Below are 279,318 nucleotides of genomic sequence, written 5' to 3'. Positions count from 1 at the left end.
TTTTTTATTTTGAATTCATAGCTTGTTTGTTGCATTGTACCTGTTTTGATCATGATGAATCCGCTGTAACATTCCACCACAACATCCCCTCTGGGCAAACATCTCCCACTGGGAAGAAACAACTATTTCACAACTCTCTCTCTCTCTCTCTCTCTCTCTCTCTCTCTCTCTCTCTCTCTCTCTCCGTCTTTCTCTCTGTGCCTGACAAACTATGCTGTCAAAAAAGGTTTTCAATAAACATGTTATAATAGCGTTCGCTGTCGCTGGTGTGTCTGTGGCTGAAAAACAAACAGGTCCTGTGGCACAAACGAGTCAAACAAGAGCCCGAACAGATCGGGTGATTCACGGTGATCCCGTCAGAGTTCAGATGTTTATGTTAATGAAATGGAAGCAGAGCCCCTCACAATCCGCACGTCAGTGAATTTGTTTGCAGAGTGTCTCGGTTTGTTTTGTCTGAGCTCTTTGTTAGTTCAGTCACAGATTTGAGGGCTTGTTTTCCTTCTGCACAAACTGTCGCTTCCACTGAACACAAACAGGCTTTGAACGTGGACTAAACTGAAGCACCGGACAAATTACAGCTTGACCTGAGTTATGACAACATGACAAGACGTGGCAGCTCGGGGGGATTCGTCCTCTGGGGACCGTCCGTCCCACAGAGAGACGAACCCACAGGCCAACGATGCCGAGAGCGCTCTCAGCTCAGGTCCATTTACAGGCTGCGTTCCACTGTGTTCAGCTCAGAGTGGACTGAGGTGTCATCACATGACTTAAACGTGGTGATTCACATCATGTCAGTGTTCATATAAGACCCCTAAATTCCACTGAGGGGCCTAATGTCCCCATTCCATCTGAGACTAATGGAGGCATTTTTGAAGCTTTTTTTGCTTTTTCTTCATGCAAACTAGGTTAAATAAAAGTTTTTCTTAATATTTAACCAGAAAGTGAATTAATGTATTTCCCCAAATGTTAAACTACTCTGTCCAGAGATGAGTCGCAGTCGTGTCATCATCTACTGTATGTTAAAGTGTTTGAATGTATGCATGCGAAGAAGCAGCCACCTGCATGCAAACTGTGCTTTAAGACCACTGCAGTGAATGTAAACACTTTATCAGATCTCTAACTGTGATCTGATTTCCTTTGCGTGCATGTGAACACATTCAGTGATGTTTTATTGCAGCTAATTTCAACAGTGTAAAAACAAAAATCTGACTACGTGAAGACATAGAGGAGGCAGTGAGGGAAGCGCTCGCTGCATGCAGACGTCAGTGAACGAGCTATTAATCCAAATCAAAGCGGTATTCTCCTTGAAATTGCAGCAGGAAATGCAGGCGGCGCAGATTTCTGCCCCCAGTTCCTGTTGATTCTGTCACACAGTGAACAAATTAGCCTCTCATAGCATCTTAACTGCTCTTTAATCACAGAAAGTCTTTGCCCCTCTGTCTTTGTTTGCTGAGTACAGTTCCACGCCCTCCCTCGCCGCCTCGCTGGCTGCAGCTCAGCAAACGGCTGGTAGGAGGGGAAGGAGCAGGCGGGCAGGGGAGGACGGCGGGGGGGGTTTTGGGGAGGGGGTACTGAAGCCACTCGGCCTGGGTGGGAGGGCAAAGCTGGACAGTGACAGAGGGAGAGAGAGGGGTCTATGTATTCAGGCTTTTGGCCCTCAGCCCGTCTCAAGTGCGTCCTGAGGGGAACATCCTGCCCCTCGTTGGAACTTCCTCGGCCGGCTGAAGTGGCCCATTCACGGAGGTCTTGTGAGGGGGGCTTGTTTTCGCTGCTAAATGGATGTTTCTGTTTCAGAGGTGTTTGCGCTGGTGGACGCTTTCCATTCCTCCCTCCTCCTCCTCCTCCTCCTCCTCCTCCTCCTCCATTCCCACTTTTTCTCCTTCTCCTTTCCCCCCTTTCCAGCTCCACACTCCCCTCTCTCATTGGCTGCCGGTCATCAAACCCACTCGCCCTCTTTCGGCTGCTGTGCGACCTTTAAACCACCTCTAACCCAACCTATCAGAGGGGGAGGAGGAGGAGCTGGGGCCGAGGAGGTGTGGTAGGGGTACTACTGATGGGTACGACTGTTTAAGTATTTTCCTGCTGGTTAATTTACAACAGGTGACGATACACGGACGATTTTTCCAAAGAGCAAAACATTCTTTTTTCTCTCACCGACGTCGACAATGTAAGATTTTCAAATGTAAAATAATGAGAAACAAACTGAATTAAGACTTGTACTACTACTACTTTGATGTTTTACTCTCAAATGGTTTAAAGAGTCTGTTGCCCAGCAAAAGACTTCCACCTGCTCTGTCTGCAACAATATCAGCTCATGAACAGACCACTGCAGTAAAAATCTGTTTTCTATGATCAAGTCCTGCAAAACATTTGTAAAAACACTGGTTTAGTAAAGATAAGACCGTCAGAGCAGCTCGCACAGCCTCACACGCACAGCCAATGGCGATCGACCAGCGGTAAACACGATCAGCTCGTCATTAGCTCGTTAGCGGAAATCAGCTGTTCTGTGGTTAATGTGCTCTGCAGCCATCACTGCGTAACATGACTCCACTGCACTCCAGTGGACTCTGTGGTTCCAGACCAGCGGAGTGGCCTCGGCCCTCACGGGAAAAGATCCGCTCACGCTCCGTCTCACATTTTCCTCTGCTGTTAATTTTGACGTGTTTCACTAATCGGAGCAGTTGTAGTTGTGACTCATGTGTGAGCATGTGAGCGCCGAGCCGGAGGGTTATTTTCATTTATTATCCTCTCAGAAAAGCCTTTTGTGTCTGAGGCAGCTGTCAGACAAATGCAAGAACAAAACAATTAAATTCTCATTTATTGTACAATTGGCCTTAATTTGTTCCTCAAATTCTTTAGTGTGTGTGTCTGACGCCAGCAGATCTGTTCAGAGCATCAGTCTGCAGAAAAGAGATTATATAACAAAACAATAAGAGAAGAAACCGATGCTAGCAGATGATGTGGGGATGGACGCCGGTGGTACGCAGGTTAACGCTGTTTTAATGTGATGTTTGCGTGTGTCAGTGCTCTGACAGCTGAAACTCAGCAAAGATTTCAGAATCTAAAAAAGGAGAACAGGACTTTTATTGACTTTCCAATGATGAGAAAGTTGCTTTTGCAGCTGTACAATGTGTGTGTGTGTGTGTGTGTGTGTGTGTGTGTGTGTGTGTGTGTGTGTGTGTGTGTGTGTGTGTGTGTGTGCGCGCACTGTAAGCACACTGTGCTCCCGACCTGATGAGGCAAGAAGCAACTCCTGCAGTCCAGGAGCAAAGTTTTCTGGAGGATTGTCATGACTCCAGACGAGCCGAGCTCGGGGGCCTCGCCCGCGCTGAGAGGCTCAGCCATTTTTATCGCCGTCTGGCTTCATGCGCTGCCAAGAAGCACTTTAATTGTTTCCCATTCAGTCAAAGCCACAAAGCTTCGAGCGCTCCAGTATACACAAACTGTCACCCTTTTCTCGCACACGAGTGAAAATAATTGCAAGTTTCAGCTTTGAAAGTGCAGCCTGATGCGTTCTGCACACGTTTATTTTGGTGAGTCAACAATCGGAGGAGAAATCAAAGATGGCCGCTGAGCTGTTCGTCTCATCACGAGGGTCCAGCGTCTGCACTTACACGGCCATTGTACTAATGTGGTCGTAATAGTGTGTGTGTGTGTGTGTGTGTGTGTGTGTGTCAATAAAAGTGTGTTTTAATGTGTGTACATCTGTGTCGGGCAGAGGTTTCAAGCCGTAGTGTGCATATTTGTGTGTGACAGTGTGTATATGCATGAGAGTGTGTGTGTGTGTGTGTGTGTGTGTGTGTGTGTGTGTGTGTGTGTGTGTGTGTGTGTGTGTGTAGCCATGTATTACTCACGTCATGGGGACATAAGTCTGTTTACACAGTCACATTGTGAGGATTGCCTGACTTGTGAGGACAAAATGCAGGTCCTCATAATGTAAATGATTAAATTTCAGGGTGAAGACTTGGATTAAGTTTAGGTTTAGGTTAAGGTTAGCAGTGGTTATGGTTAAGCCTCCAAGAAATGAATGGAAATCTATGTAATGTCCCCAGAAATGATGGAAATGTGACTGTGTGTGTGCGTGTGTGTGTGCGTGTGTGTGTGTGTGTGTGTATGCGTGTGTGTGTGTGTGTGTGTATGCGTGCGTGTGTGTGTGTGTGCTAAGTTCCTGAAACTGGACCTTGGTATGTTGTCACTGTAAGTGTGCCAAATCAGCGATTAACTGCGCTCCCTCTGAGACAGGCGTGTAGCCGAGTGACGTTCAGGAACAGGTGTGTGTAAAACAATCCGGTTTTCAGCGCTCCTTGGAGAACTCCAGTCCCACCGAGGAGCAGGAATAGACCTGATGATAGTTTAGGGACCAACATAGGTTTGTGTGCTGCTCAGGTTGTGGATGCCCGTCTGACAGCGGGGTTCTTCTCGGGTGGCGGTCAGAGCTGCAACAATCGGTGTTTGACTCATAAACAAAGCAGAAAGACCGGTTAAAGGACAGGGTCTCACTCAGGGTGATGGGCTGCAAATAAATGAAGTCAAAGTGAAGTCTGACAGGACAGCTGGACATACTGTCACTGCTGAGGACAATAAGAAAAGAAAAACAAAGAAAAAACAAGGAGCGCCACCTAAGAAACCTCAATGCACCAACAGGAAATCCATTTATGGAGAAAAGTCTTTAGAGTCCCGCCCATTCTGTTTGATTGACAGCTGCAGGGACACAATGAGACTTCAGCTCAACTGGAGACACTATACTGCAGAAAGACAGGAAACTTTAAAAACAGCTTTATGACCTTCATTCAGTGTCTTCCATCAGTGGGAATAAGATGATGCCTTCAGGCTCCAGGCATCACCAGGACAGCAGAAACAGTGTTAGCTGATGCTACATGAGCTGCTTTACATTTGCAAGATCAAAAAGATTTTAGTTAATACAAAACTAATCTGGGAATTTATTGGTGTTTATTTTGCGCATACAAAATGAGGGAAAATCTAATTAAAATCTGATTGAAAAGCGTAATATTTAGTATATTTATGGCTTTGAATGACTGAGGAAATTAATCACCAGCTGTGTTTTTATCCCAGTTTTCTCTTAATTTTGTGTTTTTTGTACTTTCTTTACTATAAATTCTGGAGTGATGTATGTGGGAGTACATAACCCAGGTGAATGTTTTGGGTTTTCTCGAGCATATTATGTTTAGTTGAAGGCTTTTGGGGGGTAAAACTATGCTTTAAATCTGTCTGACACATTTTTGAAGTGGTTTGAAAAGGTGGGTTTAAGTTAAGCGTTTCGCAGAATAACAAGGGCGTAAATTCACAAACACGTTTGGAGACACTCCTCCTGTCCTGATTTGTGTTCGCAGCAGTTTGTCACTGTAACTGATTTCACAGCGTTTGTGTTTCTGGACACCAGAAGTGAGACATAAAACTGTTTGACTCTGCAGCCAAAAGCAGCACACTGTCAAACTGCTGGACACGACTTCAAAACACGAAGCGTTTGGATTTAACCCCGACTGTAAAACTCTGTTTCACACCATCTGCAGCAGGACTGTGCAGACAAGCTCCTTACTGTGTTCAACCTGGATCCAACAATACTGTGAAGACAGGTGGACGAGCATTCAGCAGCCGGTATGACAGTTACTGATTTGTATTGATAAATGTGGACGTGCTCTATTCTGTGTGCTAAAACTGTTCCATCTTCTTAAAGCAATGACACCCACAGCTCCTACAGTGATGTATTAGAGCGATTGTGGGCTGCAATAAGCTTTTAAATAAAGAATCAAAATGTGAAAATGAGAAATTTTGGGTGGAGCTGAAGCAGGCTAAACCCAGCAGAACTTTAAGCATCAATATGGTTTAAGTTATATAAAATTCAACTCGTACACTTGTCATTAACGGGAAATTAGCACAATAGACCAAAGCTGTTTTTTGTAAACATGTTTATTTCTGCTGTAAATTTGGCTTTTTAATACGGGGGTCTACTGCCAGCCTCAAGTGGCCGTTCATGGAACTGCAGTCTTTGGCTCTTCAGCAGTGGCTTCATCGTTCAGCTTGCTGTGATCTACCCGTCCACCGCATGCCCTCGTCTTCTTTTCCTCTCTCACATCCAGCCCGTCCTTCCTGCCCTGCAGTTACCTGATGTCCCCACCCACTCTCTCACCTGTTTAAACTTTGCCCAATCAAGCACTTGATTGGCCCACTCTCACTCATTAGCCCGCCGGATTGTTGAAGCCTCTCTGTTCCGTTGTCAGTAACCTGCATCCTGGTTCAGACTTGTTACCTGATGGTTTGAAACCCCCGCCTGAACGTTTTGGACTTTGGATCTCCTAAACCTGCCCGGACTTTGACCCCGGCCTGCTTCGCCATCCCGTAAGCTTTTGTACCTCTGTTTTGAACTGCATTAGTCTCTTGTTGGGTCGTCCACCAGTTGCCCTGCAGCACCAGCCATGACACATCCTCTAACAGCTGGGATGTGCTCAAAACAATCTCTGCGTGTATGACTGTTTCAAAGGCAAAGGGAATAACCAGCATTTAAAGAGAACGGCGAGATGTGAGTATCATTCAAATGAGGAGAACCAGACATGGTGTCTGAAGTCTGTCCTCGAAGGATAGTTCATCTAAAGGAAAAGTGACGAAAGCAGTTTTTTAGAATCGTTAAAAAAAAAAAACATCTGGAGAGACGTTGAAATCCTTGTCGTCTCACCTCTGTTCTGACCAATCACAGCATACGTGGTCGTGCTTGTCAGATTAGTCTTTAGATTAGATTATATTAGATATTGATGGAAGCTTCCCCCAAGGTGTGTGGGGAGGTAAAGTGATATCGGATCAGTTAATGTGAAGCAGTGTGACCCTTCAAGGAGCCAACTCCACCCTCCTGGCAACCGCTGGTGCCTAAAACAAGCCCCATGAATGATTAGAAGAGCACTGTTTGACCTCGGTGTGTCTGCTGCTGCAGGGTGGCTGCTGCCTTCCTCTCCCTGCTCGTCATCCTTGGGGAGATTAGGAATACCATCAGCAGCCAGGACTCCCTCTGCCATTCCCATTTATGGAACATCTGTTCCATCTCTCTGGCCTTGTCTCTAATTGTTGGATTAGAGGGTGACGGGAAGGCCCTGGTTGTTGAGAGTCGTCTCGGAGCTGTTTTGACACGTTCACCCGTGATGTGCGATCATGAGGGAAAAATGTCGGCGTAGGTCATGGCGCTGCGTCGCCCTGTTCAATAGCATTTAGGGGGGACGGTCGGAGGGAGAGGAGGGCAGGGTGTGTTTACGATTCCCTCTGGACGTTTTCATAGTGATTTACAGAGAAAGGTCATGCAAACAAATCGTAGCTCCCTGGTGTGCAGCGTGTCTCACGAGCGCATGACATTTCCATCTATAGTATGGCTTCAACATTTACTATTTTCAGACAAAATTCCATATGCATTAAATGACACGTTTGCTATGTAGATGACTGATTTTAAAGAACAGTAGACTGAGGCCGCATGCTTTGGTTAAAACCAACGGCACTGCAGCACATCACCCAACATCAGATGAAATGAATATTCATCTGACTGTAGGACAGTCATGAACGATGGAGTGGGTGGAACGGCTCTACTGACTATTTAAAATGGTTGTTTAAGATATGCAAGATTTGCTATCAGAGATAAAACACAGAGGCTGGAGGCGGCAGAAAACATACCATCTGCTGCACGGTTATATACATACATTAATATTAATAAAAAAACACAGTATAGGCTGTTGCAGAACTATAGATAAAATCTTATAATATTTTCTTTTTGTTTTTCCCAGTGGTCACATGAATCTGCCTCCTTTCTGCACAAACACAAACCAGTCTCGCATAGATGCATCCCGGTTGCTAATGGAGGCATAAAATGTTTAGCTAATGCTTGTTTGCAACAAGAAATAGGACTCCCAGAGGTTTCCATCCCCTGTCATAACAAAATGCGCAGGTCAGTATTACATCAACGGAGATGTAAACATGTGGAGCTTCAGTTTATCCTCGCAGCAGCTGCCGCTGCTCGCTGACGCTGAGGTTGGAGCTGTGCACAGATCTACAGCGAGTACACAGGAAGGAATCTGAAAGCTGTGGGTGGGAAAAGCCAACATGTTGTCTTTTCATTAGAACTCCTTCACTGGCTGCACGTTGCCATCGTACAACACGTGGTTAAAGAAAGAAACACAAGCAAAGTTCAGACGCCCTGGGAAGAAGAATTCTTGTTTCTTACGTTAAGTTTTTACATTAATCTGTTAATCTTGACTTTTGTTTTCCATCGAGGGCAGGGTTTGCACTGACACGAATCGCCACTGGAAGGCTGAACGAACATAAGAAGACGACGACGTTGCAGCAGGGCCAGCGAGTATCATAGGCCTGCACATGTTGAGCATAAGATGGCTTGGTTAGCGGTCAGACAGAACATCCCAAGTCAGTCGAGCAGACAACTTAAATGGAGCAGCCTAACCAACATCCCCTCAGAAAACGTGTAAAATGTTCATTTTCTGTGTTTTTGCAGTCAGATCTGAAATTGGACTGAGGCTAAATGCTGTTGCAGTGTGCTGAATTTGTTATATTCATTCTTTAAAAGACTGCAGGAAACAAAGTCTCTGAATCTCAAATGTTTCTGAAGGAGAACCAGAAAGCCCAGAACCTCACTTTGGTTTCAAAAGCCTCCCTGTTTTTGACGTCTCAAGGTCACCGGGTATGGCGTCAGTTAGCTTGTGGTTATTTGATTAATTGCAAATTTGCTTGGAAAAGTTCACCAGTAAAGCACAAAATCAACTGAAAGTACAGGTTATAGTGCAGGACCCCTTTTAACACCCTCAACATCCATCCTCCTGTCCTGTAGGTGGCACTGTGTCAGGTTTGCAGTTGTAATTACTACAAACAGGTGATTATTGAGGGCTAATTTTAGCTCCTGGGCACCTTGTTGAATCAATCAGTCCTTCTTCCTGAAATACAACATACCCACTGTGGCTATACACGTCTATAAATTCTAAAAGATTTGTCATTTCTCTTCAGTTGATGGTAAAAAATAAGGAGTTTCATACCTAAACGTACCTGCTCAGCCTGCAAACACTGCACTGACCAGTGACAGCGTCCCAGCACGAGGCACCGGACCCCAAACAGACCTGAAAACAAAAACCCAGCAACAAACCCGAGTGCACTCGCAGGTCGATTGGCAGATAAGAAAGGAACATTTAAGCTGCACTTTGACTGGAAAAGAATGCGATTTTGTCTCGTAGCAATGCTTCGCAAATGGAGCGAGACTCAAAGGCATCATTGTTTAGCTTATTTGCCATGAAATTAGGCGTCATTAAGGCTGCGGAAAATGGTTCCACATGTAAAAACTGTCTCCCATCTCACGTTCAATGTAAACAACAAAGACCGGCAGCTCTCTCTCTCTCTCTCTCTCACTCAGTCTCTGGCTCTCTCACCCGTCTTTTTTATTTTTGTAACTTTAAGCCAGTTGCAGGTTGCCCCGCTGAGAGTACAAATCTCCCTTTCACCAGACGCCTGACCTCGAAAGTAGCATCAATGACAAACTTAACAACACACACCTCCAACAATACATCTCTTTCTCTCAGCCTCACTTTTCACATTTTAGTTCGACCTTGCAGAGTGTTCAGATCTCACACACACACACACACACACACACACACACACACACACACACTTCCTCCTCCTTTTTTTGTCAGCCAGAAATGAACATGACTGATGACGCTGAGGTAACATAATGCTATATGTGGAATTTAAAGTGGGCCTGTGAAACTTAGCTGCTACCGTCAAGACGGGGCTCATGCAGTCCGTGTACACAGCGCCGTGGACAGAAGGTGTGAACAGGAAGTTCACGGCCGCTGCAGACGGCGATGGACGGAGGCTGACGCACGATGACGTCATCGGGTTAAAATCGCAGGACCTTGGCGTTTTATCGTCATGTGGGACTTTTGACAGGTGAGAACTGGAAAAACAGGCGTCAGGGTTTTCAGCATTTAGACTGATCCGACTGGCATGACCAGGTTCAACATGATCATATGTGATCAGACTCAGATTGATCTCCATTGATCACGGGAAGAAAATTATCTTTAAGCTCTGATCTGTGAGGAAAAAAACTGATGGTGAGTCAAAATTATGAGTCAAGGTCAAAGTTATTTACACATTAATGAGTCACATTTGGACTTTCTCACAATTTTGATTTACCATCTGATAATTTTGACTTATTAGTTCATTATTTTGACTCCAGAGCAACAAATTTGACTTAACAGTGTTGATTTATTAAGTCAAAATTATGACATAGCAGTTCAGAAATGATTATCTCACAACTTTGACTTCCTATCTCATAAGTTTTGACTTCCCGTATTTCCATTCCCATTATGCTTAACTCCCATGTTTTTTAATTTCTGTTCCTGGTGAGAGGAGCTTCATAGCGAGCCTTATGCATCCCGACCAAATTAAACCTGATTATTCGACCGATGGCATCCGTTCAGCCAAATCAGAAGCGGGATGAAAACATCACCCCCTGTAGTTACCACAATGCCGCCATCAGCCAGTATCCTGTAAGCATGATGAAACACACTTATTTATGCTGCAAAATACCAGCACAGCTCATGTATTTTTCAGCAGCGCGGCCAACTTGTCCAGCTTTTGCAAGTTTGCAACTCAGCCCTTTGCATCTTTACTCGCTGGTCTGTCAGACGTGAAGCTGGAGCCTGGAGGGATCAGGTCACTGCTTCGCCTGACGCCTACATTTGAAAGCGTATACTACACATCACGTCTGATAAACCACAACACTACACTCCAGAGTAGCCTCCGTAGCTAGCTGCGGTTGTTCGGACATTTAAAACAGTTTTATTTCATCTTTCTTAACTGACAGACACTATTCTGATATAGCATAAGTGACCTGATAAAAGATCCTGACACATGACAGTCGTATCTTTATCATCTTCTGTGAGGACGTCATGCTCACAGTTAGCACTAGCTAGCATTAGCATCTCACCTCCTGTAGCCTAAAAAACGATTGGATTTTCAGTTATTAGTGTTACTACAAATGCCAGTGGAATAAAACCCGGTATTCTGCTTTCAGTTCGTCTCTCTATATCAAAGCCGAGTGTTTCCTTCTAGCTTGTTGCTTGTCAATTTACTTTTTTGGTTACCAAAGTCGGGTACTTGTTTTTCACTTTAGGGTGCAGAATGCTCTGTGAGGTGTTGGCTAATATCCTCCAACTGGATGACTTTTGCAATAAATTTAGGTTAAGTAACGCAGCCATTTGAAATAGTACAGCATAAACAATGATGTCATCTTAAGGTAGCAGGCGTATAACGAATACCTCTAAGAATGAAAGAAAAAAACAGCCTTTTGAAAGTGGCCAGGACCAAAATACATGACACGTACTTTATCAACACCTGAACTACACAAAACACAAGAGAAATCTATGTACTATTACCAGCAGTGGTACAGCACAGTACAGTAGTACAGTATAAGTGTAGGCCTGTGCAGCAGAAAAACACACCGTGCTACAGTGGAGCCACGGTGCTACTGGTCATACTTAAAGTATTATTCAGGTTAAGCTTCCAGACCTTTACGTGAACCTTTGATGCTGTGGGATTGAGTTTCCCTCCTGTCAAAAAAAGTTAATAGAATATTCCTGTCTGCTCCGAGGCTGCTCCATAAAATTCATGAAAGGCTCCCAGCTCCCTCGGTGACCGAGGCTTCTCCTAATAGCCTACAGGGAAAATAAATGAGGATTCCCATGGCAGCAGTGATTGTCAGTACCGCCCGCTCGCCGTGCTGTGTTATTGACATCCAAATCTACCCACGACCCATAATTAAATTATGAGCTTAGCAAGGTTATTCAGAGTTATGACATTTATAAGCATTGATCAAAACCAGGCCGCCCCTGTGCATGTAGATGAAACACACCTGAGAAAGTGTTTCTCAGCATTTACATGGTTTGTCCATTTAAAGCAGCCATCTATCTGCTTTAGACATGAATGGTTTTCAAGCCCCACGCACCGAAAATGTCCTCTACTTGTCCCAGAGACTAAAAATCGAGCGTTGGAGTAACGAGGTTAAGAAGTGAACACTGTGCACGTGAACATCGCTGCTGTCTCCTGTGCTGTCAGGGCGTGATGGATGAGCTGCGAGGGAGATTAAACGCTCCTCAGTGTGCAGTGACAGGTGAGTCCATCGGCTCTGTGCGCCACGCTGCATTTCTATCTGTCTCCAAACGGCGCGGGGCCCTTTGTCAGGAGCCGGACTACAAAGCCGCTTCAGGTCTCCATTGTTCTCTGAAATCAATACGGAGTTATAGCGCTGGAAACACCGCCAGCGCCGTTAAGGGAGTTCAATTAAAATGATGTTAAAATGTACCATGGCAGAGTGCTTTTATAGCATAAGAATGATTTAACATATAATACAATGTTTTTTTTTTTTTTAGTTCAGCAGGTGGAGAGATGAAAACTGCAATAAAAACAAGCTTTAAAATTATAAAATACACACGAAAAGAACGGCAGTAAAATGGTTTATGCAGACATGTACAGGTGACGTTTTCATTACTTTTCATAAAATCCAACTGGACGGATGATAAATAAGGCAGTTTATGTTATAAGATGAATTTCTGGAAATGCACAGTTCTTTTATAGTATTACTCACGTGTACTGAAAGTTTGTTTAAACTATGGCTGCAGTTCTGAGTCATAACTACCCAAATAAACGTGACAACAGCTAAAATATGGATTCTCCTGCAGGACACAGAACATATACTCTGATGACAAACAGCATGTGAACGTTTAGGCTGCTGACAGCTCCATTAAATAACTCTGTCTGCTGTTATACTCCTTGAATATCAGTGGAACTCCTGCTTTTATATACATGTACGTGTATATTTGCAGATTTACGATCATATAATATCCAAACATGTCCTTTTAAGCTTTGTCCTGTCACAGTCACAGTTCCTCACACGGTGCATGAGGCAGTCGTATATGCTGGAGTATATTTCATCCGCTACATGGCCAAAAGTATGTGGACACTGCATATGGAAACGTGAACATGAAAACATCAGTGTGATTGTTGAAAATCTCACTAAACCAGCGATCTGCAGCTCTCACTCGTCTGGATTTCCATCAGATTTTGGGATGCAGGGATTTTAGTCTGGCAGGCTGGGCCTGATAAGGTCTGTACCAAATAACCGTGTTCCTTTGCATCTGGAGAACGTGATTTGCAGGCCGGCTCGTCTCTGTAGCACCACAGTGCGTCATGTATGATTGTATATCATGACACATTTATCAAAAAAACTGCAGCCGCTGCAATTTGGATTGTACGCTTTGTGATAATATTAATTGTTTAGCCCTAATTGGACCAATCAGGCCAAATGTACACAGTTATGTAGGAGTGTCCACATACTTTTGGCCTATTTATAAAATCCCATAATCTGCACTTCTCAGAGTTGCAGAGGCTGCGATTTAGCTTCATGGTGTGTTTTTTCATCAGTTTATTTACGGACGGTTTCACATACTTTGCATCATTTTTTACAGCCGTCACCTCAGAGGCTGCAGGTGTCTCCAAGGTGTTTTAGCTTTATTCATTCAGAGACCTGCAGTGTTGTTTACAGAGTGATTACAGAGTTTTCAGGGAAGTTTCGGGCACTTTTTTTCCTGCGTCGTTGTTCTTTTCATACTGAAACATCGGTCAGAGGCTGCAGGTGTCACATCCTGACGTTACATCCTCGTGTTCTGCAGTGATCGCTGTGCATTTATTCCAGAGTGGCCTCATTCGTGCTCTCTCAAAGCAAACAAAACCACAGAATCGATTTCCTTTTGTTTAGGTCTCCATTCAATGTCCGAGGCTGCAGCTGGTGTAAACACAGGGGGTAAACATACTGCTACATGATCTCATATGTGCATTTATAGTCTGCACATCGGGACTGTTTGACACATTTCCTGTCATTCTTGTTTTACCAAAGCACAAAAAAAAGCTTTTATTTCTTTCTTTTAAACAACACAACTGTGGTTCACTGCCTGGCCTGCGTACTGTGCAAATACTGTGTACTTAAATATTTGTACTGCATTTCCTACAACATGAGCACCAGCAGAGTCAAATAAAAGCACGTCCTACTTCTTTTCTGTAAACAACAACGGCTGCAGAACTGCGGTGTGTGTAATTATACAGCGCGTACAGTATACGCCTATACATACTTATTATGAGCTCTGCATACATTCACAGTGTGGTTTTCTGCATGTAACGTAATTCAAGCACTGCAAAATAAAAGCACAGAAATCGTTCTGTTTTCTTTGTGCTTGAACAACAAAGGCTGTGACTGCGGTTTATTGCCTGACCCACATATGTGCTGTATACAGTGCAGTAATGCATGCACGCACAGAGCGGGTAGACATGTATGAGCTCAGAGCTGAACAGAGGCAGATCAGTTCCAGCACTTCTGTGTTTTATTTTAAGACTGCAGCTGATCACAGGCTAAAAACTTGTGCCATGTCAGGTCTGAGCGTCCTTCAGCGAGTCACAGTGGCTGAACCTCTGACCCCTCTAAACAGACTCATTTAAGGTTTAATGTCACGAGGGAGCAATATTAAATCAGCTTTAACCAACTTGTTCACAGTAGTAGTAAAGTTCTCTCCTCCCGTCACAGCTGCTCAGTAACGAAGAGGAAAGGAAAGGCACAGAAGTCTCATACTTTGCCCATTTTTTCTCCGCAGCAGCCTCCCTTGTTGAAAGAAACCACAGGCTGCGGTTTACAGTATAATTACACACTGTAGTATGTATATTGCGTAATTATAGTATCACATGCACCCACACAGTTGAAGTGTGTTTTCCTACATCGTGCCAAAAAAGAGCCAAACAAAATCGCAGAAATCTCCCTCTCTCCTCTTTGAACAAGAGGCCACAATGTGGCTCCGAGCATAGTTTCTATATGGTGTAACTCCAGCATTGCGTGCACATATACAGATAGGCCGTGTTACTGTTTGGCATTTTAAAGGAGAGAAAAATAAAATCACAGAAATCTCATATTTCATACCTTTCTCTCTCTCTCAGAAACTGGCTGCAACTGATTAGTATAATTACATAGTGGATCTATGCATCCATCCATCTGTTCATCCTATTCAGGGTCGCTGACGGCTGAAGCCAGAAAGTACATTCAGTGTGTAATTATACTACAGTGTAGTCAGAAAGTAGTAGGACAGAGAAATGCTTTGTTTTCTTTTTTACTCGACACACAGGTTTTAAACAAAGAGATTAAAGTGCAGACTTTCAGATTTATTTTCAGCGCGTCCGCCTCAGTGTTGGCTGAATGGCACGCAGCTCCTTCTTATGCACCACATGGTGTTTTATATTTGATGCGCTTTTCTATACCGTGTGTAGTTGATTGTTCTGTTTTTTCTTTATGCATTCAGTCAGTCGAGGAGGCGTCTCAGCATCTCTCTGCGTGTATCAACACAAGATTTTGTGTCTAGCAAAGAAAAATCTGAGTTTTTTTCCTCTCATGTCAAAAAGAAGCCGAACACAGAAATCACAGAAATCTTGTTGCTTCCACTCGTCAGCCTGTGACTGTCGGACGGTCCGTCCCAGCCAGAGCGTTTATTGTGCTGTGACACTGAGCGCAGCCAGAAAGCTGAGCAGCCCGCACACACACACATAGGCGTCCTCGTCCAGCAGAACCACCGCTGGCTCTGGACCGGCTTGTTTGGGCTGGACGAGGGCAGCCCGGCAGCTTCGGGCTGGGCCGGGTCAAAGGAGCGCGGTGGGAGGACCGCCAGCTCTGGCTGCCGCTGTCCCTCTCCAAGACAACTGGTGACGGGCCAGAGAGGCCCAACTGGGCCGGGACCGGGCGCGCTCAATAGCTGCCATTGATGAAGCACTTCCTGGAGGCAGCAGTGCGCAGAGAAATAAGTAGAGAAGAAGAAGAGGATGCGAGAAAAGGAGAGGAAGAGCAGAGGGAGGACGGAAATAAAGTGGACGGGGGCAGAGGGATGTCAAAACAGACAAAGGGAGGAAAGATGGAGGAGAGGAGGACAAGGAGACGAGGAGTTCAGATCGAAGTCAAAAAGGATGAGGAGGACAAGGAGAAGAGAGGAGGTGACAATCAAAGAGGAGAAGACAGAATGAGCAAATGGCTCGGATCTGAAAAGAGGTGATGTATGGAGGCAAAGGGAGAGAAAGAAAAAGATCGGAAAGAGGAGAAAATGGAGTGAAAGAATGGAAGACAGGAGGAAGACGCAGGAGTCTGCAGCCATGCTAGCAGCTCTGTGAAAGCACACAGTGTTTTGAGCTAAATGCTAACATCAGCAGGCTAACATGCTGATGCAGTAAGCTGCATCCAAAGACATCACGATTCATCCTGTATAAACATTTCATGGACATCCAAGAGTTGTTGAGGGATTTCACTCTGGACCGAAGTGGTGGACCCTCTTCCCTTTCGGAGAATCGCTCCACTCGGCCACAAAAGAGAAAAAGAGGAAGAAAGGGGTGAAGATGACATGAGTGGAGAGAAAAGAGAGGTGGACATGTAGGAGATGAAAGCAGACAGAGAGAAAGGAGATGAGAGGAAGAAAAGGAAGCAGTGAGATGAAAAGAGGTCGAGCGTTTGTGGAATTCATTGCTAGAACACTCACCTGTCTCTGTCAGGTGGATTACTCTGTCCTGACCCCCACTGAGGACCCAAAGGCTTCTTCTCCTCCTCTCCTCTCATCACCTCCTTCACTTCTTCTTCATGCTTTTCTGCTTCTTTTCCTTCCCCCTCTTTCTTCTTCCGACTGGGAGCAATTATCAGATCTGGAACATTCCTCCTGACGTCCTTCGCTCCTGTATCAACAAACATCCACCACCTGCTCACCCTTTCATCTGACCAGAGACGACCGGGGCCCCATTATGTCGGCATCTGGAGCTTTTACTTGCTCGCTTATCTGATGGGGAAAATCTCTGGGTAATAATGTGCAAAACGCCCAAATAAACAAGAGTTTGTTTTCCTGTTTTCTTTCTTTAATCGACGGCTGTTTTAAGAGAGAGACACCAAATGTCGAGTCGCTGTTTTTCTGCGTTGCATCACTCTAATTTGTTTCTTCTTGAAAATATGTTTCCCTTGGCGGTTGGTTTTTTTTTATTTGAATTTATGTCTGGGTAGAAAATAACATATTTCAAATTTCTGGATTGTTTTTCTATCCATGGCTATGCAAACACTAAAACTTGTTTCAAATCATGTGGTGAGGATTACAAAACCTGGCAGCTGACACGATGTTACCAGACTATAGACTGCATCAGTCTGTAAGTCAGGCCAGACAAAAACATTTCTGGGGACACGAGGTTTGGCACGAAACCAGCAGAGGTCACGTCCAGCAACGGAAAACCGCCATTTGAGTCAGATCTGTAGCCGTTAGCACCAAACACCTAAAAGATACGAGGTGCAAGATGTGCGTGATGATGACCTGAAAGCATCTGTAACAATGGCTGGAAGCTTGTAGTCCACGTCCAACATGAGTGCGATTCCACCGGGCCCATTCCATTTCAGTTTCAGAAGCGTCTCTCCGTTCTGCTCCATGGAGAACACACACCGAGTCTATTTTTGATGGCAGCGCGTCAGTCTGCACAGAGCAGATCGAGCCAGACAGGAAGTCAAACGTGGGAACGGTGTAGAGAACACAGTAAATTTTCAAAATAAAACTCCCCGTCCAAACTTGAGCACCAACATTGCTTCATCTGCTCCATCTGTGCTGTTTCTGTCCACCGTGTCTCCTAAAGATGTCTGTATTGGTTAGCAAGCTACAATAGCAAATGTTGCTATCTTGACTGTTAGCATCTGTGCTATATATCCAGTAACTTTCACCAACAGCAGTTGCAAATATCATATTTTCAAAATTGGCCAATTTTAAGTGTTCACGACTAGGTACAGTGTTTACTGTGTTTAGATCAGTCATCAAATATTTTCTATCTCAGAGGGAACTGTTTCATTGGCTAACTGTTAGTGAAGTGTTTTAGCTAACTGTTAGCAGTAATGTTAGTATGCTAATATATGACCCAAACAGAATGAGGAGTAAAAGAAGATGAGTTTTTCTGATATATCCAAACCATTTGGCCCCTTTAAAACACTTTCGTTTGTGTTGTTAAAGTCACTTCCTCTTTACAGAATTTATAGCTTTTCTTTGGACAATATGTTTTCCTTGCAGCTGATTTATACATCACTAAAGTCTTTAGTATCAAGGATATTCTTTAGGTTTTACTGATCTACGTTAGACTGTCTGTAATGGACCCCAAACAATAATCAACAAATATTTTTCAAGTTCATCTGCTGAACAAAATGCCCAGAAGCATTATGCTAGGAGATTTTTACAATTTCATACAATGTGCAAAGTAGATAGTGAATGTAGGAGGCTCTGGCAGGTTTCCTGCTCCTGCACACCTGCCTCTCATCAGCTGATCACCCCTTTGACCGACTGCCTGCTCAGCTGCTCCTCATTGGCTCATCAGGCTGCGTGCATAAAGGCAGCTCTTTCCACTAAACCTTGTCAGATTGCATGAATCATCTTTAGTTACTCTGACTGTTATCTGACTGCCAGCCTGTCGTTAAACCACTTTATATCTGAGCAGCTATGTTACATCTGGCTGCTGTGTTCTTCTTTATCACAAGACATAGTGGTTAACATGTTTGAAGAAACAACAAGATACAAAGACAAAAAGTTCACGCACAAGATCTGAGAATAATGACGTTAAAGGATCGCTTGTTGTTTTAATGGACGTGTAATGTCCAGGACAAGCGGCACAGGAAACCACAGCGATCATCACACAGGAGACAAATAAAGCAAAACTGAGAAGTAATAATGAAACACAAAGTGGCTGATGAGCTTGTGTGTAATGATTCTGCAGCATTAGCTTAGTTTTTCTTTTTTAATGGTGTCACGTCGAGCTAAACCGCGGCTCAAAGTTTAGATTAAAAACCATGAAAATATGACTGAAGTTTGGTGGAGACCTGCTATATATTCTGTTTGCTCTCTGTATATAATTATGATAGCCTGTTAATGGAGTGAATTATGTGCTGGAAAGTCACAGCCTGAGTGTTCAAGCTTGTTGCTCCAACATTTAATTGCTCACAGGGTGAAATGAAGAGGGGGCTGCGGGTGTTTTTCACTCTTTGCCTGCTTCAGTGAAAGCCCGCTCCATATCTTCCCCACTGTTTGGACTGAATTGCTTTTTGAATAATTCCATGCCTGATTTCTTACGGCTGTTAGCGCCTTGCTGTTCATCTCTGTGAAAGGAAGCAGAGGGGAGACAGAGACGCTCTGGTCTCAAACCTAGTTAGCCCCAGCGCTAAACCTGTCCACACCGCAGCGGCTAACACAGCTCCCCGGCTCGGTGTGGTAAAACGACACCCGTCCCCGAGGCAATAAAAACCCCTCTGCCAAGAAGAACACCAGGTTAGTTTTTCAGGGTGTGTGCGAGAGGAAAAAAAAAAAAAAAAAAACAGGCTTTCAGAATAAAGCCAAGTGGAGGAGAGAGGCGAGGGGAACTGTTGCCTAGCAACCGGCGGGCCTGACAGGTGCTTCGTAGGGATGTTGAGTTCATCCAGTTGTTTGCTTTTTCCCCCTTAAACTTCCTTTGGTGCTCACCAGCTGTGAAAGCGTCTTCTGCTCTCAGCGACGTCTTTGTGTCAGTGATTATGATGATAAATAAGCTTTTCCATCGTTACGTCTGCCTTTTTCTGACCACATGGGGGCAGCAGAGCAAACACTGATGTCACTTCTTCTTGTTTTAGACAGTGAGCAGCATTAGCATTCATTTTGTCCATGTGGAGAATATTCAGTAAGGTTGATATTCACTCTTTTTCTTGCTTCCTGAGCTGCTAAATGCTCTTCTCTGTTCACCAGCTTGGTGCTAACTTTGCTGTTTGGTCCCGAGAAGTTTTTAGAGCCTTTTCCCTAAAAACAGCAGCCTCTGGATCTGCATTTGACTCATTGCTGTTACTGATTAGTGCAGCTTTCAGGTTTCAAAGTGCAAATAAAAGCCTTAAAAGGCAGAGAAAGTGAGACTAAAACACAACACACGCAAACCAATGAAACACACACACACACTAAGACCAACTGCTGAGACAAAATCGTCCAGATGAAACTTAATGAAGACGTCATGTGATGAGTGTGAGCGCACTCATACAAAAGTCATGTTCTTGCTTTGCACCAGTTTGGGTTTTCGATAGAAATCAATGGATTTGCTCACATCAAACTCCAGGTTGTGCCGCAGTCTGCGTTATTCTGAACATCCTCATTATTTTTTGAAGACTGAATATGAAACTAAATGGCTCATTTTAGTTTTGTTTATGTATGAATATCTTTTATTTATATGGCGCCTTGCTGTTTCTGTGCTGTGCCTTCTATTGTTGTGTAAATTGTGTTTTCATTAAGACTCTTGAAAAAGACTGTCCTCAAAAACTTAACATAAATATGTCCTCACAGGCGAGTTGGTCAGAGCTCACTTAGCTAACAGGCCCTTGTGACGTTGGCGGCGTCTCTCCACTCTCTGTATGAACGGTGACACAGTGACAGATCTCACTGTTAGACACTGGCTGACTCCGTCTCATATCCATCACTCCGTTTTGCATCATTCACCTTTAATAGCGTTCACACCTGCATGCCTACGCTGCATTTTGAGGCGTGTCCACAGGCGACTGCCTCAGATCAGCAAGTTTCACTCAACCTCTTATGAAGGCTAATCCCCATCTCCCTCATACCGTCATCCTCTTTCCTTATCGGCCAGAGAATAAGTGCTAAAATAAGATTGGCCGCAACACTTAAACGTCCCCTCTGCGATTAACAAAATTGTGCTTTAAAACTAAAACCTGCACATTAGCCACCGTGGGCAGATTATAAGGCTCTCCCTGTGGTGCAAAAAACATAATGGGATGTCTTAATCACCCAATTCGAACTTCTCAGTCCTCCCACAGACGTGCAGGAGAGGTTTTTGGGGGTTGTTGCAGGAGCAGAAGGGCATTAGGAAGGAGAGGTGGAGGGCTTTACAGGTGAATAGGTAGGAGGGTACGGATTAAAAAACGCAGGAGAGGAGAAAAGCCTGGAGGTCAACTTGACTGCCAAGACGCTCCTTTCATGCTCGCTCGCTCTCCCTTTCATCTGCCGCTCCTGCCTGAGGGGGAGGAGGAGGGGGTGGATGCTGAGGGAGAGGCAGGAGGAGCGACACAATGCATGCAGGGAGAGAAAGGCAGGGTGGTTTTAAATCTGTGTTAATCTTTCTGCTTTGGAGATGCAGCTTTTTTTTTTTTTTTGATTAACATTCATCACACATTGCGTCACACTCAAAGGGAGTCGGGTCGTTTTTTACTCGAGCAGCAGACAGAAAGTGTCAAAGCGTGTTTTTACGAGACCGAGCCGGTAACCTCGCTCAAAACTGACCCTCGCATCACCCTGAGAGCCCAGAAAAAGGCTCCTTTCATTACAGCTGTACAGTAGCTGCTGGCGCTGTTGTACGCTGTGATGTCAAGGCTTTGGTGGTGGTGGTGGTGGTGGAGGTGGTGGAGGTGGTGGGCGACAAGGGGCACAGCTGGACAGCTGTTGGGGAGCGCCAGGGGTCCCTCAGGTCCTTTTTAAATAGGCCTTTTCATACAACACCCACTCCAAGTCCTCCAAGAAACAAAGAGGAGGGAGAGGAGGCGGCGCAAGAGGAGGACGAGTGCACCGTAAACAAACCTCTGTATCCCAGCCCATCCCGCTTGTTTATGGCGCTCAGCCGTAAACTGGCGTTCCCGCTGTTGTGGAAAAAGTGCACTGTTGGTCTCTTCTGTTGCAAGATTGTTATTTCATGCTGTCAGCACTGTTGGTCGAGTGGCTTTCCGTACAATACACCAAGCCGGATGAGAAGGGAGAGTGTTACACTCAACAGGATGTTTTAGTTAAAGTCAGCCTGACGTTTAGAGAGCAAAGATCTGATGTACAGCACGAACGCTGTGACTCCTGTGTTTAATGCAGAATGTGACCATGAAAAGACTTCAGGTTCTGAAGCCCCGCAAATGACCTCCGTGTTTGTTAGAGCCCGGATGGAACAAACAGCCTTCACATGTGGGGCCAAAATGATGAAATCTGACGTAAAGGTGGAGGTTGAAGGATTTATCCCTTTGCGAGCGTTCAGACGACCTGAACAGTGACCACGCCATCAAAGTGTTTCAGTCGAATAAGAAAACCTTTCCAATCTGCCCTTTTTGCTTCTTGGAATATTGCTGGCCGTCACGACTTCATTTCGAGTTGTGGGATCAATAAAGCCTTATGTTATCTTAAGTCTGAAAATTCTTTGATCAGTGTGGAGAAGCATGAATTGCTCCCTGCAGCTGCTGCCCCGTGGACGTTTTATAAGAGAAGATGGCGGCCATTGGTTTGAGTGAGTGCCGCTCGCTCAGCGTTTGACCCAAAAACACTCTCTAACATCACGGTTTCCACTCCGCGAGGGTCGCTTCTCCTTCCTCTGCTGTTCTACACGGTGGGAAACCTTTAGAAATATCAAACCTTCGTGGCGTAACACAAAGCGTGATAAGTGACCTTTGCTGCAGTGGGAGGCGTCCTGTCAGCAGTTCTGCGTCTCTCTTGCCACAGGGGATTTTTTTTTTTTTTTTTTTTTTCCCAATACCACAAGTGGCAACTGGAACAAATGGGAGGCTCACTGACTGCACTGCGCCCTGCGGCGACTGATAATGGCGGCACAGACACGTCACTCGCTGCTCCTTCTTCAAAGTCAACGATATTACATGTAACATTTCTGCATTAAAATGTATAAAATGCGTTTCGATTGGTCGCCTGTCAATGGCGTCACATCCCCTTTACCTCCTCTAGTTTCTGTAAGTTCTGGGAAAACACCAGACGATGTCAGAGTGAGCCAACGAGCTGCCCAGGTAGCCACTCTGTTGTTTACTGTTGTTTGTGTTGCTCAGACCCGATGGAGCGCGATTACTCATCTTCATCTTCAGTGACAGTTGTTTACCAATGAAGGCAACATCTCCCATGAAGCCACGCTACTTCACGACATCGTCATCGGCATAGCCTAATTCTGCAGTACATAAAGTGGTAATAAAGTGTACTTATAAAAAGGTATACTTATGTTCAGGTCCTTTGTAATACACTATTAGCACGCTTAATTAAATTGTACTTTATATTCACTTCATTTTCAGTATATTTAATGAATCCTGATTTTTACTGGTTTATTTCAGTACAATTAAAGTTTTGCCAATTTAACTATTTACACACTGAAGTATTACTCAGGTGGTACTCCAGGACCACTTGAGTAATACTTGAGTATGAGACCCATCAGTTAAATTTAGAAGCTGATTATTAGAAAATGGGTTTTCAGGGTCTCTGTGGGGGCACAAATGAACCATCAATGGTCCGAAAAATATCCAGAAATCATCATTCATCCCTGGAACATGTTAAGATTGGAGATGTTTACTGTTCGGTGGCTCAGCTGTTGTCAGGGGTCCTGGAATAAAAAAAAAAAACGTGCATAAGAAAAATCACAACTGCAATCAAACAGCAGCTGTGTAAGCACAGTTCTGTGGGTCCAGATCCTCAGTGTGAAATATGTAAAAGACGTGTGGGGGTGGGAAAAACGGCGCTGCAGCGCTGCGAGAACGTGAGCATGACCGCGGGCAGAAGATGAGAAGGTGACATCGAGGGAGGAGGAAGCAAAGAGGAAGCGGAGATTATGTTTATGAAGCGTCCTCATTATGTAACCTTATAGGAGCACATTACAATCACGGCCATTCCAGGAATTTCTCAGGGCTTCGCATGGAGTAAAATGGCGTCCGTTGTTTTTCTGGCTTGGCAGCTGTCGCCCCGCTCGGCCCTGTGGTCGCTGAGGATTGCGGCCCCGATGAGGCACGACATTGTTGAGGGAGCATAAGTGCAGCAAAATGCAATACCGCAAGAATGTAAACCCCCAGCCCCCACTGCCCCTGAGCTGTTCTTACAATTATCACACTCCCATGTTCATCACATACGTTTGCGCTGGGGGGGTTTCTTCACGACATAACTGTACAGCTACGTCAAGACGCCCCCCTCCCCCGGAAGGGTCGAGTCCTAAAATTAAAGTCGGGATTTGTTCTCTTGTTCATCGACTGTTAAATCGCTGTGAAAATTCCTTTTTTCTTTGTTTCCTCTGGGACCCTGAACGCAACAGCCCATTTTTTTTGCCTCTTGACTCATTAACTGAACTGTGCTTGAATATAATTTCAGTCACTTTTAACCTTTTCTTGCTTTTGGGGGGGGGGGTTATAGACAAGTTCCTCAAAATCTGGAATTTAAATTGTCATTTTTTCGCAGTTTTCAGGAGGTATAGGATATGTCCAAAGTCGAGACACATGTCCTGCACTTCTCCATTTCATGCGTGTTCCTCCGTTCTTAAGTGTACAGTCTTGGTCTCAAAGCTCATGGTGAAAGCACAGTAACACAGTAAGTTCGTACAGTAATTGGAGAAAAGAGGCTGAACTGTGCTGACACTGCAGATTGTGCAGACCGTCTTGAATGTGATATAACACTTCGTTAATGATGAACGTAATAACGGCTGCAGCTGCATGTGTTTACGTGTTGTTTCAGTTACATTCAGAGGGTGCATTAAAAAGTGAAGGGGCCCCCTGAGGCTGCACGGGGTCCAGGCTTTTATGTGAGAGTGACATTTTCTCAGCTGTCCTTGAATACGATTTTGAAGTACTTGTGCTGTACTTTTCTGTTTCATTTGTGTTAATTCATGAAGTGCACAGTCTTGGTGAGATTGATGAAGAGGATAACTGACGTATTTACACTTTCAAACCTGCCACACAGACAATCTGGATCTCAGACTCAGCAGTCAGGGACCAGATTGCATATATCGCTCAATTTAACGTGTACACAGTGAGGCCTTTATCCCTGTGGTTTGCAGCCAGAGATGCAATGGAGCAACTTTTCATGTTCTAATGTGAAAAGCATATTATGCTGCACAGGAATCATCAGTAAAAGGGCCTTACTGAGGCTGGCTACGTCATAAATTTCTCCATAAACTGTATAAGCAAAGGCAAACCTATAATTTAGCCATGAGTGATCCACGAGTGGATGCAGAGCGCGTTAATGGCTGAAGCGTTGAGACCTCTGAGAGCGAGAGGCCGCTGCTGATGTTTACCCTGCCTGTTCATTCACCACGCGCCACTTCCAACGCCTAATTTGTCCATCGTGACTTTCCTACACGGCGTGTTCGCCATGTTGTTTATCCTGTCTCCAATGAATGGAAGGCTTACACACACACACACACACACACACACACACACACACACTCAGATCTTTCTGAATATACTCCTATGAGGATTCTTAATGCAAGGGACCATTTTGTGCTTCCTGAGGAGCCATCAGCTCGGTTTAATCTGTCCAGTAAAGTACAAATATTCAAGCTCTCTTGTGAACAAATTCAGTTTATTTTCAGTGTTTCTCACCAAAGCTCAGTGTGTGCATCCTCGAGCTCTGACAAACGTGATGAAGGTAAAGCTTTATTTATTAAGTATTTCAAATCCAGAATTGTTCACGTCCATGTTTTTTGGGATTTTTTTTTTTTTTTTTGAGAACTTTCACACATAATTATTCTGTAAGTCTGTATGTTTTAGCTCATTTAGCATCACAGCTAACCATTTTAGGAAATGTGCATTAGCCACAGTTTCAGGCATCCACAGGTGTTCATTCTCTTTCATAATGATATGAAAAGTTTGCACAGTGACAGCTAAGAGAAGAGTTTGAGGAGGACAATAACACAGGATGGATACAGTGAGCTGTGCAGAAACTGTCTGGATCAAAGGCTGAGAAGTGGGTTAAGCTGCAGGAGGTCTGAGATGTTTTGATGTGTGTTCGAGGCTCCTTCTAGCTGGCAGAGCGCTGATATTTGATACCCTGACACTTGATATTCCTCCAGAAATCTTCTTCTAGCTTGCAGAGCGTTAATCATAGAGTCATTTTTAAGTAAAAGCTCGAAGCACCTCCACCTCCACGTCTCTGTGGGATATCACACAGAGCCTGAAACACTGGACATGAGATCTGAACATGTCCCACAACCCGAGCCCCCCCCCCCCCCCCCCTGCAAGAAGTCACAGCTAATCCTGCCCCTGCAGCCCCGTGTCAGCTGTCTGCACCCCCTTCCAGCTGTCTCCCTAATGATATACCTAATGAGACATCTGGGGGGTCTCTCTCTCACACTGAGACAGTGTGAGCCAACCGGAGGAGGAGCGCTCCGGTGGGGGGGGGGGGGCACGTCAACTTTCCCACGTGTCCCAGTATGGCAGTGTGACTAACTCCTTGTTGCTCTTTCATGAAATTTCATCAACTGCTCCTTGAGGTTTTTGACCTGTAGTAGCACAAATCCACAGAGGGAGATAAAGCCGAGCGTGACGTGAAGCCGGAGTGTCGGGGTTATCCGTGAAATCAGCCAATATTTGAGATTCATAAGTGCCCACGCACTTGAAAGGATAAGCCCGAGTCAATCAATCATATCTATCCCGGAACTTCTGCATAATGTCATGGCAAATAAGTTAAGCCTCTGGCTTTAATTCTTATTTCAGCTGAAATCTTTTGAGACTCACATGCGCCCTTGTGAGTATTTTCAGTCAAGTGCACCAAGAGAATAAATCTACTGTCGCTGTGCTGTTAGAGGGTTTAAATGCTCACAGCGGCGGAGGAAGTATGCAGAGTATTTATTTGATAAAAGTACTTAGAACACGCTGTAAAAACACCTGCATTTAAGATGTTACATAAGTAAAAGTATGTAAATGCAAAAATGTATTTGAACTTTAAATACATAAATAATTTTCTTTTTAAAGCATTCAAAGTTAAGCACTTCTGTCTGACCTCATTTGATTACTGTGTCAAAGCAGGATTTTACTGTTTTAGTTGGTGAAGGACGTTTTAGGAGGTGAAGCTCAGCGTGAAGTATTTTGTTTCGACTAATTGGTTAATTGACGTTATATTTGATGAGCTTTTCATATGTTTTTGCGTGTAAATGTGTCTTAATTATGATTAAAGCTGTCAAGTAATTGCAGTGAATTAAAGAATACATTTTCACCTGAACTGTAAAGTGAAACTTTAATGTCAAATTTGTATTTAAGTGCAGTACTTGAGTAAATGTACTTAGTCACATTCCACCACTGATTGTTTCAACAGCTGATTTTGACACATTAGCCTAATGAATGCTTGAAATATGCATCTTTATCAGAGACTTTCTTTAAGTTTGCCTTTTCTCTCCTCTGTAAAGCCCTTTGTGACTGTCAAGAAAAGTGCAATACAAATAAAGTTACTATCATAAGTCTAATTGTCAAGTCTGCTCATTTGTATTACAGGTACGTCTTCATAGAGCCAGCGTGCATTCATACGTTTCCCTGCTCTAACTGCATTGATATTCAACAAATATGAACATCTGTATTCCTTTGGTGTCACTCCTCGTGTTGCAATTTTGGGTTTCATTTACGGGGAAACCTTCAATACATTATTTATGAAGAGAGAGACTCTGGACCAGACGACATGTCGGTAGAAGAAGAAAAACGGAGATAATGAATAATTGCTATGTCAAGTCAGAACGCATCCATCCTCCTTTTTATTTCATTTTCCCTTCTCTACTTTTTTCTTTTGTTTTTTATTGAACTACGTTCCTGATTTAATTTGGACAAAAATCAGAAAACAGCAAAAGCTTCCACAACATTTCGACACGAGCAAGGCTGTGAAATCAGACTGTGTCCTCGTTTGTTGAGGAAGAAGAAGAAACATCACTTTCCAAACGACGACCTCTGCACCTTCTTGGATTCCCTCGTCGTTTTGCTCCACTCAGCAGGTTTGCTCCATTCCAGTCAGGTTAGTTTGTTAGCGCCTGCCAGTCTGAGCCCAGATGTTTTTAACCTTCACTCGTCAGGAAGAAGTTTCCAGAACAAACCGCTGCTTTGCATTCATGTCACACAGCCTGCAGGTAGTCCAGCCTGTGCTGCTCTGTAAGCACTGATCTGTCGATGTGCAGGTTGAAAGCTCCTGGAATAAAACCGAGAGACGTTTTAGGCATTTGATTTACACTCATCTGCTCTGATTACTGAAATAGTGTTGAAACAATGATCATTTTTTTAACCGAAACGTCTTAAAAACATCACTTTTTTGACGCCTTTTCACCCGAAGACCAAATCGATGTGTGCTGGGAGGTGATCACAGAGCGGCTTTGCTGCTGCAGCTGAGGTTTAGATGCCTTGATCAGAGTTTAAAAATTCATTGTTCCCCACAGCTGTCAGTCCTCTTCTCTTTAAGGTGCACCAGCAGAGACGTTTGGGTGTTGAATGGTTTGAGGATCTGGAAACACGACGTAAACTCCCATTTCCAAGGTCAAGAATTAGCATTCAAGCTCCTTTGATTTAGCTGACGAGGTGGCACTTTAGAAAACGATCATTTAAGACTGTTTTTCTGCCTTCATATGCATTTCAAGCACTTTAGAAGCTACAAATTGCTTTATGAAACATTGTGCAGCGCATCTCATTCACCTTAAACTCGCAGATGCATTGCCCCAAACGGACTTCCTGGCTTATACTTAATCTTCTCACAGTATTTTTAACAGAACACCCACACCTTTTTTTCTGAATGTGCCAAAAGCTGCAACACATACCATCTAACTGCCTTTCCAATTTACACAGTGTCACGTTTACTCGCATGAAAGAGGGAAAAACAGGCATTTGAATGTAATCCATCTCAAAGTTCTTGGACAGAACCGACACTGAAGCACCTCAGGGAGCATCGTCTCAACGTCTTGTGCTGTCGCGCTCCAAAATAAAAACAATTGTCATTTGCGGTCCATGTTTTTCACTTGTATTTAAGTGTCTGTCTGCCTCTGGATAAGAAAAGATTCATCCCCGGAGAGTATAACTCTATCACCAACCTGTCTGCAGACAACAAAACACATTACTGTGAGGAGAATGGGCTGCCGCTAACTTCGGCCCTCGGGATGCTCCTGAGACGGTTTGATGGCGGGGAAATCACAGAGAGCTGCTTAAAATGGACTCTCGGCTGTCGACGTGTGAGGTGTGCAGAATCCTGCCATTCGTTCTCCTGCTGAAGTCTCGCTTTGACCTGCACGCCGCTGATCTTTTGTATGTCACGTGCACATGAATCAACCGGTCAGGAGTCTGAGTGCACGTGGGCGCCGAAGGCCAAGAGCAGCTCAGCTTTTATCAAAAGTTTTTTTTTTTTTTTTGTCTCCTGCTGCACTCTTCACACGATGACGCACTCCACAAAATCCATACTGTAGTCCTCCTCCGTCTCTCCATCCGGTGAGGCTGTTTTGGCCGCGTAATGAAAACAAATGGCGATGCGGCCTCGCTGCAGCGACTCTGCACACGGCCTCATCCATCCCCATCTGAATGAGATCTATTCGCCATCACAGCGAGAGGACGCAGAGCTCCCACAGCCCCATCGCTGCAGTTACACCTCCACACTGGCATCAGGTTGCTAAACGCGTGAAAATCAATTGATCTGAGAACGCTGCACCAAACCTCGTCCTCGTGGCAGCCGCAAACCGACCTGCATGACTTATTTGCAAATGCAGGGAAGGCCAGGTCGAGGGAGAGAAGGTGTGATCTTTCTCCCACTGAAGATTTTGTTTTAATAGACCGTCCTCAACAGAAAATGGGATTCATCTGCCTGAAACAGCTCATATTATAATGGAGCTGTTAAAACCACCTCTTGCTCAGCTGTCATTAAAGGAGTCGGACATGCAAACTCACATCCCCTCTGATACCTGGAGCGTTTATTTGCCTACACTTAACCAGATCTACACCACAATATGCTAATGGAGCTTTTTTTTAACTCATTAGTTTTGCATAATTATGCACACGACCACTTTGAGTGACAGCTAGCTGCTAGGTTGCAGCAACCAGGCTTCATTCGGCCACCTCAGCTCCACCCGTGCTCCACCTTTCTGCTCACATTTGGATCAGCTGGGACATGGGTGGAGTCAGGCGCTGCTGAGTTGTGGACGGTCTGAGCCACCTTCAGGAAGCTGTGGGTGACGTCATGGAGACCACGCCCATGTTTTACACAGTCTATGGTCTGAACAGACTTTAATGCAACTTTATTTTTGGTGTTGTCAAACAGAAAATAGAAAAAAAAAACTCATTAACATGTCACATCAGAGGACTAACACACAACTTTCTGATGAATTTAAAAACAATGCAAAGTGCATCCATCACTGGATCATTCCAGATCAGACAACACAACACCACAGAGGCTTTCTGATGAAGTTCAGACGCTCCAACCTGGATCTGATATTATAGACGAATGAGGTTCCCCGCACATATATTGTTCGTCTGACTCCATTATAGCCTGAGGAGAGGTATAAATTGGCTCATTTGTTGCTTATACTCAGGACTTTTGCCTGCAGGGGCCTTAAAATTGCCAATCAACTGACTGACGGGGGTCGCCCATGCAAAACCACACAAAACATCAAGAAAAAAACAAAAAGGACTGAAAACAGGGAGGGAAAGAAATGAGAAACTCTGGACACAGTAAAACACTGCCTGACAGACGCCGACATGCATCTCAATCACAAGTGCTACACAACAGACAAGCAACATAAAATAACTGCAACACTTTGTCATATTGTACCAGTGTATGGTACTGTTTTTACATGACAGGTGCAACGTGTGAGGCAAGAATTTTAGCTTATCATGTAAAAAAATATTACGTTATGTGAAACACGTCTATGTATTTTAATGCAGATATCTGCTGACGCTAGCATGCTAACCAGCTAGCTGTGGTCTGTCCTGTCTGGACTGTCTTGTACTTTGTAGCTGCATCTGTCTCAGCGTTGCGTTCAGCCCTGATACGACCGTGTTCACTGGGACTCTGCTGAGCCCGCTTCTGTTGCCTACTGCATTAATACCAACCGTCCCCCGGTGCTTCGTGCTCCCTAGCTAGCTAACCAGCTATCAGTAGCTTGAAGCTACAACCAAATACCTACAACACTGATGACATTCCCATCAGCCTCAGCTGCTCTTAGAAATCTTAAAATGTGCACTTTACCCTAAAACTAGAATAACAAATTTCAAAAAATTCAACTTCATATTTTTGGTGTTTATAACATTTATGATTTTTGTTGTTGTTGTTGTTGAAATTGTTATAATCTTATGCTTTTGTGTGTTATTTTTTTGCAATTGTTTTTGCCCCATAACTTCAAGATACTAACAATAAAACTTTACTTATACAGCAGATTTCTTGCAAATAAAACTATAGATGAAAAACACACACATACGGATGCAAACAGCAGAAACATGAAAACCAAAGACATTCATACAGTGAGCCTCTTGTTGTTGTTTTTCCCGGTCACCTGTGCACAGTTTCAATTAATTTTTTTTTCCGTTTTATCTAATCTTCACATCCTAATATTAAACTGAAAAGTGGATTCTTTTGTTCGCCTCAGGCAGTAAACAAAGCTGCTGTTGGTGTTGGAGGGTGAGGATGAGAGCTGGCTCAGGACTGCATCAGTCACTGTAAAGGCTCCTCTCCCTCTCATCAACAGCAGCAGCAGCAACCTGGCAGACGTCCACCGCCTTGTGCGTGTGTGTGTGCGTGTGTGTGTGTGTGTGTGTGTGTGTGTGTGTAGACACCCTTCAAAGACACTGGACTTGGCCGTATAAATGCAGTTGCACAGGGAGAAGGAGGGAGCTCCACCTGTCTTCCCCCCTGCCAGAATGTGGGTATGTTGGTGGAGGGGGGGTGAAGGGATGGGATGGGGGGGGGGGTCTCCTTCTAAACAAGGTGATTCCCACCCTCCACCTCCTCCAATCTCCTTCCCATATTCCCTTTTCTCCTCCCCCTCTCCTTCCTCTCTGACGTCCTGCCAGAGTCTTAAATTGGAGGCTGCTGGGAGGGTGAGGAGGGGTGGGTGGAGGGTTAAGGAGAACCCCCCCCCCCCAAATCCTGACACCCTTCCTCCCTTCCGCCTTGCTGTTAAGGTGGCCGACTCAGGAGGGGTGAGGACGGAGGAGCTCCACCTCTCTCCTCCTCCCACCATCTTGTCTGCTCACCTTGCCAGACTGTGTGTATGTGTGGGAGAGGGGGTAAGGGGAGGGGGCCTCCACCTCTGTCCCACCCGCCCCCCCTTAAATTCAGCACTCAGAAGGTCTCGTCTGTTTCAATGCCAAGGTGGCGGTGGGTCGTCCAGCCGACGCGCTGCCAGGCCCTCAGCCGTCCAAAACGCCGTGAAATTTTTAAAAAGCGTCTGTGTGTCCTTTGGTCACCTGCCTGCAGAGGGAGGCGCTGAGCAGCTTCTGGAAAAGGTGTGCTGCAACAGTTGGGGCGGGTGGAGTTTGATGCATACACACATTTACACACAGGCCTGTCAGAGTAACTAAGAACCAACATTCATGAGGATTTATCTGGTGACACTTTAGATTTATTCCAAAATGATGCTGAATTTCCAGCACATGTGCATGAAAGACAGCGTGCATCCGTCACACCTCCACCCATCCTAAAGCATGTGACTTTGAGCAGTGGTGGAGAGTAACTACGTACATTTGCTAGTACATTATATTAAGTACAATTGTTAGATTTTGACTTTTTTTATAGGATGAGACTTCATCAATCTCTGGGAGGAAATTCACATCTGCATATGAATGGACCGTTCCAGCAAAAGTAACGTTTTGAATGCAGGACTTTTACTTCTAACAGAGTATTTGTACACTGTGGTATTGCTGCGAAGACATAAGAAAAGGATTGGAGTACTTCCTCCTCCGCTGACTCAAGCATGACACAATTTAGTTTGTTGTGACTTGACCTGAATATGACATTTTGGTCACACGATCACAGATGGTGTCTGAAAATGGTCTCTGGCGTTCACAGACAGGATTCAGGTCTTTGATTCAGGTCTCACCGGCGTCCCCTCGGCTGTCGCGCACCACCATCGTCTTCTTCTCTTGTCTCTAAGGTGGATCAGCAGATCTTCAGGTGCTGATTGGTTTGAAAACCATTTCCAGTTAAAACTGCCATTTTCAACGTGAGGAATGAACCAGAAACCTGATTAAGTTTAACCAAACCTTCACCAGAAAGGTGCTAATTTAGAAAACCATCACTTACTGTGAGGTTTCTCATTTTCAGCCTCTGTCTTTCTTTGTTTTCTTTGTCTCTATAAACTCTGACTTTATTGTTATTGCTAACTTCGTCTCTTGGTCATAAACAAAAACTGCATTTTGGAGACACTAATAAACAACGTTGTCCCGCCTCATCAGAAAACCCTCATGGTTCCTGTTAGAAGGCACCGACAAACAGCATTTGTTTTTGGGGTTGACATTTTGGAGATGAGGCATGTTTCCACTTCAGGATAATAAGATGTTTAGCCTTTAAAGCAGTGAAAGTAAAGGCTCCGTAGAGCGGGAGAGTTACTGTCATAAGGGACACAAAAAGAATCAGCCTTCGCATCAGTTACAGGCATCATTATGATCAGGAAACCTTTCGGGGATGGCTTAATGTGCATGGTTGCAGAAAATAATTTAATGCACAGCTAGAGAGGAAAAAACAAGGAGATGCTGATGAAGACGGAGCTAAATCAAGCATGTGCCTCCTTCATTTCCTTCAGTTTTGGCACCGAGATGCTGTTTTCCGTTTATTCTGTTGGGTTTTATTTTGAAATCAGATGCTATTTATTAGAAAATAAAGTGAGATCTAATCCTAAAAAATGACTGATGGGTCAAACTCAGCCGTTGGACTCAATGATGTGTCTTTGACAATACTGAAAGGAGCCATTGTGCAAAGATAATCCCTTTATCCTTTTGGAGAAGGGATGTGATTTATGGCAACTTCTGCCAAAAAGGTTTCATTTTTCACCCTTATTAGTGTGTTTGTCTGCCTGCCAGCAGAGCGTCTCGCACGCTTCACCGTGACATCGGATGGACAGACTTTGGGTCAAAGAAGAGTTTCTGCTGCTGATCGGGAATTTCCACCAAGAATGGATGATTATCATTTTTCAGCCATAACCATGCAACTAATGAAAATAAAGGCTTAATTCCAAATCCAGAGGGAGGTTTCATGGCGGAAAAAAGTCAGCTTTGAGTGACAGCGGAGATGCCTTTGGCTGTGACAGGAAGTTAATGATTTGTTTAGCATCAGGAGCTTCAGTTCTCAGGTTATTTCTGGAGGCTTAATTGGTGGATTCAGACGCCAGCGTCTCTGTTTCACCGGATTTTAGGCCCTGATGTCTCTGTAAGTCTGTTACAAGCAGCCAAGGTCAGTTTATGTATTCAAAGTACTTCAGGTGCCTCTTCGTCAAGGTTGAGTACACTAATTAAACCTCCTTTGTCTCACTTTCACACCTTTATTTATGTCTAATACATTTTTGATCCCAAGCTTTAGAGAAAATCTGCCTATTTCACCATCAAAGCAACCTCACATTCTTCTGCTTCCCACTGTTGCTTCATATAACTTTTCACTCTTGCTTTCCTCTCGCCGGTCTCTAATTTCAAAGCGAGCGTTTAGAGATGGGGACGGCCTCGCTTCTCTTTCTCCTGTCGTCATGGCCAAAAGTCGAACACATCAATCGCACATTTGTTTTCCATTTAACAGAGACGCTTTTAAGAAAGATGGAAATATCCTCTTGGCAGCGCGTCGGTGCGCTCTTCCTCTTTCAAGCCATCTTATTTAGCTGCTTTTATTCCCCCCTCTCCCTCCCACAGCAGAGCTCCCGCCACATCTGTACTGTGGTTTAAAGGGGAGGGACGGAGGGGGGGAGGAAGTGTGTGTGTGTGTGTGTGTGTGTGGTGTAAAAGAGAGTCAAACTTTGAGAAAGCAACCTGAGTCCATCACAGCCCTGCTGATTACCTAAAGAGCGCTGTCCCACATGAACGCCGGTGCGTCCTGTGCGGCGCTAAGCTAGCTCTGAATTAGCGCAGAGGAAACACAGAGCATCCGATCACACTGTTGGAGGGGGCCCAGCTTTGGTCTTTAGGGCAAATGTGGTGAGACGCTCCAAAGAGGAGAGAAACCAGAGCCCGAGTCTGGCCATGCCACTTTAAAGCAACATTATGCAACTATTTTACCTTAAAATAACAGCTTCAGAGTCGTTTTGATGGTACACTGACTTGTAATAGGGAGGATGGTGCCTCTTTCATTCTGGTCTGTACCCAGAACGCCTCCTCCTGCACTCTGTAACTCCAGTTGAGCGGGTACAAGGCACAGTTTGTATTTATGACAGTGAAACCGAATCGCAAACAATGCCAGTCCCTGCGTAACAGGCCTCTGAAGCACCACGCTGGTTTTTCATGACCTGCCAAGACTTTGCATTTATTTCCTACAACCCCAAGTCGGGACAGAACATTGTTCACCCTTTTTTAGATATACAGTTAAAAACAGCACAGAGACAATATATTTCATGTCTGACCTCATCAGCTTCACTGATTGGATAAAGGAGATTAGTACCTGGACTCAGGAACACTTTGAAAGCTGCTGATGGTCCAGACTTTTCTGAATCAGGGTTGAACCTGCAGGCTGCTGCTGGCAGAGATGGAGGCTTGAGAACTGAACTTAAGGCTGATTTATATCACAAAATGTGTTTTAGAAACTCAGCTTTGACTTGTCTGCTGCAAGATTTGATTTTCTTCACATCTGGCTGCGCTAAGACTCAACTAGATGGACTCGAGTCTCCAGGAAAAAACAAACACTCAGAAGCAAATTTGTCTTCGGTTGAAACTTCAAAACGGGGAACGCTTCAAATGCTCTCTCAACGCTCAGCCGTCCTTCATTTCATCTCAGTGAGCTGTGAAAATCAACTGTCTGTGACTTCAAACCCTCCTGAGAAACGTACAGTAAACATTTAACTTCCTTCGTTTGTAACTTACATTATCATCACAGGCTCATGCAAATCTGCTAAAACACTGTCTTCATTTATTTTCTCTTATTCGTACATTCAAGGATCTGCCAAAATGAGCAAAACCTGCTGAAATATAAGTCACATGCTGCTTTTGAGGACATCATTACAAACTTATGGATCATGACAAATAAACTATGGGTGCATCAAAGTGTGTTCAGGAAGAAATAAGCTGATTTTTTTTGTCCAGAGTGGAAGAATGTGCTTATTAAACATCACGTTAGCTTCAGAGCAGGATACAAATTCTCTCACTTCACCTGCATCGGCTGCTGCCGGCTGACTGAGAGGTTATTTCTGAGCCCAGACGTTCTCTTTCCTATTTATTCAGGACGTATAACAGCGCAGGGCCAGAAAACGCCTCGTTCTGCGCGGCGCTGTGAATTAGCCATAATGGTGATAAAATGCTGATGATGGTCCTTAAAAAGCCCTCAGTGAGAGAGCTGCCAATTAAAGGGAGGATGGTGATTTAATGGGAACATTAAAGCTTTATCTGCTCTGTCACACACACACACACACACACACACACACATTTGTACTTCTACACTTATGAGGTCTTTATTTCAGTAATGCATTTCTGTTCTCTTATCCTAACCTTTACCCTAAAGCCTTGTACAACATAATATCCTCACTTTTCATCCATGTGAGCGGCTCCAGAGATGCCGTCAGTTCCTCCACCTCATTGGTCCAGACTGAAATATCTCAACAGCTATTGGATGAAATTCTGCACAGCTGCTCAAGAGCAGCAGAGACAACCCACACACAGTAATTAACATCAGTATGACGTAAATGATGTAAAGATTTAGTGAAAAGGATCATCTGCAAGCGAAGGCAGATATAACGGCATCAAAGCACATGAAGGATGTCAACATCTAGATGGCATTAAATTTACTGTAGATATCCATGTTTCCCTCAGGAATAATTGTAATGACTTTGTGCAGGAGGAAAAATGAAAGTATCATCAATCATCAGATTAATTCATCCAATCAGCCTCAGCTGCTCTGAGTGTTTAGTGCTAATAATTAGCAAACGTTAGCATGATAACACACTAAACTAAGATGCTGAACATGGTAATTTTTGTACCTGCTAAACATCAGCGTGTTAGCATCGTAATTATGAGCTATTAGCATGCTGACGTTAGCATTTAGCTCAAAGCACCACTGTGCTGAAGAGTCACTTTTTCCTCATTCACACGCAAACTAACATAATAGATGAGATGAATGAGAGCACACAGAAGAACCACACACACCTTTCACTCCCTCAGTGCTCAACACACATATTACCGTCATAACTCACTCACACACAGAGCAGCTCTCGAGCCCGTGGAGCAGTCGGGGGTTTGCTTTGTTTCTCCGGAGTTTGTCAGTTGAACTCGGTGTTGCCACCAGACACCAGGACCCACTGGAGTCTTAATGAGTCTCTGAGGAACAGCCAGCTGTGCAGCAGCCAGGAAACCCTGTTTAAAAACTATCATTTCGTCCACGCTGCTCACCCACTTCCCTTCCAGACATGCCAGTTCTTGCAACCTGCATCAGGCCGGACCACCTGCCGCACAGCGCTGCAGCCCTCCCACCTCCATCTCCCAGCAGTAAACTGTGAACCTGAACAGCCGGCCAAGCGCTCGGCCTCCAGTCACCTGAAAACATCATCTGCATTTAAATTGAAAACTGGCTTTGGTGACTCATTATTACTCCATAGGTTCAGGGTTTTTCATTAAGGGGATTTGCATGCAGGAGAGTCGAGGCAGACTCGCCGTAAACATATTGCCGTGACTCATGATGGACAGGACGTCTCGTTTTGGTGGGTTTTGATGAGCTGGATTAAAGCAGAACGAGGCAGCAGTGATATGAGCATGCAGAGAATAGAGAGCTGCATATAGTCATCTGACATCTATCTTAGATTAGACGCTGCATTTCACTCCACAACCTGTCAAATAAAACAATCTTGAAAGCACGTTTATTATCAAGACACTCTGATTTCTATTAAACTTCATATCTAATTATTCTTTATGTGAGCAGTGATGAAGGTTAGGAACCCCTCACAGCTCATCTGGACCTTTTTATATAGTCATTTAATTGAAATTAAACCGTACATACAGAGTGCATCTAATAACATGCATATATATTAAGAGGGTATTACATTTATGAATATTTAGTCATTAAAGTTGCTGTGAAAATGATGTGAAAGCAGTCGTTTGAGGTGATGAACTATGATGAATCTGCAGCTCCTATAGTGAGTTTCAGCTCATTGTTTCTCTCTCTGGTCACAGCTTTACTGATTTGGTTCACTCTCACGCTGTCAGAGTCCCGTTTTTAGCTTTCAGCAGCAGCTGTTTTCAGGGAAAAAGCCAAGAGAAAACCTCCTGTACAGCCCCTGTATGCAGCTAAAGAGGCAGATATTTTCCTCGGGAGCTGATGGAGACCAAAAACAGAGCTGAAAGAGAATAAATGGAGAATGATAATGTTGCTGCTGGACGTGTAAATAAGCTGTTTGCTAACAAGCTCGGCTGTTATTGTTATTAAGGAACAGTTGCTGCCAGTTTAAGGAAAATTAATTAGCACATGACAAACATGGCCGCCATCACCAGGGGCTTAGCAGGAAAATGGCCATAAGTCATTAAAGATTTGTCCAATCATGAAAAATCTGGGTAAATATGTTCAGCCCGCCCTTTAGGGGGCGCCACAAATACCAACAAGATGTACCTCCAAGCCCAGTTTCACTGTACATGTTCAGAGCGCAAGTGTTAACCTAAATCTGAGGTGCCGTATTGATTAATGCGAGCAGGCGCGGTCAATCACATATTCGCTCATATTTTAAGACGCGTTTGAACAATCATGATCAAATCACTGCAGACATCTGACGCCGCCTCCTGACCGTACACACAGAGCTCCAGTCAAACCCGATGAAGGAGTGATTTTCAGGGAGTAGTTGTTCAAATACTGCAGGCTTTGTGATGCTCAGCAGTCTCTTTGGTGGCCACTGTAGCTTCAGTGGTTCGAGCAGTTCCCACTCAATATCTCCTCTGTCCGTGCAGTTCGAGCCCAGAAAGAAACACCACCACAGAGGCTGGGTGGCCTCCGGTGACGAGCCAGGCTGTTTACGGACGCCAGAGTGAAGGTTAGCTCGACGCCAGATAGCAGAGGTCACCGTCAGCCCGGGAGACGGAGATGGATGTGTGTTTGGTCTGGAAGAGAGACAGGCCTGGAGTCGCTCTCTCTCCTACAGAGAGGCCTCAGTGCAGCTCACCCACTAACTCACACATAAAAACTCAGTGAGCAGTACACAAACACCAGAGCTGTAAAATCAGCATGTACCTTTACTCAAGTACTGCACTTTGGGATAATGTTGCAGTACTGGTACTTTACTTGACTGCTTTGTCTATTTATCTGAGTCATTTCCATCAAGGCTGAACAGTCATTTGTTCTTTTAATGATACACTATGTGGCCAAAAGTATGTAGACACCCAACATGTCACCTAAAACTATGAGCATCTACAGCTACCACAGCCTCCGCTGTTCTGGTTTCAGGCTTTCCACCGGTGACAAGAGCATCAGTGAGGCTGTTAGGAGATAAGGTCTGGCTCGAAGTCGGCATTTAGGTTCGTTCCAAAGGTGTTGGATGGGGTTGAGGTCAGGACTCTGTGCAGGTCAGTCAAGTTCCTCCACACCACTGGAAAAACCATTTCCTCATGATGCTGCTTTGTGGGCAGTGCTGGAAGAACACTAGTACCTACAATACTGTGTCATTGTTTGCTGTAATAATACCTTTAGCTGGAACAAACCTTGAAAAACAGCCCAAGGACAAGGGTGCCCTGTCCACATACTTTTGGCCACGATGTAATAAGATTAATCAGCATCTGGATCCAACTCTACATCTGCAAATCCTACAAAATACAAACTGTGATGGACAGGGATGCATGTGTGTCTATGGGATTTTTGTCATTCATGTGCGGTTAATTCAGAAAAAACAGAATCAATGTTTTCGTCTTCACAGCTTCAGATTTTAGATTTAGTTAAAGCACAAAAAGTATCGCTGTCAGCTTAAAAATCACCTCCAAAACGTTAATGTCTCAGGAAATCCATCAAAAAACAACCATCTGATGGATTTCAGAGGGAAGTAAATCCCTCAGGTGATCTAAAAGCATGCTGGGCAACAAATCTTTTATGGCCATTTTTTCATTACAGTGTCCGTTTTGGGGGATTTTCATCACTGAAGCAGTATCTCTGCACAGTCAGTTCCTTTACTCCTCACACCTGGGACAGTTTCTCAGTAAGAGTTTGGAACGATGTTTCCCTCGCTGCACTAACCCCACTCTGCCTGGTACCACACCTCACTCAGTGTATCCTGAATCACTGTGACAGCTTAAAACCAGCAAAACAATGTGCTTTTTGCCAGTTTACCCATAAAGTTAACTGCTCATTAAGGAGATCCAGTTGAATTCTGCTCAGTTTCACGAAGCCTTTTGAAAACCCTTTTTATGGTTTGTTTTCCTTGTTCAGATGCCAGGTAGGTGGAGTTTCTCTTCAAGGAAACACAATGAGAGCAGAAAGATTACACAATCACAGGCAAGTGTCTGAAAGCCAATTAGTCGACCGGCTTACCTGCCTCCCACCTGACCTGCAGCTCCACGGCGGTGAGGACAAACGCCCTCCTGAAATGCTCTCTCTCTCTCTCTCTCTCTGTCAGTAGCTGTGTGGCTGACCGTGGTCTGCTCATTCATCACTCACCAGAACAAGAAGTCACAGTTTGAGAGCGTCCGTCCATCCAAACCCGCTGTCACGCACTGCCATCTAGTGGCCAGACTGCAAACACCACCAAACTGAATGAGGTGAACTCTGCGTCTGCAACAGCAAGAGGAAGGAGCTCCTGAGCAAGGCACTCTGGTCCTGTGGAGCCGCCCAGGTTATGAGTTAGTTTATGTTTTCAAAGGCTGAAATCTGATATTCTGACTCTGAAGTGGCTTTAATTTCATCATATATATTATATATATATATATATATGGGTGTGGGATGACGCTGCAGGAAACACATGCAGACATGGAGAAAACATGCAAAAAGTAAAAGCAGTGAAGAAGAAGAAAAGTAAAAGTTTTAAACTACTAATTGCTTCCATACTGCCTTTCTTTATATCTTTCTTTCCATTGTTTTTATGGTGGGAAAACCTCTCTCTCCACTGAAATCCACAATAAGTCAATTCTATCAAAGTTAAAGTAACCCGCTGCATGTTTTCAACAGACGGAGAATTTCTTGATTAATACTGCTTTCAATAAGGATTTAATACATAACAGCGTTATTAAAGGACTTAATGAATGCATTAAACATGAGAATGTAATTAGCAGGGATTACAGGGAGGAGAATATTTAATAAAGAGGAGCAGGAGCCTCAGCAGAGCTCTATTCAAAACAGGTTCTCCTCAAGAACACATCAACAGACAGAAGCACATGGGGAAGCTGCGTTGAGAGATTTATTGCAGTTTGTTTCAAGCGATATGAATAACAGCGTGATCACAGCAGCTTCTGAACAATCCAGATGTCTCAGACGTGTTCGGTTCTCCTCCGTTTAGGAGCAGAGCAGGTCTACATGGAGTAAACAGAGCGGGCAGACAGCGCTGTGTGGTTTCTACTGCAGCAGACAGCAGCGCGGTTCACTGTCGGTCAGTCCTCGTTTGACAAACCTCGACGTCTTTGTGAAGATTTACACGCACTTTTCTGCCTCCACTACGACCACGACGTCTTTCAGGTCGGGTGTAATTTCCACATTTACGCTCTTTTCCTTTCTGAAGTGGTGCGCGAGGCCTGTGATGTGACGGAACATTCAGCTGTCGTGACTGATGGAAGAGCAGCAGTGACCGTAAATCTTTAACGTGGCTTTGAACTGGTGAGGCCTGAAGCAGCGTGAGTCCTGCAGGACAACGCGGCAACTTCCAAATGTGACAAAAGCTTCAAATGAAACCGTTCAGATGCTGCAGCATCGTGTCGTTAGAGGAACTTATTACACCACAAATGAAGGTCTGAAAATAATAATGATGAGATGCACATTCTTCACACCTTTATGAGCTTTTACATTATTAATCTGTGTCATTATTGCATTCCTGCAAAGCCCTTAAGATGTAATTAAGGGGGATTTGTTAAATTAACATATTCTGCTCTACTTGCAGGCATCACAGAGGGGACACTTAAATAACAGGTGGTGTTACGTTGTCAATTAGCACCAGTGTGGCTCAGCCAGGTTTGTGTTTGTGGGGTGTAATTTAAAGTAATTGTGGGCAGATTCTTGCAGCGTGCAGCCTCTTTAGATTCAGTTCATCTGGAGGTAAAGTCTCCCTCAGCTCTGCAGAGATATTTAGTCTATTTTGGATCATTGTTTCTGTTTGACGGTGCGCAAAACCTGCTCTCGTTAACATCGGTTCAAGCACCAGCAGGAAGCCGTTTTCAGCAAGTAAGACCTAATAAACTCAGGAAAAGTATAAACACGGTGGAGCATCGAGCTGCTAAAAAAGCCGGGAGCTGGTGGAGACCAAAACCGGAGCTAAAAGGAATAAATGTTCATCGAGAGGCCGGAAACACGACTCCAAACGGATGCTAATGTTCCTCTGTGTGTGCTCAGTGTGTAGATGAGCAACTCTTTTCTTCATAAAACAGCTTTAAAATATGACCGTATTTCAGTGTTGTGTTCACGGCTTGTTCCGCTGCCCCCATGTGGCCAAAAACAATTCATGCAGCTTTAAAAGAAGAACGTACAACCTGCTAAGACTGAGCGACGGGCACGGAAACGGTGAAGGTGAATTTTCCTTGAACACAGAGCAGAGGAGGCACTGAAGGCAGCAGAGTGATGCTGTTTCCGGTTTTAAGGCTGTTTGATTGGCCGTGCACGCTGCGAGACTTCACGCCAAAGGTCACCCACACGAGAGCAACAGTCAGTCAGTCAGTGGCTCTCACTGAGGGTCAAAGGTCAGAGAATCATACCACTTGAATTAAGAGCTTTATGGATAAACTTCCTTCCTGCTTCTTTTCTATTGGCTGATTGTGATGTTTCCTGGTCTTTTTTTTTTTTTAACGTCATCTTATTCTGTTGAAATTAATTATTGTTTTCCATTTGATTGTGTTGTTTTAATGATAATTGTTTGTTCAAAAGTTTTTTTTTTCCAAGAGAGTTTAGTGTCCTACTTACTTCAAGAAATCATAATTTTGCATTTTAACGGCCATTTTTTTGGACTGGCTCAGTCTAAAGAGCAGTATAACATCAAAGTTTCTCTTCAGGCCTGACAAACATAATGTTCATCAATCATTTCTTGGTAAAATAGTCCCTTTTTTTTTGTTATGAAATCCTGACGTCTAAAAACAAATTTCACCCTCAGAACACACAAAAAAACATCATGGCAGCTCTGGAGGAAATGAGAAATTAACATAAAAGCTCTCTGAAAACCACCAACTCCTTTTGGGACCCAAACAAGATGTTAACAATTAATGTGTTTACGACAACAAAAGATCCAAAGAACAAGTTGTTTTAAGCACAGTAACCAGAACAGGCCACCAAAACGGGGACGATGGAGCCAGATGTGGAACGACGTTACAGACAGGAAACGCTGGACCTCCACAGGAAATGAGACAAAGTCACAGTACAGAAGCACCTGTGATGAGACGACGCCTCAGCTGAGAAGACGTCAGCCGTGTCCAAACACGTCTTCCTCTTCTTCTTGAGTTTTAACAGTACGTGAAGAAGCAGGTTCGTCCAGTCGGTCCACAAATATGAGAAAAGTTCCCAGCTCAGAGGAGCTGAAACACTGACCGAAGCAGGACGGCAGTCTGTGGGTGTCGCTGCTCTGCAGCAGCAGCAGATGATCCAACAGAGCAGGAAAAAACCCCGAAAGGTGACATTTACAAAACATTACAGGCTGAGTTATTACAGTGACTCTGACAGAACATCTGGATGTGTAAGCTGGCATGCAACCTAACAAACGATCATTTCTTCTTCAGCATGCAGTCAGCGCTTTTACTTTCTGCTGCACAGAGATTTACATGAAACCTGCTTAAAAGAAGGCTTACGTACACTTTACACAGCCGACAGGACCCTCTGCTGTCTGCAGGTGTCCCACAGAAAAACTCTTCAACCCCTCAGCTGGACTGAAAATCACGCTTGTTTGTTTGTTCACTCAGAGTGACTTAAGTTTGGTCGTTCTCACGAAGGCTGTGGTCACCGCTGAGCGCGTTTACACGCACATCGGACCGTCTTAACCAGGCCTGTATTCATCAAACGTCTAAGGATTCAACTTAAAAATGCTCCAAAAAGGCAACTTTAGGGTCAAAAAGCTTATTATCCTTTGGATTTTTTAGGAAACTCATTTAATTTGTGTGAAATCTTTAAAGCGTCTGTGAGCTTTCAGGTTCTCTGCTAGATTAAAGAGGCTTTTTAGAGTCAGGAAAAACTCCAAAACTGAAGGATTTTAACCTTTATCTTAGATTTAAGTAAAAAAAATTCACTTTAGCGTTTGATAAAATCAGGCTCGGGTGTCGTCCCAACAAACATCCCATCCTAAACACGATCCAGGATAAGAGCCAAACCAGAACAGAGTGCATGTAAACGCTGACACTGAGGTCATGTGTTCTGGATTCACCTTCTGTAATTTTAAAGTTATTTAAAGGACTATTTTAAACCGTCTCTGTCCATAGAAGCTGCATTTCTAACTGTGCCATCTGGATCTGGACTTCTCATTGCATAAAGAGGAAACAGTGAGAAGCCAAGATGCAAAACGTTGACTCTGAACATGCACAAGTTCACTGACAGCGTTTCATTTGTTTTCCCGACAAGATGTGCACATAGCAACTAAAGCATTATTCAGCCTATTGTGGTTGCGTTCAGGCGCTGGCGGAGCTCAGTTAAGGTCGAGGAAAGATTGTGGTCTTGATTTAATATTGAAAAAGTCGTCGCGTAAGGAAATTCTGGGACAGACTCATGACCTCAGTGTCTTGCTGCAGCCCTGATTTTCAACTTTTGGGCACATTTTCCAAACCAGATAAAATCTAAACCCGTCGGTCACATTTAGATGAGGAAATCTCTGTCTGTGAAAACAACACGTTTCTCAATAACTTCACATTTGGGATCTTATGTACAATAATATGTGTATGCTTCCTATTTACAGAGCGTATCCTGTGCAAACACTGGGCTTTTCTGAAGCCACGAGCCTCCTGCAGTCCTGTGCTGCTCTGTAACTGGTAGTTTTACTGTGTAGTTCATGTCTGAAATCACAGATTGAGCTTCAAAAACCTTTTGTTGCAGCACCAGATCAGTTGAGTTTCAGGGTAATCATCGAAGCTGTGAGAGATGAAATGTGGCTGTCAATCAGACACGCTGAAGGCGTCCGACCTCGAGCGTCACGCACTGATGCTGAGTCTCCAAAACGAAAGGGATGCAGGACTTGGTCTAAAGCGTCACCGTCAGCTCTGCGTTTCTGGAGCCGCTCAAATCCTCCGAGACGTCTTCTCCTCACTGCAATCAACACCTCCTCATCAGAACATCGTAAACAGAAACTCCCTGAAGCAGACAGCTCACACTTCCTGAGATCAGTGTGCGCCTCCGTTCAGAGGCTGCAGGCCTGAGCCGCCGCCGCCATGAGACGGTAACAGACAGCTTCAGTGCCCTGACAGGCAGCCCGCAGACAGACGCCTGACACCCGACTACTGAGCTGACGGAGGTGCAAATATCTTTGATTCTCTGCAGAGACGTGACGACGGGAGACGAGACAGGGAGCAGGAACAAAGTGGGAAAACATTTAAGTGTCTGTTACAGGGTGTCTGCAGCGCTCGGCGAGTTCAGGTCGACCTGTTTTTTTCATATTTGCTAGAAATGTCACAGGGAGAGCAACCATTTCCAAGGTTGTTTGGACTTTTTTCAAGGCTGCACTAAGAAATGTGGAGACATCTGTGCCCTCAAAATGAGAGTGGGGTAAATTTTGGCATCTTTTTGAGACAAAAGTTTGGATTTTACTCTTAAATGTCACTTTATGTGAGTGAACTGATCATTTCTGACATCTTACGAACATGCAGAATCCACAGGACCTCAGATATCCCCATGGTCCCGTCATGACTCCAGTGTGTCACACTGAATCACTTTTAAAACAGCACACCTGTGTTTCCACAGGTTGTGCTGTTTTAATGCCATCAGCTTCGGTTTCTGAGGTCACTCGTCTGCAGGAGGTGTAACGGATCACCTCCTCCTCCTCGGCCTCCTCCTGCATTAGCATGTGCCAGCAGTTTCTTTTTAACGCGCTCGTTAAATGTTGTCTCTCCGGCTCTGTCAGGAGGCTCTATGAGCTCGGTGGCAGACACACCACCAAACTAAAACGCACATTGTTGCAATAAACGGCGAAATCCTTGACGTGACTGAACTTTAGATGAAGATTATCTTGTGGAAAAGATCTGCGACGAATGATGGTGATTTTCAATAAAACCTGCGAGACGTTAGTGCGTCCGCCGCCTCCTCGCTTCCCTGCCAGCGGCTCGCTCTGGATGCTGATGACCTGCAGTTTGAGAAACGTCTGGCTCGATCGGGACTCGTCTCGGACTGAACGACCCCTCGTGTCGATTCTCCAGCTCGAGGGGTTTTCGCTTCGGATTTCAAAAAAGCATCCAAGACAGGAAAGTCATGGCAGCCGTCGGCCAGTCTGCGCTGGGTTTTAGATGGTTGTGTTACTGGAAAACAGTCTGCGGTAACAATTGGGTTTAAACCAAAGCCAATCATGTGTCTTTCCTGGTCGACTGCAAACATCCTGGAGATCAAGATGCAAACTACTGTTTAGGAAAATCTGTTTCCAAACTTTCAGGAGCTCTGACGTTCATCAGCTGTGTCATGAATGCTCTCATTAGCACTGCAGACACAACACCTGAAGGCATCACAAAACATGACAACGGTGCTGAGGTCAGAGGTCAAACAGAGATATTAGAGGTCAAGGGGAGTCTGCCTTCTACTCGGCCAATCAAGTCTCAGTGCAGCCTTAAAGGTTGTATTTCTAATACTGATCAACATTAATGAGCTAAACCATCTGGAAACCCTTCAGCAGAACACTGAATCTTTTCCTTTCAGCCACAATAAGATCAGATCTGTGCAGGCAGGCGTTAAAGCTCCCAGTTACGAGGTCTTCGCCAGCACGTAAAGAGTTAAAAACCAGACCTTTCACGTCTTTTATGCGCTTGTGTATCCTGCTCCAGTCTGTTAAAATAACCACTTACACACAGAGGTTAAAACTGTCGCAGGGAAAATAAGTCTGGTTGCATTCCAGCGGCAGAGGACGGAGCTCTGTGGGGAGTGGCAGCGAGTGCGGCCAGGCTGGTCACGGCTCAGGAATGACGGTTTGGGATGAGAAAGAATAAAAAATGGCTGCGTGGATGGATTTGGAGATGACACACGCGACCTAAAACGGCCGTGTGGGAGCGGGATGAGTGACGCGTGATGAGTGATGGGAAACAGGAAGAAAAAGGAAAACGAATCCAGGATCGTCCATCATTTATTCAACACTTCATTGGTTCAGTTTGGAAATGACGTTTCTTTACACGAACACTTGATCTGGTGCTTTTCACACTCGAGAAGTTCAACTAAAATCAAATCCAGTTCCAGTCATTAATAAAAAAAAACAAACTTTGGAAAATTTGATTGAATAAATAAATAAATAAACATGGTGATTACCTCAAAGAAAACCTCCAGTGGTCTATATTTCAGACTGACTCGATGACTAATATTCTTTTCATTCCAAATATAATTGCAAAACCAACAGAGATTAAACTGCAGCGCGTCGCCTCCTCTTCCAAACTCCTCTCTGCTTCTTTTTTTCTCTTAAAACCTCAAAAGATCAACACTGGATTCACTTTTCTTTTCTCTCTCGGGCCCATTCGAAAACTTTGTTTGGGGTTTAACGTCATGTAAGCTGAGCGACTGCACGCCACGATGCTTTTAATCATTTCCAAGTGGAAAATGACTCTTTGCTGTGCGTCCAGACAGAACAGCGTTCGGTTCGGAGGATCTTTGCGTTTCCAGCTGAGTGGAACTTTCTCTGAATCTGAGAGACTGAAGGGAAATAAGAGGCGAAAGCTTTCTGTCTGAACACGCCCTCAGTTTCCTCTGTAAAATGATGGTGGCTGCACTATTTAAAATTCAGTTAAATTTAGTTTTCTGCACTTATTTTAAGTTCCGTTCTCAGACTGCAGAGGCTTAAAGACGCTGCTGATCCTGCGGTCAGTCTCCTTACTCCCACCTCAACAGAAAACTCATATGTTCTTCGACATTCTACAAAAAATAGCGTTCTTCTAGTGATAAAAGGGCTGGTGCAAAACAGTTAAAGGAAAAAGAGGTTACATCTGTCTTCAAAGAGTCTGTACAATAATCAACTACAAGTGCATCAACTCCCAAATCAGCAGAATATCACCCCGCCACCAAACGCTGCTTTTAATTACAGCATCGTCTCTTTCTAAATCACATATATTACAATATCATTTTAACAAATTAATCTCACTTGTTCCACCTCAAAAATGGAGATCAAACAAAGCTCAGGAAGCTACACGGTGCATAAATGACTTATTGCTTTGAATATTTGTTCTTCTAGTACATAAAATCGGCAGCTCGCCTCCTCAAACTCAACGGGAATCTTTTAGGACGGTTTGTATCGCGGATCACGACACGTCAGACGGCATCAGGCTGAACACTCGCGCCCTGAGTCCACACGTGGACGCACACCTGCTGCACGGACGACCAATAGTGCATTTACACAGAGGGCAGCCGGAGAGCTCGGACAGCGAGCTGAATCTCTCCTCTCCCCGCCCCTCAGGTGGACTTAAAGACAGCGCAGTGCGACGCCGCTGCCGACGGCGAGCTCCGGCTCCTCGCGCCACAGCCAAAGACGAGGACGCGCACTCATAAGCTGCCATTCACCCTGTCACATCAGGGTTTCTGCACATTCTCCGCTCCGAGAATCAAATTATTTTTTCCAGGATTTCATGAATGCATCTGAAGGTTTGACAGGTTTTCATAAATCAGCATGAGCATGAGGGAAATATGACTGTCATGTCATATCGCTGCCTGTACGCCTGAAATATGTTCTTCGCTATGAATATAGTGGAGCATGAAACGACAGGAGAGGCCTGCAGCAGCAGCCCGAGCTGAGCTGAGCTGTGAGCGCTAATCTGGAAAGACAAAATGACAAACGCTCGCCGGCTGCAGCTCCTCATACTGAATATCTTTAGATTTTGGACTTTTTCTGGCAAAACAAACACTTTGAAAACGTCAGAAACATCAGAATTTAAACAGTTTGTCAATTAATTGATCAACTGTTGCAGCCTTTCAACAAACAAAAATGCCAAATAGTCTTGAGGTTTTGCAGCTTTTCTGGTCTTCCAGGTGATCAGAGGGAGTCTAATGTTTTCATTAAATCTCTGAATCTTCTGATTATTTTCTTCTTTTGTTTTTGAGGGTGAAGGCAAAACATTTTGGGCATTTTTGCCTGAAAATCCTTGAAATGACAGTCGTAAATGATCACATTATCACTCAGTTGCCAGTGAACGTCCTTCCGTCTGATCAGCGAATCGTTTCAGCTCCACTGGACGGAGCTCAGTGTGTTTGGGTGTTTCATTCAGCTTCACAGTGGTTTATACGGCAAGGAAGTTTTTACTCCTCGCGTAGAAAAGTCACCACAGTCAGCGGGTAAATGAATCTAGCAGAAATGAGTGAGTGCACGGGTCTGATTGGCCGGATCGCGTCACACTGCGTGACAGAAGAAGTCATCTATTCCTTTAACTCTAACCTCTGCTCGTTCAGAGCTGTCTGGAGGCTCCAGCATTGATCTCCTCATTCCTTCCTGGAATCTGTCACCGTCGTACGCCGCCGCCCCCCCCCCCCGACCCCGACCCCCGGGCCCCTCCGTGCCTGGAAACAGTGGCAGCGCTGCTAATGCACACTGCTCTCTCCTGCCAAGTGTAACCGAGAGGCTGTCACAACGTTCCTCGGATGTGTTTACACCGCCGGCTGATTTACGCAGCGGAGCGCATGCCACGTCCCGCCGGATCGTCTCTAACCTAAACAAAACCCTCCAGTGGAGCTGGCTGTGGCCCATGTATGGGCCGAGTGTTTACCCTGCACCCATCAGTCTGCTGCTCCCAGCCGAAGCAGAGCCCTCGCCCCCTCAGCCGGGTGACGGGAGACGGACGACCTCTTCATCATCCACACGTCTGACGGCGGATTCCTGGAGGGGATTGAACGCAGCGTCGTCCGCTCGCCGTTATCTCTACGTTCACACATCTTTGTTACCGTGGGACGACTACGACCACGAACGATTCATCCATCAGCAGTCAACCAACCAACGTTTCTGCTTTCTCTGACTGTTTTATCTGGCAAACAAAGCGAAATGAAAGTCTCCCCTGAGCCTCTTATTGACAGACTACAGAGGTTCACGTCTTAAAAACCAAAGCCTGGACTGTGAATCCAGAGCCAGGGTCAGTTCAGCTGGAAAATCTGTCACTTATACAAGTCCTTCATTAAGGCAAACAAGCTGAACATTAACTGATTCCAGCTTCTAAAATGTGAGATTTTACTGATTTCCTCTAATCGTAAATTAAAGCTGAAGATAATGGGTGCTGGTCATGTAGAACAAATGATCTGAAACGCCACCTTGGGCTCTTTGCTCAGCTTTCTTGAAGCTTTATATATTAAACAATTAAACAAAACAAATGAAGTATAGTGGAAAACGATCATTGGGTGCAGTCATAATTGGAATATGTTGTGAGAATACTGCTGCTTGCAGTGTGAACACAGCTGATAATGTGCCAACAAGCAGAAATATGAATATAACGTTCAGTCACCGACTTGAATATCACGTGAAATCGTCACTTCGTCCACATTCACTCATCGCCGCAGTGCAATAAAACAAAACCGAGGACTCAAACGACCTACGGCTGAGTTCATCCAGACGTCCTGGAGCGAGTCCTCAGTGAGGAGAATCTCAGAGCTCTACCGCCGGCCTTAAACATTCAACAGTGCACCATCCATAACGTCTGCGTGAAGAGAAGGCCACTTAGCATTTCAACCACGGAGCGCCAGATCACCGCCGGCATCAAACTGCTCACGTGCACGAAACAAACCTCTTCACATTCACGCCAAGCGAAGCTGAACTGGTTCGTCTGCTGATTTCGGGAATAATCAGTCTGCTATTAAATGTGCCACAGTGCAACTTTGGCATTTCACAGAGATCCACTGAACACGACAGGAATAGATATGAAGAGCTGTGCTGCGACCAGGCGGAGGATTAATGACGTGACAAGTACAAAATAAGAGACAGTTACAGTACAATACGTGTTAATGTTGGTGTGAACGCTGCTAACTTCAGTCCTTTTTGGACAAACGTCCGACACGTGTCCAGCGTGAGTCCTCCATTTACTTCTGTTTCAGTGGGAATGATTAACATAAAGCTATTTTTCTGTTATTCTCAGAATTAAAACAGACTCAACTCTTTCAGCCTGCACACATAATCTCATGTTCATTTTTTGGTTATACACTTGGTTGCAGCCACCATTTAAACCTCCCATAGCCTGCGATACGCTTCCCCAGCCAAGAACGATTCAGGGAAAATAACGTGACGATGTGGGAGGATGATGATGATGATGGCGATGAAGAGAATCTACCGGGGAAAGAAATGATGGCGATGATTTTTACAGTGCAGGTCCAGAAATGATCTCTCATTTCTCTGAGATGATGACATGAATGAAATGAAAGGCAAGACGGTTCACCTCAAACTGAAACAATAAATATTTCCCAAACTTGATTTTTGATCAGTTTCGTCCTTTGCCTGCTCTGGAGCCGGCAGAACAGCCGTGGCTCCGCGTCACTGTGTTCCCTCTGTCAATAAGTTACTGAGTAAAACTACACAAAACCAAATATCCACATATAATACATGATCAGTCCAGGAGAGTTAACGTGATGGCAATTTAAGTTTCTTTGTGATTCTGTGCGTTTTAAAGGCAATGCGCCTTTCTTTTCCCATTTTTTTAACCTATTTTTAAGAGCTAAATTTCTGGTGAAGTGACATTTTGAGAAGGCAGCTGTGACCTGGCGCCTCCACCTGTGAGCCGCTGCCAGACACAAACCCCTCAGTGGTCAGTTTGTACATGTGTGCTGTGTCTCTGTGGACATGAGTTAGCTGTTGAGTGTGGCTGCCTTCTCCTTTTCCGCCTTGTCTTTGGCCTTCTCCTTCTCCATCAGCTTCTCCTCCTTCTGCAGCATCACCATGATGTCGGCCACCTGAGAGGTGGAGATGTCCACGTCCTCCTTGTCGATCAGCTCCACCACCTGAAATAAGGCAAGATGAAAAGAGTTCATTAAAGCCCTGAAATGCCTGATTTCAGATCTGATCCGGTGAAGAACACATTAACATGCGTTAAAATGTCACTGCTCACGTGTTTGATTAGTTAGGATAATACATATTTCTGTTTGGTGAGTCACAATTAAAGGCCCAACAATCATTATTGACCATATGAGTCAACGGAGAGGTTACAAACCTCGTCAGCCTCTTTAAATCAAAGCTCAGAAAGAGTTTAATTTCATGTGGTGATTTAAAAAAACGTCCTCTCAGCGCACCTTGATGACGTCGTCGATGTCGATCTTGCCGTCCTTGTTGTCGTCGAGAGCCTCGGCGATCCTCTGCAGCTTGTCCTCCGGAATGTTCTGGATCTGCCGCATGACGCCGATGAGCTCGTCGATGCTGATGAGGTTCTCCCTGAAGGTGTAGAACAGACTGCATACAGGAAACGGTATGTAACGAGATGTCATGGAAATGTGGTGAAGTCTGAAGCCAACATGCTGCATTCAAGGTTCCCAGATCACACCAATCAACCTGATTCTTCACGTCCACTTTTACTCAGGGAAGGTTACATTTTAGTAAAACTCAGTTAATTTATGCTGAAAGTGCTTCTTAGAATTAACAGGTGGTTTAAAGTGATTTGTTTTGAAGCTGCAGCTTTAAACATTGGCACCTCAGAAAAAGCAGCAAAAAGAATCAATTTAGACATTTGAACACAACCTAATGTTCGTTAAGATCACACGTCCCTGACCAAGAAGATCGAGCAGTCTGAGTTAGACCTTCATTTCCACTCTGATTGCATTCATTCAGGAACATAAAGTGTTCATGAGAATGAGTCCACAGCAGCCGGTGGGCAGCACGCTGGTGGAGGGAGCAGCAATGGAAGCCGGCCATCCTTCACTGCACAGTGTGAGCGACCACGATGCGATGTTAGCGTTCAGCAAGCAAGCAGCGGGCGGTTTACCACAGTTCAGCTTACCTCGTGGCATCGCTATGTTTAGTAAAGAATAATCTGCAAAATTTGGAATAAATTAGGATTTGATTTGACAACTGTAAAGTCGAACCCTGACTCCAAAGAGCTGGGACACTGCCTGAAAGTCCATGAAGTCATCTCCTTCATCCAATCATCAGTCAGTCATTCTGTGCATGTTTTATACAGAGTCTCAGCCTTTTTGGAACCAGGGTTGTTTTTTTTTCTGGGAAACCTTTTGTTCCTTGTTTTCTATCAGTTTTGCAATGAAAGCAATGATGATGAAGACGGCGATGATGATGATGATGATGATGATGACAGTCACAAAACAAATCTAGCATAAAAACTGATCAGTGCTTAAAACAAACTGAAATAAGCGATCGACACGCTGTTATATGACATGAGAGTCGCTTAAATGACACAGAGGCGACGTTTTGAGACGGTGCGAAGCCATGAGAGACAGCCGAGCTTTGATCTTAAAGGAGCAGCTCAACATGGCGCTACGTCGATCTATCACAAAAACAGCAGCGCAGCAACTTTAAAGTGTTTTTTACTCACTCTTCTTTATAATATAGTGATGCTTTGTTACACATCATAGTTATTTTGCAGATTGTATTTTTAAAATTTAGATGTTGACGACATTAAAAACACTGAACATTTCAACCCTACACTTTGAACATTTATTACAAAATGGATGCACAGTAGCAACTTCATTTACTATTCTCATCCACAGCAGACAACAGTGGTCACAGCAACATGTCGGCCTCTTACCCGACAGGTGGGCTGGAGCCGCCGTCTATCTGTCCGTCCAGGATGACCTTGTCCTTCTCCAGCTCCAGGATGATCTTGTCGATGCGGCCGATCATACGGTTCACCCTCTTGGACAGACGCTGGCTCGCCTTTGATTCCTCCAGAGCCTTTTCTTGGCCGGTCTTAGAGAGCTCCTTCTTTATCTCCTCCAGGTCCTGAAAAACACACGTGAATTAACAGCCGAAGCACGCACACACATGCATTATCTTACACACAAAGCCATCATCTGGCTCAGGAAAAACACTCTATTATTGTCTCTCATTATGATTGCGATCTAAGACGGGCACCTCGTTGTACTCCTGGACGTCGTCCTTCAGTTCCTCGAGCTCCTCCTTCTCCAGAGTCAGCAGCCTCTTCTGCTCCTTCAGCTTCGAGCACGCGTCACTCAGCAGGTCGATCTCCTCTTTGGTGATCTCCTCGCCCTGGAACACAAACATACGACTGAAGAAATCTGCTCCTAAACGTCGACGTGGATTAAAACGTTTCTCACTATCTCATCTGCAGCGTGTCGTTTGATGCCGACTGCTTTAAACGCTGCTTTTCAGATGCTGAGTGATAAACGCAGCAGCCTCAGGTCACATTCTCCCTCCAAAGTGGATGTATGTCACCAAACCCTTCAGTTACTGAGAGACGTAGGCCAAAAAGTGCATTCACTTAACAAGCACCACATGTGCATTTAATATAAACCCACATAAGAGACCGACCCAAGCACACAAAACGGGTGGAGGAGGGAAGCTCTGGAGGACACTGGGAGACTCCCCGTAAACCAAAAATACATTCCCACATGAAGAAGAGAACTCTGTGGATCTACAAAGGCTGCTCAGTGACTCTGCCTGGAAGGGCCGGCAAGGAAAGGAGAAGGAGAAGTCCACGGAGATGTGGGCCAAACAGAATCTGCACGTCATGTTTAGCATTTCTTTAAGAGCACGAGATAAGTGGGATTGCCTATAATGAGGGAGACCATGGCTGCCATGGTTTGCCCACACTGCAATTTGTTTTATTCTAAAAGATAGATGCTCACGTCTTAGGCTTAAAGGCCTATTCATCTCCCAATTCCAGTCCAGAAATCTATATAATCTCATCCCAATCCGTGTAACTTGTCTGCGATTTGTCTCCACTCTCTGCTTTAATTTAACTTGTCTGCTTTACATTCCTCACTTCATTTCCTCCTGCAGGCTGATACCATTCACCTCATCACACCCACTGAACTTTGCATTCAGGGGTTATTTCCTGTCATTTGGATTATGCTCTCATTCCAACTGGACCTGAGATCAAACGGCCTGAAACAGTTAAAACGAATGCCAGAACTACGTGCAAGTACTGTTTAACCCACATCTGGGTCTGCTCAGGGAAAGACCAGAGACTGTGCAGACAGGGCAAACTGGTACGGACATGAGGGTCGTTTGGGAGGAGGCGTCATTAAACCTAACCTGGAAGCGCAGGAATGTCTGCCACTGTCCAAACTGTGTGGTGCAGAAGATGCAGAAGTGATCCAATGAAAAGGCGGCGACAAGTGAACGACAGGTAAATGACAGTCTGGGTAACAATCAGTAAATACATAAGTGATATCACACATGAATGTTCGACGGTAAAATCCTCTGTGTTGTAAACTTTGTGTCCGTCGTAAACCGTCCTGATGTCACGCTGTGTGTGTTCAGAGACATTACCTTGATCCCCTCTATGACAGGTGCCGTGTCCCTCAGCGTCTCCGAATGAGCGGCCACGTCAGCTTTAGCTGGCTCTGCTTTGAGCTCCAGCTCCTCCTCCTGCAGAGGACAGTGTTGATGGTGTGACGGGGCAAAGCCAACAAAGAACAACGGGGCTAGATTAGGTCACGAAGTGGAAGAACCCGCCTCATAATCTGTCAGATAACAGACCTGCTCCTCAAGCATTAACTTTCACAAACAAACACCACATGAGCCCAGCAGGTGTGCCGGGCCGGATATCAGTGAAAACAGGTATTAAACAAGTCAAATGTTTTCTTAAAAAATACAAACGAGTGGTCAGAGTTGTTACCCTTGCAGCCTTCTCTGCAGCATCCGCCAACCTCTCCATCTCCCTGTCCTTGTTGTCCTGGCGTATGGCCTCCTCCTCCTGCAGCATGGTCTCCAGCTTGGTCTTATTGTCCACTTTGGAGAGCTCCATCTCCGCCACCATCAGCTGGGCCTCCTTTGTCTGGAGAGAGGAGGGTGGGACAAAGCAGAGTACCGCAATATTTACTCATCTCACTACAGCAAACGGGACTACAGTGAAGTCACACGTCCCAGCTCCGGCCTCTTAACGTACCACCATCTCGGGCAGCGTCTGCAGGGTTGTCTTCAGCTGGTCTGCGGGGGAGAGGGTGTCGGGGAGGTACATGGCTCGAGACAGCAGCAGCAGGGACGTGGGGATCTGCTGGTTCAGATGCAGCTCCAGCCACTACAAGAGCCCAATATAAGACGACAGAGGTGATGACAAATATGTGATGTAACATGGACAACAGTAAGACCGTTTAAATGTCCTCAAACGTCCATAACTTTATGGTTTGAGTCTACATAACCTGTGTGAATAGAAGATGAATCAGAGAATAGAAAAATAAAAAATGACAATAGGCAGTCAGACTCCAACATTTAAGTTCTGTAATTAGGGAAAAATGGATGCCTGTCCTCCATCTGTGTCGCTGGTGGCTGTTGTACCTGGCCGAGTTGCTCTCTCAGTCGTTCTTCTGTGACTCCGAGAGACCTCATCCCTCTGACGCGACAGGCTGCCTGCACCTCGTTCACGTTCAGACTCTCCACCCCTTCCTCTGCTATCAGCTGGATGAACAGAGTTCACACTGACGATCAGCTAACAGTTAAATTACAAGGAGCATTTAACTACAAGAGTGCTGACAGCGGAGCTGTGCGTTCACTTTTGATAACGATTATGGACATCAACTGGTCGAGGTTCACACCTTGTCGTCTGCACGGATGGCCCTCAGCTTCATGATGAGCTGGAAACGGAGGAAGTTGTTGGTCCCGATGGACTGCAGCTCCAGGAGACGGCAGAGGGCCACCAGCTGAGGTCGGGTCAGGTTGTCCAGAGTCAGCTCATCCTCAAACAGTTTGGAGAATTTCAAGATCTGCTCATTACTGGGACGTTCCCCGGAGTCCCGGATCTGCCAAGATGACAAAGTTATGACTTGTAAATCATTGTAGATGATTTGCATGCAGAAATAAATACAATAATATATTTAAGTGAAAGCCCTTGTTTTATATGTGTTACCTAATCTTTCAACTATTTTCACTTTCACCAAAAGCACAATACAGCAGGTAGAGACACATCACTGTTTCCACCACCAGAGGGCAGTACTGGGTCTGGTTTCCCTCATTTCATGACGCCTGGCTCAGAGAACGCTGACACCAACCTTCTGGAAGAAGGTGGAGAACTCCTCTGTCACATTGCCCTGAGCGGCCTTGTTCCGCAGAGCGATCTCCTCGATGGTGTCCTGCAAGAACTTGGCCATCTCCAGTTTGACCCTCAGCTCCGTTTTCAACCTCTCCTCCTAAAAACAACAGGTCACAAAGTCAATGAGGCGTAAAAGTCCCCGTTATTCATCTTGTCTTCATCAGGCAGCTCTGATCACCTTCTTCGACTGTGTCTCGAAGGTGGACGGCAGCATGTTGGGGAAGAGCTTCAGAGCCACAGGAAGCAGGAACTCCATGAAGGGGACGATGATGAACACCAGGAAGGGAAGAAGTCTGAAGACGTCGGCACATGTTCGGAGGAACTTGGGGAGAAAAAAAAGGAAAAAGTGGAATTAGAATTGACTCCTCAAAAATGAGAAACATTTGGGATTTTTAGGAGGATATTTGTGTGTCTTGAAGAACTGCAGAGGTTTTGTTAAATGTCCACGGTATTGATAAACTGATGCATCTATTAACCAAGTGTGTGCATGTGTTTGAAGCAGCAGTCTGAGGCTGACGTTCGTGCATTCCTCCAGCAGAGAGCAGCAGCGAGGCGAAAAGCCACCAGGGAACCATGTGAAAATGTTTACATCATCTTCCTTTGTCCCTTGGTACAATCAGCCTGCTCAATCCCTCTTATAACAGTTTCCACAGTCAGCACTTCTGTCCCTGGGCCTATACACCCCCAGCGCAGCAGAAACCTCCTAATTCACTGGTGCGTCATTTGCATTGGAGCTGTGGACCAAAGTGAACATTCTGCCTCACAAGGCTGAGAAACTGCCCACTTGAGCCAACAGGAAGCACATTTGTTCAGCACCAACCTGAACAATCCTCAGAGTATAGAAGCACCAGGCCAACACTGGTCTACTTCATTGTACAGCTGTCCAACTGTGGCTTACTGACCGTCCCGGGACACAATCCCAACCAGCCATCTACAGAAGCGGCCCGAGGGGTGAAGGCCAAAACACGAGTCCTTCTTTCTACGTCCCTTCCACCTGCATGCCAGTGGAAAAGTAGGGTGAAGGAATTAGGCCAGCCTGAGTGAAAGGGCCTTTGTCCTCAGCCCCATTGACATGTATATCATCTCCCAGAGTTCCACATCAAAGGAGGGAGGAGGGGGCGACAGATTAAAATAGAAGAAGCCTTAAAATGCAGGCCTGAGCATTGTAAGCGAATACGAAAGGAGGAGATTAAGGAGGCAAAAGCCGTCCAGGTTAGATGAATGGGTCGTCGATGGGCTCGGGACATGCGCTCCGAGGGAGTCAGCTGCATTTGAAAAGGTGCAGATGGGGTGGTGGTTAATGGGGAGGGTGACTGCGGCCATCATCAGCGCTGACCAGCAGCTATCAGCACCACGGGAAGGCTTTATTTCCACTGTTACTTCAGCACAATCACACCGAGCGTGGTCAGTGCTGAATGTACGTACTGTCGGGCTTGTTGTCCAAATCAGTGATTACAGGTAACAACATGAGCTATTGTCTTTCATGTTAGGAGAGTTTTGTCTGATGTGATTCATTACAGTCACACTGTCGGAAATAAATGTTTGATATTTTATGTCATTTTGCAAACAGTGATATACAGTGATACTTTAAAAAATACAGTAAGACATTGACTTCGACTATAATGAGCACACGTAGCTTGATGCTCCGATGCACTACTGCGTCTACTAAACTAAAACTTGTTTCATTAGTGCATTTGTCAGATTTAAATGTTTAATCAGACCAAACATAATAAACAGGAATGCTGTGAGTCAATCTCCCATTAACTTTCCTATAGCAATATCAATTATTACCAAAAATGTTTTTTCATCTTGTGCTAAAGTGGATTTTTATCATGATCTTCTCAAAGGTCACAGGAGAAGGTGAATGGGAAATCACAGAAAAGGTCCTCACTGTACTGTTGCACCATCCCTTCGGGTGCAATGAGGTCCCACTGTCATCACATGTCCGCCTGACTTGTAAAACTACATTGTAAGCGTGCCTCCACACGGACGTCACTGGATATGGACACCTGTACATTCCTCTGACCCTGCGCTGAACTTTAACGACATCAGCTTACATCTGAGCAGGTGTTTCATCAACATTACGTATGCTTAAATGTTGTAGAAGACGTGAAGATGGATGAATAATTATTTGCCACTGTAAGATTTGGTCTCTTCATCTCAAAAACATCTTGTGGCTGTAGTTTAATTCACTCAAATAAACACACACACGGAGCTTCCTTAGTGAAAGCATCCTTGCCAGTGGCAGATGCTGTATACGAGTATTGAAGATATGTGGTTAGCTGTTTCTGTCAGCCTCTCTGGCAGACAAACAAGCATCATTTAAAGGGTAATGTCTCTGTTTTACCTCACTTCATTTAGTTCAGTAACAAAAGCAGTTGGTGAGTTTTGAATCTGTAGCTTTTATCTCAGCCAAAGCACATGGAAAGCTTCCCGGACGAGGGCGGCAGGCGGCCAGTCAACCACAGCAGCAGCTCACGCTTAAAGAGGAGCATTCACAACTCGCCAGTCATCGGCACTAAGTCTGTACCATCCTGTGCTACTGAGAGACGCGGTAACAGGAAGTAAGTGTGACCTGACAGCCTCTCTGAGCATCAGACAGCAGGCGGATTCAGAACAAGATCCAGATCAAAGAACACGAGATGAATCTGGACTTTGAGCATTTTTAGCACTGCCTGTGAGAGAGGTCAAATGTTCTGGACTATAAATCAAAAAACTAAAGTACACACATCCACACATGAGTAAACAATAAGCAATTAAAAAGCCAGCTACAATACACACTTACACCCAAGTTCTAACCCTTGTAGTGTAATAAACCCATAACCCAGGAAAACACTCCTTTAAGAGGTATTTCACTTTAGACAACTAACACTTTATTACATTTTAACAAGACATTTCATCACACAGCAGTTATATCATCATCAGTTGCTGCAAAAAAGTAAATAAAGTTGTGATTGTTTTGCATTTTTCATCTGCAAGGGAAACCGCAACTGCTGAAACACTGATGAGAAGCCCACTGCAGAAACTGGGTGAAGCTAAAGCTAAACGAGGATATTTTTTTAAATCAGAGGCAACGCATAAAGCTTCTTCCGAAAGAGCTTTAATCAAGCAGCACAATCTGGTGAGTAAACACTCAGCGTGCAGCCAGTTTCTTTAATTGATCCCATTAGGTTTGAGAAGCCGTGGATTAAACATTACAGAACAAGATGTCTGCGCTGTAAACCGAGCTCAGTCATCTCTGATTTTAAAGTCGTGCCGGCGGCCTGCTCCGTGAACTCTGAGCTTTCTCCTCTGGAAACTCTGGCTGGTGGATTCAAGGTTTATCTACAGCTTTTAGTGTGTGCAGCCCAGCAGTGGTCGTCTGAGTGCAGTACAAGCAAAGCAAAGCAAACTCCAGGTCCCGATATTTCCCTCCCTGCAGAGCTCACCTGTCTCCTCTCGCGGCGGGACAGGGCGTGTCCGTTCAGCACCCTCCACAGCATTCGGCCGGCGATGGTGGTGTCGATCCACAGCAGCCTGAAGCCGTGGTAGTAGTGCTTGATTTCATCTACGACCCGCTGTCGGATCGTCCGTCTCACAGGTTCTGCATCCAGCGTGGGGCTGTACACCGGCCCCCCTTCCTCCAGCTTCTTCTTCTTGTCCTTTAACGAGCGTAGCGACTTCTCCACCTTGGAGTCGTCCCATCTCCTCCTCGAGGTGTGTATCCACCTGACGCCGCGGACGTCCTGCGGTCGTGCTATCGTCCACTGGGCCCCCGCTGTGATTGCAGGGTACAGTGAGGAGGAGGCCCCTAACACAAAAGCACAGTAAGGCCGCTGTGAGTCCAGGCTCTGGCAGGGGCCCGTGTAGCCATCTGACAAGGGGAGGAAAGGACCGGATGACGAGACCTGGGACAAGCTGCCGAGTTGGAGCCCATCGAGTCTGAGGAGACAACAGGACGAAGAGCTTCAGGATACAAAATTTAGACCGAGTGACAGCGAACGCAATGCATGCAAAAACAGACTGTGCCACGGAGTGAAATCTTTTAAGACTCTTACTGGGATGGGAAACAAAACCAGTGCAGGCCTTTCTGAAAACGTGGGTGTGTGAATTGGGGTTGCATCCAATAAAACACAGAGCTTTAGAGACAAAACCTTAATGCTCAGATACATAAAGGTGTACCAGCTGTTTTGTTAGCATGCCATAATGGCTAAGCTTAAGTCAGATCCCAGTTTAAATTGGCAAAAGACCAAGAATGAGACATTCTTATCCCTAAAAATGACCTTGAAGTTACATTAAAGACAGGATGCAGAGCTCCCAAAACGTCAATCAGGCTTGAACATCCAAAACACCACAATGCTTTAAAGACAAATGATCTATAAAACCGCATGCTGCTGTAGAAATGAAGTTTTCATGTTCCACTCAGTGAGTTATTTTCAGGTGTTTTCAGGAGCTGCAGACACTGTGTGCGCCCAGCACATTTAATTGGCTTACTTCTGACTGGAGAGCCTGAGCGCGGTGCAGCTGAAACAAGCACCATCTTGTAGTTTCCCTGAAAGGAAGACAAAAAAAAAACATGAGCAGGTGTGATCAGATCGTAGACATTCAACAGAGACGGACAAACACACATGGAGCGCACTCAGGGATTTCATGAAGCGCCGATCAAACATCTGCAGCTGTCTCACAGCGGTACATTATATCTGAATTTACTGACCCAGCTACGATACCAGCAAAAACACACAGCGCCTTAAACGGGTTATGCAATCACATGATATAGCTTAGCATGATGTCTTTCAGAATGCTCCATCTAAGACATAGTCTAAGACAAGACATAACACTGCCCTGCAGTCTTGGACAGGCCTTTCACAGTTTTCCTTCTCACTGAGGCTGTACCTTTATCACAAGGTAGCATGCAAATGTCAGGCACAAGGCTTCAAGATCAGCTACCTGAGAGGTAATTTATTTTGAATTACTTCCTCTAGTCTATGACCTCTTTTCACAGATGATCTTTGATACTGATTTTCTAGTGTATATCATCTGTAAGGATCCCTGCCAAGCACATGAAGTGTACCATCCTGTTAATATCTTTACATTCATCTGCCTTGGAGGCCAGGACATTCACACCCTCAGTGGGGCCCACAGAGGGGTTTCCAAACCCCGGAGGCCACCGTCAGAGTGACGTACATGCAGAGCGGGGGCGGAGTGGTGAGATACTTCCAACCAATCGTCTCAGAGCACACGGCCAAACCCCGCCCCTGGCCCGGCTCTCACATGGCCGGCTGGAGCGACTCCAGCAGGGCCTGGTTGAACATGACAGGCTGTGGCCGGCAGCCAGGAGGACGCAGAGTTTACTGGAACAGTGTCACCTTTGTGGCCGAACAGTCGGCAACTGGAGCACAGAAAGAAAACCCTGGAAATACAGCAGATTACCTAAACCTCCTCCATTCACCTGGGCTGAACAAGCCGCCGCGCTCTGCCACAGTGTTGTGTCATCCCCTGGGAGCTTCAACAGTTTTGGTTTCACATTCACACACACGGGCAACACTAACAATGCATTTAGTGAGTTTGCTCACTGTTAGTGTTTATTTTATCAGAAATCACAATGGAGACACTTTGGAAATGCAAAAAAATTCTGTTTTCTCTTCATCATATAAGCAAAAACTACACAGGTCAGCTGTGATCCTCGAATGAAGTTTCTATCGTGTGCTGCTTTTCCTCATAGACGCCCATTAAAATGACATAATGTCGTGTACTAATGCCATGGTGGCATTAATACTGAACCTTGAGAGGATTTTCAAGTCAAGTCAGTTTCATTTATTTGGACCAAAATCACAAGTTTGCCTCTAAGGCCTTTAAAATCTGTTCAGCATAAGACACCCTCTATTCCTGGACGCTTCAGATAAGGAAAAACTTCCCAAAAAACCTTTAACAGAAAAGAAGGAGAGACCTCAGGAGGAGCAACATGGCTCAAACACAGCAATAAATGCTGTAAGCACAGAGAAGACAAATAACAATTCAGAAAATTTAATTCAAAAGGTCAATTTAGCTTTTTTTAAATACAATTTTGACTAAACACATTAATATAAAACCAAGCATGTTTACTGAAGCTTAGAATAATCTATGGCTAAAGGAGCCTGAGGTGATAAATCAAACGCATCGTTCCTCCCATGTTTTTCTCATCCAGATCAATGTTGATTAAATAAAAATTGAGTTTGGTGGCTGGAAATGTTGTCATTACAGCTCTCTGTGGAGCTGAGGGGCTTCTTCTTGCATACGAGAACACCTTGTTAATGATTAGCATTGGTTAGCACAAAATAACATCCTGGATTTTGTGAAACACGTCTACAAAACCTGCTGAACTTGAGGCGAAATTAGGTCAAACTCTGCACAACTACAATGCAGAACTTCTACTGAAACGTCTGAATCTACAGCGACGTCTTAAGCGTGACGGTTGCATTTGTAATCTTTAGTATTAATTACCCATTTTGGCTTTGGGTATTTTACTACGGTTATGGCCTTGATTTGGACTTGATCCCCTCTGGATCTGGTCTTGGAGGGTCATGGCTCGGTCACGGCCTGCCCTGCCTGCAGCAGCTAACTCCTGTGTGACCCGCAGCCTGCAGCTGTCTGACTGCTAAGTGCTAAAACCGCCATCTCATTTCACTTCCTCATTCTCTGAGCAGCATATAGAAAACAGGCCTGGAGCCAGTTATTTGAAATAACGAGGTCGAATAAAAACACATACGTTTTAACATCAGCTATTTCAATACAGATACGCTGTCTTACACAAAAAAAAGTTCTGGAAGCAAAAGTGACGTGGCCTCAGAAGGAGCGTGCTCATTGGACAGAACGTTGGGAAGCTTAAGTCCAGACTGTGATTTGTTGTGAAATGCCTGGCTTTCAGAGCATGTGGCTTTAGTGGCTCTCAAATGTCAGTCATCTCAGATGACAAGACCCATAAAACATGATGTTAATGTCCCTGGGTCACATCCACTGGACAACACTCTCAGTCATAATGAGACATTTTCAGCGATCTCAGTGTGTGAAGTGAGTTTAGCTGACTAGTCTCAGCAGGATAAAAAATGAGGAAACGCTCTAAATAAATAAATCCACTGCTCCACATGTTGTTGCAGGTATCCTCTCACAAAGCAGCAATAGTGCATTTAAACAAATGCATATGCATGAACCCGTTAGCACAACAGGAACTTTATTGTTTCTCCTGTGGGTTATCAACACTGCTTCAGATAACGCTATAATCTTTACTAGCTCTGACCTTAGAACCTCTATTTGACGACAGCTACAGATCCGTTTAGCAAAGACAGCATTCTGGTCAATGTTCAGCAGCCACAGCAGGACCTAAAGCCCCTATGGCAGCTCAAGGTTTTCTTTATCATCCTTGTCTAGTCATAGCTGCTTGGTCGATTGCTTCTGATTGATTGTACAATATTCACAATCAAGGTGTGGTCTTCTAATGTAGAATATCTCAATCAGAACATGAGGTGGTGTCCACCAGCTACACCACAGGCATGTGATAGCACTCAGGTCAGCACAGACATGAAAACAAACTGGGAAATTAAGCTCAGCTTGTCTCAGGTGGAGTTAAAAGAGGCACTGACCTTTCCACATGGAAGCAGAGCAATTTGTCTGATAATCTGGGCCTAAAGCCAAGAGCACAGTCTCAGTCCAACCAGCGCAGACAGACAAATTCCCCTCATGATCCCTTCATCTATTTATAAGCACGGCTTTAATGTACCAACTAAAGTACAGACCTAAATATTTTCTTCTGTAGAAGTCCTCTAATGTCTTCAACATCACTCACTGACAGTCTGTGATATACAACAGAAAACATGCAATGCTTATCCAACTGACAGTTGAGAGTTTAAGGCAGTTAAGGTGGTGCTCTGATTGCTTATATATTCTTTGGAGTATATAGATAGAGCTATAACAATGTGGTTATATATAAAATCCTCTATAACATTATTTGATATTTGACACTATAATATTGCTGTAGACTGATGCTGAATCTTAACTGGGAAACTGTCAATGGTGACTGGAAAATACTGCAAAAGTAGCACAATTTTAATGTGAATACAGCTAGCTAGTAGCCAAATCTGGTACAAAGCATCACTCGTCTTTGTATGAATTCATGTTTTCTTTGCACATAGACCCTGACACATAAATATAAGACAGCTAAAAACCGACCTGTGACATTTTCTAGCATTGATGATCCATTGGTTAATTCAAAAGGTGAGACATATACTGTACATTAACCAAAAGTGAAAGTCAAATGTTAGTAGCAGAACCTTGTTTGGAAAAGCACAAAATTCCCACAGTGCATTGCAGCAGCAGCATCACACTTCCTGTGGATCAACATTTCTCCACCTTGTCCAAACACCAACAATAAACAGACGACCGTGACGACTGTGCTGCATGGTGGCAACACAAGGAATGAGTTAACTGGACGAAATCAGCCCCGTATACAGGCAGAATGTAGCTTCAGTAGGTAAATCTCTCTGTTTTTCTTCCTCACATCTCGCTTAAATGAGGATATCACCTGCTGAATAAAGAGAAAGGAGCCTTTCTGCCGTAACAACCAGCATCCTCTCACGCTGCTGTGGAAGAAGGTGGCGCTCAACAGCCAGAACAGAGGCCAGGTTGTCCTCAGATAACCTGATTCCTTAATCGTATTTTGCTCCTCATTGAATTCTCATCAGACAGGTGCGGTGCCTCGAGCTGTCAAGTCTCGCGAGGTCGTAACACTAAACCTCAACGTGACATGCAATACAGCCTTGAAGCAAAGTAATAACTGATGTGTAGCTGGAAATAGTGAATGCTAGACGTCTTTAACTGTGATGCTGACTTATCTGCTGGTACCATGTCACGTTGAGTCATCCACCATCCTACTGAAAACCCAAACAGGGCCAACCGAGGACCACCTGCCTCTGGCTTTACACTGCTACATGCTAACTGTTAGCTTCATCTTATCTTTATTTACACTGTCATAATAAACACAGACAATTGAGTGAGACAGTATCAAACTAACATGGAAACCTTACCTTTCCTGAATTCATTCTTTAAAGACCTGGACGTTTTCATTAAAGGTGCCCGAGACCTCGTAAACAGGATTAACGCCATGCGGAGGCTTTCTGTTTGAACTCGCTGCCTTTACAGTTACAGTAAGTTACAAGCTAGCTAGCCGGTTAGCTAGCGGCTGTTAGTTCAGGACGTCGAAACGAAAGGACCGCTATCGCTATCGTGGTACATAGAAACACTAAAACACTTGTGTGCTTCTAACAAGCTACGACGCATATACAACTGTATATCGGAAAATTTAGCTCCATGTCATGCCCTTCCCTTCTGCGCGGATGACAGCTAGCCGGGCCAGGCTCCCAAGTGACGTCAATCTGGTGTTGCGTGTTTGTTAAGCAGCTTGTGATATGTGAGCGGGAGAGACTTCCGGTGACTGTATACAATAAAAGCCCGTGTTTCCGACTTGGCGTTTATAGTAGCAAAGTAGGTATTTTAGGTGTCCTGGCCATGTGACTTTTTCAACTTCAAAAAGTAATTTTAATTAGAAATTTAGAAATTGATTATTGTGGAAGAGAAGTACAGTATGGATTTATGTCGATGCCTTAAAGCATAGGCTTCTGGAGCATTTGACATCTTTCGTCTTCTGTTGCTCCTTTCCCAATTTGTTTGAAGCATTTTGCTGTATCAAATTCAGAATAAGCAGATAGTTACAGAAACCAATGGCTGATGAGGCCAAACATGAAATATATTGTCTTTGTACAGTTTTCATTTGAGAATGTGTCAAAAAGGATTAGGAAATTGTCACATTCTGTTTTATCTATGTTTTAAACAGTGTCTCAACTTGGAATCAGGGTTGCATTTATTCATTTAATGTTTATTTTTTCAGGGACAAGTGTATGGTGCAAGTCCACATACCACAGTATTTATAGCCAAAGTTAGTTTGAATGCCCTTCCTTCTGTGGGCCTTAAAATACACTAAACTCAGTAAGAAAATGCATAAAAAACTGCACAAAACTCAAACTAGAATACAGCAAGTATGGAGGCAACTTCACTGTGTTTACTCTTTTGTTCTGGAATTTATATCTTGTCAGGCACCTCTCAGATAAGTTGATCAAACATGTTATCCTATGATTAGCTCAAATTAAAGCAACAGATAGCGTTTCCTGTGGGCTTCAGGTTTTTCAGATCAGTCCTGTTTTTAAATTCCCATCTGGGTTACATATCCCAAAGATGACCATAAATACTCCATTTAATCCACTTTCCATCCAGGTCAGTGTACTGTCCCAGCACCTGCTGGATCAGGGTGTAAAAATGTCTGGGACAAAGTTTGAGAAGACTTGGTTAGACCCTTCTTCATCGTCACAGCTGAGGAAGACCCTAAAGCCCAGCAGTGGCAGTGGAGCTGCTCAGTAGCCTATGAAGAGGACTGTGGTGACGCAGGGCAGCTGTCAGGTGTGAATGCATGACCATGTGAGTGTGAGCAAGAACCAGCATTGCTGGAAAGCTTGCATAGGGGATAGATAAAGAAACGGAAAATAAAAATAGATCTCCATGCCAACCACTTCAACAAATAAATGACAATGACCTATAAGTGCAGGTTTGTTGCATATGTGCTGTTCTTTCTCATTGTGGCTTCTAGTTTGAAAACACTAATTTAATTGTCTAATTTGCAGCTGTTGCTGTTTTGGTTTCATCTTTTTTAACCTAATCTCAGGGAATTCCCTCCTGCTTTGTTGAACCTCAGCCCATCTGTAGCCCTAATTTAAACTGTTATCCTCAAGGGCCAATCATAACAAAACCCTCAAAACCCACAAAGGACATCACGGCGAGGAACAGGCTGCAACACAAGACCTGCTCTTATGACTGCATGTCAAGGATTAAACCAATGTATTAACTGAAGCTACAATATTCAAAGTCAAAGTCAAAGTCACTTTTATTTGTCAATTTCTTCACATGTACTTAACATACAAAGGAATTGAAATTGCGTTTCGCACTGTCCCGGCATAGACAAGACAACAGTAAGTGCAAAAGCACGACAGGACAACAAGACAAACAGGACAAAGTACAGTACAAAAAGTACAGTATGTGTTCCACATTGTGCATGAGAAGTATTGTACTGTGAGGTAGCTTCTCAGGTTGTGGTTCTGGTGCAAGTCCGTTGCAAAAGTAGCAGCATGTGCAAGGTAGTCCACAGTTGTAATAAGTGGAGGTTTGGTTTTTAGTGCAAGAGATGATCATAGCAAAAGTAGCAGCAGTAGTATAATAGAGGGAATAGCAGCAAATGTGTGCATATTCGTTTGTCTTGTGTAAATTACTATTTAATCTTCCCATTTTCACCTGCTCATTACTTATCATCTGTCGTTAATCGCCACAATATTCCATCAATGGTGGCTTTTATTTTGAAAGGTAAACTTTTGCCAGAAGATAGTTGTATTGCTTCAGTTTCACGCCCCCCAGCGTCCTCTGTTGGTACTGCAGGTTAAAGAATCGACTGTACAGTGTCGATGAGGCGTAAGGAGGCTCTGGGGCCTGTGCTCTTTCATGAATAAGACACAACCTACAATTTGTTTTCAGTTTCGTGTTCTTTTAAACCTGTTTCTTACATTTCTAGAGCAACACACATTTGATCGAAATTAAAAGTTGGGTCAGCTTTTCTGCTTGAACAAGGGCACTGTGTTTCTGCTCATCCTGTGGTTATATGCATTGAAATTACTATGGATCAAAGCTAACATTGATATTTAGAGTAAAATCTAATTACAAGCTTTGATCTAAAATAAAAGGTCTCAGGCTTAATTAGGGTCCATGTCTAAGGCCACCATATGTACATCAGATGATAGCCAGCCAACTCGAAGGAATACGGTACATTAAAAAATAGACCCTCACGACTAGTTGTTTTAACAATGTTCTAGATTTAATGGGCACTTTTGCCTGAATTTCCCAAACATGAGACTGGTAGGACTGACTTGGTTGAGGCAGGTTGACTGTAATGGCTTCATGTATGTGGAGTCAAATTCTGCATCCCCATCGGAACCATCTCCCCTCCCCTTCGAAGATCGGCTCACCAGGCTTTTATCGTGTTAGCAAGTTGAGACATATTTGACGTTGGGAAACTCAGGTGGCATGTCCCCATAATTATTTAATTTTCATATTTCACTTTTTCGACGGTAACGATGTTTAGGAGAGACCGATTCTAACACAATTTGCACTTAAACGTTATACGTTAGATGACATAGTAGCTCCAAACCGTGTATATTATTGTTGTAAGAGACAAATAAATATTTGTATAGTCAGTGTAAGCAGTAACAACTGAAAAAAAGTCATAAAGTTATGTCAAAACACTCGGGAGACACCGGGTCAGCTACTTCCTACGGTTGGTTTTTTTTGAAAGGACCGGTTAGAGCCTCTCTCTGCTCCCGACCAATCGGAAGTGAGTATTTTTCGCGCTGGTTGGCCGGAGAGTTTGAGTTTCCCGCAAGCTTTTGATTCGACTTGAATGAAATCCTTCGCTTTACAGGATGAATGCGGGCATTATCTCCCTTTAACCACCGAGAGGAGATTGAACAGGTAACTACAAAGAAACGGTCTTTCATGTTATTGTCAACCCTGAGGATATTTGCCGGCATCAGTTTTTTGCAAGTACACTTGTTCGGGCCGACCATCCATTTTAGCAAGGGAGGACCTGCTAGCTAGTGAGCTAGCTAACTGTGCTAACGTTGAGTGTGCAGATTGACTTGGTTTCAATGGTACGCTGGTTAGCTTTAGCTAGCGCGGTTAGCTTTTTGAAAGCAGCTGTCATGGCGCCTACAAATTGAGTATTTCATCGAAACAGAAGCAAAGCAGTTTACACACACTACGGCAATCGTCTAGTCGTGCCACCATACGTTAATTCACGCATTTTAGCTTTAACCTAGTAGGTTAGCTTGTACGTTAATGGCATTTAGCGTTTGGGTGGCGGCTTTGTCTATTTGCTGGAATGCGGCGTAATGGCTGACTGTAGCAATGACAGAGATGCGGTTGTACGGTATGGGAAAGTGCTTGTCCATGGCTGGTATCCATGACATTCCCACATCGTGGCTTCCGCTTCAGATTATAGTCGATGCCCAGTTTCGTGCATGACATGATAGTGTAACTGCTGGCTAAAGTTTGTATTGTATGTCGGACACTCAGACGTTTTAACAGGAGGTTTGATAGCTTAAGAATGACAGAGCGGTTGTTAAAAACGCTTGCGTTAACGTTACTTTAACGTTAACTAGTCGCCTTGCCGTTACATTACAACAAAGCTAACCAGCGTTAACGGTTGCCTTTTCCTTAAACCACAATGTACAATGTTAGCTTTCAACTGAAGTGTGATGCATTTAATTCCATCAACTATTCGCACTCCATTAACATTACTCGGACTTGTCAGCTGCTTCCATTTCCGCGGCTTTTCTCGCCGGTGATGCGGTGGTTACGCGGCACAGCTAGCCACCCACTCATTGGGCATTCGCTGCATGCGGTGGAGCCTGCCTCCTGCCTTCTTCATACCGCTGTGCCACAGACTGCAGCTAGCCGCTAGCTAAGTTAGTCATTTTCCAGGAGAAAGCCAACTTAAAATTGTCGCGGTAAGAGCTTTTCCGCCCGCCCAGTGGTTTTTTGTTCGTATGCATGGATGTAATCGAGAATGGATTTGACTTGCTCTCGTCCACATCACAGTTGTGATTAACGCATATGTCTGGAATTCATTGAGGCATTAGTATTCATTTACTATAGTGAGGTGTTGTTGCTTCCGACTCTTGGTTTGTCGAGACGCTCGACTTTGTTATAAATCATCCAGAACTACGCGGCAAGGACATTCCGTGACAGGTGCAGTTTTTTCTGTCGCCTCCAAGCTCTGTGTTAATGCTCCGCTGGAGCAAGTGAGTGCCATTTTGTAAAATGTGTAACGTTAAGCTCATAGGATTCATATCCATGAATGCTGTTTTACAGATTGCATAAGCAAGAGCATCAAATATCTACTGCATGATATAGTTAATGTTTTCTGGTGGAACCTGTGGAACAAGAAGTTTCTGTGTGTTCTCTGTCCTGTAGCTCAGTGAGCCTGGAGGGGGTTAGATGGGATGGACAGCAAAGGTAGCTCCCTGCCTTCGATGCCTGAACCAGCCAACCCGATCAGCATGAAGCAGCCACCAGAGTCCCTCAGCGTACGGAAAGGTGGGGGGGACATGAGCAACGACCCTGCTCTACTAATGGACAAAGCTGCTGCCCAGCCGGCTGCCACACTACAAGACGGTGTCCTTCCGAAGATGGCTGGCCACAGTCATAACAACCACAGCCACGAGAGGCTCAAAGACCTCACCTCCCGTGTGCTGAATGGGGACCAAGACGCTCTGCCGAAGCTTTGTGTCCCGGAGCCACCTATGCCTAAGGGTGCTGAAGTCCCTGCTACGAATGGCACCCATCAGCACAACTGCACTCCTCATGCTGAACCTGAACTGAAGGTGACGATACCCCAGGTGGTCAAGCAGCCGCTGTTTGAGCCATACTGTGCCAATGGGACCAGTTTGGCAACAACCACCGAAGAGACTATATCTGCATCCGAGAAGAGACAGGACGCGAAGAAAAGGAGGGGGAGACCTCACAAACCAAAACCTCAACCAAACCTCAGTTCCTCTCCCGTCCCAGTGGAGCCGCTTGACCACACAAATGCTGATGCAGCAGCTGATGAGGTTTTGCTTTTATTCACATTTTTTAAGTAAAAAGATGCATATTTTTAAAGATAAAACTCGTGTTTGCTCGTGGCAAGTTATCCGGGCAGATGGTATTAGGACAAAAGGACCATACATATGAATGTGAACGAGCACTTGGCCTCCTATGGGCAGTTACAGTGAATGTTAACAACAGATGTATAAAGTTTAATTGATCTATGACGTTCGCAAAAATGCTAAATGCTAAATATAAAGTAAATAAGATTTCTACAAGGCTTAAAAAGGTGGAAAATATGCAAGTCTTTAAGCCGAAATGTGTGGCTGCAGTGTGTTGTGTTTGTATAATCATTAGCCGATATTTACAGGTGTAAAAGACTTTTATTGATGCATATGTGTCTGATAGTATGTGGGGAAAGTAGTTGATTTTGGAAAAGGTGTGAGAACCTTGAATAGTTTCTGTTTTTATCTATTGATCAGCTAATTGTTCTTTCTCTTCTCCAGCCTGTTCTCATTCCGGAGTTAATGAAGGAGGCTACGGAGGAGTCCCCTCTGCCGACCTCTTTTTCTGTTGGTGATGTGGTTTGGACCAAGGTGTCAGGATACCCCTGGTGGCCTTGCATGGTGACCGCAGACCCTGAATTCAACGGTCACTTCAAACAGAAACAGAAAGGTGAGACACAGTCACAACCACCTACATCAATTTCGCTTTGCTTATGTGTATGCCAGGGTATGGGACATGTTTGGATCTTGTTTGTTTGTTTGTTTTAGCAACCAACAGCAGGTCGGGCCTCCTTTACCATGTGCAGTATTTTGGAGATGCCCCAGAGAGAGGTTACATCTTTGAGAAGAACATGGTGTCCTTCACAGGGGAGGATCAATACCAGGAGCTTAGCCAGGGTAACAAGCAGCCAGCCTCCCGTGTCATCCACAAAAAGGTAAATTAGCTTCTTCTCCAATGTGATGCTGCTGCGTATTGACCTGTAGAGGATGTGGTGTGTTGTTGTTACAAAAGGCGTGACTCAGAAACCCATTCAGATATTACACTTCCTTCAAATGTTTTGTACAAGGTATGCTCTGAATAAACAGGCAAATTTAAAAAGTTGGTTTCAAACTTAAATAATAGAATGTATTCTGCAACTTTAACACATTGATTATATACAGTATATACATATTTATTTTTTTCCAGCTATTTCCCCTGAACCTTATACAAGCAGTCATCATTTTAGCCCATTTTCTCGACACTGGCAAACCAGAAAGGAATATTACATTTGTGCAGGGAATTTTTGCCATGTGCCAAATGTTCCACTACAGAACGATGACAAGCTGCTAAACATATATGTAATCTCGTTTTAAGGATTGCCCACAATGTAACAATGTAATTAAACGCGACCGCTGTGTTGTCTTTTGTAACTTGATGTGTAACTGTTGTGTTTTTTCCTCATGTCATGCAGACGGCTCCCTCTGTGCCCCGTAAACTCAAGGCTCAGTGGAACATGGGTGTTATTCAAGCCAAGGAGGCCGTCAGCATGTCACTGGATGAGCGTATGACCAACTTCGCATTTCTGTATGATGATGACGGGCCTCATTTGAACCCCCACATCATGGAGAAGTTGAGGCCAGAACAGAGCAACAAGATGGACCAGGAAACGGAGTCTAGGCTTAGCCCAAATTTGCCCTCGCTGCTGGCGGACCCTGCCAACGGCCCCACAGCCACCCCTCGCTCCCAAGACAGCACTTCAGCAGGGAAAAAGACACAAGCGCCCAAAACAAAACTCAAAACGGAAGAATGGCAGAAGAGGGACAAAGCACATCAAAACGATTTCCTATTGAACGACACAGTTTCTTCCAAAGAAATGAGTCATCCGCAGCCGGCCTCACAGGTGAGCACACTCACTAAAACTGATCGCCAGGGGAAGGCATGTGTCCTGCATCAGATTTAGTTCTTTACGTGCAGACGCTGCGAGGGTTTTGAAAGCAGACAAATGTATGAATGGTATGAGAGCAAGTTGTAACTTCTCAAATCAGACTAAATGTAAAGTGGGGAAAAGCTTTTCAGCCTAGTGCAACCCAGGTACTAACATGTGTAGTTGATCTTGTCACTGATCATCTTTGAACTGTAGAGAGTAGGTCTCAGACAGAGGGGCTCAGCATAGCAATCTGACATATTAACCCACAACTAACTGCATGTTTCAACCTTTTCATTTCAACTAAAATGTGTAAATTCTCAAACAAAATCAAGCTTTAAAAATACTAAAAGCAGTTTGGAATGGACATTTATATAACTCCGCTCGGCTAAAATGGTAATATTGTGGCAGCCTCAAAGTTTGTGTTTGCTTCATTGAATTATTTTTTCCCTCCGTAGGGTCCCACCACTTCTGCACCAGACATACAAGCTGAATCAATCATACCTCAGAAGAGAAAGAGGAGACCCAAGCAGGTTCAGTCTCCCGCGAAGACCGTGAGGAGGAGGAAAAAATCTGCAGTCGACAGCACTTCTGACCCCGTGAAGAAAAGGAAATCAAAGCCGGTTTCTTCGACAGAAGACATTTCAGAACAAGTCTCACTTCCAGTTTCAGTTCCAGGTCAGTTGAAAGTTGAAACACAGGCAGCATTAGCCATTACTCTGTGGTTGAATTTACCATGTGTGGCTAATAACAGTGAAGTGGTTGGTTTATTGTGGAGTTTATCGCTTAATGTAACCAGTACATGTAAGAACCTCGCCTCCTGAATGTAGACAGAAGGTGAGTTTTTCTTGTGAGACTTATAAAACCAAGTAAGCCGTTAATCCTTGATAGCATTGAAGCCTAGAAGCACAGAGAATTTAGCTAAAATGCTGTTTCATATTTGCACGTTGCTTTTTAATGTTATCACATAACGTCAAAATCCAATTTGTACAGACAGTCGCTCAGAAAATCAGATTTTAATGGCAGCTGGGAGGTTATTTCTTTCCTCTTTATGAAGCATAGAAAAGGCTTAAAGTCATACTTGATAGAAGAACTGGAGATGGAACTTTCCAAAAAACGAAACCAAAATTTGATCCTCACCTGTAGTTAATCTGCAACATGGTGTTTTCACACACATTTAGCTTTGTTAATTAATTTAAAAAGAGCCTTTTGTTGCCGTAGATGTCAAAGTGAAGAGAAGGCGAAAGCAAAAGTCTCCTGATGAGCAGAGGGCTGATTCCTCAGGTGAGTCAGCTGGCAGCTCATTTTTCTAAAACACGCATTAGTAAGTTCATTCAAGTGAACCAAAATTTACAAGAATAAGAAATTATTATTTGTTTTGGCCGTTCGTATGTAGTTCAGCCCAGTTTGGTGCTCAGAACATGATGGGAGGAAGATTTTAAATGAACCATCAGGCTTCTCGAACGCTGCATTTTCAGCCTTTTCTGTTCTAACCATTGACAGCAGATTCAAATCTGAAGTCAGAACCAAATTAGAGTGTTTCTTTCTTAACATTTTTCTTTTGTTTTTAGTCAAGGGGGGGTGGAAGAAGACCTCTAAAAGGCCACTAACAGACGCCGCAGCAGAGAAGGGTCAGCAGCCTAGAAAGAGACGTAAAACAAGCAAAGATGCTGAAAAACAGGTGAGTGTTCAGAGGCAGGAGGGCACGTTGCTGTGCAGACTTTAAACCACGCCCTCTGTGAACGTCTTACAAGAAGCAAGGTTTTTTAACACGACACATTTTTCTTCCCCTAAAAAACTCCTTAATCATTTCCTTTTCTTTCATTTTCTTTATCACATCTGCAAACTTTCTCAGGCCTCCACCTCAGAGGGACCAGACAAAAAGCAGAGAAGAAGAAAGAAAACTGACAAAGACCTAAAAGAAACCAAGAAGCGGCTAAAAAAGTCACCAGCTGTCCTTACTGGTAAAGCGTCTGTTAATCTGTGTTGAAGAAACCTCCTGATGTGCTCTGCCGCCTCGCTCTCAGCTCCACATCCTGCCTGTTTTGTCATGGCTCCACAGTACCTACTTGTCATTGTTTCTTTTCACAGATGACCAAGACGCAGAGAAACCAAAGCGTAGGAGGAAAAGAAAGCAGGATGGAGAGAACCAGGGCACCCCCTCCAAGGCAAAGAAGAGCCGGTCCTCCCCATGTCCTGATCCCGAGGTCAGAGGGGATAACTCTCATCAGTCTGAGATCCAGTAAACCTGAGAAAGAGCCACAAACCTCAAACAGATTTAATCTTTACTTTGAAGTTTGATGTGGCTAAATTATTACACACGGGCAGTTTTGACTCTTAGTTTCCTTCATCACTCAGGTGTGTTGGAGGTGAATGGACTTTACTTCAGGTGATTGTAAATGGTGTTGCTGACGGTGTCAATGTGCAGCTGTAGAATAAAGTTCACCACATGTTGATCGCTGCAGGGCTCTGGGAGTGAAGGACGCCCCGATTCTCCGAGCGACAGCTTGGACGGGACAAAGAAAGGCGAACGGAAGAAAGAGTTTGTCTGCCAGGTACGTCTGTCCGCCTTTACGTCAGTGTGAGACCTTTCTAGTGAAAAGGCTCCTTCACACAAGTGGTTTCAGTAAACACACATGCGGAATCACTCACATCTCCATCCCTGTGTAATCACTGTGCAAACTCGTATGCCTATTCTCAGTTTTAACTGTTTATAGTCAACAGCTCCAGCTCTGGTTCCTTTTCATTCTGATTTTATTTATTTCTACTCTGATGACTGGAACGTCTGCGTCTCTGCGTACGTTTTGATGTGTGTTTTTCCCTGCAGGCGTGTGAGCAGGCCGGTGAGGACTTGGTGCCCTGTGAAGGCCAGTGTTGTGGGATGTTTCACCTCCACTGTCTCGGCCTGTCATTCAAACCTGACGAGAAGCTGCAGTGTCAGGAGTGCAGGACGGGTGAGGAGTTCAGTCGCCTGATGTTTAAAGTGACGCCGTGCTGCGCTACGCTCACTTCTCCACTGTGACATGATGTCACCGCAGCCTCAGCCTCAGCAGCTCCTTTTATTCACTGTTAATCATTAGTTTTGTTATGGATTTCTTTTTCTTTGTCAGCAATCTATAAATAATGAAGTCCATTAAATCATTTCACAGAATCTGAACCTTACCTTATCAGTATGGACAGAGTAAGTGGTAGCTGTTTTTTAACATTTCTGCCCCCCCCCTTTTGCTCCTCTCAGGAATTCACTCATGTTTCAACTGTAAGAAGTCGGAGGGCACGGTGCGGCGCTGCCACGTCCCACACTGCGGCAAGTTTTACCACGATGCATGCATCCGCCTCAACCCCCTCACTGTGTTCGACAACAAGGGCTTCCGCTGTCCGCTCCACACCTGCCTGGGCTGCCACTACGGCTGCCGCACCAAGCACAAGTCCACCAAGGGTGAGGGTCTGCAGCGCCGCACAGGCTGCACTGTCACCGTGGAGATTCCTCGAGATTTTGGTCCACTTTTAGTCAGCGAACGGTCAAATCCGCTCATTCCTAAAGATTAGGAATTACTTATTTTCATATTTATGTCATTATGTGAAGGCAGTTGGACTTAAGTTGATTCACACTGAACTTCACCGCAGCTGATGGAATTTTATTGTGGCTGATTTAAGGCTGTGTGGGCACAACATTTTTGAGTCAGCTCTCCAGTTTGATCACTGTAAGGGAAATTCTTCATCGTTGTCAGCCACGAACAGTGACATTTGGCCAGCTTCAGGGTAGATCTGTTAAATATTGAAAAAAAGAGAGAGATGGATTTTCCTTATAAAATTAATTTGAGCCTCACAGTTAAAGGCGTTAAAATGTTTTAGAGCCTTGAACTCAACTCAGAAATGTTATATTTTTCAGTTTCTGTGATTCTATATTTTGGTCGCTTGTTCTTCGGTATCTGTCTAATCCGGTGTCTCCGTCGCTCTCCGTACTGTAGGTAGGCTGATGCGTTGCCTGCGCTGCCCCGTCGCGTACCACGCCGGTGATCTGTGCGTGGCTGCAGGCAGTGAGATGATCACCAACACCGCCATCATCTGCACCAACCACTTCAACGCCAAGAAGGCCTACAGCCACCACAGCCACGTTAATGTCAGCTGGTGCTTCGTCTGCTCCAAAGGTTTGCCTCTTGGCTTCTCTTACTAACAAGGAGGGCAGTTACCAGTAGCCATGTTTGATCATTGTGTGTTTACTTTGCCAGCCAGCCGCGTAACCACAATCATTTGAAGATCTTTTGTGCGGGTGAAGCCATACTTCTGCTGTGAAACGGCACGTTTTATACTAAACCTCATTTGACATCAGTAAACATGAGTGGTTTTCCTCTGTGACTGTGCCTGTTTACATTTTATTTAGTTCATTACTTTACTTCAGCTGAGGCATTTATCCAAAGCGGCTCACAGTAAGTGCATTCAGCCATATGGACACAACCCAAAATTGCAAGAATCATGTAAGCACATGTAAGCTGAACTGCTTCAGGTGACAGCAGACGCGATAAACCTCCTGGATCCTGATCAGTTTAGTTTGTACGTGGCAGCAAAAACAACAGCTGCAAATTAAAACAGTATGCTTTGTTAGAGTTTCTTTTTCCCTGAATTTCAGTGTTCCGTTTGTTGTTTTTATGTAAGTGGAAGTTTTCTTTATTTCAGGAGAGGTGGCCCACCTCTGCCATCAAACACTGCAGGAGATCCAGCTTTAATTTGATGTAATAGCTCTACAGAGGAAGAATAATGTGAAGTAAAGGGTTGTAGTTTTTCCAAGTGTTCTTGTAGAACAGTAACGTGTACTCTGAATTTGATTAATATCTCCTTAATGTCTATAAAGGGTAATAAGGAAATCATTTTGGCACGGCCAGCTGCACTGGGGCTGCAGGGGGAGGGTGTGTAGCTGTTCATCATACATAATGCCGCAAATCAAATCAGGAAATGCTGAACTACAGCAGTTCCCGAGCATCAGTTTTCACTTGAAATCACAGCCAGTTTTGCAGACGCAGCTGTGATGTCGTGTGGGAGTTCTCTTCTGAAGGTGTCAGATGATACTGAAACCCAGAAACAAGTCAGTCAAAAGTTTGATGCTGAATAATTTTCACTTCTCAGTATCCAGAGCGATTAGCTTAGTGAGAGTTTTGTCTTCAGTGTAAAGTCCTGTGGAAACGCCTCTGAGTCTGTGTACCAGTCCGCCTGCATCCACTCAGCCTCACAACCCAAACAGGCAGCAGCAGTGTGTGGGGGGGTCGATAGACGGGTGGGTACGTGGCAGTTTTTTGGGCTGCGATCTGGACTCGTTTTACTGTGCTTGTTTTTATCACGCTGCACACATGACTCAGCTGTAATTAGTGTAAATTGTTCCACGCTCGTCTGAAAGGCCTTTCAGCTTAATTTAATGTCTGATGTGTTGCAGGAGGGCAGCTGCTCTGCTGTGAATCTTGTCCAGCAGCTTTTCACCCCGACTGTCTGAACATTGCAATGCCTGATGGGAGCTGGTTCTGCAACGACTGCCGGGCCGGGAAGAAGCCTAAATACAGGGACATCATCTGGGTCAAACTGGGAACATACAGGTGAGACAAACTGTCCTCCACCCCCCCGTCTTTTCTAATTCCACCCAAACGTTTGCTTCTCGTTGTTCCACAGTGAGCATTGACCCTAAATAAATAACTCCGGCCTGTTCCTGCCTTTTTGTTTCCTCAGGTGGTGGCCTGCAGAGATCCACCACCCCAGAAACATCCCCACCAACATCCAGCACCTGCGGCATGAGATTGGAGAGTTCCCGGTCTTTTTCTTCGGCTCCAAGGACTATTTCTGGACTCACCAGGGACGAGTGTTTCCCTACATGGAGGGAGACAGGGGCAGCAAGCACCAGAGGACCGGCATCGGCAAAGTCTTCAAAAATGGTGAAGATTTACCTCCCAGAAACACATTTTATGCACTTTCTGTCATCAGTGTAACACAGGTGAACACAATCATGACCAAAGCTGCCTCAAAGCACAGCTGTTACACATAATTACAGAAATGAGTCTTTGATTTTTACCTTCACAGTTAAAGCTGGGACAGAGAGAAGTTCACTTCACGTCCACTTCATTTTGATTTAACAGAAGGAATCTTAGTATCACATGCAGCAGACTGAACCAAACAGATCTGTATTAAAACGTATGTAATGTAATGAGCCCTGACACTGTTTTCCCTCCTCAGCTCTGTTGGAGGCTGAAGCTCGATTCAAGGAGATAAAAATTAAACGAGAGGCCAAGGAGGCGCAAGAGAACAGCCGAAAACCACCTCCATACAAATTTATCAAGGTCTGGAATCTCATTGTTTGCTTTTGTCTCTCTCAGTTATGAAAGAATGAATAAATGATGAACTGCAGTTAACTTTCATTCCCTGCAGACCAAACGTATGACTTTTAAAACGTTATCTTTAATTAATGTTCACAGTGGCTCCATTTCTTGTTCAGGTCAATAAACCCTTCGGTAAGGTTCAGGTCTACACCGCAGACATCTCTGAGATCCCCAAGTGTAACTGCAAGCCGACGGACGAGAGGCCGTGCGGGTTCGAGTCCGAGTGTCTGAACCGCATGCTGCAGTACGAGTGCCACCCTCAGGCGTGTCCCAGCGGCGAGCGCTGCTGTAACCAGGACTTCACCAAACGGCTCTACCCAGAGACCAAGATCATCAAGACGCCGGGCAAGGGCTGGGGCCTGGTCTGCCTGCGGGACATCAAGAAGGTGAGGACACCAGCTCTCCTGCTGTAAGACAGCTTTTAATGGGACTAGTCGATGTGACGCTGACGTACGTGACACATTTCACTTTGACGTTAAAGGATCTTTTTCTTTTGACCGGTGTCAAAACAGCCCCTACGAATCCCTTAAAATCCCTTAAAAGTGTGGTGTGAACAGTTTATTGTAGGCGCTTTAGCCAATATGTGTCCGTTTAAAAAGAAAAATACTGGATCGTTGGAAATCCTGCTTATCAGCTCGTGACATTTCTGGTATCGAGACGTCTCTGGTCTGATGTGATGTTTCTCATTCAGGGCGAGTTTGTGAACGAGTACATCGGCGAGCTGATAGACGAGGAGGAGTGCAGGGCGAGGATCAAGTACGCCCAGGAAAACAACATCACCGACTTCTACATGCTCACCATCGACAAGGTCAGTGCTGAGCCGGAGGCCGCCAGTACTTTCAGCTCCGCGGTGTGACCGGGTGCTGCGTCCTCAGCAGCAGCGCCGTTTCCGCTGGGAGCGAGATAAACACAGTGGTGTTGCATTGGGAATGTTGCAGTACAGACAACTGTAACATTACAGTAGTCAATACTACAAAACGCAGCCGCAGACACAAGTCAGCCTGCGGAGTCCTGGAAGTGGATCTGATCAAGCTAATGACGTGTATGATGATGATGATGACGATGAGAAAGTTACTCTGGAGGAAGATGCAACAAATCGCTCACTCTCTTTGTCTTTTTAAGGACCGGATCATTGACGCCGGTCCGAAGGGAAACTACTCTCGCTTCATGAACCACAGCTGTCAGCCCAACTGTGAGACGCAGAAGTGGACGGTGAACGGCGACACGCGGGTCGGCCTGTTCGCCGTCTGTGACATCCCAGTAGGTGAGGCTGATCGGAGCTTCGTCTGCAGATTCATCTCACGTGTCTGAAGAATTATCTCATTTATAACCCAAGAAGAAGAAGAGATGGACAGTTGATCTTTTCAGCCAGGTCCCGCCTGCTCATGGAGTTGGTTTGTCCTGTGTTTTAACTTGCAGGGACTGAACTGACCTTTAATTACAACCTGGATTGCCTCGGGAACGAGAAGACCGTCTGTCGCTGTGGCGCTCCCAACTGCAGTGGTTTCCTCGGTGATCGTCCTAAGGTGAGTCTCACACCTGCAGGGTCACGTCATGATGTGATAAATGACCTGAGTCACTATAAAAACATCAGTTATATCGACGGTACTGTTTGTGGAACATTGATGTTTGGGCCCTCGCTGTAGGCAGGATGTTTTTTTTTCTATGGATGGCGTCATGTTCAGGTGTTTCCAGCAGTTTGAAAGACTTCAGTAAAAAAAGTTGAGCTTTTAAAAGTTCATTTCAGCCTCATCTCAGATCAACAACTTCCTCACTGACCATCAGTCAGCAGTAATTAGGAGGTTATTGAGGGAAAACTCTGAGTTAATGATCTAATAGTTGTAGAATATGTTCATGCAAAACAAGGCTTTAATAAGTGTTTCATAATGACCCCCAGCACTGATCACATTCACCCCACGTGTCTCATCACAGAACTCAAACGGCCAGGCAGCCGAGCAAAAAGGGAAAAGGTTGAAGAGGAAGTATAAAAAGAGGAAATCCGAAGGAAAGAAGAAATCTGAGGACGAGTGTTTCCGCTGCGGGGACGGAGGACAGCTGGTGCTCTGTGACAAGAAGACCTGCACCAAAGCTTATCACCTGTCCTGCCTCAACCTCACCAAGAGGCCGTTCGGTAAGAAACACCTGAAGCACACGCAGCGAGCACGAAGCACACACACACACACACACACACACACACACACACACACACACAAAACCTTTAAAACTGAGCCACGTTTATGTATGTGTGCTCAAAAACCACCTCAGTTATTCAGTGTAATTTCACTAAATCTTATTTCCAGAACACAGTAATTTTACATTAAAAACAGTAAAAAACTGTTACACATGTGTTTTTAACATTTTATTTACGTTGAACTGTGTTTCGTAGAGTCTCACTCTGCTCGAGTCTGTACCAAAATGAGACGTTTCTGTATTGTGTTTAAGAAACGTTTTGTAGGATCTTCCTGTTTGTGTTGATTTGTAAACATCAGCTCTCAGACGGGAGTCGGCTCATTAAAGTCGACTCGTTGACGAACGGCTCATCGCTGCTGGGAAGTGATGACAGGACAGTGTTGAGGGAGGAGGCTCTTTGATGAGGTTTGGACAGCCAAGCCCCTCGGTTCCACCCTCCTCGGATAAGCGTGACAGGAAGGCAGAGTCTCCTCGGAGCTTTGTGTCTCCAGTGTTTGTCTTTCTGATCGGCTGTGTTGTGACCTTTGTGTCCGTGTGGCTCGTCCTCCCGCAGGCCGCTGGGACTGCCCCTGGCACCACTGTGACGTCTGCGGGAAGAACTCGGAGGCCTTCTGCCAGCTCTGCCCCAACTCCTTCTGCAAGGCTCACCAGGAGGGGGCGCTGCGTCCCTGGCCTCCCACGGGGCAGCTGTGCTGTCTGGAGCACGACGAGCTGGAAGGAGCGGACCACCAGGATCAGAACGTCGACTCCGAGACCAGCGCGACGGCCGCCGCCGCTGTCGCCGGCCATCCTCCCAAAGGCTCCAGGAAGGCGGACGGAGCCGAGGCCAAAACTAAGGGCTCCAAGAGGAAAGCAGCGGAGGCCTAAAGTGACCTTTGACCCCTCATAGAGCCACAAGACCAAATTAGACTCTGACACCTGCCTAAACCCCCAGACAACGACGTGGTCAGGATCCCCAGAACCAACACACTGTACATCGTCATCATCAGGGAAAGCCGCTGATCCCTCACGCTCCGCTTTTTACCTTCCAGCATTTTCAGGTTCGTTTTCACCTGCCCGCACTGAGGCGACACACCTGTGGCAAAGCACAAAGCGGCAGAGCGAGCGCAGGTCGGGAAACGTCCTCCCACCGACCAAACTGCCTTTTTCACCTTTCCTTTCCTCGTTCTCTCCGTTTCCATCATTTGATTTGATCGAAAGACTGAAACAGCCGGAAGTCAAACTGAGCGCCGCCGTCTGCTAACTTGAATTTCAGTGACCCCCTTCGCTCAGCATGGATGATCTTGAACAGCAGAGTTTTATAGCTATATCTATATATGTGTATATCAAAGACCAAAATTATGATTACTGGAACAGTGTAAGACATCGAACAGGTTGCCAAATGGATTGTTTTTATTTTTATATATAGTGTATATATTCCAGATTTAATATCGACCACCAGGACACTATGGATAGGCCTCAGATGACCTCTTTACTTCCATTTGGTAGCCGTAGGTTACATTTAACTGTAGACTTTTGTTGATATTTTACAGCCTGTCGTTTTGTTTTAGCTCAGTTTAGATTTGATCCTTTCTTTCCGACACGCTGAGCGATGGCGCCACAAACCGTTTATCTACCTGCCTGTCCAGAGCGCGAGGGCGCACAGAGTATTAAACTGCCGTCTCACGTAAAAACACTACGGAGAGGTTCACAGGTTTTCAACGCTCGGCGCCAAACCTCAAATGAAGGCGCGCGTTTGTTTTTCCCGAGTCGAGGTTTGAGCCCTGACCTTATGGTGCTGTTTATTTTCCACTGAAGTATCTGGAGTCTGAGGTACACAGGTTTTTATGTATAAATACACACACCGTGCTGATCTAACATTTGATCCTCAGGAGGTTTTTAGTCTCAAACTGCATCCTGCTCGTCGTTTCGTGCTTTAACGCAGGCTAACACCTTGTGACGGCGATTCTGGTGAATCTTTTGTATTTGTAGTCGACGTGAAGCATTACAAGGAGGGTTAAGAAAGCTGGAGTACGGTGGCCACTGAAGGACACGTGAGGCTCGGACCCGCGCGCTCAGCCTCCAGCGTTCATCTGTTCAGCCTCAGCTCGAGCTGACAGCGTGATGCTGATGCTGCTTCAATACCAGAAGTGGCATCAAGTCGAGATCACAGCCGAGAAAACAGAGAAACAAACTGAAAAACACGACATTAATCAGAGATTACAGTTAAGTCAGTGGTCAATTGATAGAAACATGATCGAGAACGATTTTGATTCAGCAATTAAAGACTGAAGCCGAACGCTCCACATTTCTGACCTTTTTCAGTATAATCTGACATTTAAATACCAGATGAACAGTTGAAGATTAACAGGCAGATTGAAGAATCAGTGGTCGTAGATTATGGTGCAGATTTTCAGTATTAACGGTCAAACTCGAGTCCTGATGTTGAAGGAAGTTCAGCTGCAGCCGACGCTAAAAAGACACTGAAGGCTTTGGGTTGTAGATGTTTGATCGGCGGCAGATGAACGTCCTCTAAAGTCTGAAATGATCCCGGCGGACTTTCACGACACGAACAGCCTGAAGTTCAGCTGGTCTGAATGTGGAGCCGAGGTTTGCGAACGGTCCGAAATGTCCTACAGTGGCCACCGTAGCTGGAGCTTTGCACGTTCTTTGCCTCAGCGATCGTCGTCCGCCTCTCGGTTGTTGGCGGCTCGTTTCAGACGTTTTATCTTAAAGCTTTTTCTAAAATTCTCCAAAAAGCAGATGGAGATGTTCATACGCGACAGGAGGCCATTTTTTAGAACTGCGACTTTTTTTCTTTCTTTTCAAGCGTTTTCATTTCTCCCAGGGCGCGTGAATGCGACATGTCCAGAGGTGCAGCAAGTCTCGTACGAGTATTTTCGACTTCGTGTGTATCCTAACCTTGTGTTTGAGTGAATGTAGTCAGTTCTTTTTGTAAGCACTGTAACTCCTGTAGAGCTGAAGCGTAACGTGTGCGTAGGGGTTTCATTCTGTAACTACTGTCATAGTAAACCAGAGACTAATATGTACATACTGTATAAGTGGTAATAGTGATGCATCTATTGTAAATATCATACAATTTCTCTGACATTGTATGTTTTTTGTTTTGTTTTTATTTTTTTCTTAATGCAGTGCTGAAACACTTTGTGCAGGATCTCACGTCTGTTGAATCATGCAATAAAAAGTGACCAAACATGCGTCGACTGTCTGCTCCCGTGTTCATCCGTCGCCATGTTTAAACCTCTTTAATGTCACCTTAAAGGTCCTCTGTGGAGGAAACACAACAATCAACTGTTCTCACTACTTCAGACTGAGTCCTTTAATGTGTAGAGGGGAGAGTCCGCCATGTTTACAGCCGTGAAGAGAGGGGGGGCGGGGGGGGGGGGGGCGGTTCAGTTGGCTGCAGTTTGTAAACTCCCCACTAGGTGGCTCCACATCCAGCACACTGCCCCTTCAACCAACCAAGCAAAACCCGAAGTTCAGCCTCAAAATGAACTTTCACAGATTTTTAAGAAAGTTTCTCAAAGTATTGTTTGAAGACTAAAACTTTTGTTTTCATGTTTTGTGGAAACTTTTTAAGGTTTAATCCAACCGAAATGATAAACTGAAAAATAATCAGCAACTATTTCAATAATTGATTTAATCATGTTTTTGGTCACACTTCTTATAAAAGTACAAATATTCACATTAACTGGCTGCTTGTTAGCATACATGTTAGTGACACATCAGCTCTTCATTAGTTATTATACAGCACTTACTAATGTCTTATTCTGGTGGTTCAGACTACGATCATAATTCATGTTAAAAAAAAAAAAAATACTGTCAAGCAGTGATTAGGAGGTCACTGGATTATTGAGGGAAAACCTTTAATCCCTGAGTAGTTGCAGAAAATGGTCGTGCAGAATTATTAAGCATTAGCTGCTTCATGACTAATGAAAAGCCAACGTGCTGCTAATATTCATGCTAATGAGAAGTATGTTCGAGTTTTTTGATTGTTAGTTTGACAAAACATCAGATAATTGTGGAGATTTTAAAGTTATTTTAGAAGACTAAACATCAAAAGCTGAGCTGCCTTCAGTTCACAGATGATTAAAGCAACACTTTTTCCAGGATGGACGCTCTGAAATGAAATTAATCAGACTTCAAGTCTTTGCCATTTTTACTCGAGTTTTAGGAATTTTCTGTTTATACACTTAATATTTAAAAGAATTCTGGTCTCAAAAGAAAAAAGGAATTTGTCGAAAAATGTTTATATTCCTTAAAGTAAAATGCAAAGTTCTTTCCATTGATTCATCTTCTCAATTCATAGATGTTCTCTAGAAAACAGAGAAAACGCTCAGCCTGTAAACATCCGTCACACACAGACTTCAGTCCTGCAGAGTTTTTATTCTCTTCGAGACAAAAGACAGAACAAGTTTCATTTTGCATAACAGTAGTACAGCAGCGGCCGAGGGTACAAAACGCCATTTCATAATTCAGTGTAAAAATAACTCTACTCATACCTCACACCTGTGCCGTCCTCTCGTAGTGCAAACGCTTCAAATAAAAGTTAGGCACATGATGGATACGATACGATCGCAGTTCAATTACACTTTAGACGACGAGCAAAACGTCCTTCTGAAATCCTTTTCTGTTCGACAAAATGTTCAACAATCGCAGACTGAAGACATGATGACAGCTGGAGTTGAAGTGGCGATAAAAGGGCAGTTTGACTTCCTGTTCGTGCGGCGGCGTGAACGCGTCTCGACACCTGTGCTCAAAATACTGAGTGAACAGGTAGGCGAGCAGACGGCGGACCGAACTCCAGACGGCGTGAAGTTAAAGATGACTTTTTATTTTCAGCAACAGATTTGAGCTTTTCCCAAAGTCTCAGACCTCCGCCAGCTTGTTGTTGCTTTGGTTTGTTCACAATCATCATTGGAAAAGGAAACTTTCAAAGCTTTCTGAGCGATCAGCAGCCACGAGCTCGTTGGCTGTGAGAAGATGGAAAGAAGTGTTTTCCTCAATTCTTCGTGTAATTAAGGTAATTAAGGAGCAGTGGAGGTCGAGCTGAGGTCTGAGGGCCACAGAGAGCTTCGCTTCAAACCTTAAAGAACTGCGTCTTTAACTTCACGTCATCTGTTCCTCGCTCGACTGTTCAGAGCCAAACTTCGTCCGGAGCCCAAACGTCTTCACGCCGCCGTCGCTGTTACCATCCGATGAAGCTGAAGAAGGCCGACGGTCTTCATCACAGATCACACCGCGAGCCGATGGTCCCGATCACGACTCCGCCCTCGCTGCTTTAGCTTGTAAATATCTGAGCGAGCGTTTAAGTGGCAACTTGACATCTTTCTACTTTAAGAGAGGAAAAAAATCAGAATAAAAACTAGCTCCAAATAAAGTACAAAGTAAAATATTTCCCAGATTTACATATGTTACAAATAAAAAATAAATATCAGCTCTGTTTTTAATCTAGGCATTTTACGATTCGTCCAGAAAAATAAAGGTACAAAGAGCGACGTCGTTCTTTTCCGACTGACACAGTGCAGCTTATGTTCACCCGGAGGTGCTCGCCATCAGGAGGCCAGCACGCCCCGGCGGATGATGTCGGACCCGTAGCGGCGGCCGAGAGACGCGTCGCCCCTCAGCTGGTGGGAGTGACAGCGTTTCAGGCAGGGCTCCATCTCGCCGTCGGCCGCCTTGGAGTCGGAGGCGTAGCCGTCGTTCTCCGTCCCCGTGCGCAGTCTGGTCCTGGGGTACGACGGCTCCGGCGTGTTGGTCAGCGGCCTCAGCAGCGGCTTGCGGTGCTCCTCCTCCTCTTCCTCCTCCTCCTCCTTCATCGTGGCCGTCGGAGGCCTCTCGCTCCTCTTCGGGATCCTGAACTTGCCCCAGCCTCTGAGGTGTCCGCTCACGGGTCTGCTGGGCGCGTGCGACCCGTTGGCGTGGGTTTTCCTCAGACACCCGTTGGCTTTGGCGGCGGTGGCGTCTGAGACGGCGGCGGCTCTGTTCAGTTTAGTGTTGGTCACGTCCAGAGAGGCGGGGATTCTTTTGGTCATGCGTTCGTCCGTGAAGTAGTCGTCGTTGTCAGAGTTCCTGATGTCGACCAGCCGGACGGACACGGTTTTCTCCAGGTGTTTGGAGCCGAACCTGTTCTTCACCTGGCCGGGGAAGCTTTCCGTCACGTCGCTCCTCCTCTTCCTCCTCTTCTCCTCTTGCTCCTGGTCGCTGTCTCGTTTCCGTCTGGCCAGCGCCTCGTGCTCGGGCCCCGGGGCCTCCCTCCTCGGCCCTTTCCTGCTCTCGGGTTTGTGCAGCCTGACGGTGATGGTTTCCTGAACCAGTTCTGGCCTCTGAGGCTTTGGGACCGGAGCCTCGTGGCTGATCTCGTGGACTGTGGCGTCGCTCGTGGCCTCGGCGGCTGACGACTCTTTGCCTCGGGGGCCTTTGCCGTCCTTGGTTTCCAGTGGTTTGCTCAGATTGTCCTTCCTGTGAGTGTGCGGGGAGTCGGGGAGGCCTTTCCTCTCGCTGCTTTTCCTTTTCTCCTGCTTCATAGAGCCTCGTTTGGTTTTGAGTCCAGACTGGCTCCAGGAGGAGCGAGACTGGGAGCCCTGAGACGACAACCAGCCCAGAGAGAAGAGCTTCTCCAAGTCCTTCGCCGAAGGATCGCCTGCAACAGACAAGAGGTCAGGACAGCGTCAGGACAGCAGTGTGACTGAAGGAGTCCTGTCTGAGTCATGTCCACCACGCTGCACTGTCATTTTACATCCCAGTGACTTCAACCAGAATCCCCTGATCATTAAAACCATATGAACCAGGTTAGAAACAGGAATCATGCTAGCACACGTTCACATTATCCACCACATCTGGTGCAGGTTAAGTTGTTGTATATTTCAATGCAACATATTTCTCAGGTGTAATACAACACATGGCTTCAGCAGTTTTTCTCATAGGAATATTGGCAATAGTATTAGTTTTATGGCATTTAATTTAGTCTTTCTATAATCTGTACATAATGCACACAGTTGTTTTTCTGTATCTTGTACACTTTTACATCTCGACCCTTCTGTGCCATCATTTTTTTTTTTTTTTTGTAATACTTGCTGGCTGTAATGACCTAATTTCCATCAATAAAATCTTATCTTAGAACAGAAGAGATTCTCTGCAACAGTTTGTAAAAACTCTCAGAAATGTTTTAGTCAAACAAATGGAAAGAGGAGAAACGGCTGACTGAGTTTAGAAAAATGCACTTTGAATGATAAGAAATATTCTGCTGACGTCACATTTCTCCTTCCTGCGTGTCCTCACACATTGGACTTCTGTTATTTGTCTTTTGCTTTTCTTCTTCTGTTGTTCTGTAAAAGCTGACTGTAGATGCAGACCTGATTCTACACACAGGCTTCAGTAAAACACCACAGTCACCATCGACCAGCCGGACGTAGATTTATAGATCAAGAACGACCTGGAATGTTGTTCTGTTAGAAACCCTGAGTGAGACTCATCGACTCACCTGTGAGCAGCTCGTGGTCCAGCAGTCGCACCTGCTGCTGGAAAATCTGCTCCTGGACTCTCCACAGCGAGCGCTTCATCTTCTCCCGCCGAGTCACCATGTAGGTCAGGTTACGAACCTGCGGAGGACAAGTGTCTTTGAACATCTCGTACTTTAGATCTTTGCTCTATCACACGTTATACTCCAATACACTGTGGATTCTTTCATACTTTAACACATATTTCATGTGCATCTACATGCTTGTGCTTCTAAAAAAAAAAACGATTTCAGGTCAACTGTGTAAAGCCTGTGAGGTCAGGACTACAGGCCCAGAGGCCAGATCCAGATGAGTGGACTAAATCTGGTCTACATCTTCTGGTCTTTTATTTTGAAGGGGTTATTTAATTTAAACCCTTTAGATTCAGCAGAGCACAAATCATCTGAAGTGTCTGAAGCTAAAGAAAGGCTGCAGGTCTCTGGTGGCCTCGGGGTCGATCTGAGACGTGGACTCGAGTCTTCTTCGTGGGTTTTAATGTGACTGCTTCCTGTCTCAGCTCGTTCGTGCTCCTGTGAGCAGACACTTACCCTCTCCAGGTCCTGCCGGAGGTGCGTGAAGAGCTGCAGCCGTCGCAGCAGCACCTCCTGCTCGCGGCGCGCCAGGCTCTCCTCCTCGTCCTTCTTGGGCGTGAGGAGCGGCTGGTTGAAGTTGGCTTTGCGTTTCAGTTTCCAGTACTGGTAGAGGAAGTCCACCACCTCCGGCGGCAGCTTCAGGCGCCCGGCCACCTCCTCCACCTCCACGAACTGGTAGAAGTCTTCCTCCATGGCCTCCAGCTTCAGCTTGCGGAAGTTGACTCTCTTCTCCTGCTGGCGGCTGCTGAGCTCCTCCAGATCGCTGCTGATGAGCTGAGGAGCCGCGGAGGAGCAGGGGACGGCGTCCTCCTCCCCTCTCACCCTGCCTCTCCTCTTGCCCTTCTTGTCTCGGGCGCTCTCCTTCTCCTCCTCGCCTCCCGAGTCTCGGTCCCGGCACTCGGCGCCCTCGAGCCCCGAGTGTTTGGGGCAGTAGGACTTGAACTTGACCTCGTCGTCCTCGGTGAGGATGGTGTTCATCTCCAGGTTGGCGTGGAGGCCGCACGTCACGTGGAAGGCAGTCCGGCAGTTTTTCGCTGAGCACTGCGGCAGCGAACACAACACCGTGAGAAACATTCAGAGCAGATTCACACGACTCAGGAAACACCGAATCTGGGAAAAACCTCAACTTGCACTGACTAAAAGTGACTAACAGGATTGTTTTTTTCTTGCACTGCAGTTATCAATGCTAACACGTGCTATTATCCATCACATCTGGAGCAATTTTTAAGTTGTGTTCTCAACTGTGCAGTAACACTATCTGTCATCCATGCAGACAGCAGGATTCTTCTAAACTACATATTGTGCATAATCAGTCAACATCCTCTCTATGCAGCAGTGCAATACAACATGTGACATTAGTACTTCTCTCAGTATTTTTATGGCATTTAGTAATTTTAGAATCTGCACATAATGTTCATGTACACACTTGTTTTTCTCTTCTAGATCCTGGTCACGCTTTATCTCGACCTCCTGTGTCACTGTTCTTTTGCTTTTTTTAATACTTGCTTAATTTCCCGGGCGTAGGATCAACAAAGCCTTATCTTATCTTATCTAAAAGTAAAAGTAACAGCAGCTGGAGTCTTGTTATACAGCGACAGAACACGCAGACTAAAGTACTGTTAATACAGATTATCATCACCTCATATTTGCATTACGTCTGATTATTAAAACACAAAGTTTAAAGTTAAACTGAACAAACTTCAAGCAGAAACGTTTCAGTTTGTGCTGCCTGTGAAATCATTAAAGTTTAATTTCCCTCGTTCGTTTGGGTGTGAAAAGCAGAAGTAACGCTCTGCAGCGTCTGAAGTGTTTGAACACGCTGGGTCACGCTTTGCTTCTCGCGTCTCATTGGACGATGGAGCGCGAGCGTCGGCTCACCTGTATGCACGCTCCGGTCTTCTCTTTGCACATGCAGCAGATCAGAGCCCATCTGTTGCTGGGAATCTGGGACACGTTGGTGATCGGCTCCATCTTCTCTGGATTCCCGATGCTCACCTGGACGCCGAACACGTAATGAGTCACATGTTCAGAAACTTCCAGTTAGTGTCCACATTCAAATACACACACATATCTTTCTATCTTAAATCAAGCACATGAATCATTTAGCATAAACACACATGTACAAAAACACCACTAGACAGACAGATTTCAGTCACCTCTGGAATCCACAAGGCACAGCTGACGTGGACCCACTTGGTTCCACTCCGGGTGGGCTTCATGGCTCCGCCCTTCTTGGGACATAACTGGCACTTTGGCAGAATGCCGAGGGCGCAGATCCGACACAGCCAGCTGCCCTTCGGGACCTTCTGGATGCCGTAACACGCCTGGTGACAGACGCAGAGGCAGCCAGCGGAAATCAATACAGCAGCAACAAATGAAGACAGCGTGTGTGTGTGTGTGTGTGTGCGTGTGTGTGTGTCAGACGAAACCACAGCAACAGCTGATCTGAAATATAAGAAGCGTCTTTATCGTTTTGCTTTTCACCGCAGCGAAACCATCTTCACAAGAGGCCAAATGACGTCTTTCAGTGCTATGAAGTCCCGACAGTTTGGTTAAAAACATCACTTCAATCATGTGTTCACAAAGCGGTGAACGACTGAGCCTTTCCAGGATGCCTTTCATACCCAATCATGACACTCTCACCTGTTACCTGTTGCTGCCATCAAATTTGATGGCTAATCAACATTAGCCAGGAAGGCATCATTAACCACACGGGATCTGAACCTGTGGTGCTTCTGCAAGATGTGACTGATGTGTCAGCTCACTGCACATATGCATCCCCTGAGCGTAGTTATGAGCTAATGTGCATGTTGGATTTATTGATTTCACTAACTCCCACTTCATGTTTGTGTGTCTGATGAAGTCAGTGGTCTTGATTGTGTCTGAAGTGATTCTGAGCAGGAGCTGCCTGAAGGCTGTTTTTCAATCATCTCTTTTCACAGTGTTTTCATTGGAGGCAGTAAAAGTGTCACTTTAGTGGGACACTGAACTTTCAGTTTAAGAGCTGATGCTCTCAGATAAAGTGCTTCAGTTTAGAGAGACGGTAAAAGTTGCCTAACGTCATGTAGTAAAACACTAAAAACAAGTATTTCATCTGAGTTTTAATACTTCACAGTGAAGAACTGTGAGTGAGCCCAGCCTGCGAGCGTTGACCTCTGACCTGGTGAACGCAGATGTTGCACTTGTCGCAGAACACCATCTCGTTGTTGTCCTCCCCGTCGGGCGACTGGCAGACGTCACACACCACGTCCTCGTCGTACTCGATGCCCAGCCCCTCCTCCGTCTCCATGGCGTGCGTCATGTTCTCGTGGCAGCAGCGCTCAAACTCCTCCATCGCCCGCTCCATGGTGATCTCGTCCAGCGGCGACACGGCTGCAGAAACAGAAAGCGAACGTTTCCTGACTGAAGTTTGTCTTTTCTTTGTTGCCATAAAAGCTTTTATTAATCAACTCGAGCGCGACATCAAAACCTCCTCCAGAAAAGTCCAGTTTCATTATTTTCACAGTTCATTTAAAGCACTTTGTGACTTGAAGTTTATACAGCCATTCAGCTTTTAAAAAATGTTGAATTTACCTCAAATATCATGAGGATCAACTTTTAAAATGTTCATTTTTCCATGTCTAACAGTGACAATACGCTCAAATACAGATTCAGCTTTTATGTTTCCTCTGAGTCATCTGACCAACAAGAGCTCAACAGCGGACAACAGTCAAAGCAACAAGGGCAGCCTAAAATAAATCAGGTCAGTCTACTTGAAACAAAACCTGATACACAGAGATGATGAGGAGGACGTGAAGGAGGAGGTGGAGTGAAGCTGAGAGGGTGTTCAGGACAAGATGAGACTCAAAACTCATGAATCATGTGGACGGCTCCTCTGAAGAAAAGATGTTAGTGTGGCTTTGTTTTCACATCCAGGGATGATAAAGAAACTAAATCTGATACTTTAACCTTGACGGTATTTACAGAAAGAGCTGAGAAAAACACATCAGCTGAAGGAGAACGTTCAATCGAAGCATCTTCAAGTGAGTTTGCATGACGCTAAAACAAACTTGAACGATGCCTTTAAGGCCTTCAGTTCACGCTCTTAGACAGAAACTTCAGACTCTGACTGAGACAAACAGCTGCTGTGGAAGCTGAACTGGACTGAAACACGCTGCTCACACCAACATCAAACAGCAAATCAATCCACGTCAGCAGCTTCGCTCTGACTGAAAGTCAATTACGCACAAACATTTCCGTCCACAGACTTTTCAGTTAATTCTCCTCTGTGACTCACCCATCTCTGCAAACTCCTCGTTGGCGATCTGCAGCCAGGCCACGTCCTCCTCGTTCAGGTCGTAGCGGCACATCCCCTCCGCCAGCGTCCGGATGTCCACGTAGCCCAGCGCCTCGGCGCCCGACGTCCGGATCAGCTTCTTCGGCCTGACGAACATCACCTCCTTTCCTTTCTCTGCCAGCACTCTGCGCAACACAGACCAGATGTCAGTTCACTGTCCTGCGTTTACAGTCTGTCCCCTCGCCCCTCCGTCCCCCCGACAAGTGCCGGGTAAAATAAAGGTTATGCTCCCCTCACAGCAGTAGCTCCTATTCAAGACATGAATAACCGAGCATCTTAAGGGTTTTCAGGACTTGATATCTTGCAAAAAAATGCCACCTGGAAGGAGCCAAACACCACTTAAAACCATCCTTTGAAGGATAAATCTGAAGGCCGCCAGCAGCAGGCAACTTTTCAGACATACACTTCAGTGATTTGTGCATCTGCAGGTTTTGTTATTCAACCTTTCTCTGACTTTGTCCTTGCTGGGAAGCAAAATATGCTGAAGCCAAACAATGGCTGTGTGAGAGGCAGGCTTTCAAATGAGCTGCCTGTTGCACACACAGCCGTCACACATCGCTCATCAAACATGTGACTTTCTTGCTACCTGGTGACGGGCTGCGGGATGGACTGGGGGCTGACGGGAACCTGGACGCCCTTCTCCCACTCCTGCCTCCACGGGTCGGCGAGGACGTAGTAGTCCTCAGGGTTGAGCTGGTACGAGTCATGCACCTTCATGGCGGTGATCAGGTCCGTCCTGAAAACCTGCAACAGTCGCATGAGAACAGCGGTCACACTTTACTGCAAACCTGATTTACTGCAGCGCCGCCGCTCTGCCTGGAGACAGGGCGTCTCTGGGAAAAGGTTGGTTTATGTTTGACAGTTTGCAGATGTCAGAGGGAGTTAGCAACAATCAGGTCTCTGAATCTTATGCACAAATATTCATAAGTGAAACACGAGGCCTCAGAAAACACAGTGAGAAACATTAGAAATGTAGGAGACTGTCAAATATTCTCTTCAGTAAAACATCTAAATATGCATAATAACCATCTTTAAAATGAAACGAATTGGAGCATTTTTTATGTTTGTTTTTCCCGTACAGATATTACATATCAGTGTTTGCTCAGGTAAAAAAAAAACAAAACTGCCATGTCTTGTGTACAGACTGCCAAACAGGAACCAGCCAATCAGGATCCTGCTCAGGCCAGAGACATTGTTTTGTTTTGATTTGATTGGTTCTCGGTCAGAGGGCGTGTACGGTGGCCTGCAGCGGCCACAGACTGCACATGAGATAACAGCAGGTTTGTTTTCTGTACAGTGAGGAGGATTTCAGGACTGAATGTACAAATAATTTCATTTCAGACCTCAATTTACCCCATAAATCATTAAGACTGTTTATAAAACTCTTTAGCTTTTATGAAAAAAAAAAATCACATTTCAGGGTTTTTTTTCCTCCAAAGATTGAAAAAATAAACAAAACAATGAACAAACATGACAGCAGACTACAAGACGGACAGCAGTAGACAGTTCATAAACTATAACCATCAACTTGTAATCCTCCTAAAACCATGATGTCATCATGAGTCCAGGGCGTACCTCGGAGGGCTTCTGCCCGGTCCCCCTCCTGGGCTGTGATGAATGCTGGGACCAGCAGGTAGAATTACCTGCAGGGGAAACATCACAGAGTGTCAAACATCGCAGCATTTCTTCTTCGGCTGTTTCTGCTGCCGTTGCTCTGATGTTTAACTTCATGTCATCAAAGGCACATGGAGTTTCCCCAAAGGGAAACTGACAGACACTCATTTGAATAGTAAAAATGCTGCAACGGGCATTTTCTGTTTTCAATTTCATTTCTTTACTGTGCACTAATTTGACTTTGGGCTTACAGTAAGGCCGCAGACCACAGCAGCAGCAGTCATCTGGCTTTGAAAATCACCTGTGTGAAGCCACAGCTGCTCACACCAGGGACTTCCTTTCATTGATGCATCAAGTGTTCACCAACAAAAACCCTGAAGCAGACCTTGGCTAAAAGCAATTTACAGTAAAAGTTCAGGGTTTGTTTTAACAGCAGATGGCACATCAGACAGACTGGACATTGAGTAAATCCAAACAGTGGGAGCGACCTCACATTTATTTGTTTTTCAGCGATTAACAACTTACCCCACATTTTATACGATGTGGTAAAACCCCATCCAACTGACAAACAAACGCTGCAAAGTGCTTCTGTAACTGTTCACTGAGGTCACATCTGAGCTGGTCTATCTGACATGCTGGGATGTCCTCAAAGGTCCAAATGTGCCTCCTGTCCCTACTCTGTCTCCTGTCCCTCAGACTGAAGTTTTTCTTTTCTTTTCCTTAATCTCTGTCCATGTGCCGCCTGCCTATCTCTGTCTCTTGGCTCCCTTCCTGTACATGACGTATACATTTACTGACACTAGCAGAAATAAGACAGAAGACACATTTTCAGGACAAAAGCTTTGACAAAGAAACCGTGAAGCCAAAACGTAATGGCTAGAAAATGCTCTGACAAGAAGATGTGACTTTTACAGATCTTTATGCAATAATTTACCTCTTGTCAGAACTAGATGTTGTGTTCAGATAAAAGTCAGTGTTTCCTCTGGACTTCTGACCTTTAAGTGCTGCGTTGCACTTTCACTTGTGAAATTGAGGAAGGTGGCAGAAGCGTCCTGACCTTATTCAAGTCTATATTTGAACGTGGTGCAAATGAGTCAGAAGAGACAATAGTTTGCTTACTTCCATTGTCGGAGTCGTCACTGCTGCTCGGGTGCCTGCTTCTCTTCATCGTCGTCGTCTGCGGAGCTCCGGCGTAGAGACACTTCACAAACCAGAATGAACCAGGTTCAGTTAAAGAAAGGACTGACGACAAGATGTACAGCTGCAATAAAGAAAACTGTTGAGAAATAATATGAAGTCCAACTCAAACACTGACAGACTTGACGTTAACACATTAGGACCTAAGGTTGAGTCTGATTAATCACTGGCAAACTTGATGAGCAAGTTACACAGCACCAACTTTAGACGGCAAGAACATGAAGCCATGACAACGTTAAACATACAGCCAGTTTCCACCATAAGTAAAAGCACACTCATGTGCACGCAGGCATTAAGGACGTGTTGAAGCTCATTGAAGAAAGCACTCACACTGCTGCTGAAAACAGTTCATTTGTTGATTTGGGATTCAGAGCTGGAAATAATGTTTTAATTACAGCCAAATAACCAAGATAGCATCCCTGCAGCCTCCTGCCAATCTTCTGAAGGTGCATTTGAATTCATTGATTAAGCAAGCAAATGGATCAGTCCTCTAGAATATCACTTCGTGGACATAAACAGGTAGGTAACGGAGCCTAACAGTGGTACACTAGGTAGGGTATTTCCATGCTGATCTGACAGCACACCAACCCTGCAGGGATGTGTACACTCCTCAGTCACAGCTCAGCGATGACAACAAGAAGTAAACCACATGCAAAAGACAGGAAACAACGCCCTGCGGTGCTAAGGGTTCAAACTGCGGCGTGCAAAAACACCAGCAAAGGACTCTAAACTCCCTACAGGTGAAAATATCTTGGTCTTGCTGCCAGCGTGCTAAAGGTGCTAACCCTAACTTAGCCGGCTAGGCTAACAGCAGGCTAGCCACGGTTTGTGTAACGCCCCTTCTTCCAGCAAACAGACACCAGAAAGTACCGGCTAACTAACTAGCGGCTAACTTTAGCTAACAAGCTACAACACCCGGTATTTAGTGTTATCCCGGCAACATGGCAGCACATGTAAGGCAACATTGTGTTTCCACGATGTGATCACATTTTGCTTTAAAGCAGCCCATATTGCATTTTTTTTTTAAATCAGACTGTAAACAGGGTAACGTTAGCTAGATGGCTAATCTCCCACTACCATTACGCAACATGCGGGCCCACCCACACCCGGCGCCTCAAGTGGAAATGTTTATGATAAGGATGAGTATTTTCAAAATGTTCCGCTACATTGCTTTCCTTTAAATAAGCCAGTCTGGAAAACAGGCCGAGCAGAAACCGGTTCGTATCACATGGGTTTGCGATGTATATATGCATGTTTTTCTACAGACGTAGTAACGTCAGCCTGCATGTTTAAGTTAGCTTACGTTAGTGGTTAGCAACATCGGCTAGCTCGTTAGCTGAAGGCTACACCTATATAACCGTAGTCGGCTTTTAGCATTAGCCAACGCTGCTAACATAACGTTGGCTCCTACGGTGCCCCTTGTTAAACCCTGTGTTCAGTCAGCTATCTGTCAAAGGTTAGGGGTCAATAATTGATCCAAACAAACTACCTGAAATCAACGTGAGCACAAGCAGGAAAACTGCTAATAAAGCTGAGAATGTTGTTGTGCTACCAGTGCGGCTAACCAGCAGGGCAGTGTGGCAGATTTACCAGCGATCCACTGGCTGAGGTTAATCTTTGGCGCCATTTTAAATGACGATGTCGCGTTTTCCTAGCGGACTGCTAGTGCGACCATACCAGAAATATAAACTCGTTCAAATAGCCCGTTAAGAACATTCTGGCAGATATGCGCATGAATTAAATACGTGTAGAGTTGAAAGTAAATTGGACAGTACATACAGAGCACGTCAGGCCGATGCAAGCCGGTGTGAGAGTTTGATGTGAAGCGCAGTTTTAGCCGTGAGTTCCGCTTGACCCGCATTCCACATACACAAACACAGAGCGGCGGCGGCCGGGGAGGAGGTTACCCAGCCCGGACTGTAGCTCCGCCTGCGGGCCGCTGGAGGGCAGCAGAAAGCCGGAGCCGGTCCCGGTACCACGAGTCTAGGAAATCCGAGGACGGATGCGGGAGGAAACTCGCCAGTGTGTCTCCGGTGTTACAGATCCACGTTGACGGGCTGCCGGTTTGATTGTAAACAAACATAATGCGAATAAATGATTTCCTGAGTGAGTGATGCGGCTGTCCCATTGGCTGACAGTCACTCCTTTTTTGGCAAGTCCACCCGGTTTTACGTGTTAAAGGGACAGAACACCAAGAACACTGAAACTGGAGATGTGAAAGAGGAAATACAGTTAAGAAAAGATAAAAGACAGAACTGATAATTAAAGTTTCCTGCACCAAAAACACTTTGTTAGTTTTACAGCCCCACTAAAATCTGCATCAGCTTCAAGACGCCCAACTTTATTAATGTTGATGTTTTAGAAATTCACTGTCAATGTTATTTTATGTGACAATACCCATCCCATTATTGACTTCAGTGTCCTGATCACTCAATACTACGTGATGAAAAGCACCTGCAAAGGTTTAATGAGTCAGAGGAAAATCCAGACATTTTATTATTACACCTCAACATCCACTTTTCTCCTTTTGGTAAGAAAACTCAGCCAAGACTCATCAAATACTCTGCTGACATGACTGCATGGTGACATTGGCCAATCATTACATATGAAACAGTGATACCTGAAAACAAAGCATTACATTTTCTAAAATACCTTACGTAGCATAATGCTATCATGGAAATGTACTTGGTACACTTCAATTGGATATATTCTTTAAATTGTCAGCATGAACGTACCTGCTCAGGTTAAGTTCAGAGTCAGTGTATGAGGAGGGTTATGACTGAATCATTTTTCACATATGATGAATGTGAAGGACGCATGCTGCCAACACATAAAATGACCAGAAGATGCTCGTGTTGGTTCGAAAAGGACCGTTTTTATGTTTCTAACAAACATCTGCATATTTCACATTCACACCTCATCTATGACGCACATGCAAATCACAGAAAATAACATACACATCAACTTAAACGGAAAACCTCATCCTGTTACCAATATGTGACATTTTCAGTACTTAAAGGAGCTGAGATGATGTAAACTGCTTTCTGTTACTGACACGAGATGTTCTGGAAATACAGCAAACAAACGTCTACAGAACAGTTTAACACAGTAACTTAGACCAGAAATGGGAACATGAGAACTTTCTAACACCAGCTGAGGAATGATGGAGGTAAACGGAGCACGTTTGTGCTGCAGAGTCTGATCTACATGCAGTCTGAGAGGGAACCTGAACTCATCACGATGAACAGTCACACGAACACAACATCACAACACACACACACACACTTTGCTTCTTGGCTGCACATCAGGCTTTTGGGTTGATTTCTTCTTCTGTGAATGAAAATAAGTGAACACACTAACACTGAATAAGCTTCTCTGGGTGTTAAAAGACTTGAATATATGAAGACAGATTTAGGACAGATACGTCTTTAGAACAGTGAACATGCAGCTGGTTTGTTTCTCCTGTAAACGTCATTTCACCCTTTTTTCTTGTATGTTTCAACACAATTACACAGATCATGTAGAGCTATGGCTGTAACTTGTGTTCTAATGTGTTTGGTATGGATGATGTGGTTATTTTTGATGTTATTGACTTTAAAAGATTTTTAAAATACTCAGTTGATTAAATGGAAATGATGCAGTTTATATGTTTACGTGACTCTATTTTGGTTTGTTTCTGTGTCTCTAAGAAAATATTAGAAATTGTTGGTAGTTTAAAGATTAAAAAACAGGTGAAAATAAACTGAAATCAACAACAAATCCAAGATAATTATTACAAAATTTCTTGTAAACATAGTTTTTCGAAATGAGCTACAGATCATCTTCATGCACTACTGGTCCAAAATTATGGCTGAATATTGATTAAAAAGCTGTTCCAAATCTATCATTTATTGGATTATAATATTTGGAATACACCTCCACGAGGCTCCAGAAATATTGTGACCAATAACAAAACTAAAATCTGATAAGACGGCTCTATTTAGTGATACTGATTAGTGATATTTAGAAGATATGACTGTAGATATTGAGCAGATTTTAGTACTTTTAAGCATGTTAAAGTCAACAAAGTAAAAAACCATCTTTTGGTTTATAACACTGTTAAAATGATCAATATGTAAAATATCAGAGCTTTATAAAATGATGAAGTAAGTGCTGCTCTACTGGCCATTTATGGAAAGTCTTAGTTAGTTAGTTAGATAGTTCCACCTTTTGGGAAACATTCGTTGTTCACTTTCTTGTGGAGAATTAGACAACAAGATTAAGCTGCCTCTCATGTCTGTCCATTAAACGTAAAGCTAAAACTAGAAGCCACTTAGCTTAGCTTAGCATAAAGACTTAAATAGCCACATAACCACAATTTGTTTTCTTTCACACTTTGGTTTTTGTGCAGATAAAACAAATGAGATTTAACGCGCTAATTCATGAGTTTTTATTACTTTTGCTCAGAGCCAGACTGACTGTTTCCTGCCTTTATGCTAAGCTAAGCTAAACTAAACTAAACTAAGATAACTGGCTGCTGGCTGTAGCCTCATATTTAGTGTACAGACATGAGAGTGATAAGAATCTTTTCATTTTAGTTTCAGAAAGAAAGCAAATAAACATGTTTCCCAAACTGTCAAACTCTTCCTGTAACCTGATCTGATTGTCGGTGAGTCTAATGCTACATTTTGATCTGATTCTTTACAAAGATGCTGAATCTTGTTTTCAGTATTACTTAAAGAGACAAGAACTGATCAAAAATCTCATCCAGCAGCGACTTCAGTCCACAGACGGTTTGCATTCGTACGATTCTTGAAAAGCAAAGTCTCACTGGGGTTGACAACAACATAAACTGGAGATACGGGTGCACTGAGACGGGCGACCACTTCCAAACCTTTTCAAGGCCTTGAAAAGTTCAACTTCCTTCTCTTTCCCAGACTTGAGGGATTCTTTTCCCGGCCTCAGTCTCAGCTCATCTGATGGCCAGGATGGCGTCGTAGGTCTTGCCGGTCCGGCACACCTGAACGTTGCAGAAGCCGGACTTGTTGAGGATGTGGGTGTACTCTGACGGCGGGCGCTCCCGGCCCTCCGCCTGCACCAGCATGTTGAGGGAGAAGAGCTGAGCCATGACGGGTCCTCGTCTGTTCTCAAACAGCATGGTCTCCACCAGGAGGACGCCGCCGCCTGCCCGGAAGACGGACACGAACAAAGATACTGAGTGCTGTGAATGTGTGTGTATGAACAGGTGAAGTGAGTCAGCATTTAGGAAGGCTGCTAAAGGAGGGAGCGTTATTGAGGATCTGAGGAACATGTCTTTAAGCTGAGTTTAATAACCTCCGGCGTGTCTCAGAATCGTCTGTATATCTGTGTTTGAAGAAGACAGCTGCTGTTCATCAGTTTGAAGAGACTGAGAGATTGAAATCCCACAAACCAGAAACTCACCCGGTTTGCAGGCCTCATAGATCTTCTTCAGCAGCGTCAGGCACTTCTCTTCAGGCCAGTCGTGGATGATTCTGGCCAGGACGTACAGGTCAGCAGGAGGAACTTCACCGCTGAAGAAATCTCCTGCACAGAAGCAGAGAGGATGTGACCACTCGAGGCTGTTTGAACGGACGACAGGGCTCATTTTATGGAGTACACCAACCTAAAACTGACACACTCCTGCAATGAGGTACAATGCATTCGCTTGAGCATGTATATTAGTAACATACTGGCTCATTATTAGTTATTATGAAGCACTTACTGAAGCGAGTTTTCCCTTAATAACCTCCTGATTACTGCTTATTGACAGCGAGTGGAATTAATAACCTAACCCTAATCCTTACATGTATGTTAATAAGAAACTTATGCTCAATAAATAAATGATAATTTGTGTAATACATTGTTGGACGAGGCGGGTGAGACTCACCGGTTTGAAACGTAATCACATCGTTCTCCTGACAGAAATGTTTCTGAGCCGTCTCTACGACCTGCGGGAGGTCAAACACGCTGACGGAGGAGGACGGATACGCCTTCGCCATCTCACGCGCCAGAGCACCCGTGCATCCTGGGAAATATTCAGACAGAAGAACAGGAAGTCAACAAAGTGTTTGGAGTGAAACAACTGTTAACAGAGTAACAGCTGACATTCTGCTGTCTTTTGATCTACTGATCCCATTTCACCTCAATTTAGACAAAAACATTCTGATCCAGATGACTTATTTTGTGTGTTTTTACCATTTTATAATTTCCATGTGGTCAAAGTGAGATATCTACTGATGTTAGCATGCTAACCAGCTAGCTGCAGCACGCCTTGTCTGTAGTACCACTTTCTACCAGAGGAGGCGACAGTCTGGTAGTACAGCCCACTGCAGTTTCAGCTGGAGGCGCATGTGAGCGGCCAGTTTGTTTGACACCGTCTGAGTTTAAGGTTCAGTCCTGATCCCTGGTGTTAACACCAACAATCCCCCAGTACTCCGAGCTCCCAGACCAGCCAGACTCCGGTCAGCTAACAGGGTCGTGAACTGAGCTAACCAGCTAACAACAATTAGCGGTTACTCTGGTGAAATGCTGCCCCCTATCTGTTGGAGGAACCCTCGACAGGTGACCATATCTGACACACTGCACCTTTTACCTCTTACCTCCAAGATCCACTATGTTCTGAAAGCAGGAGAGGTTGAACGCTGTCACGATGTCGTGTCCGTCGAGAACCCACGAGGAGTTCATCAGACCCATGAACTTCAGCATCTCCTCCTCCGATCTGGGTGGAATACGATCAAGCACAGAATCATAAAACACAAAGATTTTAACACCACAGAGGCATGAAGTCATACAACAAGAGTCTGAAGCAGCAAAATCAACACCCACCTGTAAATAGCTTGGAAGATTTCCTCTGGCGGAAGGCCGAAGGTCTTCTCATTCTGGTTCTTTCCCTCCCTGCGTGGTGGAGAAACACAAACGGCTGTTTGTAACTGTTCACATCAAATACATCATTTTCAAATATTCCTGCTTGTTCTGGAACAGCAAGTGCAGAACATCCATATCTGAGACTGATAAGAGACTCTAAGAGGAACATGAATGCAGCGTTTAGCCTGCGACCGAAAGCTTAACGAGCCTCGTTAAAAGCAAAATGTCCGCTCGCTCAGTCACCTGACTTTGTCCCGTCTGAACGCACTGACCTGACGGCGTCCCCCATGTTGTTCCACAGCGGGTAGATGGTCTGTGATTGGTAGACGATCATGTCGTGGAGAGACTTGGCACTGCCTTTGGCCAGGTAAAGATTTGCCACGTCGGTGCTGCTGTACAAAGCTGTTTAAACAGACAGCGTTCACACTGATCAGCTTCAAACCAGAGTGACACCAGATCCCAGCATCATGCTCACGGTTTCAACAGCTAGTAATCAACTGATGATGTCTGTTTTTTCAACATTCTCCAATTAAAGCTTCTTATATTTGCACATTTAATGCTTCACTTTGTCATAAATTATTATTTTAAAACAAAAAAAGCACAGAAGCGGAATGTGCAGGTGAGATTTAGAAAAATACGTCCTCAATACACCTGGTAAGCAAACACTAAAGTCATTCAATGGACAAGAATAAGCAAACAAGCAACCATAAGATCAAAAAGCAAATACAATAGAGCAGACAGCATGAAACAGCTCTCTCATGGCTGAATGAGCTCAGACCCCTGCAGGCGGTGGGACGTTCAGGCATCCCCATGTTTTCCACGGGTGTCCTCATACTTTTGGCCACATGTGGTATATTGCTACATCTGCTCATCGCCTCCTCCTCCTCCTCCTCCTCCTCCTCCTCACCTGTCCCGTTTGTGTTCTCCACCTCCAGGATCTCGATGCCCACCAGCGCGTCTAGCAGCCTCTCCATCCCGTCCACGCTGGTGCTCAGCTCCCGGGCGATGTGCTGGGCGCTGAGGGGCTCCTGGGACTTCAGCAGGAGGTCAAACACTCCCAGCTCACAGGCTGAAAATATCACCTGGAGGGATGAACAAAGTGCCTCTTCAGCACCTCTCTACAGGTAGACTGACGACACTCCATCAGCCTCAGCTGCCTCAGCGCACCTGCTTTCTTACTGAGCAACTGTTAGCATGCTAACATGCTAACCTAACATTATTAACAAGGCTAGCTTTACGTCTGCTCACGAAACATTAGCATGTTAGCACTATTTTTGTAAGTATGTTAGCATGCTGATGTTAGCATTTAGCTTAGACTGCAAAATAAAAATCTACAGTTTGACTGTGCAAAATCTACCTGCTGATGAAGATCATGTGACATGACTGAAAGCTCCAGAACACACTGAAAGGATTCATTTCAGGTTCGACGACTGATTGATCACTTTGATCGTTACAGGCAGACAAACAACAAACTGAAGACTTTGATTCACAGATGCTTCATCAATCAATCAATCTTTATTTATAGAGCTCTTTTCATACATATACAGTGTAGCACAAAGTGCTTTAGCGGCTGAATAATCAGCAAATCAGATCTGAAACAAATGATCTGATTATTGAGTCAAACAAAAGAAAATGGATCTGAAACTCTTCTGATCACGTGTTTGTTCCTCTGAGTAATTCTTATTACAAAGATTTGCTGGTTTTAACTTGTCAGGTGTGAATATTTGCACAATATGACTCTAAATGACTCCTTTTTTGCTGATACAGGCCTTTTGATCTGCTGCACTGCTGTTAAAACGCTGTATTTTACATGATTTTAAGCTTTCTGTGCATCCTTTTTTTAACTTTATGACCATTAATCAGTGATTTTATGAAGCATTCTCTGTATTTTTTTTTTTTTTTTTTTACCATTATCATTAAGAGGGTTTTACTCTGTTTTCTACATGAAGCTCTTGGTGAATGTGATTTCTTGTTGTGAAGCAATCTGAGCTGCATTTCTTCTAAGTTTATTATTAATATTAAATATCATTAGGCTTGCAGAAGCCAATGTGAAAACGCCAGCTTCCGCTTTGGGGACTTAAAACTAATGGATAAGCTGAGGAGATGGAGGCTGGTCGCAGCCCCGCCGCAGCGATGAAGGCTGCGCGTCAAACTGTGGGTGAAGTCCTGCAGCTGAAACATGAACTCTGCGCGGTTACCTTAGACACCCTGAAGCCGTTGAAATACTCCAGAAGTTTAAACGGGTAGTCCAGCTCACTCTGGGACAGATGCTCTGCCATTGCTGCGCTGCTAATGGAGAAGGAGCGTCAGTCTCTGCAGGAATCCCAACTACTTGATTCCAAATTTAATGTGAATAAGCACAAACCGGATCCGTCTGCAGGGTCGTCGCTCACCTGCTGCTGTTTCCTGGAATGCTCTCAAAGATGACCCGATCGGCGGGGACAGGCGGAGGATTTCTTTTTTTTGGGTGTGTATTCAGGGAGTTTTTTCAGCCAAAACAGCCAAGATGTCGGTGGTGCGTTGAGGAGCTGCTGTCGGGATGAACTCGGAGTGAAATGGTCGACGAATCATCGGCGGGTGGAACTCATCGCTTCAAGGGATCAGAGGACCGAGGCTGAGCTGGTCGATGAGCAGCAACAGCGACGAGTTTCACTGAAACACACACACACACACACACACACACACACACACACACACACACACACACACACACACACACACGGCTCAGCGTCAGGCTGCAGTTCCGGGATCATCCGCAGCAGCAGCGGCGGCGCTGCTGAGCTGCTGTTGGCTTCACTCGGGTTTATTTTTAGAGACTCTCAAAACTTTTATCTCCACATGAATGAACATTACTGAGGTTCAGTCAGAGCCGGAGAGTAACTGAGTACTTCTACTCAACTTCCGTACTTCATTTGAGTACTTCCACTTTATGCATCCACTTTATTTCAAAGGAAATATTTTAGTTTTCACTTCACTACATTAATCTGATAAACAGCAGTGGAGGAAGTACTAATATCACACTGTGATGCTCCACTGCACTCTCTGAATACTTAAGTAGAAGCATCAGCAACTCAGTATTATCAGCAAATTTTACTTCAATTATCAGAAGTAGTCATGGTGCAGTAAAATGCTCCTCAGCGTTTTACTGCATTAGAGCTGCTGATAAATTTCAGTCATTTTTTTAAAGAAAAAAAGTCAAAATTCCCTGATTTGTTTCTTAAATGTGGATATTTTCTTCACATCTCTGACCAACATTTTCTAGACCAAACTAATCGATGAATCACCGTCACCATCGTCACCTGCAGCCCTTCGTTATATTAATGCTGCATTTTAGTGTTTAGTGCTGTAAATGTTTCAGGTCGAGCTCATCTGAAGGACTTCGTACACCGTTAGCTAGTTTCATCAACAGCGACGCATCATATCCTACAAGATCTTCATGTTTGTAGCTTCAGTCAGTGAATCAGCTGCAGGTTGAACATCTGCTTCCTGATTCAGAGGCCTGAACTCGGCTCAGTGATGAAGCTGAGCTTCATGCAGCTCTTCCTCCTCGCTGTCTGTGTGTTTGTGTGCTCCTGACACCGTTAAACATCTTAATGAACAATAAAACACTTTCCTGGTCGGGATCCCATCATATCGTCTTTAAAAGCCAATAAAATCCAGACATCTTCAATTATTAACCAAATTGATTTATTATGCATGAACAAATCCCTTCCTGCTTCTGTCACGCAGACACGCACACACACACCCAACATTTAAATACATGACGTGGTGGGAATTCGGCATAGCTCACTTTGTTGTTGCACATGCTTTAATAAAATGATAGATATATTTACAGGATAAGCAACGTCTCCGAAAACAACTCGCAGAAGAACAGCTCCCGGTCCCGCCCTGCAGCACTTTGCAACGCTCCTTTTTTTTGTTTTGTTTTTTGGGAAATTCACCCACGTTTAAAAAGAAGTTCAAAAACCGAAAGAAAAAAAAAAAACAGAAACACAAACCATGGGGGTTTTGGCCGATACAACATAGCATTATACATATATGGAGTTCATCAACTACATAAATATGGCAGTAACACTGAGTAATTCATACGGTCTATTTACAGAGTTTGTGAAGTGGGGAAATATTACAGTCTGTGCGTGGACGACTGACAGAACGTATGCCTTCTTTAAAGTCTGGGGGACCGAGTCTAAGAAAAACCCACACCTCCACCCCTCCGCTCGCCTCCCGTTAGAACGATCACGACCGACACGACAAACAAAATAAGGCACAATTAATACTTGGACCATTTTCAGGGGAATCTACAGACTTGCAGCTGGCTCGTGAGGCATGTAAACAATTGAGTCGATTGATTAGGACTGCCTTATCACCTTCCCTTTGTATTCCCGATCAGTGATTCAGTCCGTCTGATGTGATTCAAAACAAGATTCATATGGCAAGGACCTTTAACCCCCCCCCCCAACCCGCTGCCCGCCCTGCCGGCCCCCAAAAAACAAAACAAAACAGAGACCTTCCCGCCTGCTACGCTACTCACGAATACAATCACATGGTGACAAACAAAGAAAACTAGTAGTGCATACACTACAAACACAACAGGAAAATGCGACGCCCCGCCCCCCCACAGCACAGCTCAGGCCCGAGCGCCGCCCTCTCATCGGGGGGGGGGGGGGGGTGATTTGAACAAAAACAAACAGAAGTGACTGATTGATGAGCTGTCCGAAGCCGAAGCAGTTTCAGTTGCCGTGTGACTGAACCGAAGATAAAAAAGAGCGATCTGCTTCCCCATCCCGATTGGCCGATCATCTTTGACCGGCGGGTTTGGACCAACCTCCACCCAGCGTTCAGCGGCGACCACGATGACCACGCGTCCCCCCTCTGGACAATTTACTAACGTATTAATGTGGTTTTGTTTCGAATACACCTAACGGCGCGACCCCTCCCCCACCCCCCACACGTGTGTTCCGTGGTGAGAAGCGCCCTCGTCCAAGCTTTTCCTTCTGTTGGCGGAAGTCTTCGCAGGATGAAGAGGGAGGGAGGTCCGGGCGTTGAGACGTGAGTCCTGCCCTTCCAGAACAGCCCTGGACAGATTCAGGAGGCGGAGGGTTCGGGGGGTGGGGGCAGGAGAAAGGAGTGGCGGGTGGATGGATGGGGCAGGAGGAAGAGGAGGAGGTTGGGGGCGGTCTGTCGCAGCTGTTTGGGGCTCCTGGCTTTGGTCGGCGTGATGGAACCGCTCAGTCGTGTTTCAGGTGGTCCTTGATGTCCTCCTCGTCCGTGTACTCCGACGGCTCGTCCCCGGGTTTCAGCAACCGCCCGACGTAATCGTATTTTTCTGCAAGACAGCGATGAAACGAGTTAAAAGTGAGGAAGAAAAACAAGGAAATGAATCACAGAAAATTAAACAGCAGCCGTTTGATGATAGAATCAAACAGTCTAAACCAAAAATATTCTGTTTACGGTCCCAAACAAAGAAAAGCAGGAAAGAGACGATCAACGCTGTCGACAGTTTCTGTCAATCAACCTGTCGATCAATCGTTGCTCAGTGACTCTTTGAAAACTACAACTATCGATTATTTTGATTAATTCTGATGAATTTTCTCATTTTCTCAACGAATCGATCGTCGTCGACAAAGATTCCGTCACAAATCCCTCAAACCAAAAAACGACCCTGAGAAACTTTCAAACCACGGGATGCTCCGTTAACAAACTCATGGTATTTAAAAAGTGACTAAAGTGATGAACGGATCATCAGGATCTCCACTCTGACGCATCAGTTCAGACATTAAATGAACGTCGTTGGACTGAACCGTTGACTGAAGATGACGAGCTGTCTGAGGACGTCTTGGTGAAGTTCCTCCCTGACGATTCAAACCTCCAGCAGCTCTGCTCAGCTCAGTCTGTCGACATCGTTTTGCTCCTGAACTGTGACCTTTTCTCATGTTGGTGTTCGACCTGCAGGTCTGCCGTCACTGCGCGTTTCTTTCTTTAGGTTTCAACCTGTTTACGCTGCGTCTCTCTCGTCTGCACAAACAAACAAACATCAGACTATGAAACCTGAGCGTCCTCGTCGTTCTTCGCTCTGAACACTACAGATCTGAATGAAGCGAGTGAATCTGGTCAACAGCCTGGTTACAGATGCTCGTTTGACTTCTGGCTTTGAATAATTGAAGAGTAAAACACTTTGTTTGAACTGTGATATGAGACAGAAAGCAGCGAATGCTCCTGGAGACGCAGAGAAGCTCAACAAACTTGTGTTTGTGTTTCGGAGCCTCGGTTTGACCTGACGAAACACGCAGAGACGCCGCGGGACGCCGGCGTCTGCGAAATCTGAGCCAAACGAAAACCCGAGGAGCGGAAACGAGCCTACCCATGAACTGCATCTCCCACTCCCTCACGCTCTCCATCTGTACAGCGTTGAGGTCGGACAAGTCGTCGTACTCGTCTCTCAGGGCGTCTTTCTCCAGGCAGAAGGTGGCCAGGCCTCTCGAAGCATCCCGGCCAGCGAAAATGCCGTAAGGACCATCTGAGGGAGGAAAAACACGAGAGTGAGGATGAATGAGAGTCTGAGCGGAGCAGTTTCCCACTCGCTCGTCCACTCTCAGGTTAAAATCGCTCCGGCGTCGCTGTTCTAAAAATGTACCCGTGTGTGAGCTGATCCGAGCTCGCTGCTGAGTCCTGAGGACACAGTCGGCCTCCTGCCCAGTCTGTAAGGTTTAACGCTGTTTCAGACTCATTTAATAAGAATAAAAACTGCACAAAAACAGCTCCAGTCAAACAATAAGTCAACTCCAGGCAATTAACTCTTGACGCCTGCGTCATGTGACTGCTGCTGCTTCCCATTAACAGCCTTACACAATAAGCAAAGCACTTGAATGCAGCGCGGATACAGTAAGTTCTCTGAGCTGCTGAAAAATCAAACAAGCTTTTCTCTTTCTGAAAGTCTGATGAGGGTGACTAGGCAGAAATTCTTTTGGTGGTGACGCCGTTTTTACAGCTGGAAGGCGAATTAACATGAAAGTGACGCTGCGACGTGACGGGATATTTTCTGGGATTCTGGAAATCTCCAGAGCGCCTTTAAACGGAATTAAAGGACGCACTGGAGTTTAAATTAAAGCTGCAGAGATTAGTCCATTAATCTATTAGTCGACTGTCAGAAAATGAATTAAAGAACTGTTTTGATAATTAATCGCTTCCTTCAAACCTTCATCGCCTCCAGCTGCTCAGAGTCCTTGTTTGTTTATGTTTTGTTTCCTTTTCATCAATTAATCAAGGAAATAATTGGTGAATTAATCAGTAATAAAAACAGCACTTAGATGCAGCTCTAAGTTAGAACATAACACTGAGTGTTTCTACCAAACTGTTGACACCAGTACCGAAATCTGAGGACAATAAATTGGCCATTATAACCCAGAATTACCTCAAACGAACCTTTGACATTTGTGCTCTATAAATTCGCGTTTGGCTTCTTATTGACTGACGTAAACGTCGATGCAGTGAAGTCAGCTGCAAGCTAATCAGCTCATCTATCAGCGATCTGGCTGTTTTGAAGTGATTTTATGCTTCAGCTAAAATATCATCACATTATCAAAGGGGAAGAACTGATCTGATGGACCAGACTTAATACAGCTTTTATATCAGTTTTCCTGCCGTCGGTTATATTTAATTTGTCACAGCTGGACATCGACGCAGATGTTAGCGCCACAGCCATCGACTGCAAATAATGAATTAATGCACAAAGTTTGTGAAAAGAGAGCGACGGGGTCAGAATCAGCAGACACATTGAGCTGAGCTGAATCTGTATCAGGAGATAAAGTTTGATCAGTTTATCCCAAATCACCAACACTGAGGGATCCACTCAGACAGACTGTGATACAGACGGTTTGTTTTTTGACCGATCACAGCTCCGATGAATGTTTAGTCAAAGTGTTTTTCAGTGCTGGATTGGTAGAGGACTTTACAAAGGACACTGTGTTTAGATGTGGGGTTGATTTCCAGTTATCTGATATCAACACACTCTTGGTATTCAGCCTCGATCTGAATGTGGTGAACGACGCCCTGGGCCTCCCTCAAGTTTTCTGTGGTTTAAAACTTTCGTCATCTTCAGCGGAACATCATCTGACCAGCATGTGAAGGCTCAGCAGGCCCTCGCATTTTCTCCTTTTAATTGTGCAACAGAGAGAAAAACAGTCCAGCGTTCAATCTGCCGACCACGAGCAGGGAAGCCTTATCGCCTCCAAGATTAGATGTGCTCCTAACGTGCACAACTACAAGCATTTTTAAGATAAAACCGCTTCACAGCAAGCCCGAGCAGCACCACGGCCACACACTGATATTTTTATTTTGCTATTCTTAGACTCATATTGTTTTTTATACCGTCATGAATCGTGACTCACAACAAAAGAAGAAATTACTGAGCCACGTCTGAAAACCCGAGAGCCGGCTGTAAATGACAGCTGCAGTCAGACCGTCCTCGAACCAGCAGAGCAGGGCTGCATCTGAATATGATCTCCTTTCTTATTCATCCTCTGGGTGGATATAATAAAGACACACGCTCAGAGATCAGCTGCTTGTCAGTCGGAGCAGAGAAACTCCTCACTATCCAGAAGCTGAACCCTGAAACGCGCTCAGAGCCAAATTCAATCGATCACCAAACAGTAGTTAAATGACAGTCCTCTCAGCTGACGTGTGGACTGATCAGCTGGCTGTCCCTGGAAGACAGTCCACTGCGATGCAGGCAGCTTGGCCCATCCAGCTCCAGTGTGGCTCTTCCGGCTGAGTGTCATGACACGGAGCTGGACGGACTCAGCACCTTGGCTCGGTCCTGTAGGTGTTGGGTAGCAGCAGGGACACGTGACGCCGCTGGGAAGGTGTTTGAATAATTATAGTTTATTACAGAGCTGTTGGGTGAGTCCGCCAGGTCAGAGAAAATGTTGAGCAGCAGGCTGGCCTTGCTTCACAGCACTAACAGCAGAAGTCATATGACGACTGAAGCGTTCTTGGTGAAAGTAAAGAAACGTGGGATTTGCTCCTCATGTCGGTTCATACATGTTATTCCCTTTCCCTGAGCCAGCCATAGCTAGTTAACTTTACACAGCTTTCCGACTGCTTAAAACACATCTTTTCTACACTAAACTAGGCTTTGCATTAGCAAATATAGCAAAATTAATATGTTTTAAGATTGAAACCTTGGTGCAACTCTCCAGATATCCATGCATGGTGAGTCCCATCACTGTAAACAAGCGGCGGCTCCGAACCAGACATCCAGACAGAGCAGTGCGTCTGTGCACGTCAACAAGCTAACAGGCTAACGTTAGCAGGCTAGCGGGTTAAAACCTTAGACTTTAGCCTTGAATTAAGAACTTCATCCAAAAAGTTTCACAGGTTTACTGCAACTTACGTGGGTGTTAAGTTTGGAGGTGTTCAAACAGCTTCACAACAGTCACGACCCCAGACGCCGTGCTAGTAAGCTAACAGCTAGCATCCCATTCAAAAACACAGACAAAGCCACAGAGCTAAGCTAACCTCATCGGTTTGCGCCCAAATTTTTGTTCAGGACAACTCAACACAAGCGGAGACGTGTCAGCTAACTGTCAGCTCCTCATCTACCCACTGCCAGCTCACCTTTTCCGTAAAACTTTTTGCCGCTGGTCACGTCGAAAATTTTCATGTTGACAGCCATCAGGATGCGGGGGTTCTGGAGTCCGTCGTACTCCCGCAACTGCTCCAAAGTGAAGTCCCGTCTCCTCATCTTGGGAAGCGCCGAGGCCTCGTCGCCCTGGGCCGCGTCAGCGACGAGCCGCCTGCCCCACCGCCGGTACACCGCCAGACAGACCACCACCACCAGAACCAAAATACTGATATTCAGCAACATCCCGCCGAGGCCGAGCCCGTCCGACTCATCCGCTGCCCCCTGCCCGCCGCTTGTGTCAACTGGTCCGCTCGAACTGTCTCCATCGTCCGCCATACTGCACGGTTAGCGCCTACCCGCCCCTGGCCGGATGCTGCGTTCAGGTCCTGTCGGGAATGGCGTAACCACTAGTTGAACGAGCGGCCCGTGTGGTCATATCATGCTCTTTGGTGCAATGAAAAAAAAAAAAAAGGTTAATCTTATAGCAAATATAGGGCTTCAACTAACGATTGCTTACATTATCAGTTATTCTACTGACTGTTTTTTCGAGACTGAAAGTGAGTCACTTTAAGTGACATGTTTGATCGCATTATCTTTTCATCTGTAGCCAAACAACCTACATCTGAAGCGTGTTGTGACCTTAAATGCCACTTTCCCCCACTTTCTTAAGTGCAAATTATTACAGCATTTCTATTTTTAGTTATCTAATTGTTTAATTTGTAGTGGTTACATATCTATTTCAATGCATTACTAAAATCACATGATTGTTATCCTGTTGTGTCAGAAAAGGAAAGAGAAGAATTATAACTGGACTTTGTTCACAGAGCAGTTTACTACTGAGCAATTCAAAGTAACAATGAGAGACAAAGAGGAAAATGACCAAACACGACAACAGAAATCAGACGATGTAGTGTATTATTTTAGGTTTGGCTTCGCTGGGACTTTAAACAAAGACACAACACACAGACTTATCAGACATAAAGACGCAATAAAGCACTAACAGCCCGATAAAGAGCCGCTTATCATTCGGACATGAGGTTTACGAGGGACACCTGAAGGGCGCAAAACACCCGCCCACCACTGTTGTAAGTTGAGACTGGATTGTTGATGGTTTTTGTCCCTCCACCAGGACCCGTAGCGCAACAAACAGCCACTTAACTTGCCATAAAACCGAAACAACCCAGTAATTTAAATACTTCTCCCCAAACTCCTGCAGATATTTCCTGAACAGTCAGTGTCATGTTTCTTCATGGTGTGAAAATATGATCACTTCTATCACAAAACTGTCTGACCTTATTCTGATCACAGCTGTTCCATTGTTTTATTGTCGCTTATCTTCGGTGTTACCTCACACCTTCTCCATTTCCCCTGTGATATCCTTTTATTCAGATGTTATCTGTATGCTGTTTACACACTTTGCGAGGTTTGCCTCCTGGCGGCTTGTTCACTCCGTTAGATGATAACAGGCGAAATGCAGTCAGAGGAACTTTAGATTTACAGTCGACTGAGCTCATCTTCTTCATATGAGCGCTGCCAGCTGATGAATTTCACCCTCAGCTGCTGTTGGGAACAAAAAAACCTGCTGATCCAGCTCGATGACTTTCCCTGAGCAAAACCACAAAACACCAAAAGGCAGGAGAGAAACGTGAGCCAGCAGAAAGTAGAACAGATCACACCAACACAAGTTCATACAATCAACTATTTTATATTTTTTTGCATTTTACAATTCAAGACTCAAGGCATTAACATGCATCGCTTTATCCTAAAACACACTCAAAACCACACTACCGATAAAACAAATCACTTCTTAAAATCAGAATAATTGAATAGCAAATGATTTTTTATAGTATTTACATTTTTTTTCTTTAAATTCATCTCTAAAACCTCTTAAGTCCACTGATAAAGGAAAAGAAAGTTAACGATTTAAGTGCTGTAAAGCACTAAAGCCTCAAACGTAATACGAAGTAAACTTCAAGCTAAAATATAGTGTAGTTTTAAGATGCTAGCTCACACCCATAATTCCAGCAGAAACATTTCCTTTATCATATTCAACAGCAAAAGCCATTAAAAACTGCAATGATTACCTAAGACTACTCCATCAAATCAAGTACATGGAAAAATAAGAACAAAAATAATAAATTATACTACCTCTGGGTGTAAAACAGGACTTAAAGCTTCCCAGATAAATTTGTCGTTATTTCCGCAGGTTTTAATTAAAAACCAACAGGATAGTTTCGCCATGAACACGTCTGTTACGGAGCAGCAGCTTCGGGGTCAGTCCTTCACAAATTAATGACCACGGCTGTCAACTTGATTGTCAACTTTGATAAAGAAACGGAAAATATTTACGTGTGGAGAAAAGAAAACCTGCACGTGGTGTCAGTTTTAAACACGTTCGAACTCCGAATGATCGACGGGGAAGACTTTAAGGAGCAGAATTTGGATTATTTCGTCACCGCTCGCGCTCACGTCTTCCCGCCGAGTCAGATTAAGGCACACAGACGATCTGCAGCGTCTCTTCTCTTGGCAAACTAGAATCACAGTTCAGCAGGCCGGGAGCTCTTCACAGAGCAGCTGTTAACAGGTGATCAACAAACGTGTTGACGATTTTGGCATCTGAGAGAATAAAAGGCAAAATGCAGGGAATGCATTTTTTTTTTTTTTTTTGTGGTTTGGTTTTGTAAACGTTAGGAGCTGTCAGGCGCACAGATTCAAGCTCACTGCCTACGCTTGCTTGCTTGCTTGCTTGCTTTAAAATGAAATGCACAGATAAAAACAATCAAATTAAGTCAACCACGCTCGGTCGCTCTTCATACCCAAACAGTTTGCAGCTGAGAGAGCGAACGCTGAGCTCAGAGCCGCCGCCGCCACCGCCGCCGCCTCGCTCTGCATCTCCTCTATCCAAACCCACACCTACAGGAGGGGGCTTCATTTATTTGGTGTGACACTTTCCTTCTTCCCCGCCGCAGGCTCCGGCCTCTTCACCTGGGCGGCGGCTGCAGCGGCGGCGGTTGCTGTTTTCTGGGCGTTGTCTTTGGGTGCGTTCTGTGTGGCGGCGGCGGATTTGGAGGCCTGCGTGGGCTTTGAGGTAGAGTTGGAAGGATGTCGCCGACACCTCCCTTCATCCCCGGCCGAGGACGAGTGACGTCTCCTCCTGCCTCCCTCCTCTCCCATCGGGGGCTGCGGACACAGAGGTCAGAGGTCAAACAGGCGATGATAGGTTCACGTTACTACCCTTCGTCTGCTGTTTCCTTCGACCAATCAGAGCTCGGTAGGCTTCCTACATAGCTTCCTCCATTCAAGGAAAATGGCGACTTGGCTCATCGAATGTAACTAAGTACATTTACTCAAGTGCTGTACTGTTAAATACGATTTTGAGGTTCTTTGTACTTCTACTCCATTACAATTAGGAGGCAAATATTGGACCGTTTACTTTCTCCATTACATTTTTCTGATAACTTCAGTCACTCTGCAGATTCAGATTATCAATACAAAACATGAGCAAATAAATTCTGATGGTTAAAATAAAACTTTATCGATCTCTGGGGGGAAATTCACCACTTTTACCAGCTGCAACTTTAAAGTGATGAACACATTAATGCGTCAGTAATTATAATCCAATAATATGAAACACGATATTCTGAGTCATCCTACACAATGAGTACTTTTACTTTTGCTACTTTATATTTTGATGCTAATACTTGTGGTTTGACACTTTTGCAGGCAGGACTTTGACTTGTATCAGAGTATTTCTACACTGTGGATGGTGAGTACTACTACACCACCGTCAATACAAAAAATAAACTTCAGCTGTAACTTCCCAAATTCCCTCCAGAGCAGATTCGTCACTAAGGCTGAATAAACCTTCAGTCCCAACAAGATTTCAGCTAAAGCAAACACAGTGACGGAATCAGCAAACAAAGTGAGTAAATATGGAAAATCAGTCTGATTATCTCACTTCAGAGTTTCCACCTCCCACATTAACCCCAGATGGATGTTTGTGTTTTAAAACTCTTCCCGTTTGGTCGTAAATCAGTGAGGACGCTCACCACCACCCTGAAGTCCTCCAGGTTCTTGAACTGGGAGAGGTGTTCCTGCAGCTTCGGGTCGATGGGCTGGTTCTTCATCCTAGAGTACTTCAAGAAGGCCCAGAACTTCTCCAGTCCGTACAGCTGACCTGCAGGAGGGGACACGGTGCACGACTCCTTCAGCATCAGTTTAACGCAGTGTAAATGTCATGGACGAGCTACCTTTGCTGGATCCATCACTGTAAATATGACACAGTGAATGTGGAGTAACAGGAAGTGACTTCAGACAGCCACACTTTTCACGTCCTGCTGTCATCGAGCGAAAATTCAGTAACTTTACAACTTTAAACGCTTTAAGAAAAGGACTCGTGAAGCCACATGACGGCACCAAGTCAATTAGTGCATCAATTATCATATCTGGTTATGACTCAGAGGTTAAGTATCAGGGTGGTGACTGCAGTCAGGGGTGTGTGTGTGTGTGTGTGTGTGTGTGTGTGTTCGGGGTCTTAAACTGAACACCAAAAATAATTCGGCTGGAAATAAGTGGCTGCAGCCTTCACAGGCGTCGCTCTGTTCTGCTCCACTGCGTCGCTGCGTCGCTCGCTGTGTTGAGAAATCGACGTTAATCCTTTTCTTTCCTCTTTTCGCACAGCTACACGTTCAGCTCGTCAGGGGTGAACCTCTGCGAGGCCAACCTCTAAGTCGGGTCGAGCAGGTTTAACACTGGCACCACTTTATATTTAACATCTTTAAGCTGTGTAGGAACAGTGTGAGGAAATCTGTGGTGACACTCGTGAACAAAGACATTGTTAATCACACAAACGTCCGTACGTGTTCACCACAACTTTACACTGTTAGAAACCACTGACTCTTCAGGTGCTGCTCATGAAAGCTAAATATGATCCTGAAATTAGTAAGTTATTAATATGGTTGCATCAAAGGGACTTAAAGTTACAGATGAAGGACATTTTTGGAAATATTTACATGAAGCTTTAACAGACTTACAGACAAACACAGTGTGGATTATTTGGATTTTGGATAATCTATTCGTCTGTTAGGGGACAGATCTCAATAAAAATACACTGAAATGTGCATTTTCATATTACAGGGGGTCTGATTACAGCCGAGGTTGTATAGAAAGTTCATGATCCCGCTCAGATTTCCACCTCTTGTCAGAGTCTTCGTCTGTAACCCTCCGATGAGATGAACGTGTTTTATTCTACAATGTGGATGATTCAGTTTAACGCTGCTCTGTGGTTTACAATCCTTAAAATCCTTAATAAAAAATGCAGCCTTTGTGGGAAAACCCAGTTTGCGTGTGATTCTGTGTCAGTGGGCCAGCTGTGTGATTTTATTCTGAAAGTCTTGGTGAAGCAGTGAAAGTGGCGGGCGACGCCTGGGACAGCGTTCCTGATGTTAATTACCTTTCTCAAAGTCCCGGAGGGTCTCTTCTTGAAAGTCCTTGAACAGATCTAACCTGAATCTCTTCTCCAAACCGTAGCTGTAGTATCTGAAGAGACACTCCAGTCCGTACCTGCAGGGGAAACACATATTTTAGCCTCAGTCTGACCACAAAAACAAGGAAACAGAAAAATGACACCGGGCTCACATCTGGCTTCCAGACAGCAGCGTGTTTACATGGACTGGATGTTATGTAACGTCGCTGCTTCGCTCTGAGCTGATCTTTAGAGCACCACATATTTTCCCACATGTGCCTGCAGCAATTTCCAACAGTAAATCTTTGTCTCATGGATTATTAATGTCTTCAGTGTCACCTGACTGACCAGTTTGTGATCAAATTGAATCCAGCTGCTGCCTGTAAAGCTGATGCGCTGCCCGCCAGCACACCCTGAAACTACACTCACTCCCTCCTCAAGATGCAGGCCAGAGCCGCCTGCTTATTTCCACAAGAATGTGGGTTTGGCAGGTGTATGAAGACGCCTCTGGCAGATGCACAACAATGTCAGAGCGAGGCCGCCTCCCGTGTTAACCCTCTGCTGTCGAGCAACAGCGGCTGAGAGGTGCTGCTGCCTGCAGGCAACGCTGAGGGATCAGGAACCCATCAATTATTAAGTTCACACTGGGAGGAGTGAGTTATCTTCTGCACCTTAAAAGGATCTCTGCACTGAGAGATTTGACTTGCAGCAGTCCGCAAACCAAACGCTCCTCCACGACATCAAAGCTCGACGCTATCCTCCATCAGAAGCCCACTGAGGAGGATGGAGTGACAGAAAACGTGTTGTGATGGAGATAATATCACAGCAGCAGCAATGACTTTGTGTCAATATCACAGCTGAGATGATCAATTTCAATAACCAACGACTCTTTTAGCAATAACAAATGACAACAATCTGCTTCTTGATATCCGACTTTTCATCAGACAAAACAAACAATTTCAAGATGTCAGCTCGCAGCATGAAGGCGCCAAACAAAAAGACTGAGGCGTTCTCTCATAATCATGACTTCCGACATCCGGATCTCCTAAGACCATAATCACTAGCATTACAGACGACAGACGACACCAACACCTATTCCAAATCCCTCTCACTTCCTCCTTTGTTTGATGCTTTGGAAGATACTGATGTTATTAAACTCATTAAAAAAAAAAGAAGTGAAGAGCTTCAGCCTGACCGTCGGGCTTTTACAACACAAACTCCTGCAGACCGCTTCACTGTCTGAGAAATCAAACAGCTGGCAGCGAGCATCCGGACGTCGACTGGGATCGACTGTTGACAGGGATCAATAAAGTTTTCTGAAGCTGAATGATGAACATCTGTTTTTAAGCCATTCTTTAAACGTAGCACACACAGGTCCACCCGCACAGGACCACAAACAGTCCGTCACATTAGGAGCTCTCTTAAGTTTTATCTTGATCAGGACCTCGTCTGAACTGTGAGGGGAAATTCTTAGAAAGCGTCATCAGTCTCAGGATTTTCTTTGAAATTTGACAAAGCGACTCTTGACATGAGGAAGCTTTGTGAATACGGCCTCTGGTCTCATCAGCTGTTGAGTGTGATGAAAGACAGAACTAAAGGAGGATGTCGCTCCTTTCAACAGCTCACTGCACATTTATTACACCCAGCATCAAGACGTAGCATTAGCATGTAGCTAACACCAAGGCAAGAGCTACAGACACTTCAACTGCAAAGTATTATCAGATTTTTCTTGCTACTATGAAACAGAAAGTCATAATTATGAGAAAATGTTTCTTCTGAACTGTTCAAACTTGTGGTTAATTGAGAGTGCAAACTCGAAAAAAGCATCATTAAAGGGAAACAGCTTTAAATCTTCAGAAATATGTCCGCACGGAGCTCAACACCACCTGAGGTCGTGCTCACCTGTGGTTTTCTTTGGCGTCTTCCACCGCGCACTGTTTGAACTCCTCGTACATCTTCCTGTTGAAGTTGTCCCTCAGGAAGAAGGACCAGAACCTGAACAGAGTGTTCATCTCCTGAGACTGGCCGATCCCCAACCGTTTCCTCTCTGAAACACATCGATTCGGTCACAACACCGCCTTTAACACGCAGGTGACTAACAGGAGACTGTGAGCGTGAGCGTGCAACAGCGTTCTTTTTGTCTCCGTACCGTTAAGGCACCGTCGGCGGTACTTGTGGTATCCCTGCTGAGTGAAGCCGTTGTCCCTCAGCAGCTCGTGGGATGGATGCCAGAATTTGGGCAGAGACTGGGGGGTGCAGCCGTAACTTCCTGACAGCGGGGCTCCTTCTGATGGAGAGGCGTTGGAGCTGCTGTAGGAGGACGGAGGAGGCGAGAGGACGTTTGAGCGGCGAGGCAGCAAAGTCAGTTTCTAACACTCCTTAAATATCATGTCTACACAAGCTGTACTGCAGAAATAATTGATTAATAAGTCAACTGGCTCGTCTTTGCTGAGGCACCAGTAACATTTACAGTTCATGTTGGTATTTTATTAAAGGAAACAGGAGAACTTTTGTCATTTAAGTACTGTGAAAACTACGGACGTCTCCAGTGGTTCTTGTAAAAACTGCTGTCACTAAATGTGCCTGTGAGCTGTGATATGAAGGGAAATGTACATATCAGGTTAACTGTACTTGCAGAGCTCCATATTAAATGACTCGGGGCGGAAATAACTTGATCAGGGGATCTGTGCTTAATGCCATCTGTGGCTACGTGAAGCACCTCAGCTTCTGGTTTGGCTAAAAAAAAAAAGTGTGTAGTGATACAGAGAAGTGAATAAAGGTCAGAAAAATCAAGCAGAACAATCACAACAAAGAGACGACGGCTGGAGAAGGGCTGACAGTGAAGCAGGAAGTGACCAGCTTGTGTTCCTCTTTCGGTCGATAACTGAAACAACTGGATCTCTACGAGCGGTCGGACCTGATGGACGCAGAGCGCGGCCGGTGCTCACGGGAGTCCATCACCCAGCCGATGTGGGCTTCCTGAGGAGGGTTCGAACTGTGGCTGGTTTTCTTCTTCCTCGGCGTCTGGAAATCACAACAGCAGAGTCAGCGAGCCATCTGGACCAGATTTACGTCTGTCACCTGCAGGACGTCCTGATAACTGGGATGGAAGTTCTGTACTACTGACGGTTAGAGGAGGATGTAATGACTCTTTTCCATTTGATACAGACATGAAAACACAGAGGTTTGCAAATGCTGTTTGTCTCTTTGCACCAATGCAAACATGCAAAGCAGGTGAGAGGTAGGCAGCATGTGCCTGTGGTTCAAGCTCACACTGAAACATGTACGACAGCACTACTGGATGCACAACAAGCACAGCCTTAAACAGGGAATCAAGTGAATTTTACATCAGCTTTATGCTCCGATTGGCCCCTATTGTGGAGCAAATTTCATGGATACGGATCAATAATAGTCCAAACTAGGAGTTTACAGTCGCCCAGAGGCCTGAAGACCTTCGAGTAAGCAACAAAAAGGAAGGGAGAGCGAAAGTGAAACACCTCGATGGAGGCCTGCTGGTTGTTTTCTGGTTTTCTCCACCTTTTCAGCCTGTCGTCTCTTTAAGAGAAGCAATGCCTTCGTGTTAAACGGTCCATTCATTCACTGCTAAAGCAGCAACGATTGGAGGAAAGTTTGAAAGAACAGAATTTTAGATAGAAATACCAGAAATGTACTTTTTCTGATTCTTCCTGTTAATCAGCTTGTGTTTCTTTAACTTCAGTATCATCCAAAATCTGGCTTTTATTACTGTTATCCACCTGGGAGACGTTCAGGACAACAACAATGTCCTCATCCTCTGTAATGAACTGGACAGACCACAGGACGCAGACCCAGGCCGTCAGGCACTAACAGAGAACGAGAACTCACCTGTCCGTCGATGGTGCCGCTCTCCTTCATGACGGGGTAGAAGCGTGGCGTCTTGTTGGGGTCCTGGCGTCCGGGGGTGCGAGGCGTTCTGGGGGTTCGGGGGTGGTGAGCGCAGGGCGACTCTGGGACCGTCGTAGGCAGAGAGCGGGCCAACTCTGCTCCGCTGTCCACTGAAAACACACGAAAACACCATTAACACACACACGACTAGACTGTTTGGCCATAGTTATGATTACATCACACACGCGTGATGCTGAGGTCCAGAAAAAGCTCACGTGGATTCAGAAGTCTGACTGAAAAGGTCGGCTCAACCGAACCGTATTTGCTTAAAATACTGAAGAGGATGTTTGACTTCCATTTTATGTCCTGACTGATGAGTTAAAGAAAACATTTTATTGTTTTTCATGAAGTCGGTCAGAACCGTGTCATGCAAACAACATGAAAAGTAGATGCTAAAGAGATTTTACAAGTATGTTTAAAATGCAGAAAGCATCAAACAGGATGATGCTCAGCTCGCGTGAAGCCGACTTCACAGCAGCTCCACGAACCCACCTGGCATGGGAGGAGGTGGGACTTCCTGGTTTGGGTCGACGGGCACTTTCGGGGTGAGGCTGTCAAACTCATCTTGACTGATGACGTTCAGCTTCTTGAAGTTCTCCACTTCCTGCTGGGGAACAAAGCAACACATGAACAGTTAAAAAAGGTAAATACAAGTTATTGTACGTAAAACTCAACCAGGAAGGAAGTTAAGATCTTAATCTGCAGTAATACAAGGAACCAGCAGCGTGAAAGTCACCAAAAAACAGCCAAATACATGTTAGTTTGCATCATTTCAGCCTTGTTCTGCATCTGTGTGCAGAAAAAGATCATCTGTAATACGATGAACATAAATAATCACGGCGTTCCTGCGCCGCACTCAGGTGTGACCATTTAATATTCCTCGCTCTGCGGGCTGTTTTCACTGATAACAGCACGACATGGTGGTAGAAGTACGGCCGGCGGCCGCGTTAGCTCGTGTGACACACAGCAGATGTGAAGCGTACTTTGAACTTTACACGTCGGCGTCAGAAGAAAATCCAGGTGACCTTGGTGCGTGTGTGTAAGTGTGTGTTCAGGCGTGACATTTCCCACATGTGGCAACGTAACCCTCAACCTTTGGACGGAGAACGAGCTGAGCACGCCGAAAACAGCGAAGGAAAAGAGGAATCTCTTTCACTCGGCCTTCAGACTGCTGGCGTGGGCACGGTGTTTGCCGTATTAGTGTGACTGGTGTTTACTCGTCCTGCCTCCAGTACAGCTCTGAAGCGCCTCATTTGAATATTTGTACTCATTTCTGACACGTTTCAGAGCGACACGTTGTGCTGTTGTTAATATTCAGATTTCAGGGTGAGATACTACACATAAAACACACAGTAAGCTGCTAAAATATCAGGCTTAAAGACATTTTAGACCTATTTTAACATAATTTTATTGCACTTTCTTCTTCTCACTTGCTATTGTTTTTATCTCTTTCAGTGTTTTCTTAACTTAATCCTGTGAAGTACTTGTTGAGGACAGGAGTTGTTCCTGCAGTACTTTGCATGTCAGTATCGCTCCTTCTGCTGTCGTAAATCACTTTGAAAACCGTCTTTAATCACTCCAATTAAATCCCTGCTGATAACCTGAAGCGACAGCGTGCGTGTTTGAGCTCCACTCTTTTATTGTCCTGACTTCAGGACCTCTGTGAGGCCGACGGGGTTGAGGCGGCCGAGCGTCGACCGGCTGCTCGGTTACTGCGGCTGCCGTCTATCAAAGGTCACGAACACATGCTGCTTCTTCCCTGCAGACCTCTGACCCGACGCTCCGCCTGCAGTCATCAAACACCTCATCGCGCTGCAGAGCGTCTGCACTCCACCTGCCTATCCAACGTTATACGAGGGACGGCGGCGTCTTCTTCACCGGCTCGTCTTCATCAGTCACAGCTGCCTCTGCTCGTGCTAACTACTCATTTCTTCCTCTGCAGTGTTTGAGAACAGTCAGTCGGATCCTCACCTAGATATTCACATTTTTCTGCCATGTTATGCACTAAATGATCTACAGAGAACATAACTGGCAGATTAATAAATCAAGAAAATTATTAGTTGAGGGCCTAATTCTTAAAAACAAAAATACAGAAGCTCATCATGACATGGGTTAAATCACACCTGTAAGGCCAAGACGATTCATAACTCAAATATTAGCTGCTGAAAGTGTAAAACTGTTCGTTCACATTAAATAAACATCTTCACAGGTTTTAGAGTCCATGTTTCAGGCTGTGTGTGTTTCGAGCTACAGACAGGAAAGCTTTCATCAGCTGGATATAGATAGACTCACGGTTACACGATACAAGTCAGCGATAAGGGACGGCAAAAATAATCAGAGGTTTATATATAAATGTAAAAATGTTCTGGATTAGGCCTTCAGCACACAGGGGAGCACGACTGCAGGCTCTGACTTCAGCCTCAACCTCAAACCTACAGTCACCTTGAACTTTAAATGTTAGTACAGTTACTTGTCCTCAAAAGTCAAGTCAACTTCCTGAATTGAGGCTTCACTCTCATTGGACCGTGTTTTGAGCCATTTCCACCTCTCAGAGCATCAAGAAAGAAAGCTGCTGATGAGGGAGATCCAAGTGGTTCAAGCCGCCGATTTCATTTATCGTCTAATCATTGAAGCACTAATGAAGGATAAGTGTCTGCCATTATAACTTAATCATAAACAATGACCATAAAACACCACATAAACCTGCGACTGTTGTTAAACTAGACTCATCCCACAGAATTCTGTGATAAAGTAGCGCTGCGTCACCGGCAGACACGGTTTCCACCCACAGGCTTTCTGCAGACGAGGCCATTTGTCCAAAAAGCAGGTCAGTCAGTCCTGGCAGCAGCTGCATGACACCCCTGTCAGTCTGGAGGCTCGTGCAGTGGGCGATAAATAGTGGTTTATTTTTGTCCCCCTCCACAGCGTGAGATTTAACAGCTCTGTCACAAAGTCTTTATGTCACAGCGCTCAGAGCGCCGGCAGCGCCTCTGCAGAGGAAGCCCCTTCCCCGGACCCTTCAGGAAAAACGCTGTCATTGGTTTTATTGGCTGCCATGTAAAGATTCTGCGCTCACAGAGTTCAAGTCCAGAAACTGCCTGACCCACTTTTCAGGCCCAGGATCAAATGTCAGGACCAGCAGAGTCTGCTGCCTGATTGAAGACTCTGTGATCAGCAGCTAAATGATCCCACGTCAGTTTTTAAAGATCCATCTTTGCCTTTTCTCAGTGAATGAAGCATGTGCACGTTCATGTAGATGTGGTTTCTTGTTATAAATGGTACGTATGTGTGCTCACAATGTGAAATTTAAGCTCCCGGGATAAAGTCTTTGTATTTACTTATGCATTTTTGATAAATGAGGCTTCATGAATCACATCAAATCAAGACTTTCTATGTTAAAACTGAGCAGAATTGTCAAATCAGAGCAGATAACCAGCGCCGCCTTTATTCCACTGAGGTCCACAGGGTGAGATTTTGAATGGGAGGGGGTCACCAATAAAACAAACATACATAAGAAACAGCTGTTGTCAGCTTAAAAACTATTCCTGGAAGCCCCGCGCTGCCACAAATGTAAGGTTAAAGAGCAATGCTTCCACCATTGCTCAGGCTGTAATGGACAGTGAAAGTAAAGTTCAGAGTTTCTGTGTCTGTAAAAGCTGAATCATGACTTTACTGAAGCAAACCCCTCATTAAATTATGTGTTTTTCAGTTTTCTGGAATTTCTTTTGTGTAAAACTGGTTTTTACTTGTTTTTGTTTGTGGAAAATGAAATGACTGAAGCACCAGACTGTGGGTCTCAGCGTGCAGCAGCTCCACAGCGTTCCTGCCTTTGACCGTGGACGGAGTTCCTCCTTTGACCCGCTGGCTAAAAAAAAAAATCCAGCGGTTTACAGCAGGGCAGCTAATTCAATAACAGGAAGTGAATCAGGTTCTGCCAAGGCCAAACACCCAGAACAATCTGGTTTACTGAACGTTGAACAGCTGGACATGAGCATTAGCCCTCAGCTCTGCTGTTTAAGTAGTAGAGGTTTATTCTTTTGCTCCTGATGACCAATAAATACTTAATACTGCAGCACTTCTATGAAATTTAATACCAAATACTTCAGTGTCTTATGAAAACCTTTAGCTCTATTGATATTAGCCAACAACAGCACATGCAAAAGCTAACAGGGTGAGTACATTTACGGTGCTGATGGTGGAAATATGTGAATTACTGATGATTAGGTTGGATGGTGGCAGCTGGATGGACACTAGGTTGTATTTTATGCCGTCACTTTTATGTACTTTGTACCTCATCTGGTACATTTCAGCCCATTTTCTATATTTATATATTGTAGGTTTTGTATATTTCATTGTGTCTCAGGTTGGATGGAGGATGAATTTGTTGTCATCAAATCCAATCTTTACTGTTTCTGGTTCCATAATGTAAAGACCTGCTTGTTCAGACGTGACTCGATGTTCGAGGTGCTTTTCTTCACCTCTCTGTGACAGACCTGTTCGAACACGTCTGACTCCTTAAACCACGATGAGTCTGAGGTATTTCAGGTGCAAACTGTCCGTCCAGCTTCCACACCTGAAACGCTCTTCTCCATGTTTGTCTCACCTTGCTGCACTCGACCTGCTCCTCGCCCTTCCACAGGTCCTGCTCGTAGTAGTACAGCCCGTCGTTGATGGCCTTGGCCAGGTCGCCGGTGATCTTGGCTCGGGACTCGTGGTTGCCCGTCCGGTCGCCGCCGGGGTGCTTACGGAGATAGGGAGGGGTCTGGGTGACGATCAGGATCTTGTTGACGTCTTGGTCGTCCAGCTCGTAGTCTGAGTCGTCCTCGTCCGACCAGTCGGTGAACTTGTTCTTCCTGGGCGCCATCTGCTCCATCTCCTCATCGAACAGGAAGTCCAGCTCCTCCTGGTCGGGCTCAGCCTGCGGAGGAGCGTGGAGGCTGCGAGGAGGCGCCTCGCTGCGCTCCTGCAGGACACAGTGAAGCAATTAACGAAAGGAGCTGACGAGAGGAGATTTTCAGCAGTTTGGCATCAAAATAATAATGAACCTGAATTGTTTGTTTCTGTTTTATGATTTATATGATAAAATCAAGTCATTGCAATCAAACTAGGAGGAATTATCTGTCCTGTTTCCATAGAAGGGGACATTAAAAATGAATAATCATATATTGCACATCAGATGATCAGAATATAAAGCTGCTCGTGTCAATTAATCCACATCCTTCGTAGAACGTTAGTCCTCAAACGGATTAATTTATGTGACATAAACATGATTTTCCGTGAATGGATGGTCGGGAAAGGTGCAGAAAGTTAAGATAAAGTTAAGATAAAGTTAAGATAAAGTTAAGATAAAGCGTGAAAAACAAATACAGAGCGTAAGAAAAGTGCAGGAGAGATGTCTGAAGTACGACAGCGACCACGAGACGCGAAAGGAAGAAGAGGTGGTGAGCACGCGAGAGCAGGAAGTACTCAACTGCAGAGGGGAGGAGGTCAGGGTGGAGCGCTGAGGGAGGAGAGGAGCTGGCAACACACACATCAGCACTGACAAGCTGGACAGACGAGCAGGAGGACAGGGCGGGGACGGAGGACGTGAGACAGACGAAACGTGACGAGAAAGAGAAAGAAGGGATGATGAAAGGATGAAAAAGGCAAATGTGACACTTTAAAGATAATGAAGCTGATCTGGACTTTAAGGGGATTTTTCCGCCCGTTGCTCCGTACCTTCGCCTTTCCGGAGGGCTGTCGGTGGCGTTTCTCCACCTGGATCCAGGCGTCGGGGTCGGGCTTCGGGGCGGGGGAGTCTTTGGAGGCGTCCGCGTCCGGGAGCGACTCCTGGCTGGAGGAGCTGGGTTCAGCCGAGTCCTGAGGCTCGGCCGACTCGGGAGGAGTCTTCTTCACGGGCGACGAAGCTGAAAGGCCCAAAACGTCGCGCTCAGACAACCTTCAGCACGCTTTAATGTCCCAAATCACACTGCCAGAGGGGCTAAAGACTGAAACCTCAACGCTGCTCAAGATCCTGTGTCGCTAAACTTAATCAATAATCAACGAGATTAGAGAGAAAGATGGAAAGTTATACACTGCGTATCATTAAATGTGTGTTTTTATAAGGTCCAGCAGGCTTCAGAGGCAAAATCTTCATCATTACGTTCACACTAGAGCCAAAACACTTTATTTATTAATTGGAAACAATTCTGATAATCGATTAATCACTTCAATCATTCGAAGTTTTGCAGCTTTTCATCGTCTTTTGCAGAAAACTGAATCTCTTCAGGATTTAGGCTGACAATACAAAGAGATGTGAAGAGGCTAAAGTGCATTCTGGGAAATTGTGATGGACATTCTTCATTATTTTCAGGCTTTTTAAAGAGCGAACAAAAGAAAATAATCTGCATATCAATCAATGGAGACCATGACTGTTCTGTTTATCTTACTCAAACAGAAGTAAACAGCCTGTTTGTAGGGGACTACTTTCAGCGGCGGATTAATCCACCTTTGGTCAATCTTTGGTGCGTACAAAGCAGAGGGCGGAGGTGAACACTGACCGGAGCTCGTGGAGCTGAGCGTCTGTCGCGGGACAAACTCGGGACAGTTGATGAGCTGGGAGAAGTCAGTCCGGGGGGAGCCCACGATGGGAGGGGTGGGGATGGGCCAGCGCTCCGGGTCGGTCTTACAGCGCACCTTGTCCTCCACCAGCTCCACCTCTTTGCTGCTCTTCAGAGCCTGGAGGCAGGAGTCAATAAGACAAGGACAAACTTATTTTCCTTTTTCCAAATCCCACATCTGAAGATCCTCAAATGTCACGTCTTAATGTCTCACGGCGAGCAAATATTATTCTTCTCAAATACATGAATGAAGGTGCCAGTTAGCCACAGGTCTTTGTTTGCCAAAGATAACTGAAACATAACCTGGAACCAAACGGAGACACATGTGACATCCTGAGAGGCGGCGCAGCGTGATGGCGTGACATTACCTCCATGATGAGGCTGATGTCCATGGTGAGGGCCTGCACCCTGTGGAAGCTGGCGATGAGGGAGATGGGGAGGAAGCCCTGAGCGTCCATCTTCCTCCTCAGGAAGAAGTCTCGCTCCAGGTTGTGGAGGCTGAAGTAGTACTCGCTGGGGGAGGAGAGCAGGAGCGTTGTTTAATCAGGAGCGACGTCTTAATTACAGACCGAGCTACGAGGAGCGTGAACGCAGCAGCCGAGCGAACTGAAACGGCCGATTATCGAGCAATGGAAAGCAAATTTAAAGACGCATTCGAGTCAGTTTAGTCGAGGTGGTGAGCACTAAACTGAGAAAATGACCCTGATGATGTCACAGTGATGTCATCAGGGACATCAAACTGCAGTGTGTGCAGTTTGAAATATGGGTGTTTAACAGAGAGGTGGGTCTGATGAGAGACGCTATAGAGCTGCATTAAGGGAAGAGTAGGACCTGACTTTTTACAATCTTTCCTGACTCCACTGATTAATCATTAACGACCGACTGATCAGTTCATGAGTGAGGTTCAATATTCAGCCCTGAGTAACAATAAATAAATAAACCTTTTCACGCTGAGCTGCCACGTCTTAATGCTTATAAATGCTCTGAGAGACACAACAAATGTAGAATATTCTGTCTGGAAAACCAAATCTGTGGATGGAAAAACTCTCTGTCTATTACCTGTCACTCCACTTTAAGTCACCACACACACACACACACACACACACACACACACACACACACACACACACACACACACACACACACACAGCTCGGCCTGCAGGCAGTGGGTCGTCGCTTCATGTGGAGTAACGCCGGCTGAGTGAGCAGCATGAATAACGCTGAGGGAGACAAGAGAGGAGACGACAAGAATGTCCCGTCTTCATCTTCCTCCTCCTCCTCCGTCCCTCCCTCACCCCTCACCCTCCTCCTTGAAACCTTTTTTTTTTTTTTTTGCATATAATTCATCGCCTGTCCCCGCTGAGGCACTCGGACTATATTTAGGAGTCCACCTCACCCTCCACTATTCTGAGTCTGCTGCTGAAATGAGGCCAAAGCTGTCAGTCAGACACAGAGTGAACGCTGCCCCCTGCAGGACACACCGAGCCCGGAGGAGCTTCACTGCACCTGCTCTGCTCGCTGCTTATCAGTCCTTATGTCTCACGCACACACCTGCTCTGTACAGACAGTCTTCACCTGTTTGACTCAGCAGGACCTGCTGTTAAAACTTTGACCTTATCTGTCACATCAATGTCATTTCCTGCTTCAGCAAAGAGCGAATTGGGCCTAAATTACACTGCGGTCCAACAGAGAGCGCCAAGTAAAGCCTTTAAAAGGATGTGTCGTGATGCAGTGAAAACATGTTTTTAATGGTAATCCTGCAGTTCCAGAGGCGGCTCGTTAACAGCTAATATCAGACAGCAATTTATGCAATTAATGCCCTGAAAACATTAGTTTTTAAGAGAGGTGGACGTCTGTGATGTCACTGTTATTACAATGAGGTTTGTTAGTTCATTTTCTGATTAGACGCACAAAGTAAACCAAAGATGTTCAATTTGGTATCAAATAAAACAAAGAGGAGCAGTAAATCGTGTCATTTGAGAAGCCAGAACCTCCAAATTAAAGTGACTCAACTTCCTGACAATCGGCCAATCATAAATCAACTTATTGTTTCAGTCGTGAAGTCGTCATTTAAATGAAGCCCGCTGGAAAGTGGATGAGGAGAAAATCCTGATGTTAAAATGTGAAGACGTGTTGCATAAGAATGTGAGATTGAAGTGAAAGAGTAACTAATAAATTAGCTTAAAACAGATTGTTCTATAACCGGATGTGTTAGTAAAGGCTGAAAATGTACGTACTGTCATTTTCATATATGCTCTAATTCATTATTCCATCTTTTTTTAGCCAGTTAAAAGTGTGAAAGCATCCAGGTAAAAGGTGGAAATGAAATATATAAAAGCCTAATTGCAAAGTGGCTGCAAAATAATAAACCTAATGTACATAATAGCTTTCATACAAGGTGTGAAGTTCAAGCAGGGAAATTAAACCAAGTGCAAATACAGAGAGAAAAAACAAACAATCAGGTAAATGTTTAAGAACAGAGGCAGCGCGTGGCGAGAGCAGGTGAGCAGGTGAAAGACAGAAATTAAACATGAGAAGAAGAAGGCGTGCTGTTAGAGTTCAGTCCACAGTGTGGAGGATGTGGTCAAAATAATAGAGAACAAGGGAAGAAACGAGGGTCTGCGGCGATGCTGTGTGGGTGTTTTCTTAGCTGCTCCTGAAGGAAAAGCCTCCACACTGCACGTCAGCTGCTGGATTAATGAAGAGCAGAAGGCTGTCAGATACTCACATTTGGCGTTTGATGTACTCTTTGAGAAGCTTTTCATCCACGGTGTACATCTGGACCTTGTTGCCGTCGTCGTAGTAGTAAACCATGTTGGTGCCGAACTCCGAGGGGACCTGAACCGAGCCGTCGGACGACTGAGAGTCCCGGAAGCTCTGCGAGTATTCGTAACGTCCTGAGCGAGCGGGAAAAACGGAAACGAGGGAAGCCATCAGTGAACCAGAGGTAAACGCTGAGACGTCGTTTTCCAGCACAGGAGGAAAATATTTTTACAAAGTTCAGACTGCACACCAGATTTTCTCTCATGTTTTTATAAAGGCTGCCAAAATAAAAGCCTGACTCAAAGCTTTGCTGCCAATTAAAAACAGACAGATTACACAAACAGAAGAGCAACTAAGGTCAATTCAAGCAGAGACGGGAAACAACACCAGGCGTCAATCCAGCATGAAAATCTGGAGAAACTGAGAGCGCACCTCGCCCGCGACCTCTCCCGCGCCCGCGCCCTTTCCCTCGGCCTCGTATTCCTCCGCGGACGCTCCCGCCGTCGCTTCGGACGCTGGCGGCATCGTCCCCGAAGTCCCGCTGCTCTCTCCTCCAACCTGTGGACGGGACAACATGAAAGGTAACGTCTTAGACGCTGTTCACCAAGAGGTTTCCAACCGAGTCCAGGTCCCATCAGATCTGAGGACGGATCGGTTCAGAGGCGAGGACGTTATGAGCAGCCAGAAAACTACAGCTGAGAGAACAGAATAAAGAGGATTCACCTGTTTCTGAAACGTCACTACGACCAGGGTTCAAGAAACACGTCTGACGATCACACGGGTCGAGAGTTTAGTCACATGACACAAACCCCTTTTTGGAAGCGAGGATTATTTTAAGCCTCAATTAATCGGCATTATTATCTCTACTGTACGTCAAGTGTTTGAGCTATAACAGGTCAGAGTACAGCGAGTAAAATCCATCAAAATTCACAAAAATATCCTTCAGGGCGAGGACAAACTCACATTTTAATGAAGGATCCATTAAATGTTGACGGGCTGATCGATTGACTGAAGTGTGGTCCATCAGCAAAATGTAAGGTTCAGGTTTTCCCTCATTTTTATCACTATTTTTAATCTATATTTTGGGGTTTTTTGAGGTGACAGAGAAAGGTGAGAGATGGGGAATGACATGCAGTGAGGGTCCCGGATCAGACCCCACTAGCTCTTAATTTATTCGTTGTCTCTCCCATTGTTAATCAAATCAGGGTTTTCTTTACAACCCGTGAGACCATCTGACTCATCCTCCTTCCTGGGACTCCCAGAAAAGAAGCCAGCGAGTCAAATGTCCTCATAACTGACAGAAGTGACAAAACAACCAGAATAAGACCCAGGGTGTTCAAAGAAAAACAGAATTTTCCCTTTAATGACGTTCAAACGGGCTTTGAATCACCTGTTTGTAACTAAATCTGAAGAACTGAGAGCGAACTGAAGACCTCAAAGAGCATCAAAGGTCATCAGTAAACGTGAACACAGATGGACGTTCATGCCATGCTCTCACTGCTTTGCACAGACATTGAAATGAAGCTTCTGGAGGGGAAGATGGCAGCCGGGAAACGTGACGAGCAAACAGGAAGCAGAGGGCGAACGGCGAAGCCACACCAGCGAGTGAAGAAGCAACAACACAGACTGAAGGCGTGAACAGCACTTACTCCTGCTATCATGCGCCCTGCTATTATGGAGTGTGTGGCCGGGCGACGTGGGATCAGGGGAGTCGCCGGCCGGCTCTGAGTCCAAATGGGCCGGACCGCCACCGCCGCCGCCGCCGGGCATCTTGTCGCCGTCGTCCCGGGACGCTTCCTCCAGCGGCAGAGACACCCACTTACGTTTGTTACCTAGCGATGATTGCACACCGAAAACACAGCTTGAAGAGTTTCGTTCCAGAACGCTGGAGATGCAGTTTGGAGGAAATCAAACGGACTGAGCTTCGATGTTCGTGAGCGGCGGGTTGAAAACACTCAGAACCCTTTTTATGGTTTTCAACGAGCTGCCTCACCAAACTTACAGCACAGAGCTTGTTAGCTTAGCTTAGCACACATCGTTTTAACGCTAACAAACTTCAACGGGATTTTAAAAACCTCGAGCGGACGATCTCCACTCGTTTTGGAACAGAACTCTTCGTTCGTCTCTGGTTTTGTTGAAGGTGGATGAATCAGGGTGAGTGAAACACATATGATCACCGCAGCAGAACATGCACCGATCAGTGAACATCCCTCGTCTAATCTGGTTAAAGTGGACGATGCTGCTCGACATGCTTCACCGAGTGAGAAGAACTCCTCACCCTCACCTCCTCGCTTCTTCAGGGCGGCGCTCTTGGCGTCCTGTCCCGCCTTGGACTCTCCATCTTTGGGCAGCTCTCCCAGCGGGTGAGCCTCCTGGTTCTCCTTGCTCTCTCCACCGTCATGGCTGCTCTCTGACTTCCTGTCCGGTCGCTCCCTCCTCTTCTCCTTCTCCCTGCGTGAGGAAGGAGGCTTCTTTCCGTTGTTGTTGAGGACATTTTGTTGTTGCTGAAGAGGGAGAGAACAGCTTTTAATTATATTTTCAGAGGATGACGAAACCCCTTATTTGCCACCCCTCTTCAATCCCTTCAATCAACCTGTGAAGTGGAGATTGAACTCCTCCTAACTCCTCATGAGGGCTGTCAGGACCTCCTTTATTTCATTTTTAGGGGCTAAAGCCAAAAGGCAGAATGAGGTTTTTGGGAACCATCTTTGTTTTCACTTTGACCTGTTTTTTGTTTTTCTAGCTCTTTTTAAAACAATAAAAACCACAAAAGACATATTTTCACTGGTGTTTCCCACTTTAAAAAGTGAAGGTTGCTGGATTTTTAAAATCTTTCATAGGAAATAAAATATTCTCCTACGCAGAGCAAACAGACACAGGACAGCAGGACAGGAGCCGTCAGGTGGAACAGTTTTACAGCTCGACTGAACTAAATTCTTACTTTTCCTTTTGCTTTGTCTGACTGTGCCTGAAGAACAAGCTCCAAAACATGCGTCAACCTCTGTGTTGCCATCTGGGAAACCCTTGACATGATGCAAGTGCCACTCCCAGTGTTTTCCCCACATTCATTCTGCAGCGGCACAGGCGTCTCTGCTAATATTTCACACCATCATTAAAATCCTCGTCTGCTCTCACGTTTCACCGGAGGCGGCATTTGCACCTCCACGCACAGCAGAGGACAGACAGGTGAAGGACAGACAGGTGAAGAAGAGACGGGCGACGTGACGGTGACGCTGTCAGTACCGGTTCCAAACAGGCAGTGAACGACATGCTAACGTGCTGACATATTCAGTGTGTGTGGTTCTTGGCTGAGCTAGACCAAAGCGAGCACTGTGCCAGACTCCATTTAAAAAAGCTGACATTAAATGCGACATCATTTATCAGCAACCAATCATATGATAACCTAGGAGGCAGTTTGGCCAAGTGTGATCTGACAAATTTGGCATGCGGTTAACACACCAGTCATAAGTTTGTCATCATGAAAACTCAGCTCCTGGCATTTGCTCCTGTACTCTTCACCACTGCTTTAGAAGGAGTAAATTAAGGAAGTAGAAGGCAAACCAGCTTTAAACGTGACGTATTTCTTAAGTAAGTGCTGTCTAGTGGACCTTATTTGTGCCGATGTGAAGAGTGGTTTGTGTGCATTTCAATAAAAGTGATAAATAGAAAAGATAAATATTTGAAAAGCGAATAAATATTAAAGAAACTTTAAATTGTTAATTTTGCGAATGGAATTTGGTGCTGTGGTGGTAAGCGGCACCCTAAAGCAGTAATCCTCAGGAAACACTGATAGATTTGATTCAGCTAACATCTCACTCACTCACTCACTCACTCACTCACTCACTCACTCACTCACTCTCACACACACACACACACCATACCTCTTTGGCCAGTTCACCGGGTGTGGGCCAGTTTGTGATATCACTGAAGTCACTTGACTGTGAAATTCAGAAAGAAAGACAATAATTAACAACAACAAATCATCAATTCAACATGCAGAGGTGGCCCCCTGTCACCTGGACTCATCAGATTCTGTTAACAGTATGTGGGGGGGTCAGGTGGAGTCTGGTAGAAACCAGCTGGGGAGAGAAAGGAGGTCAGTGCTCCGTCCGTGGGGAAACTGCAAACAACGCCGATAAACAGGCCGAGTCACTTTCCACCGCCGTGAACGTTGTAAATTTGGACAGCCTGATATGAGATCAAGGTTAAACAGACGAGGGTCACAGCCACACTCAGACCTGCACAGCACAAACTGCAGCACTGATGTTTAAACGCAGTCATTCTACAGGTGTGTTAACCAACAGGGCGTTCCTCACTGTGGCTCCGGATACAAGAGTGATGGACAAAACCAAATTCATCCTTCAGGGTTTTCTGGCTTTTGAACAACAGCTAAAAGACGAATCCTTCATATCTGACCAGAAAAACACGCTCACATCTGTTACATCTTGTATTTTTTTTCCAAATGTGAAATAGTACAAAATCTGTATTTATTATCCACAGCAGTTCAATGCTCTTTTTTTTATTAATGCAACAGTATTTTCTAAAGTGCAATTGAACATATGGCATCAGTAGATTTTCATAAAAATGGTGACAGTATTTTTACGATTATTTTCTGTCCACTGTTTTTGCCTCTTTTAACACTTTGCTGGCTGTAACAGCTTAATTTCTGCAGCGTGGGATCAATAAAGTTTTATCTTATATCACTATCAGTGTACAAAGCAGCGTCAGGAAGCATTAATACCACTGATTTATTGTTTAGAATTGGGGGTTTTGGTTACACTTGGAGAATTAAAGGTGCCTTGCGGAGATTTCTTGTAAACGAAGCTTCTGTTTACATTCGGCGTTACTCACTGTGTTCATCCTTGAGCTCTAACAAACATGTTCAACACGTTTCCTTCTAAAATGCCCTTTGTCTCTGCATCAGTTGATTAATCAGTCTATCGATAGTTTAAACATTATTTTTTTTCTCTATACTGAAAAATACCCCCGTCAATATGCTGATAGTGTGTTTATATTGTGACGGTGGTTATAAACATCAGCCAGGCTGAACAGTGCGTGAGTACAGCGCAGCCGCGTCACCTCCGACACGTGAATTTGACCATGAAAACGTCAACAAGATGCATTCTGGGTGATCGGGGTACAATTCAGGCAAAAATCTACTGTGTGTCCCACTGTGGAAAAAAAATAAAGTGACATCAAAAAGCACAAAAACAACACAAGAGAATAATGTACCATCAACTGTCCATCACCTGCGGCGTTAAAGAGCCACGGAGCCGAAACACTGACTGGAAAATGTTGTTTCCTTCATCTTCTCCTTTTTGAAGATGTTGATTTTAGTTTATTCTTTTACACTATTCGTTTACCTTCCAACTCTTAATTTTAATAACCGCTGTGGAAAAACTGGTTAGAAAAAAAAACAAACAAAACCGCAAGTCAGCAGCTTAAACCAGCTCACGTTTGGGCTGCGGCAGATGTTTATTTCCCAACCTGAACGTCAGCACCTGGCAGAAGCTCAAATACGAGCATGTTAACAACTTCAAAAAGGCTCAATTCAAGCACAGTTTCATCAGCTGAGACGTTAAACAGCGTCTGTCACCGACTGTATTTGGATGTTTTTGGGGTTTAACTGACAAACTGTGGAAGCTTTTTTAAAAAAAGGGGAAAAAGCAGAGAGCGTTACCTTGCTGGATTTTCTCGTCCTGGGCTTGGTGGCACGGACGACTTTCAGAGCGTTCTGTTGATCTGCAGACACAGAATCAATAATTGAAAGAGACATCATCAGATTTGACAGGACAGGCCTGAAACCAGCGGAGTTTTATCCTTCTAACAGACACAAGTGGAGTCATCTACTCATGCATATTCTGCTGTGCAGCATTAGGAATTTCTGTCAGCGCAGAATGAGTAAATACCACCCCCCCCCCTTCCAGAGACTGAGTGACTGAACTAGTTGAGGGTGTTTTGCAGACAGCCAGTGGCAGTATGTGGCTGCGTCTGTGCAGGCAGCTGCAGGCTGGGAGTGGCCCGCTGCAGCCTGACAATCCCTATCGCTCGGCAGAGGATGGTCGGATTGATAAGAGCCGCGGAGCCGAGGCTTCCACATGAATGGGTGTATGCTGTCCTGACCGAGCCTGCACACGTCCACCCACAGCGCCGGTTGTACAGTTACACTGTAAAATGATGCCTGTGCCCTCATCAGAGTCCAACTCTTCAAATATAGCTCCCCCTGGTCGCTCCGCGCTCTGACACACATTCACGACTCTGAATGAGTGTCTGAATTTAACAAAGCGACTGTTGTGTTTCAGAGCGAACTCTCACGTGTGCTAACAAATAAATGTGACCTCAACAGTGGCCCAACAGTCTTATCAATAAATTCTTAGACGTGAGGAGAGAAGTTGTGTTTGTTTCAGCATTTAAACTGGCAGTGAAAAGATCAGCTGATTAATCAGTTTGCTAATCACATAGACAGAAAGTCAATCAATCCAGTTCTGAAATCCAATCAGTTATTAAATGGGTACTCCAATAATTTAGAGTCAAGCATCCATAAAGCTGGAGGAGTTTGTAAAAAAGATATTTCAAAAAGAAAAGCTCAAACAGAAGCAGAAGCTCAGATATCCTGACTTTTAGTTTTTAGGAGGAGCAAAAACACACTACATTTCCCAGAATTCAGTCGTGTCCTCAAAGCTCCACACCCAGAGTTTGTAACTTTTTGTTACAAATTTATACTAAAGTCACCAGTTGAAACTAAGATAACCCTGATGACATCACTGTGACATCACCGGGGTTATCATGGCTCCCTCCAGAGCCACAGGACGTGCAATATATGTTTCCAAAAGTAATGATCAAGTGAGCTTGAAGGGATATTTGTTAACAATTCTGATAATCAATCAATCGTTGACGTCGCTCATTAAGTGGGCAGACAAAAAAAACAAACCATTGGGCTCTGGGATTTTTCATCATTTTCTATCATTTTTCAAATTTAATCTGAGAAATTATTGCTATGTTGTTTGATTGGATTAATTAAATTACTACATAACTTCGCAAATTAACTACAGATATTGAGTTTATTATCATTAGGTGCTTATCGAAAAAATAGCTAGTTGCCAGTCACTTTTACATATTATTCGGATCTTAAAAATGTGGTTTTCACTGTGTTTTTTGGGGCTGTGGTCGCTTCTCGGGGACATTTCTTCATTGCCAACACATGAAGAGCAATTACCTTTATCCAAAGTAAACACAGCCATTCATTTAATCCACCCTGCTTTAACTTTTCCACCTGCCCAGCCACTTGTGACAGCGCAGAACAGGCTGGTGGGAGGACCTGCAGGCAGACAGGCCATTGGACATGCAAAACGTGTCTTTACAGCAGCAGCTAGCCTGGCTGTCTTAGCCTTTTTCACACTGACACAGCACCGACTTCGGGCTGATTATGGCTCACATTGTAGTTCCCCATGTGGTGTTTTTAACCAACATTAGCCGTGGCACTCTGTCACTGGCATTTCCCGGAGACGAGAGCAGAGGGGGAGCTAGCTGGTAGCAGCTAAGTTACAGTCGAAAGGAGCAGCAGTTGTCAGTAATCAACACGTGGTGCTCCGGAGCAATACGAGCACAGAGGGGGATGGGGCAAATATGCGACCACCAGCACCTCTCGACTGCGCTGACAGTCAAGTTTAAGCACTTCATTCAGCTCTTAATAACACCAAACTCGGTTTGACAGAGATTACAGCTGATTTCCCTGCAGTGAGGCTGTCAAAATGCTACAACAACGTGTTCAGCCGCCGCCGCCGCCGCCGCTGCCGCTGCTGGGGGGTGGGGGGGTGGGGGGTGATCTGTGCTGAGCTGTAACTTTATTGAACACTTTAGTCACAACAATCTGTTTCCATGAGTATGAATTTAAAGTCCATCTCACCTTTCTCCTGGGAGCTGGAGTTGATAGTGTTGATCGGGACCCTGCCGGTGGTCCTCTTAGTCCACGCGTTGACTTTCGGCGGAGGAGCTTCAACAACTTTCCTCTTCACCGCCTCGACAGCCGAGTCAGCGCTGCCGCTTTGGTCGTTTTCTTTATCGTTTTCTTTGCATTTCTTGTGCGTGTCTGTCGGGCTCTTGGTTGCCTCGGAGTTGTGGCTATCTGCTAGTTGTTTTTCCGAGCCTTTCTGGCCCTGTTGCTCCGGTTCTTTCTGCAGGTGAGTCCCCTCGGACTTGTTTTGGCTCTTCTCCTCCGCTCCGCTGGAGCTGGCCGCTGTCAAACCTGAGTCAACCTGACTACTCTCAACCTCTGTGGACATCCTGCTAGTTCCCTAACAGCGCGCTGTATTAAATCCAGTGTGATTTTTTGGTCCTTGCTCTCTTATCCCACAGAAAAGTCGTGAAAAGCTCAGGGGGTGACCACATCCACAACTTGAGGTAAACAACTTTTGGGCTGGACCTCGCTAGCCAGCTAGCCAAGTAGCTCCTTCAGCTAACTGTTAGCTAGCTAGCGACCATGCAGAAGTCAGCGAGCCCGAGCGAAATGTTGCCGTTTTCCGCCCTGAACGACTGTTTCATATCAACAAGTAGTTACCTCTGAGTCTGTAGTCGGTCACCATGTAAACGACACGCGCTGAATTAGTTCACCTAAGAGTTTCTGTAACTTTTTAAAAGCAACTGCTACAGCGACCTCCTCTCAGTCTGCCTCTGAACTCCACGCTACCAGCTAAGAGCTCGTGCAGCCAGCTGCTCTCTGCCTGTAAACAGTGGCTCTGCTGCCCCCGGCGGCCGCACGCCGGTACTGCAATACACATATTCAACTCAGTGTGCGGGTGGTGGAAGAAGTGGAGATTTAGTACTTGAGTGAAAGTACCAATACCACAGCATAAAAAAGCTGTACTACAAGTAAAAGTAGTGTCTGTAATATCACAGGATTATAGTTAGTGATGCGTTAATGAGTAAGCATCACTATTGTTGCCTTTGGTAAAGATGGAGCTAATCTCAACTACATTATGTGCTGCTGGGAAGCATAATCCATAATAAAACTGAATTATTTGATTCATATTTTGTGTTAATGACCTGAATTTGCAGAGTAACTAGTAACTAACGGTGTCAGATAAATGTAATGGAGTAAAAAGTGCAATATTGGCTTCCAAAATGTAGTGGAGCAGAATTATTAAGCAACATAAAATGGTAACAACTAAGTAAAGTATAGGTACCTCAAAATTGTACTTTAGTGTAGTGCTTGAGTAAATGTATTCAGTTACATTCCACTCCTGGGAAAACATATATAGAAAACATTTTTACAGTGACGGAAGATGTATTCAAATTATTTATTTTTAATGTAAAATTAGCAATGCCACAGTACTGCATTTAAAAGTAGAAGTACAGAAGTATTAGCGACAAAATTTAAAGTATGAAAAGTAAAAATACTCATAAAGCAGATTGGCTACTGTCAGTTCTTTTATATTATTGGATCATTATAATTTATCTACCTATATGTAGGCTGTACTTTAATGTTGTCAAGGTGGAGCTAATTTTAGCTACTTTGGCACAATACAGATAAACATCAGCTGGAGATGATTTAAACAAATGGACACGAGACGTTTTCAGGATAAAAAGGTCAGAGAAGATAAGTTTCAGTGTTTATCTGCTGTACGTTAAGGTTCAAGGGTTTATGTGCAGGTACACGTACAGTATATGTATACAGTATAGTACATGAGTGTACAGTACGTGTGTGTGATAAATGTCAACATAATGACAGATGTGACTTACATGATTAATTAATTATCAAAATTATTTATTATGTGAGTTTATTTAAGGCCGTGTGCATCAGTTCCGATCAGCTTTGTATTAATTGATCAAACGTATGTTTTTGACTGCTATTATTTGATCTCTGACAGTCTTACAGATAAAGCGTGATGGCATGGTGATTTTATTCTACGCGTACAAAAGTGTAAGACATAGTTGAACTTAACTGAGAGAAAATGTCAGAAACGTTTTGAATACGTCTAATCAGAGCAGAGGAGGCGACACTAATAAACACAACACAGTATTTTATGCATTGATTCAATTTTAATAAATACATTTCTTTCTTTGGTGGTCGACCTTGTGATCTGGAGCCAGTTTTAAAAAGCAGAGCATCACAAACTGCTCTGCTGACTGATCACATCATCGGCTGATCAATCGATCTGCATACAGTGGGAGTGGAGCTTCAGGTGTGGCGGCTCCAGAGGGATCAGACCCTCAGTCGGTGTCACTCTGCCTGTCCAGCTACAGATAATTAAGCACAGACAGCAGAGAAATCAGCATCACCATGTCCATGGAGAGCTGTCTGGGCATCGCCGCAGACGATCGGGGTCTGGTGTAGATGTAAGGATGCTCCTGGAGAAACGCCAGAAAATGTAGTTAAAGGATTTTTATTCTCTACATTCACAAACGTGAAAATCTGTCGGCCGTGTTTTACCTTCGGTGGGCAGATGGGTTTTATTGGCTCTGACAATATCTCTATCATCCCTTTCTTTCCCTCAGGCTGGAACTGAGGAAACATTTGAGAGTCAGTATCAAAGAAACTTGATGATGTGACCTTTTCAGCCATTTTATCAGGAAGCTGTTGCATGATTTCAATGTTTTTAACACATGCAATTAAACCCAATTAAGGCAAAAACTTCTGATTCAAATATCATTATACTATGAGCAGAGAGCCTGAACTTCTGCACACCAAACCTCCAGCTAGCTAACAACATATTTAACAGTTATGCAGACATTAAAAACGTGAGTTCACCATGTTGTTCCACAGGCCCTTTGCCAGCTCCTCGTGTCCTTTTAGAGTGAAGTGGAAGCAATCAGCCGTGAAGAAGCTCAGGTCGAGCTTCCCGTCCTGAAGTCGCATCCAGAGGGAGAACAGAGCAGAAACGGTCACTAATGAACAGTGATGACATGAATAATGTGAGTGTGAGACTTACAGGGAGTCTTGCAGGTTGTGCCTTCTCTAAATAAGGCTGCAGAACAACAGCAAAGTCCTTCTTGAGGAATCGGTCGCCGTGCAGGAGCTCCTTCAATCGTCTCTATGCAAAGTTAAGATCACCGTCATGACGGGTTCAATGGTAAAATAAAAAAATTTAAAAAATCCTTTCCAAAGACATAAGACAAAAAGCAGAGTTTCATCTGTTTTCTTGTTGTTCAGGTGTTTTAACCTGGATGGAGATTTTTGTTAAAGTGACGTCGTGACCTTAAACCTGATGGACTCACCTGGAATTCATAGTTAGCTTCGACCACCTCGTTCAGCTCGGGGGAGTCTTCTTTAGGCAGGACGAGGCAGGAGCAGAAACTCCTGTGAGCAGATTATCAGATTATCACACTGTGGGATTATCAGGTTCTCTAATTAACAGATTATCAGATCAGTTATCAGATGTATGAAATATGAAACCCCTGTTCAGGCGCTGCACGGCGTCGTTTACACGTCACGTACTGCAGCACATCGTTTGGATTGTCAGTGCTGAGATTCGGGGATTTTAGAAAATGAGCAGATTATCTGACTCTAAAACTGTCTCCTTAAAGAGTTGAAAGGATTTCCTGATATTTCAGGATATTCTGAACAAATCAAAGTGTTCACAGTTAATTCTGAACCTTAAGTGAAACAAAAGTTTGGTGTAAACCTGATTTTCATGTTTTATTGATTAGTTTTGATCACCTCTTTGTCTAATCAGAGTCTGAGGAAGATTAGGAAGCTGCTCTACATCTTTTGATATAATTTGGCTCTAATCCTGCAGTTTGCCTCGAGATCAACAGGTAAAAGAAGAAAAATACTCTTGCAGACTTTTGCAGCTGGCAGGCGAGAGTCGGACGGCGAACTTCTCTGAGAGGCTTCATGGGGAGAATCTGCACCACGTTCACGATCGTCCTGGGGATCTGAAACCAGACGACAAGCATCATCGACCAAAGTCCTTTCTGAAGGCTGAACCGTGCAGCTTTAAAGGCCCACACATCCTCCCTCACACCTGGTAGTTTCAGCCGTGATAGCAAAGGTGAGAACAAACTGTTCCCAAGCAAGCAAAAGGGAAGGGGAGCATGAGGAAACACAGATATAACAGGGACAGTCAATGAAAGGCTGAACAATACATCCACAGCTTAGGCAACTCAGCTCAGAGCCAAAGACCTTCACACGTGTTTTATCACTGAAACTGGCTCCATGAACAGTTTCTCAGTTGTGTAAGAAGAGTTAAACCTCCCTGTATTTCTTCTGGTTTAGCCACATTAGCAGCAGGCCTGTAGAGATGACGGGCTGCGGTCGAAGAGTCAGAGAAATTAAAAAAACACTTCACGTAAACACCTCAGGACGTTTTCCATCGAGGTCGAGTGAAGGTGAAGGAGAACTGTGGCGCTCAGAGAATCACTACGCTACGCAATCATGGACGTCAGATCTTATTGACGTGAGTCTGCTTTAAATGCTGCTGCTGCAAGGAAATGTGGGTTGACATTATCTCCTTTCCTCCACAAAGCATGGTCCAGTGTATCCTATGCTAAAGGAGATAAGAAAGGAAGCAGTGAAGCACACTACCTTAGCATTTAGCTGCTGCCACAGAGAGAGATGATAATAATCAAACAGGACCGTGATGCACACGTTCAGGCAGTTTCTCCTAGAAGACATTCACCTGGTTTACGTTCACACCTGTGCACACCTGACTAATCGCTGCTTAAGGTGGGCGTGATATTTGAAATTGTCTCGTCTCCGGCCTTGTTCTGAGACATAAACTCTCACCTCGTTCATCATCAGGTCCAGAGCTTGTGTCATGTGGTCAATGAAGCTGTCGGGGGAGAACATCACCTGTGGAGAGTTTGAAAGGATCAGATTTAACACTCTGACAACGTTCTTCTTCTCTTCTTCTTATTTTTGTACTCTTGCGTCATTCATGAAATTGTTCGCTGTTTAAATATTTCTCATTTCTAGGCCAAATTTATCCCATATACCATCCACTGCTTCACAGTAATCAGTAGAAAACAGATGCTTTCTGTCTCCCATGACAATCGTATATCTTCTGTCCTGACCAGGATACTGCGTTCGTGTAAAAGCAGGATTTTTCACCAGTAACTGGTACAGAAACACAGTAAACTCTCACTTTGTTCTTGCAGTAGTCGCAGATGTCGTTCATGCCGATCAGCATCGTCACCACCTTCCAGTCCTCCTGGAAGTTCAGACCCTAGAAAAGAAGCTGTGGCTCAGTTTGGTGGTCGAGCGTCACACAGAGAGGAAAATTAAGATTACTGATCATCTGATAAACTGAGACTCACCGGATAAGACCTGAACGTGTCTATCATGTGTCGTATCTGATCGGAGACGTTTCTGTGGAGGAGCACAGTGTTGACATTCCCCAGCTATCTGAAACTTAACAAAGCTCACAGCTGACTTTAAATATCTCCACAGAGAGGGAAGAAGTCGACATGAACACCAAAAAGAAAAAACAAACTGTCAGCGCCATCAGAGTCTCACAGCGTGTTGTGGCCGGTGACGGCGAAGTTGAAGCCGGTCTCGTTGATGGTGGCTGGCAGCCCGTTGAGCGTCATCTTGGGCGCTGGGCCCAGCAGTTTGGGATTGAAGAGTTTGAAAATATCTGGACAGTGAGACGACCAAACAGGAGCTCAAAAAGGAGGAAAGATCCTCCAGCAGAGTTCATTCATTAGCTTAGCTTAGCTAATCTGACTTGCTAACTTGCTAACTAACTGGACTTTTTTCTTCTTCTGTGGTGCGTCTGTGTTCTTTAAACTACAATCTTTTTCCTGTAAACTAACTTACTTGCCAGTGTTATGACATTCTGATAAGTTCCGTATCCTCCGATGCTGCAGAAGAAAGGAAAAGGACGCAGGTTAAGAGAGGAGTCAGGACAGCCTTTGATTGGACGATGATGACAGGTGAGAGCTGGAGTTCTCGATTGGTTAAAAAAAAAAAAAAAATCAACAACAGACTGTTTTACCTCCAAGACACCTGGCGAAATTCAAAAGGTATGGCTGCAATCGTGGAACCGTTGGCGCCAATCGCCGTCTGCAAAGAAACACGTTGTATTGATTTGTGATGGTTTCCACTATGAGCTGCACTGGTTTGGATGGAAACAGGTTTTTGTGCACACCGTTAGAGAGTCTCCCAGCGCCGCGATGACCTTCACGTCTGCAGGTCGGACAAATTCAACTGGAACAGAAGACCAACGAGGAAACGTTCAGAATCAGTTCAAACACGTGACACATGGCTCTGCAGGTGAGTTTCACACCTGATCACCTTTTTCCTCAACACCTTGATGACATCGATTTAGAAGTACACTTTTTAGAAGTACATGTCAAACATACTTTAAATTAAGCACAAAAAGTAAAAAGTGTACTTTTAATGACTTTTCTGTACTTAAACTATATTTCTGAAGTAAACTACTGTTTGGCCTGGACAGCAGTAAAAAGTACAGTATTTGCCTCTGAACTGCAGTGAAGAAGTATAAAGTAGCATAAAATGGAAATACTACCACTTCAAAGCAGTACTTGCTTACAGTACTCGAGTGGATGTACTCAGTTACTCTGACACTCACCTGAGGTGGGGACGGAGGGAGACGGACTCATGTCAGGACAGCTGAACGGGGGATGCAGAGCTCGCTGGAGGAAATCTGGTCCGAGGACGTCCTGCAGGAGAAGCACACAGAGACACTGTCCTGCTCAGAGTGTCCTCGTCTCTTCACAGGTCCTGAGACTCCTCTGATGCTGGTTCAATCATCATCTCATTCAAGAGACTCCAACAGTCCACAACAGTCCACAACAGTCCACCGTGAGTCACTTCCTCTTCAGGCTGCTGATGTTTCTTGTGTATTTCTATCATCTTGATGTGTTATCGCTGTGTTATTGTTTTGGGTTAGTCTGTATTTTTGGTTTTGGGCAGCTCTTGGGTTGTTTTAAGATTAAATTTAAGCTGTTTTTGGATGAAGTGTGATTGTATTAGAAATGTTATTCATGGTTTTATTGTCACATTTCTGTGTAATTCTGGTTTTTATCTGTCCTGTGTGGTTTAAGATAAGATAAAGGTGAAACAACGATCCGGGAGCCAACACTGGCCCAGCACTCGTCAATTTATTGCACTTAAATTACGCTTTCCGAAGGATGTACTCAGCACACTTTGTGCTGTTATTGTTGCATTCAAGTGTCCTTAAGTGTACTCAAGTTGTCCTCGAGTATCACTTGAGTACACCTGCGAAAATCAAGATTCATAAACATTTAAAACGCACTCACAGTACGACTGTATTTCACCAAAGTGTTGGAAATATACTTTATTATACTTCATATGAAGTGAAGTTAAAGTAAACGTTAATCAAGTATGCTATTAGTGTTTTACAAAGGACTTGAAAATAAAAATACTTTTCATAAGTATACTTTATTACCATTAAAAGTATTTGGAATTTAGTACACCTTTAAAAAGTACACGTAAGCACAATTTATAATACATTTACAATAAAGTACTTTGAAATACCACTTAGAATTAGTATATTCATTTTGAATACATTTAAGTAGAACTTTATGACATGTATTTAGAAGTACACTTTTTAAAAGTATACCTCAAACATACTTTCAATGAAGCACAAAAAGTATAATGTGTACTTGAATGACTTTTCTATACTTCAATCACATTTTTAGTACACTGCTGTTTGACGTGGGACTACGTCACGCAGGAAGATTTCCTGAAATATTCAGAAGAACGATAAATAAATGAGAGTCTTAATGGAAAATCAAGCTGCTGCTTCCACCCATGAGAAGAAGCTACAGGATGATTTCTGGATTCAGGTGCATGAAGGACTTTAAATGAACCTGTTTAAGGTGACGGCTACTCAAAGGTGAGCTGTTACACCTGATCACTGTTAATAATTACAAGCTTTACTGCACCGTCAACAGTATATTATCTATCTATAGAAAACTACCTAAAGCAGCAGAGCGGCCTTTTACATAAATCTGTGTCAAACATAAGGCCTTTAAATGATTTCATTCACAGAATATATACAAACCTTTAACCCAATGAATACATGAAGAAATCATCTAAATCTCCTTTTCTGAGCCATTTTCTGTATATGAGGTCAATGAACAAGTCTGATATTTGATGAAAATAAGTTGCAGTGTTGATTTTTCAACTCTGGGACTATCTTACAGTCAATTTTACATTAATTTTAATATATTTATGTCACTTATTCAGGGTGAAGGAGGTGTGATGGAGAGAATACCTGGTCGAAATCTGCTTTTTCCTGTAATGTGTAGCCTGCAAGACAGAAGAAGAAGGAAAAGTTAAGCAGATCTTAAAGTTTGTTCCAGATTCTGTAGACAGACATCAGACTTATAATAACATTAATTTAAATAATTGTTTTTAGCAAAGAAAATGAACACAGGGCAAGAAAATCCAAACAGACTGCTCACATGCCTCCATGATGATAGATTTCAACTCTTACCGTCCACATGACGGGAAGCAAATACACAGAGAGCAAACAGCACGCAGGACAACATGTCGTCGCTCCACAGGGGAACCAAGAAATAACATAAAGAGTTCTGCCGACCCAGAGCTTTATTAGCCTCACCTAACCTTCCTAAAGGACACTGATTTACCTTATCTCTGACCTTTGTAGTCATTAATGCATGCAGAACTTTCCAGGCAGTAATATGATCATCAATTGCAAACAAGTATGTAAAGTCCAAATTAAAATGTCAGCGCTGTCTTGTTTCAAGGTGACCTGATTGGCTTCGCTCAAGTCAGTTTCAAGCATAAATGGCGAAAAGGCATCTTATTTTGAAAGAGCGTTGCTGAAAGCCAAAGTTTCTTAGTAATATCATTTGTTTTTAATTAGAAATGACAAAAGGCAGCAGCTCTTCACAGAACAAACAAGCCTGCGTCTCTCCACCTGCTGACAAAGGCTGCACATGTTCAAAGCATCAATCAAATCAAGATTTGTCAAAAGTTTTCATTTGTTATCTCCCTGCAGTCACCTGAAAACACCTGAGCAGCTCAAAGTGTCAGAAAGATTTCTACACATTTTCACTAATGTGCTTTGTACTGCTGAATCTCCTCCATTGTTATAAAGTTATGACTGTCATTAAGTGCTTGTATATCTCTGTTCTTATTACGTTTCTTATCAGTTACTTTACTATTTTATGCACTTTAATGTAGGTTTTTTTCTGCCCTTTGCCTTTTTTTTTATTTTTATTTTCAAACTTCTAACTAAATCTGTGAGGTAGAGGTCATGTGTCCATTTCCCCCCATTTCTATAAAATCTTGATTTTTTTTTGGAGGAATCCGTTTATATTTTTATATATCATGTCTTGTGTTTCCACCGTTTTTTGTACTTAATTATGCTGAGTACATAATTAAAAATCTAACTGTTTAATTCAAGGGTGAATGTATCAAACGTAAAAATAACCTTCCACCGAAACCTTCATTTCCTTTGATTTGATTAAGTTTTGCAAATATTATTTGCCCTTTTAAAATGATTTATTAGGCTAATATTTATTATCTAGCTATGAAAAGGCTAACTGCTGCGTCATGACGTCATCACGGGGGGGGGGGGTCACCTCAGGTGTTTTTTTTTTTTTTCTTCACTAAAAGTTTTTGAGATTTATTCCTCCCGAAGGTAAACAAATGGAGCCGGCGGCGGTTTGCGCTGAAAACATGAAAAATGTGATCGAACCGCGCGGGTTAAAGCGAGCAAAATGCCCGGACAGAAGAGAAGATACAACGTACGTTTCCCTCCGGTGAGTTTTAAGTTTGTTCAGCCGCTTTAAAGATGCGAAAAGCACCGTTGAATCAAGCTAACAGTTAGCTGCCTCCATGTAGCATGGAGTGCTGGGAGCCCGTGCTGCTTTCATGGGCTGACGGGAGTTCTGGCACTCACCGTCCTGATGAAGCGGTCAAAACATTACGACTGTCAAGCGTAAAATCCGTCAGGAGCGATATACAGGACTGGCTACAGTCAAGATAATCAAGTTTGGCGTTTTAAACTTAGACTTAGACTTTATTATCAACATATCGACATTACTGGGGAAGTTCTTCAGTTAAAAATGTGAATGTTTTAAGACAACCCTTTTTGAACCAATGGAGGAAGAAGCTAAAATCCTTGAATGAATCACTGAAACTTATAAATAACAAAAAAAAAAAAAAAAAAAAAAAGGCCCTAAATTAGCTAATCTGAGATGGCTTTCTTTTCTTTTCTTTTCTTTTCTTATTAGTTCTGTATTTTAAGATAACTGCTCTGTCCTTTGCCTCCTGAGGTTATCAGTGCTCAACCGGAGGCAGATGATTTGTGATGATTATGATGTGAAATGTGCTTGTTAAAAAAAATACTAACACATTTTGACAAATTGTGGTAAATTGTTCACATCAACATCATATGATAAAAGTACTCGGCAGACAAGATTTACATCCTTACATGTTGTAGAAGCAGTGGTTTACGATGAGAGCCTGAATGCAGCGGCTAAACTTTTCTCACCTTTTTCTCTGAAAACGGTAAAATCTTTGTTTTTTGCCGCCAGAGTCGCATCAAGAAGATCATGCAGAAGGACGCAGAGGTGGGGAGGATCGCGATGGCGGTGCCTGTGATCATCTGTATCCTTTCACACCTGCAGATGAGCTGTATGTGTTCTGTCATCCCCGTTACTGCGGCAGCCCTCTACCCCTGGGGCTGCTAAGCATGCTGGGAGTTGTAGTCCTTCCGATAGACACCCTCTTAACATCTCACATGCAACACCTTTTGATAGGTATTTCTAAACTGCATTTTTTTTTCAGCAAAGGATGTTTTATGTTTAAGAGTTTAGAAATCTAAAGTCCTGAACTGCAGCCGTCAGCTCGAGCGCTGGAAATGTTCCTGAAGTGTCTGCTGACCAAAACCTGTCTGATAACTCAGTCCAAGCTCAGCACCGTCGTGTCCGTCGCCCACATGTGAGTAAGCGATGCTCCACCTTCACGCCTTCAGCTGGACGGAAAGGAAGAAGCTGGTGTCTTTTTAGTTTATACACTATATACAGTAAATATGTCAGTAAATCCAGGCGTGATGCGTTCACTGCCTGTATTCAGTGAATTCATGACGTCCTGTCGCTCTGTAGGAAGCAGTGCATCGAGTCAGAGAAGCTCTTCGACTTCCTCAAAGACCTGGTGGAGCGAGCCACATCTACGGCAGCCCAGAAGGACAACAGAGGCATGAGTATGTGGCCGTTATACAGGTAGAGACCGAAGGATTTCTCATCACTGCTTCTAACTTCAGAGGTTTATGAGTTTATGAGCATTTTTAGAAGCATTAAAGCAAGGAAGTCAGGTTTTATGTCGCGTATTTAAACAACTTGCAGCTTGTTCTAAATGACACAAGTTCACTTAAATCTACACTAAAAAGGATGTTTGTGTTATATACACTATTAGTGTTTCCATATTTGGCTTGTGATGTTTATCATATATGACAAAGACAAGCAACAGATCCTCACATCTGACAGGCCGAACAGAGAGTTTGACATTGTTGCTTAAACATTGACTGAAACGCTGAATCAGTCATCAAAATGGTCGATTAATTTTAGGTTTATCGACTCATCATTTCAGCTCAAACCTGTATTTTACATGATCTTCTCTCCAGGACCAGACGGCACGACATTTCTGTTAAAAAACCGGCTGAAGTGGTAGAAATGGCGCCGCGAGCGAGCCTCGACTCCCTGGACAACGACTCCACCTCCAGTGTACGTATTCTACGACCGCAGACACTTGAACGCACCGCAGCTAGACGTGCTTTTTGTCTTCTTACATACAAGAAGCAGATCAGGAGGCGCTCCTTTATATGTATTATTTATTATTTTTGAAAAGGTCAGCTGCTGCTGTGGAGTAGCAACAGCGGCCCCGTGAGGCTGTAATGTGTATTACACTCCAGGAAACAAGACCTCATTGGCTCCTCTCAGGTGAATCCCTCGCTGTGTTTCTTGCAGGAGTCGGAGCTTTTCATCTGCTTCTGACGGCGAACGTTGGACTGGAGGAGAGATCGTTTTCATCGCTTCACTTTGGTTTAAAAGTTTGTCTTTATTTGAACTTTGCTGGTCCGGGTCAACACTTTGGAGGGAAAATTTACTGTGGAAAAAAGTTGCTTTGGAGAAAAAAAAAAGATATTTAAGTTATAAAGTGTTTTATACCTTTGCCTGCAAATATATTCTTCCTCTTTATTTTTTGGAAAAAAAAGGGCGTTTTGTGGTGAAGCCCTTTCGCTTTTTGTTTGTAACCGATGTGTTCAGATGACAAGAACTTGAATTCTCTCTGTAATGAACTGATCACATATGAGATGCTTCAGACTTTTAAATTCTAAAGCTTTTTGGTTTGCTTTGATCTTTTGTTTTGTAATTGAATAGAAAATAAATGTTGTGCTGTGTTAAATTGTAAGATATGACGTCTTTGTGGTTAAAATCCCAGTTTTTTAAACCCTTTTAGCCGACGCACCAACCCTTAAAACCAAAGCCAGTGCTTATTCTGTGGTTACCGCTTCACCTTTGCATATGAAATGTCATCAGACTGAATAAATACGTTCATTTCAGCTCCTCAGATCGTCAAATTTAATATGAAGATGTGGAAAGATGTGCTCACATGAATCAAAACAAATCAAGAGCAGACAGGATTTGGTTTATTCCAACCAACTCGTCTTTTTACAGTGTGAAGGGATGAAATGATGAATAAATAGATGCATTTTGTTCTGAACTTTTTACTGGAAATTTACACTTTGAAGCCAAATGTTGCAGAACGTCTCTCTAAAGTTGCTACGCTAGCTACCTGCATAAAGGACCGAAACAGTTCTCACATTCCGGCATCGACGTTCCCGCCGAACGCCTGAGCCGACCGCCGCAGACGGACGCCGGACTGGAAATGTGCGTGAAATCAGGCCTCGACGAAACAACTGAAAGAACAACACTGCTGAGCTAGAAGTGACAGACTCCAGGAGCAAAGTTCAGATCCTCAGTCGCACAGTTTGAAATGAAACATGCATCTTGGCTGAAAGCATCTTCACTACAGTTACACTTGAAAAGAGTAAAATAAGTAAAAAAAAAAAAAAAAAAAAAAAACCTTCTCAAAGCAACATTTTTTTTTTTCTAAACAAACAGAAAACATTTATTTTATCTCTTGCAGTAATTCTGTATTTATAGACGTGGAGGCCAATTTGCATTAGTGGTTCAATCAATTCTTTGCTTTAATTAATGCATTTTCCACCCAGAGTCCCAAAGGCACAGTCCATTCAGGCTCCGCTCAATCACTGACCCCAATACTTACGGCGAGAATTCTAGATTTAAATATGTTCAAAAATTAAAACATTTACAAATACACACGGGCGACAGAACGGCCTTCAGCTCTCGTCTCTTTCTTGAACTCTTGAGTTGACGGTGGGACGCCTTGTGGCAGACAGATTGAAGGACAAGTTTAAAAATCGAGAACGGAAACGGAAACAGTACTACGGGACGCCGTCTTCAGAAGAGTCGCGCTCCGTAGCCAAAAGTCTGTCTAATAGCCTCGAAGTAGTATCTCTTCCAGCCCTCTTTTGTCCGCTCCTCCTCGCTGTCCGGGACGCCTCGACACTCCACCTTCAGCTCCGTCTCGCTGCTCCGGTCCAAGAACGTCATCGTGATTGTCGCGTAATGCTCTGTGGAGCAGGAACCGACGGCACGTTAGCGCCAAGACTCATTCCAAAACTCAACCAAAAACTGCCACAGATTCTCAGTTTCAGCAGTTTGAAATGATGCAAAGCAATAAAACTGTCATATCAGCCATTTTTACAAAATAATACTCTGTTTCAGCAAATGTTATATTATCTTATATTAAAAGAGACTGAGTTCAGGTAAAACTCAAGTTTGTGTGAAAATGGCTTTTTGACATAAATATAAATATGGATGAACATACCAGAGGGCCAGTTGTTATACCTCCACTTCATAACTATCTTCTCATCGGGAACCTGCACAGAGGACGAGTCCACGTCAAATGGACAACTCTATAATGCTGATACACACGACATAATCCAGATTATGTGATGGTGTAAAAGGGTGAACGTCAGTCTCACCAGCTCTGTGAATTCACCAAAAACGTTTCCTTCTAGCAGCCGGAACTTTCCGCCTCTCTCTCCCTCCACTGTCGCTGGAGCATGTGTGAACGCCTGGACCATCTGCAGACGGACAGCACACACTTCAATCAGAGGGGAAATAAATGAGGAGTTAAGTGAACCGAGCAGACGGGCAGCTGACGCTCACCTCCTGGTGGAGGAAGACCCTGTAGAGGTCAGCCGGCGAGGTGAGGAACATTTCTTTCATGCTGAATTTACAGGTGGGGATCTTGACGCCGGTGTTGATCGGAGCAGCTGTGCTGCTCGAGGAGGAAATCTGTCGCACACAAGGAGAAGAAAAGTCTGGTGAGTCTGCCTCGAGGAAAACGCTGGAGAGCTTAGAACGAGAACGAGGTACCAACCTGAGTTTTATCCAGCTTGGCTTTGGACTGCGATGTGGACGGAGGCTTGGCCACGCCGTTGGCTGTGGGCAGGATCATCCCCTGTGTGAACTCTGAATCACAAAAAAAGAAAAAAGTATCTTAAAACCCATTTTTTCTTCATTGCAATGGATTTCAAAGTACTTTTATAACAGCCAAACGCAAATAAAAAGCTGAATCCAGACTTGAGGACGTTTATCCTCAGAGTCCAAACAAGTTCTACTATTCAGAAAGAGACAACTTTGTTAGCAAAGGTCCACAGGCGCACTCGTTTAACAGCACATTTAACTGACTTTTCTCAGTTTGTGGTGGTTTTTATTTGATGTCATTACATTTTCAACACAGCAGAAATATTAAGGGCTCATTGTAAAACCCTAAATCTTAAAAATGACTCATGGTTATGATTTAAATGAGCTTTTATTAAAGGGTTAGTGTAAACTGGTAAACACTGCAAATACCAAGACAGACTTGACATCAGTTTGAGTCTGATAAATGATCCTGTGTTCTGAGTTGTGGAGGTGAAAGGTCACAAGTTTCATGTCACTTCAGATCGTTTCGCTCACCTGTTTTTAAGAACTCCACGTAGCTTCCCAGAGCTTCGCGGATTTTCTCGGCTCCTTTTGTCCTCATCAGGGTGGTCAGTGGCGTTTCAGGTTCATCTTTATTCAACGATACACAAATCTGGATAAAGATCAGAGGGTGGGGGTCACCACAGTGTTCGAGCAGCAGTCAGAGTCAAACATGCGAGTTTTCAGCGAAACTTACATCAAGGTCCTCCATGTCGTTCTCATCAGACAGGTTTGGAACCTCGATCGTCCCTTTGTATTTCACTCCTGCTTTTGACTTTCCTGGTAAAATAAAGAGAGTGCAGACATCAGCAGACATTCAAATCTTCTCTGTTTCTTTCTTTTCAAGAATGCTGATAAAGAGAGAAAAGTTTGCAATTGCCTTAACTTATTGTTCAGTATTTATTTTGTGTTTTTTGTCCTCTTTTAGCCGTAGTCTTCTTTTTCTATGAGAGTACATTGACTGCAGTGTTTAAACCTTGTATCTTCACACATGCTTGGTCAATAGAGCCGATTCTGATTCTGATTCTGATTTGAGTGTCAAAATGAGAAAGCGGTGATTAAGTCAGCTTCCTGGTTGTTTCCTCTGTATTCACCCAGTGATGGCAGCTAAGGCAGTCATCACCACTGCTGGCAGACGTGTGACCAGTATCGTACATATATTTAACCAAATCCCCCCCGACACAAAACAAACAGCAGCCTCAGTCTTGTACTTACCGGTCCAGGTAGCTTTCAGGTTCCATTCATAGAAGAAAATAAGTTTCCCTTTGCGGTTGTTAATCGAGGCCTCTCCTTCCAGCTTGCTGACTTCCGTCACCTCGCAGCTCCCCTCTTCGTTCTCCACGGTCATCCCCATGATGAGGGATTTTAATTTGTCTGATGACCAGTTTGTTGCATCTCGTTCAGTCCTGAAAAATCCAGCAGAGACCACAGCGATGAGGGAGCGCATCCAAACAGGTAAACAATATATTTACAGTGTTATGTGTTTTTCACCTCCATCCTGTTCAATGTTTTATATACTACTGCTCCACATAAGATGCAAAGCTGCCAACAGATATCAGTATATTTACGACCAGTGCATCCTGATGATGGATTCACAAGTTGGGGATTTAAAAGAGGTAAATTCTGGTACGATTCATCCCCTGACCAAGCATGGACAAAAACAACAGTGTCAAGAGGGGGTGGGAGGTAAACCAGTTTCACCAGTGTCACGTTGTGGTCCAGGACATGGATTGTGCAATACCGTACCTTTCCTATGTTAGGTGTTTTAGCATATTAAAAATGTGCTCTACTGTTGCTGTGATAGCTGCATGTGGAGGGCAACGCATGTACTCATAGACCTGGATTAACACCCAGTAACTACTGTTTTCATGACTTTAGCTGTTATCACAGAGATGGGGAGGGCAACACTACAAGCAACAAAGTGCAATTTCTCTGTTATTGGCTACAAGAACTTAAAGTCTTCCTCTACTCCCATCAGAGGACGTGAAGAGCCAGTGGATCAACTTGATGGAAATTTCCCAACAACAACAACAACAATAACAACAACAACAACTCTGAGGCTAACAGTTCTAAGGAAGGATCGATACCGACTTCAAGCTTAGTATCTGAGTTTTGACTTTTTTATGCTGCTTTACTGTTAATTTAGCTGGTTAGCCAATTTGATTTGCCGTTAGCATGTTCTGCAGCTAGTAGCATCTATTGTAAAACCACACACTGGAGCAATGTTGGAGTATTTCATACTGATGGACAGTCAAGAGAAGCTCCAAACTTCCCTCTTTGCCTTCACTGCCAGGCAGCATTTTTGTCTGAAGTCACCAAAGCTGCATTTTAAGAAATCGAAAGGCTTTTTTGGCAGTTTTAACTGTGAACTCCCTTAATATAAAGACAAAGGAGGGACGGTGGTATATCTTTACTTCATAGGAATTTAACAATAACACAAAATCAACTAAAGTTTATCTTCATCCTGGAACAACTCTTTAAATACTTCAAATGAAGAAATGCATTTCTGATCTGAATCACATCACCACAGAGGTGAATTCAGTTACAATGGGGAAACCCTTAAAGCAGCACACAGTTATGGATCTGAATTCAATATGTAGGATATCTTGTGCAATCCTTTACTTATGGACACTTTAATATTACTGCTTAGCTCTCACAGAAAGACAGACACAACAGAAAGGACACTAAAATCTGGATCTATTGGACACGTTGTCTTTCTTTAGCTTGTAGCTACGAACTGTAAGATAACCTTTACAGTGTGTAAGTGGGGCTAAGTTACTTGAGGTGTTCTAAACAGGTGTAATATCAGAAACTGAAAACTTTCTCACCATTTAACTACACTTTAAAGGACGTTATTACACCGAAACACGTGTGTTGAAACAGACACCGTTCTTAATAACTACCGACCGCTACCCACGTCAAAGCCAGCATCTGAGGCTACAGCAGCTAGCTACAGGCGAAGCTAACTAAAGAAAACCATCATACGGTTCGCTCGAGCCCTCGAATATGACTCTTTATTTTAAGAATACTCTATATTTTGCGCTCAGAGCCGCCTGTGAACCTATAACCGATCTGCATTGGGGACATAGTCCAGAAAGGACAGCTGTAGCTCGTTAGAACGAGCTGAATGTGAGATGTTAGCATTAGCGGGATAAGTAACGTTAGCAATCGGTGTCCTTTCATTACATCTCACCAGTGCCAGTTGTTGACATTAGTCGCATCGGCTCTCTCCTCCACGATCCATCGAGGGTCTCCTTCTCCCCACTTAGCCATTTGGCAAGCTGGATGTTTTTAGAAGTTATGTGGAGCGTCGGAAGCAGAGCAGAGCAGCTGGCTTGCCGGTGACTGTCCGCTGCACGTTGTTTCTAGAAGCCTCTCGCCGCTACTGCCTGGCTCGCGAGCGGTGCTCCTGCGTTTATCCGCCGTGCACAGAAATTGCTGGAAACTGAACTTTGTGGAACGAGGTAAAAATGTCCGTCCTGCCGGAAGTAGTTTTCTGAAGAATGGTTCCGCGTCTTACAGGAAGGCCTCTGGAAAGAAAGAAAGAAAACTGTGAAAACAAAGGACATGAGCATTGTTTTGTGACAGTCATTAGTAAAATATTGTCTCAAAAAGATGTGTTGGTTTCATTTTAACAACACAGAAACAAATAAAGCGGTTTATTCAATGATAAAATAGATTTAGTGGATGATCCAAAGAGCTGCTTTATCAAAATGACATGTGAAGCTGGAACAATCAAACTACCAATCAATTAGTTGACTGACACAAAAACAATCTTCATCTGTCAGATACTGAATATCATTGAGTTTTGGATAATTGGACAAAACAAGACATCTGAGGACCTCACCTTGAGCATTTCAAAGACATAATGATTGATCGATAATGTAAATAACTGCTAGTTGCCTTACTGACATGCCCTGAGCATTTACATGGATCACATTAAACACCTTCCTCCCACAAGCAGAATTTACATATTGGACAGTAAGCAAGAAAATAAAGGACTGTTGTTTCAGTCTGTCCAGCTTCAAACAGCCTATTCCTTTATACTGCGGTGTGTATCACTGCACAGTCCACGGCTGACATGGGGATTAAACATGGTACCATCTTTATTTTATGGATCGTGTTCACAGTGGGATATCAGTGAGGGATCATGGCCATGTTACTGCATTACCTCCCTCTTTATTCTGCATCTTTTTCTATATTCTGTAGCTTTTTCATGGCAGGCATTTTGACATATCATAACAAGACAAACAAAAGATGAAATAAATTTAGGAAAAATTGGCTCAGAAGCCACAACAGCAAGCCACCATGCACTGGGATCCTGGAACCAGCTCAAGCAACTAAAATGCAGTGGTTTTTAATGTTATCAATCATACCTATCTTGGCTTTTGATTGGTCAGCGTTCCTGTGAGGTGGGATCTCGGGGGATAGCATGAACTCAGTTTATATATGCTCCCCCTGCAGAAGCTCTGTGCTGTGAGGTGAAAAGAGTCAGCTGGTGACTGTATAACACAGAAAATGCTTGTTTGACATCATAAGTTAAACTGTCACACCGTGAGCAACATCCTCTCCAGGTTTGGTATGAAGGATAATTACTGTACCTGTGAGATCCCAGATCAGTGAAGGAATCTAACCAGCTGGTTTTCGGCTCAAACCCAATCTTCCCAAAATGTTTTAAATCTGTTTTTAAGTTTCTGAAATATATAATTTAATAGGAAGGCAGATTAAACTAATTGCCAAGAAGGAAAAACAAAAAAAAAAAATCCATGGAAGACGTAATAAGCACCACCAGCACCAATAATTACTGATAATTACACCAGTGTGACTCAAAGGGTGCCACGTGTGGTCGTCTTAGCCTCGAGGGAAAAAAAAAACAAAACACTTCTGTAAAGACTGACAGTGGATGCTAAATGTGCCAGTGATGTTTAAAGGGAACATTCAGGAAGAGATAAACACATTTGATTTTGGGATTTAATTCAACTTGCAATTTATCAGCACTCAAACCCAACTATAAAGGTGGATACACATAAATTTAAGAACTTGTTAACATTTGGCATCAAACCAAACAGCCAACAAAATGCCATCCAGGCGCCTTTAAACTTGGTGCAGATGGTTTTCTTTTTTCTGCAATTTGTAATCAGCAATTTCATTCAGTATGTAAAGAGGGTCCATAAGTCACTGAAAAATCTCCATCTGTGCATTTATCTGTTATTGACTCCTTAAAACAGCATTAAAATATTTCTGTTTGGTGAGATTATTCACCCTGCAGTCAATACGAATCGTGACCAAACACTTTCCTGTCACTATGAACAGGACAGAATATGGCAGAAATAAGCTCACTAATCACTAAACTCACTAATTTACCTGAAGTGGTTTTACAGTGTGTGCAGCAGACAACAGCCTCTGTGCTTAAACCTTTGCTTTGGATGAGGAAAAACTCCCCCAAACAAACTCTAACAAGGAAAAAGTGGAGGAAACCTCAGGAGGAGCGACACAAGAGAGAACCTCTCTTCCAGGACGGACCAATGCTGTGTGACCAAAATAGCAAAATTATAATATGGAAAATCAGGATGACTAACGTGTTTGAGAAGTATTGAAACTAGCTGCTTCACAGAAGCAAAGAGGTGCAGCGGTTAGCTCTGTCACCTCACAGGATCACGGTCCTGGGTTCAAAGCTGCCACGACTCCAAACCAATAAACAAACTCCTGAGGACAACGTGGACCAAAAACAAGCTTCCACAGACCAAAACCAGGCAGTTTAGGTTTGCTGGTGACTCTAAATTGCCAGCATGTGAATGTGAGTGAGACTGGTTGTATGTCAGACCTGTGATTGACTGGGAAGATTTGTTTTTTGAGTGTTACGGGAGAATAAAATTTTAAGATCGCAATAATAAGCAAAAGCACACAGTGAGACCAAAGGACTTGTTAAGATGGAGATTGTGGCTGTTCTGAGACTTTAGTTTCATCACGGTGAACACGTGTGAATCACACCGGCTGACTGGGCTGAGATCATCGTTCAGCGCCTTACAATGTTTAATAAAAACTGTTTTTAACACTACTGTCAAATAATTCAGATGGAGATATTTTGAGAAAATATGAATTTCAAGCATTCAGGAGGAAGAGGGTTATTATTCATTCAAAGGAGAATATGCTGTGTTAATGATGTCTGGTCCAACCATAGAGACAGAGGAAACACCTCTGAGGACACCACGAGAAATGCAGAGTGGACTCATTATAACGGATGTTATTCCGACATGAAACACTTCCTGTACAGTCCAAACAGAGACTGAACGGTCGTACCATTCAGTCTCTGCTAATTGAGGCCCTGCAGATTCACATTTTGTCCATTCTGCACACGCCTCCATTCACAAGAACCCCTGAAATAGAACTACAGAGAGGACAAATATGCCATCCTCTCTTCTCCACTGCAGTAAAACCTGTCTTTTTAAGACGTACTGTCTTTTTCTTAAAGACGTACTGTAACGACTGCATGAAATGAATATAGCTTTTTATCAGTAAAAACACCTTCTAGTGTGTTAGCGTTAATCCTGATTTATTTGTTGATGGAGGATTTATTTTGTGTATTAAGATGCACTGTGATGTAAAGTTGACATCTGTTCATGCAGCTGCGATGATGATGATGATGATGATGATCTTAATGATGGCACTGGGTGTAATAAACAATAATCTAACAATATATAACAGTATAATGCTCTCTTGGTCAATTTTTCTGCTCTGATAACGTTGATAGTACTTGATTTAATACCACTTTTACTGTAATATTTCCAAAGCAGGACTTTTTTTGGACAGTGTGACGTTGCAAGTGGTGAAAAAAATACTCAGATCCTTGACCCAAGGACAAACACAATCATCTAAATATACTCCAATACATGTAAAGGTCCTTCAAAAGTACCAATAGCAGAATACACTTGAAGTACTAAAGTAAGTACTTGCAGTGTGGAGAGATGAGTGATGACTGCTAAATTATTATATGTCATTAGACCGTTGCTGATGTGCTGATGTGTAAGTAGCATGTCATTGTTGTTGCTACTCGAGGCCCCTCTAAAGGTCACGGGATAAATCTGAAGGGTCGTGAGATGATTAATGGGAGAGAAAAGAAGAAAAAACAAAGTCCCGCTCAACACATTTGTATGAATTTTGTGTTTTTCCTTCATTGGACCTCAAACGGTTATTTAATGAAACCACTTCAGGAGTTTAAGGGAGAATTTTTTTCTTTGGTGGAACAACAAACAGCTGGACATCTGAAACTTGACATGGGGCCCCAGCTACTTTTGTTAGGGGCCACAAGCCTTCTCCTCAACAATGTGCTGAAGAGTATAGTTTATTGTATGATTGGTGTTTTTCAGGAAAAAAAAAATCTGAATCTGAAGCAATAACAGAAAATAAACATCAATCAGATAAATGAAGAGGAGTAAAAAAAAGAATAAAGTAGCATAAAACGGAAATTCTACAGTAAAATGCTAAATTGTGCAATAATAGGACAGTACTTCAGTAAATGTTTCCACCGCTGAGTTCTGCTGTTTGTATTTAGGTGAATACTTGAAATTATTCCTCCACCGCTAATTTTTTAGCAAGTAAACGTAATGGAGGCACAAACATCCAAAGTCACTTCTGATCTTTCATTTCGTGCTCTTCATGCCCACCACAGGCTTTCGCTTGTTTTGTCGACGGAGAGCAGTGAGACATCATTAGAGAGGAATCCCAGGCATATGGCTGGCCTTTGTCGGCTCCCCTCCCCCTCCCTTCCTTCCCTCCTGCCGTCCGCTCCGCAGCAGCAGCAGGACAGAGGTACTTCAGTTTTTGAAGCCGTGGCATGAATGATCTCATCTGAACCTGATCTCCGCTTTCCCTGCCGTCGATCCTATGACCGAGACGGGAATAAAATAACACAAACACGAGGTGAGTGCGGCTAACCAGCCACCCGTCGATAGCCGTTTGAAGCAGGTACCCGTTTGTTGTTTTTAGGAACTTAACAGCCCAGCCGCGGCGAAAACTCTTGTTTTTGGCAAGAAAGGAGGAAGGACCGCGGAGGATGTGTGGGTGGGCGCTTTCGGCTAATTAGCTTTACGTTTGCTAGCATTCGTTTTTTTAGGGGAGTTAAAGGAAATGGTCAAAGAAGGCCAAACGCAGACGAATGCCAGGCGTTTTGTACCCCCGCGGAGACGCCGTTTTTCCGTTTCACCGAGCACCTCAGCCCAGTTAGCTAGCGGCACCTCAGAAGCGGAAAGTCGGACTCGTAGCATAGCTAGCCGGCTAACTGTTAGCTACTAGCGCAAAATGGCCTCATTGTCGCTCTCTGATGCTGAAAAGACAAAGCATGCGGCAGTCACGGCCAGCAGCTCCGGGGCGCTCTCTCCAGCCGCTGGTACGGCTTTAATTCAGCGGCTGATAGTGATTACGTTAGGTTTTTGGTGGGGAAAGGGGACAGTTAATGCCGCCGTGATGTAAGTTTATTTATTCATTTAGGACGGCGTGCTGTGAAAGTGGTGGTTTTCACTGTGCAGTGGGGGATGGGTCATGCTAGGAGCCATTGACGTAAAGCGAGGCTGCATTTTGTTTGGCTTCTGGCTCCTAGCATAACACAACAGCCCCGTTTAGCAGCCAAATTCAATCTAAATTATGTGTAATATCTCCCGTACTTCTAATTATATTGGCCTAATACTTGTACTTGTACTACCTGCGTAATTTCAGTGAGGTGATTTTTTTTTCTCACTTGATTCCTCATTTCCTGATTTCAGCCAGACAAGTTTGAGAACATGTGTCAGCATTTTCTTATTAAATATTGCTAAAACCGTGTTTACTGTCCTGTCAGGGACATTGTACGAGAAGGTTACATGCATGTGAATGTGGTTTGAATGACAGCAATGTTAGTGATTTTTTTTTTTATTGGATATTATTTCCAGTTAGATCTCAATCAGTACAACGAAGCACCTATAGCAGACAAAATGTTATTAAATCAATATATGTAGTATTAAAAAGTTATGCACTGTAGCCCCATAAGCATGCACAATGAAGTTTATAATGTGTAAAAAATGACAGCATGTCAGGTGTTAATTCACTTTCAGGCTGTTTGGTTATTTTTGTGTAAATGTATTGATTTTTGTGTCATTATGAGGTGATTTATTAGTTTGTCCAGAAAGGTGTTGATGCAGTTGTGTCCATCTAATTCTAATTGATTAAGAAATTAACGGAAGTATCAGTGATATTTTGGTAATCACTATTGTTAATAGAGCTACAGAACGTGAAAAGCGCAGCACACAGTGTTTATTTCACTGTGCTTTGTCTGCTACAGGTGCAAGATCAGAACGATTCAGGTAAAGGCTATTTCCAGTCTGATGTGAGTCTGTTATTTTTCAGTAAAAGATATGAAACAAATATTCCCTATAGATTTTTTTGGCATTTAATCTCCAAGTAGAATTCTTGGCATTTAACCCCAACATGCTAATTTAAAGGGTGTTCAGAAACCACATTTATCAATTCACCTGTGTCCAACAGTGTTCTTTAATCCTCTGTTTAGTGTGCTCTCTCTCAGGTTGTATTTGATTTTTTTTACACATGTTGTTGTCTTTCCTTCAGGGAGATAGTCCTCTCTAGTATCTCTTGTTTAACAGGGACCAGCACAAACGCTTTACACAAGAAGACAACACATGTCCATGATTGTTTTCTCACCCTTTGTATTTTAGATCTCCGGGTACCTTCATAAATGACCTTTTTCCTATTCTGTCCACTGTCAGGAAATGTTATTCTGTATGCAAGCGAGGACTGAAAGACCTCCAGGCTCCCAAAGCCGCTGTACATTAGATCCACTTTTTTATTTTAATTGGTATTAATTATGACTTTTTAAAACATGGTGCTGATTCCAGATTCCATGTGATCAATCAGGTGAAGACGGTAGCTGTAATTTAATCTTTCTTTCTCGTTTTATGTCAGGTTTTCATGTGTGTCTAGAGGCACGGTACTTCCCTCTATTGATGGGTGACATAAAGGAGGGTTTACAATCAATTCCTAATTAGAAATGACTTCATTTGATTTGATGTTTGATCATATGTTGATTAAATGCAAAATGTTGAATGATGTGGTGTTTTTTGTTGTCCCCGTTTTGGTTGTAAAACACCCCTGAGTGCTGCAATGTGTTAATTGTAAGATGGTATGTATTTTCCACAGATTATATGACCTCAGTTTTGCCTGGCATCGTAAAATGGAAAAAAAAACAAACAACCTTCTTTGTTGGTAGCTGGTAGAAGTGGGCAGTTTTTGTAAAATTGTTAACAAATCTTTGTTTGATTTCTCCTCTGTAAACCCTAATGCTGTGCCTTTACAGTCCAACGTGTATCAGTACTATTCTCACTGTACCCCTGGTTTTACTTTTTGTCATTATTTTGTATAAAAGATAGAAATTTGGAGCAAGTGGAATCACTCACCCAAATGCCCTGCCCACAGGTTTTCACACAGAGGAGACTCAGCCAGACACACTATTTTTCTGTCTGATGGAAAATGAGACGCCACGGGCTGCTGTGCAGAGCTCAGTCTCCTATTTACTTGCATCCCGTTTATTCTGGGGAGTCAGAGGGCCTTTAATGCTGGCAGGAGTGTTGTGTTGTTCCTGTAAGACATGTGTGTGCTCCAAACGGTGTGTAATAAGGAAGTTGACTCTGCTTTTCTTCCCCTCCCTCAGTGAAGAGAAAGTGAAAATCTTGCTCTACTAGTTTTTTAAGCGTGTCGTGAGTAGACCTGGAAACCTGATATCACTTGTAAATATTAGTGGGTCATGGTGGTATATTGTATTGTGAATATTGTAAATGCTGTTATTTTCCATATTATCACATTTACTCATTAAAAGCACCTTATTGATTAGGATATTTTCTTGATCACAGGTGGCAGTGGGACAGAATATAAGTGCACTGATCATGTAACTTGAGTGCTGTTTTTGTTTTCTGACAAAGGTCTCTCTAGTCTGTGCTTACTTTGATGCAGCGTCGGCATTTAGTTGGTAACCATGCTATTTTCGGTGGCTCAGTGGTCTGTTAAAAGTGTGGTTGTTCCGCCCAGCAGGAGTCTTGCCTCAGACTGGCCTAAAATGGGCAGAAATGGTGCTGAACAAAAGCTGCTTGTCGCTCGTACAAAAGTACTTGAAGCGTTGCAGCCGGGACCAAGCTGCATTGCTATTGCCTGTGCCTCTCAACAGGAAAGGTATAGCAAACTTTAAGAAAAAAACTACAACAAACAATTTACTGTTTACTGTAGTTCATAAGAGTTTAAAGCTGTAGTTTATTGATAAAGTCACAGCTGCTGTTGAGCAGATTGTAGCCCTAGCTCCCTCATGTCCATACACAAGTACCACACCACATAGCCTCATGACATCATACATTTACATAATTAATTACATGGCACTTATCCTTTTCACTATGATCTTAGCTAGAGAGATTCAGTACAGTAGGCATGTTTGTCAGAGTGATAAATGAGTTGATGCTCAGATAAGTGTTCCTGTCGGATGTCTAACTGTGTTTCTGTCTCCTCGCCGTCACCACAGAGAGACAACATGTTCCCGAAGGGCACCAAGCGCAAGTTCTCAGACTCCGGGGAGGAGCCGGTCTCCAGCGGTGACCAGGGCCTGCCGGCAGCCTCATCTGCGGCGGCGGCTCGGACGCTGTCGTCCTCTTACAGCCTGCAGCGGCAGTCGCTGCTCGACATGTCGCTGATCAAACTGCAGCTCTGTCACATGCTGGTGGAGCCGAACCTGTGCCGCTCAGTGCTCATCGCCAACACGGTGCGGCAGATCCAGGAGGAGATGACCCAGGACGGCACCTGGCAGATCATGACCCAGGCCCTGGCAGCCGCACAGTGTCCCGCCGACCGCCTGGTGGCCACCGAGGTGCTGTGCCGGCAGACGGATGCGGCGGCTCAGGCCGGGCAGAGCCCGAAGCCCTTCTCGGTGGTTGGTTTGGAGGAAGGCTACCACTCCGAGGAGGTGGTGATGGAGGGAGACGTGGAGACAGAGGTCACCATGTCCACTTTGTCGCCCGTCTCCCCCCAGATGTCCCCTGCCTCTTACCTGGCAGGTCCCTTTGGCATGGGACCCTGCTGGGAGGAGGAAGAGGAAGACGGCGAGTGCGAGGAGGATGAAGAGGAGGACAGTGAGGAGTGTGTGTCGGAGGGAGAGGAGGGAGACCGGGACCACCTGAGCGCAGACTCCAGGACAGGGGAGCAGGTTTTTGGGACTTTTGAGATCAAGCACCCGGCGCCGCCCCCTGACCCTGCACTCGAGGAACTGTTTTCAGACGTGGACCCGTCCTACTATGACCTTGACACGGTGCTGACGGGCATGCAGAGCGCCCCGAAGATGGGGCCTTACGATCTGCTGGAGAGCCTTTCCTCTCACGGGCCCACGACCCTGAGCTCCAGCTCGAGCTGCCGGTCAGACCTGAACGAACTGGACCACATCATGGAGATCATAGTGGGATCCTGAAACTCAGAACATTCCTTTGGCCTGTACCGATCCCTCAGACTCGTTCCAGACTATGCACAGTACACATGTGCGTGTTCTGTATGTGGTATTGTTACACATGGAGGCTGTTGGAGGTTTTGGGACAAGGTGGGAAATTAACAGCAAGCCAAGTAGATTTTGGGATGGGCTGTTAGAGGCGTAGTTAGTCTGCTCTAACGGCCACTTAGGCAAGTCGGCAGCTGCTGTTGGGACCTTCATTTATTCCAAAAAAATAGTAATAATAATAATAATTGGCAACAAGTGGTGACGGTGAAGTAAATGGATTTTGGGATTGGCGAGCCGTCCTGGCTTGCAGGCGAAGCAGTTAGTTTCCTACTTTGTTGATGGAACCCAAAACAAGACAATATCTGTGAGAGGGCAAAGATAATTACCTATACCATGATGCATTCTTATTTACGTACTTTCCATGTTTACGTCTGTCATACATTCTGTCATACTAGCTCCTTCCGGTCGTACTTTCTGCCATTTTGTCCATTTCTATTTATTGTTACGTGGACTGAGGAACAATTCATCACACTACATGCATCAGAAACCAGAACAAATTGTAAATCCAAATCTATGAATCAATGCATATTTTCCTAAAGATTTGAGCAATTATGAATGGAATATATGTAAATGTACGTATGTGTATATAGAAATATATTTTTTGCATTATACAGCTGGGGGATTTTGCAAGTATCATTTGATATTATTATTTTTCCCTCCCAAGCGGTTTTTAAGATTTTAATGTAGCCAGACTCGAGACAGCGTCTTCCCATGGTTTGGTATAACACGTTGACTGTAACAGGTGTCAGGGCTGGCATTGTCACTCTTTTTAGGCGCTGTTCTTTCATTTTCTCAAAGCTTTATGCAGGGCAGGGAAATTACTGCCGCCACCAACCAAATGCTGGTTTAGATTTGACTGTTTCTGGTCAGGCTAACGGTATCCAGCCCTGCTTTACATATAATAATGACAATAATAATAACAGCATTTGGAGAATCCACGGGGTGATAACTGCATCAAGAAGCCATATTTCTTTCTCTCATTTGTTAGTACTACAAATGAAGAGTTCTGTGTGTTAACCCAATCTAATTTATTGTTTTATTTATTGTATTTATTATATCTAGGTACAGACATGCCACATTGACTTCAAATCAACCACGAGGCCCAATGAAATTATATTTATCCAAATTTCGCCCTCTGTTTTGAATGCAGTACCTATTTATTCCTCACATTTTTTTGTTATTATTAGTAATAATAATAACCGGGTTACTATTCAAGTCACTATGCAGCTCTGTCATACGTGTTTCAAAATGATTGTATACGACTCAAATGTCCTTTAATTCCTTTATGCAAACAGTTGCCTTTCTCCTAAAGATGTGGAAAATCAAACGCGTTTTTTCAAAATTGTTCCTTATCGTGATGAAGAGATTAACTCAGGCAAACAAAATGTATTGACGAAAATACAGTATTACGACACGCTTAATACCTTACCACAACACTCCTGAAGGATGTCACTCTGGTCTGAATGGGAGCTAGAACTTCAAAGACTAATTACCGTTGTAAAATGTATGCATTTTTTTACATTAAGGAAAAAACATTGTAGCATCTTTGTAAATATTTTTTATAATAAAAGGTGCAACTATTGATTGTGTGCTGACTTATTTTAGCATTCGGCATAAAGTTTCCTTTAAGGTGTCTCTTTTTTTCTTTTTTTTTTACTGCTTTTGTTACAGACCTGTATTAATCTTTGGATTTGGGTGAATTTAAAGGATAAGGCTGCTAATGTACAGTATCTATTTCTTATTGCCAATATGCCTATCAATATGTTTGGATTTCTCTCTCCTGTTAAAGGCATTTGCAGAGCTGGTCATTGTAGGTCTGAGTGAATTTTACTCAAACAGGAGTAAATATTACGTTTGGGACTGTTTTCAGCTACAGGTTTGATGCATCACAAGGATTTCGAACTTCAGGTAAAGCAGTGCACATGTTGACCACAGAAGGAGCATGTGTCCCGGTGCAGCGGTGTGATGTGTAGGATCCAGCTGCTGGATTTGGTTTTTTCATGGGACTTTTTCAGGTTAAGAAAATAAATAAAACTAGTTTCTGATGTGCAGATGTGAGCATGATTGTTACTCCTCATTCATAACAGCAGCTGAGCTCAAATCTGGAGGAGTGTGTCTTCACCATGTGTTTCCACTTGCGAGCTGCTAAGATCAGGTCAGTCCTGAAGGTTAAACGTGTTGCTCAATGACACTACAGTAACAGCTGAGTCTATTTGTGAGCAGATTTTCATTTGTAATAACATCAAAGTGCTGGAAGTGAATTAGATTTGGCTGCAGTCGGACCTTTGTCCTCACACGCTCTCATGTGATGATGCTGGACCATGAGATTCGGTTTTAGATATGCAGAGAGCGTTATAATGGATTCAGCAGAACAGGACTATTGTCTGTTTGCCGCTCAGGACATGGCACACAGCCGAACCTACTCACAGGGGAATTAGGGATTTTCTATTAATAATGAATGCTGCTTTTGAGTCCACTAAAGAGACGGTTTTCATATTAAACATGCAGCGCTTGAATAAAAATGCCAAAAGGTATTTGTTCATAAAATTCTGGCTTGCTCTGCATGTTGGCCTGCCCACTCTTGGTTTGCCTATAGTTAAAGATTAATGGCCTCTCGGTGACTCAGCAAAAAGGCAGCCCGAGGAAAAAGCGAGTCATCAGAGAAAGAGACTATTGTGTCGGAAAAGGCAGCAACAGAGACACAGTAAACGAGATGCATTAGAAATCCAAAGTTTACAACATGTGATGTTCAGCAGGCGTGTTTGTTTGCCGCTCGTGTCTGCAGAGAGTCACTCTGACCTTCAAAACCATATATAGCTGATTGTACTCGACTGTATAATACATGCCTTGTGTGCTGTCTCAGGACCGTGCCACCTTTAAAAATGGGAGTGGGTTGGTAAGTGTGAAAAGGCCACAGGTCTCATGCTGCCTTCAGGTGCTTCTCATAAACTTGAGATCTGACTGATGTCAAACCATTTCTCACAAATTCAAGGGATCTGGTCAGACCCCACTTACATTAGAGATGAACTACTTTAAAAAACTACCATATAACCAACTTACAACCCAAGGTGTCTGTTATTTTCCAACCCCTGCATTCATAAAGGTTAGAGTTTACTCACTAGATCCGGTATGTTGCCTGTGTTCTGGATCTTTTGGCATTAATGTGTAATTTAAAGGGCTCAGAGGCACGTCAGCAGCTTGGGTTTGAAGGTGGATTTTAATGGACATGCTGTTGTCTCAAAAACACCATAAACTGTAGTTTAGCAAATAATAAACTTATTGACTTTCTGTTCAAGAGGAGAAGACGCGGAAAGAAGAAGTAGAAATGCAGCTGTGACAGCTTCAGGAGGAAGAGGCTGAAAACGTGAGTTTCCTTATTTGGTGTTTGCCGTCTTTCCGGTCACTTCCCCTCTTCGCCTCTGAGTCATCTGGCCCTTTAAAATGTGGCATTCAGGTGCTCACTGCAGCTTTCCATGCCTTCTGGATATTTCTAGCACTGATCTATTTGTTCAATATTTTAATATATATATATTTATCTCATCATGTGTTAAGTGTTATATTAGAGGACAACAGTGGAAATAAGCTGTCGGCTTTATTGTGGTTTCGTATGTGATTTTTAATGTATGTAATGACCGCTGGGCAGTGTTATTTGTGCTTTTAATCATCAAATAAATTAATCCATTAACATACTTTCTTTTCCCCACTATTACTGTATTATTGAAAAGAAACATGTGGCAAAAGTTGAAAAGTGAAAGCGTTAATAATAACAATATGTTGGCACACAATACAGCACAATCACGCTCTTCACTCAAGTACTTTAAGAGCACTTTTGGGGGGCTTTTACTTCACATGACTACAGAATAATATACTGAACTTCTACTACACAACAATTCAGTACACAACAAAATATGTACTTCACTGCATTTATTTGATGACTTTAAATACTACTTACATCGGTTAAGACATTACATAGTAAACATTTGATCATTTATGAACGACATGAACGTTTAAATGCTTCCTACATGTTAGCATATTAGTAAAACCATCGACAAGGGCCATTTTACTGCACAGTGAGTACTTTTGAGACTTTAAGTACATTTTGCTGTTCTACTTAAATTCTGAGTGCGGGATTTTAAATAATGTGTTTTTTTTGTTTTTTTTTTTTTACACTGTGTTATCATTAAAGTAAAGAATGTAAGTGTTTCTTCCATCACATCAGTTTTAGTGTATGGTGATCGTGTTGATCACTTTCGTCGCTTACGTGTGTGCCGTGTCGTTTCTGATTTTTCCGCGCCTCACCTGAACGCAGCGGCAGCTCGCAGTCGGAACAAACGGCCGCACATTCGCTGCCCCGTGAGTGGCGGAGGCGGAGGCTTGATCAGTGGCTGAGCTGACCAATCGCATCCGCTGGTCGGCTCCCATGCGCGCTTCCCCCTCCTCTGTGCTCCGCCGTTCCGCTGCTCCGCCTCCTCCCCCCGCTGTGGACGGACTCGTCGTTTCTCATATTCCTGCTGTTGAAAGCGGCGAAACGCGGCGACGGAACGGACCGAGCCGAAGACACGACGGATTCAAACAGCTCATGACACTTTCGAAGGGCACGTAAGGTTGTTTTCTAATCTCTTTTTGTTATTCTCATAAAATGTCCACAAGTTTTCTCCTTTAACTTGGTTTAAACGGAGCTAGTGCTCCCCCCCACCCCCCCGTTGAAGTCCTGGGGCCGGCCAGGGGTTAGGGGTGTTCTTCGGGGTCCTGGGCAAAATAAGTAGGATGGAGGGAAAAAATAGCCTTATTTTACGACAATAAAGAGAGGGGATTGTAGGAAGAAGTGCTTTTATCCCACATTTGACGTGTTCAGGTGTTCATGTTTCTGTAAATCAGACACCTTTAACCTCCGCGGATGGGGGTCGGACTCGTCGAACAGGGTTTCAGGTGTACCCGCTTGTTTTTTGGGACTCATCTGAGCTGTAGGTAACGAAGCCATGTCTGTGTGGATGAGTAAAGTCTGTCAGCCTGCAGGGGTGTCTACAGTGAGTCACTACAGTCATAATGTTCACTTCAAATGTCTTCAATGGAAACACTCCAACGTCCTCCCTGTTATAACTTCCAGTTTGTCCATTTCTGGTGATCAGAAATCGATTCTGGAGCCGATCAGGTGAAAGTGAAGGGGGACCGGCTCTGTGTGCCAGCCTGCTGCTGTTACATAAACTGGATGCAGGTTTATTGCATGGCAGCCTGATGAGATCCTCAGTGTGCTCCCAAAAATAATCTGCTGCTGTCGACAAAGTTGGTTTTCTATCTGCCGTCAATTGAACAGACAGAAAGTTTCCATCAGTGACAAATTAAAGGCAGTCAAGTGAAAGGATCAATCGATTAATCGATTGTCGGTTAATCGTTAAAATTCTTTGGGTTTCTCAGTCTTCTCTTTGGTTGTTTGGATCCCATTTAGCTTAAGTTTAATCTTCAAAGAGTCCATGTTAAAACCGTAGTAAAACTTCACAAGTACTACATACAAATACACGTGATTATAAATACCTGCACACAGTCAGTCAGTGAAAATGCATGTTTGTGTAACTGGTCGTCTGCTCTCTGTGAATCCAGGTCGATGTTGGGTCGTGGTGTGAAACGGAAGTGGAGCTGCTTGGCGGAGCTGGAGACTGAGAGCCTCCCTGCTGCTGCAGAAAAGGAGAAAAATGGGGAGGAAGACTTGGAAGAGGAGGGCGGGTTCCTCGTGGGTCCGTCCAAGTCCGACATGAGCCACCTGCAGCAGCGTCAGCTGGTGCTCGGCCTCTGCTTGGAGAAGCTCCAGCACTACCAGGCCGGGGTGGAGCTCAGCCTGCGGCGCTCCGTGTTGCTCATCAACACGCTCAGGCAGATCCAGGAGGACATGCAGAGCGACGGGGTGGGCGCCTGCACATCGGAAGTGCTCCTCAACGGCGTCCACGCTGACTCCTGCCTTCTCAGGGACGACGTCAGGGAGGACATGCCGGTTACGTGCCCTGGGTGTGCAGAGGGTGATGGGGACAGCCTGTCTCTGTCTCCTCCGCCGTCCCCAGAATTCCCCTCTCAGGAGGCAAACGGCTCCCCTGACCAGCAGAAGTCACTTCCCACTGCAACGATCAACGCTTTCAGTGATGCAGTAAACGCCATGGGCTACCTCAGCGACCTCGCCCTGGACGACATCTTCGAGGACATTGACACGTCGATGTACGAGACTTCGGATCTGCCTTCTGCCTGGGCGGCGGGCTCCCTGTGGCCCGTCAGTGTGTCGCTTTGGGCGGACGAGGACGTTAAAATGCGTCCTTCAAGCCACGCCTCAGCGGGGAGTCTCCAGTCCTGTCTGATGGACCTGAACGAGCTGGACCACATCATGGAGATTCTGGTAAAGTCCTGATCTCCAAGACAAACTCTGAACTTACTGCACTTGGTTGATCATGAATCCGGGGTCAGATCTCGGCTGCTGGAGCTCAAAGCGGAGACGGGGAACAAGGACTGAGCTGAGGGTCGCTGGACCCTAACGTGACCTTTTGGACTTTTAAGGCTCCATCTCGCGCTTTAAGCTTCAGCGAGTTTAAGGTAGAATAAAACACTAACTCTTCTGCACGCAACTCATTTATAAGGAACCATCCAACATCTTGAGTTATGTGCATGAGCTCGTGCCTCAAATTAGACATGAAATATTTATTTAAGCAGAAGAAGAATCCAGATTAAAACGAGATGAGGAAACACAAAAGGAACATCCACTCTGAAACACTTTCATACTGTTTCTGGTCGTTATAACTCAGGTGGATAACGGGTCAAGCACACTCTCAGCGATGTCGAGGCACATACAGGTATTTGTAGACGTCCCAGTGGAAAAATAATCAATTTGAACCTACAGAGAGACCAATTTCTGCACCCAGCGGAGCAGGAATCAGATCGGATAGCTCTGCACTTTCAGGGCGGGTTGTGTTTTGAGCTGTGGGTGAATAATCTGTAGTAAAAGTAGACGAGGCATGTCAGTGCGTGTCAGAACTGACAGGATTAGACGACACAAATTAATGCCGTGTAACAGTGTAAGAGTATCTAAGGTGGATTTTCCTTCATTTGGTGAAACACTCATCACGGATGGAACCTTAAATTTCAGATCTCACGGCGTTTTTGCCACTTTTCTCTCCTGTTTTATGAGTTTTAGTCAGAGCAGCAGCAGCAGCAGCAGCAGAGAGGACCCAGCGGTCACGAAGAAGGAACCCGAGCTGCCGTTAGATCAGACCTGGGTTGATTATTAATTGAAATCCCTTCAATTACTTAAGAGGTTGTGCTTCAGCCAGCCAGGAGGGCAAAGGCCCGGGATGCCTCTCAGCGCTGGGACTGAATGGTTTTTATCGCTCCACGCAGGATCTTTAAATGAGAAACCTGACATCAGCCAAATGTCTGTGTGGCTGATGGTCTTTATATTTATTTGGCTTGTGAGAAGAGGAATGTGGCCACTGAATTCGGGGATTTACCAGCCAAAGACGTAAGCTTCCAGTCCCTGGAGACGAACGCCACGTCCACGTCGCATCACAGGAAGCGTGAAGAATGGATGACATCTTGTTGAGAAAGGGTAAAATGTTTAACTTTTTGAACGCCTTTATCTAATATTATTCTTATTTATGAATGAGAAATCAACCACAAACTGCAGCAGATATTATTTGTTCTTTGTATGTAAAGTCTATTGTTTTGGTGTGAGTGTAACTTATAATTCAGATTCTTGATGACCTTGGACTGTCCGTGTCCCGGCCGCCATGTCCACTGCTTTGCCGTCACTCTTGCACCATTTGTTGCATCAAATGGGACAAACTATCAGAGCCTGTGTAAGAAATATTCTCATCTTTTGACCATAAGGTTGACGTAAACAGTTTTCCTTCTCGGCAGCTTGTATTTACGGTAAATGCGACGTGTCATGAACGCAGCATAAAACGTGTATTTTAAATAGTGATTTTAATCCCAGTCTGGTTCTGACTGAGGAGCCGATCGCCTCAAGTCAACAATCAGGACTTTGCCATGTCTCAGAATTGTAAATGACAACAGAAGCCTATGTATTTTTATGGCCATGATGGTATGACTTTTTATTGCAATGTTGGGAGTTTTTTAAGCAGTTTTGTATGTGTTTGTACCTGAAGCTCGATCACCTGTCCTGTAGAGGAGAGACAGCGAGTGAAGGGCTGCGATGAAGCAGACGTTCGACCTTCACTCCCTGTGGTTTACTCCCGTTCTACCTCCTGATGTCTGTTTGTCGTTGGTTTACCTGGACACTCCTGTTTTACACCGTGAGCCATGGACTGTCGGTCCCTGATAGAAACCATTAGCGTTGTTTATTTCGTACTTTTAACTCAACTGAAAATCCGTTTCCTGTCAGACCAAAGTAATCCGTCCTCATCTGCATCTCCATGTCGAAAACGTGCCTTACTACTGAACCCAGTTTTTATCCGTGTTGGCGGTTTTGTGGTTGTCTGAGCTCGAGCTTCATTGATAAAAACCTAAGAACCGTGGCGAGGTGTTATGTAAAGCGCTGAAAGCCAGAGCCGCCATCGTTCCTTCCTTCTTCTTGGCCTTTTTCTGTGCTCAGTGAACACTAGTGGCATATGAGCTTAATGTATCCTGACAGGCTGACAGTGAACTCGCTGAGGGAGGAGGTGGTAGCGAGGGCCAGGAGGGAAAAATAAGAGGAGGACATGGAGGAGGAGGGGTGGGAGGAAGCAGCTTGCGTCACTTGTTCAGTAGGAGGGGTTTAGAGCTTGTTTTGCCCGGACTCAGAGGACAGACCAATCACGTGAGATGTACGAGGAGCAAGACTGATGTCGAGCGAGCAAACCGCTGCTCCAACAACAACTTGTTTTCGCTCCCGATGGCTCGGCGCAGAAATGCAGTGTGAATCTGTCTGTTTTCAGCATGTGAAATGAACCCACTTGTCTTTTTTTTCTTTGTTCGTTTATATAATCTGACAGGAGTGAGGAGAGGAGGCAGGAAGCTGCAGTGTTATTTATAATTGTATGAAAGTGTCAGTCGGGTCTGTAAAGCACAAGCTGTATGTCATTGATGCTGATTATGACATAAATGTACCTGAAGGATGACTCTGTTAGGTGATAAGATGATAATTAATAATGTATTGTATTTTTTGTGGAATATTTTATAGATTTTATTCAATAATACAGTAAAAATACCCTAACTGCCGTGTGTGTGTCTTTATTCCTCTCACAGGCTTCATTACGCAACATCTCACAGGCCTGTGTGCTGGTTTTTGGGTCAAAGACTAAAACACTGATTAAAAAAGACTAAGAAACTGATCATGAACCAAGTTATTACTAGCAGCCTCTGAGAAAACGTGCCTTACTGAACGCCAGCCATGCATACACAATGAGGTATTAGTCAATACAATACTGACTGGCGGCATGTGGTTTTTTTTGCACCTGTGGGCTTTTTTACCCTGAGTATGGCCTTCCAGGCAAACCTTTTGCTCTGACCATAATCCTGCTCTCCTCATGGTGGTGGGTCAACTCAAACGTGTACACGTCTCCCACGGGCTTCACTGAGATGAAGAGCTTTTTAGCCGCGGTGCACAGCCTGAAAAGCCCAGCTCAGGGCAAAATGTCCCCAGTTTCCACATGGCAGCAGAGTCAAATGGAAGCCAAGGCCGCCCTCTGGTGGTCATTCACGTGAACAGCAGATGTGCGCTGATGTGAGAGCATGACAGTGCAAATTAAAACAGCACGTTCAGTGGTGTTAGTTGATGCTGTCGTCTGTTTTTCGCAGCTTCATCATAAAAAAGATCCTTGCACAAACTTTACGCTCCTCAGTAAAATAACTGTTTCTTACAGTGAGGTAACGAGGCTCTCAGGAACCCGACTTTCCAGTCATGGAAAGTATTGATTGAGAAGCATCATCTCATGTTTCATCCTCATGTGTGGATATGAAGGAATGTCAGAGGGCCTCACTAATGTGAGCAGACTCTGGGCGTCCAAAGGTAAAGATGTCGACCTTGTTGATGTTCCCAACCCCCCCGATGATGGAAAGGACTTAAGGGAAGTTGAGACACATCCACAGTACGACAGCGCAGTACTAAGCATCCTTAGTTAGCTCCTACGTCTGTCAGCTCTACTTAAACAAAAAGCTTCCCACATGGGATGAAATCCACTTAAAAAAGGCGCCATGGAGTCTAAATTGTGTCTGTTTTTTTTAACAGGCACCACGCAGATAAACTGCCACATGAGAGTAGAAACAAAACAGACATCAAGCACAGTGTTCAGGACATGAAGCTGAAGCTCATCTGCAGCCCCTCTCCCTGAATATCAAACTCAAGCAGCTCAACAAACCGATAAAACATCACATAAATGTGCTTTTTGCAGTGACGGTATACCGCAGTGTGATTTTTCACTGCACTTCATTCGTCTTTCAGCACATTACTGGGTCAGATTTCACTCCAGAGAGTAAGACAGAAGCAGAGCCTCAGCAGAGGTTGATGGTGAGAGGTCTCCTGTGCTGGAATTCAGGGAGTGGTCACACACGAGGAGGAGCAACACGTGCGCTACTGCACACAAGCACTGCCAACGCTACCGTCAAACACGTGAAGAGAGCATATTCAGACATGCACTCCATCTATCTATCCGTCTGTCTGTCTGTCTGTCTGTCTGTCTGTCTGTCTCTGGTGAGGCTGCACATTGGTGTGGTGTGGCTGTACGAACGTCTGATGGGTTTCATGTTTCTCTGCAGGCAGACATCAGTCTGCTGCGGTGGAGTAAAGCTGGGCTTTGGCTCCGTCCATCAGGCTGACTCAGCACTCACTCACAGAACAAACAACCTCTGCTGCTGCAAAACAATGGCGTGGAGCGGCTGGACCGACGGATGCTCGGATCCAGCAGCACTTTGCAGGCTGTTAAAGTCAAAGCTTCACATGTCTTCAGTCCGTCTTAAAGCAGTGGACGTAATCATTCCTCCTCTCCATAAAGGCCGTTTACATGTAGGAAATCTAAGTTTGCTTAATGTCAAACAGCCTCAGTTTGTTCCGGATATCTTCCAAACATAACGAGGAGAACATGAAGAACAGACTTTGTTTCACTGCGTTTTATATCACTGCTCAGAATCATGTGTCATAACTTATTAGTCACATGGTTTCCTGTTCGGGCTGCAACAAGTCTAATGTCTCCAAATCACTTGTTTTTCCAATAAACAGTCCAAACACCCCAAATTATCGATGTATTATCACATTTAAGTCAAAGACAAACAGCGTCAACATTAAGAAGCTGGGATCAGGGACTTGTTGGTGTTTTTGCTGTAAAAATGACAGAAACAAATGACCAATGCACTGATTTTACTCTCTTCTATGTCTCCTGCTACTTCTGCTGCTGCCTGTAGGCCCTGATGTCCCTCCAGGGGATTAATAAACTCTAATCTGTGCTTGACTGTTAACTGAAACCTGCTCTGCTGACTGACAGACACATGTTTCAAAAGTCATAGATCACTAAGTGACCCCTGCAACTATCAGCAGCATCACACCTGATCAGGGGATCAGTGTGAGAATGAGCCGTGTCGCCGTGTGTGACAGAATAAAAAATGAAGTCCTGAACTTTGACCTCTTTCCCGATGAGGCCAGATGTGGGAACGACCTCGACCCCGAGGGACAAACTCCTTTTTGTCTGATTATCCGCCCGGGATTCACGGGGTCCTTCAGACACCGTGGAGATGGGAGTACGGGTCCGAGCCGTGACCTGAACGCCGCGCTCATGTGGAAACCGATTTGAAGCGGCATCTTCCGACGAATAGGCTCCCATTCATTTTTCACGGGGAAACAAATTATGTGCTGGTATGTTGTTTTTCTCACTGTAAGACAGACGCAGCACAGGCCGCGGGAATGTGCAGCTCTCGGGAACGTCGTGACCCCGGACCATGTGGACTCGCTAACTGGGAGGGGAAATCAGGGGAGGATGGTGACCGGGTCGGTCCAAACAGCCGGCGCATAAACTTCTTTAACATTTTCAGAACGCAGTGAATATTAGTTCTTCATCCTTTGATCTGACTGAAAGTACATTTAACTTTGAGGTACTTTGAGCTACGTTATGCTCCACTTCAGAGGGAAGTACTGCACTTTTTACTCCGCTATTTGACAGCTCTGTCGGTCACTTTACAGATGAGGATTCTACAAACTAAATGACGACTTTTTTCTCTCCTTTTCCCTAAAATGAGCTTTAATTTTACGAGCTACACCTGAATCGCTGCGTGTAGATCTACAGCACCATCCAGTACCACACTCACAGGCCTCATTCTGCTGCAGTACTTTTACCTTTAAGTACATTTTCCTGCAAATACTGACATACTTGATTAAACTTTGAATGCAGGACTTTTACTTGAAATTAAGTAATTTTACCTTTAGTTATTGTTACTTTTTGTCAAGTATAAGTACTAAAAAACCTGACAATGATATGAAGTACAAGTGAGTATAGTAAACTACTACAAATCCTGATTAATATGTGTTGTTTGGTGAAAAACAGTCTCCAACATGCTTCCAAAATACTTCAGGAGCTGAATTCAATTAAACAGCTCTGGTAAGTTTAGGGCTTATTTTCATTATTGATTAATCTATCAAATACTTTTTCAGGTAAAAATTGAATCACTGCTTGTTTTGCCCGACAAAGAGTCCAAGAGATAAAGAGATTCACTTCATAATCATGCACATTAGAGAAAAGCAGGAAATATTCTATTAAATACCATTTAATTTTCTGTCAATCATCTAATCAATTATTAATCAATGATTCATTGTTTCAGCTCAGTTTAGATTTTTCATTTCACTTGTTCTGAAAAGTTAATCAGCCTGAAGATCGTCGGAGTTCTCCAACGTGCAACAAGACTTGTACAGTTTTACATGACGACACTGCTGATGATTTTAACGATTACGAGGATGATGATGATGATGATGATGATGATGATGATGATGATGATGGTTAATCCTGTGTGGAAACCTTTCCAAGTTCTCAAACAAGAGTGGCACTGTCTCGTACGGTTGCACTGTCTGCGCGGTTCAATCTAATTTTCTCTTAATTAATTATAAATGTGGGTAATTAAAGGCAGAGGAGAAGCTATTAGTCACATCTGCCTCTGGTTGCATGTAGAAAAGACACACGCAACCACAGGCAGATGTGCTCCCACCAACATGCACTGATGGCCGTCATGTGGTCACCACATGATGGAGGAGCAGAGCTGCGAGCCGTACGCTTTAATTAGGTTGATTCCAGACGTTAGTCAGACCTTTAGGTGACGATATGTCAATGAATCACTTCACAGATCGTGTTTGTCTTTGGATTAAATTCAGTTTGATCAACAGTTAAGTTTCATCTTGTTTTAGTTTCATCCCTTTAGTCTGTGCAGCTGTTCAACATCTCAGTTTAACATTTTAATTAGCATTAACTGACACCAGTGCGTTTTCTCTCTGGACAAAAGAGGTGAGAAGACCGACAGGCCGACCAAATGACCAAATGACCAAATGACTGAATGACTGAATGACTGAATGACCTCGGCGTTCGTGCAGCCACATCGGTAAAAACACGTGATTTCCTTGTGGATGGCAGACTTGAATTGACTCCAGCTGTTTGAAAGCATTTCTGTGTAAATGTTAATCTAAAATCAGATATCAGCAAACATTAAAAAGGCACACTGTGGTCTTTGTACAAATCACAATGTCAGCCAATCAGCTGGAGAATGAAAGTGGATAACAGGATAAATCCGACCCGTTTGAAGTTTCCAGATTTTCTCCAGAATTTTCTGGCTATTGAAAATGAAATCTACTTAGATCGGCTGTAGGGATTCCTCTGATCTGTGAGGAGAGCTCAGTTTGAACATTTCTGGAAAGCTCTTGTGTTACGAGGAGATTAGAACTGTTCAGGGAATCATCTAAAGTCTGGAGCAAGTACATAACGTGTGAAGGAAATGCTCCAGTCATCACTCATCATCGGCTTTGGAAACAGTCTGTGGGCCTGTACACGAGAAGCTCTGATGCAACTCGAGCATCAAGCCTTATCCTCTGAATACCAAACAGACTGTCGTAATCTGCATCATGACTGACAGAAGACAACTGAATAACGAAGACGGGGCTCGAACCTCAACTATGAAAACATTTCTAGGTATTTTATTGATGGAGGGGGGAAACCCTTTGAGGGTTTTTTGCCCCAGAGACGCCCTGTTTCACGACCACACCCGTCCACGCTGCTTTGCTCAACAACAACTGAAGCAACGGCTGCTGGACGAGCCAAAACTGAAGGAACGGCAGGGATTTGAACCAGCAACCTTCCAGTCAACCTCTCATACATGACCAATATTGACAGCTGAGAAAAATATGCGAAGCAGTCAGCACATATTTTTAGGACAAATATGAACCTTGATTCAAATATGGACGCCAGTCTAATCTTATCATCACTGATTTCTCACTGTCCACCTTCTGATCATGTTCTACTATCAATCAAATACCTCACCGTCTGTGGTGCAGCAATATGAAGAGTCCACGAGATGAACTGCTCGACAGAGTGAATAATAAATCCATCCAACCATAAATAAAAGCATTTCAAATGAAGCAGAGTCAAAGCATGTCTCCAACATTTCCAACATGCCTGTTCTGTTCACCTTTTCATGCGCGTGGAGAACGAAATCACGCTGACTGCATGAAGACGAAATTCATTTCCAACGCTGCTGAGTGGAAAGCATGATGCTGATCGAATGCAAACAGCTGAATCCCTCTTACACAACCGAACTACTTCTGTCATTTCAGCGATGAACTCACACCACACAAGAAACCTCAGAGTAAGGCCGCAATCAACACTTCTGTGTTAGCGATGACGCCTGGGCGTGCCGTCAACAAATACCTGCTGCACCACGAAAGGATGAGACCTTCGGTATTCCACGCTGCTGGTGCTGCCTGTGCTGGTGTCTTTCAAAATGAACGCGTTTCCCATAAAACCAGTTGCAAAGAGAAAACTCCACTAACAACTCCACTGTCAACTATCTAAGAAAAGCACAACGTCCTCAGGTCTGAATCTAAAAATCAACAGACCCCAAGATGACCCAATCAACGCCGTATTAATCACTGACTCTTACTGCTTCACAGATGAGGCTCTGCAAATGGAGAGTCCAATGATCCTCAAAACTCAAGAAATAACAAATGTCCTTTTGTTTCATCTGTTGTATTACACTGCTCACTTGTGTCGGTCAAGGTTTAAATATCTGCAAACAAGACAAAGAGTCTGTGAAGTCTGTGAAGCTTCGCTTTGGTACAGCAGTGCTTTGAGCTAAATGCTAACATTCACAATATTAACATGCTATGTTTGCAGGTGTACCATGTTCACCTTATTAGCTTAGAATGTTAGCATGCTAACATTTGCTAACTGCCACTAACCACAAGTTTTGGAGACGTGTGACCACCAGACTGACATCACACTCCCTCAAGCAAGACGAGCAAGATGACTTTCAACTTCCAAACTTACGTTTCATGATAAAACTTTAATAATACACGTTCTTGAAATAGCTGAATTAAAGTGCACATGCAGACTGCTTTGAGGTCCGCCTTAATGGACCTGTACATCTGCGTTCTCTGCTAATGAACATGAAGTGCTTGAATAAACATCAGCGTGACTCCGGCGGAGCACACGGATCCTTTACGGTCTCGTCCACGCACATTCCAACAAGAACAGCAGGAAGTCTGTGGAATGTGTCTGCATGCGTGTTTTTATGTGTGCGTGTGAACTATAAGGCTGCGTCGCCATGTGATGCTGGCTCGTGTCCATCATGTCCTTGTGTGGGACTGAGTGCTCGTCGTCTGGGAAATGAAGAGCTGAACACCTTTTCTCGACATCTTCACGTCAGGTTAACTGCAACAAATCCATCAGCACTACTTCAACACGAGCTGCTGTTTGGTTGTTACGACCCAAACAGGAAATGCTCACAGTGCTTTCTTCTTTATGATGCTGACCTCAGCTTGATGTTGGTGCAGCACAGAACTGTACTTTAAGCTCAACGTGTAAATAAACAGCTGTTTGCTAACAAGCTCCTGTATGAAATTAAAAAGCAAATTTTTTTTGAGACTAAAAGAAATCATTCAGTTGCAGGATCCTGCTTCGTTTTATGTTTCCATACAGGCAGAAGAAAGAAATCATGAACCTTCAAAAGTCTATGAGGTTAAAGGTTCACACCTATCCTGATGGATCAGCGTGGGAAGCATGGCCGTTTGTACCCTCTGGAGGTGTGAACTTCATTGGATGAGGATGTAAACACTGACTAAAGTTAAGTGAAATGCAAACAGGATGCAACTAATCAATGATCCCGAGTTCAGTGTCACACAGATATTTCTGCACATACCAGGCAGCACAGAGGACAGCTGGTCCAGATATTTAAGGACGCAAAGGGAAACTTCATTATACTTTCATATTTGGTGTTTTCGCATGGTGCACAGCTGGTGCGTTTTCTGCTCGTCATCGCACCGTTCACCACTAACAAAGATCTGATCATTAAGAGGAACACGATGAATCTGTCTGCAGGGACGTAAAGATGAAACGAGGTCCCTTCATAATCAGTTAAGGCACTCAAAGCTCAGACTTTCCCGGCTGTTAAACCGGGCCTTGAAAAAACATTCCTTGAAAATGTTGTGAGGGACACAGTGTGACAGTCTGTGACTTCCTCTGGTGCCACGCTTCAGCCTTCATGTAACGCATGTCCTTCAGTAGAAGTGCTTTTGATTAGCGTCTGCTGGACAGTTACGAGACTGAGAAGTTTGTATGTTAGCTTTCTCCAAACAAACGGGAAGACTCTTTGACGATGTTGTGACATTTCTGAAGGACGCTGAGACACGTCACCTGAGAAGAACAAACCAAAAACAAGAGAACAGCACAATCTGCCTTTTCTGTCTCTGACTCTGATGTCCACATTGTTCTGACTCATGTCTTCTTGTCACCTAATATTCTCATGTTTCGTGCTTTTCGATAAACCCGTCAAAAATCTGAATCACCTGATGAGAAAGTGGACAAAAAGCCTGCATGTGGTGGCCCACCGTCTCGTTGTTCCTTTTTCCCCGAAGCCAGAAATTGATTTAGGTTTGGAAATGTTTTCTGAACGTGTGCCAGAGCTAAACGCTGTGTCATTTCGTCTGCTCATGGCCAAGACGAGGAAAAAAAGGAAAAGATGTAAAGACATGATCTCATTTGTCCGGATCTGCTCTGACTTGAATGCAGATTCAGAGAAAGAACATTCAGAAAATCACAAATCTGGAGATGTTATAAGCAGAGAAGGGGGCAGGGATGGAAATGTTATCGTTAAATTGGTTTAACTGATGCGTGATTCAATGTTTAATGGCATAAATGAATGGTAATTGGTCCCTCACATTTGAATAATTATTCATTTTGTTTTATCAGATTGAACTGCTGCATCAGTGGAAAGCACAGTGGCTGCGTGCTGCAGTGAACAGAGGCTGAGAATGTGCCTAAAATATCAGCCTGATACTTGATAATATTATTTCTGTCCTCATCCGGAGCGCTGCTGGAAATATGACTCGGAAACGTTGCTGCGCTCCTGTTCTCATACTTGCTTTGCTCTTCCTCTTTAGATATTTAGCACACAAATGTAAAACATCATCGAGGTGGAAACACGTTTGGGAGACGAGACAAGCACGAGCTACCTGATACCTGCGCCGCCTGTCACCATAATGCTGCCTTGCATTTCTACAGTATTGATCCGAGCGCTCGTCCCAACATGGCTAATGCACTGCTAGCTTGGCTCTCAGGTCCCAGCATCACTCAGCTGTGCCGACCAAACGCAGGAGAGCCAGCAGAGGGGATGAGTGCAGTAATGATCGCTTCAGATCTGTGGGACATTGGCCAGCAGGAAGATAAAACGCTCTCATAGATTTTCTCATAAAGGCTGATGCTGACAGAAGGGATGTGTGCAAAATTTTGAGGGGCGTCATCCAGCAAACCAGCACCTGGGTAAATATACGGTCAACACCAGCAGCCTCCTCCTCGGGGAGCTACGGCCTCCTCTTGGACAGCAGCCATGTCTTAATTGCTCGGTTTTAAAAAACCTCTCAACCCCTCGGTGATGAGACGTGATGTGAGAGTTCAGTCACAAAAGGATCCTGACTTTGATTTCAAGCTGCACGTTCAGACTGTTTCAGGGAAAGACCAGGTCCTCCTCATGAGGGGAGAACCTGTAGTACGACTTTAAAAACTACCACTGCTCAAACTGCTTTTCTCACTTCAGGTTGGTTGTTACTGATTTGTTGCACAAGACTGAAACTAACAACTATGATCATGTTCACAAAGAAATGATTAACTGTTCCCTCGAGCATTTCTTCACATGGCTTGTTTTGTTCAACCTGCAGCCAAAAACCAACCGATATTCAGTTTGTCATCATGTAAGTCAACAGCGAAATCCTCCAAAAATATTTGATTTACAAAGACAGGAGAGAAGCAAGAAGCAAAATTCAGCAGCTGGAAAGAGAGAATGTTTCATATTTTTGCTTGATAAACGATGATTAAAGGGTGGATCAACCAATTCATTAATCAATTAATATCAATCAGCACCAAACGAACTGAACTTCATGTTTCCCTGAGGTTGTTTCTGTATTCCCGCATTAACATTTCACTGATCCAGTCACTCATTATGTGTTATTTCAACGTGTGTTTACAGTTTTGGCTGTTCCACACGGATGCCTCAGACTGTCGGTTACTGAAACACGGACCGCTGTGCTTCGACTCATCACTGAATGTCTTGTGACTGACTTTTCCGATCGCTCCTCTGCTTCTCTTGACCTGAAAAGCAAACTGAAGCAGCCTCACAGGCCGACGCGACCGGCGACCTGTGCTGTTTCACTTCGATTTCCCTCAGCTTCCCCTCACACTGTCACAGATAAAATCCTCCTCTTCATGCCTCCCTGTCCACAGCGAGGGGTTTTAAACTAAGTGTACACAGCGTCAAATTGAGTTATGGCTCCATGTCAATAAACTGTTTCCCTCCCTCCCCCTCAGCGCCGGAGCCAGAAGCTGACATCGTGATTGTCCTTGTCCGATTAGGACGATCAATGAGACTGAACAGAGGAGAGAGGAAGAGGAGGAGGAGGAGGAGTAGAAGAAGAACTGAGGGATGTGTCTGTGTGTTGGGGGGGGCAGCCCCTCCCATAATTAAGTTAGTGTGCTGCGCTGGAGGTCCATGTTTACGGGGCAGACGAGGGAGTTTCCTTCACTCGGTGGACAGCTCTAAGCCAGCAGCGAGCTCTCTTACTCTCCTTCCTCTCGGGTTATTTCTGCAACTCATCCCTCGCTGCGCTGCGACCTGCACACACGGGCTGTTTCAGGAAGAGCCGGGGGGGGGAAGCAGCAGCAGCAGCAGCAGCTGCAGCGGCACCTGCCTAACCCTACACCACCACCACCACCCTCCCTCCCTGCCCGGCCCAGGACCTCGTCTCTGCTGCCACCGACTCCACCGCTGCCGCCATCATGTGCGACTGTTTCCACCTGGCCTTCCCCAACTGGCACGCCGCCTCGTCAGGGACGGGTGGGCATCACTCTCTCCGCTCTCCTTTCTCTCTCACTCTCTCTATGACTCTATGTCAGTGCTGTTTTCCCCTGAGCAATTCACTGATTCAGCAGCAGGGTTCAGTAGTGCAGTGGGAGAGACTACGTTGGTGTGTGTGTGTGTGTGTGTGTGTGATGGAAGGAGGCGGCGAGCGAGCGTAAGGCGGCTGGTGCTGATGCTGAGCTGTGTTGCTGACCTGCAGTGAGCGTTGGGTGTGTCTGCAGAGTGCAGGGGAGTGTTTGAAGATGTCATCACGGAGGATGTCGTGCAGCTCTGCGCTTCTGCTGCTTCCCTCCTGCTGCGTGTTTGAAGCAGAGGCTGAAAGACAAACAGACTCGGTTACTGTGGCAGTTCAGGAAAGCAAAAATAGTGGCGGAGGATAACTTCCTGGGGGTGAAGACGAAAAGGCTTCAGAAATATTCCCAAAATTAGCAATACATCCAGTGGAAAACCCCCCACAGAGCTGAGCTTTAAAGCTGCAGCCTTTATGTGAAAGACAGAAGAGCGACTACCTGTAACCTTGCATCAGTTTTACTGTAGTAACTTAAAAAAACAGGAAAAATTCTCAAAGTTCAGGATGCTGGAGGCTCTGAAACTTGCTGCTCAGTCCTTCTCTTCATACATCTAATTATGGATTTTTCACAATTCTAAATACACTGTTTCAGGGAAGCAGACAGAAATTAGCTGCAGCTGATCAATTCTATCTTTATGCTTTGCAGCTAATGGATGTTGATAATGTGCTCGTATCATTGAACATGTCTGCATGTCATGCGCACAAACCTCATCTGATCAAGTATGTGGGCCTAGAACAGTCATGTTGTCTGTGTGAAGCTGTTTACGTCCAAGCTATGTCAGTGATGAAACCAATTGCTTGTAATCTTGAAAGTATGCTTGACAAAAACAGATTTTTTTGAGCTAACACTGGTTTTACATCACCATTCCTGCAGATCTCATGCTCACATTTATTCGTTCGCTTGGTTTTCTTGTACATGAGCAGCAATTTTATAGCCTCACAGGCTGCCACAGGATAAATGTTCTTTCCAAGGATGAGGAAGTCCAGCAGTAAAACGAGCCAAAGAAATCGCTGCATCACATGCAGATGATACATGGTTCAGGGTCAGAAGACAACCATAAAAAAATCGCACTGGACTTTACAGTGCGGCTCATTTTGCTGCCCAGTTATAGTAGATTTAATTTAACTGGCTGGAAAATAACACTGCGCTTGCTGTTAGCAGACATCATAGATTAAAAATGAGGCATATGTTGGTGTGTATCGTTGTGTTGGCAAGGGCGCAGGTTGGTGTTTGCTGTAAAGGGAGGTGAATATCTGCTGGTAAATCATTAATCCAAACATAATACTGCCTGTGTTTCTATTTCTATGTTGCCACTTTCCATTTCCCACGACTGTTCTCCTTTACCTCTGCTGCTACTTTTAATTATCTGTGAAGATGTGGAGAGGTCTGTGCTGCTCCGAGAGGCTCCAGGCGACGCTCAAGGTCACAGAGAGCTTTGCTTGTTGTTCGGAAGTGAGCCAGACGGGGCGGCTGAACGGAGCCGAGAGCAGACGATCCCGATCCATTAGAAACCATCAACCCCAGCCAGCCAATCCTGCTCGGGAATCAATATTTCACCACAGGGAAAGTTTAGAAGAGGAGAGCCAATCTGAGCATTTGTTTTCTTACGCCTGGAGCATCAGCCAGGTGGACACGGCTTCTTAAAAGATTTGGAATTCAGACTTCATAATCTTCATATTTTACCAATTTCCATCTATATTTTCATTGTCTGAAACAACTTTTAGACCTTGATAGAACACTGAAACACAGATCAGGGCAGCTTTAAGTTACGTGCAATGAATTCTCAAAAACATAATTGAATTAATGAAAGAAAAACTTTGGCAGTCATCTGTTCAATATCTTATATTACGTACGTCACACCCTTCGATCGAGTCAGTCTTCTATCGCTCAGGGTTTAGTCTGAGTCGCTTGGTGCTCTGGGCGTATGAGGCCAATCACACACCAACAAGTGTTTGCACACACACTTCAGCCCAGGTGCTGGTGGCTGACCTGAAATAAGACTGCGTCCCCGTGCTTCTGGTGCAGGCTAACTTCATGTCGTGGGAAAACAGGCCGATTAAGACACGAATTCCAGAGTTGTGATGAAACCCTGCGTAGGTTCGCAGCAGATTGGTAGATTGAAAGCATGCGCTCGTACAGTCTCATGTTCATATAATGCATGCAGAAAATCTAATTCTGTTTTTTTCCCCCCTCATCTTATTATAATCTGGATCCAAACAAACTCCCTTCCACTGAAAGGAGCTTGTGTCTGTCTGTTACACAAAAAATGAGCAGAATCCAAATCCAAGAGGACAAATAATGAGCTGTATTACTTTATATTGGTTTAGTGAATAAGGGAGCTTCAGGGAGCCTTCCAGGTGCCTCTCAACAGGAAGCACAAACTGGAGCAGAAGGCGCTTACGTAAGAGATGAGCTGAGGACAGGCGGCTAACACAATACAGTTAAGATTTGCAGCTTAATCTGCGACCTGATTTAGATTTCTAGGATTTCAGTTTTTGCTTTTGGAAACACCAACACGAGCGAGTATAAGATAGATTCACTGACGCAGCATCGTGTAGGACAGATGGGTTCACATCAGCGCTGTTTGACGGCAGGCTCGGTAGTTCAGAAGCCTCATTCTTCATCACATCAGCACGAGCGCTGAGGGATGAGCCACACCCAAATCCAGAGCTGCAGCTGCACTCAGATATGAATCATGCAGGATCTGCGCACCAAAGTCTTCAGCGTCGACCGGTCGTGCTTATGAGAACAGTAGCCAACAGCTTTCTGAATATTTAGGATATCTAATCTTTGATAAGCAAACAGGTCAACTATGTGATTTTATTTTGGCATTTCAGTGAGCAGAGAACGTTGTTATCAGGCCCTCTACAGCACCCACATGACAAATATTTGAGAAAGGAGTTTCTACATGTGCAGCACCAGTTGTTGTGGCTGGAATATCCGACATCTGCCGGGATGAAGTGCTGAAAAACATCATCCGGTCATGCTGAGCAGGGCCTGAATCCAGCTCACTGCGCAGGCTGACACTGATTCTGAGCGCCGTGTATTTGAGACATGGCACATGACAGTTTCAGTCTTGAGCAACGGCTGTTAATTTAATGAATTTGTTTAATTCTGTTCAGTTTAACCTCCTGAACCATCACTCGCTCCACATCCCCCCACAGTTCAAACTGAATATTGAATGTCCCACATTCTCAACCTGTAAACAATCATTAATAAGAATAATTAAAAACAATGATTCTGTACTATTACATCACGTTCTCTACCACTGAATGGACGGGAGCAGCTGTAAACCCACTTTGAAAACCCACTTTTTTTCAGACCTGAATGAAAATATCTCTGCAAGACCTCCACAGCTCTTCTTTCCACCTCACAATTTAAACCACTTCCTGTTTCGAGGCGAGTCCCCTCCATGTTGTCCGCAGTTTTATACCATATCTAAGTTTTTTCTACATGGGAACTGATGATCACCAGCTAATCCACACTTGAACATCTTGAACACATCTTAAACCCTCAGTTGTTTCCATTAACTCCACACTAGTCAGACTGAGTCTAGAGCCACGCCGGCGGCTCTGTGAGGACACTCATGGAGGCTGTAAGCTGAATACTAACTTGCTGACATGCTCACAATGATAACATGATGATGTGCAGCACGTTTCCCTTGTGCACAGCCTCAGTTTAGCCTGTTTGCATGCGAACACATGCTCATTAAGGACAGCTGAGGCTGATGACAGCAGTATACAAAATTTCATGGCAATCCAATTAATAGTTGACTGAGGTGTGATTAATAATCACACCTCAGTCTTCTCAGTCTCAGTGAGTACCACTGATTTTTTTAAGGGACTTATTAATGAAATGGTGTATGTGAACAGACTCACTCAGTTTCTCAGGTTTCCAATAAAAGTCCCACAGATTCCACTTGATTAAATTCTTTTAGGTAAATGAATTTCATTCCACGAGGTTTGAGATAAAGGCTGATTTTATATTAGAAAGTAAAGTGAGGAGTTCTTTGAGGTGGTCTGGAAGAGGAAGGTGTTGTTGCCCTGCATTCATAAATCAAGCAAATTTAAGGGGATCTGGTAGTAATTAATGAGATCGGTGAAAACCTAAGGGGATTTTTAAAGCACATGTGGTGCAAGGAGTTAAATCTCACCATAAGGACCTTTAGAAACCACTTAATTGAGTTTGGGAGTGACACCCAAGGTATGACTGCCACTTCAAAGTGTCCCGCCTCCTCCGTCCATCTGAGACTGAACAAAACACTTTACCCACTTTAGCAGCTCCACTCATGCAGGGATGTTAAGGGCAGTTTGGGCAACATGCTCTTAACACTTTGGTTGATTTCCAGGAGTTAAACAGCAGCAGCAGCAGCAGCAGCAGCAGCATCAGGTAGGTGAGCTGTGTGACGCCTTAGAAGTGGCTTTAAAATCTCTGTTAGTCATACCTGGTCTGAGGGAGATGATAGTGACGACTCTGCGATGAGGATTCATACAGCACTCGAGTTAATGGTGTAGGCAGCTGCAGAGACGGTTGATTATTATATTTCACAACACGTCTAGACTGTGGTGTGATCAGAGTTCACCGTGTGAACCTTCCTTTCTGCCGGATAAGTGTTCTCTGATGTTATTTCTGATCCTGGAGTCAGAGGAATGTATGTCTCTGACACAGTGCAGGTTGCTTTTCAAGGTTTTTTCATTATCAGTCATGGAAGAAATCAGAAGCATAATGTCACTCGATGGCTTCTTGAACTCTCTTGGATCATCAACCTTGAGGCAGCGACACGCCCTGTTACAGGAGGAGGTTTTTACACCGTCAGCCTCTTGCCTTTATTGTCTTCTAATGCACTTAGAGAGGCAGTCAGAGCTCCTCACATGACATGCATTAAGGCAGAGGGTGGGGCGGCTGCTTAAAACACAATGGTGCTGCTGCATATGTTCACTAATGTGCAGGATTGTTAGATCATTTCAGCCTTAAAATTCAGGCTTTTAGATGAATATTTAACTCCACAACCATTAGTTTTGCATCAGTTGGTTGCCAGAAGTTTTCAGATGAAGTCACAGAAAGTTCAGCCTCTGCTCGAGTAGCTACGCTAACGCAGAGCAGCTGATTTTAATACTGGCAAAAAATCTCAAAACATCCACGTAAACCTCTCAAAATACTTGTGAAAATATATTTGTGAGTTAGTGAATCACTTTCAAATCTTGAAATCTTGATATTTAGACATTTTGGGCGACGTTTCCCTTTAAATTCTTGATTTGAGTTTTGGGATTGTGCTTTAATAGGAAATACAAAGTCTGTAAAGCTGCTCAAAGACCAGAAAAAAAATGATCTGCGATGGAAATAATTTGATTCTTCATGTAGAGCGTGACTGCATTTGCTTCTGCTGACACTGATGATGTGAATTGCTTAGTTAAAGAGGACATAACACCACAGAAAACGTGGAGACGTGAAGGACAGAGCAGCACTATGTCGAGCACAATTTGTAATTTTTTTCATCCCAAACTTTAGAACAACTAACAAATGAACTGCAGCCCGAAGTGGAAATCCTGATACAATGAACCTCGTATTAAAACGGCCTGAATAAAGAGGTCGTTTTAGATGGAATCAAATCGAATTGAGGTTAGAGGTCAGAGAAATAATAATAATAATCTGACTAAACATATTCATTTGGAGTCAGACTTTCCCTTTTCCACAGCCTGGAGGGGCTGAGCTGAGAGGCCGCAGATACTAATCTGTGGATCAATACGTTGGATCACTTAACGGACGAAAGAAGCAGCGAGCCCCTGGGGAAATTTTTGCCAGGAAGAACTCTAAATAGTCTCATCATCGGCTCCAGTGTCTCTCTGAGCCTCAAAACAACTGTCAGGAGTCAGACCAGGCCAGAGTCTCAGCTTACTGCTCAACAGAAGCAGATAAACAGCAGACTTCTGGTTTTGAGCATTAGTGAAGTTTCAAAGGCTGGAAAACATCCCTCTGCTTAACCTTTGTGTACTTTTCATGCCAATGATTATACGACAATAGAATAAGATAATTGCATGCTTAATCTTGTTGAATGCAGATTATTTGGTCCCTTTGGGAAACCATTTCATTTAACAACATTATTTTTTTGCACTTGGACTTTGTTCAGCTGCTTTGCTGCTAAAAATATCTAATGCAATTTTCCCTTTAGCTGAACATAACCATGCAACATGTGTCTGAGGTGAAGATATTTACTTGCCTGTGTGTGTGTGTGTGTGTGTGTGTGTGTGTGTGTGTGTGTGTGTGTGAACAGGAGCTGGCCGCAGGCTGACAGGACCAGAGCCCGGCACAGAGGACGATTCGGTGAGTGACCCAAAGTTAAACCACTGTTTTACGTTTTGTCTTTGTTTGATTTATCGCCATTAAAGGTTTCGATCTCGGCCTCAGTCAACAGAAACACAGTGTGTTATCTCTGATGCTCATATTTTTTATATTTATATATTTGCTGAAACGTTGATTAAATGTGTGTCTGACACTGAAATTATGGCTGCAGCCTTCTAAATTTGACACACCTCACTGGTATACTTGAGTCAAAGGTCCTTTCAAAACCACTGAATTGATAGATTATTAGGATTAATCATCTGGGAACCATTAATGTCTGTTCTAAGGCTTATGTGAATAAATCAGACTATTGTTGAGATATTTCACTCTGAAGCAAAGCGTTGGACTGACAGACCGGCAAACACTGCCATCCCTGGAAACACGCTACTAATGTGACAACTATGAAACGCCAAGTCGCGAAGCACCCAGTCAGCGCTGCCTTTGGCACGGCAAGGTGTTATCACACTATCTGTGATCCAGTTTTCTCAACACCTTTGTGGTTCATTCTGCAGGCGCAGCTACACGAGCTTTTACATTAAAACTGTTTCTGAGGTGGCTGAGAGGAGATCCTGTGACTGAAACGGATTCAAATGACATGATAGCTCTTTGAAATGACGACGACGCCTGTTTTAGGACGAGACCGTGTGACTGTTTGTGCTGACTGACCTTATGTCCACGCAGATATGTGACGAGCCATCTCAGTTCACAGAGGGAGAGAGACCACGGCCTCAGGGTTCGTCCCCCGTCGAGGAGTTTCCTGAAACGTACATCGACAGTGACAAAGAGGTACAGAACACCAGCACACCAACATCATCGAACACAGCAAAGCAGGTAAAACCAGGCTGCTTACATGCGCCTCCATCTGTAGGTAAAATGGAAACATGACCATGAAATCAGTGTTCTTCAAGTTTCTTTTAACATGATAGAAATCAGGATATTACACACTTTAACCTGGTTACTTATATACACAGTAAGTCCTTCAGCCATCTATCCGTGAAGCAACAGCCTATTTTGTTGAGGCCCTGGACAAATGAAGTTAGAGAATAGGCTTGTGACCACGCGAGGTGAGATTGCATTGGCTGATCTGTCTTCACACAGAGCTATGCACGTCCTAAAATCCAGCTCTGCTCCACATGAAGCTCAAATTCGTAGAAATTTATCTTTATGGGAATTAATTTTAGAGCCATTTCTAAATCACATCATCGTCTTGAAAACCCAAAACTGTGTGTTGTTAGATGATCTATTAGTTGCTTCTCACAGGCCTCACACACGCTGACTGTGAAGTCGCAGCCACAACGCGTGAATGCTGACATTGAACAGTTCTGGTGGTGTTGACAGAGATACGTCTTTAAGTTTGCTGTGTTGCTGTTTTTCTGTCACCACCTTCAGAACTAAATATCTGACAGGGGGAAATGTTCTGCCGGCTGGATTTCTTTATTCACTAACCTAGAAGCAGCCACAAATTAAGTGATAATTATTATATGGTTGACGTCCCCTAATTGCTGTGTATTGCTGCCCTCGAAGAACTGAAGATTGTTTCAGGGAATGCAATTCACGGAAAAAGTTACTAAATTATGTGAATTAAATTAGCATATTGAGAGCACAAGCTCGTAATTTGAAGGAATCATATGTCAACTATCCCTTTACAAGTAGAGCCTCAGGCACAGTATTTCTTTTTACTGCTGTAAATTGCAGATTCAGTTACTCCCCTGTATGAACGTATGTACACTGTATACAGTGTTTTACCGTTCCCTCTGCAAGTACTTTCAAAGCTTCTGGATGAAATCTATATATATGTCACGTTTTCTATTTGATTAAAGATGAAGATCTGATTGCAATATATTTTTTTGTTTGGTTAGAATTCAATGATTGTATTTCTTTTTGTTGTTTTAGTGTGAAACAGAGCATGACCAACACCACAAAAGTGGGAGTGGAAAGAAAGCTAAAAAGTCTGGGCTTGGGTCCATGTTTGAAAAGCGCTCAACTCCAAAGATGAGTAAACTGAAGGTGAGACACTCCCACCACACTGCATCTGTGAATCCCTTCAGGCTGTGCTGCAGCACAGAATAGCACAGCTGAAGGTAAAAGTGATTTTATCCTTTCTATTTGGATGTGCTGGCAGGAAGTTCACAGCCCTGAGTCTGGGGTGATCGTGAAAACAGCCAAAGACGGATGTGCAGAGGGTCTTGTTTATGGTGGAGGAGGGAAAGACGGGATCTTCATTAAGGAAGTCATACCGGAGTCACCTGCCTCAAAAAGTCTGAAACTGAAAGAAGGTAAACGAGCATTTGGAAGTAAGAAACAATTATATTGACATTTTCTCTCCAACTGCAATGAAAACTAAAGATGCTCTAACTAATTTTATATCTTGATTTTAGAATTTCTAATTCCAAAACGCATATTTATATAGAAATAGACACTCACACAATAAACTACTCCTATTCAAACCGCAAACAGACTTAACAGAAAACACTTTAAGAGCAAGCTGCAAAGTCTAATGACTGATCATACTGTATCTATTACTTTTACTCTGATTGTATAATTTTATCATTTCTAGAAAAGTTCCTCAGACTGAAAATCTTCTCCCTGAAGTGCCTCTGAAAGATTTCGCTCTTGTTTACGCAGGTGATCAGATTCTGAGTGCCACTGTGTATTTCGACAACGTCTCGTACGAGGACGCCATTCAGATTCTGGAGCACGCTCAGGCTTACAAATTGAAGCTCTGCTTGAAACGCAAACCAGACATCACAGAGAGTGAACCAGCCATCGAATCTGACGTCATCCCTGTAACTATTTTCAAGTTGTCTGACTCTTTGTGATCGGTAGTGCTGGGGATAAAACTGACACTTCATGTTTCTGTTGCTCCACAGGAAGGAGAGCTCCCTGCTCTCGAGATGAGGGAGAAAGGAAAAACCAAAAGGCGAGGTGACGGCCGGGTGTCGTGGCCCAAGTTTCCTTCATTTGGAAAAGGACAAAAGTCCCGCTTTACCAGGTCTCACAGTTCCTCAGAGGCGGATGAGCAGAGAAAGCTTGAGCTTAGCCCCACCACAAGTGACACAGAGTCACCTATAAAATCTCAAGACGCTCTCAAAGGCAAGAAGAGGCATAAAATAAAGCTTTCCAGTCTGACAAAGAGAGGCCGCATAAGTTCATCTGAAGACCAGGACATGGACACACCAACAACCGGGCAGATCAGTGGCAAAACTCTCGAGACACATGAAGCGTCAGACATGCTTTCACCTGAATGCCTTGAAAGTCCCTCAGGAGAAACACCTGAAGTCTGTGTGACAGAGGATGTGGAAGTAGTGGAAGGCAAAAGATTTGAGCAAAAACTGACTGAACCTCAAACTGTTCAACACAAGGTGGAGCTCATCACTGTAGACAGTTCTTTGAAAACAGCAGATCTAACTGTGGCACTGCCAGATAAAGAGAGTAACTCTGGTATCAAGTCCCCTGATGGCAAGAAAAAGAAGAAAGAACGTTCCGAATTAAAAATGAAAATTTTGGGGAAGGATAAATCACACAAGAAAGACACAAAAGCAAAATCCCCAAAACGGCTGAAAACGCTGGGGGCAAGTATTGAAATACCAGATCAACCTGAAAATGTAAAATCAGATGCCATCCTCAGCCCTGAGTCACACACAAAGCTGCAGGAGGATCAACTCGCACTGGATGCCAATACCCAAATAATCAGCAACGTGAGTTCAAGGGGAATCTCAGCCAAATCAGTGACAACGCAGATGGAAATGGGTGTACCAAAGGAGGAACTTGATATGTCTGATGCTGCATTTATTCACAAATCTCCACAGAAAAGTGAAGAAAAAATGAGGAAAGGCAAGGGCACGAAACAAAAACAAGAAACAAAGACAGGCCCAGTATTCAAACTGCCTAAAATAGGCTTTAGTGACATTGCCACTGAGGAAACTGTACAAAAAATTAATGTAAATGTTGAAGAATGCACAACTAAAATTGCGCATCTTACAAGTGAGGCTACAGAAGTGAAAGAAGATCCTTATGAGCAACTGTCAAAAAGAAGTCTTTCCAGAACACAACTTCCAAAACGTGAAGAAATTGAAATTCCAGGCATGGAGGACATGTCAAAGAGGACCACAGTTAAAGGACTTAAAGAGCCTAAAGCTGGTTTTACGGGACAGTATGAAGAACTTCAAGCTGAAACTGTTCAACTGTCAATTGATGTTGACAGCGTGAAAGAAGCAGTTTCAAAATTGCCTGGATATAAGCTGCCAAGGGTTGACATGTCAGGAGTGCCTATTCCTGAAGAAATCACTGTGATAGACGCAAATGCACAAAGAATATCAGTGAAAACGCCGACTAAAGTTGTTGATACCAAAACAAAATATGAGACACACTTCACTAAGTTTGACATAACTGCCTCTCCAGAAATCTCTAAGACAACAGTCAAACTACCAAGGATCACACCTGCTGATTCTACGTCAGAGGAACCTCTATTTGAGACCAGGGTAGATTTGAATGAAACTGAGAAGAAATACAAAACTAAGGCAAAACCAAGCGACAAAGAGATCTATAAACGAGAAGATATCGTAATACCAGGAAAAGAAAGTGGACAAGATGTTGCCATTCGTCAGAAACAAGACACAGAGGGCATCAAATCTGAATATGAATCTGCAGTTAAACTCAGCCCAAAAGAATCAGACAAGAAATCAAAGAAGGCAAAGATAACAGCGGCTGGCTTTGGGATTGCAAAACCAAATATAAAAATTCCTGACATTGGAATTGACTTCAAACAAAATATCTCTCAGAAAAAGGGCGACACAGTGAAAGGAGAGGGGACTATAGACAGCCAAGAAGTAAAAACATCAAAGATTGAAAGTAGGAAAGGCAAAGGGCAGATTGGAGGAGTCATACCTGATGTGAAAATACCTGAAATTGACAGTATTGAATACATTGATTCAGGAGTTGGTTCACCAGCCAAAAAGGATGGTAGCATTTCACTCACAGGTTTTGGTGTTAATCTTGATGCTGTAATGCCAAATACTAATGCCTCAATTCCAGAGATCAGAGGGGAATTAAAAGATGTTGATGCTGAGCAGCACACAATCAAAATGCCCAAATTTGGAGCGGCGACTGTGGACATCAGTGTAAATGTGCCTGATGCAGATAAGGATATAAACATTGTTGGAGCAGAGACAAACACATTTGAAAGAGAGGGAAAGGCTAGCAAGTTTAAAATGCCAAACCTTGACATCTCCATGCCAAAGGTGAAAGGACCTAAAGTTGGTGCAAGCCTATCACAAAAAGATGTAGATGTCACACTAGCAGAGGCTAAAGCTGAAGCCAAACTGCCCAAAGTTCCTGAGGTTGATGTCACTCTTGGAAACATAGATGTTTCTATTCCAGAACAAAAGACGGAGGTTGAACAACCTGGATTGGAAATCCAACCTCTGACAACTGAAGGTGAACTTGATGGACAACGAGGCAAGTTCAAAATGCCAAAATTTGGAATATCATTGCCAAAAGTAAAAGGACCTCAAGCTGATTTAAGCGTAACAAAGACAGATGTAGATGTCACATTGCCTGAAGCTAAAGCAGAAGTCAAACCTCCTCATGTTGAACATGCAGACCCTGGTTTCAAAGTAGAGGTTAAATCTCCAGAGATTGCATTACCTAAAGTCAAAGGGCCTCAAATAAATTTAAGTTTTTCAAAGAAAGCTGTGGGTGTCCCACTGCCAGAGGCTGATGCTGAGGTCAAACTCCCAGAAGCTCCTCAAGTTGATGTCAGTCTTGGAAAAGCAGGTGTTTCTCTTCCAGAGGAACAATTGGAATTTGAAAAGCCAGAATTGGAAATGAAACCTCTGCGAAGTGAAGTTGAAATTGATGGGCAAGGAGGCAAGTTTAAAATGCCAAAGTTGGGAATGTCGATGCCAAAAGTAAAGGGACATGAAATTCACTTTGGTTTATCAAAGAAAGATGGAGACGTGACACCACAAGAGGCCAAAGCTGAAGCAAAAGTCCCTGAAGTTGAACTCAAAGAACCTGCTGCTAATGTGGAATTTAAAGCTCCTGAAATAAAAGTTGCGGCAATAGGTACAGAAGGATCATCATCAAAATTTAAAATGCCAACATTCAAACTACCAAAATTTGGTGTTGGTACTCCAGACATCTCTGTAAAAGTATCTCATATGCACAAGGATGTCAAAATTGATGGAACTGACATTACTATCCCTGAAGAGGAGTCTGTGGTTAACATTGCAGCACCCAACATTGAGATTGAAGGCCCTCCAATGGATATGAAAACTATAGAAACCGAACAGGATGGAAAAGGAAGCAAGTTTAAAATGCCACACCTTGGTTTCTCTATGCCAAAGCTGAAAGGACCTAAAATTGATTTAAACTTATCAAAGAAAGACAGGGATGTCACATTACCAGAGGCTGAAGCTATCAAACTTTCAGAGACTGATTTTGGAAAAGTAGATGTTGCAGAGGCTGAGATTGAAGTTCCAGAAAGTAAGGCTGAAGTCAAACTTCCAGAAGTCCCTAAAATTGCTGTGGAGATGAAACCACCAGAGCATGAAGCAGAGATGGATGTTCATGGTGGGAAGTTTAAAATGCCAAAGTTTGGAATTAAAATGCCTAAAGTAAAAGGGCCAGAATTTGACTTGAACTTATCAAAGAAAAACGCAGATGTGACATTACCGCAGACAAATGTTGAGGTCAAACTTCCAGATGCCCCCAAAATGGATGTCAGTCTTGGAGAAGCAGAAATTTTGATTCCAGAAGCAAATGTGGATTTTAAAAAGCCTGACATGGAAATCAAACCTTTACAGACTGATGTTGAACTTGAAGGACAAGGAGGTAAATTCAAAATGCCAAAGTTTGGAATTAAAATGCCTAAAGTAAAAGGGCCAGAATTTGACTTGAGCTTATCAAAGAAAAACGTAGATACGACATTACCACTGACCAATGTTGAGGTCAAACTTCCAGATGCCCCCAAAATGGATGTCAGTCTTGGAGAAGCAGAAATTTTGATTCCAGAAGCAAATGTGGATTTTAAAAAGCCTGACATGGAAATCAAACCTTTACAGACTGATGTTGAACTTGAAGGACAAGGAGGTAAATTCAAAATGCCAAAGTTTGGAATTAAAATGCCTAAAGTAAAAGGGCCAGAATTTGACTTGAGCTTATCAAAGAAAAACGTAGATGCGACATTACCACAGACCAATGTTGAGGTCAAACTTCCAGATGCCCCCAAAATGGATGTCAGTCTTGGAGAAGCAGAAATTTTGATTCCAGAAGCAAATGTGGATTTTAAAAAGCCTGACATGGAAATCAAACCTTTACAGACTGATGTTGAACTTGAAGGACAAGGAGGTAAATTCAAAATGCCAAAGTTTGGGATTACAATGCCAAAAGTAAAAGGACCTGAAATTTCCTCAAGCCTCTCAAAAAGAGATGTAGATGTGACAATACCAGAGGCAAAAGCTGAGGTCGAACTCCCAAAAGCTCCTGAAATTGCTCTGGATATGAAACCACCAGAGTGTCAGAAAGAATCTGATGAGCAAGGAAGCAAGTTTAAAGTGCCAAAGTTTGGAATATCTCTGCCAAAAGTACAAGGGCCTGAAATTGATGTAAGTGTATCGAAGAAAGATGTACATGTCAAATTACCAGAACCTAAGGCAGAAGTTGAACTCCCAAAAGCCCCTGAAATTGCCATTAATCTTGAAAAAGCTGATGTTTCAATTCCAGAAGCAACGATGGAGGTGAGAAAACCTGGACTGGAAATTAAACCCTTACAGTCCCAAGGTGAACTTGACGGACAAAGAAGCAAGTTCAAAATGCCAAAGTTTGGAATATCAATGCCAAAAGTAAAAGGACCAGAAATTGATTTCAGCTTATCAAAGAAAGATGTAGATGTCACACTTCCAGAAGTCAAAGCAGATGTCGATCTCCCCGATGCTTCAGCGAAAGCGGAAATTAAGGCTGCTGAGATTGATGCTCCATTACGCAATGTGAAAGAACCATCATCATCAAAATTTAAAATGCCAACATTAAAATTTCCAAATTTTGGAGTTGCAACTCCAAATATCAGCACTGAGGTATATGATATAGACAAAGAAATCAAAATCGATGGAGCTGACATGCACATATCTGTGCCACACACAGATGCTGATGTACCAGAAGTGAAAGCAGAGGTTCATCTGCCAGAAGTTGAAGTCAAAGAACCTTCAGGAGGTGTTGTGATAGCCCAACAGCCAAGTTTTGAGGTAGACGCAAAAATGAAAAAGTCAAGGTTTTCACTGCCAAGATTTTCTTTTTCAAAACAAAGTGTTAAAGCCCCAGAAGTTGATGTCAGTCATCCGGATTTGGATGTTGCAATGCCAGAGGGAAAAGTTAAAATGAAAGGTGGTGAAGTAGATATGAAACCACCTGAGTGTGAAGGTGAAATTGTTGGTCAAGGAAGCAAGTTTAAAATGCCAAAATTTGGAATCACAATGCCAAAGGTAGCAGAGCTTGAAACTGATTTAAGTTTGTCAAAGAAAGACGTAGATGTGACACTACCAGAAGCCAAAGCTGAAGTCAAACTTCCTGACATTGAACTGAAAGAACCTTCTGCTGAAGTAGAAATTAAAGCTCCTGAGATCAAGATTGTGACAAAGGATGCAGAGGGATCACCATCAAAATTTAAGATGCAAACATTCAAATTACCAAAATTTGGAGTTGGAACGGCAAGTGGCACCGCAGAAGTTCCTGATATGGACAAAGATATCAGAATTGATGGAGTTGATATCAAAATTCCTGAAGAGGTTCTCACAGTTGACGTTGCAGCACCCAGCATCGACACTGAAGGACCATCAATACACATGAAAACTACAGGAACTGAACATGAACAAAAAGGAAGCAAGTTTAAAATGCCAAAGTTTGGAATCACAATGCCAAAGGTAACAGGACCTGAAATTGATTTAAGTTTGTCAAAGAAAGACGTAGATGTGACACTACCAGAAGCCAAAGCTGAAGTCAAACTTCCTGACATGGAACTGAAAGAACCCTCTGCTGAAGTGGAAATTAAAGCTCCTGAGATCAAGGTTGTGACAAAGAATACAGAAGGATCACCATCAAAATTTAAGATGCCAGCATTCAAGTTACCAAAATTTGGAGTTGGAATGCCAAGTGCCAGCGTGGAAGTTCCTGATACGGACAAGAACATCAAAATCAAAGGAGCTGACATCAAAATTCCTGAAGAGGTTCTCACAGTTGACGTTGCAGCACCCAGCATTGACACTGAAGGACCATCAATACACATGAAAACTACAGGAACTGAACATGAACAAAAAGGAAGCAAGTTTAAAATGCCAAAGTTTGGAATCACAATGCCAAAGGTAACAGGACCTGAAATTGATTTAAGTTTATCAAAGAAAGATATAGATGTGACACTACCAGAAGCCAAAGCTGAAGTCAAACTTCCTGACTTGGAACTGAAAGAACCCTCTACTGAAGTGGAAATTAAAGCTCCTGAGATCAAGATTGTGACAAAGAATACAGAAGGATCACCATCAAAATTTAAGATGCCAGCATTCAAATTACCAAAATTTGGAGTTGGAATGCCAAGTGCCAGCGTGGAAGTTCCTGATATGGACAAGAACGTCAAAATCGAAGGAGCTGACATCAAAATTCCTGAAGAGGTTCTCACAGTTGACGTTGCAGCACCTAGCATTGACACCGAAGGACCATCAATACATATGAAAACTACAGGAACTGAACATGAAAAGAAAGGAAGCAAGTTTAAAATGCCAAAGTTTGGAATCACAATGCCAAAGGTAACAGGGCCTGAAATTGATTTAAGTTTATCAAAGAAAGACGTAGATGTGACACTACCAGAAGCCAAAGCTGAAGTCAAACTTCCTGACACTGAACTGAAAGAACCTACTGCTGAAGTGGAAATTAAAGCTCCTGAGATCAAGATTGTGACAAAGAATACAGAAGGATCACCATCAAAATTTAAGATGCCAGCATTCAAGTTACCAAAATTTGGAGTTGGAATGCCAAGTGCCAGCGTGGAAGTTCCTGATACAGACAAGAACATCAAAATCGAAGGAGCTGACATCAAAATTCCTGAAGAGGTTCTCACAGTTGACGTTGCAGCACCCAGCATTGACACTGAAGGACCATCAATACACATGAAAACTACAGGAACTGAACATGAACAAAAAGGAAGCAAGTTTAAAATGCCAAAGTTTGGAATCACAATGCCAAAGGTAACAGGGCCTGAAATTGATTTAAGTTTATCAAAGAAAGACGTAGATGTGACACTACCAGAAGCCAAAGCTGAAGTCAAACTACCTGACTTGGAACTGAAAGAACCTTCTGCTGAAGTGGAAATTAAAGCTCCTGAGATCAAGGTTGTGACAAAGAATACAGAAGGATCACCATCAAGATTTAAGATGCCAGCATTCAAATTACCAAAATTTGGAGTTGGAATGCCAAGTGCCAGCGTGGAAGTTCCTGATATGGACAAGAACATCAAAATCGAAGGAGCTGACATCAAAATTCCAGAGGAGGTTCTCACAGTTGACGTTGCAGCACCTAGCATTGACACTGAAGGACCATCAATACACATGAAAACTACAGGAACTGAACATGAACAAAAAGGAAGCAAGTTTAAAATGCCAAAGTTTGGAATCACAATGCCAAAGGTAACAGGACCTGAAATTGATTTAAGTTTATCAAAGAAAGATGCAGATGTGACACTACCAGAAGTCAAACCTGAAGTTCAACTTCCAGATGTTAAAATAAGGCAATCATCTGCTGAAGTGGAAATCAAATCCCCTGAGATTGAAGCTCAAGTGGGTGATGTTGTGGGATCACCATCAAAATTTAAGATGCCAGCATTCAAATTACCAAAATTTGGAGTTGGAATGCCAAGTGCCAGCGTAGAAGTTCCTGATATGGACAAGAACGTCAAAATCGAAGGAGCTGACATCAAAATTCCTGAAGAGGTTCTCACAGTTGACATTGCAGCACCCAGCACTGACACTGAAGGACTATCAATACATATGAAAACTACAGGAACTGAACATGAAAAGAAAGGAAGCAAGTTTAAAATGCCAAAGTTTGGAATCACAATGCCAAAGGTAACAGGGCCTGAATTTGATTTAAGTTTGTCAAAGAAAGACGTAGATGTGACACTACCAGAAGCCAAAGCTGAAGTCAAACTTCCTGACACTGAACTGAAAGAACCTTCTGCTGAAGTGGAAATTAAAGCTCCTGAGATCAAGATTGTGACAAAGAATACAGAAGGGTCACCATCAAAATTTAAGATGCCAGCATTCAAGTTACCAAAATTTGGAGTTGGAATGCCAAGTGCCAGCGTGGAAGTTCCTGATACAGACAAGAACATCAAAATCGAAGGAGCTGACATCAAAATTCCTGAAGAGGTTCTCACAGTTGACGTTGCAGCACCCAGCATTGACACCGAAGGACCATCAATACCCATGAAAACTACAGGAACTGAACATGAACAAAAAGGAAGCAAGTTTAAAATGCCAAAGTTTGGAATCACAATGCCAAAGGTAACAGGGCCTGAAATTGATTTAAGTTTATCAAAGAAAGACGTAGATGTGACACTACCAGAAGCCAAAGCTGAAGTCAAACTTCCTGACATGGAACTGAAAGAACCTTCTGCTGAAGTGGAAATTAAAGCTCCTGAGATCAAGGTTGTGACAAAGAATACAGAAGGATCACCATCAAAATTTAAGATGCCAGCATTCAAATTACCAAAATTTGGAGTTGGAATGCCAAGTGCCAGCGTGGAAGTTCCTGATACGGACAAGAACATCAAAATCGAAGGAGCTGACATCAAAATTCCTGAAGAGGTTCTCACAGTTGATGTTGCAGCACCCAGCATTGACACTGAAGGACCATCAATACACATGAAAACTACAGGAACTGAACATGAACAAAAAGGAAGCAAGTTTAAAATGCCAAAGTTTGGAATCACAATGCCAAAGGTAACAGGGCCTGAAATTGATTTAAGTTTATCAAAGAAAGATGTAGATGTGACACTACCAGAAGCCAAAGCTAAAGTCAAACTTCCAGATGTTAAAATAAGGCAATCATCTGCTGAAGTGGAAATTAAAGCTCCTGAGATTGAAGCTGGCATCTCAATGCCCAAAGTCCGTGCTGAGCATCCACAAGTTGATGTTTCTCTCTCAGAGGGAGAAGTCAAAGTCAAACAACCAGAAATGGAAATTAAAGCTCCTGAGCTTGAGGCTGAACATGGACAAGGAAGCAAGTTTAAATTGCCAAAGTTTGGTATCACTGTGCCAAAAGTAAAAGGTTCTGAAGAACATTTAAATGCATCACAGAAAGATGTAGACATCACACTGCCAAAAGTTAAAGCAGAGGTCAAACTCCCTGAAATTGAAGCCAAATCTTCAGCTTGTGTGGAAATCACAGATTCTGAGACTGACGCGAAGTCAAAAGATGTTGGAGGATCGCCACTAAAATTTAAAATGCCAACAATGAAAATGCCGAAATTTGGAGGTGCCACCTATGATGTCACCATAGAAGCACCTGATGCAGACAAAGTAGCTAAAACTGATGGAACTCAACTTAAGGAGGATATTGCAGTCAACATCAAAGGTCCAAGTGTTGATATTAAAACAGATGTGTCCAATGCAGGAAAAAGAGATACTGAAATGCCAAAGACTGAGACTGACAGTGTGGGTCATAGCTCTCCAAGTAAATTCAAACTACCATCGTTTAAAATGCCAAAGCTGAGTTTCTCAAAGTCAAAACCTGAAGACAAAACTGAAGCTGACTCCAACGAAGATCAACTGGAAATGGAAGTTGAGCCTAAAGGAGAGAGTAAATCACCAAAAATGACTCTGACATCATTTGGTGAAATCTTCAAGAATATTGATGTAGAATTTGATGTCCCAAAAACTGAGAAAGAGGAAGAAACACCTGGAACCTCAAAGGACGTTCATGAAACGGATGAAACCAGTGAAAAGCAGTTGCAGTCAAAGGAAAAGGAAGCAAGTGCAAAACAGGATACTACTAAAAGTCCTGAGAGGACAGGTTGGTTTAAATTCCCCAAGTTTGGACTGTCCTCCCCATCAGAACCTGCCAAGATTTCTGAAAAAGTTGAGCATAAAGATGAAAAGAGCCCAGTACGGGAAAGAGTAGATGAGGAAATAAGCCCCACCTGTTCTGTACAGTCATCAGATGCCTTTGCTGATATTAGCTCTGCATTGACAAGTGAGCATGTTGGTCTATCTTTATCGTCTCCAACCAAGGTAACTGTCAAATACTCTGATCCCAACACTGTGACAGGGCTTGAAGAGATGCACAGCAACATCATTACTTCCACCACAAGGACTGAGTTGATCTCGGTTGAGCCCAACTTGCCTGAGAAAATTACCATTCCGTCATCTGGAGTTTCATCTTCATCAGAAGACACACTCAGACTGGAATCTGGAAAAATACATGTATTCACATCAAATATACAAGCAACACCAGAGGCACAGCATGCCAAGCTACTAACTGCTGTCCAAGTCCAATCAGCTGAAGGTCTTCCCTTAAGATCACAGGCAAGTGAAGCTTCATCATGGACTGTTGAAGATTCCCAAAGTGGCAAGAGAATGATCTTAGAGAGGCATTTAGTGAGAGAAACATCAAGTGAAAGAAGTGAAAGCAAAGAAACAATTGTTGTAACTAAACAAATTACACATATGTTTGACTCTTCTGAGCCCATCTCAGGTGAGACAGCTTCATCCATTCAACGACTGAGAGACTCTGTGCACTCTGAGAAAATGAAGTTCTTTGATGGAGATGAAAAGTGAAATAACTCAGTGTAAATTATGTCTGAAGATACAATTCCTCATTGTCCAGCTCAGTGGCTGGTGGGTTCTGAATTTCACTGTCCATGAGCCATGTGACAGAACGTTGAGACAGAAACAGGTTGGTGACTGGAATAGATTGTTGGCAAGTTCAACTTACCAATCACAGGGAAGATTTGTCAGTGTTCAGGTGTTAACTTTAATCTCTGGTTACATATTGTTGACCTGTAAAGAGAAAGATTAATGTATTTCACCATGACAGTGCAATTAAATTGTTAATAAGCTGTGTAACTGAGCACCCTGACTGCATATTATGACAGGGCTTCAGCAAATATCTTTGCTTATTATGGTATAGAACTGAAGTAAGCCATGCATTTTGATTATCAAAACTTATATCTTTGTCATTTTATAGTTTTTAATGTGCAAGACTGATCAAACTTGTGCTCTTAATTGTTGCATAATAATCACCAGTGGATTTGATTTAATAACTTGTCTGAACAAGACTGTTGCAAAAATTGATCAGTTACTGACATTCCAAAAAAATGTTTACAATAAATTCACTGTAAAACTGACAAACAAGAACATCGACAAAACAATAATGCAGTATATCACTGAAAGATCAATATAGACATGTATCACCAAGCTATACCTGTTGCTGTAGCTAATATGTAAAGAAACAATAGCAATGCAAAGCTGAAATGAAAACGCTTATCGAACACAGCAAGTGTACTGCTGCAACTATATTTTTTATTAATATTTTGCTTAGAACCTAATTTGCTACAATAGAAATATACCAACAGTATGTTCTCTTTCGATATAACTGTGCAAAGTGGGAATATTAAATGGCTGTGTAAATAGCTGTTCTCTGGAGTTTTATTTGGTAACTGCTCCTCTTTGAAATCTAACCCAAGGTACGAAGTTAGACACAATAAATAAACATTATTATATATATTTGTATGATGTGTTACGTTCTGTAATCCAGGTCAGTGAATTTCAAACCCCTTTGGCTTGTGGCCTAAATTCAGCCTTTCCCTGTTTATTCTGTTTCATTTGATTTACTGAAATAGGTCTCTGAATGAGTCCTGGATCATTCCTATTCAAATATCAAATGCTGAATGGCTGCATTTGTTTAGGGAAATATGAACATTTCCAAATACATTACTCGGTGTGAGCGTATCATCTCATGACTACACAACATGGTCAGATGAAGCATTAATACTCATGTATTTGCACACTAGAGGGAGACAACTCACAAAGGTACTCTTACCGGTATCACTGTGTTCCTGGAATAAAGGATTAGAAAAAGCTAATTAAAGCTACTGAACCCCTCTGTGTTAGCTGTGCTAGCTTGCTGACTAAAAGGAAGCATTATTTCCTCACTATATGCTTTGTTGCTGGTTGATATTTAGCATAATATAATCCTTTAGTAATTCACTTACATGTTGTAACATGAAATAGGCCCATAAAACACACGACATCTTCGTGTGTTAGAGGTTTAGCATGACAGCATAAAGTGTAAAGAGTCACCTGGTCAATTGAGCTAACTGCTAACGATATTAGCTAATTCAAAATTACTAACGGCCGATCGCTTCACCACTGAATAGGCGCTGCCTTCAAATGCTCCTCGTAAATTATACTATCGAGGATTCAACAGCAGGGACACTGGACAGAGCTTTCCTTCTAGTTAAAAGACACAATGTGTGATCCAAATGTAAACCCCAGCATTGCTCTAGCACCAATATACAAAACCAAAGATTAAACCCTGCACCTGCAATCTAACACTCCCAATAAATGTGAATATTTTCAAAGTGTGTGAAGTTTGAACTGTTGGTGGTGAGATTGTTAGCAAAATAGTTTATTTGTAGTAATGTAATTTTTCAATAACTTTGTTGGGACTAAATAAACAATAAATGAATAATCAACCAACATACCAATAACATAAATTGGGTCCAAAGATCACATTTATGTTGTAGAAAAGGTTTGCATCTGTGCATAGGCCCTAATCTGAAGTCTGTCAAATACACCACAAGGGAAATGTGTGTGCACCTGGGTAAAGAATATGGACGCCTAAAAACTAGATCCAAATATGATTTTTTTTAAAACATTTCTTTCTAAAATCATGGACATAAATGTGTGTCTCCAACAGGACACAAACAAAGCAGGTGTGGGCTAAGCACCTGAGCACAACAGAGAGAATACAGCCAATGAGGTATACAGAAAATAGACAAGGCAAAAACTGCCTGGGTACTTAACATGAAGTTCAGGTATGTCATTACCACACAGCAAGGAAGATGATACGATGAATACTGGCAGTAATCTGGGTCCTTATATACAGAGTGAGCAGGTGGGTCTTGATTGGTGATTGCCTGCAGGTGAGTTCAGGAGGCTGGTCCCAACCTGCTGGCCACACCCTGCAGGAACACAGACAGGTGAGAGACAAACAGGAGATACCAGGAACGAGGGGGGAAAGGAGGGGAGACTGCAGATCCAGACACATTCAGCCACAAGCGCATCAGCCACATAAAATAGCAATGTTGGGCAATAACATGTGGTTTGCATTTGGTGGTCAAGATCATCCCAAAGGTGTTGGTTGGGTTTGAAGTCAGTACATGAGAGGCACAAGCTGCAGTTAGCTATTGTTTAAAGTATCATTGTATGCTGTAGTATTAAAATACTCCTTAACTGGAACTAAGGGGCACTTGCACAAACCACCCAAAATACATATCCCCATGTACTCGTGGGAAGAGACATACTTCTTGCCATTTGATCTCACTACAGCACCTCGTTCCCACTCACCTCCAATCGTCACGTTTTCGACAGTCCTTTAACGCAGCACCGGTCCCGCTCCACTGCGCACGCTCCGAACACTTTACTGCGAGCGGCAACTTCACCGGGAGCCTCGCTCGCCCCGCCGCCTGTCGCCCACAACAGCCCGCATCATCATCTCCATCATCACCACCATCATCATCATCCTCATCAGCATCAGCAGCATCAGTGTGATGAAGCAGCGGAGGACGGACACCTTCCTGCTCTGAGACACTGGATCAGCCCGCAGACAGGTACGGAGCTTTTATCCGCCTTTTAAACCACTCTGGAAACAATCAGACAAGCGTTTCTTCATGTGAAACCCTGAGAAAGAAGCAGCTTTTATTCGTTTTTTTAATTTTAAAATAAAAGTAACTAATGAGTTTAATGGTTTCAGCTGGACCTGAGAGCTTTAGGAGAATTCATAAAAGCTGCTTCCCCCTGTGGGTTTTGTGCTCTGGTGATGCTCAGTGTGTGGGATTGTGGGCAGAAAGCTGATCAGCCTGCGTGGTCTGTGTAAGTGTAGGTGTAGCAGAAGCTGTGTTTCATACACCGGTATTTAAATCTATTAATAGTATCTGCTACCTGCAGTAAACTGGCTACCTGTTGTGTGCCATGCAGGTAAAGCTCCAATAGAGACATTTAATAAATTACACATAATGTTGTCAATGTATCAAATGCATACAACTAAGTTTCTTTGCCATTAAAACATCTACTTGGTGCATCTGAGTCCAAATATAAAGCAGGAGATGTGAATTAGGCCAATAAATCTATTGAAACTGCACAGAAAACAGAGCAGTGGACCATTTCAGGAGGCTGTTGGTAAGTAAAGAAGAATATCTCCATATTTGGCCATGGATTGAATTTTTTTCATGTCCTTGGGCTGTAAAAACTTACTGGATTTATCTGAGGAACCTGCATTTGAGGAGGTGGTGTTGCTGCTGGCTCTGGTTTAGTAGCAGAAATTGGAGAAAAAAAAAAAAAAATGTTTGAAGTGCAGCTGGGGCGATAAGAGGAGAGAGAGTAGAGCAGCCATTCGAGCAGCATCCCATCAATAGACTATTCCTGCGCCTTTAACTGGACCATCTCCACCATGATGAATCTCATGATGGACAGAAGAGAGGAGGAATTTTAATCCGTGAGGTCACACCAGATGCACATCTTTCATGTGAAAAGCAAACAGCCAGAATGGGAGATGAGATGGTGGCCACGAGCAGAATCGTTTTGTGGAGATTTGGGTGCCTTTCAAGTGGAAATCAATTAAAAAAGACTCGTAGGTTCAAGCATCTGGCTTCAAACTCAAGTCTGCAGCTGAGTGATGCTGCAGTACATCAAGGTGCTCCTGTGGGTTTTGGCTTTCAAGATTCAAGATTTTCATTATAGTTAATCTGCCAATTATTTTCAGACTATAAAGGCAGAAAACAGTGAAAAATACTTGTTAAAATCTCCTGAAAGCCAACACGATGTCCTCAAACGCTTCGTCTAATTCCACCAACTGTCCAAAATCCCAAATGATTATTATTGTCAAAAGAGAAAAGGAACAAATCCAAACAACTGAGAAGTCATTTTTCCTTAAACAGTGAATCTATCGTCAGACTAGCTTCTGATTTATTTTCTGTCGTTTGACCAATCGTTACAGCTGTTGGACTTTAAGTTTTGGAAAAGGTGTAGACGTCAGATGATGGAAAATAATGACTAATGCTGAAACAACTGTTTGATTACTCAATTATCCAATCAGCACAGAAGTAACTGATGACAGCTTCGATGTTTGATTAGTACATAAATAATAATTCAAACATTTGCAGCTCTCGACTTTTAAAAATGTCAAGATTTCTACTTTTCTCTTTTTCATAGCTTTTTGAATTAAATAGAGTTTGACTTTTTGACAGCGAATAATAAAGAATTAGCAAAATCAGTCAATAATTTTACTTGTGATACTTTAAGAACATTTTGCTAAGTTTGCTTTTGAATGCAGGTCTTTATTTGTAATAGAGTGTTTTTACACAGTGGTATTTCTACTTCTACTGAAGTACAAGTTGCCTTTGACTTTTGACTTTTTCTATGAAGCAATACATGAAACTGTAATGAAAACAGTTGATCGTTGTACCTCCAATACGTGCTTAAAGGTACCATGTGGATGTTTTGACCACTAGTAGCGCTGTGGAGCAATGTTTTTACAAGTGGGCCCCCGTTTTGTTAGTGGTCACTGCTGTTGGTCTCACGTTGCTTGTAATGTACCAACAAAGGCCGGCAAATAATAAAAATATTTTTTTAAAAATGGACTTTGCAAACGTTCTGTGCTGCTTTCGTTTGTTTAGGTGGAAACTTCACGGGGCCCTTTAATATTTGTAGTTCTGATACTGATTCTCTTACAACATCCAGAAAGTCAACAACCATGAAATCTTCGCTGACGTGACGTTTGCTTCAACACTTTAAAACGGCTTCTGCTCGCTTCAACTCGATGAATAGACATTTTCCATTGTTACAATGCAAGATGCCACAATGTGAAGCAGCAGCTGAAAATGGAGAGCGCCTTAACATTTAATTTTCCTCTGTCGAGGCAGAAGTGAAGCAGCTTCCCACAGAGCAAACAGGCAGACAGCAACACACGGATAACCTTGTTCAGACCTAATGGCTTAAGTAAGAAATCATTATTCATCTGGAGAGGAAAAAATCAAAGCATGACAGACGCGTCACGCCTGGCATCAGCATCTAAATCTTTGTGTCTGTTACGCTTCACCTCAGCACAGAATGAATGCATGAGGTCAGGCTGGAATCACGGGCAGAGCTCTACAAGCCTCCTCAGCTGCTACCTAACAGCCTTTTTTTAAATACGCGGACGCGAGACGGGCCGGAGTGACCGCACAGATTCCCTCTGGAGGAACAATGCGAGCCTCTGATGAAGAATAAAGGCTGCATTGTCTCAGCGCCGCGATGATGAAGGACAGAAGCGGTTCCAGGTTTCACAGAGAAGTCTCACAACAACGCGGCCCCGTCCTGACGGCGGTAATTGCTGCGTAACGGCACACATGAATACCCCCAAATCAGCTCTGGGCCTCGTGCGCTCAGGCAAAGTGCACTACTCAGACAATCAGAGGCATACAATCTCAATCGCTCGTCCCCATGGCAACAGCAACTGCTGGTGTGATTGTATGGAAAGTGGTGTTTCTGATAACTTGTCACATGTAAAGACTGGCTTTCACCAGTGAGCAGAAGACTGGTGCTGCTGGCTGGATTTAAGGAGGCAGAGAGTCTAGATTTTTAACACAAGTCCAGTTTTTCTGCTCGCAGTATTATTCTAGGTATAATGCACAACCAGGTGGAGGTGGAGGTGGAGGTGGAGGTGGAGGATGTCATGATCCTCTGCTGAGACACTGGTCAAAACCACAGACTGTATAAAACATGGACGTAGTCTCCGTGACGTCGCCCACAGCTTTCTGAAGAGCCATTATCAACCTCAGTGACTCCAGCCGTCGCCATCTTGGCAGCGCCTGACTCCAAACACCAAACTCTAATCCGAGAAGGGGCCGAGAGGTGGAGCGTGGGTGGAGCTGATGGGGGCCAAATGAGGCCTGGTCGCTGAAACCTAGCAGCTAGCTGTCACTCAAAGTGGACACACCAATAATTATGCGTAACTTTAAGCCTTAAAATAATTTAAGTGAGTGAGTTGCATGAAGATTCATCCCTTTAGAGATGAAAACTGCTGCAAACGTATTTATTTCTGCTGTAAACTCAGACTTTTTAAAACAGGGGTCTGTGGGGATTGGCTTGGTTTTGGAGCCTCGAGTGGCCATTTGAGGAACTGCAGTTATAATACCAGTTAAAGCAGCTGTGATGGATATTTTTATACTTCACAATGTGAAAACAATGCGGTTGCTTGTAGTGATGAACCTGCAGAGAATCATCAGATGAAGCTGAAGCTCGCCTCAGCGCTGTTGTCCTCATCGTTTGTCTGTCCAGTCCACAACTTTGCTGAATAGCTTCATTTTAAATGCAGTACTTTCTTCAGTGTTTTCTTCAGCTACAGGCTGTTTGAATATTTTTCTCACATGTCCACCACATGCAGTGTTTCAGGTGTTTGGCACTTTTGGTCATTATTGTTGTGGCTTCTTTGTGTTGTTTCACACTTTAACTTGAGGCCATTGACACCCCATAACTTCCACCCAGAGGACGTCACTTGAGTCCTTCAGTGGAGCCCAGGACACGTTTGCCTGCTCACTCCTCAAAGAATGTGGCCACACGTGGTCCAGACCCCGTCTGAATGTGGTCTGAGTGATCGGCTCTCAGAGCTTCCTGTTGGATGCGTTTGTCCTCAGAGCCACTTGTGATCGGATCACAGACGAATGTTCGTGCCAGGTGTTGCTCCTGACGTTGGTCAGTAATCAGGAATGAGGAAAGATAGCGTGCAGTCATCTGAACATTCGGGGTTTCACATCAACCACCTCAGAGCCAAAGGAGAGAGTTTCTGCACAGGCAGCGAACTGATTGGTTGATCATCGGCACTTGTTTTCCTCCAGGATGACTGAGGTGATGAACTCTCTGGAGCCAGGTACGGAGGACTTCAGCGGGGGCGGAGCAGCGGCGGATCAGGGCGCAGTATCCTTCCAGGTGTGTGTGAATGTGCATATGTGTGTTCAGATTATTTCAGACCAGTCCTGTTTTATTCAAGTAGAAAGCACACAGTGGTGAGTCAGAGGAGTGATGAGCAAGAGTAAAATGTGGGTTGATGCGTCGAAGGGCATTAGTTGGACTCCGTCCTGCTGCGAGTAAATGTTACGTGTCTTATCCAGCTGAGCTAAAAGGACGAGTGAGTTATCGTCTACTACTGTGCGATTTATTTTCTAAACATAACGTATCATCATTAAAGAGGAAAAGTCATCAGTCCTGCTTTATTTTAGAGTGCCAGGCGGATACTTAGTTTGAAATCTACTGAAAGCAACTAAAATCTACTGAAAGCAACTTTCTCTGGTGAGATGGGAAAACGACAACAGAATAAACTGAAAACCAACGTTTGAATGCATTTTTCTCAGGAGGTATTGATTCGGTGATTTGCAGGTCAGAACATAAAGATGTTAAATCTGAGCTTAAAGGATTTTCCCAGAAAACGATGTATGGACTCACACGAAAGTTTCCCCTCTCGATCATCACTCACGGCCCGCTGCAGGTGTTTGAGAAGTCCAGCCGGGTTCAGACACACATCCTATTATTTTCACTTTATTCAATGGATACACTGCTTTTTCATTTTATCTTCTCTTAGTTTGATCTAATCAAGGATTTTTCGTGAAGGTTGCAACAAGAGGTCGTTTCCTCTCCTGTTGATTTTTACACATTAAACTCATTAAAATGGCTGCAGCCCATGTTTGAGCATGATTCAGAGCTTGATGGAGGACATTTTGGACATAATTAAAGCCCTTATTTAACAAGACTGAGGAGTCACTGCAGTCGGCTCTGATGAATCAGACTTAGACAGTTTTAAACATTTACATCTAAGTGGAAAATAGAAAAGAAGGCAACACGAGCTCATGCACATTTGCAGTTTGAGATCAAAGCAACAAATCAGTGGAGTCATCTTCATCAGTCCAGCTGCTGATCCTTCATCTCATACGCGCAGTTTTCCTAATCCCATCAACTGCATTGTTGTTCAGTGACAGTAATGATGTTTCTGTCCCATCAAATATGAGAACCCTCCAGTCCACCTTACATAAGCTTCAAACAGATCTTCCCAGATACCCATGAAAGGTATCCAAAGCTGTCCAAGAGGCTCCCGTCCATCGTGGTCGAGCCGATGGACGCGGCCGAGGTGGAGAGCGGCGAGCTGCGCTGGCCGCCGGACGAGCCGAGCTCTCCGGACGCCCAAACCGAGAGACAGCGTGCCGAGGAGGAAGCTGCAGGTGAGGACCCGAAATGACTGACGTATCATTGTTACATCATCAGATTTTTGACAGTGCTTCAGTGTTACAGCAGCATTTCACTGCTGCAGCTGCTCGTTCACACTTCATTTAGTCCAGAGGTTCCCAACCTGTGGCTCAGGCCCCTCCAAAGGGTCACAAAGTAAACCTGAGCGGACATGAGATGATTAATGATGAAAGAAAAAAAGGCTCTGATGTACAAATCTTGTCATTTTTGGGACTTTTCTCCAATCTTTCATGTTTTTTAATGACATATCTGATATTTCAATTAAAGCATTATGAGAAGTTTAGAGGTGAGAAGTGGCTTTATAATGACTCGTAGACATCTGAAATGTGACAAGAGGACCAAAGTAGATTTTTGAAATGTTTATTTTATTTATTTAAAAATGTCTTTTATTTAGATTATCATGTGCTTTTATGGAGGAACTAAAGCTGTCGAATAAAATACAGTATTTCCCTTTGAAAGCCGGCGGAGTATACGGCTGCACAGAATGGAAATACTTGTCAAGTGCAGGTACCTCAAAATTCTACACAAGTACAGTACTTGAGTAATTGTATTTAGTTACTTTCCAGGCGATCATACAGTCGTACAAACAGAGCGTCTCCAAACAAGACGAGCGGCCGACCTGAGAAACGAACATCCATCTCTTTATGCCCATAAAAGGTTATTTCCTGTAATGACTTCCTGCTGGCAGTCAGTTATGCTAATGAAGCTCGTTGCAGTCGGTCTCACCTGGGCGGCTGAGCGGAGCGTGAGCAGGAAACGCTGGGTGATGCGGCTCAGCGCTGCGCTGTGACAGTTTGCACAGAGACCTGATGATTTGCATCAGTGAGCTGAGAGAAGAGCGGCAGCATCAGTCCGACCGAGCAGCTGGAGTCTCACAACTTCAGATTAACGCAGTTTCCCTCTGCGGATGAATCACTGGAGGGGAGACGTTTTCACCTGGAGCAGCGTGGATCTGCACCTGTCTGCCTCCGGTCGGCTCTCTGCATTCATGTTATTGGCTTTCAGGCCGCCTTTAAGCGCCACTTTAGGTGGAGAAATGCAGCTGAGCAGCAGCGTTCACCACGTCTGAGATAAAGAAGTGCGGTTTGTGGCCGATCAAGATGTTAGAGAATATGATTCCAGTCGAGCTCAGACATTCAGAAATTCTATCTGATCTCCTGTTGAGTTTGATCTGAGGACCTGCTGCTTTAAACATGAGATGACTTCATCTACTGTTGGTTTTTACTCGTTAAACCAACGTCGATTTAAGAACCATATGGACAGTTTGACGGTTGTGATCAGTGTGTTGTTGCCATCGTTGGTGATACTCGTTAACAGCTCCTGCTTAGGAGAAAGAATGCTTAAAAAAGAGCTGCTAGCTTGACCGCTAAGTGTTGTTTTACTGTGTTGATGAAGGCATCATGACACAAGATCTGTTCATTCGCAGCAACAGAACAGTGACAGAAGTCATTTGATCTGATGTGACGTATTTAGGAGTAATCCGGTAATCCTGCGTGTTTTTCCAGATGAGGAGCAGTCGAGCGTCGGCGTGGATGAAGAGGCTTCAGGTGCCGAGATGCAGGACTCCAACTGAACAAACTCTCCTGCTGCGTAATCCACTGTTACTGTGAGTGTGTCCAGACCTGGATGAATGAAAAAGAGTCCAATAGAAGAGCAGATTGCATTGACAGACAGATTACAGAGGCAGAGGAGGAAGGGTAGAAAACAGATTCCCGAACCCCAGCTCCCGGGCTTGGAGCCAGAGTCTTCTTCAGTACATGTCCAGGTGTTTTTTCTTTCGGTGTACTCATCATCGCCGCTGATGAAGGAGGTTGTTCTGACACGTTACGCTAATGAAGATGATTTACAGCTTTGTGATTTTGATATAAATATAGGTTTTTCATTCGATTAATTAAAGTTTCTGTCTGGCTCCAAGCCCTCGTCGTCCAGATGTCTCAACATCACACGGGGTCTGGACAGATGTTTCTAAATGCTGTCTTAAGTATTGAGCTCATGTGTGCCATACTAAAACTACTACTACTACTAATGGTAGCTCCTGTATTTTGTGCACAGTTTTTACATTAACTCTAGATGTAAATGACATCACTGTATGTTAAGTGCTGACTGCTGTAGTTTTGGTGATCTTGGTCTCACGATTCACTTTGTAATAGCTGCGATGTTTTAAAGAACCGTGTTTGATTAAGGAAGCCTTCATCACTTTATTCGGTGTTACTACGATACATTCTTTAATATATTCTAATATGTGAGCGTTGTCCTCATGCAGTAGGTGTTGAAGGGAATGTGATGGGGTTGAGTTTTACTTGAGATACTGGAGCAATATGTTGACGGGAGTTTAAAGGCAATCCATTTTGTTACAGACTACAGAAGTAAAAACAGCCAGGATATTTTAGATGTGTGTCGCTTGTCACAGACATGATATTTTTTAAAATACTGGAAGCCTAAATTATTGCAGAAGTAATAAACCTTTTGAAAATTCTTAAAATGCTCTTTAATTCATTGTCCCTGTGGTTTGCTCTGGAAGATCTGAAATACGGGGAAAGGTCTGGAGCACCTGAAGTGCAGTGGTGGACTAAATATTTCAGTAAAAGTAGCATCACCACAGTACAAAGATACAGCTGCTGGGTTTAATGCTGAGACACATCTCAGCCACAGCGACGTTTGTCTGGTTCTGATGAGTAACGCGAACGAAAACGACGTCGAGCTTCCGCTTTACGCTCTGCGATGTCAGCATTCAGGGCGTTTCTGTTTGCTCCTCATCTGCTCGACAGTAGTTTACTCTGATTAAACGGCTGCTTTGGTGCAAAAACACCAATAATGGTGCAATAATTATTAACGTGAGTCCTGGTCTGCCTGACCGATGGACACTTCACCCAACTAGTCCATGTAATCATTACATTTATATGTTAAAAGGTTAAATAGATCTATTGCTCTGTGCCAAAACTTGAGTCCAATCAATGAGTCCATAAAGACGTCAGAGCGTCCTGGTCCACTGACGTCCACGCTGTGATGAAGCAGGGATGATCTTCACTGTCTGATGGCCGCCAGCAGCCATGATCTCCTCCACGCCTCGGGGAAGACGTCTCTGTCTAAATGTCATGGAGACGTTCAGGATGCTCACCCAGCATCGTCCTCTCTGTCCCCGCTTCCACGGAGTCCAGCTCCTCAGAAGAATCCACCATCAGCTCCTTCATCTCACTGGTGTTCAGCTGCAGGTGGTTCAGTCTGCACCACCCGGCGACTCGTCCAGCAGGCGTCTGTGTTCATCTGCGTTTTGGCTAAATTTTGCAAAGCTCACTCAGGTTTGATGAGGCCGTGGCTCCAAAGCCGTTTGGCTCCTGGTCCTTTAAAGCAAAGTGACGTCGGCTCGTGACCTCTGATCACAGCTCTGAAGGCTGGTGTTGCCTTCATGGATCGTTTCAATTCAGTCGTTTTTAGAGGCCTGAAGAGGTAAAACTGTTTAACAAAAGCTAGAAACAGTTTTTAGCCTGAAGTGAGGTTTCTGTTCGTTTTTAACATGTAAAACTCAGCTGCTTCTGATCGATTCCCAGATTTAACGGGTGAAATACTGTAAAAGTTGGACTTTTTTTATTATTATCATGAAGTAGCGAGCTATTTCACCCAAAACAAAGAACTTCCACAGAACTGTACTTTTAATGGCTTTACAGACTTTAATGTCAAATTGATTAAAGCTTTTCTTTCTGTGTGTTTAGAACAAAAACTCCTCCATGAACGTACTAAAAAAGGCTCAAATGTTGGCGCCGTTAAGTGTTGAAACAATTAGTTGATTAATTGATTAGCTGACAGCAATTTTAGTAATTACTCATCAAGAAAAATATCAAATATTTTCTTGTTGCAGCTTCTCAGTCGTGATGACTTGTCGCTTTTCTCATTGTTACTGAATGAGTATTTTGGGTTTTTGGACTGCTGGTCAGACAAAACAAGCAGTTTGAAGACATTACATTCGCTTTTAGAAAACTGTGATGTTAATTTTTCCGTTTTATGACATTTAAGGGATTAAATTCGAAATGAATCCCCAAATGTTGCCTTAATAACTTCAAATTTAAGCAATGATAGAATGAAAATACTTCCGAGTACGCCGTGCACAGAAGAAGACTTACATTAAACTGGAAACTGAGCAGTTTCATGTAAATATTATGAATGTTAGTCGTTAAAAGTCTTTGTGTCTCGTATACACACTCGCTCAGACCAACAGGCATCATGCGCCGCGCTCCCACGTACGCTCTGACAGCTTGTTGAGGCTGATATACTGTTAAAGGTCAGATTGGTGTCTTGATCCAGACAGCGAGATGGATGGTGGGATCTCCATCTTCCTTCTTTCATGCCTCGTTCGCTCTCTGGATCTGACCTTTCCGATGACAACCTTGTGAAGAGCACTTCGTCGGAGCAAGCGGGGTCACTCCTGGGAGAATGAAGGGCTCCGGGGAGCGAGGCTGCGAGGGGGGAAAAGTGCAGTGTCAATTATCTCTCAAATGTCACAAGCTGTTTTTCAGAGGGAGAAGGACTCGTCTCTCCTCTTAAAGATGGCTCACGCACACACACACACACACACACACACACACACACACACACACACACACACACACACACACACTGTGTCTCGCTCATATTTCACAGATAATTCTCACAAAGGTGGAAGCTTTTAACATTTGCTGCTGCAGCGCTGCAATCAGTAAAACATCCCGGCGGATTTGTACAACAAGATCCATGATGCTGCACTTACATACCGACAGATTTCCTCTCAATCATACCTTCCTGTGTATATTAAACATGTCTGCTTGTGTCTGTCGGTCCTCCTCTCGGTCCAGGCTGAAATATCTCAAGAACTGTTTGTTGGATTTCACCTTTTATTGCCCCTTTTACGCTCTCCTTCCTTGTTTTCCTCCCTTCTCCCCCAAACTGGTGACACAAAGCATTAAATCAATGAAGCTTCACTCTGCTAAATCCTCAGTGCAAACAAATCCAACATTTTAGCTCAGTCTCAGTAAAACCATTATTTTGCTCTGCTTTACCTCCTCTGGCTGCTCTCCTGTTTCATTATGTCGAATTCATTCATGTTCAATTCAGAACAAAGCGCGTGCGGACCATGCCAGCGGCCACTTGTAAATCTGTGTATTTAAAAGTACCTTTTAACACAGCCATTAGAGCTGCTGAGTGTTGTGAGGGAGTTGTGTTTTGATGATGTCAAAGTGTGCTGTGCCAGGACTTTCATCTCCCACTCCTGCTGGCTTCAAACGGGTCTTTCAAATGTGTCCGTGATAGGCCGAGGTAACGCGCACCCGCCCTCCGCCTGCAGCCCAACGCTGTCCTCTCGCAGCTCTCCACGACCGGATAACGAGATTTGTAGTGTGGCTGTAATGTCAAACGCACCACAGACAACACAAAATCTACATAAATCTACATAGGTCACAATATAGAACCAAAATACATGTAAACATTCAGTTAACAGCAGTGGCTCCAAAGATGACGGCACCAAACTCTTATTGATCAAAGTTTTAATAGAGTTTGAATTGAGAATGATGATCATAATAGTCAAACATTTTATTTAAAGGATATTTAATAGTCAGCATATTTCTGCCACAATAACAAATAAATAGTTGCGTGTAGCTCCCAGCCAATAACGGCACACAGCTGAGACCAGGTGCCAGACCATAAGCACCAACAGGAAGCTGTGGAAATGGTGGGCCAAAAACTGTTTACAAACACTAACCAACACTTCCTGCATAGCGAGCCTTTAATGTAGTCAAGCAAAATCTGATTTTGAGTAAGGCATCTTAATAGTTTGGCACATGAACTCCTCGTTAAGAAGAAATTTATCGGAATAGTTCAATGTTTTAGGAAGTTTCATTTAGAGTTACATGAGAAGGCTGACCTGGACTCTGTGTCGGCCATGTGCAGTGACTTCCTGGATCCTCCATAGCCTCATGGTGATGACAAAACACTTTTTAAGGACTAAACAAACCAGTTATAACATGTTAAATAATTAGTAAAAGCTTAAAAAGCTGCTTGTAGGTGTTACCTTTGGACAGAGCCAGGCTAGCTGTTTCCCCCTGTCTCCAGTGTTTGTGCTAAGCTAAGCTAACTGGCTGCTGGTTGTAGCCTCATATTCGACTTACAGATAGAAACCCAGCAGAGGTATTTCACAAAATGTAGAACAATTCCTTCAAGAGCAAAATCAAAGTTCAGGAGGTTCAACTGTTTGAGCATCGTGTTGAGGTGAAACTGAGCACATTTCTAATGTTCACAGTTTTACAAGGAAATTCAAGTTGTACTGAAGTCTTTCATGATGTATGGAGGATGGATCGAGGGGTCTCACAGCCTGAGGAAAGAAGCTGCTCTGCAGTCTGCTGGTACGGCAGCGGATACTTCTGTATCGCTTGCTAGATGGCGGCAGGATGTTGCCGGGGTGAATGTTGTCTTTTAGTATCTTCTGGCATCTCATCCCACTGTTATCGCTGACACCAGTGAGCTTCAGGGTGGTTTTAATCAGAGCCCTCCCGACCTGAGCCGTGCACAAACCTTCGTACTCGTATGGAAAAATATCACATCTGTACTCAGGCAGCTGATTTTTGAAGACTTGTGATTGGATGTCTAACTTTATGCCCCTTGAAGTCAGTAAACAGCTCTCACGCTGCGTTTGGAGGCTTCGAGTGTTGCCTTGAATCAAGTGAAATGTTTGCAAACAGACTTAAAGGCTCAGTGTCGGCGTATGGAATCGATGCTGATAATGTGCCGCGCAGCATAAGCAGAAAGGAGTTTTGTTGAAAGACTGAACTCATGAAGCGCAGCATGAATCTGATGAAACACTTGAATGTGCACTGACTAAATTAAAGAGTAGCGAGATGCAGCGTGTTTGATTGTATGAAGAGCACTTACTGTACTTTATGGACGGCAGCCAGCAAGGAGCTCCGTCTCCTCTGAGACCTCTCAGCCTTCGAGTTCGACGCCCACACAGTGTAAAAAAACACCTCCGCGTTGGACTCGTCATGGCTGCCGAGCACGGCGCTGTGACCGCAACCGAAAGCCAACGTAAACATTCCTCCGCCAACTTGTTGCCGCTCTTGTAATTGCTTGGTGACTTCAAGTGGAACATATTGTTTATGTGGCTGAATCAAAACCTGAAGTGTGTTTAAACCCTTCAACTAACATGCAGCTATATGTGGAAGCAACGTCCTCCAGCTTACTTCTTCCCAAAATAGTGTTGTTTTCCTCATAATTACAGTGTCAGTATCTTAGTCTTTTTTGGCATCTTCTACTCAATGACATATATTTCATGATTACATCATTTCCATGTCTAAACTCACTGAATAACTCCATAAATTGCAGGTTTTATTCTGTTAGATCTTGCAGAGCTTCTGGGTTCGATCAATGAAGCCAATGCTGAAGTGCCTTAAACCTGCATTCTTTCTAATGGCCAGCAGGGGGCTGTCAAAATAAGTCTGATTGTTAGTAGAAAATGACTCGACTTCTCACTTGATTCATCACCTCTGTAAACGGTCTCCTAACGAGTTTATGGTCTCAGTTGATAGTTTCAAGTCTTCCTCAGCACAGCATGATGTTCATTTTGTAAATTATGGTCCCAGTTAGAGTAAAATAGACGCTGCTCGGGTTCTCAGTCAGATCCAATCAGGATGGAGGTGTAGAAATGTTTAACAACGACAGCTCCACCCTCTCATCCAAATATGGTCACTTCTGGCTCCAAAAAGCAAAGACGGTGCAGAAACAAACCTCCAGCAGGGAAAATACAATGTTAGCATTCACTGCAGGCTAGCTAACATTAGCGCATTAGCTAGTCAGCCGGAGCACCTTGAAAGTCTTTTACCCACATAAAAGTTTAAATACCACAAAGGTATTAGCATCAAAATCTACAACGTACTTAACACACCAAAATTAAAGTTCTCATTTTCCAGAATGGCCCATTTCAGAATAAAATCTAAATATATGTGATGTTATTGGACTGTGACTGCTGATGCGTTTGTCACTTTAAATGCTGCAGCTGGTAATTGTGATCTAATATTAATTTATTTATCTATATTTTATACAAATGACTTTAAAAGAAACCTGTGTGGTTTGAGGTCCCACCTGAACTCTCGCCTGTTTCCCCACCAATGAGAGTTCAGGCAGGATGAAACAGAAGTGTTGTTGCCATGGTTACCTGCAGGTGAAGATCACCACTTTAGTTCTGATTAAGAGTTAAACTATTAACCGAAAATACACAGTTTTACGCCTGCCAGCCAATCGGATTAGCCAAGGCCAGTAAAGGCGATAAGGCGGCATTATTTTACATTTCTCTACTTTCTGCATTTTAAACAACCAGAGATGATCATTCAGAAATCTGCCAAGGTCAAGAGTGTGTGGAAGAGTTTGGACCAGCATCAGCTCAGGGGTAAGAGCTCCATCAAAATACTCTAATATTGATCTTACAGTAGTAATTTAAACACCCACTGTCTGTATTTCTCTCCCTTCTCAAAATTAAACAGAGGGCAGGAAAAAAAAAATCAGCCAAACACGCAGCAGAGATGCACATTATTCATAATTACACAACCAGTTTGCCATTCAGCTCTGGTCCACAGTTGAGTGAAGAGAGCCTCTTCATTTGTTTGGGAATAATGCTCCACTCAAACATGCGGCACAGCACAGGGTTACTCTAGTAACCTTTTCTATGAATAGTAAATGTCACCGTAATCAATTTTAGATGGGGCGGCTCTGCAGGTGGAGCCAGGAGAGGGCCGGGAGGAGGAGAGGCTGCTGCAGCCCGAGCGAGTGCGCCTCCACCCGCCGTAGATGCTTTTGTGAAGGCGTCGTGAGGTAAACAGAGCTGAGACTTAAAGAGCCCAGATGTCTGCCGTGAAGAGCCGAGAGGAGGGAGGGATGCGCTCGCTGATGTTTCAGCAGGGTTCTGATCTGCTGTTGGATTTTATTGTAATATATGTTTCATTATGCTTCGTTTATTTATTCATCACATGCCGCTGGGATGCAGTCGGTCACGATGAGCTTACCTTTGATGGCAGCACTGATTTCGTTTACAGACGGCGAACCAGAGATTGTTTCTCTGAATCTTTGCTGTGATCTGTGGAAAAACTCAGACCTGCTGGAGAAAACTGGAGTTAATTTAAATGATCTTTGTATGAAGTCAGAGCCACACAGAGCTGCTTCCCACTGATCTACATGTGCCAATAAAAACATTTAGTGAGTACATTTACTCAAGTACTTCATTTAAGTACAATTTTAAGGTAGTTGTACTTTACTTGATTCTTATTTTGTGCAGCTGTGCACTTCCACTCCATCTCAGAGGCTACATCTGTCTGCCACCTTTAGTTACTAGTTACTTTTTAGTTTTTCATGCCCCTCCTGCCCAGTGAAAACCACATATCTCCAGATGAGTTGAGTGTTTGTGTTAAACTGAAGGATGAAGTGTGAATTCTCCTTCTTTGGCTAAATAAACTCTCTAAAAAGCCTCTTGGATCAGCTGAAAATGTATCGTCACAAAGCTGAAAACAGCCTGTTTTTTCTGAGCTCATCAAACTTATTGGAGATACGTGGTCCTCACAGGACGGCCGCGCTGCAAACATAAGAAGATCTTATAGAATCTGATGCATTGCTGTAGATTAAAGCAGCCACCAGGATATAAAGTAGTTCAGAGTAGCTCAACCTGAAACACTTTAAGTACATCCTGCTGATAATACTTAGATACTTTCCCTGAAGTGAGGCTTTGAATGCAGGACTTTCATTTGTAGTGGAGTATTTTCACAGTGTGGTATTAGTACTTGTACCTAAGTGAAGGATGTGAATACTTCGTCAGATTCACCCACCAACAGTTAGAGGTCTGAGCAGTAAATGCAAACTGGCTAACGTTTCAAGTGCACCGAGTGAGAACGGAGGAAAATATCTTTACGTGTGACGGTTGTGGCATTAATCTAATTTAGTGAAGCTCAGTCTGTGAATAAATGACTGAAAATTCAAATGTGCCTTTGGATGTTGTCCTGTTGGCTCCGTGGATGACGCTGGCGCTCGCCTGTGATCAGGAGTCAGAATTCAGCTCACGAAGTGTTTTCTCCTCTCATTTCGTTCTCGGTTTTTCCCTCTCTGGGTCTGCGGCATACTGTCCAATAAAGCAGCAGCACCTCACGCAGCAATTTCACCGGAACAGCAAACACAGGAACGCAGACAACAGGGAGAGTGCAATCAAGGAGCAGACTGTATTATTTTCTCTTTTGGGAGTCGCAGCAAGCCCACAAAAAGAAAACAAAGTCCTGCAGACGGAGGCTGCCGCAGTTTAGACTGAAGTCTGACTAAAACCAGATCCAGAGAGGGGATCAAGTTAAGACCCCAACCCTCACAAAGTCATCATTTTAACAGTGATCTTCCCCTAAACCCGACCAAACCACAGCATCACACTGACATAAAACTGAGTTATTTTCACTGTTTTGAGACACAGACGTCAGAAACCACTTCTGTGTCAATTGAGAGGGAACATTTGAACATATTTTGAACGTATTTTGCCATTTTATTTGGGAGGCGTGTATGTAATTTATATTGAAGTTAGGTATTTTTTAATTTCCTTCAAGTTATAAGCTCTGATTCTTTATTGATTTTAGAAATACCACCGTGAAAATTTTAATGTTTAGCTCAAAGCAAACAAGTCCTGTAGCCAAAATCTGAATGAAAGTAATATTTCAACCTTTGAATTTAAGCTCCTTACGGTGACATTTCTAGGAATAGTTCAGCATTTTGGGAAATATGCTTATTGACCTTCTAGGGGAGAGTTAGCTGAGAAGACTGATGAAACTGCTCTTTAACTTAGCTTAGCATGAAGACTGGAAACAGCTAGCTGCTGCTCTGTCGAAATGTAGCAAAAGCTGCCTGCAAGCATCTCTAAAGTTCACTGATTAACTTGTTTCATCACTTCAAAAAACAAAGTGGATGAGCACAAACACACATTCAGAACGCTTCTGAAGGACATCCTCAGTGCCTCATCTCTCAGTGTAAAGTGAAAACATGCTGTTGTATGCTGCTGCTGATTACGACAGATACAAGATATTTAATCGCAAAGGGTGACTTATCTCAAATATAAGGTCAGACATGTGGCGAAGGAAAAGCAGAAATACTCCCAAAATGGAAGTGCTACGAGTAAAGTACCTCATATTTGTGCCGTGCTTCAGTTGTTATGTAGCACCTCTGTTGACTGTACCTTAAAACCTGCGTCAGTCATAGAGCGAAGATCCAGGCGTCGAGCGAAGAGACATTTACAAAGCTATTCTCTGGATGTGATGTGGCCTTTTGCTGTTAAGTAAATACCACCTGATTGAAATTGAGCTGTTCCTCATTTTGCTCGTTGACCCTCTCAAAGCCTTGGAGATCCAGCGGGTCACGCGGAGCCTCGGGGCCCCTCAGGCTGAACACAGTCGCTGCATCTTCGGCTGGGACACGCGACACCGAGCCGATGACGCCGCATGCATTATTTAAAGTCTATCCGGAGTCACGGCTTTTTAATCTGCAGCCTCTCGTAAAGCCTCTGCAGAGCTGAAGAGAGGGCAGAGATATTCGTTCAGAGGAAACTCTGATGTTGTTTTAACTGTTTTATTTAACTAACAAAGGATTTGTGCTGCTATCATGTTCAGTCTGTGAAGTTACACAAAATTTAAAACTGAAAGTATTAACAACACTTAAGGCAAAACAGAATTTCAGGGAAGTTTAGTGAAGTTTCCTTCAGAGAAAAGCTTCATTAAACTCAAATCAATCAATCATTTATTACTGAAAACTCTCCATAATGTTGAATTAAGCTTTGCCCGTAGACAAATTTCACATTTTGTACATTTCAGCTGACCTCCTGTCCTCGGACTAAAGACAGTTAACAAGTAACTTGAATTAATGAATCATAAGTGAACACTGTTTTGTCCGCTTCGCACCAAAATTCATAGATATATTCAAAAGTATTATTTATTTTTAGGAAATAAAGCATTTCTTATTTCATTTGGCGAGCAACTAACTTGTCTCCTGTTTCATGTCCACCAATTTTAAAGGTCCACTTTTCAATTGAATTGTTGGCGCTATAGAAGCAAAACTGAACTGATTTGAATTTAATTATACTAATACAGTAAGTCAAGTGATGATGAGATAGGATTGAATAAGATAGAAAACTTTATTGATCCCATGTCGGGGAAATTTTGCTGAAAAAGTTTGCTTTTAGCCCATTTTTCCTCATTTCCAGCAGGCGTCTGTTTTCAGCTAAAAATCTCAAACAAAAGGTTAAAACGGCAACGACGAACAGCAACGTCCCCGGTCTGAGTCCTCTCTCGCCCCCATTTCCTGGTAATCCCTCAATAAAGGAATAAAGTTTTCTTCAGGAGGTGGTGGAGACCAAACGGTGCTCTGTGTCTGCTGGATGTGAAACGTGTCCAAATATCAGGTACTGCAATGCAGTTTTAACCTGTTCAGTTTACAGTCTGGGCTCCTGTCATTCAACCACAGGCCTTCAGCTGAGAGCAGTTCAGTCAGGAGAGACTCGATCGCTGACAGGCGGAGCTCCAGCGTTTCTTACTGCGTGTCACGCTTTCGATGCTTTTCGGAAAAGCCCAACAGAGAGGACGACACTTGGTTATTCCCAAAGCAACATGGCAGCGAGGCGAGCTGATGTTTCTGGAGGAGGAGGGTTAGTGAGACCAGGCGCTCCTCAGGGACTTTGATGATATAGAGTCGAGCTGTGTGACCTGCTGCTTCCAATACGTCGTCGTTTATCTTCTCTTGCAGAGAAATCATTTTTTCCTGCTCTGTACAGGATTTCTTTCTCTGTGTGTGGACACTGCAAAATGATGAACCTGAAAAAATGCTGTTTGTCTTCATTTCTGAGGGACTGCCAACAAAATCTGACATTTAACATTGATGCTGACATTGTGATATTTGCCTCTTTTGAACTCTCGACATATCGACAAAAACATCTTGACTTGGTTTCTTTCTCGTCTCCTTTAACAACATGAATAGGAAACATGAAAAATAACAGAAAGATGGATCCAGGAGTGCAGAGTGCATCCCAGCGCCTGTCATTTACTTGTTATGGATGCTTTTACCTGTGGAGTCCACATAAGATGAGACGTGCAGTTCGGTTCAGCTCTTTGAAAATGCACATAATGTCCCTGAAATTATAGACTGCAGGTGGACGGCAAACACATGCTGCCTTCTCTGACTGTTGGCTTGTTGGATTTCATCAACAGAGGACGGCTTCAAGCAGTGTGGATTACAGGCAGGGACTCTGGTGCCCCTCAGCGTTCACATAATGAGGCAAAGCTCAACTCCAGTAATGTTACCACAGTGCTCAAATATATCCTAAATGGTCTCTTTTACAGGAAATCTTACACAGGTTGTAAGAGCTGAGCAAAGACCACATTTCCATGACTGAAGTACTCATAGTACACCACTAAGACAGTACTATGAGTAAAATGCATCCATGTAAACTGCATGGTTTGATTAGCTGTAGAGAAAACAGCTAGCTATGTACCTGCTAGCTAACAGCTAGCTCTGTCCACCACTTGGGTCCAGACTGAAAGATCTCAGCAGCTCTAAAATGGGCTCAAATTCAGTTTGGGACACAAATTCATGAGGATGCAACACAGTCTTATGAAATAGTCATGAAATTGAAACCATCAGTGTGGACTCGTAGCTTCACGCGGGAGTCAAACCCTCTTCTCCTGTGTCAAACTTCTTTTTCTACATTTGCATGTGCATGAATCTATAGATTTAATTCCATCTTAATGTTTAATCTCGTGCCATCATCATGAACATTACACCTGCTAAATGCCAGCATATTAGCATTGTCATTATTAGCATTTTAGCATTTAGCTCAGAGCGACGCTGTGCCTCAGCGCGGCCTCAAAAAGCAGCTGTTTTAGATGCAACACTTCATCTAAACTGCAGGAAATTCAACCAAAAGAAGAGGACAGAGGTTCTGCAGTATCATTGTTTCTCACAGCTATGGATAAATCCTTTGTAATATTTAGGTGGATTTTTTTAGGCGTTGTTGTTCAGTTGTTCTCTACTCAGACTCACAATGTGCAGCACAAACAGCCGGAGGAACCTTAGCAAAAGCGTTTGAGATTGAAAAACTGGCTGTAACCTGATTTTATTATCATTTAATATCATAACGTGGACGTGGGTCATTAATCAGGCGCCGCTCCACTAACAGAAAATACTCTCCTGCTTAATCTTAAAAACAAAGTCTTATTTAAATTAGAGTCAGCCTGATTTCTTCCCTGTAATCACAGAGCGGGAGAGAATAGATCATGTCTAACCTGTTCTGTCCCCTGTGGCGTCCTACATTTCCTCCCTGGTGGCGACCATATGCTGGCAGAGCCGGTCAGGTGTGTTATCGAGCTCGCAGCGTCACCTGAAGCAGCTCTCAGCAGGTGGACGTTCACCCTGCAGTCGTTCATACGGCTCCAGGTCACGAGACATGAAAATAAAAACTCCACTGTTGTTTCACTGATATTCGACTGCTGTGTTTTAACTTATGTTTCTCCTTTCTAAACATGTGAGATTTTTTCTCCATGTCGACTACACGGACATACCTGGAAGCTGCCCAGTCGAACTGCAGCCTCCCACTGTTGGCTTCACCGAGGACGACTCTAGATTCAACGATTGTGCTCGAGGGCATCTCAGCCACAGCTAAAGGAAGTAAAGGCTTCATCGTCCACTTCTTCTCCTGCAAACCAGCAGCTCCTTCCCTTTAGCCTGCAGTCAAGATTTCCCTGTTTGAACACGTACTCTCTCCATTTTGATCTTATTCAATATTTCAGGTCTTGTGCAGCTAATTTCATCCAAATATCTTTGACTGGAGCTCCTCCGCTCTCACCAGCCGCCCTGTCCTCTAACATCAAAGCCAGGCTTTAAAATTCAGTGCTCATAAATTCCACAAGGGATGATTACATCAGATCCTGTGCAGCAGAAAAACACACACAGCAACACTTTTGTGCTTAACCTGGATTCGACTTCAGTGTCGCACAAAACCAAGCTTTGTCTGCAAACTTGAAAATGACAAAACTTCACCCAGACACAAAAATTGAGGTGATTTAAAGCCTCTGTCATTTTCTGTCTCGGTTTTCTTCTCTCTGTTGTAGAGGCAGTTTGTTTTGACTGAACAAAGAAGCTCTCCCAGGCCCTCGGCTGCTCATTGTGCATGCTACGTGCAATCATGCTGCCATTTTCATCTCAACAACAAGAGAGAGAAGGCGCATGGTGTGTGTTAAACATAGATGGATAGATAATTAGATATATAGACAGATCTGACGTCACTTTCATTGAATAAATGTAACTGTAGGAGTTTGTGAAGCATGATGAAGTTTGACTCTGCTGCTTACATTTCAGTTTCATAAATCAAAATGCACCAAAAGCGCGCTAATTACGGGCTTATGTTTCTCAAGATTGATCTTCTCTTTCGCTTTGTGTATTTACTGCAATCACCCAGCATTGTTTTAAAATCCCAGAAGGTCATTTAACAACCCTTAGCGCTGTTCTGAAGGTATTTCGAGAAGGCTCAGAGACTCTTACATCAACCTGAATGGAAAAAAATTCCATCTGCTGCAGAACAAACATGGTTTTTAAACCTGTTTAACTGTTTCCTATCCAGATAGATGATAGATAGACGAGGTAGAGAATAAAATATGCAACAATAACCTCAAAAAGAGAAAAATCAGCCATTAAAACAGCAGCCTAGAGGTCACGTTACTAAAAGTGTCCCCAAGAAGAAACTGACTGACCTGCACAAACCCCTGACCTCAACCCCATTCAACACCTTTGGGATGGACTGGAACATCCACTGGGAGCCAGACCTGATCTCCCACTGCACTGGTGTCGATGATGCTCATGGTTTTGAAATGAGGTGGGTGTGATGTTCAGGTGTCCACATACTTTTGGCCACGTCGTGCAGCTGGACAGACATGTGAGGTCGTCAGCAGCATAATAAGAGTCCAAGTTAAAAATGTAATAAGATGAAAGCGGAAGCAATAAATAAGCCATAGAAAGGGAGTGTGTGTCTGCAAGTGTTGATATTGCTTTATCTGTACAACAGAGAAGGAGGGAGTGTGTGTGTGTGTGTGTGTGTGTGTGTGTGTGTGTGTGTGTGTGTGTGTCAGAGTGAGAGCCACTCTGACAGCCCGTCTCACAGCTGGGATACCCGGTCCTCAGGAGTGGGGCGATCAAGCCATGGGGGCGCAGGTTATTTTGGGAGCCAGTGAGGAGGAAGCGCTTATTTTCACTGCCATCCACCCCCCCACCCCCCGACCCCCCAGCTCACAGCCCCTCCTCCCCCAGCCTCCCGCCGTCTGACAGCTCCCTCTGTTAATTTGCACAACCTCAATTAGCCTTCAGCGGGGAGAATAAAGGAAGTGGTCAGACAAAATCCTCTAAAAGGGTCTATTCACCGCTGACAAGGGGAGTGTGTGGGGGGGCTGAGGGGATAAAAATACATCTGAGCCTGAACGTGCGTTTGATGTTTGCACCACGCAGCAGCGAGGCGGCTCAACCTCTAAACAGGGAACAGGTCTTTGAAAGCAGACCTGTGATGTCAAACGCCACTTTGAATGAATAAATGAAACGTAGGACAGGATATATATTTATACACGACGTCTGGATGTGGTCGTTGCTCGCAGACGCAGAGGTCTTTCAATGAAATGGGTTTAACTGGTGGGTAGAGGCAGAACAGACAAAGTCCCTTGTTGATTTCACCTATTAAGGAAGGCAGGGAAGCCAGGTTAAAGTTGGATTTTCATTATCACAGCTGTGACATATAGATTGTGCAAATTGGGATCAGACTCAGCGTGAACACGGTATCACATTTCCAACATACCTGAGATGTTCTGGATCTTCGTCTCTCTCATACGAGCAGCTTATATTTCTGATAGCGACGTGTCTGCAATATGTCAGACAGTCTCATCCTGCCTGTGGCCCCAAGCTCATTGCTTCCTACTGAGGATGTAAATGTTTAAAAACAAACCAATGAAATCACAGATGTACGGTTTAGAAAAGGCTCCACAGCTTCCTGAAACAGCTGGTCACTGGAGTTTTTACACAAACAGGAGTGAAAAGTTCATTTGTTGGGGACATTTAGCTCTGCTGGCAGCAGCGTGGCAGCATAGCAGCTTTAAAAGAGGAAAAAACTGTATGTCAGGGTTCTCATCTATGGCCAATAATTCACTAATTACTCATTAGTGTGCACCGTGGAATTCATTATTTCTGTGTAAATTTAAGAAAAAGTGAAGTCAAATCATTCAAGGTAACAGCTTATCTGAGCTTTTTGCCTCCAACAGTCCGTCTGCATCGCAGCTGATGAGGACACACAAACACACCAGGGCCTGACAGCTTGTTAACGCGTTACATAATCGTTTCCTTAACTCTGCTTCCACTGACAACACTTCATGCTGCAACACGGGAGCAACACACGGCGGAGAAAAGTCACGTTAACGTTCATTTATTCTCTGCTAAAGGCAGAGAGGATGATGGCGTGCGTGTGTAATCTAAACCATTAAATTTTAGGGTGAAGACTTGGGTTAAGGTTAAGGTAAGATTTAGGTTAAGGTTAAGTTAAGACAAGGGTTAGGGTTAGGCAAGCAGTGGGTATGGTTATGGTTCAGGTAAGTCTCCAGGACATGAATGTAAGTCTATGTAATGTCCCCAAAAACGATGTTAACACGACTGTGTGTGTGTGTGTGTGTGTGTGTGTGTGTGTGTGTGTGTGTGTGTGTTAAGGGAGGATGTAACGGCGGAGATGAGGATCGAGGTTGATGTTTTTGTGATCGGGGCAGTAGTAGCCATCTGTGACCTTGCTCTGTGCAGAGAGCCTACAGCTCTGGATTATGTGTGTGTGCACGTGTGTGTGTGTGTGTGTGTGTGTGTGTGTGTGTGTGGGCGTGTATGGGGGGTGGGGTGGGGTCTGCCTTCAACACATCGAAGCAAACCTCTTTTGACAACACGGCAGCAGCAGAGCAACTGTTTATCTCTTCAAACTTCTTCCCTGATCGAAGCCTGAGCCAGTGACGCTGCTCGATCTCCAGCTGATCGCTCAGACTCTGAAGAGCAGGTGTCCCCTGAAGGGTCCTGGTCTTAACTACGTCCAGTCTAAGGAGGCTGGACGGCATCCTGTTGTACTGCCACAGGTCTAGGCAGATGGTGTCGTGCTCGTGTATACGAGGAAACAGAGAGCACAGGGGCGAGGACCCACATGCAGAATAAGGAGGCAGAGGTGGTGCAGTTCAATTGGTTTATTAGAAAAATGGCAATAAACAAAGGGTTTATGGGAAGGTGAGGCAGGAAAACAGTTCAACACACAATCAGACCTCAACACGGAGCAGGTAATAGATCCAAAAGTCCAAAACGTTAAAGGTTCAGGAGATAACAAGAAAAAACCACAGGAAGGACTGCAAAGCCGGACTGACTGAGGGAGAACACAGGCTTTAATACACCAGGAGGGTTAATGAGGGACAGGTGACGCTAATCAGCAGTCACAAAGGCAGAGAAACACAAAGAGCAGACGTCCAGGAAAAGGGTGAAGCACGAGGAGAACTTAGAACATCGAACAGGTCGCTGCTCCACAGCCGACGAACTCGTCCTGATCTCAAAGATTCTGAAGAATCTGCGTTGATGTCCTCTGATTGTGGAGCGTCAGGAAAGCAGGATTTCATGCTTCTGCTGTGGTTCAGAGCGAGTCAGAGCGCCAGGCTTCACAGCTTCGGCCTCCTCTCTTCTCCCACTTCAGGCTTCATCCAGCAGGGCAGCCGCGCTGATCCATTATGCATTTTCCATTTCATTTTCAATTACAAGTATTCATCTCCATCAGACTTCCATCTGTTTTTCATCTGTGTGGAGCTTAATTAAAGTGAAATCTGCAGGACAAACTGACTGTAATTAACACTGAGGGTTCGTGATGGCAGAGTACCAAAGCCCTGGAGGAGGGCGTCATGTGACTCATCGCCACAGAACAAGAACGTTAAGCTGGACTCATTCGAAGCTCAACATTGAGATGATCAAAGGTTTTGAAACGTATTCACTCAGGACTTTTATCAGATTTGATAACTGAAGATCTTTGCAGCATTAACTCAACGCTGTCACACACAGATGATGTTTTCCATTGTTATTAAGACCCACTGAGCCACATCACGTTCACGTCAAATTATGATAAGCTCACATTCATTTTTAAGGAATTCCTTCGTTTTTTGTTGGTTTTTGTTTGCTCGTTATTTGCAAGTTTGCATCTATAACTGAATATTTTATACATTTTCATGGGTTGGCGGTGCTTTGTGAGCACTTCAAAGAGTCATTTTTCCTTCTCTGGTTGCCTTTTTTAATGTTGAGGGACTAAAAAAGCAGCTGAATCTAATCAGATTTGTTAACAATCGGCCTGCCGACCCCTTGGATTCATCCTGTGACCTCTTGTTGAGGTTTGAGGTGAACCTCTGCTTCACACCAGTGATCTGTTCTCTAAAGCATATGTAAAATGTAAAGATCTGTCAGTCGCAGAAACGATTGAAATACATGTAATTCTTAATTTAATGTACGGTGTAGTTCGTCGGTTCTGTCTTTGACTACATCATGACTTCTTATTGGTTTCACACGTTCGTCTCGTTCCCAAAAGCTGTTTTAAATTCTTACTTTTCTCTGGATTATGTATTCACTGTGAAGGACTCGTCCAGTGTCACGACACCCGGAAACTGTAAAATTGTGGTGGATTCAGGTGTGAACAACACATTTGGAAGAAAAAAAGAAGTTCAGCCTCTCGGCAACCCAGTTTCCATGAAGCCAGTCCCTTCTGCTCAGCCTCCCTCTCCTTTCATGTCATGCCTTCACGTTTGTCCTCCCTCCTCTCTTTCCCTGTCAGTCTCTTTCTCTGAAGCTCGTCTTCTCTCTGTCTCTTCATCTTCCTTCTCCTGCTTTCCCCCAAAACGCATTTTCATAAAACCGTCTCTGACAGTACAAAACCTCGGCTCACCTGTTATTTCTTCTCTTCTCGGCTCTCCCCTGAGCCGAGATAACTGAAAACACAATGAGTCACGAAGCAGAAATCCAACCAGGAAGATGAAGACGAAGAAAAGAATCGCTTTGCTCGTGTCGCTGACGCTCTCCTGCCATCTGCCTGTTGACTTTCCTTTCTTTTTCTTCTTGAATATTTTATTCTGCTTTGTTGTTTTCCCGAATGCTTTTAATGTCAAAAATCTCTCTCCAACACTTCACCTTTTGTTTCAGATCTGAGATGAGATGTTGGCTTGTCAGCTTGGCCAAAATATGATCCAGACTTTGAGCTTTTGGAACCTGCTCAGCATTCATAAGTTAATCAAACCGAGTTAGTTCCTTATTTATTGTTTTACACAGAAATGAACGCTGGACAAACGTCTGAGACACATACTAACCTGGAGTCAGCTGATGTGACGGATAACGAAAAGGATAAACAAGCTCTGCAGCAGAGACGCTGATAAACGGACTGAAAGCTCAACACACGGAAATTCACCCACTCGATGGAAAAAATAAAACAAAGCCTCTAAACAATGGTGCCAAAGAATATCCACCCTGAATTCAAACAAACTCAATGAACACATGCTCCCCAGAAAGACTGAGAGGAAAAATCTGCCAACTCATCCAGGTTGTGAAGGCATGACGTGGATGCACACGAGGGGGAAAGATGGGCCGAACGTCCTGAAGAAAGTGACTCTTGAACTGCGTTTCCATATTTGTGCAATAACCCGAAACATCCACGGTTAAAGGGTCTTCCTGGGTTACTTTAAAGCAGCTTTGTTCAGCCGATTATCCCGCTTCAGCTGTCTCCAAAGAGCAGAGTTCAAGCCTGATGTGTCGTGTCTGGATGAGGCAGAGCGCCGTCTGCAGCGAAGCGGCGATGAGGCCTGAGCGCTCTGACCAACAATAGATGTGCAGCTCTGTCGGACGACTTCCTGTCTGCTGTTACCGCTTGATTGACGGGAAGTAAACCTCCGAGCTCTCTGGCTCGCCTGAAAAACCGACGGCTGACAGCGTGAATGCATCTCATTTCCATATGTAATTTTCCTGCAGCTGAAGGTAATATTTGGTCCAAATAACATGACTAAGTGTTACTTCAGTGTCAGGGCTGCTGAAGCTCTGTCAGCACTGAGCGCTCAGTGTCAGTGCATTTAGATGAGGAGCAGATGAAGATGTCTCTTTACTCCAGGGCTGCAAATCAGATTTACAGTAGTGGAGGCTAAGCTAACGTAGCATACGTTAGCCTGGTGTGAACAAAACAAACCCAACACCAGTTAAAATAGTCAGTGTCGATCTTTGGGTTCACACTGGACCTGAACAGACGTCTCCTGGGTGAAGTGGACTTTGTCACTGTTTAGACAGTATTACATCACTTCCTCCTTTGATCCCGTCATAATTACTCCGCCCACTCGAGGTGCCGCCTAACAATAAACATACAACCCTGATTCCAACTGGGAGGCTGTGTGAAACATCAATTAACCACAATGTGATCGTTTTAAACTGACCTGAAAACAGCTCAAAGTCAAAATATTTAATCCTCATCAGCGTCATTGATTTCTGTAAATATCTGCTTATTGTGAATCTGATGCAGCGACACGTTTCACAGACTGAAAGATGTGGAACGCTCCAAAAACACCTGTTTGGAACATTCCACAGGTAAACAGGCTGACTGGTAACAGGTGAGAGGATCATGACTGGGTATGAAAGGGGCATCCTGGAAAGACTCAGTCGATCATAGAGGATGGAGCCACCTTGTGAACACATGATTGGATAAAGGAGGCGAACACATGGACTCAGAGACTCTTCAGAAAACTGCAGTGAACACAGATTGTTTGGAAAAGATCAACATTTTTCTTGAGCTCAGGTCGTTCCCACACAGCACAGCAGACGATACAACGAATACTGGTGCTTAAATACCGTGTAGGCAGGTGAGTCTTGATTGCTTGATTGAGTGCACCTGTGCTCAGGAGGGGAGGAGGCCGGACCTAAGCTGTCGGCCCCGCCCTGCAGAAACACAGACTCTGACCTGACGGACAGGAGAGGGACAGACAGGACAGACAGACCTGAGTGAGGTCGGGGTAACGTGCTGTTAATGTGCTTCCTTTGCTCCACGACAACACAGACGCTATCAAATTGTTTCCTCTGTTTGACAACGAGGCAGATTCACTGGACGTTCAACTCTTGGACATCTGGGCTCACACACAGACACACACACACACACACACACACACACACACAGACACACACACACACACACACACACACACACGACATTCACGCCACAGCTTTTCTTTCATTATGCGACACGTATCTGAAGCCTGTGCTCAAAAGCAGCCATTGTGTGGTGGAGCTGCTGCTGAGTTTAGCAGCGCGGTGGAAATTCCTGGACTGCTGGCAGAGCGGTCACACTGTACCACCAAAAACAAGGAAGTAGATGGAAAATAATAGAAACAGAGAGAGAGAGCAACAGAAATGAAAGGGTGAACAGATGAGTGCATTGTGTCACACCTTTTCCTGTAACACGTGGGATGATGGTGCAGGTCCAGTTCCACCTGTCGTGTTGGTTTCCTGGATGGAAATGAAATCAGACTGGATGAACTGTCAGCACTAAATCCTGCTAAACATCAGCATGTTAGCATTAGCACTGTGAGCATGTTGGCACGTGGACGTTAGCATTTCTGTGAAAGTGGACAAGACGTCCACGTGCTGCATCACATGTGAAACAACATTTCACATCGACATTTCACATTCGAGTGATTATTTCCAAATGTGAAAACGTGTCATCTTTCATTTTCACTTTTGATTACTTAAAAAGTTTGGGTTTCGAGGAAGAAGAAGAAGAAAAGGCCCCACGGACGTGTTAAAAGGCGTGAGTATAGTGGGGGCTGGAGGCTGATGAACTGTGCTTTTTGTTAGCGATACAAAGTGCTACTCAAGGACGACGTCTTATCTTATGTTCACAATGCTAATCTTGATCAACAGCTCATTGGTCAACAGCTCAAATCACAGGTCACACACACACACACACACACACACACACACACACACACACACACACAGAACAGATCTCAGTGTTTCTCCGCTCAAAATCAGAACTTCATTCATTTAACTTCCACCTCCTGCAGTGAAGAACTGAAGGTGAGAGCTGAGCCTCCTCCTCCTCCTCCTCCTCCTCCTCCTCCCTGCAGCACGAGACCACCAGAGACAACTGCGTCACGTGTCGCCCTCCAGTGGACGGACACGGCACGACGGCCCCTGAAATCATGTCATTATAACTTTGGCACACGTGACCCAACGACTACTCAGGTACTGTAGTACTTACAGTACTTCAGGTATTGTGTTTTTTTACTCCACTACATTTATCTCACAGTCAGTTTCTACTAAATCATTCATTCATTAAAAAACATGTTAAGCTTTTAAAATTCAAAAAGGTGATAAAAGTACTAAGTACACTTAAGGTGCTGTTAAGGGTTCTCAAGTAGTCCTCGAGTACCACTTGAGTAATACTTGAGTGTACTTGAAACGTGCTAAATTGTCACAGCTTTCTACAAACTTTAAGTGTACTGAATTACAGTGAAAATCAGGATTCATGAGCATTTAAAACACACTTACAGCACAGTTGTATTATATCATACAAATATACTGAAATATACTTGAAATGAAGTGAAATTAAAGTACACTTTAATTAAGCATGCTAATACTGTATTACAACGGACTTGACCACCAGTATACTTTTCACAAGTGCACTTTATTACTATTAAAAGTATTTGGAACGTAGTACACTTTTTAAAAGTATCTGTCAAACATACTTTAAATTAAGCACAAAAAGTAAATGTGTACTTGTAATGACGTTTCTGTACTTTAACTATTTCTAGTACAGTAAAGTACTCCACTGTTTGACCTGATGTAGTATTCATGACCCCAAAGGTAAAACTCCAAAAACAAACATTGAAGAAAAGTCAGATTCGTGTGTTGAAGCTTATTTTCGTGGTATCTTTACGTCCATAAATAATCTGAATTATTCCATTTATGAAGTTACCCCGAAAGAGGAGTTTACGGGTGCACTTGAATGCAGCACGGTCTCGGGTTTTAACGCCACATTCCAGGTGAAAAAAGAGTACCTGTGCAGTGATTCTGAGGGAAAGTGTTTTGTGCTGATCTGTGTCATGAAAGCAGGCTGTGAAGAGCAGCTGAACTCTGAGCGACGCTTCATGTCTGTCAATCATTAACGCGTCCTCTGTGTCCTCTGTGTCCTTAGTGGACACCAATCACAGCGGCGGCGGACCAGGTAGAGGCAGAAGGTGATCTTTGACATGTCCTCGTGCCACGAGAAGCTGGCTGTGCTGTCTGCTTCTCACCCTCCTGACAGTAAATCGTACTTTTCACTTGAATCCAAACCGGTTTAAGGTAGAGAAAGTGAAAGCAGGCGGAGCGGAGGTGATAAACCCGCGGAGGGAGGCCTGGCCGCGGGACTACTTTCTACCTGAGCTCCACAGGTAAGGAAACACCTTTTCTCTCTCTCAGCGTGAAGTTTGAACCTTTTAGCGTACATGTTGAAGATACTGGTCGAACATTTGTGTTTGCAATCAATCAAAGTTCAGTCTCAGTCGTCGTGATAAATTCTGTCTGCTGGCTGAAAAATGGCGCTCTGGAGGTTTTTCGCTGTTTCTTGACCGTTAAACGCTTTAATCAGCGCGCTGGAGACGTTTTAATCCGCTCATCCTGAACTGGTTTTAAACATACAAACTTCATAAAGCATGATCTGCCAGGCCTGTGTGGTGTCTGTAATACACTCCAATGTGCTTAAATATAACAGAACAGAGTTTTAATCCTCTGTTGAGAGTTTAAAGTGTCACTGTGACAGACTGTGGTTTAGTATTCGGGATTATAATGAAGTTATACCGCTGCAGACTGTTGTGCAAACTGATGAAATGAGACAATAAATCCTCATAGTTCATTTAATTTAGTTTTATGTCTTAAAAACGACTCTTGCAGGTAAACGGGACGCTCTGTAGGACAGAAAAGCGTTTTTTCTCTTCACATTTAGTCTTGAATAAGTTCACGTAAGCTAAAAAACACCTCCAAGCCTCTGCTTTCATTTTCTGTTTTCAGTTGTCTTACAAACATTAAAATCAAAAGTAAAATGAAACGTTCAGGTGGAGAGCGCAGGTGAGTGTAACGACTTCCTTGTTTACAGAAACGTCTACCTGTGCAAATACTGCTGGACTCATTCTCACCTTCAGGGTCAAATGCATGAAAGACTTCATTACTTCTAAATTAAGAACGTAACTGCAGTTAACTCGAATTTGCTCTGGGAGCTTCTGTGGTGGCGAATCGTGAGATATTAATTACAACATTTATATTCAACAGGTGGAAACGAGACCCAGAGAGACTTTACAAACAGCTTTCATTCTGAGTGCCAGTGGAGATCCCAAAAATACCAAATATGCTGAAGACACACACACACAGTAACATCAGTGTCTCGTGTGTTATTGTTAATAAAGTGCATTTTATTATATTATTGCACACATTTTTATTAACACTGATTTTAGTGCTGGAGAAAACGTGATGCAGCTGCAGTCAGAAGAGATTTCCCCTCATTCTGTGAGCGTGTTGACGGGAGCTGCAGGCTGGGATGTTGTCTGTAAACAGAGCTGCTCCTCCCGTCCCTGCCGGCCCAAAACACAGCAACCAAAAAACACCTGAACCGCTGTTCCTCAGACTCGTCAGAGTGCAGACGTTCCCTCTGTTCTTTGCTGTTGTGTCACAGATGGATGTTGTTCAGCGGGGTGAGATGTCGCAGATGATGGAGAAACCCACCGAAACCCTCGGCGAGGACCGAGTGTCCCTCAAGAGCGACGGGAAGATGCCGACCAGGCTGCAGTCGTTCAAAAACAGCATGCGGCGAGTGGCTGAGAAGAGCCCGCTGTCATCCGGAGGCAAGGGGTCAAAGGTCACACCCAAAGCTGACGCTGACTCGCAGCCGCCGCCGTCACCCAGTGAGTACCGTCATGGCTGTCATGAAATCTGCTGTGAGACGGGATTTTCAGGCTGGTACAGTAACGTGGGTCTCAAGGTCAGAAGAAGAGAAAAGGCGAGGTGAGATTTGGTGTTTGTGTGGCGCTTTATTTGGCCGACATCCACCACGAGCTGCGCAGCATCAGGACAGGTCACATGTCAGCACCTCCTGGAAATATGAGCCGATATAAGATAAGAAAATTCATCAAACTTCCTATTTTCTGCTTTTTATTACTGCTTGGCCTCAACCCGCCTCCTCTAATCCCCCTGAAATCAGTGATTGCCTACATTTCCCAGAGTTCCCTGTAACACCCACCATGTGTGAGCGTGTGGGCGGAAAGAGCCACAGTGTGGGAACGCGGTTCAGAGAGCTCTGCAGAAAGAAGCCGAGCGTCATTAAACTGGCCTGAGAGCCGAACCCGTCGCGCCGCTGCGGCTGATTCTGAGTCTGCTGGACATCAGTGAACGTGGTGATTATGTTGTTCTGCAGTCAGACGTCCAGCGCGTGAAGCATTTCATCGTCTGTCCTCCGATCCGGCCTGCTGCTTTTATCAAGAGCATATTAAGGCTGAGGAACAAGTCCATCCATTCATTGTTTCAGTCAGTTTTTAGGCAGAAACACCAAACGTAGGAGTAGGATTTGAAGTCTTATCTGATAGTAAATTTCTATTTTTTGTGTTTCATCTGATCTGAAGAAGCTATTTGAAGACATGGACTTAAATTCAGGGAAATTATAATGAGCCTTTCTCACCACTTTGTCACAGAATATATGTGATGAATCAAGACGATAATCTTGTGTTCAGGAGAAAATGGAAACAATATTCATGAAAATCATGTTTTTGTTACCTGTTCCAATGAGGGAGCAGGTCCCCTTCCGCCATATTGCACCGCCATGTTTCTACAGAAGCCTGGAATGGACAAACCAAACACGGAGCCTCAGGACAGCCTCATGTTTGTGTTTTTAGCTGCCACCGTAGACGAAGGTGCAACTAAATCCACACTGGACCTTTAATGTTTGATCATTTACGAATCTGATCTGACGTCAGGCGAGAGATTAAAGTGAAAACAAACTCGTGTGACGTGGTGAAGCAGAAGCAACATGAAAGTACAAGTACCTCAGACTGTACTTCAATCCTGTACTTGAGTGAGTGTATGTTGTGGTTTGTCGAGTGTTTGTCGGCCTCAGCTTGAGGATGTCTGTGTTTGGAGAGTTATCACGTCCTGATGGTCCCTCCATCCTCCGTGCTGTCAGTGAATGAGCCTCAGTGGGCTGAGCAGAGGATGATTGACGCTTCTCTCCTTCGTGACATGAACTCTTCCTACACTTCGTTCTTTCCCGAGCGCTCGCTGAGCTGCTTCTGATTCTCAGTCCCGGCTGTTGTTCTGAGTGCGTTGTTGGATTTCTCAGTGATTCACAACCTTTTGGCCCCTTCCTCCTGTTGTTTCATTTTAATTTTGTTCTCAGCCAGAAAAGGAAAAACAATCCAAATTTTCACAAGAAATCAAAGACTTTTAGAAGAATAGACAATCATGTGAAGCAGCTTTTGTTTTCTTGTTGATTGTCTCGTTCTTGTGATGCAGAATCAGGCTTCATTTAGATCCACATTGTCTCGTTTTAATAGCCGTTAAAGTTCAGGAGCACAGCGGCAGAGCGGCACATCATCAGCTAAATTAAGGCTGATTGGACCGCGATCAGTCGGGCTCCATTTATTCCTCAGCAGATGTTTTCCAGGCTGGAGTCCTGCAGTAAAAACTCTGAAAGGGAGTAAAAAGCAGAACATTTCTGCAGCATTTCGCAGGGTTACGCTCGTCCACTCAGCGGTGCACGTGAGGTGGTTTCATTTACAGAAAAGCCTCGTGGATTCCTTAAAATCAGCGACCCTGTCAGCACAAATGAGGACAAACTGCGACTTTCACTTTTGTATTTTGGAGCTGAGCCACTCTAAGTTTTCATCATGACTTAATCTTTGCATTCCTCGCTTGCTTTAGGTCAGCGGGAGGACACAGCGCTGCTGAGTCACGCGCTCACATAATGTAAATATGAGCCTGAAGAAACTGAACTCGTATCAATTTCCAGCGCTCAGATTGATTTCTTTTCCTCCTGACGTGACAAAGAGAGCGATTGTGAAAGAGGGAGGTTAAAGTTCACTGCCTCTCTCTGGCAGGTCTGAGCTCCGGCTCTCCTCCGAAGAACATCGGAGGCCTTCTCCACAAAAAAGAGGAAGACGACGCCGACGCAGCTTCACAGAAAAGCAAAGGTCTGACGCGTTCGAAGACAGGTAAAGCAGTCATTTGACAACAGTTCCTCGCATCAATAAGTGTCCTTGCTGCTCATATTAAAGCTCTGCTGACACTGTTTTCTATATCTTTGATGCACATAACTTGATAGAACTTGAATAATGTGTGGACTCTTGAGGATTATGCTCATATTTCATTCCTGGACAAATTGTGTGCATGAATGCGGCTTCACCAGCCTCCTTATAGTGTATTTTAAAGGTACCATATGCAGCTTTTTTCCCCTTGAACCCCAGTGTTTACCTCGTCTACCTTCAGATCCCTACATGGCCGGGTTCGGGAACTCGCTCATGAAAAGAGGAGAGTCCATTCGTCGAAGTCTGACATTCAACACCAAGAAGAACAAAGATAAAAGCAGCAGAGCGGAGCCACTCGTCGCCGTCTCTGAAGGCTCAGCGGAGGAGAAGAAGGAGGAGAAAGAGGAGGAGGAGGAAGTGGTGTGCGAGGAGATGGAGGAGGCGTACACACTGCCAGAATTACCACACACACCACTGTCAGGTACAGTCTCCCTCACACCTGTTGCCTTTCATCCAAAGGGTTTCCTGATGTCGCCTGCATGTGACCCTCCCTCTGGCAGCCATATTGGATTATGAAGCTCTCCTCTGTGCCTCGGAACATGCTAAAGTTTAGCGTGTCGTTTTAGTAGCTTTGCGACATGTGTCTGTTTAGTTTGCACAGTTTTCTGTGTCTGTCAGAAATGAGCAAAGAGGTGGAGCGTGGGCGGATAAATTAGCTAATGAGCTATAGAGACCAGAACTGTTTTTTGTTTTTTGTAAACATGTTTACTTCTGCTGTAAAGCTTGGCGTTTTAATATGGGGGTCTATGGGAACTGACTCACCCTGGAGCCGGCCCCTTGGATAACGTATACAGTCAGCATTTAACATAATGTTTAGCATATTAGCATGTTAGCATTAGCATGTTAAGTCACCATTAATCTTAAAGTACATTCAGCCATTAGTTTTAATGTTATTTATGTAGAATGACAAGAACTGAAATGTTGAACAAGTAGATTATTTGGCCTGTTTATCCTGTTTATTTATCCTCTGTTTAATCAATAATACTGAACCTTTTCTGAACATTTTCCTGGTGGATATTTTAAGCTTTTGACATGTTGTTCTTTCATGATTTGACTGTGAGGAGCCAGCGGCTGTCCTTCAGGTATATCCTGATCTGATTCTCAGTTGCTTATATTTGCATTATTTGTCAGATTGCGTAGGAAAGTTTCTACATGTGTCCTTCAAAGTGGGCTGTCCGCCTGATGAGTGTTGTTGCCAAACACCTTCCTGTCTCTTCCTCTGTCTGTACATTCGACGTTCTTTGCCATCGTCCTCTGTTTTGGCAACAAAAGCAGAGATAGGAATCTCATTCCTGTGAAATACACGTGGGTTCAGCCTCAAACAGGAGTCTGTTAAACCGACAGTCAGGAGTCATTTCTACTGATTTTAAGTTTCATTTCCTGGCTGAGTCACAGCATGTCCTTTTTTTGTAGGAACATTTAAGCTTTTTGTATTAAACTCTTTCTAGAGATTCACCATCGTCTCTGTTGATTTCCCAGTGATGCAGATCAATAAGCTGATAGAGATGGAGGAGCTGAAGGAGGCTCACCTGAACCTGCTCGCCCTGCGGCAGGAGTTCCAGCAGGAACGGGAACGATGTGGTGAGGACTCGCCCATGGAGCTCGCCAAGAAAGAGAAGGACCTCAGCCTCCTCTACGGAGACCTGAGGAACAAGATGAACGCCATCGTGCGCGACTCCAACACACTTCCTTCCAGAAACAAGGCGCTGCTGGTTCCTGTGGCCCGCATCATCCAGGAGGAGGAGAGGAGAGCCGAGGAGCCGGGGGGGCTTCCGGGCAGCTGGATGGAGGCCTGGAGGGAGGCGGTGGCCGAGGGGGTACAGGTGAAGGTGGAGAGCGTTCACCTGGAGCCCATGGAGCAGAACGCCTCCTGGCTGGCCGTTCACCTGGCGCTGCTGGGTAAGGCCATCGTGGAGGACTTGGAGAAGGTGAAGAGGGAGCTGCGGTGGTCGTACCCTCCCAGCTTTAACGTCTTCAGCACCTACGTGAAGAGCTACCACAGGGTCGTCGGGCAGCACCTGAAGAAGCTGGAGGTGCAGGTGACGGAGCAGAAGGATCTGTACGCTCTGCTGGACTGGATCATCAACCGCTACCAGAGGTCAGTGAACGCAGGCGGGAGGGGAATCCTCAGGGCGGATTACATAATGCAGATACAAAGGTTAGTGAGATTAAACTCTTCACAGCGAATCCCAAGAAAATACGATCGACCGTGAAAGTATAAGTATAAGAGCATTTTTGCCTCCATTAAGTTATTAGGAAATGACATGAAACAGGAGGAAGGAAGGGAATGACGTCCAGAGTCGAGACATTTTGGCCACATGTCCCAGACTGATGGTGTCCCTGCAGAAATGTTTGCTTTCAGACTGTGGAAAGGTCTCGACAGCTCGCGTAAAGACGCACTCACAGCCGGTGGAGGCAGAGATGTTTCAGAGGCTCGCAGCACCACAGCGAGCATGAAGACGAGGCAGCACTGCTGACAGCATTTGTTGAATCAGGCCACAACAGACCAAAAAAATGCGCTCGGAACAACATTTGGGAACCCAAAAATAAACAGCTGATCTGATTCTAAAAAAACAGGAACAACACTCTGGAGGCCAAAATGGAAAATATTAAATCAGGTCGTGTCCACGTTTCTCACAGATTCTGTGAAGCAGCATCCTAAAAAAAGCTTCTTCGTACAGTAAATCACACATACAGCAGAGCAGACGCTCGTGTTCATATCAACAAGAACAAATCACCTGCTCCAAACCTGCAGGTTGGTTTTTATTGAACTTATTAAAGCATTTCTGATCTTCTGCAGCATTTCTGCTGAACAACATGCTGCATTTACTTAGAATAACTTCTGATTTTCATTGTTTTCACTGATGCAAAGCCTCATTCAAAGACAGCATTTCTCAAATGCCCTCACACAGCGTCACAGAGTTCTGGTGAAATCTGCAGAGCTTGTAACCTGATTTCTTCGTTCCGCCGGCGTGAAGCAACACGTCTGCACATTCTTTGATCGCAGCGGCGTGAAAAGTTGGTAACTGTGTCCTGTTTCGCCCCCAACAGCGAGAGGATCATGGGAAGTCCGTCCCTGCAGCCGGACATGAAGGACGAGAGCGCTGAGCTGCAGCTGGAGGACGACCTCCTGAAGCAGCTGAAAGACAAGTACTGCTGCAGAGTGAGGGTGAGGAGGGTACACGGCCGAAGGTCCCACTGAGGACGCTGAGGGTCCGTCAGTTGTTGGAAACCTTTGAGGATTCTAAACATTTTTATGGCCTGATTCCACCTTTTTTAGAGTATTTGTTCACCAGGATTTAAGAGTTATCTCTCTGCCCCTTTAGTCCTCCATGCTGGGAAATACAACATTTATTTTATGTACAAGATAACAAAAAATCCTGCACTCCATCCACCATCCATCCTTCTGGCCACAATTTGGTCCTCAGACCTTCATCAGCGTAAATTTAAAATGGATTTAATGAATTTTACCTGATGAAGGTCAGGTTAAAAAATGGCTGTGGTATTAAAAAAAGAACCAAATCAGCCAACAAGTGTTTTCACCTTTTCGTCATTTTTCTCGTGTAAAATTAAAAGGTTTCTTTAATCAGCATCACGTTTTGTTCACATTTCAGTCACAAAACCAAAACACATCTATAAAATCTGTTTAGAAATGCAAATATTTTATCTGTGAGAGATGAGCTGCCCCACGGTATGGACACTTTTATTTTGACCTTCAAAATAAAAGCACAAAAGCCTTCTGAATGCTTGTATATTATTATGAGTTCTTGGGATTATAGCTGAGTGTCGCTGAGGGAAGAGGAACTGGAATCATTTCATTTCCTGCTGTGTTTGTTAATGCAGGAGGAAATGAGATCTTCACTCGAAAGAGTCATTGAGCTTGAAAATGAGGAAGTTTGGAGGGACTGCAGGCCTCCAGAGAAGGACGAGGACTTCCTCAACTCTCAGATTTCCATGGACATCTGGACGGTAGGACACATGAGCTGATTCAGTTTGCTTTCATGTGGTCACAGTGAAACTAACATTTTCTTTGAATATCACACATGTGCTTCAGTGCATGTGAAATTACATGTAAAAATCAAAAAACTTGTATTTATGTTGTATTTTATGATGAAAGTATAGTTATTTTATGCACAGATGTGCTCTTATAATGGAATAAATGTATTTAATTTTGCTTAAAACCATATTTGAAGCAGAAATTATACAACTACAATTCTCAATTTGGGATTTTTGTTATTTTAGGATGATTATAAAGCAAGTAAATTAAATATTTCTATGTTAGGAAATGTATATTTGTTTCAAAGTATATGGCTTAATAGGCTCGAGTTTGTGTCGTTTTGTGTGTTTTTGTTGTTTGTCTTGTGATTTTCATCTCTTAAAAACAGAAAAAAAAAAGTCCAAATCGGGTGAATTTAAAGGACTGATGGACATCAAGGTCGACGTAGACAGGCAGTGATGTGATGCAGTGCAGAGATTCGGCCATGTGGAGGCAGCAGAGAGCTTCATGTTGAGCTTCATCTTCACCTCATTTGTTTGCTGAATGTTTTGAATGTTTTGTCTCAACAGAGAGTGAAGGGAAACGCTTTGAACGCTCGACAAATCGACGCTCAGCTGGAGCACAGAGTGATCTCCTCCTGCCTCGGAGAGCTGAAACAGTTCCCCAAGACGTATGTCGACACCGGGACACGCTGAACACACATGAAGCCTGCTTCACATCAGCATGACGCCATGCTGTTAGCATTTAGCTCAAAGCTTCCCTGTGCATGAGTACAGCCTCACAGCTGTTAGCACGTCTGCAGACTGTTACAGTGACAGTGAGTCAGTTTCATGTGGTGACACAATGATGAGTCCACAGATAATTAGCATAAACTCTGCAGCTCTGCGCTGCTGTTCAGCCTCTTCCAGCTTGTTGTGGTTTTACGTCTCCGTCATGAGTTTTATTTGTCACCAGTTGTTATGTTAATGAACTCATTCATTATAAATTCTTTCAGCATCTACAAGAAAAGTGCTCCTCTGATTTATTAGGGCTGAGGTCAAAGGTCAGAGGAATAGTCACATGCTTTGGGGCAGAAAATGCTTCTTGGTGCACAATTAAGGACAAAACAATTTTATCAATATAGTAGAAGAGGAAGTTAGAGGAATGAGGGGAACCCGCCCACAGAAGAACAAACTCAAACCAAGCAGAAAGGGGATCCGGCGCTCTGAGCATTAACCACACCGTCATGCGACTTCCCTCTTGAGTAATGTCAGAATATTTCTTTCTTTCTAAAGTCTCTGAAGGTCATGTGTCCTCAAAACACAGAAAGATTAGATTCGGTTTCAGCACCAGACCTGCACTAACCGTGTACAGCGTGTCACCAAGCAGTATCATTTTATATATTCACAACTAGTTTTGTTTCAGTTTCTACCTTAAGATTTTTGGTATTTATGTGTTTGTTATTTTTCTAATCTGCCTGTTTAATGTGTTTTATTTTGGTATCTGCATATCTTCAGATGTTGTCATTATTTTGTCCACGAGGCTTGTTCTCCGTAAAGTCCCCTGAAGTGTTGAAGGGCTTCATAGATAAAGCTGACCTCACTGCATGTTCATGCATTCACAGACATCTCTTCAGCAGGAAGTCTGCTGAGAGTGGGAGTTTGATGCCCTTTCACTCGTCTGACAGGCTGATTGCGTCTCTCTCCTTCCTCCTCTGCAGATTTGAGACAGGCTTCAGGCATCACTGCAGCGCTCTCAGGCCGCAGCCTCGTTGGACGGAGTATCACATTACCTACATCAACAGCTTCACGGCTTTACAGTAAGTCACATGACTTCCTGAAATTACCTGCATGAACTTGCATGAAATATGTAACATGAAGCACAAGCATGGTAACAAAACATCATCAAAGTATAAAACACAGTAAATTAGTGAAGAATACACAGTATTTAAAACAAAGCATCAGACTTCAGCAAGCATGCAAACATGCATCCATCACTATTATTATTATTATTTATTATTATTATTATCATTAAGTCTGGTCACAGTGACAGTGACACAGTTCTTAGATTTACATTCATTTATCTGAATGCATTTCTTAACTCAAGGGATACTTACAAGGTTTTTCTGGAAGTTTAAACTGTTTCTCACTTGTCTCCATGATGAAGAGTAAACTCGTAACTGCTGATGAAGATGGTTAGATTTGGTCAAAAGGTCAGGAAAAACCTGGTAAGCGGACCTGGATTTTTGGACTTCACTGGTCAACTGGAGTGCTTTTATTTTGAAGGCTGCCCACAGTAGAAGCTTCTTATATAGAAATGAAGAGTTTAACCCACGAATAGTCCAGTTATTTTTTTGTTTAATGGCTTTAAACCGATGACTGGAAGCACACAGATTCAGCAGGATGTTGTGAGAGTTAAAAGTCATGCAGAGCTTTTGTTTGCGTGACTCATCTCTGAGCTATTTTAGACTTTAGTGGGAGATTCCCAGCACTCGTGCCAACATAGTTTATATAAGATTCAGGCACAAGTAGTATTCAGAGCAGAAACTAATTACATACCCAGTTACAATAATATCATGGCTCTTTAAGGAGTAACCGTGCCAGCTTTGGAGAGGCCGCTGCCTCACGTGGTTTCGGGGAAACAGGGCCGCGAGTGAGAAACGCTGCAGCTAGAAGTGGGGGTAAAGTGAAAGTGTTCAGATGAACCTCTAAACCTCCTCAGCTGCTTCTGTCTGTCTCAACAAAAAGCAAATGTGGCTTGTGGCGGTGCATTCATCCGTGTCGTGCACAGGGCATGTTGATGGCTGCAGGTCTGCTTTCTGTTCGTTGCTTCTGTGAGGTTTTAGAAGCAGAGTCTGCAGCTGACATCTTATGACCTCTGACGAAACACACACAATCAAAATACGCATAACTCGCTCATAACTCATCTGTATGCATGTGAATATATGTACATGCGTGTCCATAATAGCTGCACGCATCGTCCCACTGTTGCACTTTATACTCTGTTATGTACAGGAAGTCATAAAGTCTTAATGCTCGACGTCCACAGAGAGGAAGAGAGAGACTGAACGAACAGAGCAGAGCTGAGGAGGAGGCTGGAGCTCCCTCAGCTAAGACACCAAAAAAGAATCCTTTATTTCATTCAACATGAGCCTTGACAAAGAACGCACACAGGGACCTTCACTACATATTTTTATGCAGTGTGTGTTCATACTGTAGGGAACGTTAGCAGAAATCTGAGGGAAACATGTGACACTGAAGGTTAACAGGTCAAAATGAAGCATCTGACTTCATTTTATTATCTCATTTCCTCTTTTTTACTTGTTTAATGCTCTCGCTTGTTTGCTCTTGATGGTTTTTGATATCTTGCAGTGATTGTCAGGAAATTGTGGACGATCACTGTGAGTTTAAACACAGTGTGAGATAAACGGTGATGCAGGTGTTTTTTACATTCACACTGCGACTCGGCTCGTTGGTCAAAGGCTCTTTATTCTCATTCAGCCTTCGTGGCGTCCTGCCATCCACACAGTTTCAGTCTCAGACAGGCTGACGGGACGTTCCTCTTTCACTAGAAAGTAGAGCAGATGAAAACAGTCCGTCAGGAGGTCCTGGATTATCCAGAAACTGGGACACAGGAAGGACACATTCCTCGTGGGTCCATGTCCCAACTGAAATATGTCAGTAACTATTGGAAGGGTTGACGTGTCACCTCACCCTGAGGATGAATCCTTGTGACTCAGATGATTCCCTGACTTTTCATCCAGCTGGACTTTGTGTTTGGAGCTAATTAGCATGTGTTAGCATGATGAGGTGCTAAACTGAGAAGGTGAACGTTGTTATCGTGAGCATGACGCCGGGCCTCGTTCATTTTTTTGATGTTTTGGGCGCAACAAGCAAAGATTTTATCCACAAGTACATAAGAATCATCAAGTAACGTGTTTATTACTCTGTATGACACCACATTCATGAGTGAGCGGTACTTTGTCGAGTTTAGTCCAGAGGTTCCCATCCTCTGGATCAGGCCCCTCCAGAGGGTCACCATGTGAATCTGAGGGGTCGTGGATGAAAAATGGGATTTGCTTTTTGGTGAAACTTGATCATTTTACCTCTTTGAGTCCTGTTACTGAAATAAAACCACCTGAAGAATTGGTGAAACCTGTGACAAGGGTTTTTTTAAAGGGTCACAAACCAGAAAGTTTGAGAACCGCTGCTTCAATGTTTGTATTTAAAAAAACATTGGAAATATTTTGTATGTAAAATCTTCATCTGTACAGTATAAAGTACAAAATTTCAGTGTGAAATGTAACGGAATTTAAGTATAAAGCAGCATAAAATGGTAAAGCGACTAAAAATTGTACTTAATTACAGTAAATGTACTTCGTTACCGTCCACCAGCACAGTCACATTACTCACAGTTTACTCGCCTGTTTACTTTTTGTCGTTACTGAAAAGCTGTACAGAGGTCAGACTTCATGTTCAACTTCAGCCACTGATGGTTTTCGTGTCCTGCTCTTCTTCCTCCTGCAGGCAGCACATGGAGGGATACCGAGACTCCTGTCCGCAGGAGGTGGAAGGCTTCAGGCAAGAGGTGAAGTCGCTGATTGTCAGGCTCCTGCTGAACCTGGAGGACCAGTTCAAAGAGGATGTCAAGGTACAGTTATAGTGTTTGAGGTGAAAGCTGAATTCCAGCTTTCCAGTGAGTTTCCTCACTCAGAGAGCAGCCGTGTTCTGTTGTGGTTTCTAAAAGGGGAATTGAAAAAGGGATGCGCCTTTCCTGAACTTCTATTACGAAACAGTGCGGCGATGCTTTCAAGCAAGACGCCTGCTGTGTACGGTTAAAAGAGGGAGCGCAGGGACGTGAAAACAGGCCTTAAATCAGGCGGACTGAGGCTCTCACAACAAGCTGTCCAATTTAAAGACAGAGCAGGTCCTTTGAGACTAAAACAGCCATCAGGAGGACATCATTGGTCCACTGTCACAAATGGCCATTACACAAGACTTAGGTACATTCAGGCACACAAGCCGCTCGGTCAGGAAGGTCACAGACAGATTGTGGTGTTGGTTAAATAAAACAAACACTGAGCGTCTGCAGGAAACAGGATACAAAGAATGGTTTCCGTTCATGTCCAGCGATCCGCTCGGACCTCCTCCCCGACAGGTTTTGTGTTGCTTTTATCCTCATCACCTCCACCTGTTATTCTGAGCGGCCAGCAAACATTATTTAAACATCCAGCAGTTACTGTATTTCTGTATTTACTACTTTATTTCCCAACAGTGATTTGTGACGGTTTTCAGTCATGAACGACATATTTTGTTGTTTAACTTGGAGAACTTGTTAAAATCCAAGCACTGAGGAAACCGATGGAGAGTCAGACAGTAAAGGCATCGTTCAGTAAGTGTTTGTTGCTTTCTGTGCTGCTTTCCAGCCGTACCTGCGGAGAATGATGACGAGGAAGTGGCTCACCAACGACGACGACTTCAAGCAGCTTCAGAGTCGCACTCAGCTGCTTTCTCAGCACTGCTCCCTCGTGAGGCCTCCACACAGCCAGGTGAGGAGGAGGAGGAGGAGGAGGAGGAGACGGGCTGGAATTAACTAGCCAAATGGTTTTGCTTACAGGAAAGACCCCTCATGTCCGTCACTGATGATTGGTTACTTCCCACAGTGCTGGAAATGATCCAGTGTAGTTCCCAGCGACGGTCAAAGATTTTCTGGCATTTGCCTCATCTGGATTAGACAAATCCATCATCCGTGTAACAACAGACTGCCTGAAACAAGAAGCTTAAGGTTGGCAGCCATGAGATTTGAGATAATGAGATTTCCAGCCAAAAATGATTTGATGTATAAGGTTTTTGGAGGTGAGGAGAGGAAATCCTTATTTACTTTTCACCAACCCTCGTGGAAGTTCCAGTGAATCAATGCAGGCACCATTGTTTTGGGCCGGACGCTCCGAGTGCAGAAGTCATTAAACCGAAAACCCCGGGGGCGACAGGCGCAGATGAATAGGTGGAAGAGGAGGTGTTAACTCATATGATCTGATGGCTGCTGGTCATGTGATGGACAAATAAAGACGAGCATCCTTCCATTTCCCCTTTTTTTGTGTCCATCCTGTTATTCTGCGACATCACTCCCTTTCTCTGTGTGTGTGTGTGTGTGTGTTTCCCGGCAACAGGAGTTTGCGGGACGATTGCATTACCACGTGGTGAAGGAATACATCGGCCAGCTGATGAAGAATAACTACTCATGCAAGAACCGCAAACACGAGAAGGCAGCGGCGAAGATCCGTGAGCAGTGGGGTGAACTCAGAGATCTGTTTGAGGACATGGTAATCCTCTCTTTACTTCCCCATCAACAACAACAAACAGCAGCCTCTGCCCGGCCTGCAGGCCCATCAGGGAAAACAGGAAACACAATCGTTTATGTCACAGTGCATGAGTTACTCCATACCTCTATTCATTTGACAGATGTGTTTAGTGCTGCACAGATTGAGATTTTACAGTTAAAAACATGTGATTAGCTTCTAAATGTTAAGATTAAACCAGTGTTCACAGTCTCATGGCCCCTCAGATTTAACTGGTGACCCTTTGGAGGGGCCTGACCCTTAAGTTGGTAACCACTGGACTAAACTATCTGTAAATAAAGGAGTTGACACAAGCTCCACCTCCAGCAGCTACAGCAGTAAAACAGTGCATCAGACACTGGACATTCCTCTGCAGAGTGAGTCATTTTGTACTCTCCAGTATGGATCCAGCTCCCGAAATACTGGAGTCTGTGTTTCCTATGATGCAACTGGAAAACAGTCACAGCCTCCAGGCCCAACTCAAGGTGGATTACACTGAACTTAAACTGACCTTTATGCGTGAAATTGGTGGAGTTCCCCTTTAAATGAGTGTGTTCGGGATGGTTTTTGGTCCTTTTTGTTTCAGTATCACTTCAGAAAGTGTCATGACTGGCTAAGAAACAGGTTTATTCCAGATTTAGTCTTAACCATAGACTGATTAGAAGAAGTTGCCTCCTGGACGTCAGCCGCTGGTTTGTAAACCACCGTTAAAGCCTCAAGTTTGGCATTTGGGTTCTCACCATCTTGTTTTTTTGAGTGAGCGTATTTGGAGGAGAGGACGGAGCTGGGCACCATCAGCTAACGCTAGCATGCATCTGTAATTCATGTTAGCTGTGAGGTTAATTTGGATGCAGATTTTTCATTTAGACAATGTTTACTGAGGTGGTAAATCAAGTGAGAAGTAGGGTCGTTTTCTCATAGACTTCCACGGTATCGGCCTTCTTTTTGCAACCAGTGGAGTTGCCCCCTGTTGGTCATGACAAAGAATGCATGTTTAAGGTGCTTCGGCACTGACTTCATCCACTTCTTACATACAGTTTATGGTCCTGACAAACCACATGTTTCTGGTGTAAGATCATAAAGTTATGGTCACAGGAAAAAGGTTCATGTCATCATAATTATATTCGTGGAGGAATTGGTTGAAAAATAAATATAAGCACCACTAAATCCTATTTTTTTATGCTGCCTGGGTGGAACTCAAACTTACAGTTGGTTATGTTCTGGTATTTTTGGTAGAATTCGACCCACGAGTGGCTGAACTCTGCAGGAGACGACCTGAGCAACATCATCGCTCAGAGAAACAAGAGCGACATAAAGAACCATCTGCAGCCGATAGTGGAGCATTACCCAGACTTCAGGTGGGCATCTCAAACTCATTTAAATCATCTAATCTGACAAAACTGCAGAAACTCTATAAAAAATCCCAAAATGAGTCAAGGAAAAGTACGTCTTTCACTGACACTTAAAGCTGGTTTTAGCCCAGAATCAGTCGCCTCCCATGACTCCTGATTCATCACGTGAACATTCAACGATCTCGTGTTTAGAAGATGGGATGGATTTCTGGTGTATCAGAGATTTTGCTCAGCTGTTTGTAGTTTGAACAGTTCTACGGTCTGATTTCCAACATGGCTGCTGTCAAACCTAGAAAGCACGTGATGCATGGTTTGAACGTGTTTACGGTCAGCTGGCTTATCCAGAAGCTTCAGAGGAGACCCCAGCAGGCACGGTCAGGCGGGCTGAAGGCGGGGAATTTCTCGTCCATTTCAGTTCAGTTTTTATAAACCAGCAAACACATGGACGTTCTCAGAGAGCTGTGACATGTTTGTGTTGAAAAGCAGCGGTTTCGTTGCGATGAAGCTGCCAAAATCACCTGCCTTTGAAACAAAAACCATAAAGAAAAAGCCCAAAGTGAAGACATTTAACCAACATCCTGATTTTAATTTCCCTTTGCCTAGAAAGTGTCCGAGTTTCCTCTGTCTAACTGTATTCGACGTTTAGACGGAGAGTGGTCAGCAGATTAAAGCTGTGCAGAAATCCCCCATTTTGCACTGAAATAAACCCAACTGCACTTGAATGAATGCAACCTGCAGAATGAGGAAGTGATGATGAAAAAACAGCAGAAGAAGGTGAGTGAAATGAAGCGGAGAGTACGTTTAGTTACAGATTTACTCAGAGCAGAGCCGTGATCTTTAGCTGCCTTCAGTGTTGACATGAAACCCCTGACATGAATCACGAGGAGGCTCCAGTCCAAACACAGACAGACAGACACAAGCTCTGCAAGGTGATTCCCACAGGAAGTGTCATCTGATGTTAATGAAAAATGAGCCTAAAACCCCCAATAAACTGAACGGTTTGCATGGAAGATGTCGTGCATGAACCAGAGCTAAAGCTGGGAGGTGACTTCTGCTGTGAAGACATACATGACAAACAGCTGAGCAGCATTTCACCAACCTGCAGCCACGTCAGAGAAACAGTTGAAAAAACAGGAAAAACAAAATGATGAAGTGCTGATAAGGAGCTTAGACTTTAATGTTTCATCACCTATTTAAAACAAGATTTCATAAAAAAGAGCAGCATGTTCCTCATTGAAAAGAGCTGTAACCTTTACAACATCAGCTCCACTCAGATCATGTTTCCTCCATCAGAGTCTCATTCAGAAACACTGAACAATCATCAACAGTGCAGAAGACACAAAGTCTTCTCACCAGTTTCCTGCTCTGAAGGAAACATCTCAGCTCTTCATCGTGGGCAGCGAGACCAAACTCTTTAGAAACACATTTCTCAAGTCGAGACCTGAAGAAATGATCCCTGAAAGTATAGTCTTGGTTTGTTCTGGATGTTTCTCAGGGTCTCATGCGAGGAGACGAGGACTTTGACTCCTGGTGAGCTCCTGTGGTTCAGACTCTCCTCCTGCTAATGAATGTGACATTTAAAGCACAGACTGCAGAGCCTCTTTGAGTCATTAAAGTTCAGTGAAGGAGACAAATGACTGATAGAAGATGTTTGTTTAGTCACAGTTCGTCCACAGTTAAAGCAGTTACAGTAGTTTGTAGTCACAGAAAACAGACGTCAGAGTGATGGATGTCAAAGAAACGACATCTGACATCGACATGAATGAATGTGTCTGTGATGATCGTAGGAGGAGGAGGAGGAGCCTCTGTCTGAACCACAGGAGCTCACCAGGAGTCAAAGTCCTCGTCTCCTCACATGAGACCCTGAGAAACATCCAGAACAAACCAAGACTATACTTTCAGGGATCATTTCTTCAGGTCTCGACTTGAGAAATGTGTTTCTAAAGAGTTTGGTCTCGCTGCCCACGATGAAGAGCTGAGATGTTTCCTTCAGAGCAGGAAGCTGGTGAGAAGACTTTGTTTCTTCTGCACTGTTGATGATTGTTCAGTGTTTCTGAATGAGACTCTGATGGAGGAAACACGATCTGAGTGGAGCTTTAATCTGGTCTAAAGTGAAGACTATGTTGGAGTTACAATTGGCTTTACTCAAAGTTTAAAAAAAAAAAAAAAGGTTCTCACACTTTGGTTAAAATGCATCAATGTTTTGCACCATATGTTCTCAATTTTCAGAGTTACATAAATTTGTGTAAACACATTCAAGTTCTGTTTGACTTTCACCTCTTGGATGTGTTTACTCTGACATGAAGGATAAATGTGGTCGTTTGGGCATGAAGTTTGGGGACTTGAAGGAGCTCCATCAGCTTCAACCTGAGCAGAGGTCTAATCAGCTGAACAGTAGCAAACACCTGTGTGGGTGTGCAGGACCTGTAAAGACCCACCCACACAGGTGTGTTCACTTCATGCTGCCTGATTGGATCTCCTCTCAGAGCACCTGCACGCTGTGATTGACAGACGTCTCCTTCATTCCTCTGTGGTTTGGTTTCACTTGTAGTTTGATTTTATTGGTAGATGGAGATGAGATGCTTCAGTCTAACTTCCAGCTGAGCTTTGCACAACTTCAACCTGAGTAAAGTCAAGTATAGGACAAAGTCTTAATCTTTAAACAAGATTAAAAAAAAAGCTCCACTCAGATCATGTTTCCTCCATCAGAGTCTCATTCAGAAACACTGAACAATCATCAACAGTGCAGAAGAAACAAAGTCTTCTCACCAGTTTCCTGCTCTGAAGGAAACATCTCAGCTCTTCATCGTGGGCAGCGAGACCAAACTCTTTAGAAACACATTTCTCAAGTCGAGACCTGAAGAAACGATCCCTGAAAGTATAGTCTTGGTTTGTTCTGGATGTTTCTCAGGGTCTCATGTGAGGAGACGAGGACTTTGACTCCTGGTGAGCTCCTGTGGTTCAGACAGAGGCTCCTCCTAACAAATGAAACACCTGAAAAACCTGCTGAAACTGTTGTTGTTGTTGGTACTCTTTCTGATAAACTGAACTTCTAATGCAGTGATGAATCAGGATAAAATAACTTTAATAAATGTGTGTTCTCTTCTTCACCTGCAGCAAGAAGCACCTGGTTGCTGTTCTGTATTTCAGAGGCCTGCTGAGAGGCCGCGAACGCCAGCTGATCCTCCGGACGCTCACGGACCTGAGGAAGAAACTGGGCGTCACCGGCGGCGACAAGAGCCGAGTTTTATTTGGTGACATGCAGGTCACCGTCAACACAGACTGTCTGTCCAATCTGCCTTTCTCCTGCCTCAGAGTCCCGCTGCTCGACAACTAGTGCGACAAGGCGGACGAGGCGCCGAGTGGAGGACAGGTGAGGTTCACCAGGTGGAGGTAGTTACAGTTTCCCGTAGGTGGTTGGACACATTCTGACATAAATGAAGGTCCTCGCTGTCAAACACAGCCATCAAACTCAGTCCAGCTGTACGTCCTGCACAGATTCAGACATACCTTTGTCATTTTCCCTCCCTAAAAAAAAAACTTCATTATTGACAACAAATCCCATGAAAACCACCAAATCTGCTATTTCCTCTTGTAAGTAATTTTTGTAAAATACTACAGTGACCAGCTCTTTTGGAAATTACCGAGCCCTTTTTAAAGTAGAGCTATAAATCTGTTCATACGCGTCCGCAGTCAGAATCAGTGAGCTTGGAGCTGAGAGCCACAATCAGCACATCGAGAGACAAACACATGCTTGGTTTTCGTCTTTTTATGGGCTTTAATGACAAAAAGTGTCAAAGCACTTCAGCTTTATAATTTAAATAAAGTTTAAATTAAATAAAAATACTTCTCTAATAATGAAATGCTGTGACCCAACAGACTGAACGTGTTCCTGAATGTCTCCTCTCGCACACGAAGGTAGAAACGTCTCACATGTTTTCACTCACAGATGGTATTAAATGTGACGCATGCAGCGCGCTACAGATTAAGTTGTTTCCAGCATTGTGAGCAATTGCAGAATTGTTTTCTGGGAAAGAAAACAATTGACCAACGATTCTGGATGAAACTCAAAGTTTCTGGGGATGAAAAGATTGTGAAACTCTCCGTGTGGATGAATGTGAAGCTCTCTGCAGATGTGACCAATCACAGGCAGGTTTCAGCGTCCGTGTTGGCTGTGAGGACGTTTTCTCGGCGACACTGTTTTGCAGTACAAGTACATTATTTCTGTTGGACCTCGGTTTGAGTCGAAAGCTCCACATCAACAAACAGAAAGTGTACGAACCTGAAACTCTTTGCGTGATTGAACGTGCTGCTCAGGGAACTGAGCTCAGCGATGGGAAATGTACCGTTTGTGAGCCTCTTCGACTGCCTCACACTCAAATATGAGAGTGTGTTTGTGAAATGTGTGTGTTTCCATTTCCTGTCTGTTAAATCTCTGGCTTCAGACGACTCTGTTTGATCATAGATGCAGAAAACTGATCATTTTAATGTGATTTTCTTCACACATTTTATGTATTTCTTTAGTCATTGAGATTTCCTGTGTATGTAAGTCGTTTATGTATGTTTGTTATCAACTGGGAGAACTGGAGCATATGCAGTGCATATACACATATACATACGTTTAGTATCTCAGGATGGTTTTTCAGGGATTTACAACTCAGCGAGTGTTTCAGGTACTGAAGCTCTCATCGGCCCTAACAAAGAGTTTAAATGTGAAATCTTTCTGTGTTTGATTTTCAAATGTGCACCTGCAGCCCAAAGGGGTAGAAATGTCAAGCTTATTTAATCTTTTTTAATAAAATGCATCAAACCAATCAGTCTCATGAATGTCCTGCAAACCCATCTGCACATGAAGCAGCTGCATGTTGAGACCCTGATAAGAAACAGTGATGGTGGTGATTTTTGATGCAGATGTTCAGGTGTAAAATGTTGACCGTTTGTGGATTCACTTTGTATATATCAATCTATACTAATGAATGTGACATTTAAAGCACAGACTGCAGAGCCTCTTCGAGTCATTAAAGTTCAGTGAAGGAGACAAATGACTGATAGAAGATGTTTGTTTAGTCACAGTTCGTCCACAGTTAAAGCAGTTACAGTAGTTTGTAGTCACAGAAAACAGACGTCAGAGTGATGGATGTCAAAGAAACGACATCTGACATCGACATGAATGAATGTGTCTGTGATGATCGTAGGAGGAGGAGGAGGAGCCTCTGTCTGAACCACAGGAGCTCACCAGGAGTCAAAGTCCTCGTCTCCTCACATGAGACCCTGAGAAACATCCAGAACAAACCAAGACTATACTTTCAGGGATCATTTCTTCAGGTCTCGACTTGAGAAATGTGTTTCTAAAGAGTTTGGTCTCGCTGCCCACGATGAAGAGCTGAGATGTTTCCTTCAGAGCAGGAAGCTGGTGAGAAGACTTTGTTTCTTCTGCACTGTTGATGATTGTTCAGTGTTTCTGAATGAAACTCTGATGGAGGAAACATGATCTGAGTGGAGCTTTTTAACTTCTTTAAAGATTAAGACTTTGATGTACTTTACTCAGGCTGAAGTTTGGCAGCTCTCTCATCTCCGTCTAATAAAATTATAAGATTTGAAGTTGTCGTGCTTGAACAAGTGCGACCAACTAACAGACGAATGAAGGCAACGTCAGTCAATCACAGTGTGCAGATGCTCTGAGAGGAGGTCCAATCAGGCAGCATGAAGTGAACACACCTGTGTGGGCGGGTCTTTACAGGTCCTGCACACCCACACAGGTGTTTGCTACTATTCAGCTGATTCTGCAAACTTCATGCACAAATGACCACGTTTATACTTCATGTGAGCGTAAACACATCCAAGAGGTGAAAGTCAAACAGAACTTGAATGTGTTTACACAAGTTTGCTGCTAAATAACTGCATTTGAATTTAATTCACAGATTATTGCCTTGTTTAAAAAATCTTGGTGAATCTTCATACAGATCTCTGAAATTTCTTTTAAGTAAAAACATGTAAACTCAGCGTTTTTTAGGACATTAAAGATCCTTTTTAAACAGGCATTAATTTTATACCAGAACAAAGCTCCACTCAGATCATGTTTCCTCCATCAGAGTCTCGCTCAGAAACACTGAACAATCATCAACAGTGCAGAAGAAACAAAGTCTTCTCACCAGTTTCCTGCTCTGAGGGAAACATCTCAGCTCTTCATCGTGGGCAGCGAGACCAAACTCTTTAGAAACACATTTCTCAAGTCGAGACCTGAAGAAATGATCCCTGAAAGTATAGTCTTGGTTTGTTCTGGATGTTTCTCAGGGTCTCATGCGAGGAGACGAGGACTTTGACTCCTGGTGAGCTCCTGTGGTTCAGACTCTCCTCCTGCTAATGAATGTGACATTTAAAGCACAGACTGCAGAGCCTCTTTGAGTCATTAAAGTTCAGTGAAGGAGACAAATGACTGAGAGAAGATGTTTGTTTAGTCACAGTTCGTCCACAGTTAAAGCAGTTACAGTAGTTTGTAGTCACAGAAAACAGATGTCAGAGTGATGGATGTCAAAGAAACGACATCTGACATCGACATGAATGAATGTGTCTGTGATGATCGTAGGAGGAGGAGGAGGAGGAGGAGCCTCTGTCTGAACCACAGGAGCTCACCAGGAGTCAAAGTCCTCGTCTCCTCACATGAGACCCTGAGAAACATCCGGAACAAACCAAGACTATACTTTCAGGGATCATTTCTTCAGGTCTCGACTTGAGAAATGTGTTTCTAAAGAGTTTGGTCTCGCTGCCCACGATGAAGAGCTGAGATGTTTCCTTCAGAGCAGGAAACTGGTGAGAAGACTTTGTTTCTTCTGCACTGTTGATGATTGTTCAGTGTTTCTGAATGAGACTCTGATGGAGGAAACATGATCTGAGTGGAGCTTTAACCTGGTCTGAAGTGAAGCCTTTTTGGTTTTTCAGTCTAACTTTCATAATTATAAATGCTTTAATTTGTTCATTTTGTCTTACAGAAAGTACATTTAAGCTCTTTATTGAAATTTTCTAAAAATACATTTTAAAGAGGCCGTAATTCATGAATTAAACACCATTTAATTGATCAAAACTAACATAATTGCAGGAACATTGTGTAAAGACATTCAAGTTTCTGTTTCTATTTTACCTCTTGGATGTTTAGCAAACACTTGTGGGTGTGCAGGACCTGTAAAGACCCGCCCACACAGGTGTGTTCACTTCTGCCCGATTGGACCTCCTCTCAGAGCATCTGCACACTGTGACTGCCTGACGTCTCCTTCATTCATCTGTTTGGTTGCACTTGTTTGAGCAGAACAGCTACACTTAGTGATTTTCTGAGTAGATAAAGACGAGACACTGCAGGTTAACTTCCAGCTGAGCTCTGCACAACTTCAACCTGAGTAAAGTCAGGCACAGGACGAAGTCTTAATCTTTAAACACGGTAAACAAGCTCCACTCCGATCATGTTCCCTCCTTCAGAAACACTGAACGATCTGAGGGAGGAAACACGATCTGAGCCTTCTCCTACTTCTTCACAGGAATTCTACTTTAATGTTTATTTGATTCACACATTAAAAAAGATTTTAAAAATTACAAAAGAAAGCAGCGTTAGTACGAGCCAAACCGGTTTCATAATGAAGTGAAGGTCATGAGTGCAGTCTCTCTAAATGAGACTCTAATGGAGAAAAGATGCTTCGAGTGGATTTCATGCAGTAAAATATACAAAATGAAAATGAACGTGTTTTGTAATATCCTGAAGGACGTGGATGTGCTCAGTGTGAGTGATTTTAAAACCTTCACTCTGCTGTTCTTCATTATCTTAAAGTCGACCTTGAACACTTTCTGAACTTTCTCATCTTTGTCAGACTTACTGGAAAATTACTTAATGCAACAAATATTTTTAATTTTCTGCTGCTGCAAAGATTAAACCTTCACTCCAACTTCACCAAAGTCCGCTGATTAAAGTGCGAGGTTACCTCCTTTAGCAAAGGGAGCGTCTCAGCTTTGTGAGTTACACTGATTCAGACATTCGGGTCCAGATTGTCTTTTAAGATGATAAAATCCTTGAGGGAGTGAGATGTGAGATTATCTGAGGAGGATCTTATTCATCCAGTTCACTTCTCACCGTGCCAAAAAATGATTCACCCACTGAGCAAACATGTGATAACTGCCTCTTTACTGTAAAACCCTCTGCTGCTGTCCATTATTACAACATACAGCTCTCAAATCACAAACTACAGAAAGATCCCTGTCAGTTCAATCTGCCGTTAAAATGCAGATTTTTCATAGTTTTCTGTGAAGAGGAGAGCACAGCATCATCACTGATGATAAACTGAGCCTCCTGCAGCCACCAGCAAACATGTGGAGCTGGCAGATGATGAACACCTCGTTTCCTGTAAAGACTCTTTTTTTCTGAAAGCCGTATGTAAACACTGGCTTCAGCTGCGGTTGTTGTTGCTGTGGCGTCTCAAAGCTCCAGTCTTACACGACTTCTGCCGTGTTTCCCTTTTGGTGCTGATGCAAGTTTGAGCAGCAACATTTCTGATGCTTTTACTTTTCTTTTAAGTGATGTTTTGCAGAAGTTATCGTGTGCCAACACAGCTTTTGCATGTCAGCCTGACCAAAGGAGTTTGTGTCATTCTGGAGGGGAAAAAAAACCCTTTCAGTGTAAATGTTTTCACTGACAGAAAGCATGAAAACACGAACCTCCTCTTATGTGAGCAGACATGAACACTAATGGGCAACATGGAAAAACTGATCCACATGTAAACACAAAAATATCCAGATGAGTCTTTTCGTCCATTCAGTGGCTGTTGTGGAGCTTCTGACCCACCGTGAGGCTCAGTGTTTCCTTCTTTATTGAAATATGTTAAAACCTGGTGCAGACGTTTGGGGATGATTTCTAATAACTCTGATCTCGTGACTTTTCATCGAGCTCCAGCGTCAAAGTTTCACTTTGTCAGATACTTTGATTTCTAACCAAATACCTGCAGCCTGATCAGCCTCAGCTGCATTTGGAGTTTAACGCTAATTAGCGAATGTATGCTAACACGCTAAACCAAGAAAACCAGAAAAATAATCAACATATCAAACAGAGCTCCATGATGACTGAACAACACCAGTGAAAAATATGAAACCGTTAATCAATAAGGAAACATTTTTATAGTTGTCTTCTTGCATACATTAAACTTTAAATCATAACAGCTAAACTTTCAGCACAACTTGGACGAGGATCCAGTCTTCAGAAGGTCAGCATCTCTTAAAAGTGCAGCGGTTTGTGCTTTCAAGGACAAACTGAAAGCTGAACTGTTTCTTGGGCATCGACACACAGTCAGTGTTCAGTTCTGTCACAGTGAGGTCGCCATGTTTGGCACCAGTGTGCTGCATGGAGCCCTGTGCTCACACTCACCCTGTCTGGCAGCCTGCGCTGTAGCTGAGGAAACTCCTGTGAAGATCTGAGTGGATGGAAAAACCTTCAGTATGTAAAACCCCCTCAAACCAAAAAGTGAATAATGAAAGTGGAAAATTAAGCTGAGACCTCAGAATCAGTACGAACGAAAATAATGTCAAGTCAAAATCCACCTACCAGCTTTTCCTGAGCTTTCAAATGCATAAACCACTGAAATGTCAGAAGAAGCTGGTACGCATGTTTGAGCTGACCTTGAGTTCAGGTTATGACGGCACACACGGGTCGATCGGTTGAACAAACGCATTATATCGTGTTAATTGTGAGCTTTACAGGTGCTGGTAGGAGCATTTACCAACTATTGGACGGAGCCAGGCTAGCTGTTTCCCTCTGCCTCCAGTCTTTATGCTAAGCTAAGCTAACCACACCCTGACTCCAGCTTTGTACTTACAGTAACACACAGACATAAAGTGGCATCTTCTCATTCTTAGACCCAAAATTTGAACCATCATTTAAAATCGCAGATACGGATCAATAACCTTCTCACTTCTCACATGCAGCAAAATGGAATTTACTGCACGTTTTAGTGAGCGATGACAGCTTTAAATTCAAGTAAGCTGCATGTACAGGAAGTGCTGGGAACAACACTGCGTATTTATAAAGGTGTGTGTGTGTGTGTGTGTGTGTGTGTGTGTGTGTTGTGCGACTTTAACGTAGTTAAAAATAAAAGCAGTGGTCAGGGAAGAGAAGACCGACTTAAAGCTGACCTCGCTTTGGTTATCTCTGTTTTCTACGGAAGTGAAAACGGGTTCCACAGATGTATTTGTAGTACGTGAGGGCAGTTTGTGGTGTGAGCTCTGTGGAGGGAAAACATTTACTGTAAAAGCATTATTGATCTGTGTATTTTTGGCTGGTGTGTTTAAAAAATGGAAATACTTTTCTCTCTAATAAACCACTGTGGGATTGTGCCTCTACAGTAACACCTTTCCGCAGCGTGAGAGTCCGCTGACATTTAAAAACCCTTCATGTCATGCTGTGGTTCTCACTCTGCAAGCCTGAGTTCACAGAGGAAACGTGCATAGGTGGAGCGTATAGGTGCACAAATGGGAAACAGAGCTCACTTTCGCAGAGAATGACTTAACCAACATCCTGACATCAAATGTGTCATCTGCATCTTGCGCTCAGTTCAGTGTTTCGTTGACCTGCTGCAGAGACGGATGAACTCTACACACCTGTGAGCCTTCAGGAGCGATGTGTCTGACGCTTCGCGGCTGCTTTTCCTGCAGATTCTGCAGAGCACAAGGTCAGAAAAACCGTTTATGATACAGCATTCAGGTTATTTAAGTTATCAGCAGGGTCTGTTAATCGTATACTAGCATACGTTATGTGTAGAGATCTATGTGAAACGTGGCTTTTATCACATTTTATGATATGGAGCTTGTTCCATAAAGTCCCTTTGATGAGCTTTTCAGATTGATTTATGTAACATTTATTTCATTTTACTGTTTTGCATATTAATATGTGATCATTTCACTGTATCTATTTACTCAGTGGCCACTTTATTAGGTACCCCTGAGCAGTTTAATGCAGTCCAACTACAACTGTTCAGCCATTAAGTCAGTTTTTATGACGTCTGAAATGTTCAGGTTTTTTTACACAGAGGTCTTCAGTCGTATGAGGTCCTGGTTCATGCTGGTCTTGTACTGGAGGCCTTTATATTCAGAGGTGTTTCGACTCATGTTTAAAAATTTGGAGGACAAAAGGTTTGATACACCTCTTACTATAATGAAGTCCAGGACAACTCCACCTTTAGCTCAGGACGCCACATATGGCAGATATAAGGCATAATTTGGGGAGATTGTGGACAAAATGATATAACGACATGCAATTATGTCCCTCTGATGGAATGCTGAAGCCATAAAAAGCATCTTGGATTTGAATATTCAATACAGCGAAGTCAATCTTGCCTCAGGAGGCCCCCCAAGACTCCACATCCCATCTGATGGACGGATCTGTGGTGTAAAAGAGCAAAAACTCCACGAGCGAACATGTTGCTAAGACAGATAACTGAATGAAGTTCATCAAAAGTTACAGTAGATGTGAATGATATTTATATATATGCTTTGAAAATGTCTAAAATCCTGCTTTCTACTTGGTTTGTAGAGGGTCTCAATATTTACTGAAAACACAAAAATCTAATCTGTAAAATAATGAATAGAAATATTGTTTTTAAAATTTTAAAAATTCATTTCTAATACACGCAAAGTGAAGTTTGCTGACAGAACGACTCAAAATAACAATTAATATCATCTTAAATTCACAAAACGGAAGAAAAAAGGATGAAATCAAAGAAAACTTGGGAAAAACTGAGCCACCATCTTTGAGAAATGCAGAGCTGACATATGAACGTTGTCAGTAATGACTCCAAACGAGGAGTTCAGCCTGTGTTTACACTGACCTCAGAACAGTCGCAGGTTGTTTTCCACAGCCTGAAACTATTATCTCCTCTCTAAACTCTGTTCTAACCAGCCTGAACAACAAGGCTGTTTGTCAGTGCTTCACTGTTATGTAATCCGCCCGCTCTGTAATTCAGGTTAATTAGATTTAGGCATAAGAAAACTGCTCGGTTGAGGTTTGGAGAGGACCTTGGTCATGGTCAGGGGTGTGTCCTGAAATCTGATTGGTCACGACAGGTGCCGCTCATTGTCCTGATCGGCTATCTGCCCATTGAGATGAAGGACCGTAGTTCAAAACAGCTGTTTGAGGAGTATTTTTGAATATTCATGGTTTTCTTTCGTGTGCAGCCACTTTTAGAGGCACAGCTTCATTTTCAGGACTTCAAGAATAAATTTGGATGCTGCCACCCTCTGACTAACAGATAATAGAGATTTTAAACACAGTTATGTAAGAAACTGTACTGTGATGTTAGTAACTAAATTAGACATGAGACATGCTGGATTAATCCTCTTGTGACGTGTATGTGCGTATTTGTGCTTCATGCCACTCTTCATAAGTCAGTGCTCCCTCAGGCCACCTGTTTAAAGCATTTGAACAAACAACCTGCACTGATTTCTCAGGTGAGGACGGTTTGTCTGGAGGTGGTCATGCTTATCCCACATAATCTGCAATTACTTTGATAATCTATTAATCATTTGGGGTCATTTTTGAGCAGAAATACCAAAAATTTGATGGCTTCAGCCTCTCAAATGTGAGTTTTTAGAGTTTGTTTGCGTGTGAGGACCAAATGATTAATCAATTAATTGAGAAAATAATCTGTGGATCTGTGGAACTGAAGGTCATCAGGATTCATCACTGGTGACCATGAATGTCTGTACGAAATGTCACAACAACAACAACAATCCACAAAATCTTTGTTGGTTTTCACTCTTAGCCGACGAGGAGTGACAGACGTTGCCTCAGCAAGTGTTTCTAAAAAAAAGTCCAGCGTGTGTGTGTGTGTGTGTGCGTGCGTGCGTCTGTGTGTGTGTGTGTGTGTGTGTGTGTGTGTGTGTGTGTGTGTGTGTGTGTGTGTGCGTGCGTGTGTGTGTGTGTGCGCGCGCGTGCGTGCGAGCGTGTGGAGTTTCCTCCACCCACCCCGGGATGTCATTTATATTTACACCATCTGAAGTAGGAGGGGCCGCTGCTCTCTGCTTTAAATGGATCCTCCAGCTGCACTGTGACTAACAGAGCAGGACTGAGGACAGACGGACCAGGGTGAGTAAGAGCTGCTGGGGGAGTTCAGACAAAGATGCGGCCAGTCCGGATCAGCTGAGAGCCAATTTACCCTCAAGAAAGTTTCACGTTTAACCTTTAGAAAGTTCTTGAGCACGTTACCGTTGATGTTAAGTTTGATGTTTATGAACGGACTGAGATTTTGCCTGAAGCAGAAGTTCTGTGTACCATCACTAGGATTTGTTTTTAGTTGTTCATTAATGAAGCTGATAAATTGATGTTATCGTTCATTCAAACCGTATGATTTTATTTTGAAAACATAAAAGTAAAAGCATACATGATGAGGATGAGGATGATGATATGATACTACTGGACACTCTCATCTACAGTTGTGTTTTTTGATTTTATCAGTTTATTCATCTGTTGGTTCAAAATCAACACAGCTGTTGCATTGCCAAAGTAAAATTTGTTAATTAGGCTTTTATTTTGAAAATTACACCACAGGTGCGTTATGTTAGGAGCTGTTAGCAAACGTTAGCTCCAGAATTGTTAAGCTAATTTTAAAACTTTATTTTCTTTACAAATATAAGAAGCTTCCATTATACAGTCATTTGAAATGCAAGACAGCTATTGCCATTAAGAAATGATTAATTGAAATATAAAGAAGCAGGAAAGTCGTTGATAAGTTAGCTAAAATTAAAATAAATCTGGCTAAAATTAAACGGTTAAGGTAACTAGCAAATGCAGTTAGCTAGGCGGAATGCTAACGATACATTTTATCTTTTTATTGACATTAATATGGCGGATGTGTGTCTTCATAGATTCATTACCGCCACTCTCAGACTGTTGGTCCCGTTGCTTCGCCTGGATAACGATGCGGCTCCGGTCAGACTCGACCGAGATGGACGGCCTCAGGTCGAACTTTCCCCCGGATCAAAACGGGAGACCTGCGGCAGGGAGACGGTTTAAATTCCCGAAGTTATGGGGAGGCCAGAGAGCTCAGGCCGGCGTGAACAACACCTCCGCCGCGGTCGATGGACGGCACTCACCCCGGGAAGAGCAGCCCCAGAGCGGTCAGTTAACAGCTAACGTTTCATCAAAAACACGAGGATAATCATCTTTTTTTAAGATAACATGCACATAACAGGAAGACACACACCTGACATGTGACAGCATCAGCCTATTACAGTGATTTTATGAAGAATTCTGACAAGATATTTTACATAAATGAACAAAAATGCTTTAAACTCGATTGTCTTCATCAGTAATTAATTGGTCAATGATTTTGTCTGGTAGTCGATTAAGTGTGAGTTCTTTAAAGTGTCAAACAGCTTGAAACACAAAGAATTATAATCATAAGGGCATTTTTCTGTGTAGATTTAGCCGCAGCCCTGAATAGACACTCCAGGAAGCTTAGATGCCTCATTTTACTGAAGACGTCTTTGCTTCTCCCCCTCAGTGACCCTCACATTTGAGCAGATCCTTGAGGCTCGGCACTTGTGTGAGGCCAGCCAGCTGCTGATAGAGAGAGAGGAGCATCTGTTTGTGGAAATAAACGAGGCAGAGGCGCTCAAACATCACAAGGAGGAAGTGGACAAACTTGCAGCAGACTACAGAGACCTGGAAGTCCAAGTGCTGCAGACTCTGAGGCTGTCTCTCACCCAGGAAGAGGTCAGCATGGGGGCTGTGACTTCGGCTGTGAAGGCCATCATCCAGGAGATGGACCAGGACCAGCAGTGGAAACAGAGGCGTGAGACGATGCCGGCCTGGAGGCCCTGCGGCTGGAGGAAGCTCCACGACGCGACGCTTCGCAACTTGGTGGAGCAGCGTATGGACAACCCCTCGACACCCCCTGCTGACCAGCAGCAGGGGTCGTCCATCCAGGTGGACATCCAGCGCATGGGCTTACAGCTGAAGGAGGACCTGCTGGTCGTGGTGGAAATGGTGAAGAGCTGCTACCCACCTGAGCTGGACATCTGTAACTTTTATGCCAAGTTGTACCACAAGTACCTGAGCGCCAGACTCAGAAAGATCGCAGAGTTTGGTCTGGGTGACAAGGACTGCACTTACCTCCTGCGCTGGGTCAACGAGTATTATCCACAGTGAGTCCTGACTTATGTTTGAAGTACTTAGCACCTTATACTGCATTTCTGGGTCCATTCTCTTCTATGCTGGTGTATTTTTGTCCAGGTAGCAGCCTGTCAGTGTGTAGGCCTGTCAGTCCGTCCTCTGTCCATCCAAAGCAGACCTTTATGGATTACCAGTCACTTTAATGATGGGAATGTAACACATGCATTCTGGTTGAAGGTGGTTGGGTCCCACTGCAGAAGGGGCCACTGTCAGAGGGCTAAACTACACCTCCACACTCTAAAAAGAGACCAATAATCAGTATTTCTTTAATCGTCTCCTTTTCTTCCATTGAAGCCTGTCCTTCGTGATTTTATTATGTGGAATCAGTTTAATGAAAGAGGAAGCACCACTTTCACCCTCACTACTGAGGCTTGTTGATGGACCAAACAGCTCGCCCTTAAGTTGTGCAACCGTGTGGAAAGTGTGGAAACCCGTTGCAGGAGTGGCACAAATCATGCGGCTCTGCACCCACAATACATCATAAATACACCAGAATGCAATGCATCAAAAAGACAGAACAGTCACACCCTGATGTTCAGGAACCAGTTAGTCACAAGGCTTTTATTGAAAACAAGTTGCCTCTTGTCCTTGTTTTGAACTTTGAAACTGCAGCTGAAGACAAGGACGCAGGCAGGTTGAAGGAGAACAGATAAAATGATAAAGTGAATAATCTTGAGGTGTTTGCTGTCTGTGTCAGAATCCTTCAAAAGGCCGAGCTGGTCAATGAGATCGATGGTGAAGCTTTGGGAAAACTGCTGCCCAAAGAGTCACTGGAACCTCTGGAAGAACAGTACCTGAGCAAACAACAGGTAACCTGATTTCTCAAGATTTTAGTTATGTTTACACATATGACACTTTCAGAAGGTCCAGAGTGAGAAAACTCAACAACTGCTGGTCAGATTAGCATGAATTATGTTATTAGATGTTCATGGTCCCCAGCGGATAAATCCTGATGTTTTCGGTGGGCCTCTTCAGCTCATCTGAGGCACCACCACCGGACCACATTTGAGCAAGAAATATCAAAATCTGAACAGCAGATTGTCAAGACATTTACTGAGATTGTTCCTGCTCTCCAGAGAATAAACCTGTTTTCATTTCATTGATCTAGTCTAGATCATCAGTATGTTTGCTCCAACACACTGTGTGAAGAACATTACAGTTTTAGTTTTATTTAGGCAGAATTCATCACATGTATCTCATATCTGTTTCTAGTAATGCATAATTAAATGTCCAGACATCAAAGCAGAAGCTGCTGTGGAAACACTGTGTGTTTTAAATGTGTGTTCAGGACGAGCTGACCACTTTCATCGGTCGTGTCCTGGAGGAAGCAAAGCAGAAGTGGGAGGAAGGGGAGGAACCGACGAGAGAGGACGGCTGCTTCAACAGTACTCTGGCCTACGACATCATTCAGGTACCACGAATTTGAAGAATCAACAATGACGTGAACACAACGTGAAGGATGTTGCTTCCAGTGAGGAACATACAGAGAATATTCACCTGAATCTGAATCTAAAAACCCACTGAACACTTACAACAAGCAACATTTAGCAGCTAAAGAGCAAAATATTTCCCTCGGGTGCTGGTGGAGACCAAAAACAGAGCAAAAAGAGGGAGAATATCGGACTTTCATTCATCAGGTGGAAACAAACATGGATCCACATGAATGTTAATGTTTCTCTATGAAGGCTGGATGTGTAAATAAGAAACTGTTTGCTAACAAGTTCATCATATTAACTTCTGTTGTGATCACAGTTTGTTTCCGTTGCCCCAAAATGGCCAGAAAACCAGTTAATACATAAATCAAAGCCTCCGTGAAGACGACATGTTTTCATGGTTTGTTTTCTTCTGATCATAATCTCAATATAAAAAGCTTTGATCAGAAAGCTCTTCTGTTGTGTTGAGTCGACCAAACTTGATCTTTGAAAAGGTTTGGACAGCGTACAACATCAAGAGTGAGTAATAATGATCTCTGTGCTGCAATCAGTAAACGATCACATGAAATGTTTTCTCATGTTCATGAAATTAGCCTCTTGTGATCACAGTGAGAACGTGATGTGAACTAAATGTTAACCCGAGTCGTCTCTCATTCAGACCAGGACGAGTTACGACACAGCATCTTCCATCCTGTTTCACATATTCATTAACGTCAGACCGGAGAACAAGCAAACTGTCTAAACTTTGAGAAAAAGATTAACCAAGCACCAGGGAAGAAGCACTTTTAATAATTTATAGAAAGTAATTCATATTCAGATCAAGGTCTCAGTGTTGAAAAGCTGCAGCCTGATAAGTCGAGAGAGGAGTTCACTTCCTGTTGGTTTCACTGTTTGCACGGCTTTGGATCTTCCATTCACAAGAAGATTATCAGTGAAATGAAAAGGTGTGTAAAAATGTTTCCTCTCAGTCATTTTTAAACGCTGTTATTGATCTGTATCGTCCGTCTGTCTTCAGCTTATCAATGGCATGGTGACGTCCGCTGAAAAGACTGTGGGAGATCGGCAGAAGGCCCAGAGCATAACGTGCAAACTGAAAGATTTAATGCAGAGGTAAGGAGACTTGTGAGAGTGTCCGTTTCAAAGGCGTTTTGTCTGAACAATAGCAGCCTTGTGGAGGTAAAAATAACCAGTTTTTATTCAACTTCCGCAGGTTCAGCAGCTTCCAAAGCAACATCGTGAAGCAAAACAAACCCAACAGCAGGCCGTTCATCAAGGCCAATCTGGGCTGCATCGAACAGTTCAGGTACATTTCTGACATTCAAATGCTGGATGAGAAAGAAATCTGCCTCAATTCAGATCTTACAATCACAGCAGAAAATTTCCCTGTGAGCTAACATCTGACGTCTGTGGTCTGTCTGCAGCGACGTCCTCCATAAGAAGAGCCATCTGTTCCCAGAGGAGGTGCAGAGAGACTGTTTGCTCATCCTGGATGACATGAAGCAATCTGCCCACACATATTTATTAAAGCCAGTGCACGAGAACCTCAAGGTACGTTAAATCACCTCACACTGTATCTGCTAACTGCTGTGTGTGTCAGAACATGCTGTGTCTTCTTCCTCTGTGCCGTAGAGCTCCATTGTTGTCCAAAAACCATTAAGAGAGAGCCGCACTGGTCGGTCATGACAGTGAATGTGAACAGCTGTAATTTTGAACTGTAATTTTGGTGTTCATGCAGAAAAAGAAGAATCTTTTATATGGCAACACAGAGATGATGAAGTTCTTCACAATAAAAGCATTTAGCCCTAAAACAGGAGAGAAACAAAATATCATTTATAAAACAGAAAAAGCATAAACAGTAAAGACAAATGTCAGTTAAGACAGGAGAGGGACATTTTTATATATGTACCATACAAATGTTGCTCCTCACAGGCTCCAAATCAGGATATCTGCAGAAATATTTATTTTATTCTAAATTCTCTGCTGGTGTCGATCAAACCGTTAACTGTCTAATGCATCGTGTTTGTACCTCACAGCCACATTACCGCAAACTGGGAACCAGCGACTGGTTGAACAGCGACCCGTTCGAGAAGCTGCTGGTCAGCATCGAACAACAGCTGCAGGATCTTCAGGGTTCGATTGAAGCCTGCCACCAGGTAGACCAAGAAAGCATGGAACACACTCTGAATTCAGTTAAAGAGAGGAGCTGCTGTCTTTAACTACAAATCATGTAAACTTAATATTACAAACATCAATGTTCCAAAACAAGCTGTAGTTTAAATCCAGCAGGTTTCTACAGTCTGCACACTGATTTTCAAACTGTAAAGAAATGAATGCAAACCTGTGGCTGCCTGAGAGAAAAAGCATTCAAAACTCTTAAATATGGTTTGTAAAATAGTTATCAACAGTGTGAAGTATCTCTAGTTTTACAGTAAATGGATTAAAATATGTCAAATAACCGGTATGGTTTTATAAACGCTTCACTGGTTCGTCAAACAAGTTCAAAGTTATTACATTTTAAGATGAGGCTGCTTGCTGTTTGACACTGATTCCTGATTTGATGATTGGATTGATTTCAGAAGCTGATTGGCCAGCTGCACCGGGAAGTGGCAGCAGAATATGTGAAGAGGCTCCTGAAAGGAAACGTCAAGCTGAAGAACAAGGAGCTGCAGCTGAAGGCCTACGCGACCATCAAGGACAACGCTGAGAGTCTGCAGGAGTTGTTCGTGGTGAGACTCCAGCACACAATCATAAATCACAAGCTTCTTACATCTGAGATTCTAAGGAACTGAGCTGATCACTGATCCAGGAAAATCAGTGTAAAACCTCTCTGGTGTAGATTACCGTCATAGGAAACTTGTTGACTGACTCGTTGCCGCTGCTTCACAGGGATCAAAGGAACTCTGGCTGAAGGAAGTCCTGACCATGATTGCAGAAGTGCTGAAACTCCAGGACCTCCCCGCCATCCAGATGCACATAGTATCACTGGGAGCTTCTTATCCTGACCTCACGTAAGATTTGCGCTCTGGATTATGAACATTATTTACTTTTAATACAAATACGTAAGGCATATTTCATCAGGCGTGTGCTGGTCTTCCTCATGTCTGTTGTCTCAAGTGTTACTGACCGAACAAGGACAGACAAGCGTGGTGGTGTGAGTGGTTTGCATAACTCTAAGACGAGTGGAAACGTATGACAGAGAGCTGAGGGCCAACAGGAAGTGGAAATATCTTCAGATGTTTCCTGGCAGCAGGCTGAGATTAGGAGCTAAAAGCAGACACGCTGCAGCTGGAGCGCGTGAAGCTGACACGAGCACAGCAGTAAAACAGAGCAGCAGCTCGTTGTGTGTTTGTTGATGGTGATGTTCTCAGGCAGAGTGAACAGTCTGATGTGGTGGCTCAGGACTGTAAACCATCTTGTCCTTAGTCCTAGTGTGTTTTGTGAGTCAGAGGTTTTACATAAGCCTCACTTGTCCACTTAGATGAGAAGATTGATGGCATACAGAAAATAGCTGGAGGCTAGTTTAGCATAGCATAAAGAATGTAAACAGAGGGAAACAGCTAGCCTGACTCTTTCCAAAGGTAATAAAACCAGCCGACCGGCACATCTAAACCTCACCGATAACCTGTTACATGTCATTTGTTTAATCCATACACAAACTTCAACTTAAAAATGACAGTTTGTGGTTTGACAGGGAGTTACATGGTGTACTTTAACCAGTGTCTGCTTGGGTGTCCACTTACTTTTGGCTATATAACGTATATAGAACATCCAGATTAGCTTAGTCCTCTACATGTCAGTCTTTGACATCATGACTTTATTTCTTCAGACTGTCAAAAGGTAAACCCAGCATCTGAGTGTGTCTGTAGTTCCAGAGATTAAAATATTGATTTTTAATCTTTCCTCCTCGTCTTTCGCCCACAGTGAGAAACACGTTTCAGCTCTGCTCAAACTCAAGACCGACTTCTCCAGAGCCAACAGGAAGATCGTCAAAGACACTCTGTTAGACACTTTGAAGAACAAAGGTTCCGACGATGCTCAGCCGTTTTTCTCCACAGTTCACGTCAAATGAGCCGCACGTTCCGCTGATGCAGTCAGTTCTCATCATTTCAGTCATTTTAAAGTTAGCTGAAACTTAGATTGCACAATGCAGTGTGTTACAGTGTGTGTGTTTGGTTCAAATGTTCGTTAATCTGAGGAGAATATTCTCATGTGAGCGTTAGAGTTACCGTCCGAATGTATAATATTGAGCTCACAGTGTTGATGTAAATATGGTGCTTTCTATGGAATCTAGTTTGGAGTGTGTGTGAATGTTTGTTTATATGTAAAGAAAAAAAAATAATAATAAGGACCAGGTTTGTGTTTGTGTCTGATAGTGTATTTTTTTAAATCAGTGTTATGGTTTGTTATTTTAATACTTAAATGTGCAATAAATGGTAAAGTCAAGGTTAAATTTTATAGTTTTACAAGATGTTTCACATCATCTGTACAGAATTTTGTGAGAGAACGTGTTAAATGTAAGTTAGGTTTTTAAATAAATATGGTGAAACCTCTGTGATTTCATGGTTATTTTGTGCAGTTGAACATACATGAACTCGCAGACGCTGCTAGCACGGCTGCACACCATGCTAGCAGCTCTGTGAGGGTGTACGTGGGTACAACAGTGCTCAGGGCTACATGACAGCAACATGCTAACAATGACGGTCCTAACGTGCTGATTTTAAGGAGGTGTAAAATTTACCATTTAAGTTTAGCGTATTAGCATGTTAACCTTGCTAATTGCTGCTGGTGGCCCTACATAGAAAAGATTGTTTTTAAATTATTTTAGTTGGAAAGTCAGGCTAATATTGCCATAGCTTGCTAAGTCACTAGCAGTCCTAAAAACAACAACATGGCTCTGAAGCAATGTTTTTGAAGGAATTTTCCACAGCAAGGTCAGAGGTCAGGGCTCTAATGAACTAGATTGTGTATGAACATTTAATCGGGGGGGTAGTAAAACACCTGAGCCTCCTGTTCAAACGCTGTTCGGTGACCAACATCACAAGCAGCCCAATCAGGCCTGAACAATTCTGGGAAATCATTGACTCTCTTGAGAGGGAACAGAGGCTGTGCATGCTGAGCCGAGGTGTTTTCCAGTTTATTATTTCTCAGTTCTGTAGTTCCTAAAGGCAGCGGAAGGATATGAGTGTGCAAACGGTTATGTCGGCGTGTAGTTTTGCCTGTTTGTACGTCGCCGCAAGAGGAAGGGACTGCTCAGGAAGACGGGGGTCATAGCGACAAGTTCCTCCTGGAAAGCCAGGTGGAGCAAAGGAAGGTAAACTCATTAAAGCCACTGGTGATAAGATGTACTGGGAATAATCAGGCTGATCGCTAACTGGAAGCTGGTTGGTGGAAATTCACCGTGCTTTCCTGCTGTGAGCTGTCGACGATTATTAAAGATTTTGTTTCATTATCAGTTCTGAAAATGAATGTCAGTCAGTCGATCCAGCATTTTGTTCCAGACAGAAATATCTCAACAGCTTCTGATGGATTGCCACAAAAATTAGTACATTCATGCTTCTCTCAGGATCATTTGTAATCGCTGTGATGACAGTTTTCCAAATGTTAGCATAACACACTAGCATGCTAACTAAGATAGTGAACATGGTCAACATTACTACTTTGGTACATAAAATATCAAATTCAAATTCAATTCAATGTTCCTTTATCATGTCCCCATTAGGATCCTTTAACTCTTAATCTGGTGCCATCGTCAAGTCATCTCGACCAATACTTGTTTTATGATCAAATCTAAAAAAACTCATTTCATTCCCTTCAGACTCAGCTGTGAATTGTGTTTATAGCAATCATTAGCATGCCAACACGCTCTGCTAACATGAAAAACATTAGAACTGCTGAAAATCAGCATGTTAGCATTGTGAGGGTGTTAGCATGCTGATGTTAGCACGTAGCGCTAGGCATTGCTGTACAGGTCGGCCCACAGCCTCACAGAGCAGCTAGCATAGCTGGAAACCTTTTGATGATTTCCAAAATACTGTTTGTGCTGTTTCATGTCTGCTTTGTCCAGTGTGTAAATGCAGGTTGTGTCGTCTTTTCCTGCGCTAAACATTCATTTATTTTGCTCTGACTCATCAGTGCAACAAGCAGAGCAGGTGCACGTATAGGTCTGCTTGTGGGTCGTCTTTGCAGGTTGTCTACTGTCTGTATGGCCGTAATGACTATTTTTAGGTCTTTAGAGGTAAGAATTAATGATCTTGTGACCCTTCACATTTATCTTACAACCCCCTGAGGGTCCTGTCCCTCGGACTGAGATCCACTGTTCTGGAGTCTGTGTTGTGTCTGACTGAGCCAGTCAGTGGTGTCAGTCTCATTGTGGAAAGGTGATGTTAGTCTCCATCTAGTGGTGATACAATGACGCACAAACTGATGTTTCCTTAAGCCATGCTGAAGTTTATTGATGTCAGAAAAGGAAACGTACCAATCTAATCTATATGCATTTCAATTAATCAA

General features: G+C 43.9%; 16 protein-coding genes and 6 non-coding genes across 42 annotated transcripts; 12 read left to right on the top strand and 10 right to left on the bottom strand.

The window, feature by feature from the left end:
- Positions 1-51,334: 51,334 nt before the first annotated feature.
- Positions 51,335-66,785, bottom strand: letm1 (leucine zipper-EF-hand containing transmembrane protein 1). 4 transcript variants are annotated; one of them, XM_076748182.1, is made up of 15 exons: positions 66,433-66,624; positions 61,871-61,928; positions 60,826-61,318; positions 57,576-57,719; positions 57,357-57,494; positions 56,904-57,107; positions 56,647-56,766; positions 56,258-56,389; positions 55,988-56,146; positions 55,639-55,737; positions 55,402-55,434; positions 54,259-54,393; positions 53,933-54,126; positions 52,470-52,626; positions 51,880-52,181 (listed from the first exon to the last, which is right to left on the bottom strand). In XM_076748182.1, exons 1-15 carry the CDS (start codon positions 66,509-66,511, stop codon positions 52,029-52,031), a joined length of 2,298 nt encoding a protein of 765 aa, XP_076604297.1. In that variant the 5' UTR covers positions 66,512-66,624; the 3' UTR covers positions 51,880-52,028. The 4 variants fall into 4 exon arrangements, with proteins under 4 accessions (XP_076604300.1, XP_076604299.1, XP_076604297.1 ...); XM_076748183.1 differs by having other exon boundaries at positions 52,470-52,608; XM_076748185.1 differs by lacking the exon at positions 55,402-55,434 and having other exon boundaries at positions 51,335-52,181; positions 52,470-52,608; positions 66,433-66,785.
- A 3,054-nt stretch (positions 66,786-69,839) lies between these two features.
- Positions 69,840-85,736, top strand: nsd2 (nuclear receptor binding SET domain protein 2). Of its 7 annotated transcripts, none has more exons than XM_076748241.1 (23): positions 69,852-69,970; positions 71,474-72,111; positions 72,592-72,760; positions 72,859-73,025; positions 73,542-73,970; positions 74,453-74,672; positions 75,216-75,278; positions 75,566-75,675; positions 75,850-75,958; positions 76,086-76,201; positions 76,460-76,549; positions 76,822-76,948; positions 77,230-77,430; positions 77,963-78,142; positions 79,420-79,576; positions 79,707-79,909; positions 80,208-80,311; positions 80,467-80,736; positions 81,042-81,158; positions 81,473-81,614; positions 81,770-81,876; positions 82,283-82,481; positions 83,094-85,736. In XM_076748241.1, exons 2-23 carry the CDS (start codon positions 71,503-71,505, stop codon positions 83,405-83,407), a joined length of 4,203 nt encoding a protein of 1,400 aa, XP_076604356.1. In that variant the 5' UTR covers positions 69,852-69,970; positions 71,474-71,502; the 3' UTR covers positions 83,408-85,736. The 7 variants fall into 7 exon arrangements, with proteins under 7 accessions (XP_076604360.1, XP_076604356.1, XP_076604358.1 ...); XM_076748243.1 differs by lacking the exon at positions 69,852-69,970 and adding an exon at positions 70,384-71,248; XM_076748242.1 differs by lacking the exon at positions 69,852-69,970 and adding an exon at positions 70,873-71,007.
- Positions 85,737-86,906: 1,170 nt separating this feature from the next.
- jade1 (jade family PHD finger 1) lies at positions 86,907-99,164 on the bottom strand. 2 transcript variants are annotated; one of them, XM_076748249.1, is made up of 11 exons: positions 99,058-99,164; positions 97,201-97,282; positions 96,043-96,110; positions 95,054-95,211; positions 94,408-94,592; positions 93,292-93,503; positions 92,288-92,455; positions 92,010-92,126; positions 90,588-91,172; positions 90,024-90,141; positions 86,907-89,183 (listed from the first exon to the last, which is right to left on the bottom strand). In XM_076748249.1, exons 2-11 carry the CDS (start codon positions 97,247-97,249, stop codon positions 88,096-88,098), a joined length of 2,748 nt encoding a protein of 915 aa, XP_076604364.1. In that variant the 5' UTR covers positions 97,250-97,282; positions 99,058-99,164; the 3' UTR covers positions 86,907-88,095. The 2 variants fall into 2 exon arrangements, with proteins under 2 accessions (XP_076604364.1, XP_076604365.1); XM_076748250.1 differs by having other exon boundaries at positions 97,201-97,342; positions 99,058-99,103.
- A 969-nt stretch (positions 99,165-100,133) lies between these two features.
- Positions 100,134-106,866, bottom strand: asmt2 (acetylserotonin O-methyltransferase 2). Of its 2 annotated transcripts, none has more exons than XM_076749540.1 (9): positions 106,536-106,866; positions 106,341-106,428; positions 105,050-105,224; positions 104,415-104,544; positions 104,104-104,172; positions 103,878-103,996; positions 103,166-103,303; positions 102,700-102,822; positions 100,134-102,441 (listed from the first exon to the last, which is right to left on the bottom strand). In XM_076749540.1, the coding sequence occupies exons 2-9, from the start codon at positions 106,419-106,421 to the stop codon at positions 102,230-102,232; spliced, it is 1,047 nt and encodes a 348-aa protein (XP_076605655.1). In that variant the 5' UTR covers positions 106,422-106,428; positions 106,536-106,866; the 3' UTR covers positions 100,134-102,229. The 2 variants fall into 2 exon arrangements, with proteins under 2 accessions (XP_076605655.1, XP_076605656.1); XM_076749541.1 differs by having other exon boundaries at positions 106,341-106,431; positions 106,536-106,676.
- A 941-nt stretch (positions 106,867-107,807) lies between these two features.
- pgrmc2 (progesterone receptor membrane component 2) lies at positions 107,808-114,145 on the bottom strand. Its single transcript, XM_076749392.1, has 3 exons — positions 113,758-114,145; positions 110,504-110,659; positions 107,808-109,468 (listed from the first exon to the last, which is right to left on the bottom strand). The coding sequence occupies exons 1-3, from the start codon at positions 114,098-114,100 to the stop codon at positions 109,371-109,373; spliced, it is 597 nt and encodes a 198-aa protein (XP_076605507.1). The 5' UTR covers positions 114,101-114,145; the 3' UTR covers positions 107,808-109,370.
- Positions 114,146-115,454: 1,309 nt separating this feature from the next.
- Positions 115,455-141,205, bottom strand: larp1b (La ribonucleoprotein 1B). 4 transcript variants are annotated; one of them, XM_076749252.1, is made up of 19 exons: positions 140,421-141,205; positions 138,195-138,256; positions 136,396-136,452; positions 134,793-135,018; positions 134,164-134,346; positions 132,947-133,072; positions 132,480-132,648; positions 130,120-130,264; positions 129,692-129,869; positions 128,871-129,058; positions 127,756-128,115; positions 123,645-123,759; positions 123,093-123,262; positions 122,146-122,252; positions 121,378-121,538; positions 121,131-121,275; positions 119,217-119,326; positions 117,814-117,941; positions 115,455-116,944 (listed from the first exon to the last, which is right to left on the bottom strand). In XM_076749252.1, exons 1-19 carry the CDS (start codon positions 140,794-140,796, stop codon positions 116,693-116,695), a joined length of 3,258 nt encoding a protein of 1,085 aa, XP_076605367.1. In that variant the 5' UTR covers positions 140,797-141,205; the 3' UTR covers positions 115,455-116,692. The 4 variants fall into 4 exon arrangements, with proteins under 4 accessions (XP_076605367.1, XP_076605368.1, XP_076605369.1 ...); XM_076749253.1 differs by having other exon boundaries at positions 123,645-123,756; XM_076749254.1 differs by having other exon boundaries at positions 134,799-135,018.
- Positions 141,206-141,989: 784 nt separating this feature from the next.
- On the bottom strand, positions 141,990-147,329 carry LOC143331849 (phospholipase B1, membrane-associated). The gene is made up of 15 exons (XM_076749036.1): positions 147,288-147,329; positions 147,046-147,136; positions 146,602-146,660; positions 146,449-146,516; positions 146,271-146,314; positions 145,968-146,088; positions 145,769-145,820; positions 145,597-145,677; positions 145,239-145,304; positions 144,297-144,388; positions 143,729-143,810; positions 143,443-143,544; positions 143,262-143,357; positions 142,944-143,015; positions 141,990-142,861 (listed from the first exon to the last, which is right to left on the bottom strand). The coding sequence occupies exons 1-15, from the start codon at positions 147,327-147,329 to the stop codon at positions 142,751-142,753; spliced, it is 1,179 nt and encodes a 392-aa protein (XP_076605151.1). The 3' UTR covers positions 141,990-142,750.
- A 2,784-nt stretch (positions 147,330-150,113) lies between these two features.
- Positions 150,114-152,885, top strand: LOC143332153 (dr1-associated corepressor). Its single transcript, XM_076749441.1, has 6 exons — positions 150,114-150,232; positions 151,010-151,082; positions 151,322-151,415; positions 151,580-151,696; positions 152,098-152,197; positions 152,441-152,885. The coding sequence occupies exons 1-6, from the start codon at positions 150,191-150,193 to the stop codon at positions 152,465-152,467; spliced, it is 453 nt and encodes a 150-aa protein (XP_076605556.1). The 5' UTR covers positions 150,114-150,190; the 3' UTR covers positions 152,468-152,885.
- Positions 152,886-153,101: 216 nt separating this feature from the next.
- On the bottom strand, positions 153,102-187,476 carry LOC143331498 (activator of 90 kDa heat shock protein ATPase homolog 1-like). The gene is made up of 10 exons (XM_076748416.1): positions 187,360-187,476; positions 158,226-158,562; positions 156,248-156,438; positions 155,730-155,812; positions 155,528-155,645; positions 154,947-155,038; positions 154,733-154,861; positions 154,546-154,647; positions 154,389-154,440; positions 153,102-154,131 (listed from the first exon to the last, which is right to left on the bottom strand). The coding sequence occupies exons 2-10, from the start codon at positions 158,303-158,305 to the stop codon at positions 153,959-153,961; spliced, it is 1,020 nt and encodes a 339-aa protein (XP_076604531.1). The 5' UTR covers positions 158,306-158,562; positions 187,360-187,476; the 3' UTR covers positions 153,102-153,958.
- On the top strand, positions 162,733-169,185 carry cdca4 (cell division cycle associated 4). Of its 3 annotated transcripts, XM_076748471.1 has the most exons (3): positions 162,846-162,952; positions 166,106-166,243; positions 166,584-169,185. In XM_076748471.1, exon 3 carries the CDS (start codon positions 166,593-166,595, stop codon positions 167,517-167,519), a length of 927 nt encoding a protein of 308 aa, XP_076604586.1. In that variant the 5' UTR covers positions 162,846-162,952; positions 166,106-166,243; positions 166,584-166,592; the 3' UTR covers positions 167,520-169,185. The 3 variants fall into 3 exon arrangements, with proteins under 3 accessions (XP_076604585.1, XP_076604584.1, XP_076604586.1); XM_076748470.1 differs by lacking the exon at positions 166,106-166,243 and having other exon boundaries at positions 162,733-162,952; XM_076748469.1 differs by having other exon boundaries at positions 162,833-166,243.
- On the top strand, positions 172,079-176,788 carry LOC143332176 (SERTA domain-containing protein 2). Of its 2 annotated transcripts, none has more exons than XM_076749473.1 (2): positions 172,079-172,207; positions 173,202-176,788. In XM_076749473.1, the coding sequence occupies exon 2, from the start codon at positions 173,206-173,208 to the stop codon at positions 173,992-173,994; it is 789 nt and encodes a 262-aa protein (XP_076605588.1). In that variant the 5' UTR covers positions 172,079-172,207; positions 173,202-173,205; the 3' UTR covers positions 173,995-176,788. The 2 variants fall into 2 exon arrangements, with proteins under 2 accessions (XP_076605588.1, XP_076605587.1); XM_076749472.1 differs by having other exon boundaries at positions 172,085-172,202; positions 173,202-176,782.
- On the top strand, positions 186,660-199,195 carry LOC143331846 (uncharacterized). Its single transcript, XM_076749031.1, has 8 exons — positions 186,660-187,142; positions 193,509-193,558; positions 194,258-194,362; positions 195,470-195,583; positions 195,699-195,852; positions 196,202-196,362; positions 196,447-199,101; positions 199,178-199,195. The coding sequence occupies exons 1-8, from the start codon at positions 187,085-187,087 to the stop codon at positions 199,193-199,195; spliced, it is 3,315 nt and encodes a 1,104-aa protein (XP_076605146.1). The 5' UTR covers positions 186,660-187,084.
- Positions 199,196-200,983: 1,788 nt separating this feature from the next.
- LOC143331497 (uncharacterized) lies at positions 200,984-208,242 on the top strand. The gene has a single exon (XM_076748415.1). The coding sequence runs from the start codon at positions 201,079-201,081 to the stop codon at positions 207,394-207,396; it is 6,318 nt and encodes a 2,105-aa protein (XP_076604530.1). The 5' UTR covers positions 200,984-201,078; the 3' UTR covers positions 207,397-208,242.
- Positions 208,243-210,264: 2,022 nt separating this feature from the next.
- Positions 210,265-218,596, top strand: LOC143331495 (protein LBH-like). Its single transcript, XM_076748414.1, has 4 exons — positions 210,265-210,452; positions 214,716-214,794; positions 215,915-216,089; positions 217,620-218,596. The coding sequence occupies exons 2-4, from the start codon at positions 214,717-214,719 to the stop codon at positions 217,685-217,687; spliced, it is 321 nt and encodes a 106-aa protein (XP_076604529.1). The 5' UTR covers positions 210,265-210,452; position 214,716; the 3' UTR covers positions 217,688-218,596.
- A 21,788-nt stretch (positions 218,597-240,384) lies between these two features.
- Positions 240,385-260,991, top strand: exoc3l4 (exocyst complex component 3-like 4). Of its 4 annotated transcripts, XM_076748961.1 has the most exons (15): positions 240,385-240,412; positions 240,532-240,620; positions 241,895-242,123; positions 244,308-244,421; positions 244,696-244,935; positions 245,994-246,612; positions 247,566-247,683; positions 248,358-248,483; positions 249,081-249,181; positions 250,211-250,309; positions 253,017-253,140; positions 253,916-254,038; positions 254,660-254,812; positions 256,064-256,185; positions 259,297-260,991. In XM_076748961.1, the coding sequence occupies exons 3-15, from the start codon at positions 241,895-241,897 to the stop codon at positions 259,514-259,516; spliced, it is 2,388 nt and encodes a 795-aa protein (XP_076605076.1). In that variant the 5' UTR covers positions 240,385-240,412; positions 240,532-240,620; the 3' UTR covers positions 259,517-260,991. The 4 variants fall into 4 exon arrangements, with proteins under 4 accessions (XP_076605076.1, XP_076605078.1, XP_076605075.1 ...); XM_076748963.1 differs by lacking the exon at positions 240,385-240,412 and having other exon boundaries at positions 240,434-240,620; positions 241,910-242,123; XM_076748960.1 differs by lacking the exon at positions 240,385-240,412 and having other exon boundaries at positions 240,434-240,620.
- Positions 257,445-257,651, bottom strand: LOC143332295 (small nucleolar RNA U3). The gene has a single exon (XR_013078205.1). It is a non-coding gene; the product is annotated as a small nucleolar RNA U3 (small nucleolar RNA).
- On the top strand, positions 258,066-258,272 carry LOC143332297 (small nucleolar RNA U3). Its single transcript, XR_013078207.1, has one exon. It is a non-coding gene; the product is annotated as a small nucleolar RNA U3 (small nucleolar RNA).
- On the bottom strand, positions 258,861-259,067 carry LOC143332298 (small nucleolar RNA U3). Its single transcript, XR_013078208.1, has one exon. It is a non-coding gene; the product is annotated as a small nucleolar RNA U3 (small nucleolar RNA).
- Positions 260,992-261,473: 482 nt separating the features above from the next.
- Positions 261,474-261,680, top strand: LOC143332283 (small nucleolar RNA U3). Its single transcript, XR_013078194.1, has one exon. It is a non-coding gene; the product is annotated as a small nucleolar RNA U3 (small nucleolar RNA).
- A 563-nt stretch (positions 261,681-262,243) lies between these two features.
- LOC143332285 (small nucleolar RNA U3) lies at positions 262,244-262,450 on the bottom strand. The gene has a single exon (XR_013078195.1). It is a non-coding gene; the product is annotated as a small nucleolar RNA U3 (small nucleolar RNA).
- Positions 262,451-262,870: 420 nt separating this feature from the next.
- On the top strand, positions 262,871-263,077 carry LOC143332296 (small nucleolar RNA U3). The gene has a single exon (XR_013078206.1). It is a non-coding gene; the product is annotated as a small nucleolar RNA U3 (small nucleolar RNA).
- Positions 263,078-269,240: 6,163 nt separating this feature from the next.
- On the top strand, positions 269,241-277,361 carry LOC143331248 (tumor necrosis factor alpha-induced protein 2-like). The gene is made up of 12 exons (XM_076747932.1): positions 269,241-269,290; positions 270,070-270,321; positions 270,708-271,350; positions 272,076-272,187; positions 272,667-272,789; positions 273,827-273,921; positions 274,022-274,114; positions 274,233-274,359; positions 274,845-274,964; positions 275,388-275,537; positions 275,698-275,819; positions 276,733-277,361. The coding sequence occupies exons 2-12, from the start codon at positions 270,123-270,125 to the stop codon at positions 276,878-276,880; spliced, it is 1,932 nt and encodes a 643-aa protein (XP_076604047.1). The 5' UTR covers positions 269,241-269,290; positions 270,070-270,122; the 3' UTR covers positions 276,881-277,361.
- Positions 277,362-279,318: the final 1,957 nt, after the last annotated feature.

Source organism: Chaetodon auriga, chromosome 14 (genome assembly GCF_051107435.1).
Source record: "Chaetodon auriga isolate fChaAug3 chromosome 14, fChaAug3.hap1, whole genome shotgun sequence".
Classification (NCBI taxonomy): domain Eukaryota; kingdom Metazoa; phylum Chordata; class Actinopteri; order Chaetodontiformes; family Chaetodontidae; genus Chaetodon; species Chaetodon auriga.
Note: the sequence above shows the minus strand (reverse complement) of the source record. Positions and strands in the feature narration are given on the sequence as shown.

Bases quoted from the DNA above. Each gene is read 5' to 3' on its own strand.
- letm1 (XM_076748182.1), bottom strand. From the start codon at position 66,511: ATGGCGTTAATCCTGTTTACGAGGTCTCGGGCACCTTTAATGAAAACG. The intron at 61,319-61,870 runs GTAAGCCAATTA...TTGTCTCCTCAG, and splicing joins CTCAGGCTCTCCAGTCAGAA to ACTCGATGGGCTCCAACTCG. The intron at 55,435-55,638 runs GTAATGTCTCTG...TGCACCACACAG, and splicing joins CTGTCATAGAGGGGATCAAG to TTTGGACAGTGGCAGACATT.
- nsd2 (XM_076748241.1), top strand. From the start codon at position 71,503: ATGGACAGCAAAGGTAGCTCCCTGCCTTCGATGCCTGAACCAGCCAAC. The intron at 80,312-80,466 runs GTCTGGAATCTC...TTTCTTGTTCAG, and splicing joins CTCCATACAAATTTATCAAG to GTCAATAAACCCTTCGGTAA. The intron at 81,159-81,472 runs GTCAGTGCTGAG...TGTCTTTTTAAG, and splicing joins ACATGCTCACCATCGACAAG to GACCGGATCATTGACGCCGG.
- jade1 (XM_076748249.1), bottom strand. From the start codon at position 97,249: ATGAAGAGAAGCAGGCACCCGAGCAGCAGTGACGACTCCGACAATGGA. The intron at 94,593-95,053 runs GTAGCAAGAAAG...TGTGTTGCGCAG, and splicing joins ATCCCGCAGCCCGTCACCAG to AGTGCTGGCAGAGAAAGGAA. The intron at 93,504-94,407 runs GTGAGTCACAGA...CTGTTTCTGCAG, and splicing joins CGAGGAGTTTGCAGAGATGG to CCGTGTCGCCGCTGGACGAG.
- asmt2 (XM_076749540.1), bottom strand. From the start codon at position 106,421: ATGGCAGAGCATCTGTCCCAGAGTGAGCTGGACTACCCGTTTAAACTT. The intron at 103,997-104,103 runs GTGGGTGTTGAT...TATTCCACCCAG, and splicing joins ATCTTCCAAGCTATTTACAG to ATCGGAGGAGGAGATGCTGA. The intron at 102,442-102,699 runs GTGAGTTTCTGG...TCTTCCGGGCAG, and splicing joins CTATGAGGCCTGCAAACCGG to GCGGCGGCGTCCTCCTGGTG.
- pgrmc2 (XM_076749392.1), bottom strand. From the start codon at position 114,100: ATGGCGGACGATGGAGACAGTTCGAGCGGACCAGTTGACACAAGCGGC. The intron at 110,660-113,757 runs GTGAGCTGGCAG...TTCCTCCCTCAG, and splicing joins CAAAAAGTTTTACGGAAAAG to ATGGTCCTTACGGCATTTTC. The intron at 109,469-110,503 runs GTAGGCTCGTTT...GCTGTCTTGCAG, and splicing joins GTGGGAGATGCAGTTCATGG to AAAAATACGATTACGTCGGG.
- larp1b (XM_076749252.1), bottom strand. From the start codon at position 140,796: ATGTCCACAGAGGTTGAGAGTAGTCAGGTTGACTCAGGTTTGACAGCG. The intron at 129,059-129,691 runs GTCAGTGTTCAC...TGGGCCTTTCAG, and splicing joins GCTCAGCTCCACGAGCTCCG to CTTCGTCGCCCGTGAAGAAG. The intron at 119,327-121,130 runs GTGAGCACGACC...TTTCCCCTGCAG, and splicing joins GACGCCAAAGAAAACCACAG to GTACGGACTGGAGTGTCTCT.
- LOC143331849 (XM_076749036.1), bottom strand. From the start codon at position 147,329: ATGATAGAAATACACAAGAAACATCAGCAGCCTGAAGAGGAA. The intron at 146,315-146,448 runs GTAAAACAGTCT...TTTCTTCTGCAG, and splicing joins TTTCGCCAGGTGTCTTGGAG to CATCGGAGGATACGGAACTT. The intron at 143,811-144,296 runs GTCTGCAAGAGT...ATCTGCTCACAG, and splicing joins CTCGCCTGCCAGCTGCAAAA to GAGTTTCTGCTCCTGCCTCG.
- LOC143332153 (XM_076749441.1), top strand. From the start codon at position 150,191: ATGCCCGGACAGAAGAGAAGATACAACGTACGTTTCCCTCCG. The intron at 151,697-152,097 runs GTAGAGACCGAA...TCTTCTCTCCAG, and splicing joins AGTATGTGGCCGTTATACAG to GACCAGACGGCACGACATTT. The intron at 152,198-152,440 runs GTACGTATTCTA...TGTTTCTTGCAG, and splicing joins ACAACGACTCCACCTCCAGT to GAGTCGGAGCTTTTCATCTG.
- LOC143331498 (XM_076748416.1), bottom strand. From the start codon at position 158,305: ATGGCTAAGTGGGGAGAAGGAGACCCTCGATGGATCGTGGAGGAGAGA. The intron at 155,039-155,527 runs GTGAGCGAAACG...TTTGTGATTCAG, and splicing joins CGTGGAGTTCTTAAAAACAG to AGTTCACACAGGGGATGATC. The intron at 154,862-154,946 runs GTTGGTACCTCG...TGTGTGCGACAG, and splicing joins CCAAGCTGGATAAAACTCAG to ATTTCCTCCTCGAGCAGCAC.
- cdca4 (XM_076748470.1), top strand. From the start codon at position 166,593: ATGTTCCCGAAGGGCACCAAGCGCAAGTTCTCAGACTCCGGGGAGGAG.
- LOC143332176 (XM_076749472.1), top strand. From the start codon at position 172,183: ATGACACTTTCGAAGGGCAC. The intron at 172,203-173,201 runs GTAAGGTTGTTT...CTGTGAATCCAG, and splicing joins ATGACACTTTCGAAGGGCAC to GTCGATGTTGGGTCGTGGTG.
- LOC143331846 (XM_076749031.1), top strand. From the start codon at position 187,085: ATGTGCGACTGTTTCCACCTGGCCTTCCCCAACTGGCACGCCGCCTCG. The intron at 187,143-193,508 runs GTGGGCATCACT...GTGTGTGAACAG, and splicing joins CGCCGCCTCGTCAGGGACGG to GAGCTGGCCGCAGGCTGACA. The intron at 195,584-195,698 runs GTGAGACACTCC...ATGTGCTGGCAG, and splicing joins CAAAGATGAGTAAACTGAAG to GAAGTTCACAGCCCTGAGTC.
- LOC143331497 (XM_076748415.1), top strand. From the start codon at position 201,079: ATGAAACCACCAGAGTGTCAGAAAGAATCTGATGAGCAAGGAAGCAAG.
- LOC143331495 (XM_076748414.1), top strand. From the start codon at position 214,717: ATGACTGAGGTGATGAACTCTCTGGAGCCAGGTACGGAGGACTTCAGC. The intron at 214,795-215,914 runs GTATCCTTCCAG...AGCTTCAAACAG, and splicing joins CAGCGGCGGATCAGGGCGCA to ATCTTCCCAGATACCCATGA. The intron at 216,090-217,619 runs GTGAGGACCCGA...GTGTTTTTCCAG, and splicing joins TGCCGAGGAGGAAGCTGCAG to ATGAGGAGCAGTCGAGCGTC.
- exoc3l4 (XM_076748961.1), top strand. From the start codon at position 241,895: ATGGATGTTGTTCAGCGGGGTGAGATGTCGCAGATGATGGAGAAACCC. The intron at 242,124-244,307 runs GTGAGTACCGTC...TCTCTCTGGCAG, and splicing joins GCAGCCGCCGCCGTCACCCA to GTCTGAGCTCCGGCTCTCCT. The intron at 247,684-248,357 runs GTGAGGAGGGTA...TTGTTAATGCAG, and splicing joins AGTACTGCTGCAGAGTGAGG to GAGGAAATGAGATCTTCACT.
- LOC143331248 (XM_076747932.1), top strand. From the start codon at position 270,123: ATGCGGCTCCGGTCAGACTCGACCGAGATGGACGGCCTCAGGTCGAAC. The intron at 272,188-272,666 runs GTAACCTGATTT...ATGTGTGTTCAG, and splicing joins AGTACCTGAGCAAACAACAG to GACGAGCTGACCACTTTCAT. The intron at 274,360-274,844 runs GTACGTTAAATC...TGTACCTCACAG, and splicing joins CAGTGCACGAGAACCTCAAG to CCACATTACCGCAAACTGGG.